The sequence below is a fragment of the Nelumbo nucifera genome, chromosome 3 (assembly GCF_055504915.1).
Source record: "Nelumbo nucifera cultivar China Antique chromosome 3, China Antique-T2T, whole genome shotgun sequence".
Lineage (NCBI taxonomy): Eukaryota > Viridiplantae > Streptophyta > Magnoliopsida > Proteales > Nelumbonaceae > Nelumbo > Nelumbo nucifera.
In genome coordinates, this window is record NC_142651.1 from 32,201,210 (window position 1) to 32,488,869 (window position 287,660).

The following is a 287,660-nucleotide window of genomic DNA, read 5'->3' on the forward strand; positions in this document are numbered from 1 at the left end:
TGAGGCTAATCGAACTTGAGCCCAAACCATTCTATTAAAATTTAATTCGATTGCACCCCTAAGCTAAGGTTGTTATATATACATTCGAGCCTTCGAGCTGAACTTGAATTTATCAAATAATTAGTCGAATTGAACTCAAGCTTGAACTTCAATATGAGAATATTTTAGTGGAACTGAGCCAAGAAGACATGAAATTGTTTTTTTCTAAACGAAATCAGCTTGTTTACTTTTCAAAACAAGATCACAAAAACACAATTCAAGAATCTTTTTTACCAAACTTGTGTAAGAGCATATACTATGCATGTGTGCAAGGAAGTATGAACCATATATGATATAGGGAATTCGGTACAAAACCCAAGGCAAGTACTCGTTTTATATAATATAAATGTGACAATTTAAAAATCAAATGAAAATAATAAACATTCATGTTGTACAACACTCTCACACTCTTAATGTATGATACTTCCTAAATTTCAATAAAACCTTATTTGGTTGCTTATAAATAAAACAAGACAATTTAAACTCAAACCTTCTATATTATCTTTCTCAACCGAAAAATGTCTCTTCACTTTTCTCTTATCCACCAATCTACAAACCAAAAGTGATAGTGATGATTTTTATTTAAAATAAAAATTAAAAAATATGGCAAACTTGGGCTTTGATCTTATCTGGCTCTAGGCCTTAGGTTCATGTTTAGGGTTGGACTTGAGTTGGTCCTTAATTCAACCCAACCCATACAATGTGAGTGTGACTGTGTGTGTGTGAGAGAGAGAGATGTCTGCTACGTCTAATTATCATGTGTGGATAGGGCTGTCAATGGACAAGGACTGGTTCAGGATAGCTTGTATCAATTCCGAACCCATTACTTAATCAAGGTAAAACATAGGCCTCGTTTGTTTACAGCTATTTTACTTAAATGGGTAAATTCATTTATCCAAGTAAATGTTTTCCAAATAAAATTTATGTAGGTAAGTTTATTGAGCCATGTTCTTTTTGTTAAAATTTATTCGGGTAAATGAGACACTCCAACTTACCCATGCTCTTTTGCCTCACCCATTTTCTTGGGTAAGTTGACCATTTTGTTCCTCTATTGCCAATATTACCCTTCTGTCCAAATGAAGGTTTTTGGACCTTTTGTTTTATAAACCTATTTGATAGGCTATAGTGAGTCCATTTTAAATAAAACCTTATCCAATAAATCAAATGAGCGCTTTAAAACCATGTTTAATGGGCTATAATGGATCCATTTTAAATAAAACCTTATTCAATAAATCAATACCTTAAGGATTATTGTCATAATGCTTGCAACCATGTCATAACAATTTTTGTTTTTCAAGTTTCAGCTACTAGATGATTGTTCATTAATACTGCAACTTGATAATCTTTTAAGGGTATTTTTGTTTGATTATAGTTGGTCTATTGCCCTCTATGATGGGAAAGTAACTTATTCATCTCTGTGAGTAAATGACCAAATTATTTACCAGGGGAGTGTATCTTTTTAGTGAGTCCCACATACATTTGCCAAAAAAAAAAAAAAAACCACACACACACAAAAAATAGTCAACTTTTCTACCTCAAGAAACCAGTATTTAATGAACGAGGCCATAGACCTAAAATGGTCTCAATAAATAATTGGGATAATTGGATCTGGTAATTTTATGTAAATAATAATTTAAAATTTGAATTGCTTTTTGTAAAACCTGAAGTTTGTAAAATCTCTTCATTTTATTCATGCTGGATAGCCTGGATTATTGAAGAAGGCGTACTTCCACCTCTTGTTGGAACGGAATCTTCGTTCACTTCCTACTTGGCATATGCATTTATACAGCCTTTTCTTTCTTTTGTTTCAATCTTTTTTATTTTTCTTTGGGTGTTCTTTTGATTCTTCTTTAATTTTAGTAGTATAAAAAAATATTTTGAAAAAAAAACCATTTTCTTCCCTCCCAGTGGTGGGTAAGCAATTCAAACATTTGGGATTAAATGGGTTAATAAATAATGTCATAATTAAATAATAAAAAAAAATAAAACATATATACAAAAAATAATAAGAATTTGATATATCTCTAATATTGTATATTCATTATATTAAGCAAAACTAAGTATGGAATGTAAGAAGTATTTTTATTAATGATGAAAATAGAATGCCAAATTTACAATCAACCTAGAGATGAAATAATGTCATAGTCAAATAATAAAATTTTTAAAAATAGAAAATATAAAGAAACACAAAAAAAATAGAAAAAAATTGGGCACATATCTAATGTTATATTTTTATAAAAAATAAAATATTGGGTGCATTTCCAATATTATGCATTCAGTATAATGAACAAAAATAAGTAGTTTTTGGTAAAATAATAAAAATAAGTATTAAACATAAGAGATAATTTTATCAAAGATGGAAATGTAATACAAAATTCAATGTAATCCTAGAAATCAATCATTTTCTTTTTTGGGTGGTGGGTTAGTGGTTTGGATCAAAATAATCAATCGATGATATGATAGTTAAACAATAAATATTTATCAAGATAAAAAAGTACAAGTAATCAAAAGAATATATAAAAAATTATATATTTATTATGTCAAACACAAATTAAGTGTGATAAGTAAAAATTATTTATATAATGCAAATGAAATATATAATTTAAAACTGATCCGAAAGCAAAGCTATTTTCTTATCTACGTGGTGGGTCAATGATCCAACTTTTTAAGGAAAATCACGATGTCATAATTGAATAATAAATATTTAAAAAAGATAGAATACAAAAAATGAAAAAATACAAAATTTTGTCAAAAACATTTGAGAATATTCTAATGTTATATATTCATCATATTAAATAAAATAATTGTTAAAATAAAAAAATACTTTTATTTATGACAAATGGAATACAAATTTTAATAATAATAATTGTTATTGTAACTTAAAATTTCCACGTGCAATGCACACACACATTACTACAAGCATTTGAATTTATTTTTAATCATATTGTTACTTTTGTTAATTTTCAATTTCTATCTATAAAATTCAAGTAATTAATATGAAGAAATTTCTTCATATAATATATATATATATTCAAGGGTAAATTTCTTCAACTACCCTTATGGCTTAGCTAATTGACTAAGTATAACCTATTGTTTAACTATTGTCTAATGCTACCCCTATTGTTTCAGAAAATTACCATTGCTGTTAAATATTGACAAAAGGGATGAAATGTCTGCTTTGCCCTTGGGTCAAATTGGAAGCTCCTCTTGTTCTTCTTCATCTTCTTTAGTCTATCTTCACCACCCAGGTCCAAATCTAGGTTCCTTGATCTGAGATGGAGGGGTCCACATGTGTGTGTGAAGGGGAAGAGAGAACGAAGGAGAAGGAAAGGGAGAGAGGGAGAGAGAATGAAGGGGAAGAAGATGGAGAGAGAGAGGGTCGGTGTTGTGTTGGCACTTTGGAACTTGTATAGGTACAAGGTAGCCCTCTATCGAGTCTCAAACACCAATGTTTGGGTTATGGTTGAGTTGGCTCCGGATGCCACGTGTCGCCTATGTGGCCGCCTTCTCTCTTTGGCAACGTCGGCGTCGCGTCACCTCCGCAACCCAGCTTATCTCCTCAGCCATGTCAGCACTACGTCACCTCTGCGGCCCTATCTTATCCTTTCAACCACGTCATGTGGATAAGTGCGACCAAGACAAGAGAGCGGATGAGGACAATTCTGCCGGGGATTAGGTCTTATCCTGTAGACATCGACGGTTAACCTCATCCCGACAATCCCAAAAGTCTCATCCGACCAAGACACGGATCCTTAGCTATAAAACAACACTCGATCCACTTCCGGCTGCAAGGAACTTCGGGTTTTTCATCAAATATTAACGTGGAAGGAATATTGGTTCAGTTTGCCGTTGGTTAAGACGGAGCTAGCTTGGTTTGCTGCTGCTGATGAGGGAATATTAACGGATGCTGACCTTAAGAGTAAAATTAGTTAATTGTAGAAACAATAGGAGTACCATTAGATAATATTCAAACGGTAATGGTATATTTAATCAATTAGTTAAATCAAAAGAATAATTTAAGAAATTTATCCAACTTTTAAAAGTTAATTGATAAAATGTAAAAGACAAAAATATCCTTAATTATTCATTAAAATTTTAAAATATGTCATTTTCTTAAAAATATAAAACAAAGTGGTTTCTATCTGAAAGTTAGATAGTTTGTGAGATAGAAACCACAGTGTGAAGCTTTGGAGTGTTCTAGGGTTGGTTTTGTACTGCTTCGGCGTAAATTACGGCAAATCCGACTATGTGAAATTTAGATACTTTCTTCTTTCGGGCACAAGAAGAATGCTAGTGATCTCCTCTCCTTGTACACGTTCACCACCGCCCTATGTTGACAACTCTCCTTCCATTGAATAACACCTACATATCAAACAAATAAACGATTAAAACGAAAATTAATTATTAAACCAATCTACAAAAGATAAAGATCCATTTTCATCTTTAAGTTCAACCCGTAATAGTGCAAATGCAAATGCATTTATGTTAAGCTAGTATTCGATTCTTGCCCGATCTGTTTGAATTCTTCCCCTAAGACATACAAGAAGTTGATGAAGATCAAAAGTCTCAGTAGGTGTTTGGTATCGCTATTGGGAATATCACACCGTTTTCTTATAAAAATGGTGTTTGATATGTGGAGTTATAAGCATTGTTTTTTCAGAGAATGGTGTTTATTTTTTGTTTGAAATAGATGTTGCTACATAAGCATTTTCTGCTGGTTTTGTTTGGTATCAGTATTGGCAGTAACATTTTTAACATTGATCTATATTATCCAACGTACAAGATGATGTCATGTTATTGCACCGCTGGCAACAATTCATCATTTTTTAGAAAACATTAAATTTGACATTGCTCTATACCACACTTTCCCCATTTTCAAAACATGATTTAGAACAACATTTTTTTTGAAAAAAAAAAATACTAAACAAAAGGGCGTTATTTGACACACCACTTTCTAGTACAATTTTCATAGAAAATGTCATAACTCAGGTGTGGGCTCTTGTAATAGTAACTTCAAAAACATCAAGTCAAAGGGCCCGAGTGTATGTCCCGGGCTATGGACTCCAATGATCAAATCCGATGCGGTAAAGAAACCAAGAGGAGGAATCTGAATGTAATAGGTGGTCCAAGGCAGTGATAGCGTACAATTTATATAGTATTCGTGAGTCGTGGCTCAGCTGGAACGTGACATGAAGGGCAAGTTAAGCAATTGGTCTTAGTGGTCACGTCTACGTGATTGATGGGAGGATGCCTACATTCTTTGGACACGTTTCGCGGGGAGGTGGGATACCAGCACTGCCAAGTGGGCATCTATTCTTGTATAAGGCGTTAGTATTGTTTACAAATAAATTCAAGCCGACTAAATCGACCAATTTGGCCCGATCCAATCTGATTTGACCATTTTTTTCACCACCGATCGGTTTCGGGTTGAAAAGATGGATAAATTGATAATTCGGTTTGGTTTTGGTTTTCATACATAAAAACCGAAATCAAATCGAACTGAGTTATCTATAAATATATTTAAACCCAAATCGACCTAAACTGACTAGGTCGGTTTTGCTTAATAGAGGGTTGGTTTTGGTTTAATCTTTAGGTAACCCGACCAGGTCATGTCAGTTGAAAAAAAACTAGTAAACCAACCCTACAAGGCACATGTTGGCCCTTCTTTCTTGACGTTAGAGCTCGTCTTGCAAGTTGGAGGTAGACTGAGGTTGTGAGCGTCTCCTTCAGGTTAGAGATAGCCCGGGTCAGATGGACCAAGTTAGGGGTGAGAATTGGGAAACCAAGTCAGGAGTACATTCTCGAGCTCATTCTAGGTTGAAGATTGGGAGACTAGACCACCTACCAACAAAACATGTTCCAACTAATGTTTTCAACTCGTTGTTGACCCGGTCGGTCAAACCACTCGAACCGTCACCCAGCTAGAATTTTAGGTCCGATTCAATTAAGACCCATTATATGGTAAAAAACCATTGACTTGGTCAAGAACCATTCGACCCAGTGACCAAGCCGCAAGTTGCACACTTAATGCATGCAAAACTTTCAAAGGCCATAACTTTGCGCTCCGATGTCTGATTAGGGTGATTTTTTTTTGGTAGCTTTTTTGAGATCTATGCATCCCAGTGGCTGTAGGCGCCTTGCCCCGCTATTTTTTCGCGAAAAAACCCTCCTTTTTGGTCTTAAATTAAAATTTTTAATATTTTTATAAATAAAAAATTAAGAACATATATTAAATATAAAATAATACATATAACATATCTAAAACATATTTATAAATTATTTATTGCTAAATATATATTTATACACATATAAATACATATATACACTGATACACACATGCATATATATATATATATATATATATATATATATATGCTAACGTGGCATGGTCTGAATCGTTTGACCCAACCGGTCGAACCGGTGACCCGCAACCCAAAGGCAAAAACGGTTCAGTCTCCGGGTCAATTTTTAAAATATTGGTTCCAACCCTATACCAACATCATCTCACACCACACATATCATACATGGCAGGTCCCACTTTTATGGTGAGTCCCAACCTCAAGTTAAAATGTGCAATGTGAGATGATGTTGGTAGAGGGTTGAAACGTGTTTTGTTGGTAGAAGATCCCAATTTGAAGATCGATTGTTACCTAGACATTCTAGGTCTAGCTGCCAATGATGGTCCAAACTGTCACGTGTTGAAGCGTAATTGAAGGGTGGATCGACCTCCTTCAGAAATAATTGACCACCACGATGAAGTCACAACTATGATCATCAAACCCAAAAGAGAGTGTCTCCTTCCACAACAATTTGGATGAGAACAAGAGTACTCTCACATACTACCAGCATTCCTCCGAGCCCTAAACTTCTAGCTTAGTAGCTCACACATAGGCATGCGTTTGTGTTTTGTATTGGGAAAATTCTCGATAAGTACCTTGGTCCCCCAAACTTTAAAATGTGAGAATTCAATACGCGAATTTTCAAAACATGTCAATCCAATACTTGTTATAAACCAGTCCCGTTTGTGTTTTTTGCATCTGGGTCACGAGTCACCAAATTGACTGGTCTGGTCAAACGGTTCAGTCCATGCTATGTCAACACATATATGTATTAAGTATATGTGTGTGTGCGTGTAAATATATATTTTAAAAATAAATAATGTATAAATAAGATTTAGATATGTTAAATGTATTATTTTATAGTTAATTTATGTTTTTAATTTAGTTTTTATTTTTTATTTATAGAAATATTAACAATTGCAATTTGAGGCCCAAAAAGGGTTTTTTCCACAAAGATAGCAGGGACGACTCCTTGGGACGCATAGATCTTGAAAAGTTGCTCAAAATAAAAAAATCACCCCAATCAGACATCAGATTGCAAAGTTATGGCCTCTGAGCGACCCGATCATTGGATCGAGCGGATCAACGGTTGAACCAACCAAGTCAACGGTTTTTTATCGTGTCTGGTAGGTCTTGACTAAACCAGACCCAAAATCCTGGTCGGGTGACAATTCAACCGGTTGGATCAACGTCAGGTTGAAAACATTGCATTTTCTTGTCAATGATTGAATGATTGATAAGGAAAATTAGATAAAACTTAAGGCTCCGTTTGTTTGGGATACAACCACCAAATCGGGGTATTTATGTACTCTGGTTCGCGTTTGCGAGCGTTTATTTAATGCATAAAAAAGTAATGATTATTAGAGAAAAATACATTATTTGACACTTTTGTACTCTGAAAAGAGAGCATTAGTATACCTATTTTTTTAATACAATTTTGTGCTCTCTTGATAATTAATTTTTTGACCAAAGTTAAGTCATTAAAGCATATGATATTTGGAGCATTTAATGATAGACCCACACTTTTATACCGATTTTAAACAAACAAAGATGAATGTAAAAATATTTTAAAATATGAACCATATTTACATTCATAAACTGAAAAATGAATAAATATGTAATATATATATTTGCGTTTGCATTGCAACCAAACGTAGTCCTAAAAAACATTTATATTTTTTTAAATACTACTTAACCCGTACATACAAAATTAGCACGTTTTTTAAGTTCGGATACTCAATTGTCACGACACGACCAAAATGACACTAGACGCAAAGTAATCAGGAATTTACATTTTAATCAGGCAAGGTTAAAAAAGACAACTATGTTCGGGGATGGAAAATAATGATTTATTCATCTATGATTGTGTAGACAAGAGTAAGGGACATTTAATAAAAAATAATGATTTTACTCATCTGATTAAAATCGCCCGGCACGACCACCAGAGCTCCTCCCTGACCTCGCCGGAATCCCATCGGAAACCTCTCCTTTTTTCACCCATACCATAACACCACCATCTCCCGCCTTCCCTCCGCCACCACCACCCAACCTTTTCCATCTCCTGAACCTTGAACCATCACCACCATTCATCTCTCTCCTTGATCTATTTCCATTTACAGCTTTCGCACCCTCCGGATCAACTACTTTCTTCTCATCATCGTCAACTAGCGCAAGGTCTCCAAATTTCCCTTCAATCTCCACCTTCTCATCCACTGAACCCTTGAAATTCTCAGCTCTTCCTTTGATTCCATGAAATCCTCCATCGGTCCTCCTCTCTTCGTTCGGATTTTCCATCGGCATTGTCGGAATTTCCTCTTCCCTTACTTTTTCCGGCGACGCCCCTGCTATCTTTCCTGTTTGGGTTTCTCCCGCTTTTACCTTCGTTTTCTTCCTCTTATTCTTTTTCACTGACTTCTTCGATTCGTTTATCTTTTCTTTCTGATCACAGTTCTCTTCTTCCACTTCCCCTTCTGGATTCTTCGTCTCTAAACCGATCTCTCCTTGCCCATTTCGCCTCTCCTCCGGCCGATCAAAAGCTTTAACGTTCCTCTCTTCTTCCTGCCGCCCTTTCTGCACCTCTGGTTCTTCTTTGAGATTATCTTCTTGAAGCCTTCGCTCTCCTTCTTCCTCCTTACGCTGCAGCCATTGTTTCCGATCAGAAACCACCACTCTTTCCCGATTCAATCGGTTCCCTCCTCGCCGGCGAAATTCCCATCCATTTGCCCTCTCCAGGCGATACGATGCTTTAGGCCTCCACTCTTCTTCCCCCTTCTGCTTTAGCGCTTCTTCTTCTTCTTTTTCTTGCTTGATCTTCAACCTTTCTTTCCCATCGGAAGCATGCCCTCCTCCAATCACCACAGCCTCTTCTCTTCCTCGACTCAACCACTTCTGTCCTCTCCGGCGACTCTCCGGCCAGTCAGATGCTTGAATACTAACTCTCTTCTCTTTGTCCTTTCGTCTCTGCATTACCATGGTCTGTCCTTCATTTTCCTTTCCTTTCTGCATCATCTCCTCTTCCTCGCCCCTCTTCTGCTCCAGAGCTGTCCTCGCTGCATCTTCTTCTTCCTCCTTCTGCAGCTCCTTGAGCCTCCGCTCCTGGAGCTGTTTGAGCGTGACATAGTTCGGAGGGAGAGAAGGATACTTGCTCCTCAGATTCTCCATTTCCAAAACTACTCGTTTCAGAGACGAGTTCGAATCATCAGACGAAGATTAGGTTTCCCATGAAATAGAGCAGAGAGACAAACCCTTTGTCTTTCAGAAAAGAGAACTTTTTTCTGTAAAAACCAAAATACCAATTAGGCAATTACAATTGATCTTTGATCAGAAGTCTCTGAGAAGGGAAGCAGAAATTTCGTGCTCTTCGCTATCACTTTTCAGAATCCACGCTCAACTCCAGCAGATAAAACATCTCAATTTTTCTAGGGCAATGAAAATTGAACACGTTGCAACCTTGATCAGGGAAGTGGTATAGTCCTAATGCACGCTATCAATGCCCAGTTGCCCACTACGCACTACCTAGTAGTTGCGAAGCGTGTTCTATAAAATGCCACCAGATTTTCATAACAATTACAAAAGATGCCCTCCATGTCAGAGCTGTGACTGTGGGTCTGTGAATAGTACGCTTCTGCAATGATCATGCGTCCCATTGGTCCACGTGGCGTACCAAACAACCTGATACCACATCCCATTATGAATTCGGATTTAATAGCTCGTCATATGCGGATGATGATAATGATGATGACGACGATCCGATTATTGGATTAACCGCTAAGAATGTATATGTGATAATTACAAGATGATGATATTTATAATATAATTATGAAGAACTTATGCAATAAAGACAAGTGTTGGTTCTTCCTGCCCCATATCCATATGCTCTAAGGAAGAGTTCTTGGAACATTTGTTTCAAATTTATCTCTTAGATCTCAAGATATTGATGGGCCTTTAATTGAATGGCTGTTTTACTGGCTCTTGATGTCTAATGTGAAGGAATTTGGAGACCCATTCAACTTTTGAGCAGATAAGGGTGGTTATGTGGCATTTAAATTAAGTATCTGTTTGGTTCCGTTGGTGTTTATTAAGTAAAGTTGTTATATATACATTTCATCAGCAAAACTCTCATTATGCATATCTTCTATGCGTGCGTCTTTCATATTTCAGGAAGCTTCATTTTGGAGCTTCTCCCAAAAAGTAGGTGTTTATTGGCACTTTTGCTGATACTAGTAAGTAGAGGTTATCATAATGATTAAAGTATGAAAAATTAAAAGGAGGATGCAATGGAGGTTCAACCGTTCAAGTAAAAGAGAAATCTTTAATATTGTTTTGTGGCAAATAAGGACATTTTCAAATTAACAAAAATAGAGGTTAACTCATATATCCATGATTGAATATCCATTAAGCCCATCATATAAATTAAAGTATTTGGTGTGATGTAAACTAGGGAACTTTCATTAGTTTTAAGAATGAAATATCAAAAACCATATACCTGCTCACTTGTACTGTTGCAACAGCTTCAACAACACGTGCGGCTCCTAGTAGGTGACTAATATTGATATTGTGGAGTTCACTCTTGTCTCCAATAATCAAGGTATAACCAAGCATGCCATATGGTGATTGTGAAAACTCATTATATAATTGAAAGAAATGAAAACAGAAATAAAATGCATTCACATTACCTCAGGATTCTAACCAAAGCAACGAATAAGCGGTTGGTACTGTTTGAGATCATCAGCCTGTGTTGATGTTGCATGTGCAGTTACATGATTGACATCTTCTCTAGCTACTCCAATCTGGCGCTTCTCCAAGAAACCTAGTCTAATGAAATTATTCATAAAAACAACACTTGGTAAAATGTACCTTAGCATGTTTTAGTTCTTCTAAAAGCAGGACACCAGCTCCCTCTCCCATAACAAATCCATCACAATCCTATCCATAAATCATTTCTCACATTAAAAATGCCAAAAACTATGGAAAATTTTTGATGGAATCCATAATCCACATAAGTAGATAAGATTTTTCTTGGATATTAATTTATTCTTAAAATAATTTTTTATGTACCAAAAATTCTTTATTTATTTTCTTTTTGGATTGGCTCAGTTATATCACATTCGTGAGTTTCAAACATAACTTACAAGTTTACCATAAGTTTTCATTTAAACCTTTAGTTGGGTCACTATGTTTCTGTGAAAGTGCTCTGCATGCAACAAAGCCCCCCCAGCCTGCAATGGCAACCAGCATAAAGAAAATATTGATTCTATTCAGGTTAGAATGAGAAATTGGGTCACTTAAACCTTTAGTTGGGTTTACCATAAAAATTGGGTCACTTAAACCTTCACTTAAATTGGGTCACTTAAACCTTAAACCTTAAACCCAATTGGGTCACTATGTCTCTGTGAAAGTGCTCTGCATGCAACAAAGCCCCCCAAGCCTGCAATGGCAACCAGCATAAATAAAAAATTGATTCTATTCTTCACAAAGCTTAACCCTTGTACACATCAAAAATGAGAAAAAAGAATAACAGATACCTATAGGTATAACTGCTGCATCAAAGCCACCATAACTGAAAATAGAATTTTATTAATAATAATAACAATGCTCAATCTGTATAGTGATCCCCCTGCTCCTGGCTCACCCCAACAAAAATATTTCCAAGACACACCAGCCCTAGCTAATGAGTCATCCATACTATTTGTTGATCTAGGAACCCAAATGAATGAGCAGTTCAGGTTAGATCCCAAAGATCTAGCATGTCTAATCAGAAGTGCAGTATCCATGGCACATCATCCCCAATTTTCAACCAGTTAACAACAACTTAACATTCTCCCTCAACTTGTATTCCTATATGGACAGCAGTCAAATTTTAGCCCTTACAGAATTGCTAAAATTTCTCTCTTAAAGAATTTCTAACCCTGATGGTCCTGAAAAGCTCAAAACAATGTTTCCCCACTCATCTCTAGTTATTCCCTCAATAACTAACATCAGTTGCCCAAACTGTAACCCCATCAGAATTTTATTATCATATTTACTTTAAATGAACACAAGAAAATGAAAAAATTAAAAAGGCATTTCCAGCATAAGACCTCCAGTGAATAAAGTCTGCGAAATGAAATGGGCCACTCATAGCTTCACCTCTGATAATATGGTTTGTAGCATTAAGTATACAAAAGTTGCTTGATGCACAAGCAGTTGAAATTGAATAATTTGGACACATCAATCCCTACAGTAATGTAATTAAAGAAACAATTAAAAGGTCGGATTCAAAATTTAGTAAACCCCTTAATATTTCTATAGTATCAACTTCAAAAATTGTAAAGAGAGGTTACTTAGTGGTGGCATGTTTGCAAATAATGGGCATTTTAACAACAATTGAAAAGAGAGGTTACTGAGTGATTCCATTTATTGCACACTCAGGCCTTGACTGTACAACATTTTCCTTTTAGTATAGATAGTAACCTTTTGTTTTCAACTCATAAAATGACGAAAAAAATTTAGGATAAGATAATATTAAATGGTTTATTGGTTAGTAGTTAGTTACAATGAAATTGAGGTTACCACAAAGAAAGCTGAGTGAGGCTACTCTCAGTCAGAGTTGATATAGTGCCAAAATCACCCAAATGGTGTTAAATTCGAGGCAACTGTAAATTTGATAATAGATTATGAGAAGAACAGTCCAACATTTATACTATTTTAAAGCAAAACTAAACCTATAGAATTCAGTGGGGTTACTTTCCTTGCTGACAGAACAGGTAGGTCCTCCACACTTGGTATTCTTGATTGATTTACAAGCCATAAACAGAAGAAAAGTGCTTACTACTTAGAATTTTTCTGATTTGATATTGTATTCAAATCATTCAATTCAATTTACTATCCTGTAGAAAAGCATCCTCTCTCTCTATCTCATTTCAGAAATATCCCCTTTCATTGTTTCTAAACAATAATAACACTAAAAAAGAGCAAGGAAATAAAAACATGCAACTCTTAACCACTTAACGGTCCCATGAAAATGTTACTACCAAAAAAAAAATTAAGGGGCAAAGCAAAGTTTTAACCCCACTGCCATGACAACCACACCAACGCCAATAGCAAGTATCTTGACTTAGTTTTTTGTATCTTCCAACATCAACCGGTTCTCTATTAGAGTTTGCAGAGCTGTTCTTGTCTTTTGAACCACTCCCCGACCACTAATAGATGTCTTCTGACCTTATCATTGTTGTTCTGCAATTTCTCTCTTTATGAGTCTTCCTCAGATTTCCTAAACCCGTGCTACTGAATCCCTTCTATGCAGTTAATAACTTGGCATTGTTCTCCTTCTCTTCTGCAATGATAGTTACTAACTTGGTATTTTTCAGTCCACTACCAGACTCCAGTTTCTTGGTGCTATTGTTATTTGTCAATGTTCTCCTTGTCATCCTTCAAAATCTTGATTGCCTTTTGCATTGGTGTTTGCTTCTTGTTCGATGACTTTCTTGATGTCATTTGAATCTGAAGTGGTAAATGATGCCTGGAATCTGATCCAGGTGCTCCAAGGCTTAAGCCTGGTAGAACATTGGTGAGAGTTTGATCAGTAGCTGAAATCTCAAGGGACGTTGGAGCCCCAACCAAACATGGGATGCATTTTGGTTGCTGAAATCTCATCAATAATAGCGGTAGACTCCTCAGCCACTGTATCCGAAGCTGGCAAATACTTCTCTTTCTCTGCCTTCGGACAACATCAATAGGAATGTAATCTCAGGTTGATCAGCAACAATATTCTCAACTTTCAATTGTATATCTTCAAGAACATCATCTATTATGGAACAACTGTCAGAACTTGACTCCAAAAATGGATCATAGTTATGCGGTTGTTCAGGAAATAGATCCATGAAGTTTGAGTCCTTGACAGGATCACATTTTAGCAATTGATCAGGATGGAATCTTCAATTTTCAATTGCATGTTGATTCCAACCTTTGCCGATACTTGATGGGTGGCATTTATCAGATCCAAAGATCCAAGCTCCCTGAAAATTAAGCAACATACCTCTGTCTTGCAGCATACTCTGCATCATTACGCCCCAAAATTGCTTGTTTTCATAGAGAAAACACCATAAAGATTCTCTCATTCACTTGTTGAGTACCTAGAAGTCCAATACTTCTCGATCTCTTCCGCTGTTCTTCCTGGTATTCTCCCAGCGATTAGAGACCACCTGATCAAATGATACTGAAATCTTAGATTAAAAAAAGGCTTAGGAAGAGCGAGAACCCAGAAGATTAAAAGGACGAAGGAACTAATGAAATGGGGAAAAGGCATCAGACCGACCTGTCTCCAAGCAGATTGTACATCCGAGCAATAAGCGTTTCCTCGTCCTCTGTAAATTCCAGCTTAGAGCCTTGGCTGGTCTCCTCTATACAAACATCAAATAAAACCTAGAAAAGAAAAAATCAAGTTAAAATAGAGTACACATTCAAGGAATACAAACAGGGTCTCATGTCACGAGTAGAGAAGAAAGAGGTAGTGAAGCCATTGTATGAAACAAACACCTCGAGAAAACCAAATCAACAAGTGTATAATAATAAAACTAAAAGCCAGGAACGCATAATAAAAGAAACCAAGCTGAAGAAGAAACTCTTAATGAGTACAGTACTAAATGACAACAAACATTCTATAGACATCTAGTGCGGTCAATGCAGGAAATAGCCAGGGAAATAAAACCCGGTTGTCATAGCAAATGACCAATGAAAAAGAGTGGTTGGTTTAGAACGAGATGAAAGAAAGAAATGAGTAAATTTGAAATAGGTACCCCGAGAATCCACAGAGGTATCGTCAGAGGAGCGATCCAAATCGGCCAAGCTCCCTGAAAATTAAGCAACATTCCGATGGCAAGCAGCATACTTGCCGATACGTTCGAAAGAATAGAAATTAAGCAACATACTTCTGTCTTCCTACACATCTTTTACGCCACCGAAGCAGCATACATCTGTCTTCCTGGACTTCATCTTTTACATTACTGATCGATTTGGGCCGTTCATTGAGCAAGACAGTTTAAAAAATAACAGATGATTCTTCGCATGCCTTGTTTTCTTTCTTCTCCAAACCTTCAGTCTCTTCCCCAGATAGACAACTCGGCAATCTTAATGTTGCAGGGTACTCAGATGTAAAGAAAACGTATTATGTTGCAGGGTACGCAGATGGAACAATTTGTGGGAGATGAAACGTTCACTTTGCAGGAGACAAGCAGTTGGTTTTATACATATTATAGATGGTGTCTAATCGCGCTTATTTGTTATAAATGCCCTCATTAATGACATTTCTCGGTTTTATAATCATATCAAGTATAAAATATTTATTCAATAAACGTCAATGGAACCAAACAAATACTATATCACAAAGTTACCCCTCTACCATTATTGTTGTCTTTTCTTTATTGATGAAAGCAGATTTGGCCCTCCAGTCACCTCGTGACACATGGCATTTTAAAACAGTTGGATAACACATGGACACCACCTAAGCAATGATTTGGAGTCCCAGATCGTAGTTCGTCTTCGCTCCAACCAAGTGACTTCGACCACAATTTAGGTCAGCTAGGAACACCTCGTCTAGGGCCAACCTGTAGCACCTCGTCACTGGCCGATGTGACCTCGATGCAAGGAGCGACCTCCCTCGAGGGCTTGCCGACTTGACTGAGGTCCAAGAGGCGACCTGTGAGTTGTGCTCGCCGACAATTCGGTATGCATATCCCAACACTCCCAAGTTTCTCAGAATTTGGCCCACGTACCAAGTGTTCCGAAGGATGGTCAACGTGCGTAGCGGTTACCTTTGGGGATCTCGAACCGGTTAGGCGACCTCTCGGAAATCTCGGATGCGGTGCGTGAAGCCCACGCCAAACAAAGCCTATATAAAGGCACCAACCCAAATGACACCAAAAGGTATGCACGATTATTTGCTCGCTAGCACTCTAGCATTCAAGTATGCAGCTCGCATCTATAATACAGTACTAACTTAAGCATCAGAGCGACTTCACCGGGTTAGCCACCCCAAGTTTTCTGGTCCTTTATTTTATAGCTTGATCCAGCTCGCCACGCGACTAGGGTCCAGGTCATCTTCTAACTAGGAGTATCCAGATCGTACACTATCATTTAGCATCAGTGGCCGAGTCAAGAATTTTCTTTTAGGGATCCAACATAACTTTCTATTAGGAGCACTCATGGGATTACTTTTCCATTTGTCTTCCTATTTGAAAAAAATAATAATAATAATAAAATGAGTAGGGGTGTTCACAGGTCGGGTTGGGTCGGTTTCTTGGGATTTTCCCAACCGACCCGACCTGGTCAGGTTAGCTAAGGTGGGAACCGAAACCGACCCACTGACAGGCCGAATCGACCTGGTCGGTTTGAGTCGGGTTGGGTCGGTTTGGGTCGGTTTCGGTTTTGCTCTTGTACAAAGCCAAATAAAATCTGAATTAGTTGATAATTTGATATTCAAGAGTCCAAGATAAATCTAAATTTAATTCAGGTGAAGAATAAAATCAATAAATTCTTCATGTAAAAACAAGTGTCAATAATGGGCCTTCTAGAGTAAAAAACTAGGTAAATCTAGGTAGGTAAATCAATAAAATAAAAATTTAGAAACCTTCTAAATTCTAATCTAAGTAAAAAACTAAAAAAGGACACCTAATTGAATTCTAATTGTAATTGCTTAATGGGCCTTCTAGAGTTCTAGTTCTAGTAGAAGTCTAAAAGTAGAAGACTAGTAGGAATTAAGAAACTACTCAAACTAGGAAATAGTAACTATTAAACTAGTAGAATACTAGTTCGGTTCGGGTCGGGTTGATTTCGGTTTTCACGCAAGAAAATCGAAACTGACCCAAATTTCGGTTTATGTATGTGCCCAACCCGAAACCTACTGGTACAGATGAAAACCCAGCCGACTCGGGTTAGGTCAGATCGGGTTGGTCAGGTTGGGCATTCTTATGAACAGCCCTAAAAATGAGATAAAGAGCAAGGAGGTAAGGTTGGGAGAAAAATATGGTGGGAGGGTTTGAATCTATTATAAGTTAACTTTATTTTTTATTTTTTTGAAAGAATAAATAAACAAACTTTTTAATTTTCGGAGTTAAGTTGAGGGGTGTTTTAGAGAGTTAGAGAGCAGTCCTCGGACTTTCATGTTTTGGGGGGCCAAAAACCCACTTTATTACTTATTTGCCATGGCCTCCGTCCACTAACTATATGAATTAATGGTTTTAATAAAAACTTTGGAGGGCCAAGGACCCCACCCTTATACTTGGCTAGGCTAGTTGGTTCTGCCCCTGCTTACTATGCTAGATTATAAGATATCACATTTACATAGTGGGATCTCAATGCCACTCTCCACACATAATATTGCTACTGCTTGGCTTTCCCCATCGGAGGGTGCGATCAAGGTGAATGTCGATGTTGCATTCTCTTCTTCCATGGTTGGCATTGGTGCAGTGTGTCGTGATTCCCATGGTAACCACGTGGCTAGTTTGGCAACCATTATTCCTCTTTGCTCCACTGTTCTAGAAGGAGCGCATGCTCTATCTGTTGGTCTCAAATTGTCTATTTCTCTCGATCTTAATTGACTTATTCTCGAAGGAGATTTTGTGGTTCCTATCCGGTGCTTGTTGGAGGATTCATCCTCCCCTCCTTGGTCCATACACACTTATATTATGGATTGAAGACCAATTTTCTCTTTTGATTCAATCTTGGTTTGCCATGTCAAGAGGGACTTGTTAAACTTGGCCTATCTGGCCATTTCTTTTGGACTGGCAACACACCCTCTTGCATTTTTCATTTGGTTTTATCTGAAAAGCCTTCATTGGAGGCTAATGTAAACCAAGATTTTGTTGTTTAATGAAAGTTGACTCATTAGCCTTCCGAACTAAAAAAATGTAATAAAGACAAGTAGTAATAATATAAGTATGAATATGATTAGTGGGGGCAAGGATTATCATAGCATCAACTTAGTCATAAAAGGGTGGATTCGGGTCGAGGATCATACTCTCCATCCCTGACCCCAATTATTGTCGGGAAGAAAGGTTAACCTCCATCCCCAATCCCTGATGGAGACGAGTTTTACATCGGGGATCCAAATCCTTGACATTTTTAATAAAATTAGGTATCCATATTAACTCCCATCTCTATTAAGGTAGTCTCCATCTTCAATCAGATTAGGTTGGGCACCTAGCAAGGATGGGAAAATTTTCCATCTCTAAGTTTGAAGAGATGAAGTAGAGAGATAGGATTGAGTCATTGAGAGATGTGAAATGAGAAAAAAAAAAGAACAAAATGAAGAAAAGGAAAGTGGAAAGACGTAAAAGTTAAGAACCCTAAGTCCCAAACCTCATAACTTGGTTCACATGGGGCAGGGACATGGGTGTCATTCTTGTATATTTTTTCTTTATTTCTTAATTGTTCAACTTTGAAAAAGGACCTCACAGGAAGCAAATCTTTATTTGACCCCTACTATTTTATTTGAGTGGAGGTAATTGTGAAAAATAAATAAATTTATTCATAAATTTCATAACTATATATTTTTCTTTATTTCTTAATTGTTCACCATTGAAAATAGACCGCGTTTCAGAAAGCAAATTTTATTTGACTCCTACTATTTATTTTGAGTGGGGACAATTGTGAAAAATAAAAAAATTTATTCAAAAATTTCTTAACTATATATATATATATTCAAGTTTCAATGTCAATGGTGGATTTATTGTAGGGCTATATTCAAATCTTCCCACTTGTTCATACCCATGTTTTAAACTTTGTTTAACCTTATGGTCAAATTGATTGACCCATTACGCGAACATATTCTTCAACCTATTCTAATTCAAATTGCTTTTTATTGCCCAAAAAATATTGACGTGGTCAACAATCTATTAACACCTAATTACTTGAATCACAAACCTATTAAGTACATCATTGTAAAGCATTAATTCTTATTATATTTTTGGTATTTTTAGCCATTTTCATCATTAATAACAATAATTCTCATTTTTTGTGCATATTTTGTTTAATATGATGAATATATAATATTAGAAATGTGCTTATATTTTTATAACATTTTTGTGTCTATTTCTATTTTTTTTCAAGTTTTCTTATTTTGGTTATGACATTATGGATCAACCCATTTAACGTAGAAATTAAACCATTGACCTACCACTTACATGAAAAAAATGGTTTATTCCAATAAAGTTTTAAGTTTTGTATCACTTTCCATCATTAATACAAATATGTACGGTACAAATACATACAAAATAATACAAAAATACAAGGTTTTCCTCTCTACATATTTGAATTTGTACTCCTTCCAAATTAAGCCTTAAATCCCTATTACTTAATTATGACATCCCAAGTTGACCCACTTGATTTTGGATGGTGGAACCATTGATTCACCACTTAAATGGAAGAAAAAAGGAACGATTTTTTTTTCTATATGCTTTTTAAATTTATAAATTTTGTATTCCATTTCTATCATTAATAAAAATAATTCTTGTTTAAAACACACTTTGATTATTACAACGAATATGTAACATTAGAGATGTGCACATTGTTTTAATCAATTTTTAGTATGTTTCTATAACTTTTTGAATTATTATTATTATTATATATTTTTAATTAAATTAGAAATAATCTCCTATGTCTACTTTGGACAACTCTTGAAAGTATTTTTGCCGCGAAGTCCACTGCTCGTGCAGTCTACATTTGCGATGACCTTGCCACATTATGTAAAGGAGACTCATCAATGACTGATTATCTGCAAACTCTAAAGAGTTACAATGATCAACTCTTTGCTCTTGGGGAACCATTATCCACTTCGCTGCTGATTCATCATGCACTGAAAGGTCTACCTTCGAACTTCGAAGTACGATTTTCGCGTGATAGCACTTTCTATGAGATCCACACATGTCGCATTCGAAGAACTTCAAGGTATGCTATTGCAACATGAAACACGACTCCACTGTAGCACTCCTGACCCTTTTCGATCAGTGAACACTGCCTCCAATAATGTCAAACCATCAACCAATTCTGGTGATCATGAGCCTCACACACCCTCTGGTAACAATCGTTCCCCAAAAGTTAACAAGGGACCATGTTTAGTCTGTGGTGGCAAATTTCATGCTGCCAAATACTATAGAAAGCTCAAGGCGACGATTGAATATTCGAAAAATCAGAAACAAGCTTATACAACAGTTGGTCCAGTGCCAGTTGAAGATGCTTGGCTTCCTGATTCTAGTGCCACTGACCATTTAACCCATGATCTAGCTCGTCTGCAACTCCTCTAGAGTTAATTGCTTCTAATGTATGGGGACTAGCTCCTGTTACTTCTGTTAATGGCTTTAAATAATATATAGCTTTTTACTGATGTATTCTCCAAATACACCTGGATTTGTCCCCATGAATAATGAGGTTGAATCTCTTTCTGTTTTTATTCAATTCAAAACAATGGTTGAAAGGTAATTGGGGGTCTCTATCAAACGCTTCCAATCCGATGGTGGTGGCGAATTCCAGAAGCTCTCTTCCTACTTTGCTTCTCTTGGCATCTTACATCAGCTCTCATGTCCTCACACTCCCAGCTCAAAATGGGGTGGCTGAAAGACGTCATAGGCATATTGTCGAGCATGGCTTATCACTTCTCACTCATGCCTCTGTCCCAACCAAATATTGGTGGGAGGCCTTTAATACAGTGGTTTACCTCATGAACAGAACACCCACACGTGTGTTGTATTTTCACACTCCCTTGGAAGCTACGAGTTTTCAGGTGCAAGTGTTTCCCACCCACCAGAGCGTACAACTCCAACAAGTTACACCCCAGATCTCTCTCCTTCATCTTCCTTGGCTATGGCGATTCCCATAAGGGCTATATCTGTCTTCGTATACCAAGTAAGTGTTGGTTTTATTTCCAGGGATGTTTTGTTCAATGAATGTTCATTTTCTTTTGTTAACCTTCCTGCAGCATCGACCCGACCTGACTTTGCCTACTCAGTCAGTCGGGCTTGTCAATCCATGCATAAACCCACAACTGATGACTGGGCCACTATGAAGAGAATTCTGAGGTATTTAAAACACACTATTGGCTTCGGGTTAGCCATCTTACCTTCTTCATAAACCTCATTGACTGCTACAAACTACTAGATCGACGTTCCCAGACAGGTTATTGTGTTTACATGGGCCCCAACCTAATCTCATGGGCCTCGAAAAAGCATGCCACCGTGGTCCGTTTAAGCATAGGAGTTGAGTACAGAAGTGTTGCCTCTGCTACAACTAAACACTTGTGTAATTGAAGTCTCTCTTCTTTGAAATTGGCTTGCCGCTTGAGACCATGACAATTCGTTGTGAATGAAGTGTTCCATTCACGCATGAAACATATTGAAATCGACATGCACTTCGTTCGTCATCACATCGCTGCCAAAAACTTGCAAATACGGTTCTCAAACAAAGATCAAATTGCTGATTTTCTCACCAAGCCAATTGGGATGCCCCATTTCACTTTCCTTTGTGAGTTGTGACAAGCTTCATGTTGTTGCACCTTCCATGAGCTTGAGGGGGTGTTGACCAACGTATCATACACGGTTCCACTGGAGGATAAACCCATAACAATCTTAATTATCTTTGTATTTATCCTCTATTTATCTTTATTAGTTACTGTAATCATCTATTGCTATCCTTATCCTTGTCCTCAGTATCAGTTATGTATATATATATTGGTGAAACCACACTCAATAAATGATTGAATTCAAACCAATGATTTATATAGATCTAGAATCAAACCAAACATTAATGGTTTTATAAAATTAGAATTAGTACCAAATTTATGGGTAATTGATACAATTTATATAGATCTAACTAAATGAAATTCATAGACTTGTTACACTGTATAATTGAAAATAATGTTCTTACAATAGATAACTTCACTTGTTTATAATCTAGCCTTGCTAAAAACACTATAAATAGCAATTAATTTAAAGTTGGTCGAAAAAAAAAGGCAAAGTTACATATGAATTAATAAAATAAAGTTTATTCTACAATCATAAAACCATTGAACGATCAGAAATATATCCATTAAAGGGTTGCTTGGGACCATGTTGTTTTTCATAAAAATGGTGTCACATAGATGCCAATTCAGCATTTATGGTTAAACAATATAATCTTTTGTTCAGTAAGCTATTTATCTAAAATAATGCTAAAAAATGCATCACCATAGAACTCAAGAAAGTCGAGTATTTTTGCAAAATGTCCATAACATTTCATTTCTTGCCATGACTCACTGTTGCTTGCAATGGTTGGATGACCTCACGTTAACGTGGCAGCAATTAGAGGTGTCAATTGAATTGGATTTGGTCCAATTTGATCCAGTTCAATGCGAGTCCATTATAAATGGACTAGGTCTAATCCAATCCAATGAATATTTTGGATCAGTTCAATTCAATGTCTGGACCGTCCAATCTATTCAAATTCGTTTTGATTTAGATTGGTTTCAATCCAAACCTAGTCAATTGACACCTATATGCTTATCTTATATCAATGGACTAGATATCGACTTAATCCAATCCGTGTCCAATCAAACCTAATAAATATTTTGGATTGAATTGGTCCATCCAATCTATCTAAATTGATTTTGAACTGGACGGGGTCCAATCCAAAACCGGTCCATTTCTTTCTTTCTTTTCTTTTCTTTTTTTTGTTAAAGCTATGGTAAGTGATGGAGGATGATTTGACCCAACCCATGAAACGATGACACATGGACACTGACTCAGCACAAGCGACAGCTCAGCGTTGTAGCCTGGTGCGACCAAGTGACGGGCCCATAAAGCAGCTCGCTACATTGTAGCTCACAAAAAGGAGAAGCTCGCCGCAACGCAAGCTCCGGGTTCCCCAAGCTACCTTTGAAGAGATACTCCGAGGCAACTTTAGCTTGCGAGCTAAAGTTATTAGCTCATTCGAGCTCCCAAGCAGACAAGTCATCCCAAGGACCAATTCTACAAAGGATAATCCTGGAGTGTTCCAAGCTCGCTACAAAATAGCTCGCGAATGAGCCGCATGAGCGCTCCTTAGGAAGCTTCCGACTAACAGGTCGTACCGATCAGACAGCGCCATATCCCTTACTAATGGCGTAGTCCCAGTCCTTTCAGCAGTCTGCGTCCACGTCTCTCAACAGGCAAAGGCGTGCCTACCACTGTGGAGACGTGTCACTCACCCCGGTGAGATGTACGCCACAACGGCCACATGCGCAGCCCTAGCAAGTAACGGCTGTGGCAGGAGCCTAGTGGCAGTTATGCTCGACTTGACGTGAGTGCCCCTAAAAAAGCCCTCAGGGCAGAAGAGAAATTTTTTTCGAGAGACCTCTAATCTCTCGAGTATAGTGAGAATGCGCTATCTACACTCTTAGCCTTCGTCTCCTTTTTGCTTCTCCTACAGAGTACTAACTTAAGCATCGGAGTATCCCCACCGGGTAAATTCCCCGAGGATTCTTCTTCTTCTTCATCTCAGGTACCTTCCAGGAGCCACGTGAGTGCCAGATAGGAGTGACCGGATCGCGCTACATCAATAAGAAACGTCCTATCAAACAAAAATTTGTGCATAGTATTACTACGTCTACCTAGGAGGTTCTTATTATGTGGTTCATTTGGAAACATCCAAACAATATCATCTTTAACAATGCAATTTGTATCCCCCATGCAAGTCATTATTACGTCCACCAAGGCACACATTGCTGATATTATCATATTACGCACCACTTTCACCTCGAAAACTCGTCTAATTCCTTAGCTCTTTCAAGCATAGTTTTCAAAACAAGACTGGACCGGATGGTTGACCAGAAAAATTGAGAACAAGTCTCCGGTTCCTTTTTATCCCATAACCGTTATTTCGCCAAAAACCATTGACTTAGTCAACAAACCACTGACTCGGGCGATCGAATTGTTCAAATCATTCGAACCGTCTAACGGTTTTGGCCTGTTTGGCATGTCTTTCCACACGGTCTTTTGGCTATTTACAAGCTGGGAAGACCGATTTTCGGTTTATTCCCGTTTGGCTCGTGGAAGATCTAGCCGCCAAAAGACGGTGCACCGAAAAGACGTGAAAAGCCCATTTCGGGAATTTTCAAATGAAGCTTCCCGCATCTTTCGCGTTTTAATCTCACGCGGAAAGACGCAGGCAGATGCATAGAAAGACGTGCATCTGTCAAACTGTCTTCGGGCTGCTCAGATCTTATGTCAAAAGTTCAATGCGTCTTTTGACTATTAGAGCTACAAGGAGATCTTCTCAAAAAGACGTGCCAAACAAGCCCTTAATTTTTAATTTTTTTGTCATAACAGGTCATCCATTTAGTTGAAACAATCAGACCATTCGACCCAAGAAGCAGACCCCTGACCAGTTCATTGTCCGGTTCGATTTTAAAAACCTTGCTTTCATGTGCTGATGGGAACTTGACTTTCAGATGGATTAGCCTTATCCAGGTCACATTAAAATTAACACAGACAGTGCATGGAATTCTTCAGTGGCTGCAATTGGCATTGTGTGGTGAGAAATGAGTTTGGACACTTCCTCCGGGACCTGGTCCACAGTTCGGGACTTCTTAAGGTATGTGGTCTCTGAAGAGATGTATGTTGATTAATGGAAGTTCATTGCTTTTTGGCTTTAAAAAAAATTCCAAACAACATTCATGGCCATGCAAACCTGTGCTACTTTCTTAGAAAATGGCAATAAAGAAAATGAAATGTTACCAAACACCACCTAAATACTCAAGAATTGAAACTTTTAATAAATACTCAAACACCTATTAAACCATTAGGCTACACAAGTATAATCTATCAAATCATCAAAAAAGTTAGGCTCCTCAAGTTTCAATCAACAACTCTATTAGTCCAATCTAAATAATATATATGAAAATATAAATAAGCAAAATCTTAACGAGTCCAAAACTCCCAAAGAAATCTAATACTTTCATGGCTCCAAGTCCATCACCAATTCCAAAATAAACCCCATTGCAATCTCTTATTTTCAACCTTTTAGTCAAATCTCACACTCTTACAGGAAAAGAAAAACAAAATATACTTACATTAATATACTTATAGTTACGAAAAAACAATTGGTTTGTCTTAAACTTTTTTTATCATTTTTTTTTATTTTTATGATCAAAGCTTAAAAATACATTAAACCTTGTTTTTTTGTGAGTAACACTAATTTTTAAGTTTGACAACCAATCTTGTCCATTTATCAGAACTTCAACAATATAGAGAAAATGGCAATTATATCTTGAATCAATAATTCTATCACACCTGTAGAGAATGCTAACATGGTTTTAAAAACTGACTTAAAAACCAGATTCAATCACCCAGTCCAAACCCTGATTATGTAGTTTGGGGTCCAAAACCAAATCCAAAGCCATGGCTAGTTTTTGGGTCAATCAGTTCAGTTCGGTTTTCAAAACCATGATGCTAACTTTGATGCAACTGTGAAAATTGGAATCATTAATACATCACATGCCATTATATATCATTTTAGAAAGTATGAGAATACTTTGGATTACTAAATTGAGAATCAGTCATGGTTTCGGGTCCAATTCTTAGTTTTGGACTCATACGCTTAATTGGGTTTTAGATTGTATGGTCATACCATTTGACCAGGGAATTGGTGGTCAAGATGGTTTCGTTTTCGAATTGGTTTTTAAAACCATTACAAGATACACGATAGTACAACAACAAACGTAGACCCTCACCCTTAAACACACTACTTTATTCCCCTAAGATATTTGAGTGTTTTTTTTAGGCATAAAAATAATGAAATTGTTTGGGTTATGGTTGAATTGGCCACGGAAGCCACGTGGCAGCCTCCGCAGCCAACTTATCTCTTCAGCCATGTTGGCACCACACGGGTCGGATAAACACGATCAAGGAAAGTCTCGTATGACAGGGAAGGAAACTCCGTCGGGGAAGGGGACTTATCCTGAAGACTTCAGCAGGTAACCTCATCCCAACAACCCCTGAAGGCTCATCCGAATCAAACATAGATCTTTAGCTATAAACAGGTAACTTTCGCTCAGGGTAAGGGACTTTTTGACTCCTTAGACTATTGCTTTGCCTCTTATGCTATGACTGACATTATTCTCATCTGCTCAACTTGACCACTTACCTTTCATACCACTAACTTGAGTGCCGGCGTGCCTACCCAGTGAACAACTCCTCGGGCCTCTAATCTTTTTCTTGATTTCAAATCTTACTATGCGGCTTCGTCCTTCCACCTCGATTTCACTAGTGGGCAAGACTATCTGACTATGGTCTTGGTTCGAGACACCTCAAATCGGACAACATCATATTGGCGTCATCTATGGGAAACACAAAAAAAGCCATTTTCCAAATCTCTTTTCGTGCAATCAAGAAAACCATGCCAAGAAACGCATCTGACCGCTTTGGAGCCCGATCCCCATATCGGGAATCTCATTTTCACCGCAGCTCTCCACCTCGAGAGCCCTAGTAGCAAGCCACAATTGACCCCGCGCAGTTCCAAGTGATGCAACAGAAGGTCGATCGGATTCTTGCGATGATGGAGACGTTGGGACAGCCAACACAAGCCTCCAAACTATTCCCCAGTTGTGCAGGCGATTACTACAGTTGATCCTCGCACTGAGGACCCCAAAAAGCGTCACCCAGATAGGCATAGGGTTCGGTCCAACCAAGAAAGACAACAGTCATCAAGAAGACTAGACTCTCCTACCCGGTCCCGTGCACATGACGATCACAACAAGTCGCACCGTTCCACCCAGGTTCCAGCGAAAGAACGGCTCGGTCAGCGTCTACAACAACATCTGATCTCGATTGCCCAATCCAATTCAGTCTGAGATTGGCTTGCAATACCAAAGGGAGAAAGGTCCGTAGGCGCGGCCCCAGCCAACAGAGACGTTGAAATCAAGGAACTAAAATAAACGTCTGGCCGAACTAGAATGTAGCCAAGTAGATAAAAGCATGGCTCCTCCAACAACCCGACCCATAGAACACCACGGCCAACTAGCGAAGGAACCAGTCTTCGTCCAAGAGATTGTAGATGAACTCCCACCAACTAGTTGGCGACATCCGCAGTTCGAGAAGTACGTCAGAGCCTCAGATCCCAACAACCACCTTAAAGGATTCAAAGCCTTGATGATGCTGCATGGCTCATCCAAAGGGTTGATATGCAAGGCCTTTGTCGCCACCCTCCACGGAGTCACTAGGACATAGTATGCCTCCCTTCCTCTACAGTTTATACCCTCTTGGGAACAGGAACAGCTAGAGACCCAATTTTTGGTGCAGTTCACAACCATTCAAAGACATTACAAGACCCCGACTAACCTCATGCAAGTACGGCAAAGAAAGGGGGAAACCCTAAGATAGTACTTGGCGAGATTCAACATCGAGGCCCTCCAAGTTTGAGCTTTGAACCAGTCTATAGCAGTGACAACCATTATGAGCGGCATGCGATCATTCGTGTTTAGCTTTTCTTTACAGAAGAACCCTCCTCCCAACATAACGACGCTCATAAAGCATGCACAAAAGTACATGAACGCTAAGGAAGCCCAAGCACTACAGAGGAGCGAGGAAGAGCAACAAGGCCGGAAAAGGAGAGACCATGATGAGCACAGGCTGGGCTGAGAGAGCAAAAGGCAAGGTCGGCAATCCGATCAAAGACTAAGGACCCTGCCTCCAATGTACAAGAATTTCACTCCTTTGAATGCACCTCAGTCTAAGATACTAATGAAGATCCACAACCGCAGTTTCGTCAAATGGCCCGAGAAAATGAAGTCACAAAATAACAAAAGAAGTCGAGACAAATATTGCAACTTCCATCGAGACCACAGCCACAAGATTAAGAGTTGTCTTGATTTACGCCACCACCTCCAAGACCTCGTCAGGCATGGGTACCTCGTTGGGTTCGTGGACATTGAAGAGCATAAGCCAAAGGAGGCAACACGTTGGCCCGACGCACCTCCAGCCCGAGCTCCCCTAGCAGGAGTCATTGCCGTCATCTTAGGCAAAATGGCCTTTGGGGGGGAGAGCAGCTCGGCCCGCAAGGCATATGCACAACTACACCAGGTCAAAGACAGGGAGCAGAAAAGATGGCGGCAGGATGGTCCAATCACCTTCACCGAAGATGACCTCAGAGGGGTCCAAACCCAGCATGACGATGCCCTCGTGATCCGCTGGAGTAGCTAACTTCGAAGTCCAATGTATCTTAGTGGACACGGGAAGCTCGGCTGATATCCTCTTCGAAGATGCCTTTGAACAACTAGGTATCAATAGAGACCAGATCGCTTTACCCCAATCAACACTCCTCTAGTGGGCTTCTCCAAGGACTCTCTCATGCCCCAGGGGAAGATCACCCTACCTTTGTTGATTTGGGATGACAACATCACTACCACAGCGATGGTCAACTTCATCATCGTCTGAATCCTCTTTCCTTACAACGTCATCCTCGGCTAGCCAACCTTGAATGCTCTGTAGGCTTCAGTTCCCACATATCACTTAGTCATCAAGTTTCCAACCCCATATGGAGTAGGCATGGCCTGCGGAAACCAAAGGACCGTACGATAATGCTACTTGACAGCCTACCAAGGAAGGCCACATGTCGCCGAGATGCTCAGCACAGAGAACATGGACTTAAGGGATGAGTTGCGGGCATAGTGCGTCCAACCCATTGAAGACCTCACCCAAGTGCCGCTCTCTGAAGAAGACCCCGAGAGGACAGTCCAGGTTGGATCCCTACTGGAAGACCATCTTCGGGAGGACATAGTACAACTATTAAAGGACAACGTCGACGTGTTCACCAGGTCAGCGGCAAATATGCCAGGAATTGGCCTCGAGGTCATCGCCCACCGCTTAAACACCGACCCACGCTACCGACCCATCAGGCAGAAGAAAGGGAGCTTCGCCTCAGAGCTGTGGCAGGTGATCAACAAGGAAGTCCAAAAACTGCTTGACGCCAGCTTCATCTGAGAAGTAACCTATCCGGACTGGCTGGCGAACATGGTGATGGTCAAGAAGGCCAATGGAAAGTGGAGGATTTACATTGACTTCACCGACCTAAACAGGGCCTATCATAAGGATAGATTCCCCCTACTGATGATCGACCAATTCATTGACGCAACGACAGAGCATGAACTCCTGAGCTTCATGGACGCACTCTCAAGTTATAATCAGATACAAATGCATCCAAACGACCAAGAGAAAAGAGCATTCATCACTGACCAAGGACTTTAATGCTACAAAGTAATGCCATTCAGCCTGAAGAACACCAACGCTACCTACCAATGGCTGGTGAATCCGATATTCAAGGATGGGAATTGGAATAAGTAGGGATGAGATTTTATTCCCATGGGAGGGGCAGGGAAAATAGGGGAATGCCATTTCAGTAGTAATGGGAACGGGATTCCGATTCCGCCCAACCAAATAGTTTAAATTGGAATAGCCTATTTTGATTCTAGATCCCTATTCCCTTGAACCAAACAAGGCAAGAGTGCAAGTTGAAAGCCTAATTTAAAGATTTTATATTGCATTGGGCCTTGATTTTTAGGAAGGGCAATTTGAATTTTAACAAATTCCCAACCCAAGTCTACCAAAATTGTACCCTAGGGTCCCATTTGTTTTCTAGATTTTAAAGGAGGGGAAAGTTGATTAATGGAATTTTGGTTTTTATTCACTAAGATACCCATATTCATTTTTCAGATTCATGTAAAGCCCATGATAAAATTATGTTTTCCTGATAAGTGATATTCATCTCTAAGTTGATAAATAAAATTTTCCATTTATGAGAAAATTATCAACACATAATGCAACGAAGTTGTCTATTTTAATAATTGACTTTTTATGACAAATTATCAGTCTTATTATATAAGAAATAAAAGAACACAAATAAATGCAATTATCTGGATATGTATTTCCTAGATAAATTCATTTATGATGATAAATTACCAAATTAAAAACGAACAAGTCTAAGGTAGTGTTTGAGAACACTTAAAAGAAGTACTTATTTTAAGACATGGGACCACACATTAAGCGGTTTTTAAGTACTTATGGGTGTTCGGTAAAAAAGTGGGGAAGTATTTTTTTTAAAGTACTTCTTTAAAAATGTGACTTCAAGTTGGCTTTTTTTTTTTTAAAGTACTTGAAGAAGTACTCCAAAAAAATGGGATGAACCAGTCCTTGATAATTTTTTATAATACCTAAAATACCCCCACACTCATTCTCTCATTTTTCTCTCCCTCTCTTCTCAAAAAAAATGGGACGAACCGGTCCTTGATAATTTTTTATAATGCCTAAAATACCCCACGCTCATTCTCTCATTTTTCTCTCCCTCTCTCTCCTTGTCTCTATCTCTCCGCCAACTCGAGAACATAATACACGACTGTGCACCTCCTTCCACCTCTTAACACTCAACACACAAGGGCGACGATTGTTTTGTCGGGTAATTTGGGGAACTCGTTGGTTTTCGTGATTGTTTATTGGAGAGATCAGAACAGAGGTCAGCATCGCAATGTAAGTCGTCCGGATTTACATAAATGATATCTTGATCGATTGTTTGATGCTACAAACAGAAAATCTAGGTGAATTTGGTGTGTTCCGCTGATATGGATCAGGGAGTAGAGTGCGCAAGGGCGAAATGGTCGAGTCTGATTCCTCCTTCCATGCGTGAATGGATTGGCGACAACTTCTGCAACTTGTTCGATTCAAGGTTTGTGGAACAAAGGAAGTCTTGGTCTGCTATTGGAATAATAGGAGTGGAAAATACCACTGAGAAATGGACAGGAGAAGGGAAATTACACTGAAGATGATGAACCTATCGCCAGATTAGTAAGTTTTCAAGGGAATAACAGGAGTGGAAAATAATAATAATAGTATTATTATTATTATTATTATTAATTGGGTCCACATGGCGATTCATGTGTGAGTCTACGTGGGCTCTCAATTGTCATGAGGTGGTGTCTACATGGACTCAAAGTATGTCAAGTGAGGGTTAAAATTGTCATTTGTGTCAATATAAACACTTATGGGGAAAGTAGCTTACCAAACATCCCCACCTCAATAAGTGATTAAAAACATATATAATAAATGAAGTGAAAAGTAGGTTACCAAACAACCTTAAGTGGTTATTAAAATAAGTACTTCTTTTAACAAGTACTTAATCATCAAACAGGGCCTAACACCCTTGACACAAATCACATCACCTGAACCAACACAATCAGTTCGGTTCAATCGGTTAAACCCTACCCACTGATAGACTTGTTCATGGGTCGGGCCGGGCCGGGCCGGGCTCGGGCCGGGCTCGGGCCAAGCTTTCACTTGTCATTAAGGGAAATATGCTAGGCCCGAGCCCGAGCCCGGCCTGACCAACAGGCCTATAACTTGGGTCCGAGCCCGACCCTGATAAAAAGCCTGAAGCCCGATCTAATAAAAAAAACAAATTTCCCTATTCAAATTAGAATTAAAAATTCAGATAGTTCTTTTTCCTATTTAAATGAACAATGGGCCTACAAGATCATTTTTTTCTCCTTTCTTTTATGTTTTAAAACATAATTTTACATTCTTAAATCAAAAAATTTATTCAAATGAACATAATCACATTACTCACTTTAAGTCTAATATTAGGTCGGGTCGGGCCGGGCTATTTTGATAAAACCCGAGCGCGGCTCGAATTTATTGCGGGCCGGGCTTTTTGGCCCGAATTTAAGCCTACGGGCCTATAACCACGTTCAAGCCCGTCCGGGGGCCGGGGCAGGCCGGGCCGGCCCGTCAGGCCACCCGGTCCATGAACAGGTCTACCCACTGACATCGCTTTTCACCCAAAAAAAAAAAAGAATTGTAAAATCCTTGGCCCGTATTTCTTATTTGAGAAATGAAAGAAGGCGCCGTCTCCGAATGCTTTTGAATTATAAAATTTCTTCCATTTGTTTCTCTCTTCGCCATCTTCTCAAATCCTTCTCTCTCTGCCTGTGCCTGGGCGTCGCTCGTCGAAGTGCAAGTTTGAGGATAGTGCCTCTTGAGTTCTGCCATGGATCTAGATCTGTGGATTTCAAAGGTTAAAGAAGGGCAACATTTAACGGAAGACGAGCTTCAGCTTTTGTGCGAATATGTAAGTTTTTAACATCGTCTTTTCTAGGTTTTTTCTCGATGCTCGTATGTGATTTAGTCGTTTAGGGATTAGAGGCCTTTTTGTTCATGGATTAAATAGGAATCCGTGAATAGCTTAAAATATTATGTTTTGGAATTGTGAATTTTGTAGTTCCCATGGTGTATAATGTAGCTCTTTCTTTCAGTTTTTTTCACTAGGGTTGAAATATGCCTTTTCCGTTGAAACCCCACTTCCAGTCTTCGCCTTCAAAAGTGTAATCACGTTCTTGACGTGTGGCAAAAACAAAACCTTAATTGATTTCCTATTGCTAATATTGGAGCTTGGTGGTCTTTTCAAAAGACTATTAATAGTGGCAATAGATGCTCTTGAAAGCAGAGAGCGTGTCGGTACCGTTTGACAGTGTCTCCGTGGCATGAAGTATATGGAAGATTGAGGTTCTAGAATAATTAAAATGTATCTTCTGTTTTTGCACAATCTTGAACGGTACAACAATTGTAAAATAGCGCTTAACTTTCATCAGCTAACTTAGGAAACTACCAATCAATGACTCCTTCCTATTTTTTGTTATGTAACTCTGGAGAAATGTATGGAGGTTTTTCCTGCATTGATTTTTTTTTTTGTTCTTGAGAGCTAAGGGGCAGGTCCAAATTTGTCTTCACCTACTTTTAATGGTTCCTATTTCAGAGATCAGTTTAATTCATAATTGTTCATATTGGCAAATACCTTCTTAGATTCTTAGTCGTTCCAGTTTCCTTATTATCATGGTTGCTTTGCTTGGGAGTTCCTTTGGTCTCTCACCCTCTCTGTCATTTTGTGGAAGGGTTATTGCTGGGTATATTAGGCTGTGTTTGGTAAGAGTTTAAGCAGTGAATATACTGGCATGAATGCAAATTTGTTCAAATAGAAGGATACAAACTTGGTTTGGTTTTGCACTGATAAATTTACAGTGTCATGTTTGGTTGTGATAGAAGCCAACCTATTTTACATTGGTGAACTTTGAGCGCAAAGTTTGCTTCCAATTCGTTCCCATTTTAAATGCAAAAACAGTTGAAAAAAAAAAGAAATTTACTTTCATTGTCAGTACAAAAACATACTCTTACCAATCACCTGCAAAACTGAACCAAAGTGCAAATTCGTTTCCGTTCTGCATTTGCACTCTTACCTAATACAGCCTTAGGCTCCATTTGGAAGGAGTACAAATACAAATGTGTAGAGCGCTAAACCTTGCATTTTGTATTATTTGTATGTAATTGTACTGTACATATTTGTATTTGTACTCCTTCCAAACTGAGCCCTATGTACAGTCTATCATTATTCTTTATCATGACATTTTATTACTTGTTTTTCTAATATTCCTGTGTTATTCTTGGGTGTGTCCTTTTTATGTTGACATATGAATGATGCCCTTTGTAGGTGAAAGAGATCTTAATTGAGGAGTCAAATGTCCAGCCAGTTAATAGCCCAGTTACTGTTTGTGGTGATATTCATGGCCAGTTTCATGATCTAATGAAACTCTTTCAGACAGGAGGTCATGTACCAGAGACAAATTACATATTTATGGTAAACTTTAAATGCTTGCTTCTTTTAACTCTAATTTTGTAACTTGTTTTTGTCACATGTTATTATGCACTTATTTCTGTAGACTTCAAGTCTTCCTAAATCATTGGCAGGGAGATTTTGTTGATCGTGGCTACAACAGTCTAGAAGTTTTTACAATTCTTTTGCTTCTCAAAGCAAGGTATGTACAATATATAACTATTAATTATATGAATGATACAAATAGCATTCCTCTGTCTTTGTCCTGGTTTTTTGTCTTAACGTCTGTTGCATTCTTACTCTGTCAAAGCATAATGCAACTTCCTATAACCGTAACTTAAATATTATATGTGTTTATAGATGTTCTTCCCTTCTATCTATAACTTGGATACCTTGATAAAGAAATCATAGCATATTCGATAATATTTGGAGATCTTTCTACCCCTTTCTTTCTGTTTCTCATTTTGAACTTTAGGACTCTACTGTTATGCTAAAGTCAATTCCACAATCCCTCTCAAGCTGGTCAGTTCATGTTATATAATCCCAGCTTGCTACAAATAAAGTCAGCCAGAGGTAGATTTATGGACTGTGAATAGGTCAGCAAGCTGATTCCCCAAGTTGACACGGGGAGTGCTAATGTCTTTATCAAGCACTCATGGGTAGTTTCACTGGTATCCCCAGCTCCTGTAGAAAGGTCTTTAGCCATATGGCTCATATTAGCTGACATGTGGTATGATTCATAGCCTAGTACTAAGCTTCAGCATTTGATTTGTCACTACACTTGTTTCTCACTCTTTAGGTAACCAGATTACTCCCTAAAAAAGTGCAACAACCTGTAGACAATTGTCCATCCTGAAGGTGATCCAGCTTAATCAACCTTTGTAAATACTGTAATACTAAAACTTCCATGGTCCTTATACAACAATCCATGATCTGGTGACCCTTTTAGATACTTTAATATATGATAAACAACTTCCAAGTGTGGAGTGGTGCATCCAGAACCTGGTTAGTTACACTTGCTGCAAATGAGATGTCAGGACAAGTAATTGAAGGTAGTTTAGTTTTCCAACTAAATATTTGCACTCACCATGGTTGCAAGGTGCTAACCAGCTGCTTGGTAAGGTCTCCTTCTGGTTGTAGCGGAGACTTGGGGATTGAATCCCGCCTGCACCTGGGTTGGGGGATGGACTGCCCCTCATTGTGTAGCCCTAAAAAATTGCACTCACCATGGTCATTGATCAATTTCCCTTAATCTACAACCAACTTCATAATAGGATCCATAGGTGTAGGACATGGTTTGAACTCCAATGTGTAAAGATTATAATGGTTATAGAGAGAATGATGGAGACACCAGCCCTACTCTATTTTAATCTTCTTCTTCTTCCTCCTCTCTCTGTCTCCCCTTTTCTTTCCTCCTTTTTGTTCTTTGTTTCTGATCTATGATTGAAAACATGGTATCAGAGCAAAAATAAACTCTCAGATCTTTCTGTTTGTAGCAGAAAAAATAAGCATCAGATCAGATCCTCATTCCTTTCTTTTTCTTTCTTGTGTATTTGTTCTTGGTAGTTCAGAAATATTGAACCAATCAGCCAAAGAAGATTTTTTAAATATTATTTTTGATGTTTTAGTTTTCCATTTCTTGGTCAAAATAACCAAGATTTAGGTTGGGCAGTTAAGAAGCATGTCCAGAAAATGAATTTGGCAGAAAAGTAAATGCTTAGATGGGTGAATGGTAAAACTAGAAATGATAAGTTTAGAAATGAAATCATATAAAGGAACCTAGGAGTAGCCCCAGTAGGTGATAAAATGAGAGAAAGTAGTTTGAGTTGGTTTGGTCCTGTGCATAGAAGACCATCTACAGCACCTATTAGAAAAAAAGTGATCTATTACAAGGTGAGGGGGCTAGAAGAGCTAGGGGCAGACCGAAAAGGTTTTGGGTGGAAGTAATAAGAAATTATTTAAGTGCTCGTGATTTAATGATGGATATGGCACTGAACAGAACGAAATGCCAAAACAGGATTCATGTAGTCAATCCAAGGCTTAGATGATGATGACGATAATGATGAGGATGGTGGTGGTCAAAACAATCAAGATCCATTCTTTGTGATAAGCATGGACTTCCTGATCCTCTATGAAGATGTTAGAACATCTACTATTCAGATTGAGCAGATTGTGAGGTTTGAATTTTTTATTTCAGATTTGAGCATGCAGATATAACATATCAGGTATACCAGATGTGTATGGTTCCTAAGAGAAGTGGGACCAAGAGAACTTGATAGTAATGTCATGATTGCTAGACTCTATGCAACTAAGATGGGCTTTCAACCTTTCAACTCTAACTACCTAGTGGATTCTTAATAGTATAAACTCAATAGAACCCAACACATTTCTTACCTTGGTGGAAGAGGTACAAGTTCTCAGGTGCCATTTTTGTTTAAGGCTGTTATTTCCATTGTTATTGTCAAACTTGGGTTAGATATTGCTTCTTGAATAGACTTGGGAATAGAGGTCAATGGAAAAGAGGATATAAAACTACAAACTCCAATACACAACTCTAGATGCTTAGGAGAAAACTCAAGAGGTGGATCCACAGACGCAAAAGGTCTTGATTGAGAAGCAATATTATTTCTCCATCTTGTATAAACTTAAAGTAATGGGTGGCTTAGGGGCTAGGTCTATAGTTCGAGAGGTAGGAGGGATGGACAAAGGCAAAGAGGAACTAAGTAACCATGGAGCCTTCATCCGGAAAATATGGTTTGACAATATAGTTTGGGACAATAACACCTGTACCCCTCTTCATTCCCTCTACACATTCATTGGCTATTAGGATTTGATCAATTATTTGTCTCCCTTGAACAAAAGCTCCATGAAACTAGCTGATGAGGGATGGAAGTACTGCTTTAATCCTCAATGACAAAACTTTAGCAATTATTTTATAGATATTTTCCATCAAACTAATGGGATGGAAATCCTTGGGTTGGCTAGCATTGGATTTTTTTTTTTGGAATTAGAGCCAAGAAAGTTGCATTAACTCCAGGGTTGACAGCGTGTGTTTGAGAAATCCTTGGGTTGGCTAGCATCAAATTTTTTTTTGGAATTAGAGACAAGAAAGTTGCATTAACTCCAGGGTTGACAGTGTGTGTGTTTGAGAATTCCTTAAAGACTTCGAAGTTCCAAGAGCTCATCTTTCACTGCTTCCCAACAATCCTAATAGAAAGCCATTGTAAATTCATCTGGACTCGGTGCTTTAGTTTTGTCCATTGAAAAGATTGCCTTTTTTATCTTCTCATCCTCAAAATCCCTTTCTAGCCATCTTGCTGCTTCCTCTTCTAATAAGGGCCACTCTAACCCTTCTACATTCAATCTTTCACCCAAAGATCTTCTGCAAAAGGATTTGAAGTGATCTACAAATGTCCTGGCTATCTCATCTTGGTTAGAGGGGCTGACGTACCCATTAACAAGTAAAATTTGCTTAGATGAGGAAATGTAGGGACTAAAATGAGAAGTAAATATTGAGTACCTGTCATGTCATGTGATTGGAAGGTCCAGAGTTAATAGCGCAAGGGGCAAATTATGTAGAGACAAGACAGGTTGAATCAATACGTGACTGGCTAAAGTAGTAGTGGACAAACTCACAAACAGGCTTGGGAATTAGATCAGGCTTACATATTCCTTCGAAATATTCACTTAATCACTCTGTTAGTAGCTGGAAAATGTTGTTTTGGGTGTTACTAGGTATTGTACTAGCAACACTTCCCTCTTGATATGTAACATGATTAAAATATCTATATGACATGCCATTAAGTTATATGATAAAACTTCACAGTATGTCCTTAGCAAAGTGAGAATATAATCTAAACACTATTCAAATCATGAGGACAATTGGGAGGTGGTAACTAGATGTAAAAAGCTAGGAGGTCTTGGGATTGGGAATATTAGGAAAAGGAACATGGCATTGTTGGGGAAATGGTTATGGAGGTTTCCATTGGAAGAAGACAAATTGTGGACAAAGATTGTGGCTAGCATACATGGGCTGGAAGACAATGGTTGGGAACCTAGAATTATGGCAAGGTCTACAACTGCCTCTCCTTGGAAAGCCATTCATGATTTGCTTTCAGTTTTCTCCCCTTGGATCAGGTATGGTCTTAACTCCGGTAATAGAATAAAATTTTGGGAGCACCATTGGGTTGGGAACTCACCTTTGATGGACCAATTTCCCTCTTTGTATGCTCTGTCAGATTTGAAAAACGAACCCATATCATCCTTCTTAAGCCCTTCAGAATCTTCTTCTAGTTTTGGGTGGAACCTAGGCCTGAGAAGGGCAATTAGGGATACAGATTTGGGCTGCATCATGTCTTTGTTAGGCATCCTTGAAAATGCCTTCTTGAACCCTAATAAGGAGGACACCAGATTTTGGACCCCTTCCTCCTCAGGTACTTTCTCTTGTGCTTCGTTTTTTGAGACATTAACTCAGCCTTTTGAGCCTATTAAAGAAATTTGGAGTAAGCCCATTCCTCCTCGGGTTGGTAGTTTTTGTTGGGAAACTTTCTTGGAAAGAATTAACACAAATGACCTACTTCAGAAAAAGAGACCCAATTCTTGTTTACTTCCTAATAGGTGTGTTCTCTGTAAAGCTGATGGGAAAATTGGTTACCACCTTATGGTTACTTGTTCGGTCGCTAAAACAGTATGGGAGTGGCTTCTTTACTTCCTAATAGGTGTGCTCTCTGTAAAGCTGATGGGGAAATTGGTTACCACCTTATGGTTATTTGTTCGGTTGCTAAAACAGTATAGGAGTGGGTTTTTTCCTTCTTTGAGTGTATTTGGATTCCCCTTGGGAGCGTCCAAAGATTGTTCTCTTCATTTTTCAGATGGCTGAAGAAGAGAGGGAAGATTATGTGGAGAAACATTAGGGCAGCAGTGTGTTGGTCCCTATGGGAAGAAAGAAACTCACGAATCTTTTTAGACAAGGAAAGAACCCTTGAAAACTTATTAGATCTAATACTATTAAGGGTAACCCGCTGGCTGAAAACTATAGAGATGTTCTTAGGTTATTCTGTGGCTGGTTTGGTAAGAAATTGGAAAGAGATAGCTACCTCTGCCCTATGTAAGAGGACTCGTAGCCCCTCTTGGTCCCGTCCTCCCTCTGGGTTCATAAAACTGAATTTTGATGGTAGTTGCTTAAGGAATCCAGGGCCTTTTGGGATTGGGGGAGTGTTCAGGAATGATGATGGGGTTATTACTGCCATGTTCTCAGGCCCAATTGGAGGAGACTCTCTTGGGGCTGAGATTCTTGTAGACCTGGAAGGTATCCAAAGAGCAAGAGATTTGAACATTAGACGTTTGGTCCTTGAAGGTGACACAGAGGTGGCTAAAGGAAGAAGACAGTGGTTTGTGGAGTTATAACAATGAGAAGAAAAAATTCAAATGGCTGAGTAGGATATTGTAATGCACTACAGCAGGGTGAAGAGGACTGCTAACTCATTTGCTGATGGGTTAGCCAAGCAAAGGGTGAATAGGGAATCTATATTTTGGGCTAATTTTTAACTTTCTTCCAATGTATTCTGTTGGTGAGGAGTTAAGACATTTTACCTCCCCCCTTTTGTACTTAAAGTTTCACATAGTTTCACATCATTAATAAAGTTTCTTGATACTGATAAAAAAAAAAGATAATTGATGGTGTGCTCTTCTCTCTTGCAACATGTGCAATATTGAGTATTCCTTCCATGGTCATGTCCTCCAAAGATTTTTCCATCACATCCACTATGTATATTTCTTCTACCTCCAAGTAAAACCCCATGACCACACCATGTCCAGCTCCCCCTATAATGGCAAGTGTTGAATAGTTAGACGTTCTAGTATGCTCAGATTTAGACAAGGGTGAATTGTGGACTGCCCAATTCAAATTGGATCTGAAAACATTGCTTTAATATGACCTTTATTCCTAAAAGCCTTTTCCAACTCCAGGATCCAGATTTCTATTTTCCATAGCTGCTTCCATCAAAATTGAACTTAATGAAGCCTTCCTGAGGTGGGGTCAAAGCACTATTGGCAACCTAGGTACTATTTGAAATGTTGTCCTTCCTGTGATGTTATCTGTTTCTGACATTTGCATTTCAAGAAGACATTCCAAAATATAACTCGTTTTTATTTCTTGAAGAAGAAATATTGCAACTGTATGATTTCTCAATTTTATATTTGACAAGAGAAATGTAAAGAGGTTGCACATTCTGATTTCTGTGTTCTGTGTTTCTTAATAGATATCCTGCTAACATAACTCTTTTGCGTGGAAACCATGAGAGCAGGCAACTAACTCAGGTATGCTTTCATATTATGCTATAGGTATAAGGTTTTGCATTATTGAACTGGCTCTTTATGGAGGAAATTTAAGATACCCATCTGGTAGTTTGTGTGGACAATTCACCAACTGAATGACACACGCAGGACGGTGAGAACTACCATCTGTTGGTCCCAATTAGGATAATCAAAGATTATCCAAAATGGTTGGTCCTGTCTTAACAATCTGAAATACTGCATTCTTTGGTACGATAAAGCATCTGCTTGATATATTGGATGGTTAGAATCATCTATTGGGTCAGGTTTTGCTGAGAAGATCTTTGAAGTGTGAGATCATGAAGGTGGGTTCTGTTCTCTTGCAAGTGAGCTACATTTAATGCTAACCCTTTGGTAGACTGTGTTATTATCTACCTGGAATATGTGTCTGTGTGTCCTGAAGTTGAGCATATTTTTCCATTAGACTATTGTGGCATGTTCAGAAACTTGCCAAGTATTTCCAATTTATAGAGGATTTTTTTCAATGTTTCTGTTGTTTTTGGTTGCTTACTTTGTTCAATAGTAAGTTTTTGCTATGATGGTTGTAATTTTATTAGTAAATTATGGGCGGTGTTGTTTGGTGTGATGATATGGGTGATTGTGTGGCTCAGGTCTTTGTAGGGATGCAGAGTGGATTCAAGTCAATTCGTTTTGAATTCAAATTTGATTTTGTTTAAGCAGGATTTGGATATCCATTTTTCTATAATCAGATTGAATCAGATTTGAAAATGCAATCTGTTTATTAGTTGGATTGAATTCGGGCATTGCTTGGTCATTGTCATAAACTGGCATGGCGTGGTCGCACTTGGAGAATAGAGGGGCAAAGTGGCAAAGGTTTTGGAAGTTGTTTAGGTTACTAAGCTCAAACTGATTGTTGGGTAAAAGGATAGGAAAATCTTCAAATATGTAAATTTATATTGGTAAAAAAGTTCTGAATAATTTTGGCGTTTTTTTTGGTATTTAGAGACAAGTTTCAGTGGGTTACTTCCAAGTTAATAGCTTAGTGTATGATGTCGAGAGAGATGTTTCTTTTTTCTTTTTTTGATTAATAAGTGATTCATTAATTTAACTTAAAAAATATTACAAATTAGTGCTGGTACAGAATTATGATAATCAGCCCTTTTATAATCTTCTAGCAAACCCAATTGCAATTCTTCCCAAAAAAATTGTTCCCTATACACCCCTTGCTTGCCAATGAGTCAGCCATTCCATTTGCAGTTCTCTTCACCCATCTAAATGTGGCCCCCATCTCCCTTGCTAAACTCTTAGTCTCTCTTATGATTTGCCTGTGGATCCACACCCCTGGATTGGTGTCACTCATCCATGAGATTACCAGCTTTGAATCCCCCTCCATCTCTACATGTTGAATGCCGAGTTGTTTTGTAAACTTCATTCCTTGAAGCACTGCCATCACTTCAGCTCTTGGGTAATTCCCAACTCCAACTGGGCCTGAGAATAAAGCCACCACTTTGCCTTCTGTATCCGTAAGCATGCCTCCAATTCTTGACAGGCCTGAGTTCCTAATGAACTGTCATCAAAGTTGAGCATCAGTCTGTAATTTGAAGGAGGCTTCCATTCCATAATAACTTTATTTCCAATCGTGGAGGAATTTGCTACTTTGTTCCAATCCCTCAGAATGTCATCTACTGATATCAAATAAAATGCTTCCATAGAAGCATTTGGAGTTGAAAAACAACAAGAAGTAGGAATGCTTTACTCCCACATCCATAGAAGATAAACCCCTTAAACACAGAAAGAACATGTGGATACACACAAACCTAAATTGTTGGGATTGCTATCCATAAAGATTAGGAACATGGATGCAATATATTTCCACTCCTAACTCTCTGAACTGCAGTTTAGAGAAGAAATGCGTTTGTATTACCATGGGCCTAATTACTAAGGTGGCATTTGGTTTGTTTTAATGGAATATTTCTGGTGTTCTTGGAACAGAAAATCAACTATATTGTTTTCCGAGGAACCCCAACAATATTTCTGTGGAATGACAACATTTTGTGTGTGCGTGTGGGTGTGACTGTGCATGTGCGTGTATGAAAAAAGGTATGATGAAAAGGAGCCTCCCAGAAAATGTCTTTATCACCTAGCCCATCTGGAATGGGGGGTGTAATAAGAGACAAGAATGGGACTTTAAATGCTTTGTATTCCGGTCCGATAGTGGAGCAGTGATTTAAAAGGCGTGCCTAGGCGCACAGGTGAGGCACATTTTAGGGTAGGCGCCTTGCCCAGGTCCTAGGCGCAGCACTTTCAAAAGGCGCATGGCTGGTGTGCGTAGGCGTGCACTTGATGTGCCTTGTGCCTTGGCCCAGGCGTGCGCCTTTTGAAAATTGCATGCTTTTTTGTTTTTTCTGACCCTAGAGGCTGGGCTGGGGGCTCTGCCCCCAGACCCTTGACCATGCCCCTCGAGGCAAGCCCAAACAAGTCCATTTACTGGAGCTCTAAGAACCCCCTATTTGTTAATGTTGTTCATTCATTTATCTTAATAAAATATCTTCTTAAAAGCCAATTAAAATTATAAAATCATTATTTTTTGTGTGAGAATTAAGAACTTAAGACCCTAACATGGACTTGTTTGGACTTGCATCAAGGGGCGTGGCACAAAAGCGACCCGTAGAATCAGGAATGTAATATGTTTTACATCACATTAGCTACTTGAAGTAATGCAATTGAGGAAAAAAAGAGATTGTGGCCTGTACATGCTTGAAAATGTTTTATATGTTTGATTTTATTTTTAATTTTTCATTTGAATATGCTTTACATGTTATGTTTATGTATTTTAATTTTAGATAATAGGTTTTTTAAACCATTAATTTTAAAATTTAAGTTGATATTTCTTATTAATATTATTTTTGATATTTTTTTGCATTTTTTGAATTTTCTGACTTTTTTTTTTTGCATTTTTTATGTATCAGCTAATAACCACTTTTGTATTTTTGCACCTTGCGCCTCAGGCGCATATTGGCCCTTGTGCTTTTTTTGCCCCTTGCACTTTTAAAACATGGGGGTGAAGTTGAAGGCAGCAGTTGTTGGGGTGTAAAAAGCAAAGGAAATGGAGATCAACAAACTGGTCATTGAATGAGATTCTAAAGTGGTTATTAGCTGGTTATTGAAGAGCATTGCAGCAAACTGGATCTACAGAAATGAAATAAGATGGTTTGACTGGCATTCCAAAGATATGCAATTGGAAATACAATTGGTACAAAGATCAGCTGGCAGTTTGGCTGATGGGTTAGCAAAGGAAGGGGTTACTAGACAAGAAATGTTTTGGGCTTAGTTGTAATTAAGTATGACTCAGGGTGAGATGGCAGGGACTATGCTCAAGTTTTCTAACTGATTTGTTAACTCACACTCTTGTACTTGCATTTATCCTAAGTAATAAAATCTGTTTTCTGTTGGCGATAAAAAAATGCCTTGTCACCTAGGCACATGCCTAGGCATTGCCTTGATAATTATGATGACAATTGGTGAGATTAATCCAAATATTGGTGTTACTATATATGTTCCTTTAAACTCTTGCTTCACACTGACCATGTGGAAACATCACTTAATTCTGTACTTGGTTCAATACTTCACATTTTTATTTAGGCATTAATTATACCTGAAAGATGCCACTTAGCAAGGAGGGAAATGGTACTGTTGGTTTTCCGTGTATTGGTTTGACTGATGTTGGAGCTTGGTTGCACAATTAGCATTGATTTGGGTTTAGACTGTCTAAACATTTGCCAGCATCTAGCTGTTAGTGCCATGCATTGATTCTGTTAGTTTGAGTTTGTTAATTGGGTATGAACACCATGCCGTAATGTAAAACAAAAATAGAAGGTTTTCCTTAGATAAGAAAGTGTTGGTTGAGCTGAATAGATCTATCATGTCATCCACATTACTGTATTCCCCGTCTCATCTTCAGCAACAGAAGAATAGACTTGTTATGGTCAGTCTGTTGCTGAACCATTAACATAGTGTGCCTAGGTTCTCTCTCTCTCTCTCTTTCTCTCTCACACACACACATTCTATTGGTCTTTGCTGAACCATTAACATAGTGTGCCTAGGTTCTCTCTCTCTCTCTTTCTCTCTCACACACACACACACATTCTATTGGTCTTTGGTAAATTTAAAACCTCATCTAAATCCTTCAATTGAGGTAAGGGACTAATTGATTAACCTATCTATAAGATGCTTACTGGTGTATTATATCTACATTTGCTAGGTATATGGCTTTTATGATGAATGCCAGAGGAAGTATGGGAATGCTAATGCCTGGCGATTCTGCACTGATGTTTTTGACTACCTGACACTTTCAGCAATTATAGATGGAACTGTACAATCCCTTCTTTTCATTCTTATGCCTGGATTTTTCTCTTTTTCTTGGTTTTCTGATTTGCATTTTGCTCATCAGTTCCTTTTTACTTCTACTCGTTCAGGTTCTTTGTGTCCATGGTGGTCTTTCTCCTGATGTTCGAACAATTGACCAGGTTTATAATTTGCTCCTTTTCTTGATCTTTCTGATCACATGTTAAAATTTCTTCCTGGTCATATCTAATGCAAGATCTTGGCATTCTGGTTACTAATTATTTTGGTGGACTTTTCTCTTCCATTTATTTCATGTATTTGTTATACCATGCAAAAGAAATCAATTTACTAGGGGGACATGGGATCATTGTCTGCTGTACTCTACCCAGGATACAAGATTGATTTGACACTTGGTGATCAGAAATGGAAAAGAAAAAGTATCTATTACTTCATTTCATGAATTCTCTAGTATCCCTTGGATGATCTGTGATTTTATGCACAACTGCACATACCTTTTTTTCGTAGACAATTGTCTCCCCTTTCATCCACTCCCCACCACCCCAAAGAAATAGAATTTCTGGGGAATCAGTTTCTTCTTGTGATACAGAGTTGGTATTAGCTCTTCACAGTTCCATGTGTTTTTTTACTTTGACAGATAAGGGTTATTGAACGTAATTGCGAAATTCCTCATGAGGGGCCTTTCTGTGATCTCATGTGGAGTGACCCTGAAGAGATTGAAACCTGGGCAGTCAGCCCACGTGGTGCTGGCTGGCTTTTTGGATCAAGGGTTACATCTGAGGTAAATAAACATATTCCCAACTTCCAAGATCCAAATCACCTGTGCCTTTTATTACAGTTTCATTTCTTCTGCAGTTCAATCACATAAATAACCTCGATCTGGTTTGTCGAGCCCACCAACTTGTACAAGAAGGTCTCAAGTACATGTTTCAGGACAAAGGCCTTGTAACCGTGAGTTGAATTCTTTTATAACTTGCCATGTTTCACTTGCAATCTTATTAACCTTAAATTCTTGCAATTGCTGCCTCCTCCTCACTTTTGTTTAACATCATAATGGCTAATGAGCATTTTGTTTCTTTTTGCAGGTTTGGTCTGCACCAAATTATTGTTATCGGTGTGGCAATGTAGCTTCTATTTTGAGCTTCAATGAGAATATGGTATCATATTGTATAACCTTGCAAGCTTTCATTCTATTACTATTACTGTTATGGTTCTATGCATGCTCTAGAATGATTAAATCTACCCTGAACTGCTCTGGCTTTCTTGCTGACCTGGTTTGATCTGGGTTTCATTTGTTGAAACAGTAAGTTTGTTCATGTTCACATCTTGACTGCCCGAGTATGATCGTACTGACAGAACAGCTGAATTAGAAAAGCCATTTAAATTAGGCAATCTGATCCCATATCTGACATGTCAAACAGATCTAAAGGTGGCTTTCTGAAGAGCTGAACTGACCTCTGAACTTTAAAATATTTGCTTTTTAGAGGCCAAAGTGGACTTACCAGTTAATGGAACCTGTTTGAGGTTGTCAACCTTTGGAGTGTATTGGAATGCCCAACACAAGGATTTGGATGGTTCATTCTCTAGGTTTAATGTTTCCCAACTGAGTATGGATTCCTGTCTGCATTTTCAAATGTTAAGAGAGGAAATATAATTCAGCAATAATCCTGATCGCAAAGTAGAAAAAAAGGAAATGAAGAAGGAATAAAAAGCTGTTCAGGAGAAAGGAGAAGACAAAAGAAGGGAGGAGTGGAGGGCTGATTCGAACCTTTCTCTATCCCTTAAGAAATCAAGGGACAGAGAGAGGCACCCTTGGGCGGCTGACCCACTACAGCGAAACAAGGTTCTAAATATCGATACGTATCGGGCAGTATCGGTCCTTTTTTTACTTTTTTGTATTTTTTTTTTAAATCGGTTCAGGGGGGCTAGTTTAAGGCTCATCCACCCCCTGAACCGGTCAGAACCCTGATACACCCTCTGTAGGGGCATATCGGGGTGCTCCCGATACGATACGTATCGGCCTATACGTGCCGGTACTTTGAACCTTGCAGCGAAATAAAGTAGCTAAATAAATAAACAAAACTAAGGCCTGCTGGACCCAATCTCTGTACATTAAGAATTGCCATCCATTAAAGTTCTCTTAATTTGAACCAGACCTATCTACCAAAGAAAAGTTGAACCAGATCCTAAATACTTGTACTCATGGTCTAGTTGCCAATGTTTTATTATATCTTTATTTAATTATTTTTTAACACAGCTAGTCTATACCACTGATGCTCTGTTTATTTATTACTATTATTATTTTTTGGTTAAACTAGGAGAGAGAAGTGAAGTTCTTCACCGAAACAGAGGAGAACAACCAGATGAGAGGTCCCAGGACAGGAGTTTCATATTTCTTATGAGTACCATTTTGTCATCTGTAAAATTATTTGAATAATCTAGCTACTTGTCAGTGGAAAGGAAAGAACTATGAAAGTGAAGGTAGATGATTATTTTTGGCAATTAAAGATTTGCCTGAGCTTCTCTGGTCTTATTGCAGTTTGAATGTGTTGTATATTACAGATTTATTGCTATTATTTCTGCTTAGTGGAAACTTTTTCCTTTTCTAGGCCAGGTTTTTGCTCCAACTGAGATTTTGCCTAGCTAAATGCAGCATGTAATGGAACATTAATTTCATTTGAATCTAATCTATTAGCTTTCTTTGGTGTAAAACGAAATTCATTAATGGCCGTATGGAAACAGTCCAGGCAGGATCGTTACATCCAATATAAAGGCTCAAAATATTGACCCTGAACTGGGTTGAGGGGAAAACAATTCTATCAAAATTTGACAATCAGAATTTTCCAACCAATGTGCTATATATATCGTGGCCTTTGAAGGGAATTCAATAAGTCGCTGTCACTTTTCCTTAACGTGGATATAAGAAATTGATGGGTGTGGATTGGTTTATAGTTTATACCACACTGGACAAGACTAATTCACACCATACCATTGTCTTCAGCTGTTTTGAATTGTGGATAAAATTGTATGGATAGAAACCCACATGGGTTTTAAACTCCGATTTATGAGATAATCTATATAGTCGATCATGAATGAAAAATTCTTAAAAATAATTTGGAACAATAATGGATAAAAATAAAACACCAATACACATACGCCAAAGATTATAGGATGAATATGAATTTATAAAATAATATGAAATATTTTTTTAATAAAAAATGGTGATAAAACTATTTGGAAAATGAGAATAAGATAAAAAAAATAAAAAAAAAATCACTGTCAAATTCTATCACAAAAAAGCAATAATTATATACTAATCATTAGCTCCGATGAAGGTTGCTTTACTTCAGTCTAGCATTCAAAATATTGGTACCCCTTGCCATACATACTGGTGTGGTGTTAAAGAGCATAAAAAACCGAAGTTTAATACTTGAACAAAAACAACAAAAGTGCCATAGTGAGATAGATAAGAATAGTGGTGTAAAATATTGCATCCACAACATGCAAGCAACACAATGTCCAATTTATGTAACTTGAGTGATTCTCCTATTTTGGGAAATGAAGAAACAACCACCACCCATTATTAACTAGTTTTTGTCATAACTAATTTCATCGATTCCCTACCCCATGAGCACATAAACATATGTATATCTTTAGCCATCATTGTATTAATCTATCAGTGGACAAGTATGAGCTGCGATATCAATCGTCCAAACTAGCATATAGAACACTGTTGGACTGGTAGCAAATGGTGGAGGTTGGAGCAAAAGATGAAGAGAAAAAAACCTTTGTATAAGAAATGGCGAAGATAAAAATATAGGAGTAAAACAAAGAAGAGAAAGAAAATAGTATTTGTAATCAAGGTTCTAAATATCAATATGTCCGATATGTTGGTAGGGCCATATCAGTCCTTTTTTTTTACTTTTTTTTTTCAAAATCGGTTCAGGGGCTGGTTTAAGGCTCTTTCACCCCCTGAACCAATTAGAACCCCAATACATCTTTTATAGGGACATATCGGGATACTCCCGATACGAGCTAATACATGTCAATACTTTGAACCTTGCTCGTAATAGCAGATTCCATCGAAGGGTGAATAGTGAGACTAAGCAACGGTGGGGATAGCCAAACCAGAAGAGAAGAAGAATAGAAGAGGTTATAGTAAGGTTTCCAACAGTTCAGTGCAGTGTACAACTGGTGCGATGCATCCACAATATTTTATGGATAGGGATTGTTCACAGTAACTGAACACTCTTAAAACTCGTGGACGGGACCAAAATGGTTCCATCCATCATCCATGAGATGAATACAGAAATGAACACCACCTTAATTATTGGTTCAAACATAAAGAGGGCTGTGCTGTAATATCCACCGCGTAAAGGCATCCTTTCCTTTTTATAATCCTTTGAGACAAGAAGCGAGAGTAAATAGAAAGAGATGCTGGCTTTCGGGACCTCGTGATCCCTCCTTATAAACGAGGATCCTCTTCATAACGAAAGCTATTCTCTCAACCATTGATCCACTTAATCATTAGATTCCTTGCTAACCGTCTCTTCACTTTTGCTTGCCCTACCCCTTCAGTTGATTCCCTATTTCCGGTCTTTATTTGTCTTTCAAGGAGACCACTTTCACATAGCCTAGCCACACCTCACCTACGACAAGTATGTCAGCTAAAATAATGCTCAAATTGGACCTGAATTTACCTAGACTAGTTGAGTCTCAATCTAAATTCAAACAAATAGATAGCATTTGCAATTCCAAATCCTAATAACATTAATTTAAAGTCCATTTGAATTTAGAAATAATTACACCAATAAATTTTTAAAACTAATTGATAAAAAATTAAAATTCATAGACAAATATTTCACCTAGAAATATTGTTTGAATTGAACTTGCCCAAACCAATTGATTCTTAATTTGAATTTAGATAAATAGATATCATTTGTATTTAAATTTAAATTTCATAAACAAACAACTCAGCTAAAAGTATTAATGCTTGGATCAGACTTGAACCTAACTAAATGCCCCAAACTTAATATCATAGGCCATAGGGCGCCTTCGTCCTAGCTTCCACTTAATTAATTTTTCTCAACGGAGTTCAGATTTGATCCTCTTACAGCGACTCTCATATATACCAAGATGGTTGGTATATATGAGAGAGAGAAAGAGCCTTAACCAGGAGTTAGTCGGTGAAGATTTAGAAGAAGAAGATTATTAATCATGGCATCATAGCCCAAAAGGTTTCCTACAAATAAATGACACTTCATTAAATCAATCCAGGGTATTTTCGTTAAGCCCCTCTTGCCCATTTTAGATCCTTACGTCTTTGCAATACTGTATATAAAATTATCGCAAAAATTCTAGTAAATAGGCTGAAATCCTATCTTAACTTAATAAATGACAACATTCGGATTGCTCACCAGCTAAATCTTGTTGAAAGTCGGAAGTACAAACCAGTGCTTAAACTTATCATGATCATTGATTGCTGCAATACATCTTGAGGGTCACGGGATGGTCCCGTTAATGTATCCAAGTAAACCTGCTCCTTCGAGTGTGAGTGCCAAAGCAAGTAGTTGTGATGGTCAAGTTTGACAGTGATGATGTGTGTAAGATTTATGTTGGTTGGCCCTGAGTTTTAGGCTTGTGTGGTTTGGGAAGAGATGGCTATGCTACCGGTCGTCGAGCTTGGTTGGGGTTTGTTTGTTTCTGCTATCTCGCTCCATCCCTGCTCTGCAACTTGACAGAAACCTTTTTGTCATCGCGCGTCAAGGCATTTGCATCTGGTATGTGAGCACACGACTGATTCAAATATGCCGACTGGTTGGTAGCATAGCCATCCCTCTTCCCAAACCACATCCAACATAAATCTTACACACCTCGTGACTGGCAAACTTGACCTGCTTTGGCACTCACAGGTGTACCAAGTTCTCAATTGAACATGTTTACTTGGATACGTATGAGATTGACTTCCACCAGGGCAAATCCGTGCCACACCGTTCCAACAACATTTGCAATCTTACATCGGAAATATCTCCTCATGAAATAAAGTATATAATCAATGCAAAGCAGTAAAGTCTGCTCATAGGCTTTTCCCACCTTTACCTATTATTATTTTTTTCCTTTAAACCAAACACAGTCTAACGGAACCATCCTGTGCCCCTCAAGTCTATTGCAGCAATCAATGATGATGGTATAAGTTCAATCACTGGTTCGACCCCCATGGGAGACCGGATCTGTTCCTCACACCAACCTCACAGATACATCCCACCATGCATCTTCCGTACTTATCCATTATCATTCATGTGAGATCGGTGTGAAGAGCTGATCCCAATTTGGCCCATGGGAGAAAAAAAGTAATGGGATCTACTCTCACAAATAGGCGCCTTACAGGCATATCCACAGTGCATTGAGAACATCTCCCATTAATTATAACTAATAAGTGGGAGATGCTCCCAATGCATGATAGGATGTGCGCGTGAGAAGCAGATCCCGTCTCAAAAAAAAAATGTCTTACTGCTGAATTGGCTTCTCTCCACAGAAGACCGGATCTGCTCCTCACACGCATATCCTACCGTCCATTGAGAATATCTCCCGTACTTATCAATTATTGTTCACGAGAGATATTCTCAATGAACGGTGGATGTACATGTCAGGAGCAGATCCCGTCTCAAGCTGTACTCGGTCAGGCTGCAGCACATCAGGAAAACCCTCGAAAAATTGTCCGATAAAAAGGAAGTTGAAATAACAAGTAAATGCCAAAAACTCCCGAGTCTGAACTCTGATTGTCGCAGAGAATGTGTGTGAGTGATATGGTTGAGTCGGTAGTCGGCGATGTAGAAGCAGAGGCTGCGGAGGATTTGGTGCTTATTGGCTCGTACGAGACGCCAATTCGACTTGTTCGTGACTCGGCGGAGGAGATACTGCTGCTGTGGGCAATTCAACAGCCCACCCTCTGCAAGCAGAATGCCTTCGTCCGCCAATCGTCACTGCTCCTCGATATCGAGGCATGTGGCCATCGCCTCACCATCTTTCAGTCTCCTTCCTCCATGGTATGATTCCGACTATTCCCTTCCTTTTCTACCTTCAATGTGTGCTTTTGCCGGCTCGCCATTCCAGCATTCCCTAACTTCCCTACAATTAGAAGACCAACCCAACAACAACTATAACTGGTATCGCTCTCTTCTCGGGGCGGATAAGAGGGCTTTCTTCTACCTCGGGCTATAGTGCTCGGGCACTGCTCACAGAGACGGTAAGTAGGCAATCGATTAAGTAGTAAGGCAGAAGTTAAGATGTTCTTTAAAAAAGAGGACGATACAATTTATAGACTCCAATTCTTCGACCGTTTCTACTAACAAACAAAAGCTAGAACCTAATCATAGGCCGTCAAATCGCAAGTTCGCAACCGATAGCAGAAAATATTCGGTTGGTTATTTAGTTGTAAAACAGGGGAGGTTGTTACGATTCTCTCATGGCGGCAAGGTTCACCCTCGTCTGGCTGCCAGCTCGCAAGGGGGTGCCTGAATCAGCGATGTCGTCAGCTTCCACGTCAGGCAGCCGTATCAATTACAACTATAGGAGGTGAAAACTGCAACAGTCCATGTGACTAAGAACCCTATTTTCGAAGTTGGAAATACAAAAGAAACTATACGGGATCTCAAATCTTCTAGTGTCTAAGAATGGTCAAGACATCTAGTTAGCGGGTACGTGTGGGCTACTCGTGATACAGTCCTTTTGTAGTGTCGTCGCCTGCATGGTAATCTCCAGGAAATTGATGCTGATCTGATTAGGACAGTGGGCAAGTCTTCTCATCGAGGCACTTGAAAATTTGTACTAGGTTGATTTACCTTGGAATTAAAGTGCCATACAATTTTCCGAAACAGATGATTGATCTGCATTATGACATATTCCAATATTATAATTCGAATAGGGAAATCAGGAGGTGAAAGATAATTTGGATGGATATTTCTGTTCTAATTTTTTTAGTTTTAAATTGCAGAGCACACCTGGAGTAACTGGAGCAGTAATGTGGGACAGTGGAGTTGTTTTGGGGAAGTTCCTAGAGCATGCAGTGGACTCGGGGAGGCTTGTTCTTCAGGGCAAAAAGGTGGTCGAATTGGGCTCAGGCTGTGGATTAGTTGGGTAAAATTGATTACAAATTCTATAGAAACACAGCAAAGAAGTCAATTAATTTATTGTGCATTTAATATAATTTGTTAATCAACAACTTAATGGGTGGCAACCTCTTACATGGAGCCAGGCATGAAAATAATACCAAATAGGCTGCCATTTGAGAGAAGGTCCACCAATCAGTCAGTCCAAGTCACTGATTTGATTGAACAAAGTGCTTTTAGGTTTTATTATCAGGTTCTTCCATTGCCTTGGAACTTTACATTAGTACTTGGGTTTTCGGTTGCCTGCAGTAGATGTACAATTTTTATTCCTGTTTGCAGTTGCATTGCAGCTATGCTGGGCGGTCAAGTTACTCTTACTGATCTGCCTGATCGGCTGAGGCTTCTAAGGAAGAATGTTGAAGCTAATGTAATAGACAGGGATGTACGAGGATCTGCAACAGTAAGTGAGCTCATATGGGGGGATGACCCTGATTCTGAATTAATTGAGCCTCTGCCTGATTATGGTAATTAGCTTCTCTCTCTGGATTTCCTGACAAGTTATAAAGTGTTCGGTGCTTCCAGGGTCTTGCTTTTTTATTTGTTTTAGTTCGTTAATTTACTTCTAACTCTTTCAAATTCTATATATAGTGATGGTGGTTGAGTTACATGAATTTTACCTTGTTCAATCTGGTAGTGTCTCATTCTTACAATTGAACTATGGTGTATTTTAAATTAAATAGGGTTTAGTCATCTGATATGTGGAAATGCCCCAAATAAAGGCTTCAAGATGACTGATTTCTGGGTTTTGCAATCATGTTCAAAAGTCAAGTCAACAGATTGACCAATCACCGGTGGACCCCATTAGTATTTATAGTAATTCTTGTAATTTCTATTTAAAGTAATCATCCATTACTATTTATAGTAAATGCGACTTACTATTTTTAGTAATTTTGGATTTCTTATATTTAGTAGAACTAGAGAGTTATAGTGTCTATGTTTGAAAAGGAAGTTTCTACTTTTTTTGAAGTCCGAATACAAATAGGAATTAGAATCCAAGTATGAGTTGGAAATTGCAATTTTGGGTCAATAAAAGAGTGGCAACAGGTCTTGTAGAGAATACAACATTTCATTCTATTGTTTTTCCCCACTAAGGACTGAATAAAGAATTCTTTTTCTGTTTCTACCATAGCTAGTTGCTATAGTAGAAGCTATTTAGCTAGTTGCTATGGTTCTAACCTTTTGGCATTTTTTGCACAAAGTGGCTGCTCTCAGACTTGAACTTGTGTTTTTTCATTTGTCAGCTAGAGATTTTACCATTACACCAAGTAATTGCCTCTATTAGAGCACTAGATTGATATTTTGGTAGATCCATGGCTGTGCAGGAAGATCAACATCAAATTGCACAAGAAACAGGGAACACATTGACTAGAGGGGATTTGGAGGTGATGCAACAGCATATTAAGCATGATGTGCAACAGAAATTTGCCAATCTCTATGCTAGATTGGAGCAGTTGGGGCTTTTAGGACCTTCCAATGTCAATGTTGAAGGTTAAAGGAACTAGCAATAACAAGGTATGTATCAAAGGGGTGGGGAAATAGGTGCCATCCATAGGAGTGCAACTTGGGTCATATTGGGTTGGGAATTTGTTAAAATTTCAATGGGCCTGACCCCTAACCTGAGCCCTATGGAATTGAGATTCTTTAAGTTGGGCAACCTGACTTGCAGCTCTAGTCAACCAGCTATAGAAACCTATCACCATCCCAGCTATAGAAACCTAGCCCTATTGGAAAACTCTTCCTTGAATGCATCTTTAATCTGGATTCCCAGGAATTTAAACTCTGTTGCAGATAAATTAGCCAAGTCTGGTGCTCATAGGGAAAACTTATATAGCAATAGTATAATGCCTTTGTAACCTGTGTGTGACTAGCCTTTTGTACATCATCTCATGTACTTGCCTTTCTCTCTTTTATAAAAGTTACTCTTTTATGAGGCATGCATTGCAAAAGGTGTATGAAGCATATGCCTCAGAGGCAACAATGCCTTTGGCATATGCATCAAGGCATTTTGGGGGCACCTCGAGGGGCATGTCTCCAGGTGTACACCTCCCCATGCCTTTTAAAACACTAATGCGGAGGCATGATGCAAGGTGTTCCACTACTTGAAGGCATGAGGTGCATAGTTCAAAATGTAAGAGGCATAAGCTTCCCGAATACAAGGAGGCTTAAGCCTCCTTAAGAGGAGGGGGATGAAGAGGAAGGAGGATCTCATCTTTCTCTCTTTCTCTTAATAAAGACATTTTATATTAAGAAGAAAGGGGGGGGGGGGAGGGTTTGTTGATGCCTCTGAGGTGTATGAGGTGTACACCTCTTGCACCTGAAGCATATGCCTCAGAGGCATCAATGCCTTTGGCATACGCCTAAGGGCGTTTTGGTGGCGCCTCGCTTCGAGGAGAATCACCAGGCGTACACCTCCCATGCCTTTTAAAACACTTGGATTAGTAGGGAGCAACTTTTTTGGGGTGCCACAAGGGAGCAGCTCATTTCCCTCTGATCATTAACCTGCGGCCAATACAATGTTGTCAACAGCCATTCATAACCGTCCCTGTTCTGAAAATGAACTGAGATAGAAAAAAAAAACCCACCTACCCATTCATGGTAGCCACGTACCTTGTGTTCCATGCCATAGCCACCCCCTGCTGTGCAGTTTGTTGTTGCTTGCTTCAGTTCTGAAACAAAGTACAAGGCAATGGCTTATGGTGTCTCAAAATTGCTTTGGGTTTTGGTCACAATTGGGCAATTTGAGAATTAAATATGATGAACCTATGAGAGTGTACTTTGATTGATAATCAAGCTGTGATCAATATAGTCCATAGTTTGATACAACATAATAGGACTAAACACATTTAAGTTAACAGGCATTTTGTTAAAAAACATGTGGCTCCAGGAGAAGTCTGCCTTCCTTATTTTGGTTCAAATGGACAGTTGGATCATGTGTTCACAAAGGGTATTATTAACGTGCAGCCGAATTAAGCTATGCATGGTTAATCTCTATGCTCGGTTTGATGGCGAGTGTTGAAAAGCAGGCCTAGTATTATGTACTTATTGTGCCTTGTTGTCATTGGGCAATATGGGTTTATTTTATTTGTTTATTTCATTTTTACTGCCTGACCAGAGCCATACTTGTGATTTTTCAGATTACTTCCAGGAGTTAATATAAGTTCATGGGGACTCACAATGGCTCCCACAATTGAGTGTTCTTTCTCCATTCTTTTATTCCCTCTCTTCTTTATCTTTGCTTGTTTCTTCCCTCTCAAAATGGATTTTGCGGTTGAGTTTTCTGTTTATTATTTTTGAGTTCCAAGACAAGTACTACAACAGTGAGGAGTGACTTGGTACAAATAGAAGGCCATTACCCAATGTTGGTCCTGGTTATCTGGGCTATTGGGAGGGGTGGTATAAATAGAAGGCTCTGAATGAGCAAGGGGAAGACCAAAGGAATCGTGATCTGAAGTGGTAAAAGAATGATTTGATGACTTACTATTTGTCAGAAAATATGGCTGTTGATAGAGTAGAGCGGCAGGACAGTACTAGTGTAGCTGACCCCAAATACTTGGGATTAAGGACAAGTTGAGTTGAGTTCTAAAATAGCAATTTTTAAGAGCTCAAAACGAAAATGTGGAGTTGAAATTTAAATTATCTAGTTTTTTTTTTTTTCATTTCATTGCTCCTGTAACAATAGAATACCGAGAATATATGGACTATTGAACTGAAAACAAAGCAGTCGGTCATGGTATGTTCCAAGCAATCTATCTAATCTACCTTCAACCAAATTATGGTGAAGCACTTGAGCAGTAAATGAAAAAGATAAATTAGGTCCAGATAATGGGAAGAAGACAACCTCCCATACATAGGACATAATGTTATTTTTACACCTCACAGTTTGTTGCCTTGGGTAAAACCTAAAGATCCAGTCTTGGGAATCCTAGTTAAGTTCAGGATTTCTTTTCTGCTAGTTGGGAAGAATGTTATACCTCGAATGGAACATCCTATCAGGGTATATTTTGTACTGGAAGGTTCTTGTAGATGGAGCAATAATTGGGTTGGTATCTGACATTTGAACTGTTTGCATATCTGAGACATGAATTTCATGCTGGCAGGGCATCCTTATTGAACCTTCTGTTCTAACTCTTTTCCCCCAGCATCAAAATGGATTGCAATTAGTGAAATCTGCACTTGAATCTTACATGTCATTCTAAGTTTCTTCCTTTTTTTTACTAGCTATGATATTTTGAAGTCAGAACTCCATACTGGGTCCAATCTTACATCAATGCTTTCATGTTTCAGTACTTGGTTCAGATGTAATTTATAGTGAAGGGGCGGTTGCAGATCTGTTGGTAACACTGCGGAAACTTTGTGGAGCCCAGACAACAATTTTATTGGTGGGAGAGCTCCGAAATGGTAAATTCTAGAATTCATTCTTATTTGGTATCCTATTACAGTACATCTTAATCCTTGTTCTCCTTTGGTAGATGCTATTCTTGAATACTTCTTGGATGCTGCAATGAAGGATTTCATAATTGGGCATGTGGATCCAACACAGTGGCATCCAGATTATCACAGCAGTCGAGTTGTGATTCTTGTTTTAGTAAAAAAAAACAGTGGAAACGAGGTTGAAGACTAGATATTTGAATTTCATCATGAAGAAATTAGCTATAATCGGGAAAGGAAGATGAGGAGAGCCTGCCTTGTTCCTAACATTCTATTGATGGGAAATGCGGCATTCCATTTGAAGTTTGAACGGTCCTACCAAGTTGATATGATTCTGCCGAGGCGCAACCACATTCTCCTTAATGTGTCCAGATGATATTGTCAAATTTGAGGGCTCACCTACAAGACTAACTATCGTAATGGACTAATGGGTTTTTCAGTTTTCACAATTCAAAAAAGAAATTTTGGGCCCTGTCAAGTTTTGGTTACCAAAAAAATAAAAGAATGTTGCAAGAAGCACGAGCAATTTTGTACAAGAAGGTGGCTTTTGTGGTAAGATGGGTTTTGGGTTTTCTAGGAACAGAAACATCCTAGTGAAGCAATTACATATACCAGAGTTTTCCAACACTTGGAAAAGAACCCCAAGGCATATAAAGTTATCCGTACTCTCCCCTCAGTTTCTCAGTTTATACAGAACTTCTACAAGTCATATGCACTTCCACTGGTGAATAAAATGATTGTAGGTTGAAAGGTTCTGAGTAGGTTTTCATGGGTTTTCCCACCATCCATTTTCATGTCTGCATTTGTGTTACAAGCGTCTTCATGCTGAACCCTTGTCGTAAAGGGTCGTTATTAAACCCCTTTTGGTTGCCTTTGGGTATAATTATTAGCTGGGAGTGGGGTTTGGTTTTGCAATTGCCAGATGTTATTTTATCCATCTCTATGCACTTACAAACTTGAAAGGTTACCATGTCTCATCCACTGGTAGAAAATGAGAAACTAAGGCATTCTTCATGTTTTTGATCAACCACTGTTGTTGACTGTAGCCGTAATTAGTAGAGCCACCAGTGTTACAAAGAAATATTTTGGTCCCTCGGTTGCATTTACACCATGGTTACGATTAAATTGGTGAAGAGGAATTTAATCCTCGTATTGGTGACAATTTCATTTTTACAAAGGTTGACCACATCAGAGAGAGTCATCTGTTACCTGCAGAAGATGGACGCATACAAGTCCTTTAATTGATTTCTGGGAGATCTTTCTTACCAGATCATGTCAATCTAGCAGTATGGTATTCTCTGTATTTGATCTTTCCTTTCTCGTTGATGATGCACTACTTTATCGAGGTTCAAAATATCGAAAATACAGGGGTATGGCATTAAGCATTCAACCTATTAATATGTATGGCATTAAGCATTCAACCTATTAATATTTCCATATTGAGCAGTCACCTCAAATAAAGGATACTATGCCTTAAAAGACTTGAGACTGTTGGCCTTGATTCACATGACGTTGCAACATAATTGAAGTGATTTATCATAATGGTTGTAAGTTTCATACTAAATAAAGAAAGAAAAAATATAGAATAATAAACTATGACTACAAAGATATTAAGTTTCAATAATAAAAAAAAAAACTTATTGCATGATCCCTAATTCACTTTGGTGTTTTGATAGACATTATTGAACTACAAATCTACAATTTTGTGGGAGCATAAAGTTGTATAAGGTCGTATTGTAAATCAGAGGACCCAAACGAGAATTGGTTCAGACTTGGGAGAACAGTTTAACTTGTCATTTGGGACCCTGACCCCAAGGGTTGCTTTTCGGTTAAATCTACAAACTATGTTGCTTTAACTAGGGGTGCTTATGGTTCGGTTAACCAAACCGTGGGGTATTTTTTCAAATCAAATCGATTTGATCGGTTTTTTAAATATCCAAACCGAAACCAAATTGATGCAATTGGTTAACCAGTTCACTAGTTAACCGCAGTTTGGTTTTTTGGTTTTTTTATGCACTTAAAAAAAAAAACTAGAATTGTCAGTGGTTGCTGATGCCGGATTGCTGGTGCCGTTGGTTGCTGTCAGTGCCGGACTAGTTGGTGCCGGTGGTTGCCGTCGAGTGTCGCCTGAATGAGAGCCTGAGAGGTGGTGTGGCTGGCACCTAGTGGAGACACAGAGAGGAGAGGTGAGAGAGAGAAGAGAGAACTGAGAGAGTGAGAGAGAACGGCGTTGGTGCTTGCTTGCCGGCGAGGCGACGACTGGCATTGCTGCTTGGTGTTGTCGTGCTGGTGGTTGGCACAACCTAGACGACTATTTGGACTCTAGAGTGAGGAATACGAAGAGAACTGAGAGAAGAAAACTGAGATAAATGAGTCGAAGAAGATAAAAGAGAAAACTGGGATAATTGAGAGAATGAGAGAGACAAAAGAGAAAATTGGCACTTTGGCAGTCTGGGGAAAAGACAAAAGAGAAGCGGCAGTTTGGCACTCTAGCAAAGGCAGACTACCGAACTTTCAATTGAAAGGTTTAAATTTCAAAAAAAAAAAATTGAAATTTGAAATTTGAACCGCTGAAAGTCTCAGAATGCTGCTTTTCAAAAAAAATAAATTGATAGGCGACTAGGCTCCGAATAAACCGAAATCTTTTATTCGATTTTCAAAAGAACTAAAAAATATAATATAATATTAAATTATTTATATAAATATATATTATTGTATATATCGGTCAGTTCGGTTAACCGCTGTTTTTTTTAAATGGTTAACCAAAACCAAACTAAAACCAAATCGACCGGTTAGATTAACCGATTTTTCGGTTCGGTTTCAGTTGGTTTTTTTGGTTGGTTCGGTTTTTCAGTTTTTTCTGCTCACCCCTAGCTTTAACTAAAGTCATCAATCCTTATTGTTTATCCAGTGTTGAGTCTGTTCCCTCTTATCTCCGGAAGAAAAATCGGCACTCCAACATAGAGCCCAAAATCAAAATGTTTACAGGGAGATTATAATAATGCTATGGTTTGTTACTTGATAAAATAGTGCATCAGATTAAGATTATGGTTTGGTTACTTGTGAAAAGGTGAAAAAGGTAAAGAGTCATATGGTTTGTTAGGTCTTTTGGCTTAAGATGTGATCAGATTTAGAAACTAAGGTGGTGTTTTCAAAAACAAAAGCAACTGCTACATCAGCAAAAACATTACATTTTTGCCGATAAAGGGTTCTGAGAATCTAAAAAATAGATTCAAGGAAAAGCTTGAACATCTAGGCTGGAAAATACACTGGATTGTCCCATGAATTTGAATAGGAATAGCTTGCCCATTCTCAATGGAAGCCTCCTAATCCTAGTTTTTAAAGTAAAATTTTAATGGAGGTTTCAACTTTCAAAGATGGAAGTGTTGGTTCGTCTGGTGCTGTTTTAAGAGGTTGCTTTGCTCTTATTGAATGTGTTAAGCTTACCTCCAAGTTAGGGTGCAAGAAGATAGAGGTGGAAAGTGATTGCCTAAATCTCATCTTGTGCATGAAGAATCAAAAGTTTAAAATCCGCCTAAAGAAGTGGTTTTTCTTATTCATGATGCCAGGAACCTTTTAAACCTTGATGTTTCCTTCAATTTCATTTCTAGAGACTGTAAAGTGTAGCTCATATGCTTGCATGTCATGGTTTTGAGTTGTAACAAATCAGCTGTTCTACCAAAAAAAGGGATTAGCATGCACAGTATGTGTAAATTGGAAATTCCTGCTAATGGCAATTATGGCCACAAGCTATGTCCAGCACAGATGCACTTGATACCTACATGGATAGGTAAAAAGTCTTTATTTCATTTCTGCACTTGATACCTACACACGATATTAAAAGACAAACAATACAAAAAAAAATTAAGGACCCTGCTTATAGGTAGATTTTCTAATCAGTGTGTGGTTCATTAAAATTACAAGTTAGAATTGAATGTTGCAGCACCATGGAATGCTAGACTAGAGATTTTTACGACCCAACTGCCATGCAAATTGATCAATCACCACCATGGCACGGGATGCAGAACCAATTGAGCCATCATACCTGTAGTTTTATCAATAATAAAAATCATGCAAAATGAAAATTGATGGTTGTTTACTAATGCTTTGTATGCCATATTATCATCTTAATCCAATTCCAAAGAATAATATCAGAAGCAAGATATTCTTGCAGCACTTACAATGCAACTAACAGAAATGCTGTCGTCTGCATGACTATAACGCCTTCACCAGCAGGTTTTTGGGTATTCACGCACCTTGCACAGAACCAGTTCTCATGAATTGATGTGATCATATCTGATGTCAAGATTGCACATGCCAAAGTTAAAAAAGTGGTCTAGTTTCCAAAAGCCAGAAAATGATTGTCACATACAACAGGGACTAAACTTCAAATAACATGTCATATTACAACCTTCCCAGTCTTTTTTTTGGTAAATCTGAAGAGTGCTACACAAGGCGGGGCATAGCACAACCCAAAGAATCAAAAAAACAAATTACAGAAACTTTTGTATGGGCAAAGTTTATGGTCAATATTTTGTATATAAATATCTGCCCCAAGAATCATGTGTAACTATAATATTTTGTAGCAGTATTGCAGATTTTTAAGTCAACTTTTGTGTTGACAAAATCCATGTCAATGGTTTGGCTAATCAATTTGATAGTCTGGATGGATTAACTAGTGAGTCGCTTGTACACTAGTGGGGGTTAGGAGTCAAGTAATTTGATGGATGGGAGGGGTACATTGCCAAAGTAGTGGAGCCCACTTCCTGGAAGAATGATCATAGTCATATCAGATTTTGGAAATGAAGCATTACTGTCCTGGAAGATATTATGTATAAGGACCTTTTCTGTCAATTGTTTCCCATCCTGTACTATTCTAATGGTTTAGTGGTATAATGCAGTGTTTTGAAGCTCAAAAAGTTCTGGTGCACTCAATGACTCAAATAATTGACTAGTAACTTAATACATTTAACGATATTATGAAGAATTAAAAAAAAAAATCAATGAAAACATCTAAGGGTAACAAATCACATACATTTTCATAAATTATTAAATAATATCATTCAAAAGCAAAGATAAAATAGTTGCAAGCCAAAAGTTCTGCATGCTCTACTTGAGCTGAAAAGTGATTTGTTTAAATGCTAGTTTGGATTGACAGTCTTGACAGGATGTTCTAAAGATGGTTGTCATTCATGAACTACCATGTAATGAAATAATAATAGGAAAGTGTCAAAGGTGCAGACCATGCGGTGCAGTTCAAGTAAATCAATACCCTTTATTTCTCAGGTAAACCAACACTAGTACCCACATAACAACATAATCAATAGGTCAAGAAAGCTAGAAAGGATCCAAAGTTGTAGATTGCATCATCAAAGCAATGACAACTTTAAATATTAAAAAAGAAAAAGACTAATGATTTTCATTCAAATAACTCCATCATCTATCCACTCTAGTACCTCTCTTACATAGTCATCTATTGGACCTAAAGAATATATTCTAACAGGAAAGATGGTATCAAATTATTTTTTCCCTAACACGGTTAAAAGAAAAAAGAAACTTTATGTTCCTCATGAAAAAAAGAAATTTCTCAACTCAATCAAAAAATCGTTATCCCAACTATTTGGGTTCAGCAATTGCACTCTATCAACTGCCATGTCCTCAGTCAAATTGTACATCTTTAGTTTATTTGCCATTACCTCAACCACCAGCATTCTTTCATGGGAGGAGAGAAACACACAATTGGATCTAATAGTCTCCAAAAAAAAAAGAAGAAGAAATGTGTACTCAATATTTAACCTATGAAAGGATTGGTGAGAATTAGTGAATGTCTAAAGAAATTCATGGAGAAATACTCAACAGATCAAGCAAAATCTGTGTAAGTAAGAAGGTGCTATCATTGTCCTGAACTCCTGATAATATTTTGTATCAACACGCAACAGCATTGGTTCTGATATTTAGCCATTTACATACTCCACTTTCTATCTTTTACCTGCATACTTAGCAGAATGGGACTATTGAAGGCAACTCATGCTATCCAACTTTATGATTGTGACTTTCATATTAGGTTTGTGGTTTAGACTACCTACAGTGATGTAAATATGGAAACAAGGATAGAATCCATGGAGAGTTAAATCAGTTTTTCAATTCCTACACCAATTTCAAATTTTTTAGGTGATAGAAAAATATTGATACTGCTTGATTTTTTTAATTTATATTTTCTAGTTATAGGTGTCTTAAGAATAGGGTTTTAAGTTTATGTTATTTTGAAATTACTACTCACGTAATTTCTATTCATAGTAAACTTGTGACTTTACATTAAATCATTTTAGTAGGACTAGTAATGAGTTATTAGAGTTCTTTTAGGAATTAGAGTTCTCATTGGAGTGTCCCTTTGGATTACTATGGATTTGCCTTAGTTTTAAAGCAATTAGAAGTTGTTTTAGGTTGGTTTCCTAGTTCAAATTGGAATCTGTAAAGGGACATCCGAGTTTATAAGTTGTCTATAAATCAACTCATTGTAATTGCAATTAAAAAATAGTTCATTTGAAAAAATAAAATTTGGTTTAGTGAATGACTTGAATGTGCAAAGCTACAATCTTCATGCTAATACTCTAATCATTGAGCTACCTTTTTTTCTTTTTTTTTTTTTTGAAATAACTTACCCTTCTAGAATTTATAATTGTATATTCTAAGTATGAAGTTTTCTTTTGATTTTTTTTTTCAAGTAGAATTTATGACTTGGTGTCTCACTTTGTTCTGGTGCACACCTCACCTTGCATATCTAGGAATCCCTTATGCTTTTAAGACATTAAGATTACCCCTGATACACTTGATTTATATGGTAAAGATTACTACTAATTCAGGGTTTGGCTAGAGTTCTGGAGCTACAAGTGAAGGACAATATGAAAGAAGAAATCCAAAATCAGAAATTAATCCAGTTGCAATCTTGCAGACTTACAGAAAGTTTATTTCTCCTTCCTTTACCCTCTCTCTTGATTCTGGAGATATTAGATAAGAATAGGGTTCCACTTCTTTTCATTCTGGAGGTATTAGAAGGAGATTCAAAGCTGATGGTGGGTTGGTTACAAAAGGAAGTAACTGGATTGTGGAACTACAGGAAGAAATTTAAATGGTTGACACAAGGAATGGATATGAGAGTTAATTGGGTTAAAAGAACTGCTAATGGTTTGGCAAAACAAGGGGTGGGAAGAAATCAGTTGCTTTGGGCTCAATTGTAACTATATTCATAGTATTTGGAGAGAGTTAAGAGATTTTACCTCTCCTTTGTAATTATTTTTAATGAAATCTGAAGTTATTGATAAGAAAAAAAAAAGAGGAGAGAAGAAAATAAATGTACTAAATTTTTTGCATGGTGGTCTGGATGTGAAACCAAGGCAAGTATCAGCATTATTTCATAAAGATGAGTGTTTGTATGCATCTCTGTTTTCACAAATGTAAGTCTATGTGCCTAAACTCTGAACTGTGAGTTGGTATAAAATTCGTTCTAAATTTGATACTTTTTAAGATACTTTCTGGTTGCAGTCTTCAACTAGGGAATTAGCCTAGACATTGAAGTTTTCTTTGTCAAAATCCACACCTAGATAACCCCAAGGTGTGTGCATGGACTAGCATATATGCCTTGATAATGAATTTGATCCTTCTCCCTTAAGCATAGTTACCAAGCTTATAACTTCCTCATTTATCCTGTTTCAGTAGGTTAACCCCTGGAAAGAAGTATTTACTTGAGCAATATTAGACTTCTTTTTAAATTGGAATGTTTCTATGATTCCATTCCTCAGGATTCTTTAAGCTTTCATTGAGGTCTGGATAATCCCTTAAGATCTAGTTACTACTTCCCAATATAATCTATCTATCTATCTATATATAATTTTTTTTTATCAATAACAACAATTTCATTAAATTAAGAGAATAGAGGGAAAGGAATACAAAGGGAGATAAAATAACTTAGCTCCCCAAAAATCAGAAAACTCAAGGAAAGCAAAGAAAATTAAAAACTAGCCCAGAAAACAGCCTCCCTATTCACTCCTTGCTTGGCCAACCCATCCGCAAATGAGTTGGCACTCCTCTTCACCCAGCTGTATTGAATCTCTATGTCCCTACCCAGCCATAAGAACTGTTTTATATCATTGCTAAAGTTCCACAAACCACTGTCCTCTGTCTTCAACCAATTAACCACCACCTTCGAGTCACCTTCCATAATCAAACGGCTATTATTTAGATCTTTTGCTCTTCGAATTCCTTCAAGCGCTGCAAGGATCTCAGCCCTAAGAGAGTCACCTTCTCCAATAGGGCCAGAGAATAAAGCAGTAACAATCCCTTCCTCATTCCTGAAGACTCCTCCAATCCCAGAGGGCCCTGGATTCCTTACACTACTGCCATCAAAATTCAGCTTTAAAAAGCCCGAGGGGGGAGGGGACCAGAACGGACAAAGAGTCCTCTTGCATCTTGCAGTAAAAGCAATCTCTTTCCAGTTTCTTAGCAAGTCATCCATAGGACAATCTGAAAACAACTCCAAAGATTTTAGCCAGTGGACCGCTCTTATAAGGATTCGATCTAACAAATCTTCCAAAGTTTTTTCTTTGTCAGAAAATATGCGTGAGTTTCTTTCTTCCCACAAAGACCAGCAAACCGCTGCCCTAATACACCTCCACATAGTCTTACCTCGCTTTTTAGGCCAACTGAAAAAAGATGGGGAAAATAAACCTTGGACAGTCTCCGGAGGATACCAAGAACACCCAAAACGGGAGAAAACCAACTCCCAAACAGATTTAGCAACCTTACAAGAGACCATGAGGTGGTAGCTAGATTCCGCATCAGCTTTACAAAGAGCACATCTATTAAGAAGTAGACAATAGTTGGGTCTCTTTCTTTGGAGTAAGTCTAAAGTGTTGATACTTTCCAGGAAAATTTCCCAACAAAAAAACCCCACCCGAGGAGGAATAGGTCTGCTCCAAATTTCCTTAACTGGAAAGGACAACCCCAGGGGGGTAGGAGGTTGAGTTAAAGTTTCAAAGAAAGAAGCACAAGAAAAGGTACCAGAGCTAGAAAGGGTCCATGTCTTCCTTAGCAGGGTTTAGGAAGACACCCTCAAGGGAGGCTAGCAGAGCTACCAGACTATCCAAGTCCGTATCCCTAATTGCCCTACGCAGGCCAAGGTTCCAACCAAAGCCCGAAGTGGAAGCTGAAGGGACTAAGAAAGAAGAAATTGGTTCATTTTTCAAGTCTGAAAGAGCATACAAGGAAGGAAACTTGTCTTTCAGAGGAGAATCCCCGACCCAAAGATGTTCCCAGAAAATTATTCGGTTACCAGAGTTTAGACCATACCTGATCCAAGGGGAGAAAACTGGAAGCAAATTGTGGATGGATTTCCAAGGAGAAGCAGCTGAAGCCCTTGCCAAGATTCCAGGATCCCAGCCATTGTCTTCCAGCCCATGAATGCTAGCCACAATCTTAGTCCACAATTTATCCCTTTCCAAAGAGAACCTCCACAACCACTTCCCCAGAAGAGCCATGTTCCTTTTCTTGAAATTATCTATCTATATATAATTCACTAGCTTTATTCATCTTTTCTTTTCTTTTCGGAAGCACATGCAAGGACATGTATTGAAATATGGAGTTTGTTGGAATGAAGTCTTTGTATGTATGAGTATTCGGCTGATAAGAGTTCTTATTAGCCTATACTTAAGTTTAAGTAGTTTTGTACTGGGCCTAAGTTAATGGGCCTAATCCTGTTTAATGTTTTAAGTTGTTTGGGTGTCCCATCACTAATCAGGGGCATTCCAGTAACTTCCTGTATCATTGTACTACATCATAATATAAATAATAGTACTGTCAACTGAGCTATTCAGTTCGACATTCACAGCAGTTCAGAGGCTTCCTTCTCTTCTTTGCCACTTCGAGTACAGCTCCAAAGATTACAGAGTTATTCTTAAGAATTTGAATACATTAATTTTTAAACCATCAAAGTTTAGTAGTTCAAAATTTTGCAAACACCACTAGTCAGACTTAAGAGCTGATGGAAGGGGAATTATCATATAGAATACAATGTTCTAATTAAGTACGAAAATAACAAGCACCTATGTCATGAGAACAAAAAACCAATTCAGCAGGACTCACATTGATTTTGACCTATGAAGAAGCATTCCCCTTGTAGATTGTTCCGTTTGATGAAGTCAATAAATGGGCCCAGCTCAACAGGCTTGGCTTTTATCCCATGTTGCTCTGCTCTGCCAGCATAAATGATCTATATTTTTTTATGTTTCTTGAAAGATGCATCCAGAAACTAGTAAGACATTTATATATAAGCTTTATTCTTTTCTACTTATGAGGGATTTAATCCCATAGTATATTGGCTAGTCATACAAAGGAAAAATGCCATATTGATAATCACTGAGCTAAAGAAAAACTATTGTGAAATTTAAAAGTAAAATGGCAACTTTTAGGGTACAGGAAAATACAGAAGGCAAAGTTTCAACCCCGTTGAGTGTCTTTCAACTTGCTAGAATTCATAGTTGTCATGTCTTAAATAACTTGCATGCCAGGCATGCTAAAGAACCTTACATTCCAAGGTAGTCACAAGCTGGTTGAAGAGTAATCAGGAAGCAACATGTATCTCTTTATAATAGTTGTAACTTGTAAGAGGTCTAGGTTTAACAAAAGAGAAAGCAAGGTTCAAAGTGTCAATACACATCACATTGTATTCTACGTATTGGTATCAAAGGTCATGAGAACAATAAATAGTTAAATACTAGGAGTAAGGGCATTTTAATAATTTCAAATGTTAATGTCCATTCTAACATACCTATCTTTGAAATATCAAATTGAAAAAGTAATAAAAGAGAGAGTATCTATACTTTAAACATTGGAAGAGAGACAGAGAGAGTTGATACATACGAGTAAATCACCTAACCACAATACTCCCCCTGAAGCTAGTTGATAGAAATCTATCATACCCAGATTCTCAGGTACACATGTTAATTGTGTATTATCAATAGCATTAATAAACAAATTTGCTAGTTGATCTCTAGTCTTCGCATAGGGTAGATAAATTTCCTTGGAAGCAACTTCTCTACAAATAAAATGTCCATACCCCTCTATGTGCTTTGTTCTATCATGCTAAAGAGAATAAGGTTATTTGATAATTGAAGTAGAAGATAAAAGGATAAAAAGAGAGAAGAATCTATCTTGGGTCTTATACCCTTTTTCAATGTCTTATCATATTAAATGAGTTGTATTAAGATGTGTGAGACCAGGGGTATTTTGTTCTCTTCAGTTGTTATTATGTTTTAAGAATCACTTAGGCTCAGTTTGGGAAGAGTGCAAGTACAAATATATACATTGCAAATACAAGGTTCAGAAATAATGTATACAAGGTTTTGCACTGAACATATTTGTATCTGCACTCTTCCCAAAATGAGCCTTAAGTTCTGTCTCACTTCATTAAGAGCCGAATAGTCATTTCCTTTGTAACCCATACAAATAAGTGACAACCAGGGGGAAGATCATTTTATTCTCTCTAATTTTTCTCGAGTCTTTCTTTTTCCACTCTCATAACTCATAGGGGATACCATTGACATGGTATCAGACTCGGAGCTTTTTTTTTTTTTTTTTTTTGTGAGCTGCTACCAATTCTAGTAGAGCTTTGAAGGCCAGGACCAGTTCTACTTTAGTTTTAAAGGCTGTGATCGGGCCAATAGGTGATCGGAGTGTTCTCTTCTTTCTTTCTCATATGCTCTCGGTGAATGGTCTGTTTTCTTCTTGATCACAGCCCAGAAGAGAGACACATTATCTCTTGTTATTGTTGTAACCATAGGGGATGGCGAAGTTGTGTGGGGTGGTGATTTAGATCCTCTACTTGAAAGTTCAAAGAGAAATGTTAGCATGGCAAGTTCTGTTATGTGTTGGTGGATTATAGGAGAAGTGATTGTAGTGAGTTGCTCCAATAAAGTGCTCTAATTGATGGTTTTCCTGTCATGGTACAACTAAAATGGGTGAAAGCTGGACTGTTTATGCTGTGAAGGAAGTAAAGATGAAATGAGGGTTTTGTTTCAGTTGTGGCATATTCTCTCTATCAAAGTGGCTGGAAACTGTTTTTAGTAGAGTCCTTGTGGTTTGTGTGATCAAGAAATATCATGGTAGCATTTGGGAATGGTACTAATGAGATTAAATTGGGAATAATTGTCCCTCTTGACTACTTTTCAGTACAGATGGCTTCCATTAAATTGAATGGGGAGAATTACATTTAGTTGGCAAAGTCTGTGGAGGTCTTTCTTACAGCTAAAGGAAGCTCAAGTACTTGAAGGATGAGAAGTAACTGGTTGGCACTCTTGTATATGATGAGTGAGTGCAAGAAAATGAACAAATCATGACACGGATTTGGAGTAGCATGGAGACGAAGAGTAGTGCCAATTTATGTTCCTAGACATTGCTGAAGAAATCGAGGAACATGCACAGAGATTGTATTCAGGCAAGGACAACATTACTTGAGTATATCAATTGTTCCAGGAGTAATTTTAGCTCCTATAGAGTGATAAGAGCATAGAAGACTATTATGCCAGTAAGTATTTTACTCAATATTTACCATCCACTAAATCCATATGTGAGGATTTATTAACAGCAGAAAGAGCAGTTTGATGTTGCATACTTTCTCTCTATCCTTGTTGTTCAGAAGATGAGCCAGTTCATGGTCAAATTTTGGGCAACATTGATCTTCCTTTAATTGCAAATGTGTTTTCATGGACACATAGAATATCTCCGATATCCCCCCTCTCCCAAATAGATAAGACCACAAGATCACAGATCTAGAGGCTCTCCACATGATTCTCTCTCTTTTTGGGCTGTCTAAGGAATCTAGGGCTGAAAAGGCATGCTACTTCAAGGGAGGATCCCACCAACAACCAAAGAGAGAAAAAAACCACACCCAAATGCATTTTACAAAAGAACATGAAATTAATAAATGGGATGTAGATTCACCACTTGCTTGACAAAGGATACAAAGGACCAATATCACAGGTATTGATCCAGTTAGACTAGTCTGAGCTTTGGAACTAGTTTAATCACAGTGGCACATACCCACCCTTTGCTAAGGCCTCTTTTGAAACCTAAGTCCTAGCCCAACCCATTTACAGACATCAAGCAAAATTTAGAGAATGGCTTCTTTCTTGTAATAGGAGAAAGAGAGAGAGAGAGAGAGAACTAATCCTACTAGATGTAAGTAGGGAAGTGTGGAAGGACTAGTCCTACTAAAAAGAAAAAAAAAAGAGGTATGTGACTATTGTAAGAAGCCTAAGAACACCAGAGATAAGTGTTGGAAATTGCATCCCAATTTAAGGCCAAAATGGTTCAAGACCAGGAAAAGGAAATGCTCATATTGCTACCTCTTTAGATACGAAGCCATCTTTAGGCGGGTTATCAAATCCCAATGGACCTGATAAAACAGAAGTTCTAGAGAAGCTTTACAATCTTCTAATTCAGCTTGACAGCAACAGAAGATCTAGCTTGAGGTCCCTAGTGTTCCTTCCACTGCTTTTGAAAGATTAGGTAATACACTCACATGTCATGCCTTAGTTATTATTCCTTGGTTATGAGAATTCCCTTTCTTCCCAGTAGATTATGACCAATATGTCCACCTAGTTTACTTCCTAATTCCTATAGATTATGTTCTGGTAGAGATAGGATCAACATGGTTGATGGATCTGATAATGCGACATCTAGTGTAGGCGAGCTTAAGTGGTGGCCTATCTCTTGATTCTATTCTTCATGTGTCCCAACTCCACACTAATGCTTCCTGCTGTTTTTAAGCAGGAAAAAAAAGAAGAAAATCATATATTGGTTGTAGGATTTAACAATCTATCTCATAGGTTGCTGAATTTTATGAAAGACCTACCAAAGCTCTCTCTATATAAAATGAAGATGATGACTGAAAGTTGCAATTATTCCTGACATGAAAAACAAGGTATTTCAAATAATAAAATGAAAACATAAAAAAAAATAAGAAACTAAAAAAGTATATTTGAAGTAGATGGGACTTGGGAGCTAGAAAACAAAAAACAAGAAATGGAAAATGATATTTCACTAAGGAAATCATATAGAGAAGCCTCGCATCAGTGTCGGATATTTTATAAATTATGATGGGACAATAAAATTTATTTTGGACATCAAACTGTTTATACATTTCCATTTTCTTCAAGAACACATGGCATTCTTTGATTAATACCCCATTTTGCGTAGGGGGCAACAGGTGAAGCAGAGGGTAGACAGAGCTCACCCCCTAAGGGGATATTAATGCAATCAATACAAGATTAAGCCACACTTACTATGCTCTTGCATCTCACTGCTTTAGCTGCCCCCTGTGTTCGCTATATTCACTGATAAGCTCAATTCGAACAATACAATTCATGGGGTACCGAAATCAACGTCCTAACCTGGTTAAACATTAACTGTGAAAAGAAAAACAACTAAAATGTTTGCCTAGAGTTCACTGTGGACATTTAACAAACAACTATTGGGCTTAACTAAATTCTTCAGTAAAATCCAGTGGCACACAAGTGAAATGCCATTTTCTTAGGCAGCCTGGTCCAAACCGGAAAACCATTCCAAGAACAATCAATATAAAGATCATTCATTCTAAAAATTCTTCGTTATTTATTTACAACTTCACGAAAAGACATCCTAAGAGATGGAGTGATTGGAATTAAGATCACAAAAACATGTGCATCTGTAATGAAGAAAAGGAGAGAATTTTGGTTTGTCTTACATGACGGACAGCAGGCGCGAAGGCCCAGTTGGGTCATAGTTAATTAGCAAAGCTGCTTTCAGTGGTTCACCTGCAAATTTTGAAGCTGTTCAGCTCTCTCTTGTTTGTCCACGTAAAGATAGCAACAGGGCATTTCTGAAGCTCGAAGTTTCTCACCAGATGAACCCACGTTATTAGATGCCCATTTCTCCCAAACTCTATGTGCGAAAGCCCAATCCGTCATGGCTCTTCACCAGCGCCAATGTGTGTGTGTTTGGACGTACAACGGTATAAGGTTCAGAGATTGTGTCAGCTCAACCTGCTATTCTTCTGGTTCGCTTTGGCTCCGATGAAGTTAGACCGTTTTGTAAACCAGTTCGCATTTTTCTTACGATTAAATTGTCTTGGCCCATCTGTTTTTTCTCTTTAAACCAGTGTTCAGAAAACCGGACAGGGCATAGAACCGGATAAGGGGAGAAGTTCACGTGTCAAAGGTTCAATAATTACTTAATTAGGGTCGAAATATATATATATATATATATACTGTTTTCAAAAACCGGACCGGACCGGAAAAAGGACCTGACCGGTTCCGTTTTCCTCCAAAACCGCTTTTCCCCCAAAATCGTTGATTTTGGTCAGTAAACCGCTGAATCGACTGGTTAACCGTTCAAACATTTTTGACTATTTTTTTGTTTTTTAATTTTTTTATTTTTTTGTCAAAATGGGCCGACCATTCGGGTCGAACAGTCAGACCGTTCAAACCGGACCCCTGACCGGTTCGTTTTTTTTAATATATATATATATATAATAATTTATAATATATTTAAATATGGTAGTTAGATAGCAATTTCCTTAATTTTTAAAGTAAATGATTAAGGTTCAAGTTTCATAATTTACATGCATAAAAAAGTTATTTACTTTACATTTTTTTAAAATACGTGTATAATAAAGTAATATATACAATAAAAAGTAATTAATTAATATAAGTAAAGAAATGGACTAATGGTAATTAAGTAATCTATAGAAATTAGAGGTCATGGGTTTAGTCTTACTAAATACATTTTAAAATTTTAATCGTTAAAAACCCAAGTGATTTCACAAAATCAGGATTGGTTCATTGGTTTTTTGGTTAAACTAGCCAATCAACCAGTTTTCACAGATTTTTTATCAAGTATGGTTATTGGGGTATGACCAAACCAACCAAAGTCCTAGGTTACAGTTTAACCGATTCAATTGGCCAAACCAACCAAACAACTAATTTATGAGAAAAAGTAATAATATTTCTAGATGAAAAGAAAAAAAGGTGAATGGGTGTCTCATCATGAGAGACCAAAAAATATTGGGTATCTGATCATTAGATCATTAGGAAATAACAAAATCGACTCTTCTAAAGCTATATTCCAAAACCAAAGAATACTAGAATAGAACCATTTAAAGTAATAGTCAAGGTTTTTAAAATCGAATTGGACAATGAACCAGTCAGGGTCTAGGGTCAAACGGTCCGATCATTTGAACCGAATAGATGGTTTATTCTGATAAAAAATAAAAAACGGCTAAAATCATTGGATGGTTCAAACGGTTTGAACATTCGAATCAGTGGTTTACTGACCAAATTAACGATTTTTGGCGAAATAACGGTTCTAGGATAAAATGGAATTGGTCCGACTGTCTGGTCCAATCCAGTTTTGAAAACCATGGGAATAGTTAATATGTTTAACCTTGAAGCCAATGTTTTAAAAATCGACTCAGAATTAAAACCACTTTGGCCACGAATTTTTTGGTCAGTGGTTCAATTGTCTGATCCAATGGATGGCCCATTGCAATTCAAAAGAAATAAGTAAATAAAAAATAAATAATAATAATAATAATAATTAAAACAAAATGGCCAAACCCCACAGCTCGAGTTGAACGGGTCAATGGTTCGACCGCTCAGGTCAGTGGGTCTCTGACTAATTCAATAGTTTTTGGAAAAATTCCAGTTTCCAAGGTGAAATGGAACCAATTGCTTGAATGGTTTGTAGGGTGAATGGTCCAACCATCCAGATCAACAACAGTTTGAAAACCATGATTGAAAGGTAAGGAAACCTTTACAAACTTTGTATAGGTTTCCCTACCTTTTCCTTCAAATTGCCTTAGGATTAGATGGAATTCCTGCTACTGTCTATCAAATGTTTCGAAAACAAATGAGGAAAGACATATATGAGTTTGTCTATGAATTCTTCATGAATAACAAAATTTGTAAGACGAGTGAATCATACTTTAATTACCTTAATCCCCAAACATTCTAAACCCCATTTAGTTAAACATTATCAGCCAATTAGTTTGTTTCATGTACTGTATAAAATTGTTACAAAATTATTAGCCAACCGATTGAAACCTTTAAATGTATTCACCATTTCAAGCGTTTTTTTTTTTTGTATGATAATGTTGTGATACCCCAAAAAATGATTTATTATATGAAAATAATAAAAATCTAGAGGAGGATTAATGGTGATTAAACTTGGTATATCAAAAGCTTATAATTCTTAGAACTGAATTATTTAATCTTGGTCCTAGGATCTTTTGGTTTCTTTGAAGAATGGTGTTAGTTGATTTGGTCATGAATATCAATTATAAAGTTACCTGTTTTGATTATGGAACTCCTAAAGGATATTTTGAAGCCTCAAGAGGTCTCAGGCAAGAAAATCCTATATCTCTTTTTCCTTTTGTTCTGGCCATGGAACAATTTACTATAGTGATTATGAAAACAAAAGAAGAAAATACATTGATGGGAATTCAAATATATAGGAATGCCCCAAATATATATAGGAAAATACACTGTAGATATTCTAAACTTTAAAGAGTTGTTAGGACTGTCCATTAATTTTCAAAAAATTTGGAGTTAGTTTTTGTCAAAACACTCCCCTTTAGGGAAGCTAAAATGCTCAGAAATCAATTGAAAATGTCTCAATTGAGTAAGGGTTGTAAACATCTAGGGTAGCTCTACCATGGAGGAAGTATAAGGCTAAATCATTGGAACTCATTTTGCAAAAATTAAAAGGTAAGCTTAATAAGTGTAATGCTTTCATCACTTATGCTGGGAGATAAATCTTAATTCAATCTATTTTGCAATCTATACTAGTTTATTGCATGAGTGTGGTGCAATTTCTAAAAAAAAAACTCTGAAGGAGATGGCGGGAAAAGATTCAACCATAATCATACGAAGTGAGTTAACTGGGATAAATTGTATTCCCCAAAGAATTAAGGTGGATTAGGCTTTAAGAATTACCTTGTTAATAAAGCTTTGATCCGTAAATTAGCTTTTCCTGAGAAAAATTGTTTATGGGTGAAGATGTTGAGGACTTATGGGGGAAATATCTTATAACCATGGTTTTCAAAACCGGACTGGACCGAAAAACCAGGAACCACCAGTCAGGTGATCAGTTCCGTTTTTCCCAAAATCGGATTTTTGTCAAAAAAACATTGATTTGATCAACAAATTGTTAACCCAAATGTTTGAATCGTTCAATAATTTTGACCGCTTTTTATTTTTTAATTTTTTTTTATTTTTGTTAGAATGAGCCATTCATTCGATTCAAAAAGGTCGAACCGTTTGACCTAGGAACCAAACCCCTGACCTGTTCGTTGTCCGGTTCGATTTTAAAAACCTTGCTTATAAGTAATAATGACAAAGTTCCAAGGAAAATTACTAGATCTGTCTCACACCTTTGGAGAGCCTTAGCGAGAGAATAATCTATTTATTTCCTTCAATAGGGGTCCAAGTTCTGCCTGCAGATTTAAATTCTGAAGTTTAGGATGACCCCCCTAGATAGAGGGTAGTGATAGAGTACCAATTCCAATTGGTCCTCCTCTACAGTCTATATGTCAAAGATATACAACAAGAGACTGATCTGAGCTTTGTGGAGGTTATGCCGTGGTTTTATCTTTCTCAAAGCGGACTTATTTGTTAAAAAGGAATCCCTACTTTGATTAATTATCAATATGGTGAAATATATAATATTAGACCCAATATTTTTTGAGATAAATAGACTGTACTCCCCCTCAGAAATCTGAAATTGCAGCCACCTCCTAATCTCTCTATAAACCACATCCTGCCCGTGGATTTGGCATCAATCCACAGTCAAGATTCATTCTACCCCTAGAGTGGAGCTAAGATTTCTAAGGGTGGACTGAACAGTTAAAACCTCCTTTTTACAATTTTTTTGTATTTTCTGTAATTTTTATTTTATTTTTTATTTTGTATTACTCTTTGGGTTCAATTGAATTAGAGAATAAATAATTTCCCTTGCTGTTTGGTTTGAAGGAAAAAGTAAGAGAAAGGAAGGGAAAGATAGGAAAACCTTTACAAACTTTGTGCTTTTCCCTGTACTTTTCCCTTCCTTTCCCTATCTTGTCCTTCAAACCAAACATAATGTTGGCGTAATAGCATTACCCACTTACCTAGTGATTCAAACCATGAAATTCGTACCTCGCTATTCTAATGCTATTAAAATTATTAGCAAATTCAAAAGTTAAAACTAGAACTAATCCAGACTTTTATAGGATTCTCGAGCTCCTGTTCTTCAACTCATGGAGATTAGGGGTATCATGGGCTGGGCCAGGTTTCTGGGCCAAAAAGGCTGGGCTTAAGGTTTAAATTTGGTATTACAGATATAGCTGAAACTTGACTCAGTTCCATCTCTCATTCAAATTCAAATTTGTTTCAAACACCACCTTGGTAATTAACTTTTTTTAGTAGTGCTGATAATATATTAAAGATTAGAGAATGACCTGAATGCATGTTCAAGCATTGAAAGACTTTCAAATGACTGAGTTCATTCAAGGTAAATATTCTTGCATCTACTTTCTTTGTACAACAAGCTAATAACCCAAAAGAAGAAGAAGAAGAAGAACAGCCCAATCAACAAGTTAATAGGCCCCAATCTCACACATTCCTCTTGGTTCTGTTCAGCTCCATAAAAGGGGGTGAGATCAATGAAGGTTTAAAAAAAGAACAACAAAACATGATGTGAGTCTATCAGCTCACTACATACAAAACTATTACCACGACCACATGACAGGAGCTGATGTGTTTTGGGGAAGCTCTGGAATCATACAATGCTCTTGCTGCCACTGCTGTAAGGCTTGAAGTTCAACCCCCACCATTGCACCAGCTCTCCGTGCTTGTCCTGGGATCTCGCCTTCAGTTTCCATCATCATACCATTTAATTCAGCCTCCATTGGCTCTAGCGCTTCTGCTGCTGGTACCTCCGTCATTCCAGCATCATATGGAGGAAGCTGAGATGGAACCCACGAAACAACAGCTAAGCTATCATTTGCCACCGCTCTGTTTTTGTCTGAAGATGCTGCTACATCATCTGCTGTTCTTACTGGTTTTGTATGAGTTGACCATAACATGTGATCTACATGCATGGAAGAGAAGAGAGTTACCACAAGTTAGTATGTAGATGGTCAACAATGAGCTTGCATAGGTGAACGGAACAGTTGGATGCATTTCAGCAATTTCTGCGCATAGAATCTGTTCCAAAGATAAATCCTTTAAGTTAATCAATCCAGAATTCTGGGGCCGTTTTCTAACAGCTTAAGTAGCCAAACCGAATGACATTTTTTTTACCCTGAAGTTACTAAGGAAGATGCAACTTGTGATCTCCTTAACAGCCGAAACTGAAGTTGGGTTGATTACCATTTCCACTGATATTTTATGCGCTAAAAGATAAAAGTATTAAGTTATCAGCTCGGCCATTGCAGCCGTCTGATAATGGCCCCAGATGGGTTAATATCAGGGTTCAAAATTGTGCAAAATTTGCAGGTCAACTATCTTCATAATGCATCAACATCATCACACTCATTTGAATAATCAAACAGAAAGTAAATCAAGAAGAGAAATCCTCTGTTCTTTAACCATTTGAAATTGAAACTTCAAGTACTTCAATGCCAGTTAAAGGAAAACAGTGATGGATTTAGCAAATCAAGTTTTATTGATTTTCTCAGTCACAACATAATCAAGCCCAACAGTCAATTCTTTTTTCCTTGAGAATTAGAAGATTCTGTTTCCACATGATTGTATGTAAACTTGGACAATTTACAAATTTCAACCTGAAAATACCAATCAAGTAACAATATATCGATAGCAAAGCGGAATGTAAACTCTGCATTGCATTGGGTGCATTCTAGGAATTATGCAGTTGTTAATTTGAGAATTTAAATTCAAAACAGTGTGAACATCTCAATCTCATCCGATTAATCTTATCACAGACTGAACATGCAAAAAAGAAAAGAAAGGAAAGGAAATACATAAAATGGGTGTGGGCTTTGATACTTACTCTTCAGACTGAGAATCAAGTCCGAATTGACTGTGATTGATAAGTCCGACGAACTTGGAACTTTCAATAATGGTGTATTCGCTGGATTATAAAGTACTAAAGCCTTCTCTTCATTCAGATGAGCAGACAGCACTGCCTCTTTCATTACAGCTCCTGATTGCTGTTTACTGGTATCGAGATGTTCCGACAATGGCTGTTGTTCAAAATCCAGAGAGATTTTGAGGGCCTCTTCTTCTCCCATGATTGGTGGCAAATCCGCATCCTTAAAAACCCAAAACAGAACACTGACCTTTAAATGAGCTCCCAATGAAAACTAAGAATTCCCAGCAATCACTCAAGACATCTCGATTAAGTGTTGAATGTGTGATCACAATCACCATTTATACAATTAAACAAGAGTGAAAGTAAAGGATTTTGAGAGACAAATTCCAAGAATTCAACGAAGATTTCAGTGGAAATAAGAAATTATTCAATGGAAAAAGAAAGATGAAATGAAACTCATACCAGTCTTCTGATCTTTCTGGCGGGGGAAGATAGAGAAAAATCGGAGAATTCATCATAAGCTTCTTCGAAGTCCTTCCGCTTCATCTTCATCGGCTGAAACCCCACCATGTTTAACATCTGGGAATCACAACTGAAATGGTTAAAACTTTACCTCGAACAAACCAGTTCCCCGCCGTCATTACTCCACAAAGAAAGAATGAACAAGTCTGAAGTCTCTATATATTTTATAGTAACAGAACTATCGCTAAATTCTACAGAAATTGAACGACAGAATCTCTCAAAGAAAGAATGAACAAGTCTGAAGTCTCTATATAATTTATAGTAACAGAACTATCGCTAAATTCTACAGAAATTGAACGACAGAATCTCTCAGAAGCTCCCAATCCGGACGCTCACCCTCTCTGTCTCAGGGTTTTTTCAGTTTGTATTCTCCGCATGTCTATGACCAAGGGGGTGCCACTACTGCTTCTCTCTGGATGTCTCTAGAAGCTACACATGTCACCTAATTGCCTATAATGTCTGCTGGAAGTCTAAAACACACTCTATAGTTTATTTTGATTTTCATTGATTAAGAAATTCATATTTTTTTTAGATTTATATGAGGATTAGGAAAAGTTTATTTTTTTTGGACATTCCCGAATAAACGATGTCTATTTCTTAAGTTGATAAATAACTTTCCCACATGGAGAGAAGGTTGCCGGTACTTAAATAGGACAAAAATGCCCCTTTTAATAATGGATTTTTATGAGTAAAATGGTCATTGCCTTATTTACATTAGAAATAAAAGAACATGGGTAAATGCACTTACCCGAGTAAATCTTTCTTGAAAACACTTACCTAGATAAGTAGCTTAGGAAAAAGTGAACGGGGTCTAAGAAATATTTGAAAATAATAACATGATCACATAAACTAAACTGAATGGGAAAGTTCAAAGGCAAAAAATAAAATTACTCTTAATACTTCTTTGTAAAAAAAAGTTGACCAAATTGAGTAGTTGCTTATGTTTTATTAAGGGCAAAAAAGATATTTTTATTTTATTTTCTTTTGATTAAAGTTATTCAAATGAACATCATGGTCAAAACTGTCATTTTCTATTATCATTTAATGCAAGGTTGATTAAGTAAATGATTGCAAATTGTAAGGGGTGCTTTAGTAAAATGCAAATTATAGAGTAGGTTTTAGTAAATCAATAAAACTATAAGGATGTTTTAGTAAATGATCCAATTTAAATCTATGATGCTGAAAAATATCTTTGACCAATCAAAACCTAGTTTAGGAATTTAGGGGTGATTTTAAGAGATATATTAGGATACACTTTGGATACATATAAAAATCGACGAAAAATCAAAATATGCATGAATATTCTAGAAAATCAAAAAAACAAAAATCCTTAGATAAACATAATAATAACAATAAAAATAAGTTTTATATGATTATACCTAATTTATTTAAACATAAAAATCACACTTAAATGGTTTAGATAAAGTATTGGGACATAATGGTAACGATTGAAAAATAATAAAACCAAATTATATGTGTATATATACTAATATTTATTATATATAGATTTAGATAATATTTATTGTATAATATGTATCTTAACTTTTAGTAAATAAATATAATTTGTATTAATATTTATTATTGTATAAATTTTAACAATCAAATTTTAACATTTATTGAGAAACATCCACAAAAGAAGAAAGATTATCTAAGAGTTAAAATACATATTATTAAGACAAGCAATTAAGGTATGGCATAATGTGTATCGATCTTTTTTAAGATTATATCGGCCAATACATACCTGAAATGGTATGATACCAGGCCGATATGGACCCATATCGGTCCGATACAAACAAGAAAACTCGAAACTATCTAATTGTATACGTTCCATGTATCAAGACCCTCTTGGTACGTATCAGTCGTACATTGCGAAATTTTAAAACTATCCACAACATCACACAGATATCTCACCTTCACACGTGAAAAATTAAAAGTAGAGAACTTACTATATAATGATAAAAAAAATTGAAAATAGCATCATAATCTCCTATTATAAAGTTTCATAAATCTTAGCAAATAAGCATATCTCATAAAATCCCTCTTATGTCTTAATTTTCTCTATTAAAATCTATAATTACTCTTCTCTAATAAAATCATTCTTAATTCACCATCTCCCTCTTTAATAGTCAATATTTATAACATCCCCCCACTCCTATTAAATCCCTTATTTTCTTTTAAATATATCTTTGAGCCCCTTTTAACTCTCTAACAAAACATTGGTATAAATTAAATGGGTTATATGGGGTTAAGTGCCAATCCAAGGCAAACCTAAGGATGCAGAAGATCAGATTTAAATCAGGGTATATCCGAATCCAATCCAATAATATAAATCTTATATATGATCCAATTTGATGATCTGGCAGATCTTACAAAGATTAATCCGAATTTGAATTTATTAAGGGTGTTGATATACAAATATGGTCCAATCCAATTTAATTACGCCCAACAAATTATTAACAAAGAAAAAACAAAACAGTCTATACAAGGGAAAAACACAAGCATTTTCCTCAACCATTTTTTGTCATATATATTTTAAACAAAATAGGGGTGTAATGTTATTTATGTTAAAATTATAAATATTACATTAGTTGCTTTTATAAATGTAGAGTTCTAAGTTTCCAGTGTCATCATACTCTCCATTATAATTTCATCAAGTGAAAAAGAAAATGAACATTTTGAAATATATTAATTAGGGAAAATTTTAGATTAGTAAAATGTACTTTGGGCTAGTGTTACTTTGGTTCTTGAACTTTAAAATGTGACAGTCCCGCGGGCTCATGTAATATTGAGCCGGGCTGGGCTTGGGCTGAGCTTTCTTGACAAATCCCGAATCTAGCCCGAATCACAGTCGAGCTTATTGTTTTAGGCCCGAGGTCAGCCCCCGGGCCTAATTACATGCCCAAACCCGACCGGGGTGCGGGCCGGGCCATTGGGCTACCCGGCCCATGAACAGGTCTAATGCTGGGCCCGCCCAAGTTGCACCTTAATTTTGGTAGGGAAAAAGGCCATGTTGTTGGAAGAGATTTTCATAATTTTTAGATGTGGTGGGCTTTCTTATAAATACATTAACATCTAATTTCATTTCAATTTTGGAGCTGGTTATGATAATAAGAGTCCGTTTGGTTCACATTTGGGAACCTATTTTTGACTCATTCTTGCCAAGATTGGGCAGGAATGGGCTAAGATGATGTTTGCCCCAGTACTTCAGGGGTAGCATTCAGTAAGTTAATTTCAAAAATGATTTTCACGTAACTATCATGTTTGTGTTTAAATATTTCTAAACTGTTCTTATATCATTTATGCGATCGTTTTGCAGAAAATTAGAAAATGGAAAATAAAGGAAAAGTAGGAAATTGCAAATAATACAGGAAATACAACAAAATATAATAGAAAGTTACAGAAAGTACAGCAAGAGGAAAATACAGAAAAACATGAAATTATAGAATACACTAAAAATTACAAAGCAACTAAAAGTACAACAAGAGAAACTAAGCTTTGACATGTTTGTTTTTATTATTTCATATTTTCTTCTCTCAGCCCAGTGAACTTTCAAATGGACATTTTAAAAACCGACTCGAAACTAGAACCATTTTGGCCATTGGTTTTTGGGTCGATAGTTTAATTATTCGGTTCGAATGAATGGCCCATTCCAACAAAAAAATTAAAATAAAAAATGACCAAAATTGTTAAACAGATCGAACAGTTTGATGGTTTGACCGCCTGGGTCAGCAAATTGCTGACCAGTTACCAGTTCAACAATTTTTTGTCAGAATCAAATTTGGGGTAAAACAAAACTAGTTGCCTGAATGATTCCCAAGCTAAACAGTCCGACCATCCAGGTCCATAGCAGTTTGAAAACATTGTTGGAAAGTATAAGGTGGGTCTGTGTTACAAATGAAAATTTGAGGGTTAAGTCTCACTACCCGTGGTAGTATATAATTATCAATGACCAAAGCTGAAATGGTTGCCATGCCCCCCCTCTATATATATATATATATATTAAAGGAAAGCCCTTGAATTATAAGGCTTTTATTTGAAAGAAGTAAGACTAGGAAAAGTATACAAAAGGTGACTCTTTTCACTCTTAAATAAATGTTTTTTTATTTGGATGCATATTTATCCACTCTCAGAAATGATTAGGAACTTTGAGAATAATAATTAAAGAAAACTAATTTCAAATCATATGTGACCCATGATCTTTATAAATAAAACTTGATTTGATCTCTTAAATTAAATAAAATATTTTAATGTAAAAATAACAATATCAAAAAATTAAGCAAAATTATAATATAAATAATGGGTGTCGAATAAAATTGGTCAAACAGTAATAAAATAGTGGCTCTATATTTAATACGGGTGGTCATTGGACAGCCCAGTGCACTAGATTCCCGCCAATGCAAGGTTTGGGGAGGGTAGATGTACGCAGCCTTACCCTAGATTGTTTTCAACCGTGATCACCCAGATCGCAATGAAACAATCCAACCGTAATATTAAAAGTAAAAAACAAAAAAAAAAAAAAACAAAGTGCCTATTTTGACACTGTTCCTCAATATATCCTCAAGAACAAGTCTTTTTGGTTTTTTCATGTGGGATGGAATTGTAGCATATGAACCCTTCTTGTGGTCTGTCGACTATTTATAAACCTGGTAGATTGTGATTTGATCTTTTTCTGTTTGGTTTGTGAGATATCTAATTGTCAAAATTTGATATTGCTGAAAAGATGAGAAAAACCTAAATTGAGTGATTTTTGGGAAGCTTCAAATGGAGTTTTTTTCTATTCTTCGTATGAAAAGACATACAAAAAGACTGCTCAAATCTTAATGCAAAAGCTCAATGCATCTTTTAACTGTCGGAACTACCAGAAAATCTTCCAAAAAGACACCACCCCTATTAACTGTTTGACCTATCCAATGTTTCACATTCAACGAAACCTGCCCATGATCCAGATCTAATCCAATTGAAAATATTCTCTACTTGACCAACCAACTTCGTGTCCAAAATGGGTATCCACAGCCGGGCGAATCTTGTTTCATACTTTCTTATATGTCATTGAGAGTTAACTGATCGTGATCCAGACACCTCACAATTAACCAGAAGATTGCTGTAACCGTTTTATCAATAATTTAGATCTTTCAGTTTTGTGACTGGAAATTTGTTCACGGACTGAGGCCACAGGGCACCTCACAATAATTTGGATTTAATCCCATTCGATTCAATTAAAACCCAAATATGATTATATTATTATATTTATTGTTTTTAATATATAAATCTTATGTAATTATATTTAAAATTACAAAAAGTATATTTCATATATTATTTATAAATATATATAATGAATTTAATATGTTATATTCTTATTATTTATTATATATATATATATATAAATAAGTTGAAAAGCAATTAACTTTTTTTTTTGTATTTTAAAAATTAAAGCAGAGACCTACGGAGAAATCATTGTTTTAAACCTATTATTGACCCAGCCGATTGTACCATTCTACTCATAACCAGTCATAGATTTTGGTTTGGATCAATTCTAAGCCCACCACTACCTAAAAAACTGTTGATTTGATCAGTAATCTATGACTCAAACAGTTTGAATTTGAACCATTGATTCATTTGACCTGGTCAGCGGGGTTATGTCACAAATTACAATATATGGTATTTTGTTTTTAAGAATATTTTTAATAGTACCTATATCCATGTATGTTGAGGTGAATTCAATTCTGCTCCTCACAGTGCGCTCCTCACACCAACCTCACAGCCACATCCCACCTTATATTGGAAACATCTCCCCATGAATAATAAATAATAAATACAAGTACGGGAGATGTTCATGATGTGTGGCCAAGGCATGGTGTGATGCCGATGTGAGGAACGCTCTATGAATGTACTACTTTTTGCATTTATAATTACATACATATAGGTTTTGTATATGATGCCCGAAAGACATGATACTAGAAAGGTTTTGACCAATCAAAAACCCCCATGAGTTTTGATAGAAATTCACTTGATTGGTTGCCACTTTTATGATGCTGGTTGATTTATTATAATTTTCTCCAGTATCATGTCTTTTTTGCACCATAGCTGAACCCTATTAAAAATGCTAATTATATAATTATCAGATAAAATGATATATCCAACAAGCTGTTTGAATACTGTGACTACTAGTTTTTGGGGGCCTTTTTGCATTCTAGTGATGGGATGTTAGGGTTGATGGCAGTTTTGTGAAAGGACCCTCCATCCTCAATCCCCAATGGAGACGGGTTCCTGTTGGGACCCAAATCTTCAAAATTTTTAAATTTAAATTATTTTAAAAAACAAATTTATTTAAAATAAAAAGAATTTTTAAAATAGAAAAATATTTTAAATATATTTTGATATAAACAAAGGCAGAGCCAAGGGGTGGCAGTCCCTACCCCTTGAAAATCCCCACAATACCCATTTCAACTTCACTTATATTTTGATCTCCTTACCCATGTTTACTAACTTTTGCGCCCCGCCCCCGGTCCCTAATCTAGGTTTACTACTTTTTAGCTCCCTGGAGAGAAAATCTTACCTCTGCCCTTGAATATAAATTACAATATCATAAATAATACAAATAATATCATATATGTGTATATTATTAATATTTAATATATAATTGGGGTCGGGTGGGATAAGAAATCCACTCCCCATCCCCCTCACCATCTAGCTGGTCCTTCGTGGCCAGTTGGGGGTCTTTGGTTGGGCTCTTGGCCTTCTATTTTCTCTGAGTTGTGTATAAATATGCGAACCCTTTTGAGTCATTCTATTTACAGAGAGAGAGAGAGAGAGCACAGATGCCTACAATTTGACTTACAAATTAAATTCACACACTGCCATTTAATCTTACGCCACCATGGAGGTCACCTACTCACCATGAAAGTCGCTCGAATCACATTCACATGGTCACGGTCAATTAATCGCTCCAATCGAAGATCGAAACATGGAAAATTACCAGGAAATGCCTTGCAGTGGCAACCAAGGTGTTAGACTTTGACACCCCAAGTGTTGTTCTCACCGGTTATAATTGAAACAATAAGATAAAATGGATATAATTTTAGTCTTTTCCTTGCAATTCCTGCTCACTGAAAACTTAATGATAGAAATATATAATAATCAACAAATTCTGAGAGGTAGGGGTTGACTAAAACAGACAAGAAATGATTTAACCACAAATAATTTAAACAAAGCAGAATGGCAGAATGGGATTCGTGTAGCTAACCCCATATAGCAGGTATAAGGATTGGATGATGATGATGAAATTTAGAGCGAGGAGAGAGGAAAGAGCTCTATAACAAGGCAGCTAATGGTAATTTTTCCACCTTATTTAGTATAATCTATGCTACCTCACAAACATATATTTATTTTCATAAAAATCCTGATCTGTCTCTGATGAACCTAAATATATCGATCCCAAGAAAATGAATCCAAATAAATACAAATGGAGTGGAAACAAATAAAGGCTCCACTTCTCTTAGGGAAAGAAAATAAATCAACCAATATAATTCTAATAATCCAAGAGGATGAAAAAGAAAAAGAAAAAACAAACTGCAATAAAAGCCATAAAAGAGACAAGTAAACAACTAATAAGAAATTAAAGCCTGAACCTAAACTTACAGCTACTAGTTCTTATTCTGATAAAACCATTGGCAGCTAGACTATCCACCACCAAATTGCATCTGACCAAGAACTTCACCTTCTTCAGCTTCAATTTCCCAAGCTTCACTTTCACTGGCACCCTGGCTCTGAGCCTCAAAGGTATGCTACCAGTCTGTTGTTGTGCTGTCAACGTTGACATCAATGCATTTCCATCTTGGACCTGACCTGTCAAGGCCACGTTCAGGACAGTCGTGTTCTGGTGACCCTGGTAGAATTTGGGTAGAGACCCTTCACAGAGCTTAGTGTCTGTGTAATACACACTCAACTGGCTCCCATCCTCGTAGTAAATCCCAATTTTCTTGTTTGGGTTCCTGGCTGTAATTGTAACATTGAATTGGGCGTAGAGGCTTCCATCGCTATTGGGTTGGAAGCTCGTTATTAGCAGGCGGTCGACCGAGTATTTTGGGAGCTTGGGTTGGAAGACAAGGTAAAGAATGGCTCCAGCAATGGCGACCACAATCACCTGAAGTATAAGGAGACTTATTGTCCAACACAGGCACCTGCAACAACAACTTCTCTTGGGTGGCTTCGAGTGGCTGACCGGAAAAGTGCGGCGAGGCGGAGGAGGGTAGTGTTCAATAGGCTCACCTTTCTCTGATCTTGATGATTCACGGGACACCAAGGGTGCCGTCGGCCGGGCTTCGAGATCGACTGGATGGACTCTCTGATGGTCTGCCATTGCTATATACAGTATTAGCTACGTACCCAGAAGGCCAGAAGTTAATTAATCTGGTTATTTATAATAATAAGTAACTACTTCCTTCAATCCTTCTATTCTATGTATAGCTAAGAAGGATGATGGTTTCTCTTAGAGGGTAACACAGTAACACTCCAACAATGGCGACCACCAGTCACTCAAGCACTTCTTCTAATGGAGGCTGGCCTTGGGTGGTGGTGTTTTGATAGTGTTTATATATATATAGATCTTCTGTGTTTGGAGGTTTTCAACATTTGCACATTACTTGAGCTTCCTTATTTGACTTTGTGACATTGATTTGTTCTCTTCAGGAATCAGGACTTAGGAGGCTCTGTGCTGGGGAGGTGAAGTGAAACGTGAAAGCCCCACCTTCCACACCTAATAAAGAAAGAGTTAAAAGGGGTTAGTTATATCAAGAATCCTTCATTTTCATGTGTATCGACGGATCTCATTTACACCTTCTGCTATTCTGCCATTAAAAACTGAAATCCGGTCCAAGTCAAGTCCCTTCAGAAGCTTCCATTCATTGATTCAAATACGCGGTATTGAGTGTAGTACTTGTTAAAGGCTCAGATGGGTGACACTTGGGAAGTAACTTTGCATATTATAATCCTGATTTCGTGTAGGGCATTGTGCTTGCCTCATTTCTTGACTTGAGGGGCCATATCTCTATCTAATTTTCTAATAGCTGCAGTCTTTAAATTGGAAATAGGGTTGGTCAAGCTTTAAGATATGGTCGCTTATGTTTGTTAGACAAGGACATCAGACCTAATCCTCTGGTCCAAAGGGGTCAGATATATGAATATGGGTCAGTCAGGTTAACCCAAAAAATACCACCTGAGCCCAACCCCTTTGCAATTATGTTCAGGGCAGCCTATATACAGTTGAGACTCGGTACAACGTGGGGCCCAAATTGGGTTTATTTTTCTCATTTAAAATTAGCTCAGAACTGGTCTAATATCGGCTGATGGTTGGTTTTCATCTGTGAAGAGTTTAGACCCTGTTGCAGCTGCAGGCCAGGTCTGTCTCGGGCTTAGTTAGGAGGAATTTGGGAGATGGGTAGAAGCTACCTTTGAAATGCCAGTCTCTATTGATTATGTTTGGTATCCTGGACACCTCCTTTGTTACATATATATTACATCGAAAGATGTTCGTCAGAATTCCTCAGTAGACATTACCGTTGGGCTTCCATCTCCATCTTATTGTTTGAGGCATTTTGGTAGAATATAGGTGGGTCATATAATAGAAACTTGTAGATTCTGATAGGAGGAATGGGCCAGCCCAGTCCGCGTAAAGGAGCGTTCTTGGTGTTTCTCTTTCTCCATTTTTTTTCTTTGTTCACAAGGGAAAATTTGTTTATGGTGGTAGAACTTTCTATTGTTTACACGGAAAGTTTGAAATAAGGAATATGTTATTAGCCAACAGTCACTATTAACGGCTGTTTTAAGATGAGCTTTGAAGAACATTTCAGTGAAAGAAGTCACAAAAATAATATTTATCTTTACCTGTGGTTTACTTGAAGTATACTTTTTTTCTTGGGAGTTCGATTATGATACCGAAAAGACATGATTTTGAGAAAACTTACAACTAATCAACCAGCATCATAAAAATAATAACCAATCAGATGGGTTTTTTTTATCAAAATTTACGAGGTATTACGATTGATCAAAGCCCTTTCTGTATCATATCTTTCTGATATCATAGATTTTCCCCTTTCTTGATATTACATATTATACATTTCAGGGGATTATGGGGTGGGGACAGAGTAGGATGCACATGATATCCGATTAATGAAAATTCGATCCCCTTGACGGTGATCCAAATTGAATCAAATTATAATTAGATTAAATGTAGTCCACCCCTTCTTCTAAATTTGCATAACTATCATTCAAATAACTTTTCAATTCATTTTGTTCATGAAATACAATATCAAAAGTCATTTTTATTCGTATAGTGGATAAAAGTGTTAACCATTACACAGATTCCACTTCCCAGCTCCTACACTTACAAACGGCCGTCTTGCCCAAAAATCTGCCATTTCCTGTAATTCTAAGTGGCCACATTGCCCAAAACAGATTCTGTTTCCTAAATGCAGAAAGCCTCAGTTGGTGCCATTTCCAACAAATTTTGGTGGGCACACACCCATCCATCCACACACAAATTTAATTTCAGTATATTTATATCAAATTCGATTTGATTTGTTTGCTGCCCTAGCTTCATTGCCCTTACCATATTGAGCCTACCCTCATATGGGTTTGATCTTGCACCTCCATATTTAAGGACACTAAGACGACATGCATTGAGCAAAAGATAGACTTAAGCCTCGAAAAAATAAAAGAGAGAAATAAATAAAGAAAGGATAGTACAAGGTTCAAAGTATCGATACGTATCGGCTGATACGTATCATTCTGGGACCCCTCCAATACGCCTCTATAGTGGGTGTATCGGGGGTCTGAATGGTTCAGGGGGTGGAGGAGCTCTAAACCGGCCCCCCTGAACTGGTTTCAGAAAAAAAGTAAAAAAAAAACAGTATCGATTCACCCGATACGCCCCTACCAGTGTATCGGATGTATCGATATTTTGAACCTTGGACTAGTAGCCTCTAACCAGTCAGCTGATATTTATAGTTACAGGGTACTAACCTAATCTCTTAACCCCTACAAAAAATATAAAATGAAGTGATAAAAAGCCCAATGTTACATCCCTACACTCTCTAAGTCCCTTCTAGGGCTAGCAATATTTGATACGACATATAATATTACTTAAATATAAAACAAAATTACTAGGTTTGGGTTTATCTTAATCATATTCTATCAAAATCAATGTTCGAACAACTGGATGGGACATCAACCAGAGAGGGAAGAGGTTCACAAATCAATGATTCAACCAAGGTTGAACCATGATGACATAGCATATACATATATACACTACAAGCAATATAAATATTAAATTTAATATACTTTACCAAGTTTTAAAAACTGACCCAGAACTGGAACCGTTTTGGCCATCAGTTCAAACAAGGACCCGTTCCAATTGAAAAACTAAAAATAATTAAAATAAAAAATAGCCAAAACCATTGAACAGATCGAATGGGTTGATGGTTCGATCGCCTGAGTCAATGGGTCATTGACTAAATCAATGGTTTTTGGCCAAGGACCGGATTGAGGGTGAAACAGAACCGGTTGCCTAGATGATTCCTGGGCTGAACAGTCTGACTGTTCAAGTCAACGACGGTTTGAAAACACTGTATTTTACAACTTTTAATATACTTAAATATGATGTATTGATGGCAAGTTCATTTATTTTTAAAGCAAATGGTTTGAGTTCAAGTCTCTTAATTTACATTTTCTTTAAAAGACATGTATAATGAAGTAATATGTACAATAAAGAATCATCAATTAACGCAAGTCGAGACTAGTGATAATTAAGCAATATATGAAAATAAGAGGTCATGGGTTCAAATCTTGTTAAGCAAATTTTAAATTTTTTATTAATTAAGGGCCTAGGTGGTCTCATGAAACCAGAATTCACTGATTTCTTAAACTAGTTGGTCATCCGGTTTTCATAAATTTTTTAACAAAAGTAGTTATTGGGGTATGACCAAGCTGGCTAAAGTCCCAAGTTACGATTCGACTGGGCTGATCGGCTGATTCGATCCAATTTTCTAAACACTGATCAAAACTGTCAACCCATTTAACACGATTAGTAAATGTGTCAATTTCAAGTTAACCCACTTAACTCAAAATGACTTGTTTAAGACCTAAAGTTCAAGTATTAGACCATGTATGTATATTTGAATGGAATACTATTATGGTGTGTAAGGATGACATTGAAGGCATGCTCATTTTTTGGTAAATGTTGACCAACAGAGGGGGTTGGTCAATGGGAAAATAGTTCCCATGCTCATGTTCTTTTTGGGGATTCATGTAGGGCCCATGAAAAAATAACTTTTCTCCTAACTGGGTAAGTAGGTTTGTAACTTTTCCACCTAGAGGGGGAGGGGACACTTCTAATTTTGTCCTTTTAAGGATAAAATGGTCATGATCTCACTCACATGGGAAATACAAGAACACAAATATAATGGTCATTATCTCATTCTTTCGATATATATATTTACTTGGGTAAATGGCCAAAAGAAAAATGAACAGGGCCTACATGTTTTTTATGAATTTGCTTAAGTAATGGATGCTTGAGTGTATTATATTATTTAAACCAAACATCATTTAATTTTAAAAAGCTAATCATATTGATTTTATGTTAATTTGAATTATACATGTAATTTAGTTTAAATTAAACAAGTTAATCGTGTTAATTCAAATTACACATGTCATGTTGTATTACCCATGTAATAAATAAGTTGCATTTGTGTAAATAGGCTAATCATATTGATTTTGTGTTAATTCAGGTTATGTGTCATTTACTATAGAATTAAATAGGTTAATCGTGTTAATTCAGATTGTGTGTATCATGTCATGTTACCTGTGTAATAAATAGTTCGTGTTCGTGTTTAAAAATATAATACAATTAATTGAACGGGTCATATTTGTATCGACTCATATTTGATGCAACATAAACACGAATTATCACACCTAATCCCTTTATAAAAGGGCATATATGTAATGCAAATCCATATCTCCTAAGGTTATAGGAAAGTAAATGAGCCATGGGTCTTACCCACCAAGCAAATGAAAGTATTATTATTGTAGTCACCCTCTTAAGGGCAATCTTATCATTGTACCTTTAATTAGAAGTGATCAAATATATAAAGCCCTTCTTTCTTCTTTTTCTACTCTTCTGAGCTACTTTTCCTAATTTTAAGCACTTATTTTTTGATTAAATCTTATGATTTGCTGCCGGATTTGAAGAGGGAACAATATAATTGCTGAAGAGAGCCCTCTGCATTTGAAGAGGGAACAATCTTCTATCACCCCTTGTACAACTACCATTCCTTCTAGGGACACAACCGGAGGATTAAAGAAATTAGGAGTATCAATAGAAACACAAAGAAAAAGAACAAGTAGAGAAGCCAGAGAAGAATTAAAGACATCTTATTAACCCTCCCCAAAAACATATGAGATGTAAGGCAGAAACTCAACAAAGGGCACATCAGTAAACACAAGTTTCTGTCCAACATTAAGATCGAAACAATAATAAATTTTCTGAGTAGAAGCATAATTAAGAAATACACATTTAATAGCTTTAGGATGAAATTTTGAGATATGGGTCAAGAACATGAACATAGCACATGCATCCAAAACCCATAGAGGAACAGAGAACATCTCCCAACTACAATATAATAAATAAATGGGTAAAAGATTTAAATATACCTTGAGTTTTCATAAATTGACTTGAACATACCTTGAGTTCTTCGAATAGACTTAAATATACATTATGCTCATAAAAGACCTATTTTATCCTTCATTCTTTAAATTTTCAAAACTAACCAAAAAATTCATCATGTCCAAAACATCACCGTTTGAGTACTAATTAATTCACACGGTGAACAAATTAATTTGTCCAAAACATCACGTCCTTCAACGTTGAACTCTACTACACCATTCCTCCACTGGCCCCCTATTTTAATTCAAATCCATCCAATGTTTTTTGTCCTTCTTCTATGCCATGGTCGGGTCAACCACTAGCCCCATTTGATTCAGTTGTGTATGCTTGTTCCTCTACAATACCAAAGTTTGATCTGTGCAAGCTTAATAGAAATCTCTAGTTTCTACATCTTGAACCAACTGCCTGCATCTACATGTGAAAGATTTAAGAGATGTATCTTCATTCCTTTATGCTATATATTGTGAAGGCTGTTGTAATTGCAGAAATAGAGTATATTGTTTTAAAAGTCTTTCATTTTCAAAGGGTAAAATTGTAATTTTAAAAGGGGAGAAAAAATGAGAGTATGTTTAAGTCTGGTGGGTCAACCCACAAGGTATATTTAAGTTTATTTGAAAAACTTAGGGTATGTTTAAGTCTATTTATGAAAACTCGGTATGTTTAAGTCATTTTTCCTAAATGAAAAGAAATCTTAATATCAAGAATACAAGGAAGCATGCAATTAATTAAACTAGTAGTAATTGCATACCCCCAAGAAACATATTATTTCTAAACATAAATCTCCTTCCCACCTCAAGATTGTATCTATTCTTCCTCCTAGCAACACCATTCTATTGAAGGCATAGGCACAAGAAGTTTGATGAATCACCCTATACTCCAAAAGATAGGTAGCAAGGTTACTTTCAAAATATTTTTTAGCATTATCAAAATGAAATGTTTTGATATGATTATTAAACTAGGTAAGAATCATCTGATGAACATTGAAATAAGTGTGATGCTTCAGCTTTAGATCTTATCAAATACAACCACAAAAAAAAAAAAAACAAAACAAAACAAAAATAAGCATCAACAAATAGTAAGAAATAACAGTATCCACCCATTGCAGGTATATGATAAGGTCCCCGAAAATCAGAATGAATATTTGCAAAAGAAAATGCAGATAGTTTATTACAACAAATAAAGGAGTTTTTACATTGTTCGGCTAATTGACAGCCCAACCAAAAATGCCAAAACATGACTTGATCAATAAACTTAGATGAAACAGATCTACACGCCAAATACTGATTTTGTTGACAACTTCTCCCAAGTAGCATGCCTAGAAGGTATATTCCATTTGCCTTATGGCCACTGCCAACTATTCTCTTGGACTCTAGATCTTGAAAAACATAAAAATTAGGAAAGAAAGTTATTAAGCAGTTCAAAATCATAATAAGGCTACTAACTAACAAAAAAAATTATTTAACTTAAGCACAAGAAAAACAAAAGCAAGAGTTAAATAGTCAATCGCTCTAATTCTCCCTTTTCCCATTTTTTTAGTAATAAAATAAAATTTATAGAGAAAAAGAAAACGAAGATACAAGGAAGGTAACCAACGATCACCCAAGAGAGAAAACAAAAAACAAAGCCTCCATACACATATCAAAGACTACAATGAAGGACCCAATCGCAAACCCATGCCCCAATTCCCTACCATTCTCAACAGAGCATAGAAAAGCCCCCAACTTCAACAAATAAAAAGAAACCCCTCAAAACCAAAGACCCATAGCATCCCAAATCAAAAGGATAATTACTCCAGAAAGCACAATAAAACCCTTTAAGCCCTCCCAAGTACAAATTTGGACCCCCAAACCTAGTCACCGATCTAAGCTGAGATACCAGCTTCCCCTATGAATTAAATCATAATATCTTTGTTCCTCTTGCTAGATCCTCTTGGCTTCTTTACCTTCCACTTAGGCCTAAGCCTGAAAAGTCCATTCAACCTGGAAAAAAATTTCAAAGCTTTGATAGTTTGATGATCTTTCTGATTTCTGAACCTTCTTACTGTATTAGAGGAGCTGTTGGGATCTCTCATACCCTGAGAGCAATCATTGAATATCTCTAACTCACAAACTGCATTCTTCTCAAAAATTTCAAAAGTGATCTTCTCATCTACTTCATTGAGACAATTTTTCTCATGCTCTGAACTCCTAGGATTGAGAGTTTTTTTGCATAATTAGGACCAAGAGTTTCTTCATCTTGAATGCTATTACCATATTTCTATTTCTGCCACTTTTTCCAACTCAATTGTTTTGTTAATCTTGTATCATACATCATTATTTCCTCTTTCTTGGTCAAAACTGTCTTCACTTGAATCACTTGAATCCCCAGCATCCTCAGATGATTTATCTTCTACTTTTTTACCCCCTTTTTTTCTGTTAGAGGCCTAGTGCAGCAATTCCTCTTCCTATTATATGTTCTGGAGCAGGTTGCAACTTGTGATTTTTTTTCGACATTCTCCTCTATTTACCTCCATTTTCCCATAAAATAGGAGCCAAAGAGCAATTGGCTATAGAAACCTCTTCCCCCACAAAAGACAAACAATAGGATTGGAAGAAGGAGGATAGGCCAGTCATGTGATTAAAAGCACCTAAATCTAGCATCCATGAAATACTCTGATTACATGAAGGATTGGAAGAAGGAGGATAGGCCAGTCATGTGATTAAAAGCACCTAAATCTAGCATCCATGAAATACTCTGATTACATGAAGTGACATGAGTACCTATGTGGGAAAAATTACTAGATCAACCACCTAAAGATATACTCCCTACTGCACTTCTTAATTACTTAAAATACTTCCTATATTTTTCGTACTCAACTCTAGCCACTACAAGCATCTCTGGAGAAGAAAGGCTAAGTGTTGCACAATGGTTTAGAAGTACAGGATGCAAAAAAAGTGCAAGGGCCTTTTTCAAAATTGTAATTTAAAAAAAATAAAAAAGAAAATTTGATGAAGTAAAAAAAAATAGTCATATATAAGAAAATGTAAACCTGTAACTTTAAAAGAAATTAAGTGTTTTAAAAACATATTGGATCAAATTAAAATGCATAAACATTACATATAAAACGTATTCAAAGTGAAAATGCAAACACTGTGGATCAACAATTCAAGAATTTGAAACATCTCGCATTCCTAATCCTAAGAAATCAGCCCTTTGCCTCCATAAATGCCCCTCAAGACAAGTCTAAACAAGTCCATGTGTGGGTTTAGGCCTGTACTCCCAACCTAATTTTTTGGCCTGTATGCACAAAGGGGTTGGTTTGATTTTAGTTGTAGTTCATTCTATTTTGAGATTAGGTATTAGATATTAGCTGTATTGTTGTTGCTTCTTTATTGGAAACTTTGCTATTTGAGATCCTGTTTGCAAGAACTAAGGTTTTAGGACATGAATGGAAGCACATGGATATGTTGGGAAAACTCAAATAAGTCCCAAAAGTTACACCAATGACACTAAATCTAGGTCTTAGATGACCATACATGAGGTATATAAACAATTAGGAAATGTTGAAAAATGATAAAAATAACCAAGATATGCAAGCATATGTTAATTCTTAGGAAATCAATGTAATTATTGTTAATTTTTATAAATATATAAAACATAATAATCATTGTTTCTTAAAGTTTGTCGATAATCCTTCACTAAGAAGAGAAAATGTAAGTTGAAAATTTAGAATTTGTAAAGTTATAAGAAATAGTTCAAGCATGGCATGGTGGTAGATTTGTTATCTCTTAATTTAGACACCCAGGTCTAAAACTCCTTTCATGTAACTTTTTGAGTTAAGTAGGGAATTAATGGACTTGTAGAGAGGAGAGAGTTGATGGAGTGAGTTACTGAGGAGAGGTAATGGGAGTCAATTAAAGAAACAAATTTGAATTTGAATTAATGACTTAAATATAGGAGTTAATGATGAGGAGAGATAATGGGAGTTAATTAAAGAAACAAATTTAAATTTGAATTAATAACTTAAATATAAGAGTTAATAAGAGAGAATATGAAACAAATTTGAATTTGAAAAGTCATAAAGAAATAGGAGTTTATTGTCCAATACAATGGGCACGGACAGAATGGAACAAAATTTTGACATTCCACCCATACTGCATGTAGGTAGCCTCCAAAACCAATACGTATTGGCCATGAATATACTCTTACTATCTTACAAACAACAATAAAAGGTAATTTGGAGGCACTATTAAACCATTACAAAGGTACAAAACACATAAGAATCTCAATCTACAAAAACAGGCATATTCAAAAGATGTGCATGTTTGGGTTAAGGCGAAAGGCATAATCCACACCAAGCACATGTGCCTTCAAAAGGGAATGTACCTAGGTTCATGTGAGGCACATGCCTTAAAATGACCTTGCTTGTGTACTTGGGCATGCCTTTTAAAACACTGGTACTGCAGGCATAGGGCAGACTCATCACCTGGTGTAGTGGCAACATTAGCATTGCCCTTCCTGTTATTTTTGAATCATACAGGCTTCAATGAGGATGCCAATTCAAACAAGAATCCTGTGTATGCTTAGGTTTCTTGCAAAACTCACATACTACATCCTTTTCTATGGATGTTTACATCCTTCTTACACTGTCATTACATTACAGTCTCAAAGTGACCAATCACCTACTAGTATGACTTAAGGGTAGATAAATAAAGAGCAATTGATCTCTCTTCTTGTTTCATTAAGAACCCAATAACATAAAATGCCTGCTTGTAAACAAACTTACAAGTTAATATCAGCAGATACATCAATAAAGACAAAGTCACATAAAAAGAAATGATAGTGAATGCATGTGTGGCATTATTTACTTGTTATGAAATGTATACCTCCAAGAATATTATTTTGTCACATGAATGACACACCGCAAGCACTTCCCTTCTCTCATCAGATTGAAGGCTTCGTTGATTTCTTCAAATTGTAGATTATGTGTGATGAACTCATCTATTTGAATTTCCTGCTTACATAAATAATGGAGTTAGTAAAAAAAACTATCTGGATCAGCATTTATTTTGTTTGATCAGAACATAAAAAGCTTGTCATGAAAATCATAGTCCATCATCTAACCATGGCTGCAAATACATTCTTTAAGTTACTTATTAAGAGTGTGGGTATGCAGGTTTGAGCATGGAGAGCGGCTACTTCATGCTAAAAAAAATCTGGAGGTTAGGACCATATCTACTGCAACTAGATCACTGGGATTAACATTAGATAATGACCTTGTAGGTAACCGTTCTTGCAACTTGGAAAGGGTTAATTTATTGCTTATTAGTCATGTCTTGTTTTTCCCCTTCCTATTTCTGGAAATGTTTCCAGATCCTATGATGAATGAGACAACTCTACCACTAGACCTGTTCATGGTCCGGGCCAGGCTTTGCATCTTTATTAACAGAAAATGTCCAGGCCCAAGCCCGAGCCCAGTCCAACCATCAGGCCTAGATCTTGAGCCTGAGCCTGGCCCTTATATAAAGCCTAATGCCCAATCTGGACAGATATATTAATATAATATATTATACTATATAATACCATATATAATATATTAATATATATTATATTTTTTGTTATATATATGATATTATCAAGCCGGGTTTATTTGAAAAAGCCTGATCCCGCCTGAAAAATAGTTGGGCCTGGTACCTAGAGTCCGAGCCCATGGGCCTAAAGCTTTGTTCAAGCATGATAAAGAACAGACCAGGCCAGGCCATCTCGTTGAGCTACCCAGCCCATGAACAGGTCCATCTACCACTCTATGTATACACTCTAGAAATCTATTCATCACTGTCTTCCTAATGCTTGGTATGTGTGCAAAACAACTTAGTTTAATCCTAGTAATAAGCCAGCGATGGCTATTAACCAGAATTCCAGTTACCTTCATAGTTTGCCTCTTCTCCAGAGCATCCAGAAGAAGAATCACAACATATAGTAACCAAAGGGAAACTCAAGCATCATTTTTTCCAAAATCCAATTTATTCAAGCAAGGAAACCTTAGGTTAGCTCTAGTGTGTTGTCTATTCAACAATTAGCTGATTTTCTATTAACAACTTAATCATATTCAACAAAGCATTGCTTACCTGTGGATCTCACTTCTTTTAGAATACCTAACCAAAGAAGTTAAAAAGCACCAAAGCAGACTTGTATTGAAAGAATGTTGCAACAAAAATTCTTGCATAAAGAAAATAATAGAATTTTGTGGAAGATAAACCAGAAAAGTAATGCAATTTTTCATATCCATTTTCAAATTTTCAAAGAGTTATCTAAATATGGTGAATAGGATTTGAGCCCATAGCTTAATGAGTTGGAATACTGGATTCTAATTCTGCAGTCAAGAGGCTGTGAAATTACGTTTTTCAAATACATATCTACTAATGATGGAAGATCAGATTTAGGTTTCCACCCTCCAAATAGAGAACCTCGTAAAGTCCTTCCTGAAAGAAGTAATGCATAGTGAGCTGTTATCTCAGGCTTTACTTTTGGTACACCAAGAGTGACGGTCATACCCCAACCCTGAAGAAACCAAAAGATAAGAAATTACACTAAATTTAATTGATAAAGCTTAACTGAAAACTAAAGCACAAAAAACATTGTAAATGATAATTACATCACAGCATGACTGCAATGCAGTAGTTATCATTCCAGTGTCACCAATACACTCAAAAGAATAATCCGCCCCTCCATCAGTAATGCGCTTAATAACCTGAAATAATGGTAAATGGTTTAGATTTTAGTAAAATCACGACCAAACAAAATTTATATTTGGATAAAGTGAATACCATGTCATGTGTGGAAAATGATAGTTTCAGGTTAATTCAATGCAAATGTATTTCTGGGATAGATTTCAACATGTTCATTGTTCAGAATGTAGAGAAAAAAATAGTACAGTTGACTGTTGGGCATATTATTGTCATTTAAGCATAAGGGTTTTTTCTATCATTTTACATGCTTTTATTGGCATAATGGTAATTTTAATGTATTTAAGTCTAATAGAAACATCCAATGGCTATATGTCTTTTCTATTCTGCATTGATTTCTCATAATAATTTTTAGTCTTTTATATTTCAAGTAGACATTAGAGCTCATTTTCTGGGCCAATTGAGCAGTTGTATTGTTCTCTTTTATCGAGTGCACATAATAGAAACCTTATTACCTAGGTCAATGGTCATGACGTGGGTTGAACGAACTAGCCTATTCTTCCATGACTCTAAAGGTGGACTGAGCAGTAGTATTTTTCTGGTACTTTTTGCCTAGGTATGATCACCTAGAGAGATATTGATGTAAAACAGGTAGTACAATGGGAGCAAGGTGAGCTTAAAATTTGAAGGAAAGGCTCAATAAGGTGACTTGTAGTCTTATGAGAGTTTAATGGAATTATGTAAGAATTGCAATTTGACCTATAAAGGCTTCTAGATCAAATTCAACAATTCATTTGTTTCTTCTTGGACCAATGAAATTCACATCATCATCTAAGCCTTGTCCCAACTATATGGGGCTACATGAATCCTGTTTCGCCATTTCATTCTGTTCAAGGCCATATTCATTGTCACAGGGACCACCCTAGAATACCTTTTCCCATTTGACACTACACTCGGGTTAAGGTGTGATGTGCATTTTTTCCGAAGAATACCCAAGCATGAGCATGAAAAGACAAATCAGGACCCGTGAACATGGGAGTTCGGAAAAAGTTTTAGTGCCCACTGCCAATGTGATACCCTTCATCCTTTATCTGGGTTTGGGATCAACTGTGTAAGACAAACTCACATTGGTGGAGTTGGAACAATGAAATTTGCAAAAACCAAAAAAGTAGCTCTAGGAGATTTGGCATTAAACAAAACAAAATGGTGAAAGAGGATTGATGAAGCCAACCCCATATGTTTGGGATAAGGCTTAGATGACAAAGATGATGAATCAAGTAGGTTTGTCAATGGAATTTTGAAATTTCCATGCATATTTATAATTCTGAAATGAATGGGCGACTTAATTTGAAGATATTACGAGTAGTTTGGGCACAAAAGGACAAAAGCTCCTCCTTTTGAAAAAAAAAATTGAAAATTCTAAAAATTAAAATTTTGGTTGGAATTTTTGATTGAAACATAATGGAAGATAATGAATAAGACCTAAATTTTAGAGGGATCTGAACTGATCTTGTCCAAAAATAAAAAATTTCCTTTCTCTACCTTGCTTCCCCTGAGCATTAATTTGGACTTTGGATTTAGAAGAAGGTTGCAGGATAATGAGTCTGCTTTGGTCGAGTTGCTTTTGCAAATCCTTAATAAAGCTTGCCAAGATCCCTCTAGGCTTGGCAAGCATGTTTGGACCAGTATTTTAAAAGCGCAAGGCACAAAAAAAGCACAAGGGCCAATTTGCGTAGGTGAGGCACGCGCCTTTTTAAGAAAGGCGCAAAAACTACAAAAAAAAACTAAAAAAATAAAAAAAAGTCAGAAAATTCAAAAAAAATGCCAAAAAATTTTAAACAAGTAAAAAAATTCAAAAAAGATTAAACATAATGTTAATAAAAATATAAACTTAAATTTTAAAATAAATGTTTTAAAAAACCTATTATCTAAAATTAAAATACATAAACATAACATGTAAAGCGTATTCAAATGAAAATTTAAAAATAAAAGCAAACATATAAAGCATTTTCAAGCATGTAAAACCCATAATCTCTTTTTTTCCTTAATTGCATTGCTTCAAGTAGCTAATGTGATGTAAAACATATTATTCTTGATTCTATGAGTCACCTTTGTACCACGCCCCTCAAGGCAAGCCCAAACAACTCTATGTTAGGGTTTGGAATTCTTATTTCTTACATAAAAATTAATGATTTTATAACTTTCATTGCCTTTTAGGAAGATATTTTATTGCAATGAATGAATGAACAACATTTTAAAAAGGTGCACACCTGGCGTGCACCTTTTGAAAGGGGTGCGCCTAGGACCTGGGCGAGGCGCATACCCCAAAATGTGCCTCGCCTGTGCGCCTCAAGCGCGCCTTTTAAATCACTGGACCTTTGGACACCTCATCCTCAAGGCCTTTTTTCTTGTGTTTCCTTTTTAGCCCTCTATGCCTCTTTGGTGTCAACCTGTCTCCCCAAGATAGGTGCTTTTTGTTGGGAAGTTTTTCATGGCAAGATAAACACATAAGGTAACTTGCAAAAAATAAGACCTTTTCTTTGCTTATCCCTAAACTGGTGCATCCCCTGTAAGTCCAATGGAAAGAGCTGCTACCACCTACTAATCTCCTATCCATCGGAGTTGTATAGACTTTTTGACTCATCTACTTTCTCATGGCCGAAGCGAAGGGGAAGGATTATATGGAGATGTATAAGAGAAACAGTAATTTGGACCATTTGGGAAGAAAGGAATGTAGGAATTTTCTTGAGAAGGAAAGAAGTTAGGAACCGGTGTGTTGTGCTATGACAAGGGTGATTCATTGGATCAAAACATTGGATATCTTTTCACAATTCTCTTTTGATGACATTTGGAGAAATTGGGGTGAAGTGGCACAATGCTCCTCCAAAAAGAAGCTGATTATTATGGTGTTCTCCTCCTACCAAAGATTACATCAAACTGAATTTTGATAGGAGTGGCCAGGGAAGCCTGGGTCCTTCAGGAGTAGAGGGAGTATTTAGGGATGGGAGGGGTAATGTGATTGCTTTGTTTTTAGGACCATTTGGTGTGGGAGACTCTATTAGAGTCAAATTCCTTGCAGTCATTCAGGGTGTTCAGATTACAAGAAATCTGAATATAGAGAAATTGATTATTGAAGGTGATTCTCCAAGTTAGTGGTGAGTTGGATAGGAAAATCGGAGATTGTAGGGTGGACCTTTATGGAGGAAATGAAGAAATTTAAATGTCTTACCAGCAATATAATTCTAAGGATACAATGGGCTAGAAGATTGGCAAATGGGATGGCAGATGTACTAGCTAAGCAAGAGGTTAATAGGGATCAACTGTACTGGGCTCAATTGTAATTTAAGTTGATTTTTTTTTCAAGGGGTGTACCTCACACCTCTCCAAGGGTTGTATGTACTATACGTGATTTGATGATTTTTATAAAATAAAGTTTCATTTGCTTATCAAAAAAACTAAGGAAATTGAAAAAGAGAAGGAAGAAACCTATTTGGGTTGTGTAGAGGGTCCCAAGGAGTAATTTGAAGCCTTTTTAAGAACTAAAAGAGATGGTAACGAAAAGATCTCAATCAAAATTGTAATAGAGAATTGGAAGAGAAGAGAGAGAACATTAGAGAGAAGAGAATGAAAAAAGAAGAAAGATTCACTTAAGAGAAGAAGCACATAAAACAGATAGTTGCACCACTTCAGATGACTATTGCAATTCATTCTCCTTAAAACAGGGCATACAAGTTTCAAGATACGTTTATAAAGAAATAATAGGCTCAAGTTACTATTCAAGAAATTATAGAATTGCCACTAGCAACTCTACCAGTGTGAGCTTGTCTTACACCATTGGTCCCAAGCCTGGATAAAGGAGGAGGATTGTGTCAGGTTGGCAGCCAACACAAAAACTTGCCAAACACTCATGACGTGGATAGACAACTCCATATGGTTGGGATAAGGCGTGGATGATGATAATGATTGCCACTAGAAAGCTTCAACCCAAAGAAAACATCATAATTTTGTTGTACTTATCCTATGACTATGAAACTTCGAATGCAACTTAAATAAGACCCAAATAACATAGCTACTAGACAGGACCCCACTGGCATTAAGTTTTTTTGAGAAAAGTTAATCAATATTCATAAAGGATACATGAGGAGGTGTACAAAGCAGGGGGAGAACCCCCACAATTTACAAAGGAGGAAGTTTGTCGCTGTATAGATGCTCTAAGAGTGCACCACATTTTGCTAAGCCATCTGCTGTATGGTTGTATTCCCTAGGGATCCAGACTAACTTAACGTTTAGGCATTCCAAAGAGTCCCTGGCCTCTTCTAAATAGTGACTGAATCTCCATGGTCCCCCCTTTTTGTCTCTCAACCATTTTGTTGTATTTGCTGAATCACCTGCAATGGTTAAATTTTGAATTCCCAAATTTTTTATTATTCAGATTCCTATGAGGGCAGCCATTACTTCAGCCTTTGTGGAATCTGCCACACCAATAGGACCGCTGAAAGTCCAAACGATGTTGCCCCTTTCATCCCTTAATTTTCCTCCAATACCAGCTAAACCAGGGTTACCTAGGGCATTTCCATCAAAGTTTAAGATCATCACACCTTCACTGATGGGTTCAGGAATTCTCAAGGGTGATTGATGGAGGTGAGGGAGAAATAAGAAAAGGTGAGCATCTCTATTGAGGTCATTGACTGAGACTCCTCTGAAGAGATCAGAATTCACCGTCCAAAGGTTGCACAGATAAGAGATGTCTGAGATTAATTCCTCCAGGGGCCTTGCTTTATTGTCTAAGAGCCTTTTGTTTCTTTCATCCCATACACCCCACAGCATTGCATGTATACTGATTGCCAGTAAATTTTACCCCTCTTACTTAAGCCTGTTCCTTGCCACTGATGTAGAAAGTCCTTGACATGCTTTGGTGTAACCCAACTGTACCCTGCCAGTTTCAGAAAATGGAGCAATATCTTTTGGGTGAATTTGCAGTGAAGGAAAATGTGATCTGCTGATTCTCCTACACTGAGGCATGAAGAACAAACATGAGGAGAGATAGACAGTCTGCCCAAAAACTTTTTTTGCAAGAGGTCACAACTGTACCCCACTGGCATTAAGTAAATTTGCCATAATAGCTCTAAACCAGAAAATGACCTCAACATAAAATATCAAGATCCAGAATACTCCTAGGTTGATTCTAGGAAATCAGTCTGACATTCGTGAGTTGCAGAGACCTAGTGAGAAAAGATGAGAAGATGAATCTATTTTGCCACTAAAGTTTGATCTGTTAGATATCCTTTAGACTATCAAAATCAAAAAATGATTGATTTTGAGAATGATTGAGAGTTTTAGGCTGATTCATCCTTTTTTAGTGCCATCTACAATAGGTAAGTTTTTAAAGTTACCAATTGGTACCTCTTGAGCTGTGTTTCTCCTTCCTATTGCATAGCTATTTATTGCCATGGATACTGTTTGACACGAAGACAGCATTGAATTGTGCTACTTCTAGTTCTATGAGTTCCAGGAAGAGCTATGATGAAACTTTGCAATGCCCATTACAAGTTTACGACTGTAAAACTTGATTGTACAGACCACCTTGATTGGGCTCAACCAGTGAAAATGAGTATCAGTGGATGGGGAAAAACAGGATACCTCACTGGAAAAGAAATTAAGCCTGCCACAATCAGGTGTATTTTTTGGGTTATACTCTTTATGGTTACTGTTGACAGTTGTTTATGTATTCAGGTTTAGTACCATAAGGGTACTGTTGTAATTTCTCCTCTGTTTATATTGTTCGACTGTACTAGTATAAATAATAATATCATTCTTTTGCCCCCAAGATTCTGGAGGGCTTTCAGACACTCGACTCACCTCTCTTCTCTCTTCTCCTCTCCTCTCTTCACTTGCTCTTGCTCAACATGGTATCAGAGCAAGTTGTCCAGCCCTGAAGGGTGGTGTCAAGCTAACTACTATTGCATCCAGTGCTGTCTCCAATCGAACTCCTAATCTGGTGAAGTCAGTTCGACTCAGAAGTTACAGAGTCTTTTCGTCTTCCAGCCCAGAAATTGCTCCTCCGGTCTGCTCGACTGTAGAGAGACTACTGTTTGCAGTTCGTAGAGGGTGTTCTGTCTTCAGAAAGGCTAGCATCTGAAACTAAAAGAAGTATTGCTCATCTTCTGTTCGGCTGCCTATTGTTTGAGGATTCGTAGAAGGAGCTCTAGTTTACAGTCAAGGAGTTCTGGTTTACCATAAGGGAGACTATCATCTGAAACTAAAAGAGGTACTATCATCCTTGTCTGTTCGGATGTCTATTGTTTGCTGAACTGTTTGATGACTGTTCGGCTACCCTACTGTTGTCTGTTGGACTGATGAACTGTTCGGCTGCCCTACTGTTAAGCGACTGTAATCCTTAACACAGTAACTGTATTCAAACCTTTTTTGTTGGTATTGTGAACTGTTGATGGTCTGTTTTAGCCGACTAATTGTCTGCTCAACATTAATCTTATTAATTGACTGTCCGGCTACCCTATTGATCTCCTTGACTGGTTAGCTATCAGCCCTACCAACTACCAAGTAGGTCATTCAGACCTGTTCTTGTACTGCAACAGCAGTGTGCAGACTTGTTTCAGTGAAACCGTAGGTCAGAAGGACCTGTTTCAATACTGCAACAGCAGTGTTCAGTTTGTTATTTGTTCTCAGTGAAACTGTAGGTCAGAAGGACCTGTTCTTGTACTGCAACAGCAGTGCTCTTTCTCTTTGTTCTCAGTGAAACCGGTGGTCAGAAGGACCTATCTCTGAAATAGTCTTGTGCGGCTGTACCTTTTTGGTTGCTGTTTCAACTTTTTATTCAGATATCATGGGTAGTGAAGATTCAGCCACATCTGGAGTTTCCTCAATGCTGAATGGAATGGGTGGGGGTGACCTATCCTTTCCTATGGCTGTTGTCCCTCTTGATGGTTTAAATTACCTGGAGTGGTCAAGCGGGATCAAATTATACATCACTACAAGGGGGAAGATAGGCTATATTAATGGGAGGATAAAAGAACCATCCTCCGGGAGTGCTGAATATGATAGATGGAATCAGGAGAACAGTATTGTTATGTCCTGGCTCTTGGTTTCCATGCAACCTCAAATCAGGAAGAATTTCATGTGGGCTGAAACTGCGAATGAAATCTGGGAACAAGCAAAGCCTACATATTTAGAATTGCGACACTATGCCAAAATTTATCAACTGCAGGCAGCATCTTCTACTTGTAGACAGGGGGAGAGGTGTTTATCGGTCTATTACTTTGACTTAACATCTGTCTGGAAGGAGTTGGATCACTACCAGAGTGTGGATTGGAAGTGTGATGAGGATGCTAAGAAGTACAAACAGCTTGTCTCCCAGCAAAGGGTGTTTGCATTCTTACATGGTCTGAATCCTATGTATGAATCTATCAGGGTTCAAATTCTCAGCTCTAAGGATCTCCCTTCTGTTCAGGAAGTCTATGCTCTTGTACAATCTGAAGAAAGCAGGAGAAATTTGATGAACAGCCCTGGTGGGGATGCTGTTGTGTTAGTTGCAAAAGGGGGTGTATCTACTAGTGTGGGATCTTCTTCCCGGAAATGAGATCTCCAGAAAAAAACAGAAGATAAGGAAAAATTGTGGTGCACTCATTGCCAGAAACCCCGACACACCAAAGATACCTGTTGGGATCTTCATGGGAAACCAAAATGGGCTCAAGATCTGACTAAGAAGCAAGGTTCAGAGGTGAATAAGAAGTACGAACAGCAAAGTACAAAGAAACATCACATGGCCAACATGGCTACTCGGGGGAATCAGCCCCCCATTTCTACTGTGACTCAGACACATCTCACTGAACCAGACCCGAGGGAGGACATTATGAATTCCTTCCGTGACCATTTAGAGCTCTATGGTAGAGCAATTCGTCAGATGGATACTCCTCCCTCAACCTCATTTGCATCTACGTCAGGTAACCCTGCCACTGCTTTCCATGTTGCTTCTCACACCCCTGACTCTCTATGGATCATTGATTCTGGAGCATCAAAACATATGACTGGTACGTCCTCTTACTTTCAAACCTATCACCCTCTTTCTGGAAGAGACAAGGTGAGACTAGCCGATGGATCATACTCTTCCATAGCTGGTCAAGGAACTCTCTCTCTTCCTCTTGGCCTTACCCTTTCTGATGTTCTTCATGTTCCAAATTTTCCCATTAATTTGTTCTCTGTTAGTAGTGTTACTAATTCCTTGAATTGCTTAGTGACTTTTTTCCCTTCTCATTGTGTGATTCAGAATCTGACCTCGGGGAGGACGATTGGTAGGGGTCGTATGGCTGATGGACTTTACATGCTGGAGAATAAGGCTGGTCTTCATGTTACAGAGTCTATGAGTCAGTCTATGAGTCAGTCCTGTAAGAAAAAAGTCTATTTATGGCATTGTCGTCTTGGTCATTTGTCTTTTGAGTCTTTGAAAGTTGTATTCCCAGAACTGTTTAAGTCAATGTCTGTTTCTGATTTTTCTTGTCAAACGTGTCAGTTGAGTAAGCATTGTAGAACTCATTTTCTTCAAAGAAATAGTAAATCTGAATCTCCGTTTCACATTGTCCATTCTGATGTGTGGGGCCCTGTTACTTTACCATCTGAGAGTGGCTACAAGTATTTCATTACCCTCATTGATGATTATTCTAGATATACTTGGGTATACCCGATGCAAACCAGGGAAGAAGTACCAAAAATCATTCAAGATTTCCAACGGATGGTCTTCACTCAATTTCAAACTGAAATCCAAATTTTCCAATCAGACAATGCAAAAGAATTTTTTCATAGTGACCTCACGGAATTTTTTGCTTCGCATGGTTCCCTTCACCGTAGCTCTTATGCCCGCACACCACAACAAAATGGTGTGGCCGAACAGAAGAACAGACATCTCCTTGAAGTGGCTCGAGGTTTACTACTTCATATGAATGTTCCCAAACGGTTTTGGCTTGAAGTTGTTCTTTGTTCCACTTACCTTATAAATCGTATGCCCTCTCGTCGGTTAGAGTACAAAGGCCCACATCAACTTCTCTTTCCAAAGGCTCCCCTTCTATCTACTCCTCCTCGTGTCTTTGGTTGCCGGTGTTTTGTCCAAAATCTGTCTCCCACCCGTGGGAAATTGGATTCTCGTGCTATCCCTTGCATATTTCTTGGTTACTCCTTCACTCAAAAGGGATACCGTTGTTTTGGTCCTGTTTCTCGTAAATTCTATGTCTCCATGGATGTTTCTTTCTTTGAAGATGAGCCTTTCTATCCTGTTTCTCCTCAGGGGGAGTGTAGGCATGAGGAGAAACTAGTTCAGCTTCCCTCTCTCCCTGACCCTCCACCTTTTCGTGTTTTTTTCTCGTCGTCGCAAAAGCCAACCAAATTCAAGAGTTGTAGAGAATCTGGAAGCTGTACCTCCAGTGCCACCAAACTCCTCGGGGGAGGATCATACTCACTCAGGTATTTTGGCTCCCAATGATGTCCTTGAATCTATTGAAAATGATTCCTCTACTGCTAATGATCTTGACCGTCCTATTGCTCAAAGGAAGGGTGTTAGATTGTGCACCACTAAACATCCCATTTCCAACTTTGTCTCCTATGAGAACATTTCATCCTCATTCCGTGCCTTCCTTACCTCTATTGACAGTGTCCCTATCCCTAAGAATGTGGTAGAAGCTCTTTCAGTTCCTGAATGGACAAATGCCATGAGGGAAGAAATTAATGCCCTTCACAAAAATGGCACATGGGAACTTGTTGATCTTCCTAAGGGAAAGGTTCCAGTTGGATGTAAATGGGTGTTCACAGTCAAGCATAAGGCTGATAGAACAGTGGAAAGGTATAAAGCTCGCTTAGTGGCAAAGGGATTTACTCAAGTGTATGGAATTGATTATGCAGAAACCTTTGCCCCCGTTGCCAAGATGAATTCCATCAGAGTCCTTTTCTCTCTTGCGGCTAATCTGGATTGGGTTTTACACCAGCTGGACATCAAGAATGCATTTTTGAATGGTGACCTTGAAGAGGAAGTGTACAATCACCAAGAGCTTGGTTCAGCAGATTCCATGTGGCAGTTCAGCAGAAAGGATACAGGCAATGTCAATCAGATCACACACTGTTTGTGAAAAAAGGAGAAGGTAAAATTGCTGCTCTAATTGTATATGTGGATGACATAATTGTTACTGGTGATTGGGAGGATGAAATTCAGAAATTGAAACTTTTTCTTGCCACTCAGTTTGAAGTGAAAGATCTAGGACCTGCCAGATACTTCCTTGGAATTGAAGTTGCCCGATCAAAGAAGGGTATCTTCATTTCTCAAAGGAAATATGTCCTAGATTTACTTCAGGACACTGGAAAGATGGGGGTGAAACCATTTGACTCTCCCATTGACCCCAACCATAAATTAGGTGACAACTGTGGTGAATCGCTCAAGGATGTGAAACAGTTTCAGAGGCTTGTAGGGAGATTGTTATACCTTTCTATGACTCGCCCAGACATTGCATATGCTGTTGGTGTCCTCAATCAGTTCATGCATGCTCCTAGGTCTTCTCATCTTGAAGCAGCAGAGAGAATCCTCCGATATCTAAAGAAGTATTCGGGTACTGGTTTGTTATTTCAAAAGCACGAACATTTGAAAGTTGAAGTTTATACAGATGCAAATTGGGCTGGATCCCAAAGTGACAGAAAGTCTACCAGTGGCTATTGCACCTTTATAGGAGGGAACCTTGTTACATGGAGGAGTAAAAAGCAAAATGTGGTAGCTAGATCCAGTGTGAAGCTGAATATCGTGCTATGGCCCATAGGGTTGCTGAAGGCATGTGGATAAAGAATTTGTTGGGGGAGTTGGGTTTCCTAGTGACCAAACCTATAACTCTATTTTGTGATAACAAAGCAGCTATAAACATTGCTGCCAATCCGGTGCTACATGATAGAACAAAGCACATAGAAGTTGACAAGCATTTTATCAGAGAGAAAGTTATCACAGGCGAAGTGTGTACCCCCTATGTCACTTCTGAGAACCAGCTTGCAGACATCTTTACAAAGGGTTTAAACCTTTCCAGACATCATGATCTTTGTGACAAGTTGGGCATGATTGATATCTATGCTCCAACTTGAGGGGGAGTGTTGACAGTTGTTTATGTATTCAGGTTTAGTACCATAAGGGTACTGTTGTAATTTCTCCTCTGTTTATATTGTTCGACTGTACTAGTATAAATAATATTATCATCCTTTCGCCCCCAAGGTTCTAGAGGGCTTTCAGACACTCGACTCACCTCTCTTCTCTCTTCTCCTCTCCTCTCTTCACTTGCTCATGCTCAACAGTTACTTTGACCCTATTTACAATAGGTGACTTTTTAGACTGACCAATTGGTACCTATTGAGCTTTATTTTCTCCATTATATTACATTGCTATTTATTGCTATGGAGATTGTTTGACATGAAGCAGCATTGAATGTTGCTAGTTCTGGTTCAATGAGTTCCAAGAATGGCTATGATGACACTTTATGATGCCCGTTACAAGTTTACAACTGTGAAACTTGATTGTAAGGCTACATTGAATGGGCTCACGCAGTAAAAATGAGTATCACTGGATGGGGCAAAATGGGATACCTCACTGGAAAAGAAATTAAACCTACCACAATCAGGTTTATGTTTCTGGGTTATACTATTCACAGTTGCTTTGACCCTAGTAGAAGATCAAGACTATAATCAGTCTTGAATCCTAACAGGTTTTAGGTTTACAAAACAGAAGAAAAGTGAGAGAAGGGAGAAGGAATAGAAGAGAAACAGGAGAACACAAGGGGTTGAAAGGAGGGACAGATTCTAATGGATCTGCCGCCGCCACTCTCTTATTATTTATAGGTTATGTTCAGTACATAATGGAAAGGACAGATCTGCCCTTAGTACTTATATGATAAATAAAGTAAATAAAAACTGAAATAAATAACAACTGAATTAACAAACTGACACTACTATAACTGAAACAAATAACTACACATGCTGTCCTATGAACACAGTGGGGACCACTACTGTGGGGCCCACATCAGTGTTCTCTACACTCCCCCTCAAGTTGGGAGTAGATATCTATCATTCCCAACTTGGATAGGGCTGTCTCTAACTTCTTCCTTGGTATAGCCTTGGTGAGGATACCCGCGAGCTGCATATTAGATGTGATATACGGAAGACACACTTCTTGTGATGTGACCCTCTCTCGCACAAAATGTTGATCAACCTCGATATGTTTAGTTTTGTCATGCTGCACTGGGTTGTGGGCTATATTAATAGCTGCCTGATTATCACAATACAGCACTAAAGGCTTTTCATAGTCAATACCCAACTCTTCAAGTAGTGACCTCAGCCATAAGATTTCAGCCACTCCGTTAGCCATTGACCTGTATTCCGCTTCAGCACTGGAGCGGGAAACAACACTCTGCTTCTTACTCCTCCAAGAGACAAGGTTAACTCCCACAAGGGCACAATATCTAGAGGTAGGCCTTCTGTCATCAACACTCCCAGCCCAATCGGCATCTGTATAGACCTCCACCCTCATGTGATTATTGTTCTTGAGCAGTATACCTCTACCCGGGCATCTCTTCAAGTATGCTAATATTCTCTCTGCCGCAAGGAGATGAGAAGTTCTAGGGGAGTGCATGTACTGGCTAACAACACTAACTACATAACTGATATCTGGCCAAGTGAGGCAGAGATATAGGAGCTTTCCAACCAACCGTTGGAACATAACTTTGTCTTCAAGAGGCTCCCCGCCCTCTGTACTAATCTTGTGATTTTCTTCAATGGGTGTATCAGCAGGCTTAACACCCAACTTTCCAGTTTCCGCCAACAGATCTAGAACATATTTTCTCTGAGAGATAAAAATCCCCTGCTTGGATCTAGCAACCTCAATACCCAAAAAGTACCATAGTAAACCAAGATCTTTCACCTCAAACTCTTGATGAAGGAGCTGTTTGAGGGACTCGATCTCATGGCTGTCATTTCCTGTCACCACAATATCATCAACATATACTGCTAGTGTTAGAGAGGACTCCACCCTCTTGATGAATAGTGTATGATCTGACTGGGCCTGTACATAACCAAACTTTCCAAGGACTAATCTGAACCTATCAAACCAGGCTCTAGGTGACTGCTTCAAACCATACAATGCCTTGTTCAGTCGGCAAACCTTCTTACCCGTCTCTGTATCATAGAATCCAGGAGGCAGCTGCATGTAGACCTCTTCCTGTAAGTCTCCATTCAGAAAGGCATTTTTAACATCCATCTAGAACAAGGGCCAAGAATGATTTGCTGCAAGGGATAACAGAACTCAGATGGTGGTCATCTTGGCTACTGGGGCAAAGGTCTCCAAGTAGTCTATACCATAAGTCTGAGTGAACCCCTTTGCGACCAGCCGGGCTTTGTACCTTTCAATAGAGCCATCAGCATTATGCTTCACAGTGAACACCCATCTGCATCCCACCGGTTTCTTTCCTTTTGGTGGGTCAACCAGTGCCCAAGTATTATTCTTCAACAGAGCATCCATTTCGACTTGCATTACATCTTTCCATTCTAGAACTGATAAGGCTTCTTGCACTGTTCTTGGAATAGGGACATCAGCAATGGAAGTGAGATAGGACCGGTAAGATGGAGATAGACGATCATAGGATAAGAACTGTGAGATGTTGTGAGCTGTAGAAGTGGTGCAATGTCGTTTCCCTTTGCGAATGGCAATAGGGAGATCAAGGTTATCCACAAGAGGGGAAGTGGCAACAGTGGGAGGTGTCTCAGTAGGCTCTAGATCTGGAGCCGCAGAAGGAACTGGAGCTGGCCGGGACTGCCGATGACTAGGATCAACCTACCTGCATCGCCTGTGATACTCTCAACTCCTGCTCCCTCTGACCACCCTCACCACTACAGCCTTCATTACCCAGTGGAATAGGTAAAGGAACAGCCCCACTTCCACTCTCACTGCTCTCCCCCTGAGGAGAAACCCTAGGATAATAGGGTGTCACCTCAAAGAAGGTGGCATCCATGGAGACAAACTTTTTCCCTAAAACCGGATCATAGCAGCAATAACCCTTTTGAGTTTGTGCATAACCGAGGAAAATGCATTTGGAGGCCTTAGGTTCAAACTTGGAATGATGAGGCCCGAGAAGCTGAACGAAACAGGTACAACCAAAGGTTTTAAGGGGAACAATGAACAACTCCTCATCTGGGTATAGAAGGGAAAAAGGGGTTTTCATATCAAGAACCTGGGAAGGAACTCGATTAATGAGATAAACTGCCGTGAGGATAGCATCACCCCAGAAGCGAATAGGTACATTGGAGGTAAACATAATGCTTCTAGCCACCTCCAAGATATGCCTATTCTTCCTTTCGGCAACGCCATTCTGCTGTGGTGTATAAGGGCAAGTGCTTTGGTGAATAACTCCATGGCTAAGAAGATAGGAGGTCAATGGTTGTGCAAAGTATTCCTTTGCATTATCAAATCTAAGGACTTTGATTTTGGCCCCAAACTGAGTGAGAATCATCTGATGGAAGTTTTGGGTCAGAGCAGGAACCTCATCCCGAAAACGCATAAGATAGACCCAAAAAAAGCGGGTATGGTCATCAACAAACAGTAGAAAATATCTGTACCCACCCATAGAAGAGATATGATATGGCCCCCAAACATCAGTATGCACAATATCAAAAGAGGAATTACTCCTTTTATTACTTAAAGAATAAGAGGTTCTACAATGTTTGGCAAACTCACAACTCTCACACCTCAACTTTGATAACTCAACAGACTCAAATAAAGCAGGAAACAGACTCTTCAAAGACTTAAAAGACAAATGACCTAATCGATTATGCCAAAGCATAACCGGACTCACAAACTAGGAAACAAAAGACTTCTTATCCACTGACTCCTCCCGACGAGAACTCTATCCAAGCAGATAGATCCCGTTCGTCTCACGGCCAGTCCCAATCACCTTCCTCGTCTCCAAGTCCTGAAAAACACATCGGTCAGGGAAAAAGGTTACTGAACAGTTCATGTGTTTGGTAATACTACTAACTGAAAGCAGGTTAGTATCAAGCTTAGGAACATGCAAGACAGAAGATAAAGAGATAGTATCTGATAGCTTGATGTCCCCCTTGCCTGAAATGGGAACAAGAGAGCCACCAGCAATGGATACTCTATCTCGGCCAAAGGACAAGTGATAAGAAGTGAACAATGATGGCAAGCTAGTCATATGGTCGGATGCACCTGAATCTATTACCCAGCAATGGTCAGTATTACCTGGAGCTGAAGCATGGTAAGCTGAGGCTTGAGTACCTGAATGTGCAAATGCAGATGTGGCAAGAGCTGATGGTGACTGAGATGGCTAAGCTGAACTCCCAACTTCCTTTTCCAACTGTATGAGGGCAGCCCGAACAGCGGCTAAAGTCTCTAGGGATGTGCCTGATGAGGATGCTGAATCAGTGTTCACGGCCACATGAGCATTACCCTTCTTATTTCTTAGTTTTGCTGGGACCAAGTGAGGATGTAGCTTCCAACAAGTATCTTTTGTGTGCTTGGGTTTCTTGCAATGTTCACATACCAGATCCCATTTATCTTCCTTCTTCCGGTCCCTTTCTGGATCACCCCCTGGCTTAGGTTTAGTAGCTGTCAGGGCTGGGAAAGGAGGCTGAGGCTGCATCATGACTTTCCTCCTGGTCTCTTCACTATGCACCAGGGAGTATGCTTGAGAAAGGGTCACACTATCTCTTGTCAATATATGTTGTCGCACAATGTCATATTCTGAATTCAAACCAGCCAGAAACTCAAATACCTTATTCGTCTCGACTTGCTTTCTGTGAGTCTGTGCATCTTTGGGACTCTCCCACTCAAGGGTCTCTAGATGGTCAATCTCATGCCACAAGGATTTCAAGGTAGAGAAGTAGACAGAAACTGGCTTCTCTCCTTGTTTAAGGTTGTTCACCTCACACTTCAGTTCATAGGCTCTGGCAACATTAAGGGGTTGGGAATAGGTTTCTTTCACAACATCCCATATCTCTTTGGCTGTCTTTGCCCACAAGTAATTTTTGCTGATATGTGGCTGCATAGAATTACACAGCCATGCCATAACCAAATAGTTCTCTTGAACCCACTTGGTGTATGTTGGGTCCTCCTTGGAAGGTTCTTTCACATCTCCCAAGAGGTAACCCAGTTTTCCCCTTCCTCCAATAGCCACCATGGCTGATTGAGCCCACTCCAAGTAATTTGACCCATCAAATCTCATAGTTGTAATCTGAAACCCGGTTTCAGATACACTACCATAACTGTTGTTTCCAAAACTACTTTCTCCCTGACCCTTGAACTCCATCTTTGTTCAAGAATCAATGGCTACAAACTGTTAGAGCCACTATACCAGAAAACAGAGTGAAATCAAGCAGGTCTGAAATCTGATCTGAAAACAACACAAACCTGATCTGAAATCTGATCTGAAAACAACACAAATCTGATCTGATCTGATCTGAAACCAATCGCCTATCACAGTATATGCAAGAAATCAACTCAAATCTGATCTAAAATCAATCAGCATGCACAGTACCAGGCAGCCTGTCAAGGTTTTATCCTCTAGAAGAGCAATCTGAGATGCTATTTTCTGAAATCACTATTGTGGGGCTCATTGCTGCGAGAGCAGAATTAGGGTTTCAACTGTAGGTCTGAAATAAGGGCTCAGCTGCACTCTCCAAGCAGTCCGCACAAGTGGGATTTGTCGTAGGGTCAATATGAAACCCTAAAACTTATCACCTCTGAGAGGGGGGGGGGGTTCGGCCCAACAGTCAAACCCTAGAAACAAACTTAAAACAGTTCGGCCTCTCCTTCTAGATAGGTCCAACCTATCTCGACTGATTGCAGTCTCTGAAACTAAATAAAAAAGACTTACTTATGGATTTCGGTTTACTGCCTTCCAGGGTTACCTGAACCCTAACCTTCGCTGCTTCTTCCTGATTACCAACTCTCTGCAAGCCGCGGCAAGTCCTCAACTGCTGCGAACCTCTCCTGGTAATCTCCAAGATTCAGCCGCCGAATACTTCTTCATAAGCTTCCAGCCCTAGCTAGTCCTCATGTGGTCGGCTGGACTAGACACACATGAGAAGCCCTAGATAGGCTCTGATACCAAGTAGAAGATCAAGACTGTAATCAGTCTTGAATCCTAATAGGTTTTAGGTTTACAAAACAGAAGAAAAGTGAGAGAAGGGAGAAGGAATAGAAGAGAAACAGGAGAACACAAGGGGTTGAAAGGAGGGACAGATTCTAACAGATCTGCCGCCGCCACTCTCTTATTATTTATAGGTTATGTTCAGTACATAATGGAAATGACAGATCTGCCCTTAGTACTTGCATGATAAATAAAGTAAATAAAAACTGAAATAAATAACAACTGAATTAACAAACTGACCCAAACTGACACTACTATAACTGAAACAAATAACTACACATGCTGTCCTACGAACACAGTGGGGCCCACATCAGTGTTCTCTACAACCCTATTTCCAGTTGAAAGTTAGTGTCACAATTGTTACCATTGTTGAGCCCTTACCCTTCTAAATTGATGATTCTAGTAAGGAAATGTTGGTGTCAGCTTCAACCCTTATAATTTCTGTTACTCTACCTATTATTGTTCCTCAATCTACTGTTTCTGTTCATGTTCTTCCTACTCCACATTATTTTTTTCTTGAGTTGAGTCCATAATATGAGATTCAGGTGCATCAAAGGCACTCCACGGGTGCTACACAGAAGGTCAAATATGTAATTTGGTTTCAGGTGGTGACTTTCTTTTTGGTTCTTTACCCTAAAGGATTATCTTGTTCCTGTCTCTTTTTTTTTTTTGTTTTTCTCTCTCTTTACATCCACCACAGAAATAATAATATTATTTGAAAAAACAACACTTTTTATTTGTTCCAGGCAGTTTGATGAAAGTGTAATACCTCCTGAACAGGTTCATTGCAATCAGCTGGATTAATAAATTCTGTTATACCAAAAGCCTTTCCTGCACTAAGAAGAGGTCCTCAAAGACCTAAGGTTCTTGAAATGGATCAAACCGTAACCAAAGAAGGAAGCCGCTGAATATACAATTACCTTTTTTATATTTCTCAGGGTTGGTATCTACACCAATTATTCTAGATGCCCCCCTTAGCTTGGCACCTTGTGCTACCTGATTGAAATTTTGTAATAGATAAAGTCCACCAATAAAAACTATCTGAAGGGATTCTACATATTTTCAGTAGGACAAACTTAACTAGGCATACTGAATTTCATACTTACAGAAAGGCCCACAGTTCCTAGGCCAAAAATAACTACATTTGAACCTTCTGATATGTTAGCAACATTCCAAGCCGCACCCAAACCTGGTAATATTAACATAAGAAAGATTTACTCAATAAAACATGAGAATGTCTTCATAGCAGACCATAAAATATATTAAAATATGAAGAGGTAGGAAAGAAGCAACAAACAATCAGTAAGTAATTTGATTATACTATCCAGTATAGCAAACTTTACATATCTAGTTAGGCTTTCAATAAACATGGCAATAAACGTGAAAAGTGCCATCTGACATGGAGAGATGAAAGAAGAGGAATAATGGAGCAAGAGAAAAGAGAGAATTGCAAGAAGTCAAAATCATTAGGGTGCAGTGGTGCCTCACAACCCTATTTATATTTAGTGTTTTAAAATATGAAGTAAAAAGACAAAACTTCCCTTTCTTTAATACATAGTAAGAATAATAACATTCCCTCTCAAGTTGGATCATATATGTCATACATTCCCAACCTGTCACATAACCCTTTATGATGCAAGAGGGTAACACACTGTGTAAAATAATACATCAACATTTTGCTCATTGGAGCCAACAAAATGTATGCAAAGTTCCCCTCTATTCACTTTCTCACGAATAAAGTGCTTGGCCACTTCTATATGTTTGGTCCTATCATATTGAACTGGGTTGTGGGTGAATGTTAATAGTGGATTTATTGTTTTTTTTTTTTTTTGACCAACAACAGAAATCTTTATTGAATTCAATTAAGAATAAGTTACATAAAAACAAAGGGAGGTAAACTATCTTAATTCCCCCAAAACAAAGAAAAGAAAAAGTACAGAGCCAGAAGTAAGCCCAAAACAAAGAATCCCTATTCATCCCTTGCTTAGCTAACCCACCAGAAAAGGAATTTGCAGTTCTTTTCACCCAGTTGTACTTTATCTCAACATCCCTTGCCAACCAGTTAATAGTGGCTTTATTGTCCCAATACAATGATATAGGTTTTGGAGTAAGAAAACCCAATTCAACAAGAAGACTCTTCAGCCATAAGATTTCAATTACTCTTTGAGCCATAGCTCAATATTCAGCCTTTGTGCTTGATGTAGCTACCACAGTTTGTTTCTTGCTTTTCCATGTAACAAATTTCCTCCTACAAAGGTGTAATAGCCTGTGTAGATCTCCTGAATCAATAGATGTAGCCCAATCCACATCTGTGTAGCTCTCCACACTAATATGATCCCGCCTTAAAAAGAGAATTCCTCTTCTAGGATGCTTCCTCAAGTAGCCAAGGACATGCTCTACAATAGCGATGTGAGAGGAATTAGGTGAGTGCATGTACCAGTGATATAAAAGGCATGCCCAGGCGCACAGGCAAGGCGCATTTTAGGTATGTGCCTCACCTAGGTCCCAGGTGCACCACTTTCAAAAGGCACCTGGTGTGCCTGGTGCGCCTTGTGCCTCAGCCCAAGCATGCGCCTTTTTTTATTTTTTGGTGTTTTTTCAGCATGGTGGCTGGGCCGGGGGCTCCACCCTTGGACCCCCCCAACCAAGCTCCTTTAGGCAAGCCCAAACAAGTCCATGTTAGGGTCATAAATTATTAATCCCTAAAAAATGATTTTATAATTTTAATTATCATTTAAAAATACCTTTTATTAGGATGAATGAATAAACAAAATTAGGTAATTAGAATCTAAAGATAGGAAGTTAAAGCTCTTTTTCAAGGCTTAAAATGTTAATAAGCCCCATGGATGTCAAAGGTGAACTAATGAAATGGATGTGCAATGGTGTAATCTGCACCTACAGACTTTATTAGTTGATAAATCAAGCCAGAAGATGGAATAGGAATCATCATTTTCAACAGACTGTCTGACTGATGTAGCGGATTCTTTAGGTACAAAGTGTATAGCTAGAATATGGAGATGTTTTTTTATTACAGGTATGCTTGGATCTTTCGCCCCTAAATTTTTCTACTTTTTCATAATACAAGATAGTCCTATTGTTACCTACAAACTCTAATACAATCCAGTTTCTCAAGTAATGAACATCTGGACTATATGGATTGAAGATGAATGCACATAAGGGTTGGCTCCATTGAAACAAAGGTTTGGGCTGGCCAATAGTAAGACACTTCAGGCCTTAGCCTGATCTATACTAGTAACTTGAGAAACGTGGTCCATACAAAGCTTAGTAAAGTAAAACAATCAGGCCAGGCTCAAACAATTCACCTAAGAGGAGCATGACTGACAGACCTGTGATTGGACAGAGATTGTACTGCAAAACTGTTAAGTTGGTCAAGCTCCTTAACTAGCCAGTCTAGCCTAGCTTCGGCTCATACTCACATAATATCCAGTGAACATGCACAGCCCATCAAAATTGCAAATGGATTGTTAATTCCCGTGCAAACCAACTTCTCTAACAAAATCTAAAGCTTAAATGGATGAAAATTCAAGGTTCATTAGGATATCTTTCATTAAACATTCTAATGTTTAGGTTTAAAAGACCAAACCTCTCCATTTGGACATCTAAGAATAGGAAATCATCATATAATTCTCAACAATCATAATCTAATTTGAGACTTTGTTTTTGGGTGTTTGTGTGTATTTTGTTTTTGTTTTTTTTTTTTTTGTTCAGGGGTTTGTGTATGTCTGTGTATTTATATATTGAAGAGAGGGAGGTAGGGAGGGGAAGAGAGAGAAGGGAGAGAGAGAGAGAGAGCAAAGTTTTCAACTTTTCATGAATCTTAAATAAAACAATCATGATCTGACACGTTCCAACCAAAGTCAAATTTTCAACATCATGTTGTCAGGTTAACTATGGTCTTATCTGAATAAAAGAGTCAATTATATATCTATCATTACCATGAAAATTCTAATTGGAACAAATTTTTTTGGTCCACCCAAATAAGTTTATGAGTAAAATAAAAGGAAAGATTGACCCAACAGACCGAAAGAACTATTCACTTTTCTACTCTTCAGGCTACCTCTCCAAAATCCCTGCTGACTGAATGGTTGCATACATAGAGAGGTGGCAATTTTTTACTTGCTTTATGTACAAAAACCTATAAGAAACAAATTTTTGACATTTGGAAATAGAACAACAACAAACACAAATTGATAAATCCATCTAAAATATTGAACATTGTGGAAATAGAGCAATAGCAAACCTAGCCTGATAGAAATACTATAAGAACCTTACCTGCAGCCACTCCACAACTAAGCAAGCATATTTTCTCCAATGGTGCAGAAGGACATATTTTAACAGCACAGCCTGAGTGCACAACCGTGTACTCACTAAAACTCGAAACAGCACAATAATGATAGATGGGTTTCCCTTTTATCGAGAAGCGGGTCTTCTGATCACTATGCATTACACCTCTCCTTTCCAATCCCAATACCTGGCACATATTACTTTTACCAGAAGTGCAATGTTTGCATGTCATACATTCTCCAGTGAATAACGTAAGCACATGGTCACCTTCTTTAAAATCAGTCACTCCTTCTCCAATGCTCTCAACAATCCTGTGAAATTTCAATTGAAACATGAAATTCCAGTTAAAATTTTGAGGGAAAGAAATGAAATGAAACAGCATGGCAGACCCAGAGAAAATTGCCATTCTTTCCCAACTGTCCAATAAATGTGATACTTCTTGTATAGCATGTACATCAGCGTCCATGCAATTAAAAGATGAAGTCAGTGACTTGACTACTTAGGTAATTGGATTGATAAGGTCATGCCATTAGTTTAATTTTTAGTCTATGCTCAACAAAGCATGTGGACTACCAACAATAAGATGGTTATTGTTTTAAAAAACGGAAACTGAATTGGACCATTTTTGGTCTAGTTCAGTGGTTTGGGCAGTTTAGCCATCAACAGATTGTCAACCTCTTCACAACTTCCAGAAACATGATTGATGATTCAAACAATTCAACTGTGAGGTTTGACGGGTTTTTAAGACAGTGTCTTAAATTAACATCTGTCATGCAGATGCTAGACAATTATATATGGTTTTTAGAGTAAGAAATCACCATACAATGTCATATTCTCCAAATGGTAAGTATAAGATGATCACATAAAAGAAGGAAAACAAGAAATGAAAAGTTAAGTTTGAGACTTTGAGTTGATCTCAGTATAGAAGGAAGAAATAAAACAAACCCTGATGCCTCATGGCCAAATATCCGAGGAAATAGTAGAGTGTGTGCCTGCAAAAATAAGGGATTCTTAGTGGAATGGAGTTGAAACAGTTTTAATATAGATGTGACAAAAATTCATCTATGTGCAAAATCTTGACCCATCAAGCTCAGCAGCTTCATTTTATTTTTATATTTTTTTGGTAATCGTTAACTTTATTGTATTGTGGAAAGGAATATATGTCTTGTACAAGTGATGTGCCGAGCACACCTCATAACCCCGTACCCCTTGCCACTAACCCAGTTACACACATCTACTTACTAATTTGTTTGTACATTGTTTATAGTACAAATGGGTCCTGTACACCCCTTGTTTGGATAATGTGTCATCCAGCCCATTTCCTTCCCTTCATGTCCACTCATTAAAAAGAAAAGGCCATTACCCAATGTTGGTCCCAGCTATCTGGAATCGTGGGAGGGTTAGACTGGATTCTGTCCTAACTTTTAGCATTTTTTTGCACAAAGTGGCCGCTCCCTGACTCAAATCAGCATTCTCACACTTCCCAGCACAAGATTTTACCAATACACCAAGCATTGGCCCCTTTTGTATCCACCCAATAATAGCTCTTAATTCCCTCATTAACCTCCTGATAATATCCCTTACCAGATTCCTGCACCTCCACGGTGCTGGATTGTTATGTCTTAAACATTCCACAATAATGAGTTAGTCCCCTTACATTGAGATGTCCCCAAAGTTAAGAGATCTAGAAAGCTTTAGGCCAAAAAACAATGCTGATAATTCTTCATTATAAGAGTTTCCTTCGGCAACTTTATTGGTAATAAACTAATAATGAGTGAGTCCCCTTACATTGAGATGTCCCCAAAGTTAAGAGATCTAGCAAGCTTTAGGCCAAAAAACAATGCTGATAATTCTTCATTATAAGAGTTTCCTTCGGCAACTTTATTGGTAATAAACTAATAATGCCTATCTTTATTTTAGCATTAACTGCATGAGTTACTCTGTATTCATTTTACTCTGTTTCCATCTAAAAAATGAAAAAGTTGTTTCTTCATATCCTGTATCTTTTGAATCCCCAAGAGTATTAATGTGAGATTCTTACAAAAACATAGGCACTTTATGTTATAAGCAATTTCATTTCACCAATGAATAATAATTTCCTTCACGTAATGAATAAAATGAACATTCCTATCATATATCATATGGTTTCTTTCTAACCAAATTTCATGGCAAGCATAATGAGAGCAACACCAGCCAATAGACTAGATATAGCAAAAGCTAAAGACTGGTCCCAAAAAAAAAAGCTTACGATGCAACTTTCTTCTTTTTTTGTTTATAAGTTATAACCATTCAAAAGAAAATAAACAAATAAATGAAAAGGAAGCTCAGATATATGACACCTTAGATTCCCATTGTGTAATATCACTCCGACAGAGCGAGGTGCAAACGACTTTTATACGAATTTCCATCGGTTTCGGGGGATCAACCTCCACTTCCTCCAACACCAGAGCTTCTCCGGGACCCCAGGCAACGGCAGCTACACGAATTGAAAACAAATAAATAACAATAGCAGTTGAAGAAAAAGTGGAAATGCCGGTCAATGGCAGTGAAGCCATGGTAAATGAAGGATTGAAGTTCAATCTAAAGAAAGAAAACATAGATCAAAGATTCAAAGAAAACAAAGAACCACCATTTATTCATATAAGAATGGAACAAACCGAAACTGAATTACCTTTGCAGGTGATGACCTGAGGATCTCTAGTTGAGGCCGACATGATTGAATTACTCCGAAGAAGTGTTCAGAATTACACCCAAAAAGGAGAAGTGTTTAGTGTTTACACTTGAAGCAATAAAGCAGGAATCGAAGAACAGCATCCGTCCGACTCGGTAGGTAGACCGGTCACCGGTGGTAGGTGAGTGAGACCGATAGTTTGAATTCGCATGGTCGCCCCACAAAGCGCGTCCCACAGAACATCCCAACCATATATTAGGAGCATCTCTATGGGAGATGTTCCCAATGCACGCTCAGATACATGTGGGGCGCGCGCTCGTGGGGCGTCAATCTCAATTCGGATAGTTTTGCTGCCACCCAGTAGTATGACAATGGGACCTACCATAAAAGTGGGACCCGCTATGTATTAGATGTGCGGTGTCGGATCACGTTGGTAGGGAATGGAACACATTCTCTTGGTAGGTGATCCAGACTCCAAGGGCATAGCATTCGTCCGACTCAACTCCAGTCAAACGATTCTCATTCCACGTCAGACTGTGTTCCCTTTTTTTGTGATAAAGGCCTAAAACCCGGCCCAGGCCCGCATAGATCCGGGCTTGGGCCTATACTTCAGGCACGGTTAGAGCCCTAATTATAGGTGCTAAGCCCATTGACGGCCCATTACACCCCTGGGAGGAACTGGTTTCAGAACTCAGAACCCCGGTGAACACCTTCGAGCTTTCGAAGTTCGAATGGTTGTATTGAACAGTAAAAAACAGGCACACACAGCTCTACCAAAAAACATCTTATTTAAGAGCAATGGTGATCGAGGCTAGTTCGGAGAGTTTCTATCAACCCTCGACCGTTGTCCGGGAAACCGATCTTTGGTAGGTTGATTCATTTTCAGTTCAGGCTGTGATTCAACGTTTTCATCTCCGTTGAACTTGCTAATTGTATGAACAAAAACATCTTCATAATCTGATATTTTATCGAGTAATTGAAGGCCCTGATAACTTATCAAAAAAGGTTGAAGGCGCCGATATCAAAGCCAGACCATTAACACTGATTATCTACCCCGTTCATCATTTTTTGTTTACTTCATCTATAACTGTTTTCCCCTGGCTTTTCTGATTGTTCCATGGATGTGGTTTTATAATTTCTTGCTTATTGTCTAATCTGCAATACAGTAAGTAGATGTTCTTTTTTGTTTTTTCTTCTGTAGATTTAGAGTTTTGGACAACTGAAGGGCTTTCATCAAAATGGCTTTTGTGACATCTCAAAGAAATGAGAATAAGTTTGCTCAAAGTGTCTGTGCTGTCCTTATGAAGGGAAACTGGCTCAACCTATTGAAACCCAAGATGTCTCATTGCTTTACACCCTCTCTTGTGAACCGGATTTTGCTCTATCTCTCCTTAGACGGCCCTCTTTGTTGGGCTTTCTTCAAGTGGGTAGAATCCCTTCCTCATTACAAGCAGTCTTTACAGCCTAATTGGACCATGGTTCATATCCTCACTGAGCAAAAACAGTATACAACTGCACAGGAGTTGCTCAAAAGAATTGCTTTTAGGGATTTCCTTTCGTCACCTTTGGTGCTTAGTGCACTTATAAGTAGCCAGAGTGACCCTAATTCAAACTCACAAATTCTAAGTTGGCTTGTGATCTTTTATGCTCAATCAAAAATGACTCAAGATGCACTGCAAGTGTTTGAACAAATGAAGACCAATGGGTTCAGACCTCATCTACATGCCTGTAGTGCAATCTTGAGTGCATTGGTGAAAGCTGGACTCACTGATAAAGCATGGAAAACCTACAAAAAGATGCTCCGTATTGGGATTGTCCCAAATATCCACATCTACAATGTCTTGATCCATGCTTGCTGTAAGTCTGGGGATGTGGAGAAGGCAGAGATATTGTTGAATGAGATGGAGTCAAAGGGTATTTTCCCAGACCTTTTCACTTACAACACATTGATCTCACTATTCTGCAAGAATGGTATGCATTATGAGGCTTTGTCTGCTCAAGAGAGAATGGAGAGAGAAGGAATACATCCTGATATTGTTACCTATAACTCCCTTATTTATGGGTTCTGTAGAGAGGGAAGAATGAGGGAAGCTTCAAGGAATTTTAGGGAGATTAAAGGTGCAACCCCCAACCAGATAACATACACTACACTGATTGATGGATATTGCAGAGTGAATGATGTGGAGGCAGCTTTAAGATTGCGTGAGGAAATGGAAGCAAAAGGGTTGCACCCTGGGGTTATTACATATAATTCAATCCTCCGTAAGTTGTGCGAAGAAGGCAAGATGAGAGCTGCAAATAATCTCTTGAGCGAAATGAGTGGCAGGAAGGTTGAACCTGATAACATAACCTGCAACACATTGATTAATGCTTACTGCAAGATTGGAGATATGGATTCTGCATGTAGGGTGAAGATTAAGATGTTAGAAGCTGGATTGTCCCTTGACCAGTTCACTTACAAGGCTCTGATTCATGGGTTTTGCAAGGTCCTGGAAATGGATAAAGCAAAAGAACTCCTATTTGGTATGCTTGATGCAGGTATGTTTGAACTTGGTTGGTTTTATTCAAAATGTATTAATAGAGTTCTTGACAAGAGGAAAGGAGGATTTGAAAATTGGTTTATTACTGATATCAATTTTTTCAGTTGTAAGTGTAGAAATTTACATCTGGATATTTATTATTAAAGTTAAAGGTATATCCATGGTTCTTAATTTTGATATCAATGAACATTTCGCCATGTAGAGTTGGAGAAATTTCAGAAATATTTCACTAAGACATTTGGAAAATCTAAAAAATTAGTAAAGTTTTCTAGAAACACAGAATTAGTTAATAAACCTTCAAGAGACTATTAGAAGAAATATAATTGCACATTTGAAACTGAAAACCATAGCAAAGAACTATATAAATCAAATAGGAAAAATTAGGAGACTGTAATAGGTATGTTTCTCTTTGTCTCCCTTTTGGTCTTTAGCCATCTTCTCTTATTTATATATGTCAATTATTAACTTTTATCTTTATTGTTACTATATGTTTTGATTATATTGAGAATACACTTTTGTAGTTATATGCATTTTTTTCATTTTCTTTTGAACTATAGTGACTTAGTGAGTGAATCATAGGAAAGTAGTAAGCTAATTATCCAATCACCAATTCCCTGCTAGTTCTTTTAGGAAAAAATTTTTAAAAAGTTATGATGATTTTAATGAAATATTGAAAAGTTTTTAACAATGTTCTAAAATTTTAAATATATAGTATATTAATCAAGTACCTCTTTTTAAATTTGTAAATAAAGTTTTAAATTTTAAATGGGGATATTTCAGGGATACATCACCAAATATTGCCAATATTGTGAACCATGGTTATATCTAGGAGTAGGTATATGGTTGATTAGTTACTATAACCACAATGCAGCCTACAAATTTTATCACCCCAGACTCTAGACCTGCTAAGTCTATTTATGAATTTTTTGTTAACATTTAACAAAAATAGACCCTTAAGCATGTTTGTGTTGCTTAAACTGTTTTTAAACAATTAGTGGCACTATGGCAGTTTGTCACTTATATGTGCATGAATAGAATCTACATGGAAACCATTGTTTTCAAGGTGTCAAAGTGAGGCTAGGTGATAGGGGGTACCATGTCACCTAATTGCCTAGGCGATGGATTATTATTATTTTTTTTTTTGAGTAAAAGCCATGAATCCTTGGGTGAGTCCCTAGGTGTTCAATAACAGCAACCATCTTTCACTATTAATTGTCTATAATCTTCACAAAAAATGTATAAACTTCATTTAGAACATAAAAAAAATCAACACATTCATGAAAAAATGGAAGAAAGAAAATGAATTTTAGAAAATAGAGGGGCTGAGCCTCTATTTTTGTCATAGGAAAAGAAGAAAAGAAAGGATGAAAAAAGAAGAACAACAACAATAGCACTGACAAAATAATAATCAATATGTGTTGATTGGACAAAATTTTTGAGTTCTTCCTTGTCTATCAGTTCAGCTTTTGAAGTCTTCGAGGGTTCAAGACAGTATACGTGTTGATTGAACCCTAACAAATAAGAAAAATAATAAAAAGAAACTAATATTTCAACTCACAAACTGAATAATTTAGTTCAAAAATGTATATTATAGTCTCAAAAAGTTAAGAATATAAAAGTATCCAAAAGTAACATGTAAAACATATCTTGGCAATTAAGCAAGGTGGCCCTCCATGAGTGGCTTATTGCCTAGGCATCACCTTGACAACTATGATGGAAACCTATAAGTTCCCAAAGCTTACCAAACTAAGGATTCTCCAAAATTGAGTGCCACCATTAACCATCAAAGTTTTTGTAAGTCACAATGCTTAGGTATGAGTTTAAAGGTGCCGCTTTAGCTAGTCCAAATGCGTACCTGACTGAGTCAAACTGGTTTCCAAGCCTAGTTGGTTTGGTTAGACCTCGGGTTATGCTTGGGTTGGAAACTCTTGAACCGAGCAAATCAGCAAATAGTTGTTTCTATTAAGTCCTATCATGCTCTATCACCTTCCTACTATGCTTTTCTCTTTGTTATTTCTTTTGTGTTTATTCACCATACTATTACTTAGGCAATGTAGGATCCTAAGTGAAGGAGGTGATGACCCAGGAGATGGATGCCTTACTTAAGAACTGAACATGGGAGTTGGTTAAGGTTCCTAAAGGGAAGATTTTCTTCTGTGTTGCCGATCAAAAAAAAAGAAAAAACATGTGTGTGTATTAAAGTTAAGCCCTCCGATTAGAGAGCTCATCCTTCAAAACATGACATTCTATTTTTTCAAGAAATAGTGTAGGTGTGTACAGCTCACCCAGACCCTCAAAGAACACTTAGACACCAAGAGTAATACCGCAGAAGCACTTACAAGCAGCTTGCAATCAACCCCCATGCTGCGATGAACTTGTGGTACACCGCCACCTTTGCGATGAACCCACAAAACTTTAAGCAAAGCTGCGATAAACCCACGGCTCACCAAGTTCAGTTAACGCCCGAACTTAAATAAACCTTAGAAAGACCTGTCCAAGAGACCCAAACACACCTAAGTGTGTGATGAAGCCACACCCGCTATAACATGCGATGAACTCACAACCTGCGAGCCCGCTTTGGATAACGGGATAGAAAAGGCAGTAGGCCAAGCCCACGGCAAGGCCCGCGTGTGCCCAAACACACGCGAATCCAAGACGGCAAAGGACTTTGCAAGCCGCCACGTAGAGATGACGAAATACCGACCGCCGAACGATGACGTCACCGTTGCCACATGGATTAGTTATGACGCGCAAAAAGGTAGTAGCACACGTGAGTAATAAAGAATATCAAGGATAAGAAAAGCCAATCCTTGAGAAGATCCTCATGAAACACGTGGCGATACCTCAGTAGCGCACCCAATGATTGACAGCAAATTAAATATTCCCTTCCCCAATACGGAGCGAATATCTTAATCTCCTACCTTTTAGGATATGGGGACCTCCTCCATAAATAGAGATCCTCCTCACGTTAGAACTCGTCCGATCCTAAGCATTTGTTACTGATACTCTCGAGTATCTACAACCCTCTCATTTTCTAAGCCCTCTACCTAATGACCTTCACCTTCCCTCACTCTCGAGGCCTCTCTTCGTCTTTCAAAGAGACCGCTCCCCAACCTAGCCTTACATCCCCATCCTACAAATAGCATCCAAGAAGTGGGTACTTTTCACTCATAAATAGAAGCTTTCTCCTCAGACATGTGGTTACCCATAAAAAATAAATAAATAAATAAATAACCACTTCAAAAGATATGGGACCCATATTGGTCTTTCTAATTCAAATAAAAGACTCATTAGAAAGACTTTCAATGGTGTCGGTCACATCATTTTAGATGAAATAAGTTGTTAATTACAAATTAAACCTGATTTGATTTTTTAAATTAAATTAGAAACTCAAATTAGAGAAAGCATGCAGAGTTTGAAAGGATATATATGCACTAAAACAGCCACCATGTGCTTAGTTTGACAAGTTTGGAGGAATCAAAAGATTGTGTTCACACAATCTCATGCTAACAACACTCTTTACTAAGAGATTTGAGCACTCAATTACATTGTTTATTGTATATGTGGATGATGTTGTGGTTTCTGGTAATAATCCATCTGAGATTGAGAGCCTTGGATCTCTTAACTATTTTCTTGGCATTGACCGTTAAGGTGGCCAGATCTATGAAAGGATTGTTATCTCTTAGAGAAAATTTGTTCTAGACCTTAAGGAGACAAGGAAATCGGGAGCAAAGCCTATTGACATTCCTGTAGATCCTAACTATTTTGGAGTGAACAAAGGTGAGTTGTTGCCTAATAGAGGACAGTATCAGAGGTTGGTTGGCAGGTTGTTCCATCTTTGTTTGGCCTAGCCAGATGTCTCTATTGTTAGTGTGGTAGTCAATACATGCATTAGCCAAGAACTTCTCATATGCAAGCCATGGAATGAATCTGGTGTTATTTGAAGGGTGCTCCTCGGAAAGGTCATCTTTACTCTAATCATGGGCATATTAATGTGGAGGTGTATACTGATGTTGATTTTTTTTTTTATCAATAACATCATTTTCATTAAATTAAGAGAAGAGAGGGAATAAGTATACTGATGTTGATTGGGCTCAGTCTATTAATGACAGACAGTCTACTTCAAGCTATTGTGCATTTGTTGGTGGAAATTTAGTCTCATGGAGTAAGAAGCTGCTGGTAGTTGCTTGATCTAGTACTAAAGCATATAGGGCTATGCCACATGGTGTTTCCAAATTCTTATGGTTGAAGACTTTATTGGCAGAGATTAGCATACAACTTGAGAAGCCTATGAAACTGTATTGTGATATTCAAACTGCCAACTATATTGCCTATAATCAAGTTCAACACAATTGTACAAACTATAAAGCACATTGAGATGGATAGACATTTCATCAAGGAGTGTGATGTAAATGAGAAGTGTACCATTTATGAGATCAAAAGACCAGCTAGCTGGCTGTTCGACTAAAGGAGTTCTTAAACCCAAGTTAAAACATAATCTAAGCAAGTTGGGCATGTATGACATTTATTCTCAACTTGAAGGGGAGTGTTGCAAGGTTTAGGGGCAATTCAGTCAAATTATTTTCATTTTGAATAAACGTAATTATGTTGGAATAATAGGGATTTTTTTTGTAATTTTCACCATACTAATATAAGTGAAATTGATGGGGCATGTGATCCAAGACAATCACAACTCTCTCTCTCTCTCTCTCTCTCTCTCTCTCCGTAATTTTTCCTTCTTCCTTTCTTATCTTTGTACCTTTATTTTCTGATTTGTTATTGTTTTTTATTGCCTTAAAATTACTACTCCTCCCTTGAATTTGGCTGGCCCTCAAGTGGGGACTCAGCTTCCAACACTTCTCTCAGGTATGCCACAGCCTTTTACACTAATCAGATACTACCTCTTTAGGATTATGATCTTGAACCACCTTCCCATCTTCTCCTTTCTGTTGAGACAGTAGACAGTAGACACTAAAACAATGTGGTATTATATGTGATTGATGTTTCAAAGCAATCCTACAACTCTCTTCTGCTTAATCTAAACAATATGTATGTAGTAAACTCAATCTACTTGCTAAAGATTTTCTGTATAGTGTAATCATATTTTAGATGTAACCCTGCCAAAAATTCAAACACCCTATTCTTTTTCTCTAACTTCTTACACTGTTTTGCATCCTTAGCACAATGCCACTGTTCAGCTTCTCAGTGGTCTATCTCCTATTATGACTTTAAAGATGAGAAGTACATAAATACAAGCAACTCTCCCTAGCAAAAACTCCTCACTTCCCTTCTTAGCTGGTATGCTCTGGTAGTGTTTTCCACCTGAGGATAATTTTGTGATAGTACATTCCTAATCTCCTTAGTTGTATCCAAGAACATACAATTCCAAGCAATATGTGGCTTCATTGATCCTACCAGTTAAAACGTCAGCACGAGGTTTTCCTACTCTCACCTAGCTAGCATGGTTAGGATCATCAGGACTGGGCTCCATTTCCTTCCCAATGAGGTAACATATTTTACTCCTAACACCAATGGAGAGTTTGGCATAACATTCCCACTCTATGTAGTTGGTTGCATCCAACTTAACAGTTGTAATCACTAAATCAGTGCTGTCCCAAGACCCACTGATGCAAAACCAAGTCTTGGAGTCTTCTCTCCTGATCTGTAGCAATGCTTCAGTGAAGCTTGAGTTCCCCCTACACTAGAATCTTAATTTTCCAGTTATAGGGCTTCCAGAAGAAACTGGGTAGAATGGAAGGCACACAATTGAAACTCTAGACTACCAACAGAAACTAGGAGGTAAGAATCCCTCAACGAAACATGTTGGTAATGTCTGATGTCATCTATAGTACTAGTTCAGACATGAATAGTCAAATATAGAGGCTAGGCAGCAATGTGTATGTATAAAAAGTTTCGTCAAATATTCTCCAAGCATCCAAAAAATCTCAGTCCACTTTCCCTGTCTCCATAAATATGTATTGGGTCAAATAGAACAAATACCATTTACAGATCATTGACCATTTGCCTGAAAAAATCTCCTTTTTCGTTTTTTTATTGGCACCATCTGACTGCAACAATTAAAAAACCCGATCTGTAATTTTCTCAACTTTTCACCATAAAATCCATAAAAAAATGTCAAATGCCTTCAAACAGGCTTGAAACATGTATGAAGATTACCCTAAAATCACTAAAATCATCATCTACCAGGATGTAGGGTTTTCAGATGACAGTCAACAACAGTATGGCTGCTAATGTGTATAGTCAATGCCATTAGTACTGTCTCAGGAGGTGTGTCAGGCCCTGAGAATCTTCAGGACTGCTTTTATACCAAATAGGCTTTTGTATATTGTGATTAGACTCAAAGAAAACAGAGTAAAGAATAATTGGGGAGAAGAAAACTGTATTAGGGGGCATGCCCAACTCCATTAAGTTAAATACTAATTTAATACAAGGCAAGAAAAAGACTAATATGTCCCTTTTATGATTATTAACAAAAAAAACCTCAAGTATTCTCTCAATCTTATGCCCTCCTCAACAGAACTGACTCGTTTTTATCAACGCAACCTTTCTGAGACCTCAGTTGACTTTTCACCTATGAACAGTCTTTGATTTTAAACTTGACCATCAGATTTTTTTGACGGTTCAGATCTGTTGTTATTTTTACTCTTGTTCTTCATTTCCTTTCTCAACTGTTTAATTTCACTTGATTTAATGGTCAAGCTGATAACTCTTTTTGGATCACGTCAATCAGTCTCTGGGTGTCTTCTCCATTGTTCTTGCACCGCCACAAACACTCCACACATATTTCTGATGCTTCTCAGGATTTCTGTTTTCCAGAGGTTGAAAGAGAGGTCTGGGAGGACAGTGATCTCAATTTGTATCACTTTCAAAAAGCAATGGTCTAAGACTGGGTTGATGGTGGAAAATCATCTTGAAATGGCTACCACTCCCCTGTCTGAGGGGACTTCGCATCTATTTCTGTGATTTCTCCATCTGCAAAGAGGATAGCCCTTTATTTTCCAAATGGCTTCAGCACAGGTTTCAAGTTAGTTTTAGTTTTTCTTTAACAACTCTTCTATGCCATCCTACTTCTCCATCCCCCATCTTACTGTTACAACAAAGATTGTCCATTAGTTTGACCCCCTACTTTCCACTGAATATAAAATGATTGTCTGCTTTATTTTTAGCCATTAAACTGTAATTTTATTACTGACAGTCCTAAGAATCCCATTTAAAAAATGACCCCACGGTCATCCCTCCTCACAGCAACCTGAGGTTTTCCTGTAGTAATCCATCATGAACTTGCATTTGTGTAGAATAGCAGATAAAGGGCTTATATTTCTTTTTTTTTTTCTTTTGGATAAAGATGCTAATATCATACACCATATAATGGATAAAGAAAATATTTTTTCCCTACTAATACCAGACACTTCTTGGATGGAGGATATGAAATCCAAATACAACTAATATCAAAAGCAACTTAATGGATATATAAGTTATTTAATTTTTCCCCAACCAGACCTTTGAATGAGTTACTACTTACAAGTGAGTCAGATGCATCAATATCTGCTCTAGTTACATAATTGTCATTTCTTGAGACACTTGGTGCATGTAATTTTCACTTGTAATAAGTGTATATCTTATTTGAGATTCAAGGGTTTTATTGCAACTCTTGTAAAACATGTGACTGGATTACATCTTGCAAGTGAATCTAATGCATCAATTTCTGGTAAATAATGAACTGCTTTGATTATGTTGGTCATTGTTTAAATGTCTGGTTCCCATGATTTTCATTAATAACCAGTGAACATCTTATTGAGATTCAAGGATTCTAATCGTAACTCTTGTAAGTTATGACCAATTGAGTGCAGGATATTGTCCGAGTTATTACACTTATTCTTGGATTGTGGATGGATACTGCAACCAAGGCAATGAAGAAGCTGTTGTAAAACTCCCTGATGAGCTTGTGAAAAGAGGCCTATGTGTAGATGTCTCAGTTTACAGGGCGCTTATACGAAAGCTGTGTAAGAGGGAAAATATTGACTGTGCTCAAAAGGTTTTCCATCTTATGCAAGGAAAGGGAATTTCAGGAGATAGCGTTGTGTACACCAGTATGGCCTTTGCATATATGAAAGCTGGGAAGTCAATTGCTGCTTCAGAGATGTTTGATGACATGGCTAAGAGGAAATTGATGATAACACTTAAAATCTACAAATCTTTTACTGCTTTCTATGTCAGTGACAGCAGCATCTTAGGCCTGTTTTGGGATCACATGGTTGAGAGGGGTCTAATCTCAAAGAAGGTTTTAAAGTTAATCCAGTAGTTGAAATTTTAAAACAGTTCCTCTTGTGACAGCAATCAACAATGCAGTTGCAGATTGAAGTTTTCTGTATCAGCCAATTGCGTAGCTGTACATACAATTATATCTGCAGAAGGAGGCCTATGACTGGATTCCCCATCTTGGAGATCTCATGGGCCAGAAATTGTTTGTTTAATACGATGACCATGAAATTGCTGGATGGCCCTTTTATTTGAAAATCATAAGTACTCCATCAAGTTGAATATTATCCAGAAAGACATGAGCTTTATTTATGCTTAACATTCTTTCTTGATTCTATGTAAGTCCACTAATAGAGGGAATGAATTCATAGTTTCATACCAGGTGATGACACAATTGGGACCTGGAATTGACAAGTGGTTACATTGAATATGCCTGACTGGAAATGACTGTTCAAGCAGGCACTACTGGGTAATTCTACATAATTTAGATATACTGAAATGGTTTTGGATCCACACTAAAATGTTCACCCTTTTGTATTCATAAGGTGACTTTTGCTCCAGGAGATCTACATGGACTTTTTCTGAGTGGCTGACCATGGATTTTGTACTTAAAGATGAGATAAACATTATATTTTTGGTGGATTAAGAGGCATCATCTGAGAACCATTTTCTTTATGGTCACTCTATCTTTTTTGGTAAAATCTCATCTTCTCTTTTCTCTAGATGTTCCATATGGCTCAGAGGATTCTCTGCATGTTAATGGAAGGTAAAAGGGATGACAGCTGGCCAGTTGAGAATGGCTTAATAAACTCATCTACTAGGTGAGTTTAACTGAACCAGATCACTAGTGGCTTGATGTGCATGGAAGATTTTGCAGCACCCATTAGAAGAAACAATCTGTTACAAGTTGAAGGGGCTAGAAGAGCTAGGTTTAGACTGACAAGGACTTGGGTGGAGGTAGTAAGAAATTATTTAAGTGCTCATAATCTAATGACAGATATGACACTGAACAAAATGGAATGAGAAAACAGGATTCATGTAGCTGACCCATACTGTTGGGAGGACTTAGATGATGATGAGACACTAGTGGCTTGAGCAGGTCCCAAGGGTGAGCCAGTGTGAGATTAAGTGATCACATGCCTGGTCTAGTTCCAAATGGACAACAAAGGGATTTATCATCGTCCACCTTTCATTACATGGGCCTGAAAGAGGCCATTGTATCGAAGGCTGCAGCAAGCCCTCTTCAGTGGAGACTGATCAAACCTTGCAACAGCAGAAATGGAAATTGCCCTAACCCCAGATAAAATGGACGAGGAAGGGGGAGATGATTAGATGCTCATCAAGTGGACTTTGATGATTCAGGCTATGGGATTCAGATGAGCCGAGCATTGGGAGTGTGGATGAAAATGCCCAGAAGGAGGTGGTAAAGGAAGACACCACCAAAATGGTAGCCATTCTTTTTCAGGAATACAGGGGCAGCAAGATTGGGGATCAAAGGTAATATGCGACAAAAACTGTAGGAAGTGGTAAGGAGGAACACTCACCACTGACCAGCCTAATGGGTGGACAATCAATTAGTAGTCGATCAAGGGTAAAAACAAGTTCAATTTTGTTACTTCAATGAGGCAGAATTGTTGTTTCTCTTTTATTTAAGTGGATCACTATATTCTATGTAAAGAAATCTGGCTAATTGGGAGATTAAGCTTTTCTTTCCAATTGGCAGACCATTCTCTTCTTTTTCTAATATGTATGCGATCACTTTTCCCTCTCTTCTTTTCCACAACTTTTATTTTGTTAATACTAAACAGATCTTGCTTAGAGATATTGGGAAATATGTGGAAATACCACAATGATATTTTATGAAATGGTAAAGGAAGCAATTCTATACTTTTTCGTATTATTATTTTGTTTAAAACCATCAAACAAAACTAAGAAACTAATGTTAACTCACAGTAATACATTGGAATTTTTTCCACATGCTTTAAGATTTAAACCTACATAACAGAGCAAGTTCAAGCAAAATTCATACTCTTGTGTAAATGATCCTAAAAGATCAACCAAATAATCTGTTACCTAAACAAAAGCCAATATTTAAAGTCACATCCAAGAATTTTGAGCTGGATGAAATGGTTATTGTCTTCTTGGGCAGTTAATGATACCATTGCTCCACATATTTGCAATACTGTTGCAAATTTATCATGTCATGTGTCAATTTCAATAATATTTTGTATTGGTGCCCATGAAAATGGAAATATATCATGAAAATATTAAAATATGTCAATATTTTGTATTGGTGCCGAGCATTGGAATTTTTTATCGCTACGCCACTACAATTTGTTAAAATTTAGTTGTTCGTTGTCATTTTTATCAACTTATTTTATTGATACTCTATTAATAGGAAAATAAAAAAGAAATGAAATAATTGATTGATCGTTGAAATTAGTAATTTTTAAAGTATTTTAATTCTTTTATTATTTCCCACATTTTCTTAGTTTATCTTGATAATTTACACTTTCGTTTATTAAACTATTTGTTTTTATGCACATCCACTACCACATACTTATTTTAGATTTAAGTTTAATTGTTTGGATGTATTTTTTCCAGGATTTATTTGAGTATTGCCCATAGCAGATCCATGTGTATCTCAATTTTTCTATCTCATCCATGCATATCTTAAGCATATGCAATAAGGCTCTTAAAATTGCCTTTTCTAACTATTGTTATACTATATAGTTATACTTTGAACATTTATTTTATGGGGCAATTTTTTATTGGGCTGAGAGCATGTTCTAATAGTTGTGTTTTCTAGTGAGACCATGTTTGGGAGTGTTTATTGAATAAGTGCTTAAAAACAAGTGTTTATTCGAATAAGCACTTATTTGCATTTGGCACCCAACTTTTTCAAGTGGTTATTTTAAATAAGCATTTGTGTTTATTTTAAAAAATAAGCACTTATTTCATATTGGGAGTTTGGTAGTCTTTTTCTCCAATAAGCACTTAAATAAACATTTGTGACTATTTTGTCCTTCACTTTCTTTTAATTTCATATTGGGCGTTTGGTAGTCTTTTCCTCCAATAAGCACTTAAATAAGCATGTGACTATTTTGTCATTCATTTTCTTTTAGAATTTACGAAAGCACTTTTACAAAATTACTTTTATGAAATAACTTTTATTTACAAAAGCACTTTTATAAAAGTACTTTTACAGAAGTACATTTACAAAAATATTTTTATTAAAGCACTTTTATGGAAGTACTTTTATAAAAATAATTTTATGAAAGCACTTTTATAAAAGCACTTTTACGGAAATACTTTTATAAAATGCAACTAGGGATAATTTTATAATTGGTATTTTAAATTTTAACTAGGGATATTTTTATAAGAAAAAAAATTGAATAAGTGCTTATTGTATAAGCACTTAAAATAACTGGAAATTTGGCTTAAAAAATAAACACTTATTTTGGACTTATTTCCCAAACACCAATAAATGCTTAATGGTACGGTCTGGCCCAAATAAACACTTATTTTTAAGCATTCTCAAACATAGCCTAAAGCCTCCGTCTTGATTTCTTTTTTGGTCCTCCTAGGCAACTATTGAAGAATTTGGTCGTCCTAAGCACTTATTTTTAAGCATTTCCTGTCAAGATGCAAACTGAATCAAACTCTTCTCCAAGGGCACCAAATCAAACTCTATACAAGCTAGTATAAACCTATATAAACTGGTATAAATCTATAAAATCAAATATTAAGCGAGAAACTATATAATTATATCTAGACAAAATAAGTTTATCTGAATTTTGAATTCCACTTATTCTTAAAAAATTTAAATTAAATTAAATTCCAAAAAGAATTTAATAGTCAATAACCACATATAAATATCATAAATTATCATATAATTAATATATAATCAAGTAGAATGTTCAAAAAATGTGTGGCAGAAATGTGTATACTTAGATGGGTGAGTAGTAAAATTAGAACAGATGGAGGTCACAATAAAGCAAGGTTTTCAAAACTGTTGTTAACCCGGGTGGTTGGACCATCTGGCCCGAAAACGAGTCATGTTGCTGGTTCTGTTTAAAGCCCAAACTGCTATTATGTGAAAAACCATTGATTTGGTAAAAAACTGCTGATCTGGATGGTTGAACCATCAAACCATTCAACCTAAGCAGTGGTTCGCAGCTTGATTTAAAAAAAAAACTTAAAAACAAAAATAAAAGAAATTGAAAAGATCATTTATGTCCCAAATGACCCAATCGACATATCACTTTAGTGTTTTTCTCTGTATTTTTCACTCTGGAGTCTGAATCTCTTCTTTTCCTTTATACAAGAACTCTCCTTCTCTCCTTTGCTCAAAGTACGTTTGATTGTGTCAATATCTTTTTTTGGATTCAAATTGGATCAAAATGAAAATATTGACGTTTGATTTCCCCAATCCCCTCGGTTGAGTCAATATCTTTTTTGGCTTTCAATCGAAGTTTGATTCAAAAATAAAATGTAAATATTGATTCAGATTTCCCCATCAAAATTAATGAAAATATTCATTCAACCTATTTGAATCAAAAATAAAATGAAAATATTGATTCAGTTTGATTCAAAAACTGTTTCAATTCTTTGATCTTTCTCTGAAATCTAAAATGAATCATAATAACACCCACATTTAAATGGATTTTGGTCTAAAATAAATGAAAAAATAAGAAATAAGAATACTCTTTATATAGTATTGTATTATTACTTGGGATATTTTATATTTATGTTTTTCATTTGTGGCATCACAAGTTGAACCATACCCAGACGGTTGACCCACTGACCCAGAAACCAGAGACAAAAGCAGTTCTATTTCTGGGTCGATTTTTAGAACACTGCAATGAAATATACAAATTTACAAAGAAACCCATGAGTAGCTCCAAATCTCCTATAGATAGTAAAATTAGAGAAAGTTGGCAGAGGTGATTTGGAATTAAGATTAGCTGAGTGTGATGGCTGTTCAGCGGGCTATGGAACCAATGATGAGGTTCCGCGCCAGTATGGTAGATCCAAAAGGACTTAGGTGGAAGTAGAAATTAATAGATGATTTAAGCGCCCATAACAATCAATATTTTTTTTAGGAAGATAACAATCAATGATTTACTCCTTTATCTTTTGCTCAATTAGAGTTTAAGAATAAAGCAGGTTGGTAAGGTCTCCTCTTGGTTGTAGCGGAGACTTGAGATTGAATCCTGCCTAAGCCTGGGTTGGGGAGGTTATGAGTTGGGGAATGTGCTACCCTTCCATTGTGAAGCCTTTCAAAAAGATTAAAAAAACTTTGGCTTTATTAAGAAGCGCCCCCCAAACCTTCTTAAAATTTTATTCACTAAAAAACAAAACAATAAGCCTTTTAGTTCAACCATTTCAATTGTTATGAACTTATGATGATTAAAGTTCATAAAAAGATTAGATTAAAATTGAATCATGATTCCAATTAGGGTGCATTTTGAAAGTCTAACAGAGGTATATTTGTCGCAAAGTGAAAGTCTAAGAGAATTTTTTTAACTTATTGGGTTCTTTGTAATTTACCCAATTTTTTAATCCGCACCGACCTAAGGCCCAGGCCTAGAGGCCCAGTTCGTAATACTAAGATGTGGTCATGTGGAATCTACTTTAACCTCGGTAGTCGGTACCTTACCGATTTTCCTCTGAAACCAGAACCGCTGAGCGGAGTTGAATTTCTTCGATTCTTGGCTTGTCTCTACGATTGCGAAAGCGGGAGCTCGTTTCGTGACGAAGGGGCGAGGAATAAGGTTTTTGGTTTGGTAAGCTTCTCTTCTTTCATTTCTCTTTCTTTTCCCTTTTCTTCCTTTTCACTTCAATTTTTCCCCCAATGGGCCTTTGGAGTTTGGACCTTCAAGCCATGGCTTCTTCATGAGAATTGCAGGTAGAGGTCTTTTTTTTTTTTTTTTAATTTATGCACGACTCTTCTTTCCCGTCTCTGCTCTTGTCGATACATGTTGCCTCGTGGAGCCGCGTCCTCAGTCATAGAGGGTGAAAATGGGATTGGACCCCAATCTGGTTCGAGTTCCCACGGATTTCACCATCTAGCCATCTGGATAATTAGTAGATTGCGCGTGCTTATTTTCGTCAATTTTTTTTCAATGTCATATAGGTGAAGCCATGACTACCGAAGAGGACTCAATCGAGCAAGCTGCGGCAGCTCGACGTGAGAGGCTGAAAGCTCTTAGAGCAGCTCAAGACCTTCTAAACACTCCGGATGAAGATTCGACTCAAAAAGAAGATAAACCAGAAGAAGAGGATGCAGATGAAACTAATGAAAACAAGTAAGTCTTTTTACCTTGTATCCTCACTTTTTTTTTTTTCTAGTTGTTTGAATCTGTTTTTCTGACTCTTTACGTTGCTTTAAGTGTCAAGTGTGTTGGAACTGATTAAGAGCGTGTGTGCTATATGAAAAAAAAAAGAAGGTTTCTATTGTTGGTGTGGAGAATATAAAGAGGGTGAGAGGGTTGGGGAGGGGGGACAGGAGAAGCATGTTGCAGAGCATAGACCGATCCCAAGTTTATGGAAATGATCACCACAAGGAAACAGGCCTTCCATGTCGGTCCATTGGAGGGTATCATTTTTGGAGAACTATACTTTCTTAATTATGTTATTTTCCTACAGCTTACAAGCAGAAGTCAAAGAAAAAGAATCACTAAAAACATTTATCTGCTTTAGAATAAATCCTTGTTACTTATCAAACAAAAAAGCAAGGAGACATTAACTGAAAGTATTATATTAAGGGTAGCACACTAGGTGAAGACAATGGACCTGTTCTCAGATCCACATTGGATGATTTCTTCCGGAATTGGAGGGCAGTTGCAGGATCGTCATGGAAAAATCCAAAATTAAAAAGGAATGGACCCCACCAGTAAGGGGATGGTTGAAGTTGAATTTTGATGGAAGTGGTTTGGTTAATCCGGGGCCTTCTGTAATTGGGGTGTAAATAAGGGATGAGAATGGGGTTATACTTGTGATGTACTCAGGTCCAATAGCTGAAGGAGATTCAGTCAAGGTAGAACTTTTGGCAGCAGTATTTAGGGTGCAAAAAGTCAAGGAAATGGGAGGTGACAGATTTTTATTGAAGGTGACTCCAAAGTAGTTGTCAGTTGGTTAATGAAGACTAGTACTGCTTTATTGGAACTGCAGAAATGAAATCAGGTGCTTTAGATGGTTTTCAAGAGACATGCAACTAGAAGTCCAATGTGTACAAAGATTGACTAATTGTGTGACTAAATAGGGGGTTAATAGTTAACAATTATTTTGGGCTCAAATGTAAAAAGTAGTTTATGAGGTGAGTTAGCAGGGGTTATGTTCACAAGATCTATTTGTATGGTAAACTAACATCCTCTTGTAATACTTGATTGCTTTTAATTAATGAAACTAGCGGAGGGGGCCCTGCCTTGCAGGGGCTCGCTCATAAACTATCAAGCTCGAGCTCGATTCGAATTAGATACTTGAGCCCGACTCGAGTCAAAAGCTCGGAAATTTGAGCTCGGCTACCTTTGATTGCAGGTCTCTCAAGCAACTGAGGTGCCGAGCCGAGGTCTCCCTCAATTGCTGAGGTGCCAAACTGAGGTCTCCCTCAACTGCTAAAGTGTCGAGCTGAGGTTTCCCTAGCAGGCGAGGTGTCGAGCTAAGGTCTCCCTTAGTTGACAAGGTGCCGAGTTGAGATCTCCCTTAGTTGTCGAGGTGCTGAGCCGAGATCCCCCTTAGTGACCGAGGTGCTGAGCCAAGGTCTCCCTCAGTGGTCGATGTGTCATCTAGCTCAAGCTCGATTCGAATTAGAGACTTGAGCTTGAGCTTAGAAGTTCGAGCTCGGCTCGGCTCGGCTCGAACTTGAACTCGACTACCTTTGATTGCAGGTCCCCTAGCAGCCGAGATGCCGAGCTAAGGTCTCCTTCAATTGGAGAGGGAGTGGCATTCTTGTAATTTGTAAGAGAAAGAGAGAGTTGGTAGGAGAGAGAGTGGCATTCTTGTAATTTCTATGAAAAAAAGGCAAAAAATACTGTTAGATTCCATTTCCCTCATCCTCAGGCCTTCTTACGTACACATTTCACCTTAATATATTTATATAGATTCTTCATATTGTTACTGATTAAAAAAGAAAAAAAAAGTGATAAGGAATTGTTGTATATATCAAGGTTTTTTAAATACTCAATAAAAGTTTCCATTACCAATAAAAAAATTATGAATGAAAGAAGTTCAGATCTAAAATAAGAGAGAGAATAAAGATAACACCTTTACAGATACAAAAGAGATAGAGAAGGCGCATAGGTAACTTCAAAAGAAATTTTTTGTTTCATTAGTTCTCATCTCTTTTTTATGATAGTTCTCATCTTAAATTTCTATTATGATGACTCTCTTTATAGTTCTCGTCTCCCTTCATGGACTCTAATTTTGACTAAAAATCTAACCAAATACAACTCCTAATTGCCTTAAAACTAAGGCAAATCCATAGGGAACCTTAAATAAAGATATAGACTTTTAAAACAGCTTTAGAACTAAACAAACCAAACAAACCTTAAAACAACTCCTAATTGCCTTAAAACTAAACAAACCAAAACCAACCCCAAGAGAGAGAAAATAAAAAACAGATTCAAATGTTGCCACTGACTGATACCCTATCATAGGTTGAAGATAGAACTAAAATTGAAACTTTGTTAGGTGCTAATTACAGGTCTGGAGCTATCTGGGATCCCATAATTGAAAGGTTCAAGATGTAAGCTAGTAGGCTAAAAAAGATACTACTTTTCAAAAGGAGGTAAAGTAAGCCTTTTACAAAGTACCCTCTCAAATCTGCTCACCTACTGGCTACTATTTGTCGTTGCTCACCATGCCTTGTTTGCAAACATGTAGAGAAACTCTGTAGAGACATTTTTAGGAGGGGCCTAATGATGGGGAGAAAGTTTTTCATATGGTTGCATGGAATAGGGTGTGTGAGTCCAAGGTGAGGGGAGGACTATGAATAGGGCCTTACCTTGCAAGTGGAATTGGAGATTTGACCTTGAAAAATAATACTTGTGGAGGAAGTTATAAGTGGTCATCCTTTTTTTTTTTTTGATCAATAACAATTTCATTAATTCACCAAAGAGGTTACATAAGGAAGACAAACACACTTATCTTCCAAGTACAATCAAGAAACAAAAGAATAGGTAGAGACAAAAAATTACAACTTAGCCCAAAACATTGAATCCCTTTTTGCCCCTTGTTTATCTAAATCATCAGCTAGAGAATTGGCTGATCTTTTGACCCAGCACATTTCAACTTCCATCTCCCGCACCAGCCACTCAAATTTCCTCCTCTGATTACTGTACCTTCATAAACCATTGCTGTCTGCATTCAGCCACCCTATCACCACCTCCAAATCCCCTTCAATTAAGATTTTTTTGATGTTCATCTCCTTGGCTTTCTGGACTCCTTCCATAACTGCAAAGATCTCAGCTCTAAGAGAGTCACCTACTCCAATTGGGCCTGAGAACAAGGCAAAAATGACCCCATTCTCATCCCTAAAGACACCCCCAATCCCTGATTGTCCAGGGTTCCCCCTACTACTCCCATCAAAATTTAATTTCATGAACCCAGCAGGTGGAGGTGTCCAAGACACACTCATTACTGACTTGGTCTGTGTGCACTTTGCTATTTCACCCATTTTCCTACGCCACCTGAAAACAGAAGGGGAAAAAAGGCCCTGCAGATCTAATGGAGGGTTCCATCTACACCCAAAGAGGGAAAAAGCCCATTCCCAAATTGACCTCACAAAATGGCAAGACATCAGTAGGAAAAAACCAGTCTCCCCATCCGCTTTACATAGAACACACCAATGGGGTGACAAGCAAGTATTGGTCGCTTCTTTTGGAGTAGATCACCAGTGTTGAATCTTTCTAGATAGGCTTCCCAACAAAAACTACCAACCCTAGGAGGGATTGCTCTGCACCAAACCTCATCAACAGGGAAAGGGGGGGTTACAGGACTGGTGGACTGACTTAGGACTTTGAAAAAGGAAGCACAAGAAAAGAAGCCAGTGGGGGTAGGGGTCCAAATTCTAGAGTCCGCCCTTGTGGGGTCTAAGACAACATTATCAAGAAGTTCAAGAAGGCTTGAAATATTAGCAAAGTCTGAATCCCTCAAGGCCCTTCTAAGACCCAAATTCCTCCCAAGCCCAGAATTGGAAGAGGATAGGGTAATGAAGGATGAAACTGGCTCATTTTTAAGATCAGATAGAGCATACAAAGAAGGAAATTGATCCTTTAGAGGGGCATTCCCCACCCTAGTTTGTTCCCAGAATTTTATGGAGTTACCGGAATTCAGATCATACCTGATATTGGGGGAGAATACTAGAAGTAGATCGTGAATGGATTTCCAAGGAGAAAAGCTTGTGGTCCTAGCTTTGATTCCAGCATCCCAACCATTGTGCTCCAGCCCATGTATACTTGCCACTATTCTAGCCCATAGCTTCTCCTTCTCCAAGGGGAACCTCCACAACCACTTCCCTAGAAGAGTCATATTCCTTCTCCTAACATTCCCGAGTCCCAAACCACCACAAATTTTACTCCTGGACACTACCTCTCAGCTGACTCTATGGTCCCTCTTCTCCTATCCCGGCTCCCACAAAAAGTCTCTCATCAACTTCTCCAACCTATTAGAAACCTTCACTGGGATTTTGAACACAGACAAGAAGTAGATGGGTAAATTAGCAGGCGTGGCCTTAATCAGTGTAACTCTTCCACCAAGAGAGAGGTAATTCTTTTTCCAAGAGACCATTCTTTTTTCAAACCTTTCCACCACCGGGTTCCAAAAGTTCTCCCTCGTAGGGTTGTCACCTAATGGTAACCCTAAGTAATTCAATGGCCACTCTGACACTTCACACCCCAACACTTCTGCACTCTCCCTGATCTCTCCCTCCTCCATATTCACCCCTGCTACACAACTTTTCCCAAAGTTCGCCTTCAAGTTAGACATTTGCTCAAATAGTTGTATCACCAACTTCAAGTTCTTGATAAAGCTCACATTGCCACCTTCACAGAATAGAATCGTGTCATCAGCAAACTATAAGTGAGTGAGGGGGGTTTCCTTCCTCCCGACTCTCCAACCTCTAATGAGACCCCTCGAGTTTGCTCTGTGAATCAATTTCCCCAGGACCAACGCAATTAGTATGAACAAGAAAGGAGAGAGAGGGTCTCCTTGTCTTATACCCCTACTGGCTGGAAAGAACTCTACCACTGTCCCATTCACTAGCACTGAATAATGACAATTTTGGACACAGCCCATGATCCAATTGCACCATTTACCACCAAACCCAAATTTGATCAAAACTTTCCTCAAGAATTCCCAGTCCACCAAGTCATAAGCCTTTTCCAAGTCCAACTTATAGACCACTCCCTTCTTTTTAGCCTTCTTAAAGTTCTCCACACTCTCATTAGCAATTAAGATTTGATCAGTGATTTGTCTTCCACTCACAAATGCTCCTTGATTTTGTGCGATGATGTCTGGCAAAACCTCCTTCAACCTCAATGACAACACCTTAGCAATGATCTTGTACAGGCTATTAACCAAGCTAATTGGTCTAAAGTCCTTAAGGTGGGAGGCATCTTTCTTTTTTGGAATCAGAGCTATAAATGTAGAGTTCACACTCGGATTGATAATTCCTCTCCTGAAAAACAAACTCCTCAAACACCAGCAAAAGATCATCTTTCAAAATATCCCAATAGTCCTGATAAAAAGCCATTGTGAACCCATCTGGCCCTAGAGCTTTTGTTCTATCCATAGAAAACATAGCTTCCTTAATCTCTTCCAAATCAAATCTTCTTTCCAACCTTCTCCTGTTCTCCACCCCTACATTTGGCCAATCCAAACCTTCTACCCACACCCTTCTACTTACCGGCCTTCTTTGAATGGATTTAAAGTTCTCCACACAAGCCCCGACTATCTCCTCTTGTTGTGTTAACTCAACTCCACCTACTACCAATTTGGAGATAAAGTTCCTCCTCCTTCCATCCGCCAAAGAGTGAAAATACCTAGTGTTTTTGTCTCCCTCCTGTAACCATTTACACCGAGATTTTTGCCTCCAGCTTATTTCCTCCTTATGCAAGCAATCAATCCTCTAACTGTCTTCTCAAGCCTCTCCTGAGTTCCTTATCTTCCTCTCCAAATTCTCCCCTTTCTTCTTTAGAGTCAATGTTTTCAAGTTGGTCCATCAGCGCTTTCTTTCTTTTCTCTAACCTCCCAAACTCCAAAAGATTCCACTCCTTGACCTTTGCTTTCACAAATTGTAGTTTCTTATGGAATCTTACCCCCTCTCAATCCACCATTGGGTTACAGTCATACCACCACTCCCTTACTTTATTGGTAAAACCAGGGTGGAGTAACCACATGTTTTCAAATCTAAATGGGGCGGGTCCTCCACTCCTTCTTTCCTCCTTACAAATCACTATGGGCCAATGGTCCGAGGTCACCCTTGGGAGAGCTTTCGAAGCCAAATTTCCCCAATGTTCTTCCCAATCCAAAGAGAACAGGAATCTATCCAACTTAGAGCAGATGGGACTAGATTGGAGATTTAACCATGTAAATGTTTTGTGGGCTAAAGGAATATCTTTAAGCTCAAAGGCATCCACAAACTTGTTAAACTTTTGCATGCTTTTTGTCACCCTCTGATTAATCTTATTGGTTTCCTCCGAGTATCTAATCACATTAAAGTCCCCACCCACACACCATGGCCCATCCCACAGTCCTCTAACATCAGCCAATTCCTCCCACAACTTCTTTCTCTCTCTGTAGTCATTTGGTCCATATACATTTGTGAGCACCCATACATAACCATCCTCTTGTTGCTTAAACTTCATGGAAACCGAATACTTCCCAATTAGCTCCTCCAGGCCTTCAACCGCATCCCTCTTCCACATTGTTACAATCCCCCCCGAAGCACAACCCACGAATGAGCAACCACCCAGCTAATCCCCCTGGCTTTCCATACACTCCTCGCCCAACTATTATTAAACTCCATTCTCTTGGACTCCTGTAACAGAACAATATCTGGGTCATACCTCCTTATCACCTCTTTTATTGTTGCTTTTTTTCTTGCATTCCCTATTCCCCTCACGTTCCAACTAAGTATCTTCATTTCCACTTCTTTCTTGACTCCCTCTCTACCTACCCACTACTTTCCCCCTTTTCTTCTATCTCCTGTTGCCCCGAACTTCTTATCCCCTTCTACATCTCTTTTCAATCTCTCTACTTCACTCAGCTTCCTCTTCTTTGTTTTTATCTCCTTCTTCCTCTTCTGTAGACCTTCTTTCAGCACATTCAGATCTTCCAGCCTACACCCCATCTTCCCCACAAATTCTGCTATCATGTCCTCTTTCATCGAATTCTCCACCCCTATCCTTCCTGCACTTCCCCTCCAACTCTGCCCCCTGCCCTTCCCTCCTCACCTCTGGTCCCACCCCTCTTCTCTCCTCTCCAACCATCCCCCCTCTCTTGTTACCTGCCTCCAGCCATGTTCTCTCCCCACATTCCTCTCCCACTCTACCATCCTTCCTTTCCTTCCTCTCCATTGACCCCTCCCCTCTTCCTTCCTCCCCACCCCTCCTCCAAGTCAGAATTTCTTCAACTTCACAAAACACTCTTTCAATGATTTCCCACACTTTTTCGTTCCTATACCTCCCTTCCCGCTCCTCCCCACAGTCCTTTACTTCCTTCTCCACTACCTCAGACAACCCACCATCTAGCTTGGCTGCATATTCATGGACTACAGTACATGGCGTCGGGACGGAATCTGGAACCAAAGACATAGGAGACACATTAGTAGCACAACCTGAATTCACTTTGTTACCTGGGATTGATAGAAAGGTTGGAAAAGGACTGTTCCCGGCCTCCCTCTCTTGTTCCAGAGGTTGGTAAACATCTGTCTCCCTGAGTTGGTTGGAAAGTACTTCTGTCCTTTGGTCACTCTAGTGATCTCTCCTCTCTACCCCTGAATCACCCTTAGGAGGTATGTTCCTGCTCTGCTTCAGGTTCTCCCGATTTGCCCCTTCTGTTGAACCTTGCACACTCTAGAGTCTTAGTCCGATTACAACCTTCACCCTGAAATAAGCTTGCAATATTCCACCCATCCATGCCACCTTCGACATAGCCACCTTCGTCATTTACACTGCCCACGTTGGTACCATCATCTGAGCTTTCATCCAAATCTTCATCTTCCTCACTACATTGCACCTAGCCTTCATCCGCCTCTTCCCTCTCTTCTGCTCCTTCCCTTGCATATCTTGGATTCGGCCTGTCTGAGGAGCGTCGCAGGGAGCTAACCTCCTCACAGTTTCGGCGGGGGACCCACTGAAAGTTCCCCTTCTCCAACTTCCGCTGCTGCGAACGTCCCCCGTCCATTCTCACCATTTGGGACGAAGATAGACCAAGTTCACTGTCTAGTAATGGTCTATGTTGTGTCTCCTTACCCCGACCCACGTGACAACTTAAGTTATCACGTGGGTCATTCGAAAAAGACCCGTGTTCGGTATTAGGCCCGCTCGACCCGCCCACATGGCCACTTAAGTTGTCACGTGGGCCCTTAAATGAGTGGCCCGGTTCACTTTCAAACCCACCCACATGACTTTTTAAGTTGTCACGTGGCTCCTTCCAAATTTGTCCCGGTTTAATCTTCAGCCCACCCACCACCTTCACTGGCTCGGACCAAGCCATTCTGCTCCCAGAAGCAATCTGCTTCTTTGTCACGTCAGCATAAGATGAAGAGCCCGCCCTAATTTTGTTAAATTCAAACCCGTTTGAATTAATTTCCTTAAATAGGTTGCCTACCGTTTGGTTTTCCCCAGCCGACACAGTAACCCCAGATTTAACCTTCATCTGCTCCACCTTTTCACCGCCCTCCCTCTTCCCTCCACGTGTCCACCACCCTGCCATCTCATCATCTTCAACCTTAGGACCTCCTTCTCACCACGACCGTTCGACTTCTGAAGCCACCCACACCTTGTACCAGGCTTCATCCGAACAGATATCAAAGAACCTCAGCAAGTTCTCGTGTCTAACACCAGCAACCTGTAACTCCACTGCACTCAGGTTACGTCTATCAGCCTTCACTAAAACACCTCCCAGGCTCTGCACTATATACTCAAGAACAGGGTCCCGCCATAGGTGAAATGGAAGGCCTATTAGCTTCAGCCAAACACACCCATCTTGAAGACTTCATTGCAGATTGGGCTCCAGTTCTGAACCTGTATCAGAGCTCCATCCACCACAACTGCTTTGAAGCTTAGTTCCTGATTGCCTACATCAAGCACGGCTTTCGTCTCCGCAAAAGGGAACAGCATTGCTTCATTCCCAGCACCTATCTGTCCTGCAACTGTACTCAGAACCTTCTTCCAATCTGTCACCCCTTTATCAGCCACTAACACCATTCTTTTCTTCCATTCCTCCTTCCCCACTCCTACCAATATTCTTCGATGAATAGAAGAGCAAGCAACCACCATTTCAGGACTCAAATGGCCTTGCACTTCTACACTCCCAGAGGTGCCAATCGATGCTGCCTCCTCCTGAGTTTTTTGACTCTGGTCTTCAAGCTTTTGGCTAGTTGCCTTCCCTCCATCCACTCCCTTCTCTTCCGAAGCTACAAGGTAAGACTGCAGCACCTGCACAAAAGCCATCCACCCTTTCTGCAATCTCCCTTGCGGCACACAAAGCATTTGTTTTCCATTTGTTCCAAAAAACTCCACCACAGTGACGAACCACCCCTTCTTGTTTCTATTCAGTTCTGTTACATATCTCTTGCCTGGAACTGACATGGAGTTTTTCCAACCATTCACCTTACCAGAGTTGATAGCCCCATCTACGAAACCTTTCATCCATGCTATAACCTCCTTTGACACCAACACTGTCGCCCTGTTATTCTCTCTGATTTTCAGTACAACCTTGCCTTTGGTCCTTTCCTCTTCAAACTTGAACGCCTTGGCTTCGATCGACACCTCAGACCTCCATCTTCCTACTGCTCTGAAACCTCTCTCGTCCTCCATAGAAATTCCTTCGCCGCTTTATGAAGTCAGCTAGCTCTAACAAAGAATCCTTCGAGTAGCCTGCTTACAATCCGTATCATAAACCTTGAATATAAATTCGATTTTCTGTTGCAGAGTTGCACGAGAACTAAAGGCAGACAAGAATGCCACGAATTCCTTAAAATTCAATCCATCGACCATCCTTAATAATCTCTGACAGAGAGGATTGACAGCGAACTCCGGCACAGACAAGAACTCCTCTGCAGAGATGAATCCAGCACCATTTCGATCGAGCTGACAGAACCTTTGGTAAAGCAAAATGATTTCTTGCTGTGAAACTGCACAGTTAAAGGCATACCAAGTAGGTATGGTTGCAATGCTCCTGGACTTCTTCAATGTCGTATTGAGTAAGCATAGACGAAGTGTTTCCCATTGTCACAGAGGCCGGGGAGAGAAATTTCCTGAGAAGCAATAGAAAGAGAATGAGGTCTGTTGGTGGATGAGGAATCCTAATTCCACCATTCAAGCTCGATAATGGAGGCTGGGAAACAACTGGGTCTTCTGAAGAAGGGAAAGCAGAAAAAGAGAAACTTCTGTAGGCAAGTGGTCATCTTTTTTGACCAGTAACTATTGAGAATTTTATTAGTTATTTTTTCAGCTTATTCAACGGACAATCATTCACAGTTGGTAGCAATGGCACATTCTGCAACTTCAGGGCCTAGCATTTGTATCATTGTATGGGGTGGTCTCCTCCAGATGTAAACCAAGCCAAAGTAGAAAATATTTTTAAAAAACTTTAAAATATTAAAAATCCAAAATAGCAAAACATTATAAAATTGCCATCAAATGATGAGTCTAGAGAAAACTGATTTCTTTTTCTATGGGTTCTTTCACTATTTCAATGCCCGCATCAGTAAATCACTGAGATTGATTAACATATTTAGTTATTTTTCATTTTTTAGGCTATGATATTTATATTTGGCGCCATGCTTTGCCTTTGGCAGTAACTTTGATAGGTAATAATTCCTCTAGAGGTGGCCATCTCATGTGGTTGTTCATGCATATGAAACACTTTTTTTTTTCAATTAGTGCATTGATGGTTTTGTTAGCAAATAGTGTTGCTGGATATATTTCATTGTAATTTATTTTTGAAGGAACCTTGTATTTGATCAATGTTGTATTAAGGTGTATGATGAAGCTGTGCTTGATTTATATTTTAAGGACCTTGTTGATAAACATTTATATTTGGCATTTGCTTGATCTGTTTTCTTAATTGCGGTGGTCTTTGCAGGACTCTGAACATGAAGTTCAGGAACTACCTTCCTCATGATAAACAGCTTCAGGAGGGTAAGCTTGCTCCACCAGTCCTACCAAAATTTGAAGATCCAGTTGCCACTGAGCCGCCTCCATCACAAAAGACCGAGGTTCTAATTCTTCTACTATAAAACATTTGCATTATGGATAATGATGAGGTGTTTTACCCTCGTCTTGCTGCTTAACTGACTTGGAAGAGTTGAACAGGATCCATTTGTAAACATTGCTCCAAAGAAGCCTAATTGGGACCTCAGGAGGGATGTGCAGAAGAGACTTGAAAAGCTGGAAAGACGTACTCAGAAGGCAATATTCCAACTTATGGGTAAGTACTTTTTGTGCATCAACTATAGTGAGTTGGTAAGGAATATATTGAAACTTCTGGTGAAACAAGATTTATGCAGAGGCTTAGCTTAGTTTTTAAAATGAACTATCTTTCCTAGGAAACAATTGGCTTATTTGTTTGCTTTACCTTCATTGTTGTTGATTCGTACTGCAGAAGAAGACAGGCAGAAGCAAGAGGCTGAAGAAAATGGAGCTGCTATTGAGGATTAGAAATTAGAAATCAAGTATTGTATTGCCATTTTAGTAGCCACCATTTTTTGGAGAGGGAATGCTACTTGCCAGTCAAAAATCTATTGCCTATGATGATTTGGTTCTGTCTAGAGAAACCAGATTTGCCAAAAGAAAGTAAAGTTCATAGATATTATGGGGAGAGCCCTTCCGTTGACTATAAATCTATAATGAAGTCGTATACATTAACTTCAGAAAGGGGGAAGTGGATATCGTAAGCTCTTTGCTTGAAATGGTTGTCATTGAGAATTATGAACCACCATAACTACATAGTTCATATTATGTTTCTTTTCGCATGGGAGTTTTAGAAACCCGAAATGCGTTTGCACCACTATATTTCCTGATAGCTGGAGTAATGGCCTTTAGAATAATTATGATCAGTTTCACTTTTCTCTACTGTTCAACCCATTTCCTTGGCCTGGGCGGGTAGCCCTGGTTCTTCTAGGTCCATCGTTAACAGATTACATTTTCTTTTTGTTGAAGTTTTTTGGTGGTATTCCGTGTGCATGTACAAACTTTCTTATATACTGTTGTAGCGAATGCCAGACGTCAGAAAACCATTGTATAGATCAAAAGCGATTAAATCACGTCTGAACAGCTCATTCCTAAGATTCGAATTTCAAAATATCGCGCAACTTCTACATTGTGGATTTGCCCACCCCTCGAATGTTATATGCAATTATCTTCGTGATAATTATGACTGTTACTTTCAGAATTGTTAGCGCAGTACCATAAATATAGCAATCAGGAAATGATTTGGCTGGGTAACATGGTGCAAAAGTCAGGCATTAAACATAGAAACGCTTCAATATTGAGACGGTACCAGCTAGCTTGCTGGTAAGGAGATTTGGGATAAAATCCCACCATGGGTTTGGTGGGTTTCTGGGTTTTGGGGGAGGTCTTCCCCCCGTTGTGTAGCCCATCTGCCTAACAAAAGAGTTTTCAAAATTGGAAGGCACAAACAATTTGTTTTCTTCTAGAGTTCAGTGTGTTTCCTACGAACAACTTGTTTTCTTGTCACTTGATTAGAGGGGAAGAAAATGAGTTTTTCCATTTTTTTCTCTCCTTTCTTTTTTCTATTTCAATCAATGAACGCTTTACACCACGAAGTTATTTGTACACGAAGCTCTGCCACTCCACTCGGGCTATTCATGGGCATTGGGGAAAAAAAAGAAACGTAAAAAAAAAAAGGCTACGGACATGAATTTTAGTACACAGCCGGAATACTCGTAGAGTCTTTCAATTGGCTTCTCCATAAAAGCCGGTCCATCGTCTCTATAAGCTAAGCAATCAACTTGTCTATGTTTTATCAGGCTTGCGATGGTTAAATCCAAATTGACCCTTGATATTTTCCTCACTCCATGAGGGGCTTATAGAAGGAAGTTGATATTCATCAGGTTTCAGTGCCAAAGCAAAATCTGGCAATGCAGGTGCCTTCTCCATAATCCTGCAACCAAGAGTGCATACCTACATTAGAGTCCGCAAGAGAAATCTCTCAATTGAATGTGTACCAACTTTTTTAAAGTAACTATTTTTTTCCGGTAGTGTGAGCTTGTCTTACACCACTGGTTCCAAGCCCAGATAAAGGAGGGTTTGTGTCAAGTAAGTAGCTGGCACTAAAACTTCATGATCATGGTCCCAATATAGTTGGGAGAAGGCTTAGATGAAAAATTGTGACATTACAACATTAGAGAGAGAGAGAGAGAGACGATTCAAGTGCACAAAACATATTTATGTATATGTAACTACGTATCTGCAACAAACAGTTTCAGGCCAATTGAAATAAAATTTTGGGTAACAATATATAATCTAAAATTGGTCCAATAAAAGAATGAAAAAATGAGTATGGCAGAATGTTGGACAGTTGAAGAACAGTATGTCCAAAAAAATGAGTAGCAGAAATGTGAATGCCTGGATGAACGAGTAGGTAAAAAAACTAGAAAAGACAGTTAAAATGAAATCATATGAGAGAAAACGCAGATTGAGATGGTTTGTCACATGCATAGAAGAATATCTACAGCACTTGTTAAAAAATTGATCTGTTACAAATTGAAGGTGGCTAGAAGAGCTAAAGACCCAAAAGGACAGAATGGCGAAACAGGATTATGTAGCTGATCCTGTAAATTAGGACAAGCTTTAGATGATGACAATGGCAATGATGATGAAAATAATGGAAAAATGAATATCACTTGGTGCAGTATATGGATGCATGTATATGTAATATGTAGCCATAAACACATTATTTATATGAATTTGTCTAACATGGACAAGTAACTTGGATGGGTACTTTTTGGATTAACGCTGTAAACTCTAGATGAAGATTACTTAATTGATGATGGAATAAACCCACCAACCTAAACTGAAAATTTCTCAATTTCTGGTCAAGGTTCAAATAAGCCTGCTCTAAGCCCTGACCATTGAGAACCAAGACAACTGTACCTCCCTCCTATGCAGAGAGAGAGAGAGAGAGAGAGAAAGAGAGCAATATCAAAAACATATACATATTTTACCTTTCATTACTGTAGAGATCACGGTTGATCCGCACCTTGCTGGAAGTATCCTTTGGAATCTTCTCAGAGAGATACTTCATGGTTCCCCAAAGAAGTGGATTCCTATACCACAAAATGCCAATACAAAGAGTTAAAGCAAATTCAAGACTATAACCAAAGTAAACAAATATTATGATCTAGTATCCAGCAGGACCTTAGATTAGGGTTCAAGGAATTCCCCAAGCCCATTATCTTTAAGAAGGCATTTGTTCTCTTTCAGAATGAACAATATCTCCACAAGATCCTGGGTGGTAACAGGGGGTTACCAGGGTTTGTGCAATGCCTGGCACTTCTTGTATAGATATATGTATTATTTTACATAATTAATTAGGGGTGAGCATATTTCGGTTAAAACCAAAAAACCAAACCATAATTTCAGTTTTGGTTCTTAGATTTGGAAGTTCGGTTAACCGAGAAAATTGATTTTGGTGTGTGTGTGTGTGTATACACACCAAAATAACCAAAATAATTGAATAAGAAATTCGGTTCAGTTATTTCAGTATTTCCTTAATTCAGTTCTGTTTTTTAACCAAATAAACTGAATGCTCACCCCTATAATTAATAAGGATCACTATAATTGATAAAAAATAGTATCTCCATAAAATTACACAGAGCCTAGAGTTTTCAAAACACCAGTCTCCAACTTAAGAAGCAACACTCAAAGATCAAGGCCACGCATACCAAGTAACAGATTATCTACAAGCAAAATATCAGTAGAATAAGCATGTGTATGAGTGACTAGTGGCAACATTTGACATGTAAGTTTAGTCTCTTGATTTAACGAGTGTTAGATAGACTTTCCTAGACCAACAATCTGTCTATCTCGGACATACGCCAAAGTCCAACACACTAATTCTTGTCTACATTTCTATGTAGCATTTCCTCTTATCTTTTGGCTTATTTGGCATAAATGAACAGCTTATTTACAAGATAAATGTCATTTTCAAATAAAATGTTACTTGGTAACAAAGTCAACATTTTAGACCCCCTGTTTACAGGTATATGATGTTAGAATTCAAAAAATATGACCTATTTTAGTGGTGTATACTTTTCCATAGACATGATTGTGCATCCATGTTTTCTCACCTTGCCAAGTCAGTAACTTGGAGACACATTGCATTCCAACTCCTTTGCCGTCTCCATGCAATATTGCTTTTAACATTATCTTTTACAGTCAAATAGTAGGACTAAAGAAATATTCAAAATATGTGATCTTGCCCACCAGATTAGATCGGTTTCACTAATAAGAAATATTCTAAAAGGAATTTACTGAGACGAACACTACATGTGTGCACCATTTGTCAGCTCCCCAGTAACCACTAAGCAAGGATTAGAAACCAGGTTTCAAGTGGATCCAAATGGAAACTTTGACTGAAATTTTGGTGTAGTCCTGGGATCAGGTCAAATTTTCAAGGAAAAATCAATTATACGTCATCTGTCATGGAAGATTAGAGAAGAAAAATCAATATGAGAACAAGAGTAGAGAGAAGAAAATCTGTCCTTAGGGTGTGGCGGCTCTCCACAGCCCTATATATACTAATGAAAAACTACATTAAGTACCCTTGCACCTAAGTACATTAGAAAAACTAGTGCATATGACACTCCCCCTCAAGTTGGATCATACATGTCATACATCCCCAACTTGTTACATAACTCCTTGTGGTGCATATTAGCAATTTTCCCACTAGATTTAGTATACAAAATCCCCCCCCCCACACACACACCTACTTTCTCGTGATTTTTTTTTTTTCTGAAGGTAGGCTCTATTGCATATGTGATAAGACAAGAACAAGGCAAAATAAATCTGAAAATATCTCAACTCTAATCCAGGTATGATTGAATTAGGGTAGAAGAGAAGGAGAAGAGAACAAGTTGGAAAACAGAGCTGAAAGCTAGTTGAGATCAAAGAGAACTATCAAACTCTAACTGCTACCCCAATGGGGTTTTTATTATATTAACGTTGAAATTACATCATTGCTCCTAAGACTAAAGACCCAATAACACTAGAAATAACAGAGCAATAAAAGTAAAAATACCAAACTAACCCTACAACCAGCTTTATAACTCAACACTACCCCCCTCAAGTTGGAGCATATAAATCATAAAGTTCCAACTTGTTACAACTATATTTCATCCATGCATGATTCAACCCTTTCGTGAAGAATCAGCTAGCTGATCTTCAAACTTTGCATAGGGTGTGACAATTTCTCCACTAACAACATTCTCCCATACAAAGTGACAATCCACTTCTGTGTTTGGTTCTCTCATGAAACACTAGATTGGAGGAGATGTGAATAGCCACCTGATTATCACAAAACAGTTTCATGGGAGTTGGAACCGCTGATCCTATCTCCTGTAATAAGTGCTTCAACCACATTAACTCACAAGTGGTGTGGGCCATGGCTCTGTATTCTGCCTTAGCAGTCAGTACTGCTCTTAGCCACCACACTCTACTTTTTACTTTTCCATGTAATCAAATTCCCTACCACGAACACCCATAACCAGTAGTAGACTTTCTATCTATAGCTGATCTTGCCAGTTGTTTAAGGTGAAGCCTAAAAACAAAGGAAGAAGAGGAGAAAGGAGGAGAAGGGAAAAGAAGAGAAGAATAAATTTTGATAAGAATCAATTCACTAATGCCATTATCCATCAAAAAGAGCCTTTTTTGAACAAAGTGGTTTGGACCAGGACATGAATCCAGCAGTGGAAGTGGCAAGAAATTACAAACTAGGAAAATTACATATATAAGATTGTGAAACTCCACATGCTTTAATGATCATCCACTCTACACTCCTGTAGATGGACTAAAGCAAAAAAGGAAAAGCTTCTTCTTTACTATACTACACTTGGACCAATCAAACAGTTATCAGTTATGATTCTTGAGTCAGCTAAACTGAGCTACTCAAAAAATACTTAATGGTCCAGATCGATGAACTGGTGGTTCCATCATGGAATATAGGTATAATAATAACCAATTCTTCTAGATAAGAATATAATGTCATCAATTAAAAGTTCCATCACTTTTATTGTCTTAGAAGATTATGTAGGCAAAAGACAATTAACTCCAAAAACCTTTTTTCTGACAAGTTATCTGCCACAAGTTGTGATTTAGTTATGGAAGCTCATAATGTGGATTCCGAAGCATAAAAAAGGTTTAAACAACTACCTTGATAGGGGAGGAGCCATGTTGAAGGCCTCACAAGCCTTCTTACTGTCTTTGAGAAACTCCTCTGCTACTTGCAAGGCAGCAACAGCCATACCATGAGATTTCTCTGTATTCCCCTCATCAAGTATCAAACCATGATAATAATATGCTGCAGCCTGGAAAAGAATGGAATTTGCAGATAGATGCATCAGACTTAACTCAAATGTAATCCCAATTAACCATAGAGGAGGAATTCAAAAACTACAATCATTGCCTTCCCCATGAAGCGGGCAAAAATCAATGGCAAGGCTTCTTGTCAATGCAAAGGAAAACCTCTTTCTTGCTTTTACAATAGTGCAAAAATTCACCACAAATATATTCTTATTACATCTCTTTTTTAATCAGTATCGCTTTCCTTTCCAATGCATACCAAGAATACTCCCTCTACAAGAAAGATCAAGATCTAAAATCCAAACCCACATCTTATGTGTTCCTGATTGGATGTCAATAAGTATCAATATTCATATCATTGTGCAGATCAAAATCATATTTTCATGTAATGCAAGTTCTGATGCTGTATGTGTCTCACAAACTAAATTTACCAACATCACCTAATAAAAAATGTCAGAGCATTTTGATGAAATATGCATCCAACAATACAAATACATACCTCTTAATTCAAATAAGACCAAAAAAGAAAGAAAAATCACATAAAGCCAATGCTTCCATCTATTATCTATAAACTACATGAATTTTGTCCCAAAGACAATTTGATATAAGAAAAAAAATGTTATAATACAGAACGGAATGGAAAGAACAGGATCCATGTAGCCAACCAGTCCAACCCCATATAGTTGGGACATGATGATGATGATGAAAATAAATGTTATATAAATGAGATATTCCACCCCCCCCCAAAAAAAAAAGAAAGCAAAAAAAAAAAAAAACAGAAACAGTTTTTGTTAGAGAAAAAACATGAAAAATACATCATACAATGTCTCCTCAAGGTAGGCACGTATCAGTTAACACTATCCAACTAATATGCATAACCAATAGAGGCAATACAGGTAGGACTGACCCCTGGAAAAACTGAGATGTCTACACCAGTTTTAGCAAGATTATCAGCTAGCACATAAACTGATCCTGAGATCCATTTAAACGATATTGGAAACAGTTAAAGTATTCAGAAATAAGAAAAAGAAGAAGAAGAAGTATAGTGCCATCATTCTGCCCTCCCCATCCCTGAAGACTCCCCCAGCTCCCGAGGGTCCTGGATTACCCATGGAGCTTCCATCAAAGTTTAATTTTACCCTTTGTTGTGCTGCAGGTGTCCAAGAAGGCTGAAGAGCAGGCTGTCTAGTTGAAGAGTTTGCCACTGCTGACCAACCCCTTTGTATATCAACCACTGAAAAGTCTTTAAATAAGTCACTAACTTTCAGCTAATGTATGACTTTAATGGCTATGCAGTCAATGATTTGTTATGTTGATCTTTGTGCCCCTTGGAATATTCTGTTATTCCTTTCTTCCCATAAAGACCAAAGAATGGCTGCTCTTGCTGCCCTCCACATCACTCTTCCCCTTTTCTTTGGTAGTAGGAAGAAACTTGGGTTGAAAATGAAGGGATGAGAGATCCATCATATGGATAGTCAAACCCTGCAGGAAGGTAGGGCGAATTTTCAAAATTTTCTCTCTCCCATGTGGGAATCACATTTCCTGTTTTAGAAAAGCTGCATTTTTCAAGGATAAATCTTGAACCAAGAACCGAACCAGATCTGAACCAAAATAGTAGGAGAGGGATATACCTGATACGAAGAAATAGTATCTCCCAATGAAGGTGTTCACGCCCAAAGAAAACTCCAAAGACTGCTCCCACTGAAGATGACACAGCGAATGGTGGAGCAGAATTAGCAGGGTCCGTCCAACGAACCAAATTCTTTAGCAAGAATTCGATGGAGGCAATGAGCACGACTTCAGATTAGCCTTTCTCCAAAGACTGATATCAAGACACCTCTTAATCGCTCCTATAATGGAGATCGAACTGGCAGTATGGCGGCAACTGGAGGAAATTGCAGGGAGAAGATGGCGTAGTCACACTGTTGTTGTCTTCTCTCTAGGTGCTTTGAGATCTGATCTCTGAGATTTCTGGGATGTGAGGATGATCTGAATGGTTCGCCCCCTCCTTTTATAGGCTTAAAGATAGCTCCTAATCTCATTAGGAGTTTCCTAATCCAAATCTGTATTTGGATAAGGAGTTCTCTTTAAGAGATAAGGATAAGCCCTTATCTTACCTGCAGATTAGATCAGCTCTCTCCTAATCTCATTAGGAGGTTTCCAGATTTGAATTCAGATCTGGACTCTCTAAGTGGATAGGGTCTTACCCTATCCTATCTGTTGATTTAATCCCAGATCCGCCCCCTTATTTAACTAATTAAACTAGGCCAGTTCGAAATGGGCTTTAGGCCCATTAAGTCTAAGTGCTCAAACTGCTTCCAAACTGCTGCCCAGTTGGGCTTTTTTGTATGGCGTGGGACCCAAACATTGATCTACACATCAGCCACATGGGTTCAGCCCAACCTCTATTACAAGGCATGGCCGAATTCACTGAAAAGACAGTGAACCCCCTGAAGCCCATCACATGGACTCCTAATGAGCCCAACACTTACACTAAGTGGTCCCTGGGCCAAGCCACCTTATAAAAACCCAGGGACTGTGGGCAGATGCAAGACTAGCCCATCATGCATTATCCTCAATGGTCTTACACTTAACCTCTCAGCCCATAATGATCATACACTGCCTGACAAGAGAGGACCTCTCCCTCGGCTGCAAGGAACAGTGTTGCACTCTCTACTCACATGGATCCCGGGAATTAAAACCTTTTGCAAACATTTTGAAACCATAATATGTATATTTATATCCGTATATAAAATATATTTTGCAAAACAAATTTCAACGATTGAAATCGGCTACCGGCAGTCTTGGTTTCCATCAGAGAGAGTGCATCCCCGATCATTACCTTTGTCCGATAAAGGGGCTGATCCTGTCACTATGATCACCCACTCAGATGAATTCTCAGACTGTCCCAACATACCCAGGTTTTGACCCCCTCTAAGGATCTCACTGATTGGCACATCAAAGACAACCCAATCCGACACGTAGTGTAGTATCATAATCGAGTCTAGGGGTCAGGTGTAACTTTCCAGTTTTGCCCACTAATCACCAAGGTCCAGGGCAATACTGGAAATCTGGTCCGGTTCAGGTTTTCAAGTAAACCTACACTGCATGTACCTCGGGTCTCACCTTGGTAGCTGAGACAGGCCACCCCAACACTTGGTGGCACATCAGTGTCAGCCTTAGCAGGATAAATCTCCCCAGACTTATCCAACGGCTGTGAACATTCTAAACTAACACGAGTCTCTTAAGTGTCCAGTTTAAGGGTACTACACAAAAACACACCACTATAACATGAATCAAATATGTACTTTATTCATTTACAATAAATGTCATAATGTACATCAATCTGATTGGAGCTAAGGGCATACATTGTCTAACAGAAAAGACTTGTCACATCCGAGGGAGGGGTCCACCTGCAGCCAAATAAGGAAGAAAAACAACTCCACACATAAGAAGCAAAGGGACAAGAAAGTAAAAGATGTGTTACTATCTCACCATTTCCCAAACAGAGGCAACAAGCATGAGGGGAGAGGCAGTGATTCAGCCTCCTTTTTTGTAAATTATCCAGAGTATTAATTTTCTAGAGCACCACCTTGCAGCAAAAGGCTCTTATTTTTGGGGGTACAGGATTACACCAAACTTCCTTTGTAGGAAAGGAGCCTCTCGGGTGTGAGGATTGAAGGAGGGTGGAGAAGAAAGAGGCACAGGTAAGATCATCTACTAAGCCCATTTCAGATTCCCTCAACCCTTTCTTTAATCCTAGATCCCAAGGGTTTTCATTAACAAGAGCTAAAGAAATCGCTCTCCCTTTGTTGAGGAACAAAGAATAGATAGGTGGAAATTTGTCTTTGAGAGGAGTGTCCCCAAGCCAGGCATCCTCCTAGAAATGTACTTTGTTACCCATACACGCATCATACCTGACCAACAGAAGGAAAGAAGGTAGCAAACCGTGAATTGCTAAAAGCCCTTGTTGCTCTAGGATCGAGACCAGCGCCCCATCCGTTGTCTGCCATGCCATGAATGCTTGCAATTACATTATGCCATAAGTCTAGTTCTCTTGTTCCAAAGAAAATCTCCACAGCCACTTACCCAACAATGCCATATTCCTAAGGATGATGTTTCCTATCCCTAGGCCTCCACTATCCCTACTCCTTGATACCAACTCCCACTTTAACAAATGATCATTTTTTGTATCCCCCGGCTCCCACAAGAATTCTCTCATCAGTTTCTCCAGTTTATTGGCCACTTTTATGGGGATCTTAAGGGTTGAGAGGTAATAGACTGGCAAATTAGTCAAGATTGACTTTATTAGAGTTATTCTACCTCCTAGAGAGATGTAGTTTCTCTTCTAGCCAGCAAGCCTTTTTGTGAATCTTTCCACTATCGTATCCTAAAAACTATAAGAATTCAGGTCCCCCCTAAGGGTAGTCCAAGGTACTATAGAGGCCAATCACCTACCTCACAACCCAACAAACTAGCTAGGCTTTCAACCTCTCCTCTCTCCTTATTTAACCCTACTACACAACTTTTGTTGTTGTTTACTTTGAGATTGGGGATCTTTTCAATAAGGGTTACCACCACATTATTCTCCAACCTCGTATAAAATTATTGGCATCAGCCCTTGAAGTCAAATCGCTAAACACATCTGCTACTAGAGTGAAGAGGGAGACAGGGGGTCACCTTGTCGAAGGCCCCTCTTAGCTGGAAAGAAATCTCTAGCAACTCCATTAACCAAAATGGAATAATGAAGCAAATCAACGACATATTTCCTTTGAGAAATATAAATGCCCCTCTTTAACCTTGCGACCTCAATCCCTAGAAAATACCAGAGATTTCCAAAATCCTTAATTTCAAATTCAGTAGCAAGAAAAGACTTTAGTTCAGTAATTCCAAAGATATCGTCTCCTGTGATAACGATATCATCAACATATACTATCAACATAGTCACTTTTCCATTTGCTATCCTGATAAACAAGGTATGGTCAATTTGAGATTGAGCGAAGCCAATTTTTAAGATAGCTTTTCTGAATCTGTCAAACCAAGCTCTAGAGAATTGTTTAAGGCCATAAAGGGATTTCTTCAAATGGCAAACCTTTCCTTCACTCCCAGGGATGTTCACTCCAGGAGGAAGCTCCATGTAAGCTTCTTCCTGAAGGTTGCCATTAAAGAAGGCATTCTTAACATCCATTTGATACAAGGACCAAGAATAATGGGCAGCAAGAGACATGATAGCTCGAATTGAATTCATCTTGGCTACGGGAGCAAAGGTTTCCTAATAATCAATGTCATAAGACTGAGTGTACCCTTTTGCCACAAGTTGAGCTTTATACCTTTCAATTGAGCCATCGGCTTTATGCTTCATTGTGTAAACCCACTTACATCCAACAGGATCCTTGCCCACTGGAAGATAAACAGTTTCCTATGTCTGCTTTTTCTCAAGCGCCTCCATTTCCGGTTCATAGCATCCTTTCAATGAGGGAACTGCACTACCTCGATAACACTGTGAGGGATAAAAATAGAAGCAATGAAAGAGATATAGGCACTAAGAGACATAATTTGAGATATGATATTTAGCACATGTCATTTTTCTTTACAAACTGCAATAGGAAGGTTAAGGTCAGAAACCACACTAGGAGGCTCAATAACAGGTTCAACACAAGCATAAGAAATAAGAAGAGGTTCAGAATCCAAATTACCTGAGTCCGGGAAGCTAGATTGTAATGGACATTTAATCTCTGGAGTCATCCTCTTTTTCTGTCTAGCAAACCACTGGTGCCAAGACCGAGGAATAAGAGGAGGCACAAGAGGAGTATTACTGCCACCACAGGGAGGAGGAGAAGGAGAAGGAGAAGGATTGACAATACCAATTATAGTCGGAGTAGGAATCAACATACAAAAAGGAGTTCGATCTTCATTAACATTCTCCCCCTTAAGAGAAGGACAAGAAGAGGAGAAGAAGGGAGTAGATTCAAAGAATGTGACATTTTTGGACACATACCTTTTTCCAAAGCAAGGTTTATAACAACAGTACCCTTTTTGGACTAAAGAATATCCCAATAAGCATAGTTTTCAGTGGTCGCCTAGGTGCCTAGGCATTGGAATTTTAAAATGCTTGTTTTATTGAGTTTTTACTTTATATATGCTTTTCAGACATGTAATTCAGCCATAAAAAAAAAAAAAACATTTGATTCAATTCAGCCATACAATCACTGAATCAGCCATAAAAAATTTGAATGAGAAGAAGAATCAGCCATAAACATTTGATTCAAGTTTCAGATACAAGACATTTAATTCAGCCATAAAAAAATCAGCCACATAATCATATATATTAATGATATAAAAAAAATTGAATGAGAAGAAGAAGAATTAAAGAAGAGATTAAAAACTGAGATGATTCAAGACTTCAAGTGTGAAACTGTGAATGACTGAAGGGAGGAGAAGAGTAGGGCGGAGCCCCTGTTGTTTTCAAAAAAAAAGGGACTCATGGGGCTGACTGACGACTGAGAGAGTGAGAGAGACTGACTGAGAACACCACTCATGGGGTGGGGTGGAAGAAGAAGAAGAAGAAAAGAAGAAGTGGAGAAAGGGAGGACTGAGGAGTATAGGGGCGGAGCCCCTGTTTTTTTGACTGAACTGATATCTAAGAAGAGAAAGGAGGAGAAGAAGAAGAAGAAGTACCTGCTCGAACTAAGGTGCGAGTGCGACTGCGATGGAGATGGGATGCTCGAGCTTGTAGAGTTCGCCTGTTCGGTTACCCTTCTCTTAGTTTAGTTGTATACCCTTGTCTTAGTTTAGTTGTATACACTATTCTATAGCTGTCTTAATACTGAACTGATACAGTGTAACAGGTTTATTTTAAAGGAATACAACAACCAATGAAATATCAAACTAATAAATTTAAAAAAAATAATAATTATTTTAGATATATTAGGCGCCCGCCTAAGTCTCTGGGCGGGCACCTAATGCGCAAAACATATGGTGTTTGGGTGAGGCGACCTTCAAAAACCGCCTAGGCGTCGCCTTGACAACTATGCCAAGAAGACACACTTGATAGGCTTTGGGTCAAATTTCAACCAAGAAAGACTCATGTTGTGGGTGAAGCAGACACACCCAAAGACCTTGGGAAGAAGATGGAAGGTATCCTCATCAAGAAAAAGAAGTTGATGAGGAGATTGGAGATGAAGGGTCTGTGAAGGAAGTCTATTAATAAGATATACAACTGTTTGTGCAGCATCCCCCCAAAACCGAGTTGGGATATGCATCTAGAATAACAATCCCTTGGCAACTTCAACCACATGTTTGTTTTTCCTCTCTGATACCCTATTTTGTTCGAGGGTATGAGGACATGAACTTTGGTGAATTGCTCCTTTCTCTTCGAGGAAAGTTTGTAAGTGCTTCTCAAAGTATTCCTTGGCATTGTCAGATCTGATAATCTTAATCTTCTTTTCAAACAGTCTCCACCATACTGAAAAAGCCTTTTATAAATGAAGGAACTTCATCTCGGCTCTTCATCAAATACAACCAGGTATACCGCGAGTAGTCATCAACAAGGAGAATGAAATATTTATAACCACCCATACATGGAATACAATAAAGTCCCCAAACATCAATATGTGTTAAATGAAAAGCAACATTACTTCTCTTGTTACTTGCAAAATATGTGGTTCTACATTGTTTTGATAGTTGACAAACATCACATTGTAGACCAGAACTAGACAAGGACTCAAACAGACTAGGAAACAAAAACTTCAATGAACCAAAACACACATGCCCAAGACAGTGATGCCACAACTTCATTGACTTAGTTTCTCATCATGACAGAACTCAGACTGACACATTAACCCTAACTTTGGAGCTCCCCCATATCAGGACATCAGGACTTCCCTCAAACCCCCCACCTCGCCCCTCCTTTGAAAATCCTTCTCCTCTTTCGCCTTCTCATGATACTCATTGTGCTCCCTGTGTTTTTGCCTCAGGTGCTCGTGGACCTCTATCCAAACATGCAACAAGCCCACATTACATGGAGATTGCTTCAACCAACGACAATCAAAAGGGCACAAACAGGAATAACGGAAGAGCACAAGTGATTCTAACATTTTTGCTAAAAATGCTAGGGGTCAATTTGCCAGGGGAAAGCAGCGGTGCCAGCAATCCTAAAGATTACACAATGGGAAGTAGTACTTCAAGGACACCTGGGTCGGGGTCAAATAAGGGAACAAGTTGGGAGCTTAAAAGGCTTCAATCGGGATTAGCATATCGAGCTTCTATGACAGTGAACACCTCAGATAGAAGATCGGGTAAGGGAAAGCCTCTCTCAAGAAATTAATGAAGATTTTAAGTTAGAACATCAGAGGGCTGGGGGGGAATGAAGAGATGCCTAGTCAAAGAAACTTTGTGATGGGAAAATCCAGACAATGTAATTCTACATGAATCAAAAAAAAAAAAAAAAAAAAAGAATCTGTAGATAGGAAACTAATTAAAGCAATTTGGGATATTCAAGGGAAGATCTAGTCCAACTTGCCAGCATCTGGATCATCAAGAGGGATTATAACCATTTGGAAAGAAGAGGTAGTCTCGGGGATAGAGATAAACAAAGGAAACTTTTCCATTTCAGTGTTCTTCACTAATGTTACAGATGGCTTCAACTGGATCTTGGTAGGGGTTTATGGTCCAAATTCTCCTTCTGAAAGAGACAGACTATGCGAAGAACTAGATTCTTTGCATGAATTTGAAGGAATACCTTGGTGCATTGGCGGCAACTTCAATGTCATCAGATTCTGCAACAAGAGCTCAAGTTGCAGAAGACTAACTAGGAGTATGAAAGATTTCTCAGCCTTTGTTGCAAGACATAGCCTTAGGGGTCTCCCCCTCAATAACGGGTCATTCACCTAGTCAAACATGCAAGAAAATGCGACCAATAGCAGAATTGACAGATTCCTCGTGACCACGGACTGGGAAGAGCACTTTCCTAATCTCCTGCAATCAATCAGCTCTAAGCGTGTCTCCAACCATTGGCCCGTGATTCTCCAAAATGAGGTAAGGAGGAAAGTAAAGGCCCCATTCAGACTTGAGAAAGTCCTAACCACCAACAAGGAGTTTCATCAAAAGGTTGCTACTTGGTGGGAAGAATGCAGAATGGATGGCTGGGCAGGCTTCCGTTTCCTACAAAAGCTGAAGTATTTAAAGAGAAATTTTAAATCTTGGGGCAAAGAGGAACTTAAACTACATGCAGAGGATAAGAACAAGGTGATCCAGAAGCTAGATAACTTGGACCAAAAGGAGCAAAGTGGAGGTCTGGATGGAGAGGGTAGGAAAAGAAGGGCAGAACTAAAAAAGAAATGGGAGCAATTTGTAAGGAGGGAAGAAATCATTTGGAGGCAACGATCCCAGGTTTTATGGCTGGAGGAGGGAGACGACAACTCCAAATTCTTTCATAATTATGCTTCTGGGCGAAGGAGGAAAAACTTTATCTCAAAATTGAAGGTCGGGCAGATAGAAGTAGAGGATCAAAAGGAAATTGTTGATGTTATAGTGAACTTTTTCAAGGAGTTGTACTCGAAGAAGGAGCACAATAGGGCTGTCTTGAATCACCGGGAAGGCCCTAAACTAACAGAGGAAAAGAAGTTTTGGTTAGAGAGGGCTTTTGATGAGGAAGAAGTGAAGAAAGCAGTTTTTAATCTGGAAGGTGATAAAACCCTGGGGCAGATGGATTCCCAATTTTCTTCTATCAGATATGCTGGGATACCTTCAAATCAGAGCTTCTAGAGGTGTTTTCAGACTTCTACCAGTCAGCAGTTGTGAATAAAGGAAACAACTCCACCTTTATTACTTTAGTTCCTAAGAAAGAGGGCATTTTGGAAGTAAGGGACTTCAGACCAATTAGCTTGCTGGGGAGTTTATACAAAATCATAGCCAAAGTCCTGGCAACTAGGTTGAAGGAGGCGACTAGGGAGTTAGTTTCAAACAACCAACATGCATTTGTTGAAGGGAGGCAGATTATTGACAGTGTTTTAGTGGCTAATGAATGTGTAGAAGACTTCAATCAAAGAGGAAAATCAGGGATTTTATTGAAGCTGGACCTGGAGAAGGCATTTGACAAAGTGAACTAGAATGCTTATTGGAAATTCTGCACCTGAGAGGGTTTGGGAGTAAGTGGGTCAGCTGGATAAAGGACTAAATCAATTCTGCCCAGTTTTCAGTTCTGATAAATGGAGAACCAGCTGGTTACTTCAAAGCTAGTAGATGCTTAAGACAAGGCTGCCCTCTCTCCCCTTTACTTTTCACATTGGTAGTCAACATCTTCAGCTTCTTGATAGAGAAGGCGAAAGTTCTGAACCTTATAAAAGGCTTTGAAATTGGAAGGGAAAGACTTCAAGTGTCTCACCTAATGTATGCAGATGATGTAATTTTGTTCTTGGAAGATGAAAAGGAAAACATCTTTAATCTTAAACAAGTTTTAAAATGCTTTGAACGGGTGACTTGGCTCCAAGTCAACCTCTCAAATAGCAGCATAGTAGGTTTAAAAGTGGAAGATTCCATCCTAGACAGGTTTAAAGAGCTGTTGAGGTGTAAAGTGGAAAGCCTTCCCATCCACTTTGGGAATGCCTCTAGGTGGGAACCCGAAGAACCAGAATATTTGGGACCCGATTGTGGAGAAATGTGAAATTAGCAACCTGGAAGAAAATTATCTTTCTAAGGGTGGTAGACTTACGTTAATCAAGGCCTCTCTATCCAATCTACCATCTTACTTCCTTTCGGACTTTCAAGCCCCCCAGAAAATAATAAACAAATTGGAGAAACTACAGCGTGACTTCTTATGGGATGGAGGAAGAGACATGTAAAAAGACTGGCCCGAATGGGTCCTAGTATCTTCTCTTGTAATATCTTTTCTTTTCTTGTTAGCTAATGGGCCTGTTATTTCTTTTTTGTTTGATCTCTTTATGTTACTACCTAACTGGCCGCCCACTTAAGGGCATACTTGTAATTACTTTGACATTAATTCTTAATAAAAAGGATTAGAGAAGAAAGGGAAGAATAATTCAAACCTTTCTTCTTCTTCCTCCTCTTTTCGCCATCTTCTTCTCTTGTATTGCTGCTCTTACTTTTCTTCTTCCTTTTTCTCTCTAATTTTCAAATTTACACCTAATTTTTTATGACTGATTTACATCTTGGTATCAGAGCAGGCCTCTTTCTTCTTTTTTTCTTCTTCCTCTTTTCCCATACACCCTTAGATTAAGAGAGTGTATGGAGAGATAGGTTCTCTATAGCTCAAAGGATCTCTGGCCTAGTTGGTAGAGGGTTTGGAGAGTTTAAATCTGGCTGGATATTGCCAAGAAGTGGTGTTGTTCTGTCGCTGCCCAAAACCCTAGCCGACTAGAGATTTTCGAAGGTACAGGTAAAGGTGAAGCTTTGGGTGTGGCGCTCTGTGCTTGGGAGGTGTCTTTTGACTCCTAAAGGAGGGCGGTTCAAATTTGGAAGAGATTGGGAAGCTTTGGTAGGAGCGGCTGCATCTTCTCTCTTCCTCCCCAACATTTGGACGGAGTAAAACCCTAGTTTTCAAGCATCTGGGTTCTGGTTTGACTTCAAGTAAGTTTATATAGACCAAATTTTTGGTTCTTTGATTTTCGTTTGATTAATGGAGCCATACGGAAGTGAGTTCAAGCAAGTACGGTTTCCGGCCTTGGCTCGGTAGATTCCGTTTTGACTGGTGTGACCACAATCAAGCTAGATGGGACAAATTATCTTGCTTGGTCACAGTCTATAAGAATTTATGTCTGTAGTAGAGAAAAACTCGGGTATCTCATAGGTAGTAAAGCAAAACCCGAAGAGACAGACCCTGAATTTGAGAAATGGATGCAGGATAACTATACCGTCATTGGATGGTTGGTCAACTCCATGCAACCTCATATAAGTCGGCATTATCTCTAGATGTCTTCGGCTAAGGAGATATGGGACAGTGTTACTAAGACCTATCCACAGAAGTTGAATGTAGCCAGAGTCTACAAGTTGAAAAGTGACGTGAAGAACCTAAGACAGGGGGAGAAGAGTGTAGCAATCTACTACTCCATACTGAAATCCCTATGGCAAGAAATTGATGTTATGGAGACAGTTGTATGGGAGAGTATGAATGATGCTGAAATGTATAGGAAGTTGGTGGAGAGAAATAGGGTGTTTGAATTTCTCACTGGACTCGACCCTGAGTTTGACATCATTAGGCAAAATATCCTGGCCAAAGATGAGGTTACTCTTTCCTAGGCATACGTTATGATAAGCAGTGAGGAGAGTAGGTAGCAGGTTCAGTTGCAGAGTCCACCTACAGAATACTTTGCACATGCTGGAATAAAGCCAAAGGGTCCAACTGAGAAAAAGGAGCAGATATGTGAATATTGCAAGAAACTGAGGCATACAAAGGACACTTGCTGGAAGCTTCATCCTGAGCTTCTTCCTGATAGGTTTAAGAATAACAACAGCTAGAAGAAGGGAATTCAGGTAGGAAAGCCTATGACAGCTAATGTTGCTACAGTACTTGAAGGAGGAAATAAGGAGAGTGAAGAAAAATCAACCATTGAGCAGTTGGCAACAATGAAGGCGGATTTTGAAAAGTATGGGAGGCTGCTAAATCACCTGGAAGCTACTATTTCTTCATCTCACTCTTCCAGCAACACATCATCTTCATCTGCATTTGCTCACTCGGGTATTCGTGCTTCTGCAAATCATGCTTCAGTTTTAGGTAATCATAAAATCCCTTGGATTATTGATTCCGATGCATCAAACCATATGACCAGCCTGTCTAATCTCTTCTGCTCATACCACCTTCTCTCTGGTAAAGAAAAAATATCCCTTGCCGATGGGTCTCTTGCTCCCATCTCTGGTAAAGGGGATATAAAGACCTCTGACACCCTTTATTTATCCTCTGTCCTTCATGTCCCTAAACTTAATACAAACCTTTTATCTGTTAGCAGCTTAACTACATCCATGAATTGTAGCATAACCTTTTTTCCCACTCTTTGTGTTTTTCAGGACCTGCAATCTCAGAGGATGATTGGGAGTGGCCATGAGGCGAACGGAATATACTTGCTGGACACACCGGATAGAGCTTCTGGACCACCTCATGGAGTTGCCTTAGAGTCAGTTTTGTTAGAGTCTATTGACAAAGTCTTGTTATGTCACTTTCGGTTTGGTCATTTGTTTTTTTTCTGGTTTGAGTCATTTGTTTCCAAATATGTTTAAGGGAGTGTCTTTATCGAGTCTTCATTGTGAGTCGTGTGAACTGGCAAAGCATTGTAAACATTCTTATTCAATAAGCAATAAAAGATCTCTTTCTCCTTTTCATATTGTTCATTATGACATGTGGGGCCATATCATTTGCCAACTATGGGGGGTTACAAGTACTTTATCCTTTTTATTGATGACTACTCTTGTTACACTTGGATTTATCTCATGAAATCCAGGGATGAAGTACCAGCTATTGTGCAAAAATTTCATAAACTCATCCTCACCCAGTTTAACACTCGGATCAAAATATTCCGTTCTGATAATGCTAAGGAGTATTTTGAGAAAACCCTCTCTGCCTATCTTGAAACTTTTGGGGTTATTCATCAAAGTTCTTGTTCCTACACTCCACAACAGAACGAAGTGGCGGAAAGGAAGAACAGACATGTGGTTGAAGTTGCCAGATCCCTCCTGTTTGCATCCCATGTTCCTATAAAATTTTGGGGAGATGTTCTTATTGCTACCTTTTTGATCAATCGTATTCCCGGATGAGGATATTTTTTCTCTTCCTCTCCGTGTTTTTGGGTGCACTTGCTATGTGCATGTTCACAGCCATCAAAGGCACAAATTTGAACCTAAGGCTCGTAAATGTGTTTTTCTGGGATATGCTTCCACACAGAAGGGATATTGCTGTTTTGATCCAGTTAGTGGCACCCGCTTTGTATCTCGGGATGTCACATTTGCTGAGTTGACTCCTTTCTTTACTATTTCTCTCGAGGGGGAGAAATCTGAAGAGCCCTTTGCTATGTCTCCAGTTGTTCCTCTTCCCATTCCTCTTGAGTCCTCTCATGAGGTGTCTACTTCTCCCACTGGACCTACCTCCGATATTCCTGCTCCTCCACCTCATTCTCCTATAATTCCTCCTCATCCTATTCTCCAAAGGTGGTACCAAAGGCACAGATTCAAACATGGGCAAGTTGTTTCCACTCCTACAGAAGAGCATCTTGCTCCTCCCATCATTACTGAAGTAATAGGTCAGCCTTCTTCTGATCCATCTACATCTTTCCTAGACATTGACCTTCCTATTGCTCTCCGCAAGGGCAAGCGGAAGTGTACAACCCATTGTATCTCCAAACACCTGTCTTACAGCCTTCTCTCTCCTTCCTACTACTCTTTTCTTGCTTCTGTTTCTTCCCATGTGATACCCGGGTCCGTACCGGAAGCCTTATCTAAACCTGAATGGAAGGATGCTATGATGGCTGAACTGGATGCTTTGCATAAGAACCATACCTAGGATATTGTTGACTTGCCTGAAGGGAAGGAACCAAAGGGTTACAAATGGGTGTTTACCATTAAATATCACTCTGATGGATCTATTGAGAGGTTTAAGGCTAGGCTGGTTGCTAAAGGCTACACTCAGATGTATGGTATTGACTATCTTGAGACATTTGCTCCTGTAGCTAAGATGACCTCAGTCCGGGTTTTGTTATCTCTAGCCGCTACTTTTGATTGGCCCCTACACCAGTTTGATGTTAAAAATGCCTTCTTGAATGGAGACCTACATGAGGAGGTCTATATGTCTTTGCCTCCAGGGGTGTATGGGAAGGAAATGCAAGGCAAGGTGTGTAAACTGCAGAAATCTATTTATGGTCTCAAACAGTCTCCTCAGGCTTGGATTGAGAGGTTCAGGGCTGCTCTTGTCTCCTTTGGTTACACACAAACTCAATTTGATCATACCCTGATCTTGAAGAGAAATGGCTCTCTGGTGACCTTCTTGATAGTTTATGTTGATGATATTGTGGTCACGGGTAATGACACTCAAGAGGTCAGTAAACTAAAAGGATTTCTTAACTCTGAATTTGAGATCAAAGATTTGGGCATTGAAGTTGCTAGATCTAAGGATGGTATCTTCATTTCTCAGCGTAAATATGTCCTTGACCTCCTTGCTGAGACTGGTAAACTTGGAGCTAAACCAATCTCCCCTCCTATTGATCTCAATCATAAGCTTTCTACTATAAATGGTGACCTTTTATCTAATAAGGGGGTGTTTCAGAGACTACTTGGGAAGTTGTTATATCTTTGCATGACTCGGCCAGACATTTCCTATGCAGTAAGTGTTATTAGTCAATTTATGCATTCTCCCAGAGATACTCATTTAGCTGCTGCAGAAAGGGTTCTGTGTTACTTGAAAGGTACTCCAGGGAAAGGTATTCTATTTGTCAAACATGGACACATGAAGCTGGATGCTTTCGCTGATGCTGATTGGGCAAGATGTATTGATGATAGGAGATCCACCTCAGGTTATTGTGCTCTGGTCGCTGGGAACATTGTGTCATGGAGGAGTAAGAAACAGTCTGTAGTTGCTAGATCCTCAGCTGAAGCAGAATACAGGGCAATGGCACATGGTGTGTCAGAATTACTGTGGCTACGATCCCTTTTAGAAGAATTGGGGGTTGACTACGAGAAGCCAATGATGCTCTACTGTGACAACCAAGCAGCTATCAATATTGCACATAATCCTATTCAACATGACAGAACTAAGCACATTGAGGTTGATAGACATTTCATAAGGGAAAGAGTTTCCTCAGGAGAAGTTTGTTTGCCATTCATCACATCAGACGAACAATTGGCTGATATCTAGACCAAGGGAGTTCCGAGAGGGAAAATGACACACTATATAAGCAAGCTGGGCATGATTGACATCTATGCTCAGCTTGAGGGGGAGTGTAAAGAGACTGGGCCGAATGGGTCCTAGTATCATTCTCTTGTAATATCTTTTCTTTTCTTGTTAGCTAATGGGCCTCTCTTAATGGGCATGTTAGTTCTTTTTTGTTTGATCTCTTTATATTACTGCCTAGCTGGCCTCCCACTTAAGGGCATACTTGTAATTACTTTAACATTAATTCTTAATAAAAAGGATTAGAGAAGAAAGGGAAGAATAATTTGAACCTTTCTTCTTCCTCCTCTTTTCGCCATCTTCTTCTCTTGTACTGCTGCTCTTACTTTTCTTCTTCCTTTTTCTCTCTAATTTTCAAATTTACACCTAATTTTTGAGGACTGATTTACATCTAGACAAAAGGAAACAAAGCCACTTAGTTTGCTGGAGACATGTATCTAAGCCAAAGAAGGCTGGTGGATTGGGTAATAAGGTCACATCAAGGAAAGGAATGTTGCCCTACTTGGGAAATGGTTATGGAATCTTCAAAAAGGAGGATAGGGTACTGGTAGTGTGGACAAAAAGAATAAGGCATTGTTAGGGAAATTGCTTTGGAGGTGGCCGATGGAAAGGGATAGAGTGGCATGGAGTAATAGCCAACATACATGAAAGGTTGGGAAATGGTTGGAATGCAGGTGTATCCAATAGAGCTACTCTGGCCTCGCCTTGGAAAGCTATTTACAATATCCTACCTCACTTTCTCCGCTTCATCAGGTATGATGCTTGCTCTGGGATTTCTGTTAAATTTTGGGAGGATATTTGGCTCAGTTCTTGTCCGTTAATGGAACTTTTCCCCTCATTATACTCAGTTTCTTTGTACAAAAATGAGTCTGAGTCAAGGTTTGTTGTTTCCCCTCCAAATCCTATGGACCTCAGTTGGGACTTTGGATTTCATAGAGGTCTTAGGGACAATGAAATTTTGGCTTGTTCGGACCTTCTACAACTCCTTCAAAATGTTTGCTTGGAACTTGGTAAACCTGATAAGCGGATTTGGACCCCCAACCCTAAGGGTTTGTTCTCTTGTGCTTCTATGTTCAAGACCTTTTGTGATTCTTCAGTTTCTTCCTTTCCCATCAAAGAGTTTTGGTGTAGACCCATTCCAACCAAGGTAACCTCCTGTTGGGAAGTAGTTCATGGGAAGCTAAATACTATGGACTTGCTTCAGGAGAAAAGACCTAACTCCTGCTTCTCCCTGAACTGGTGTGTCTTATGCAAATCCAATAATGAGAGTTGTTGCCACTTACTGATTTCTTACCCCTTTGTTGCAGATTTTTGGCTTTGGTTTTCTTCTTTGTTAGGGTGCAGGTGGACATTACCTACATAGGTTACTATGTTATTTGACCCCTGAAATGCAAGAATCTTCTTAGAGAAGGAGAGAAGCAAGGAAGAAATCAGGATTTGTGTGATGGTTAGAGTGAACCACTGGATAAAGACTCTGGAGTTGCTCTGCCAGTTCTCCTTCGACGAAATTTGGAGGAATTGGGAAATAATTGCTAAAAGTTCTAAGGGGAAGGCTAGAGTGGAGGTGGCCTGGACACCACCGATTGAATGTTTTGCTAAACTGAATTTTGACGGGAGTTGCCGAGGTAATCCAGGCCCTTCCGCCCTAGTGGAATTGGAGGGGTGGTGAGAGATGGAGAAGGTAAACTTATAGCACTGTTTTCTGGTCCTGTGGGTATGGGGGACTCTGTCAAAGCTGAACTGCTTGCTGCAATTCAAGGGGTGCAGATAGTTAGTGAGCTAAACTTGAAAAATGTGGTGATAGAAGGGGATTTGAAACTGGTGGTAAAATGGCTAAGGAATCCTGAGTCTATAACTTGGTGTTACAGGGGTGAAATGAACAAATTTACTTGGCTAACCAGGAATATGAATTTAAGCATACAATGGGTGAGAAGATCAGCAAATGGGATGGCGGATGCTTTGGCTAAACAAGGGGTGAACAGGTTTAGTTTATTCAGGGCACGGTTGTAATATGTTTTTCTTAGTATGAGAGGTAGCAGCTCGTACCTCTCTAAAGGATGATTGTAAAGTCTTTACATTAAAAATTTTAATAAAATTCTAATTATTCATCAAAAAAATATAACATCTAATTCCTATTTTGATTAGGAAAACCACCAAGGACTCAAAATTATCAGAAAACAACTACTAGAAGATTTACAAAAACAACCATACTACTGTAAATACATAAAAAATCAGAAAAATCCAGATTTGACACTTCAGCTCCTAAATCTCCTTCTACTTCAATACCTGAGATGTCTATGGAATGCAAGATCCTTAAGCCATGGAATGAAAACAATATTTTTGCTTCCATTTATGTCCCATTACCAAATACCAACAGACCCTGAATAAGTGTGGTTGATATCCCACCGCAGGTTTCTGTTTATTTAGGCCCCTATTGGAAATTTGGAATCAACCATTTGGTTGAGCTAAGAGGACCCTCTACCTAAGTATAAGTGAAGGGGGCCAAAGGTACACAGTTTAAAGGTGACAAACACTAATTGTAAAAGTACAAAGCAATCTTACTGCTCAAATCTAGTGCAAGGAGCTGCCCAAATAGGTTTTGTCTCCCAACTCTACCCCCAGTACAGGAATCAGCAAGATCTGCTGATCTAGGCACCCAACTGAATGAGCTGTTCACAAAAAGTGCCAAAGGTGTTGCCTCTCTAATCCGATGCCTGAGCATCCAAGGGCCATCTATGTCAGCCACAGTCATCAGATCACAATTCACAACCTGACAGTCCCCCTCAACAATCAAATCAATCCAAACCATTGAGTAAGCTAGCTTTGGACTCTGGAGTCTGGAGCACCAAAATTTCTACTCTCAGTAAATTTCCAACCCAATGAGGCCTGAATAACTTAATAATAGCCTTCCTTGTGATCTTTAAAGACCCACTACACGTGAAGGGCCTTGGTTTTGTATGGCACATTTGCCAAAATTGAGTTTTATCTTGCCAGTTTCTAGTCCACTTCACCTCTAACTAAAACCCTAACCACCCTGGGGTTCTATTCCCAATCCCTTAGACCAAATCCTAGTTGCTTCCACAAACAAAGAGGTCACAAAATCAAAAACCATTCAAAGAGATGTCAAGATATGTTAAGGCAACAAGCATGAAAAACAAACACAATATATATTAGGGTTAGAAGAAAAGCGACAAAATAAAGAGTGCACGATCCGCAATGAAAGATACCTTTGCCTCAACATGTTTCCACTTGACATAAAGCTTATGCTTTTCCCCCCAACCATTTGTCAATGGAAGGTTGATAATGTTATCCTCAGCCTGAGAAAAGGACAAAAAAAACAGAGATAGATAATAACTAAGTTCACAGTAGCAAGATTTTTTTTTTTGAATGTTAACCTTGAATGTCATGGACAATTAGGAATGCCTATTTTGTTAGGCTAGCTTTCCCCACCTAACCTCACCCTTCATGTTGTCTTATATATCTTTACATACAACTTTCATTGGTCACTAAACAAAATAGTTTCTCCCTATTGACCACCTGCTCAGCAAGTGAGTCGGCCAAACAGTTTGCTGATCTAGGTACCCAAACAACCAGTTTCCTTGCTTATTGGTTAATTTCCCTTAGAGCATGTCTATTTTGTTTCCGCATTCCTTGGCTGCCTTCCTCTAACTAGCCTACCAGAGTCTTGGATTCTCCTTCCACTAGTAAGTTTCTTGTGTTTAGCCCCTGATACTTTGCAAATGGAAATTGATTATAGACAACATCAAACAACATGGTCTGATACTCTGATCAAACCTGTTCCAGATATGCACTTGGCTAATTCCCAATCCAGGCCTCACAAAATATAAGACAGGAACAGGAGGGTGTAACTGGGCTGTAGAATAATTAGCCAACAATATCCAGGTCAGGTCAGGTTCCAAATGAGAATGACAAGTGAAACCCATTTACTAACTGGTTCAAGATAGAATAATGAAGCATATTTAAAAGTTGACCACATGAAGAATGCTGAAGCATAGAATGGGTGACTCATTTACTGTGCAACGGTGTGCAAATGCAACCCATGACCCAGTCACCGGGTCAAATGGGTGAATGGTTCAACCGCCCATGTAGGATGTTTTTTACCAGGCCAATGGTTTTTTACCAAAGTTTGGGTTTTAGGAGAACTGCACCCGGAATCATGGCGAGATGACAGTTCGAGTGGTTCAACCAGCTGGGTCAACAGCGTGTTGAAAACATTGAAATGATGACAATTAATATAACATACCTGATGCCAATACTTAACCATCTCACATGCAAGCCTTCGTTTCACTGCTATTGTAGCTTTGGTACTATCAATTGCCATTCCTAGTTGAATATCCACACCCTGTTTCATACAAGAGAAAAACATTAGAGATTACAAACACAATGGTTTACACAGCATTTTCTGAGAGGCTAGATATATCTACCTACCCCACTTGCATGATATGATCATTTCCCATGTTACAGTCATGGTTCTGAAAGACAGTGAGACATATAAATCGAGGTGAGGCAAAGCCAAAACACCCTGTAGATGAAGCAAGAGGATTACACCTCAGATTTTGAGGAGTATGTGTCACAACCTCATGCCTCAAATTGGTGAAGCATATGCCTCATATGAGCAGCATTAAATTGAAAAGAAAAAAATAAAAAATATATATTGATAAAAATACTTTCTAAATCTCAAAAAAAAAATCATTGTTTGGTTTGTTACAATAAGCAATTTAGAATTAAAAATCTCTAATAATATCTTTTTTATCAGTAACAACCAAATTTTATTGAAGCTATTAAACACAATTTACAAATTTACAAAAGATGGTAGACTAGCATGAACTATCAACCCCAATAAATCTGACATTAGGTTCCCCTTGGAACCTCTCCCCAAAACAGATATGCTCTGTTCAAAAAAAAATCTCTAATAATATTTCCCTTAACCCAAAAACATATTTTCTCTTATTTGTTAAATATAATAATCCTAATGTGCCACTTCATGCCTCAATTTACCAAATTGAGAATATTATTTCCATTTATATGTTTACCCATGACTCATGACAATGGAACCAACCAACCGTAATGCCCTTTCCAATGCAGTCACCTTTTTAGCATCCAATCTCTTGAGATATAGCACAAGACCAAGATGTCTCCCTAGCAATATTGTGTATAAAGAAATACAGACATTCTTTATTACCTAAACAATCTCATCATGTCAATCCATCTCTAACTTTAAGCCTAGAAATGTGGTTTCTTATCCTCCTAACTTTGATTTTTGCCTTCAATGAAATCTCTTTCCCATGTATTATATCTGATATTTCTTTTGACACCTTCCCTTTCTAACTCAACCTCTTTATTAAGCTGATCTAATTCCTCCAATCTGTGAAGCCATGCCAGTTTTCTTCTATGTTTCCAAATGAGGTTCTATTCCACACTGTCAATCTTTTATTTTAATTCTTGCAATTCTATTATCAACAAAACATTTATCCCTTTCTTCCTCTTTAATTTCCTTCCACCAATTATCTACCATGTAAATGAAACCTAGACGTTCAAGCCACATGCAAAATGTGTTAGATAGTGTATGCCCTTAGCTCCAATCAAATTGATGTACAGATAGATTTATTGTAAATGAATAAAAGTACATTATTGTTTCATGTTGATATTGGTATATTTCTGTGCAATTACCCCTTAAACTGGACACTTATGAGACTTGTGTTAATTTAGAATGTTCTCAGTCGTTGAATAGACTTGGGGAGCTTATCCTGCCAAGACTTACACTGATGTACTACCAAAGAAGTTGGAGCAACTTGTCTCAGCTGCTAGGGTTAGACCCGAAGCACAGGTAATGTGTGTTTGGATGTAACACTGAACCTTGACCATTTTCCAGTTATGCCCTAGACCTTGGGGATTGATGGGCAAAATTGAAAAGTTACACATAACCCCTACACTTGATTATGGTACTGCATTAGGTGTTGGATTGGGTTGTCTTTAATATGCCAATCAGTGAGATCCATCAAGGGTCAAAACCTGAGTATGTTGGGGCAGTCAGAGAATTCATTTGAGTGGGTGATCATAGTGATAGGATCGGCGGACAAAGTGAATGATAGGGCTTACACTCTCTCTGATGGAAACCTAAACTGACGACAGTGGATTTCAACTATGTTTGAGATTTGGTTTTGCAAAATATAGTTATATGATATATATTATGTTTTATGAAAAATGTTTGCAAAAGGTTTTAATTCCCGGGATCCATCCGAGCAAAGAGTGCAGTGAATTCGGCCAAGCCTTTTCACAAAGGTTGGGCCAAACCCATGTGGACTTATGTGAGGTTATTGTGGGGTCTCATGCCATAAAAATCAGACCTAAATTGGCCATGCAACATCTTGGGTCATGAACCTTTGAAGGAAATGGGCCTAAGGCCCATAATTAATAAGACTAAGTAAGCTGTCACATGACAAGCTTTGGGTCAAATCCGAGTTTGGAAATGGGTATGAAGCACTCATCCTCTTAAGAGAATAAAGCTTATCTCTTAATAGAGTCCAGATCCAAATTAGATGTGGATAATCTCCTAATTTGATTAGGAGAATGCTCTATAAGGAGATAAACGAAGAAGATGGTGAACCAGATAAGAAAACCACTCTCTTGTTCTCTCTTCTTCTCTTTTTGTCTTCCAAGAAACCCTATCACGACCTAGGCTTTTGCAAGAAAAATTCAGAGATCAGTTTTCTTCTGATTTTTGCAAGAAAAATTCAGAGGAATTTCAGGCTCACCTTCCCCAATTCAGTCCAAACAGTTTAGTTGCAGTTTTGTTGAAAATTGTGTTGTTGAATCAGCTTCACCTATACACTGTACCATCTTCAGTGGAGGCTGGTCTTAGGACTGATTTGGGCGTGAACTTCCACCTTGGGATCTGCATTTGTGGTATCCATATATGATACACGTCTCCCTCTTTGTTTGATTTCAAATTTGGTCCGGTTCAGTGCAAAAACGGTCCTGAAAAACGTAGTTTTTCAAAACATAGGGAATTTGATTCCTAAAAGGATTAGGAATTTTTTGAAATTTCACCGAACCATCTAGCATGGTTTGGCCACCCATATGATGGATCCTAACCCTTCCAACAAAATGAACTCCATCTCTCTCCAACTTCAAATTCCCTAAGAATAACCAGATCAAACTTTGAACTCACCAACAATTATTTAATAAAATTATGTTGAAGCTTTTTCTTAGGACATTGCATGCACTTTATATATTAAGAGATATTGTCCAAACAAAATATTTTAGCCTATGAAGAGAAAAAGACTTCCAATCCTCTTCAAGGAAAACCATTATCTAACTTTGATGTCATTTAGGGCTGAAATAATATGATTTTACAGAAAGTGTAGAAAAAAGCTATCATGAACACTAAAATTTCTTTGTAAAGTCCCTAAATAGGGAAAATACTTGAGTGATAACACCTTCAAATAACCATTTCCTACCAGAATTGAATATTCAGGACCACCTTTTCCAGTGCTGCAACTAAAACCAAATGATGCCAAACATCACTTTAAGGAGCATGTACAAAGATGTATGAAAACAACTTCAGAACTTTTCAAAATGGTTCTAAAAACCCAGATAATTCTACGAAAATAGTGATGAGAAGTTATGCCTTTTTAATTTTTGCTTTCACAAAAAGTATACTTATTATAAACTGATCATCATTAATTGCTTTTCTTGTATACTCTGTAGTGAGGGGACAAAAAGGCCCAAGTACAGTATATATTTTTCATGTCAACTTGGTTAGATCAAACTAGGAGATAACTTGTTATTGTCTACAATGACTCGATATGTTACTTAGAAAAAGATGAGTATCTCCACTATGCATTGATGCAATTTGTCTCAGATGTACTAGAATTTCAAGTACAAAACTGCTTTTGTGCTTGTCCTATACCAGGTATGCCTAAGCTTGTCCTACTTTCATTGAAATATCAGATTAAAACTACTATAATATCCCCGTCATCAAAACTTCTTCTTTAAGAAGTAACCATTATTAAGTTCTAGGTTATCCTATCTCATTGTACTAAATATTATCAAGCAACAACAAGAACATGATATGCATTCTTAAGTATATTGTTTTCAAGTATGGTGAACAAAAAAGCATGCCTGTGTAAATTATTAGAACCTAAGAATTCAGCAACGCAATCAAGTAGGTGGAAGTATGAATATTAGACACAAGATGGCATAGATTGGAAAGTTTCAACAACAAGGGATGCAAAGGAATAAGGCAATACCTGACCCAATGCTTGCATGCATAGAGCTTGCAGTGTTCCTTCTCTAAGGTCTACAGGAAGAACTCTCCTACATTTACATAAGTTGTCACAGTAGTTAGGGTATCAATGTGAACCATGTTAACAGTCATCACGGTGTACAGAAACCCGAAGAAACATCACAACATCAGTTCTATTCCAATAAGAACTAAAAAAAGAAAGTAACAGCAACAATGGCAACTAACCTAAGTTCAGGGGGCAATTGGGGGATAACGTGATTGAGAGCACAATCTAAAAATCCCGCTGCCTTCAAGAAAACATCTATAGAAGTACGTCTGCTCTCTGCTACAAAAGAACACAAGGAATACTGTTAACGGAACCAATAGAATTAAACAAAGCCAAATGAAGTGCAAAGCTAGGAAATTTGAAGGTTACCTAAAAGTATAATCATAGGTTCCTAAATCCCAAGAAGTAAAAACAGATAATACACAGACCATAAAATCCATGGTTAAGAGGTGGTTAAGAGGGCAACTTTTTATTGATCAAAAAGTTGAACCCCATAGTAGAAATCAAACACTCATGTCGCACCCCAACTTTTCATTGATCAAAAAAAAAAAATCAAACAGAGTTGAACACCTATCCAGAGGTCAACCACCACCAGACTCTCGACCACCAGAAAATATTAGTAGCTTCATAAGCCCAAACGGAAACACTTATTCAGTTGAGAGTTTCACTTGTAAGTGGTAAAGCATGAAACTGCACCAGAAGACAATATAATGATTGCATGCACCTAAACCAACTTTTGAGATTTTTAGCCGCCCTCTTGTTGTGTGAAATTTAGAGAGCTTCCGGCTACATTGTGACAAAAAATACAAGGATACCATAGTTGCACATAACGTAAGTAGAAACTGTATGCTGATGAAAAAATAAAAATATTTGGCTGCCCATCTGGTTAATTAACTATGAATCCACCCGACCCAAAAAGAAAGTTGCAAAATTCAAAATCCTACCTAAGCAAAACAATAATATCCTAGTTGAAAGTAAATAAAATAATGAAAAGATATAACACAGAGGGATATTTGCATTGAAGAAAGAGAATTTTAAGAGGCAGTGGACCATGTGTCCAATTTCTTCATAGAAAAAATGGGAATTAAAATGCAATACTCAGCCTATCTAGACTAGAGTATCTTTTCAACCATCCTATTTGCAAATGCTTATGAAGGCCGGTCCCCACAACTTTACTGATATACAGAAATAGATGAAAAGATGTGGTAATTTGTCCAACCAGGAATGTGGGCCCAATCAGCTGTTGGCCTAGGAGATGTTCAAGGCAATAGCCATCAAATGGTAGGTCTCACATTCCCAGCATCCAGTTATGCATACACACATAGAATGGAGCCACAGAACATGGGTCCTCACCCTGAAGCAACCGTGAGCATTCTTCTATGGACAGAGTAGGGAGTTTCCAATAAATCTACTGTCAGGAAAATGTAAATTGGCAAATGGGACAGAACTAGGTTCTAGCATCAGTCTTCCACAAAAGTAATGGGAGCTAACAAGCCAGTAGTTCAGGTTCATTGAAACTTGAAAGGAAAAATTAATTCAATGAATAAATTCATAGCATGTATTTTCAGATACCAGTCTAATAAGCATAACAAATTTATAGATAGATGGTCAGGCAGTAAATACACACCTTCCGATACCTTTGGCTGATAACCATCAGTAGATGCTTTAGGAAGAAGCAATAAATTGGCCTGTGATAACGATAGCATGGCCATCAAATGTAAAACTGACAGTACCTCATACCATGCATTGGGCATGGCTGTTTCCTGGAAAAATAAATAAATAAATGGTTAGTATCACATAAAGAAATCGAAAGGAAAAGAACTCAAAAAACATATTGATCCATGAATCCCCACCTCTGCATCATCCTCCTGATTAACCCAAGTAAATTGTACTTTATGTTGTAACTGGTTTCCTGCACAGTACAATGACTCTCAGGACTTCAATCAAACAGAATAAATGTTATCAATAGTCTTACAATATAATCCATAGTATTATAAAGGATTGGACTTTGAGTTTTGATTTACCATCTTTAACTAGTCCTAATAGAACTGGTAAGTAATCTTCAAGAGCCTGTTGAAGATCAGCCAATGTCGAACCTCCTAACAAAAAATCCATCATGTGGGTAATTTTTTTTTTGAAGATAAAATAAAAGAATTTTATTAAAAAAGGCAGATACAAGGAAGGTAATAAACAATCACGCAAGAGGAAACAAACAAACCCAGAAATACCAAGCGAAGAAACCCCAAACCCCAAAAAAAACCATGTGAGAAATATTTTCTTTTGCACCCATAACCAAAATAAATTGTGGCTTCTAAAGAATTCAACAAACCATGTCGTGTGGCTGTTCTTCTTCTTGTTTTTGTAGCTGTTGGTGCTTCTTGGCCAACCATGACAACTATTCTAGTTCTAAGAGCAGAGAGACGTTCAACTAGGCCCTTGGACAGGATATCACCAAGTGGCTGAGAGAAGTCTAGAGGTTTAGGAATTCGTAATCCAGGAACAAACACAGCCACCTCCCCTACATTTCCTGGCCTTCTTCTATTTCCTCCAGAATCTTTTGGTGTTGATACAAGGCATCCCATATCCTGGAATTTATTTCTGCCAGAAAAATTTAACTTATCAAAATCAAGCAAAACAATTTGAACTTATCAGAGACAAAAAAACAAAATTGAGTCCTAATAGGTTCGATCAAATGCATCAGAATATTTAAAGCAAAAAATATGAATAACCTTGCTCACATGATTTAATGGAAACCAAAGAACAAAATTCTAGTATATAATTCGCAAGAGGAGACGATGGGGGAAGAAAATTTTGAAATCCAAAATCTCCAAAGTAAGAGGAAGAAAACAACGCTCACAAGTAAAGTAGAAGACTTTACAGTCAAACAAGACACGAAGAGGATTAATTAATTGCCAACCAACAGGGCAGTATGCTACTCACGGGTGAGATTGTATAGGACGTTACTAGAACTCTCTAAAACAGTTTTAAAATAAATAACGGAATATAGTCAATTTTCTCTTTTGGGTGTTGTTCGTTTTATTTAACCTGCATATGAGAACTCTTTCCTTATAAATTTTGAAGCATATACATCAAAGATAGATCTTCTCACCTGTCTCAAAAGGTTAAGTCAAACGCTATAACGTCTCTCAATCTCTGCACAAATAGTTCATGAGTGTGAGAGAGAGAGAGAGAGAGAATGAAAACAACTGAATCACATAAAACCCGTGACAGAGATGAACTTTTCTTTCCGTATTACAATTTAGCTTCTCAAATTTACGGTTTCGTTGCCTTCTGGCGATCAAAGAGAAATACAGGTAAATTGCATACTTTAAAGCTACAAACATCTCATGCGTCTAAGAACAGAACACTAAAGCTCGAAAGAGAAACGTAAAGAAAAAGGAAGTTTTTATCCGCAAAAGGAACCCAAAAAAATAAGACTGACAGATCAGAAGCTTCCTTTTCTTACATAAAAGAATAAGATTCGGAAGTAAAGGGCAGCAAAAAGGAAAATATGAAATTCGCATAAGAATGCGACTTAAGGATTTCCAAACGAATTCAAGTAAGCAACAGAAGAAGAGTAAAGCTTTAGTTTCTTCAATCACAGATCCAGGAAAAAAAAAAGTTTCATCAATGGAATAGAAGATCCTTCAATCTCGAAAAAACACAGATTTCGCAATGCTTGGAACAAAAATAACAGAAACAATTGAATATTTCAGTTCGGTGCAAGTGGAGCAGATTAAACGAAACGTAAAAGAGAGAGAGAGAGAGAATAAAAGAAAGGCGGTCACATGATCCGACAAAACTGAACAACTCAGCTCGAAAACTGAGACTTTACGACTTCAACAACCACAATTCGACAGTAAAACCAAAGTTCTTCCTAATACAGAGAAAACAAAAGTCAAAATTAGCTCAAGCCAGAAAACAGAACGCAGAAACAGATGGATAAATGGATCTGCATATTCGGGGCAAAATAGCAAGGAAACACCGAATTTCTCACTTCTCAGCTACCACCACTCATTTCTCTCTTTTCCTACCAGAAATGAATTTCCTCTGTAGAAATTCTGTCATGAAACCATGTAATACCTTCTCCACTACAAATTCAGAACCAAAAAGGCCCATCAAATCTCCCTTCAACGTGGATGCAACTGTGTATCAAGAATTCACGACCTGCAATCAATCGGGCCACAGAAACGAGCTCCGGAACCCTAGAAACCGAGCACTCGCCACCAGATTCTAAAGAATTCCTCCTGAGAAACCCTAGAAATGGAGATTTTACAGAGCAAACAAACCGGTGGAACAGATTAAAGAAAAATAATGCAGTTGTTCGAAGCTTCGACGTCCGTCTGTCGCCAAAAATGAGCTTTTTGAAGAAGGTGACTGATTTTGTTTTCCCTTTTTTTTTATTTTTTTTGACCTCTTCTGGTGGTGCTTTCAATCTCAGGTTCCGAGATCCCACGAAGCGTCTGTTCTCTATTCACTCCACTGAAAAGGAAAGATCTTCTGCTTAGTGGAATGAATGCTTCCTTCCTTTTTCACTTCCTACCCTCTCGAAATTCGGAAGTCGTAATTAGTAAAACTTGTACTTAGAAAAGTAAAGTAGATAGCTTTCTTATATAAGAACGAGATATTGAACGTTGGATTAGAATCCAGGAAACGCTGCTTTCCGGCGGTGCGGTGGGGTTGTTGTTATCACTTTTCAGAGTTCATTGCGGCGCAGAGGCAGAAGCTTACATGAGCGCGTGCGTTTGAGGGTAGTCAACTTGGTCCAATCATGGGCTGCTTTTATTGGGCCTGTTGGGTTATCTTTTGTGGGGGCCCACTGATGCTTAACTAGCATTTTTCGAATAATTTTATCGGGCATAGCATAATTGGGCTAAACCGGTCCGATGAATCTGATCTGATCTGGCAGTTGGCTTATCGCTTTATAGAAATTTGAACGATTAGAAGGGGGATTACTTTTTGTACACTTTTTTCTCCAATATCTCGTTACACTCATCAAAATAACCTTTCGTACATGGGATGGAACAAGATTGGAATGAAGCGGAGGAGAGAAAGGTGAACGCAAGGTGCCAACTGGCTAGTTGGTATTTGGTTAGTAATTCGAATCAGCTGAATGCTGTGGAAACGGGTGTGGAGCGTTCTTATCTGATTGTAGCTAAGACTTAGAATCGAATTCCACCGACATCGAGCAACTATAGCTTAAAGTAGTGGATGTGAAACCAATAATAATGTTAAAATTACATGGAATTCGCATTTTTAATGGTAGGGTCATAAATTTATTACAGACATAAAACATTATGATTGATTCTACAGCCGGCTGAACAATCATGGCGTTCAGCTAATCCCAATTAACCAATATGGCCTTATGGGAGGATGGGCTACTCCATTGTATAGGTACTTGGGCCTTGATTCGAATTTGGGATCTAATGAGCTGTATCAAATTTGACTCTGATTTATTTTTAAATAAAAAATATTTTTAAATTTATGTATATATATAATAAATTAATAAAATATTAAATATTTAATTTATATGATAGAAATTTTATATATCTATACGACTATACCACTGCAAAAAGTACAAAAAGCCTCAAGAATATTTTTACAAATTTTTGAGGATAAAATTTACTCTTTCATATTTAAATTTATTGATAAAAACTGAAGGCAAATAAGATATTCAGTTATTAACATTAAATGAGTTGGAAAGAGATAATTTTAAGATATTCAATGGATTCAGTTCCCTCTCATTAAATCCAACGTTTAAGATATTAACTTGCATTCACCTTCATTTAATTATACATTTAAGACATTTTTGTTTCTTCTCAACCATAAATTACATTAATTAAATCCATACATAATAAATTAATAATTTCAATAACATAAAAAAAGGGTAAATTACAAAGACCCCTATACTATGAGGTCTATGACAAAGACCCCTCTGTACTTTATTTTGTGACAAAACCCCCCCTGTACTATGACCGTGAGACAAAGACCCCTTTCCATTAGCTTTGCATTGAAATCTGCGGTTACAATATTTTTTAATCCTCGTACTACTCTTGTTCCCCGACCTCACAAATAACACCGTGACGGTAGCTGTGGCAGATTTCGGAAGTCCTCCCTCTCTTTCTCTCCCCACCAAGCTTACTGAGTTCCCCTATTCCACCACCAGATGAGGCAGCAAGGGCTGCAGATACAATCGAACATCCCCCTAAACCTCCAGCGGCCGCCACCACCAATGATGGCGAAGTTGCTTTCCTGCGTCTGCAACAACAACTTGGCTCTCTCGATGGGGGCTACAATCGTGTGCACAACTCCCCCCATCACCGCTCCCACCATCAGATCCTTATGGAAGTTAGCCAACCACATCCATGAGCTTGATCCTTTATTCTTCTTTATAACAACTCCACTCAACTTCACAAGAACAGAAAAGAAACAAAAAGAGGCAAATAGCTATCGAACGACAAGATCCAACAGCCAAGAATAATGCTTTCACACATAGCCACCATTAACGCGAATGGTCTGCCCATTAACCCACTCGCCGCCATCAGTAGCCAAGAACCCAACAAGAGGGGCCGCGTCTTGGGTCTCACCGAGTCGACTCAGAGAGAACTCCTCGATCACCTTCCTCACATGCTCCTCCCCCTAGCCAGCAAAGAACATATCAGTTGCTATGGGTCCCGGCGCCACACAGTTGGCAGTGATCCTCGTCCCCTTGAGCTCCTTCGCCAATATCCTCACCATCATCTCCATCGTCGCCTTGGATGCCGCGTAAGCTCCAAACCCCGGCTTGAGCCCGCCTACCATTGAGGAGGAAATCAATATGATCCGTCCTCCACCTCCACGTTTCAAGCGATTGGCTGCCTCCCTACAGCATAAGAACGCTCCTCTTGTGTTGACGCTGAAGATAGCGTCGAAATCCTCCACAGTGGTATTTTCTATGGTTGGATATTTGGGGTCAATCACCCCAGCTGAGTTGACGAGGGTATGGGGCTCTGCGCCGAATGCTTGCTCGGCCTAATCAAAGAGGCTTTTTACTGGGGCAGGATTAGAGACGTCGTCCTTGACCGCAATGGCTCGTTGAGGGTGAGGGGAAGGGGACGAGGAATTTATCTCGTCGGCTAGGAGATCGGCTTGGGTAGAACTGTTGGCGTAGTTAAGGACGAGATTCGCGCCGAGAGAGGCAAGGTGGAGAGCGATGGCGCGGCCAATTCCGTGCGACGCACCAGTAACAATTGCACCCGGCCTTCAAGAGGGAGGGAGGGAGCTGTATGTGCAACGGTCGGGGAAGATGAACAGTGTATCGAACGACAAGATCCAACAGCCAAGACATGGCCCCATCACTGCTCCCGCCGCTGCTATTCGTATATCGAGAGATCAGGGAAGATGAGAAAATGGTTTCCTTCGTGTTTCCATTTCGGAGAGTTGGGAGAGAGAAAGAATGAGAGAAGACGGTGAGGGGGAAAAGAAGAGAAGAAAAGGAAAACAATATGTTAAATAGGTTTTAAGAGAAAAATGGGCGAAAAAAGAAAATAGAAAAAGTTTAGTGGGGTATTTTGGTAACTTAATGCATTTTGTCATTTAAATTAATGGTCAATGAGGGTCTTGGTCATAGTACAGGGGGGTATTTGTTGCAAAATAAAGTACAAGGGGGTCTTTGTCACAGACCCCATAGTACAGGGGTCTTTGTAATTTACCCTAAAAAAAGCTTATACTTTTAAAATCCAAATGGAAATAATTAAAATAGTGTTTTCATCTAGGTGGTGGTAAAAAATTAAACCATTTTGTGTCAAATGAGTCAATCTATGTTCTCTGTGTTGTCACAATTAAATAATAAAATAAAAAAATAGATAAAATAAAAAAAAATATAGAAGTTAAAAAAAATTGGAAACATTTTCAATATCATATATTCAACATATTAAACAATAATAAGTATGATAAATAATAAACATTTTTATTACAGATGAAAATGTAATGTAAAATTTAAAAAAAATTGAAAATAAAACTATTTTCCTATTCTATTTCATTAAATTCCATATCTTAATGTATATTCTCTCATCATGTCTTATATTTAAGATGTACTTTTTTCATCATTAAATTCTACTAATTAAATCCACTACATTAATTTTAATAGTATGAAAACAGATATTTTGAAAAATAATTTGAAAACAAAATCATTTTATTCTCTCCTAGTGGTGGGTAAGCAATTTAACCATTTGGGGTCAAATGGGTTAATAAATAATGTTATAACTAAATAATAAAAATAAATAAAATATATAGTACAAAAAAAGTAATTGGGCATATCTCCAATATTGAATATTCATTATACTAAACAAAAAATAATTATGAAATGCAAGAAGTATTTTTATTAATGATGAAAATGGAATGACAAACTTAAATTCAACTTAGAAACGAAATGATGCCATAGTCAAATAATAAAACTTTTAAAAGTAGGAAATATAAATAATCATAAAAATAAAAAATTGGGAACATATCAAATGTTATACATTCATTATATTGAACAATAATAAGTACTATACATAAGAAATAATTTTATCAATTATGAAAACGTAATACAAAATTTAACGTAAAATCAAATTATTTTCATTTTTTAGTGGTGGTTTATTGGTTTGGGTCAAATGGATTAATTGATGATATGATAGTTAAATAATAAATCTTTAAAAAATAAAAGTACAAGTAATCAAAATAATATATATAAAAGATTATATATTAGCAATGTCAAACCAAAATTAAGTGTGATAAGTAAAAGATTATTATTTAGATGGTGGCTCAATGATCCAACTTTTCAATGAAACTCGTGATGTTATAATTGAATAATAAATATTAAAAAACAAGATAGAACACAAAAAAAATTAAAAAGTACATAATTTTGTCCAAAACATTTGAAACATTTATAATGTTATATATTCATCATGTTAAATACAAATAATTGTTAAAATAAATTATTTTTATTTACGAAATAAATGGAATAGAAATATTAATAATAATAACAACAATTGTTCTTGTAATTTAAAATTTTCATGTGCATATTTACTGAAAGTATTTAAATTTATTTTTAATCATATTATTACTTTTTAATTTTCAATTTTTATCTTGAATATGATATAATTCAAATAATTAATATGAAGAAAAATTTCTCACATACAAAACATGTGTTTAATTACTAGTTATATTAAAATAATAGAACTCAAATTTAAATTAGAATGAAAAATGTTAAATCCAAATTCGATCTACTATGCGAACGGATCATCCGAACCTGATTCAATGTCGGATCTAGTTTCGGTCCGTTGACAGACCTTCATCTCTGCATAATTTTTGCTTTGAGGAAATCTCGTCTCTTTTCTACAAGCGCCTCATGAATCATGATTGATGATTACTAAGGGCTGCCAAGTGTCCATGGATCTTAGGCTGGCCTGGTCTATTTGGTAAATCTACATTTCTTTATACAGAATAGTCTACAGCATCCGACTAAACCAGGAGTTGACCTATAAAAAGCACAGCAAAACATTCAATTTTGAAACATAAAAAAATAAAATTAGTCAAACATGTGCCATTCAGTAATTTACACGGCCATGTTAACAATCCCCTCCTTCTCTCGTTTTTTCTTAAACCTCTCTCTTGTCTCCTTTAACCGGTTTAACCTTTCCCTATTCTCTCGTTAACTCTCTCTCTTTCCTTCTTTTACCCTACCAAAATTTCCTATTAAGCCACGTGGCAAGTCATCCCATGGAGTCAAATTCATACCTCCACCAAAATTGAAAGACCAAGACTCCTCCCCTGTTGTGGAGAGATCCAAGTTCAGTACTCAGCTAATACTGAACTTCTTGTCTAAGATGTTGCAGAGATTTTAACTACTTATTAGCTTCTTGTATTTTTTGAAAAGATTTAAAGAAATGATCCCTACTCTCCAAGGACCTTTACACCAAATAGGTTCTTTCTTTCCTAGATTAGAAGTCTTATTCCAATTTCCAAATTTCATTATTCTCTCTCTATCTTTTATTTTCTTGATCCGCCTCCCTAAGGCTCAATTCAAGCACTCTCATTCTCTTAACTCTCAAGAATCAAGATTTTCAAATTTCAAGTTCATTGTTCAACATCACTCGAATCTCAACTTGGCTCTCCCATCTTCTCAAATCTCAACTCTTATTTTCTCAACTCATGAGTGTTAAAGCTTGGGGTCGGTTGAAACCGACCCAAACCGATCAGGTCGGTTTTGCTTAATATAAGGTTGGTTTCAGTTTCATCTTGAGGTAACCTGACCAGATCGGGTCGGTTGGAAAAACACTAGTAAACTGATCCAACCCGACCCATGAACAGCCCTACTTTCCATATCATATCTTTTATGCATCATAGATTTTCTCAAACAATAAGCCCTCATTCCTTTCTTTGTATTTTCCATTTTCCCTTTAACCCTCAAAAAGTGACCCAATGGGTAACCCTCAACCCAACCCCATCATGATCTTTCTCCCCTGTCCTTAATGAGTCATTCGACCCATATTGACCCGCCACTAGAATGAATGGATACGGGTGGGTTCCAAAATGGGTGAATCACATAGATTGGGGTCAATATTGCCCGCCCCTATATTTAGGTTTGAGTATTTTTCCCAAGAGCTTTGAACATCACGTTAGATGTCCTATTCAAGATTGGGGTTTTGGTAGAAATTAGGAAGGATCTACTAATAATATACCTAGTGGATCTTATCATTATGTGGGGAATCCCCATTGGTGATGACTCGCCCTGGGTCTGGACGTGAAATAGGGGTGTCTTTCTCTCCCTGAAAAGCTACTCACTACTGTGTTCGCTAACGAACACTATAGTTGGCTATCGGGTGAAGAAGACAAATACACTGAATTGGTTTATTTACAACCCGATCCAAATTTGACCCATTACTTATTTCATGTTTATTGTAGTTTATTAAAGTTAATGACTTTTTTTTTGTTATACAACAAATTGCTAATTACAATTATTAGTTAGATTTAATTAATTGCTTATTTTACAGTTAGTTAATAATATAGTAATTAATTACATTTAACTATGCATTAATAGTAATTAATTACAAGTACACTAATAGCAATTTAATAGTAATTATGGATTTATTTAGTTTACTGATAACTAATATAAATTAATTTTCTATTGTTTAATAGTAATTAAATAATAATAAATGTTAACTATCTAATTTATAGTAATTAATTTACTTAAATTTATTATATTTCTTAATAAAACTTAAAATGGTTTAAACTTACTTAAATTGATTAACAGTAATCTTCTTGATTTTGTTAATTACCAATAACTCACTTTATTTAATTAACAGTAAAATGGCTAATTTACTTATCTAATTTAAAAGTAAAATAATTCTAACCAATAGTGAGAATTACAAGTGAAAATAATGTCAAATATTGTAAACCAAGTTGATTTTAATTATAAAAAAGATTTAAAAAAACAAGTGTTTTGAGCTCTCAATTGTTTATCACCCTCTATTTCAAAATGATTTTGTTGTTTTATGATGTCAAGAAACTCTATATATCATGTTTTATTGGTTAATATAAATTGTATAGGTTAAGGTTGGGGGTTTACCATGATACTGATTTCAATATATTGGTAAGACAAATTAAGTTGAATGGTGAAGAAAACTAGACTATTTCTATTTTTCTATCCACTTTGCAGAGGTTGGCCACTCTTGTAAGAGGAAATTGCAGAAGGCTGTTTCTGTGCATTTTATTTGTTAATCAATTGGAACTAGGTAACTTTTGCAATTCTTCATTGATCTAGCAAACGTGTATTGCTTTATTTGGCCATTATTTCTAATCGTTTAAGTGGAATATTGGTTTAGAATTGTTTGGTGTTTTCTTAGATTGAAAAGTAGGCTTTGATGTAGTTTTGCTTTTGATTGTTGCGATTTGTTTCTTGGAACTTATTTTTCCTCCTTATTTTTATTTTTTTGTTAATTTTCCAGGTTTTGTCACTGTTACATGTAGGCTGCAAGTATCAATGGTTATATTCATCTTAAATTTTGTTACCTAAGGGTCTGTTTGGTTTGTGACTGAAATCAAAATCAAAATAAGAATCAAAATCCCTTTGAATTGGAATTGGAATTACTTATTCCATATTGGGTTTACATAGGAATCAAAATGGGAATTGGAATAAGCTATAATGGGATTTCATTCCCAAGGGAGGAGACTCAAATGGGAGAATGTCATTCCAGCATAAATAAAAAATGGGATTTCGATTCCAAACCCCTATTCCTACAAACCAAATGGGCCCTAAGCCTTCTATCTCATTTCCCGTGCATCACACGGACCCTGTTAGTAATATTCTTAATATAATAAGAGGGCATTTCATACATCTTTCTTGTGACTTTTTTGGGCTTCAACATTCTAAAGATTGCTTTTAAGGTATACAATATAAATATTGTTGTCAACAGATTGGAGTTGGATCAGGTTTGAATCGGAACCAGTCCAACAAGAAATATTAAGGAATCGGAATTGAACTATACCCTATAGGGTTTGTAATCTAGACTCAAAGCTGAACCAATCGGTTCTCAGAACAATTGGGTCTGATCTGATGAACCTGATTATAATAAACATACTAAAATATTATATATTTAATATATATTACATTTTAATATATAATTTAGTTAATATGTTGTATATTTAATATATATAGCTCGGATTAGGTCCGAACAAATTTGAGACTAGATAGAACTGGTTCTAGACCAATAATATTCAGGATAATAGATTAGGAATCATAACTGACCCATCGGTACATACCTTAGAACCAGAACCGATCCATTCAGTTTGGGTGCATCGGGTCAGAACCGACCCATTGACAGCACTAGGTGTAAATATATACAAAATAATATAAAATATAAATTTGTACAGTATGATCAGCAAAGGTATAACTTTAATCGATCTTTATAATGTATCCAAACATATACTAAAATGTCATTAAATTTCATAAAAAAAAGCTGTTATCGAGGTTTCAACAGTTAAAGTAATCAAGCAGTATGAAAAGCGTTTTTGACTGTGACATTCCAGCTAACCATCATTGAGCTTAACAATTTACCTTCTTTCCTCCTTTTCTTATTGCTAGATTGGATAATAACCCTAATGCGTTAGTTGTTCTAATAAAATCTATTGTCTAATCTAATTGTCTTTCGTGGGTTCTGGATTTGGAGTATTTCAACGTTTATGGTTTTATTACTCCAAACAAGTACTACTTCCAGATCAATAGAATCATATGATTTTATTGTATTTTATAGTAAACACGCATTGGCAAACACCCATTAGTTGGTCAAGTGTAAAGGATTTGAACCCCATGCCTCATCTCTAAAATCCTGGTGGGCCCAAATTTGTGAGGCTGAGTCTCCTCTTCACATTTATTCACATAACATTGCAGCCACGCATGGAGAATATCTAATGAATTCAAATCTGCCCCTCACAAAATGTGCCCCAAAATTGTTTCACATTACATCCTAACCGTGTTTTGGGAACAGGTCCCAATGACAAGTATGGAAGATATTTTAAATGCATACTACGGAGTGCATGTGGGGCCTTTTTGGAGTGCATTAGGCATATGTCAACTCACATCTCATCCCCTACATAGTATTATGTACAAGGAGATAATCCCGATGCACGGAGGTAGTGTGTTGTGGGTAGACATGGATAGAGTTTTTGTGGGCAAGAGATCCAAAGTCCAAATTTGCTGCCAATAAAGGCATTCTAACACCTTGATTATCATAGGAGATGTTCCAAATGAGCAACTGGATTATCATGTTGTTGGCATGTTAACATGCTTTTTTGTTGGTAGTAAATCCCCTCGACCTGATGCATCCTAGTAGAAATTAAATCTAGTACTCACAAAACGTTTTCACGGCCTCTTGCATCCATGCATTGGGAATATCTCTCCATGAATTAAGGCATGCAGTTATAGAAATATTCGCAATGTATGGCTGCCAAAAGGTTACAAGGACAGTGTGAGGAAGGTTCTGCGAGTACCAAATCCAAAATCATCCTAATAAGGTCTTGGAATGGGATCTGCTCCTCACACAGAGGCGCCTCACAAGCACATCCACCGTGCATTGGGAACATCTCTCGTGAATAATAACTTATAAGCTTGAGAGATGTGCCAAATGCATGGGAGGGTATGCGTGTGAGGAGAAGATCCGGTCTCTAAGGTCTTTCGTAGGGTTGGGGGGCATTTGGATCTCCTACCCAAAAGAACTCTACCCACAAGACATTTCAAATGTACATTAGGAACATCTCCCATGAATGTTCCCATTGCACGCTGAAATGTGTTGTGGGGCACATTTTGTCATTCATGGGGAAATCCTCCCAATGCACATTTGAGGGGGCATTCATTTTTTAGATTTTGAGAGGGGAGAAAGTTGGTCAATGGAATTCACAATCCCATTGACCTAGAAACTCATGTTATTTTTTCATATTTATGTGGGAGCCAGGGAAAATTTATTTTTCTGGGTATGGATAAATTACTTTTTCACCTGGGAGAAAGTTGCCAATACTTGCACGGGACAACAATGCCCTTTATAATAATGAATTTCTATGGCTAAGACGATAATTTTCTTTTACATGAGAAATAGAATAACATGGGTAACATTCCTTATTTTAATGACTTATCTCCTTTTGGGCATTTTAATTGCAAAAGGGATATAAGTCCTTAAAATAAGGAATGCCAAATGTAGCCTAAATGTCTTTGTGGGTTATGGTTAGGGGGTAGGCTACACCCATAATATAAAATTGAGATTTGCTCCTCATGGAGCACACTTGATACCAACCTCATAGCACCTAACCGTGTATGGGGAACATCCCCCCATGAATAATAACATATAAGTATAGGAGATGTTCAGGATGTGTGGCTAGAATGAATTGTGATTTGGTGTGAGGAACTGATTGGACTCCATGGAATAGTCATATGAAAAAAATAAAATAAAACAAATCTCTCAAATCATGTAATGCACATCATCAAATCAATCAACTTCATTAGATAGAAACCCCTCATCTCAAGGGGGTGTTTTACAAGGTGAATTGTTTTTTTTTTTTTTTGTCTTCACTTGTTTCTTAAATGTTAAAATGTTGTTTTTTGTCTTCACTTGTCTTTGAATTTTTTTGTCTCAAGTTGTTAAAATGTTAAACATGCCCTTGTATTTATTTTTGTTTGTCTTGAGAAGCAAAAACAAGTTGATTTTATTCAGAAAACAATTCATGTTTATGAAATCATCAAAATGATGATTTCTAAAACAAACAAAAAAAAAATGATGTACATAATACATATATTATATGAATTATGAAAGATGATGAGATATAGCAAGTGTTCTACATTACGAATGTTTTTTGTTTTCACTTGTAATATTTGCATCAACAAAAAAAAAATGCTTTTGAACTTTGTTTTTGTTTTGAAAGGTAATGATAAATTTGTTTTGTTTTAAAAAAATAATACATATCTCTGAAACCATCAAAATAATGGTGTTAAAAAAAAATCTATAATGAAGAAATTATGGAATTGAATAACCAGATAAAAACATGCTTTTAAATACCTAACATTTAAGAACATGTTTTTGGTTTCATTGTTTGAGGAAAAAAAAAACACAATACAAAAAACTTTTTTTTAATCTATGAGAACAAAGAGAAGTCACATTATAGGTCGTTAAAAATAAAGCTTTTGAAACCATAGTTCTTTTTTGGTAAACTTTAATTCAGACTACAAATTCAACATCATGTATTTGATTTTTCACTTGAAAGAAAGAAAAAAAAAACGGAGTATAAATATAAATTTGTGGAGTACAAAATCTTTTTGTATATATTTAAATTTGTACTTCTTTCAAACTGAGCTAAGAAACAAAAGGTTTTTTTAGAACTCACGACAAAAATAAATAAATTGAATAACACCCCCTTAATTAACTTAAAAACTCGTTTAATATTGCTAATGTGACCCCACAACTTGTCACCTAGAATCAAGATTATCCACTGAATGGGACAGGTGTCAATTTATGTTGACTCCAAATTGCAATCTTAAAACTATAGTTAAAAACTCCACATCTACGAAAGCAGTTATCCTCAAATTTTTAGGATTTTTAGACACCAATATCTTGGAGTTAAGAGTTAAAAAGCCCCGGTCACTATTGGCCAATTGCATGTTGCCAGGTGTCAACCCAAAAAACCTATACAAGACGAACCACGCCGTCCATGCATCACCTGTCGCACACGTATGCAATATGATATGTGCACGTGGATAGCGATCAAACGATGATGTAACCACCATCCGTGAAAAGTGGAAAGCAAGGGTTCTCAATGAGACGCGTGACTTTATTGCTTCAAGTTTGACGGAGGACGGTTGTATTGACGCCACGTGTAAAGAAAGATTAGCATCCAAATTAGGTGGGCCCATCTACCTACCTGTCGTAGATTGTACATGTTGTTTTGTTGTATGGGAAATGGGAATGGAGAGGATTGCTGGTTCTGGCGTTCGGCAAAGACTGCGAGCTACAAGTCTATGGCACGATCTCTTAGGTGGGACCGTCTGATAATGGGTCTCGTATCATGGGCCTCCATCCTTTTCTTTTCCCTCTCAATAGATATTATTATTATTATATATCATGGGCTGGCTACATTTTTGGGCTTTAATGGACCTAAAGTGACTCTCTGGTGGGCTTGTTCTTCCATAGAGTTGCCGTGGCCCGTTAGTTTCATTAGTTCTCCAATCTCCAAACACACATACACACTCTCTCTCTCACACACACACAATTCGTTAGCTACTTCATGGGAAACCAAAGGCAGCCCAAGCTTCCACCGTGTTAACAGTGGTCATTCCTATTGGTTTAGCCATAGCTTTCAGGATTAAACCATAATCACTTCAAACAATACATCTAGAATAAATATCCATTTGATCTTCTCAATGCATCAAAACTAATTTTAACAACATTGCCGGTTTCAACACACAATTTCCTAATCGAGGCCAAAATCCAATTAACTGAAACATTGGGCGTAATTAAAAGCAATATCATTCTAAGCAGTTCAAACAAAATAAAAAAACGAAAGCCAGACAACTTAGCACAGCTTTCACCTGGACATTTTGAATGAAGAGCACTCAAAATGTGTATTAAGAATTCGGAAAATAACTAAATTGATTCCCCAAAATTCTAATACCCCAGGTGAAACAAACAAAACAAATTCCAAGAACGGGAAAAAGGCAAATAAATGCATCACAAAAACTGGCTTTTTCTAAGCAGTCGCAGAAGCTAATCCAATACTACCTTTCTTCGATTGAATATACAGTAATATATATGGGACCCAGAGGGGCAAAATCAAACCTTCAAGGGGGCTCAGAAAAGGAGACCCCCTCTTCCCTTACATGTTTATCCTGGCGGCTCAAAATGTCTTCTCTTATAAACAGTGCAAATTTGAACAGCAAAATTGTGCCTTTTCATATGAAAAGAGAGTCCTCCGCTCTCTCATCTTTTTATGCGGATGACTGCTTGCTTTTTTGTCAGAGCAAACATTTAAAATGCAATTGAAGTTTCTAATATGCTTTATGCTTTTGTAATATATCAAGACAACTGATTAATTTTTTGAAATCATATGTGGTTTTCAGCTCTAGTACCCCTTCAAGGTTCAAACGACTGTTGTGTGGAATTCTCAAGATGAAGGAGATCAATGGTAACGTCAAATATCTGGGGATTCCTATTATTACTGGCCGGAATAAGCAAAGAACTTTTCAACAGGTCCAGGAAAACCAGTAAAAAAAGTTCAAGGTTGGAAGACAAAATGTCTAACACAAGCGGGTCGAGAGATTTTGATAAAACTAGCAGCGACTGCTATTCCCTTATTCTACATGAATCATTTTAAACTCCTGGCAAGCCTCTGTAGTCAACTTAATGCAGCCTTCTCTAGATTTTCTGGGGGGATAGAAGTGGGATGAGAACATGATGAAATGGATCAATTGGACAAAAATGTGTACTACTAAAGGCCGAGGAGGGCTTGGTTTCAAAGATAAAGCCTTTAACTGGGATCTATTAGGTAACTAAGCTCGTGTGGCGACTTTTCCAAAACTCAAATAGTTTATGGGTAAAAGTCCAACAAGACTTTTATTTTCCTAACTCAAGTTTGCTTGATGGTAATATTGGCTCTAAGCCCTCATGTGACTGGAGGAGCATCCATTATGATATCTCTCTAATTCCGAAAGGCGTCTTATGGAGAGTTGGGGATGGAGCTTCCATTGACATTTGGAAAGACCCCTGGGTCCCTAACCTACAGGGCATAAAACCCAAACCCAGAAGCCGGTCATTTGCTCTTCTAGCTAAAGTGTATGAATTAATTCTTTTAAACCTGAAAAGGTGGGATGTGGCTAAGTTGATATCGGTTTTCTCTCCTGAGGAATGTATAGCTATTAAAGGCATTCCCTTTAGTATATTCCACCAGGAGGACAGTATCATTTGGGGGCTGTCGAATTCATGAGAGTTTACAGTAAAGTTGGCTTATCATTTGGCTTTTTCTATTCTAAATGGAGAGTCTGCTAGACAGAGGATGATGCATCATCCGAATTCCAATCAAGAAAAGATTTGGATGCTAAAGTCCCCCAACAAATAAAGTTTTTTTATGTGGCAGGTTTGTTCTAAAGTGGTCCTACTTAATTAACTTATAGAGGCTTGGGGTATAACATGTTGTGATGACTGTCTAAGGTGTGAAAATTGCCCCGACGATTTATTGTCACTTCACACTTGAGCTGTGTGGCTATGCAGCCTCATAGCAGGAGGTCAGGAGAAGCACTGAAGACTGGATCCTTCCATGGGGGTTTCGTTCCCCTCCAATGGTGGTGGTGAGGAAGAGTATTAAGCGTTGGCAGGAGTTGAAGGAGACTAATGCTCAAGTGTTGCAGGGTTGGTTTGTGCGGCTGGACCCAGTTTTGGTGCAGTTCTATCAGCAAATGGGGACAAAGCAGTATGCACTTCAAGTTTAAATGCAGAGCTTCGAGCTATCTGCCTAGCGTGTTTAGAAGCTCTTTAGACTCTCCAGCCTGAGGTTGTGATTGAGTCAGACTCAAAGCGAGCGATTGACTTGATCAATCAGTTGAAGGCCTCCGGTTTCTCTCATCACTTTAATACAATCTCAAACATTAAAATGTCTTGTGAGGAGAAAAAGCGCAGTCTCTTTCTCTTTTGTTCACCCTGAAGCAAACCGGCCAGCTGGGACATGTGTCTATTATGTGTTACTCATTGTTCTTATCCAACGTTCCTATCACATCCGAACCCTATTATTTCTAACAATTGTCATCATCATTAATAAAATGTCAAAATTGACTTTTATTTTGATTCAAATTTTCAAAATTGCCCTTTATTTTTCATGTATACGATACCTTTCTGCAACTGCCATTGATACACTACAACCCAGGTGATGGACGATCTGTTCACCGGATCCTTGTCAGAGTCGCAGCAAATATGCTAGTGCATGCTGTCTAAGAATGGGTTCAAGAAGTTAGATATATAAAGGAATTTTTTTCTTGTTTTTTCTCTCCATCATCGTTTATGCAAAAGAGGCTAAGTTCACTATTTATCTTGATTAGGGATAGACGATGGGTATCAGACAAATATTTTTAACTCTCTGTAGCACCATTTCTTCATGACCAGATAACAGAGGTAATGAACTAATGAAGTCTATACCCATGAAAAACCATTGTTCCTTGGAACACAACGGTGGGATAATTGTAGGATGGGATTGCAATTCGTACATGATTTTGGTCACTGGAACACAGCGGTGGGAACCCCATTGCCAGTCCGCATGAAACTGGTTTCAACGGTTGAAGCATATCCAGATGGCGAGTTTGATATAGAAGACATAGTAGATCGGCGACGGTAGCCAAGGCCAACGAGTATGACTTAATTAATCGGTACATTAAATGCACATTTCAACCGGACCCTAGACGAATATGCAGGCTATAAGGATTTCATGGTTTGTTGCGGCAACACCAAATTCGCCACAGAGATGGCCGCCGCTTTTGTTGCTGAGACCCATGATCTATTTGCCGCGACTCTGGCAAGGCTTCGGTGTTGCTGAGACCCATCGTCTGTTTGCTGCGACTGTTCAATGTTCTTCTAGAGTTTAAGTTGGTTGGTGTTATCGTATCCCTCGACGTCTTGCAGACCGACCTCTAAGCTCTAACATAGTTTACTGCATAAGAACCCACTACGTAAGGATCCTCTCCTAGCGTCTCCGTGATTCTTCCTCAATTGGGGTTTCTTACTCTTTGTTTTGTTTTTTTGTTTTTTTTTTTTTTCAATTTTCATAGGTAAGAGTATTTTGTAAAAGTGAGGTGGCCTTTGATTGTAGTTTTCCAAAATCTTAAATTTATATTCACAAATAACTTTTGCTTATTTTATTTAGTAAATTCTTATGGAAAAAGTTGAAGAAGAAGGTGTGAAGAGCTCGGTTTGGCACAATTGAAAGGAAGAAGAAGAAGAAGAAGAGGGTAAAAATGGATTTTAAAAAAATTATACATTGGTGTTTGCTCATTTTATTTAGTATATTCTTATGGCAAAAGTTGAAGAATAAGGTGTGAAGAGCTTGGTTTGCCACTACTAAAAGGAATAAGAAGAAGGAGGAGGAGGAGGGGGAAGGATGGGTTTCAAAAAATTATACGCCACTGGTGTCACATGTGTATGAGTTTTGACGAAACATCAAGGGAGCTAAGGAAAGAAGGGGTAGAGCTAGTCAATTGCCAAAAGCAGTAGGGGTAGTTTAAGATAATAGTGAAACAGTAAAGATATAATTTGTTAATTAGCTAAATAATAGGGGTGGTTTAAAAAAAAAAATTACTCCAAAAAAAAAAAACATTAAGGCCATGTTTGGGAGTGCTTAAGTTGTAAGTGCTAAAAAACAAGTATTTATTTGAATAAACACTTATTTGCATTTAGGTGTTTGGTAGTATTTTTTTTTCCAATGAGCACTTAAAATAAGCATTTGTGACTATTTTGTCCTTCATTTTCTTTCAAAATTTTAAAATATACTCGTATGAAAGTACTTTTATAACAACACTTCTCTGAAAGTACTTTATGAAAACACTTTTATAAAAATACTTTTACGAAAGTACTTTTATAAATTTCAACTTGGGAATTTTATAAGTGGTATAAGCACTTTAAAAAGCCAGAAATTTGGTTTAAAAATAAGGCTTATTATTTCTAAAATAAACTTATTTTGGGTTTATTTCCCAAATACCAATAAGAGCTTAATGACCCAAATAAACACTTGTTTTTAATCACTCCCAAACATGGCATAAGCAATAAGCAAAGCAATACTTTATGCATCCTATTTGTCTATAGGGAGGTGGTTTTGTTTTCTCTTCTTTGCCATGTTTGGGAGTTTGCTTATTTAGGACTTTTATGGCTTTACAAAAGGGGGTTTGGGATATTTTGTTGTCATATTTTGTATATGCTTTGCATAGATGATGTGGTGTTGTATATGTGTGGATTGGAAGCATTGTTTTCTTAGAAAACAGTGTTTTTTTTTTAAATGTTGTTGCCAGGTAGGGCGTTTCATGGGGTAACAACAACACCTTCTATTTAGTACCAATGCTCTGTTTTCATCACCAATACTCATTATAAGAAATCCATGTCACTACCACATCATATCCTCGTTGGTAGCAACAAGCTCCAATTTGAGAAAATGTTGAATTTGGTGTTTCCCCAGATCCTGCCTTCTCAATTTTCAAGGTGTGATTTGGAGCATTGCTTTTTATGGAAAAATGGTTCCAAGCATGTTACCATTTTCTGAAGCACCGATATTTCCAATGTGGCATTGATGTGTCACCATTTTTTGGATCAACGACATTGATGCCAAACATCGCCTTTATTGTCTCCTACTATGTTGTCATAAAAAAATTTGGGGGGGGGGAATCAAGACAAGGAAGTAGACGGGCTTTTATGTGAAATTTAAAAGAATTAGGGGATGTTTGGAACCTTGATTGTTTTTTAAAAAAAATGGTGCCATGTCGGACCTATATAGGCGTTTCAACAAACGCCCATATATATCATTATTTGGTTCATGTGTTTTTTGAAAAAGCGCTTGAAAATCAGGTTAGTGTCATAAATCGGGTTGACATTTCATGCATTGATGAACCGTTGCCCCCAACGGTTAACTGAGCTGGTGAATAGTGTATTATACATGGCGCTTATGTGTAATATGAGTTGGCATTCGTGGCATTGCTTGGATAGTATTTGGGTTTCGGATAGTTCTTTCCAGTGAGCAATCCGGTAACGCCTTCCTAAAAACCCGACCCTGCTCTTCATCATTTGTATCAAAGGGCTTATCAGGCCTAGCCGTCTGACTGAGTTTCTTCTGGTCGTTTTGTTAATGACTCTGAAGGCATCCTCTTCTGGGTTTACCCTTAGCCATTCACCAAAAAAACTCCCTTCTTTTCTTGGATCCATTGAATGGTTCATCATTCTCTCAGTTAGTTGGTCAACAAAACAAATTGTGCATCTGAGATCCTTGTACAGTTGAATTCACGATGGCCCAGATAACCGCACCGATTATAGAAGACTGGTAGCTTCTCGTATTGGAATAAATACCAAACTTCCGTGCCATCTTCTTCACTGTCAATTGCCCAAGACTAAAGGGTTTATGACATCTAATAATACTCTGATTCTATAGGCTCTTTCCCAAATCGGTTCTTCTTCCTCCTCTCCTTCGAATCTTCTTTTTCCTTTGCCATTGGTATTGGTTTTCCCAAGGTTTAAAGTATCATTATGTATCGACCGATATATATCATTTCGGGACCCTTCTGATACGCCCCTACAATGGGTGTATCGGGGTCTGACCGATTCAGGGGATGGAAGGGTCTTAGACCGGCTCCCCTGAAACAGTTTTGAAAAAAAAGTAAAAAAACAAGTATTGAAACGCCCGATACACCCCTAACGGCGTATCGGACATATCAATATTTTGAACCTTGGGTATTCCTACCCCACTTACCATTTTAGCTCCCCACGCCCAGTATCTTTTCTCCATTGGGGCATCAAGTATTCTTACAAAAATCCTAAGATCCGTGAATTTTGATGTTTCTCGGGATTGAATTAGACTAAAGAATAACAAATAATCCTGAATCAGCCATGCTTACTGATTTAGGAACTACTCCACATACGCCCTTTTTACAGACTTACTCTAGCTTCTGTTCATCTTCTTGTTGTTTGCTTTGCAGGTCCTCCATTGCGCCTTCGACTAATCTTCGGATTGATTTACACTTGCAGAGAATAGGCTCTACCGAGCACTTCGCTTTGACGCACTATAAGTATTAAGTAGAGCGTGCATCACTCTCTTGACCTGACGAATTTTGGCCCAAATAATATCATGTGATGTGGCTATCAAGACCGGGATCGACACATTACACTGAGTTGGGCTGGCTGGGTTGAGGAAAAAAAAAGGCCCAACGGCCCATCCAAAGCATCGTATTCGTATATACGATTAGCTTCTTGAATTTGCCACGTCATCTTTTAAGTGCCAAATGATAGTGCTATACGGTCTGTCAACTTGTTTAGAACTCTCTCCCTCTCTCTCTCTCTCAAAAAGAGCGGTCCCTTCCCCCCTCATATTATAAATTCGAGGACTGGGCTGCCAAATAATAGTGTTATACCATTGGATTTAAATTTATAGGCTAGATATTATAAAATAATCATCTAATTAATCTAGATATAATTTAGTATGATATTAGTGTGTATATATGAGAAACGATGATGAAAATCACTTTATAAACAGTCAAACAGCATAATATTATTCACTGCTTATAGAAATATTTCCAAACAAAAATAAAGCGGGTCTTAGGAACATAAGCTTTTTTATTAAAAAATCAATCCCAAAATATGCTCACGCCCAAAAAACACGTAGAGTTCGGTTGGTAACGGTAAATAGATGGTGCTCCCCATTAGTTGTTCTCACATCTCTACTCAAATGTAACGGGACTTTTCACAGGGCGATGCTCCTACTACATGGCGGTAATGTTCCGTGGGTATAGATGTGGGAACAAATAGTGGGTAGGAGATCGGAGTGAAGTAAATGACCCTTGCTGTTAATGGTAACCTAAAAGGAAATAGGGCGGAAACTTGATGGCAAAACGGTCACATAATACATAATTTCTAAAAAGGAAAGAAGCGCGCTAAGAAGTTTCACCTGATAATTTGAGCGGAAGTAGAAAAATTCATGCTTAACATGATAAACTCGAAACCTTAATTGGTTCCTCATTCCTTCGATTTCTCGCTACCGCGCACGACCCAGGGAGCTCAAGGTGAACATTGGATCGACGACGAACGACGGTGAACACAGCAACCTCCGACGTCTATTTTTCCGACCACTGTCATTTACACAGGTATGGTTTCTTTTTCCCAACTTCCTTACTAGAAACCATACTCTGTTAATTCCATACTCTGTTTTGCGCCTATTTCTCCCGACCTGGGTTGCGAGAAATGAAACCAGTTTGGTTTTTGTTCCTCTGTTCTGCGTATCTGATTAGTTGGTGTGTAGTAAAAAACCAGGCTGTTTTTTTTTGCGCCTCTGTTGTTTTGCGCATCCTCCATGACGGGTGATCGAAGTATACATTTAGAATTCCTTTTAGAACTACATGAGACTTGATTAATGAGTTTGTTTTGTATAAACTTCATGCATCGAAATTCCTTTCTAGCCCGGTATATGCACCGGACGACTTTGTAGCCCATACGTACTCTAGTCTCCTAAGAGTTGATTTCCTTGATCAGTTGTTGCCAGACCTCTTCTTTATCTGTTTCGTATCTGTTGCGGTATTTTTTCTCACTATTTCTTCTTTTATGCAGTACTTTTTTTAAGACCTTGAACCCATTCGACCTGAGCAATTATTTTATTTGGGAATAGGGGATGGTTTGCCGCATCCACTTATCATGGCTAGTTCTTTCTTAGATGTTATGTTAGAGTTCCATAAGCATCCATGGATTATATTCGTGCATCTAATGTTGGTCTTTCAGATTTTAACTCTGTTATTTTGTTTTATTCATGCCTAATCATAAATGTAAATGCATGGCTGCTGGCATAAATTCTGGGGCCTACTTGGTCAGGTCAATGTTTCCTTGAGTCAGTAGGCATTATTCTAGTTCTTACACCAAGTAATCACAATTCAGATGGAATGAGTAGCCGATGACCTGATGTAAATTAAAGCATGCAAAGAGAAACAATGTCTTGAAAGTTCTGGACAGCAAAGCCAATTAGGGTGGGATTTTACTTAGTGATTCTTGTCTTGGTGGAAAGTTCTGGACAACAAATCCAATTACAGCGGGACCTTACTTAGTGATTCTTGTCTTGGTGGAAAGTTCTGGGAATCTATATGCCTGTCCTAGTGCAACAGTTGATGCTAAGCACAGCCATAGGTTAAAACATGATCTTTGGGAGAGGTTCACTATTAGTTTGGTTGCACTACAAAGGATTCTCTCTTACCAACAAACATGATAAACAATTATCATTGTTTAAAAATAAGTATAAGTGCTAATCATTTAGATTGTTTTGGGCTAAAATGTATGAGTTGTGGGATTGAATACTGGCTTTATTTTGATGTCTTCTTGGGTGTGGGTGATCTACCCACAGAAATGTAACATGTAGTTTTAATAATTATTTAATAAATTCTACTCTTGCTGAACAAAAAAACTCTATGATCAATGTGTTGCTTTATTTGGTGCTGATGGAGTTTTGGATACTCAACGAAGGTTGAGACAAATACAGTGCTTCAGGGTTTAGGTATGATTCTGATTGATTGAAATAAACACAGAACTTCAGGGTTGAGAGAATCTCTGTATACTTCATGTATTGCTTTATTTTATATTTTCCTTTTATATTCTCCATTGGCAATTGATTTTATGTCTTGGATTTGTTATTCCTCAACAGAAACAAATAAAGTGTAAGGAGTATATAAGGTGTTTCACTGATATCTATCAACAGGAAACTAACATGTTAGTTTCTTGCGCATCCTCCATCACCTGCTGTTTTCTCACTTTTTTCATTCTTTGTTTTCTGCTTTTGAGTGTCAATTTTATCACCATTTAGGAGAGATTTCGTATGCTTTTCATGTTCCTTAGTTTCCTTCAAAACTTCCTTACTTGTATGCACCCTTCTTTTAGTGAAGAAAAAAACTTTGCTTCTTTTGCAGCTGGGCTGCTTCACTTTGCTTTTCAGACATTTCTCTTTGTAGGGCCTTCCTACTTTTACTTTTGTACTATCAACTATTCTTGCTGTTTTGATATTTCAAAATCTACTGGATTGACAATTATACTAGTTGTGTTTTCCAGCTTGCTACTCTATTATTACTGCAGAGAACATGGAAGAGAAAACATGTGATGAAGGCATTAAAGATACCTTGGATTCCAAGTGTCAAAAAATTCCTGCTGTAGGGGAAAAATTAAGTGATTTATCTGTTGTTCACATGCAAAACAAACAACGTGTCGAGAACCACGATTCAGTAGATGATATTGGATCTTGGACACCAGTGAAGAGCACCCAGCCTTTGAAGAGAGAATTACTGAAAGATGAAGCATTTGAACTCTCAGATGAGTAGGTGCTTCAGAGGCTTCTGTCTTGCATTGTGTATCATTGGAGTTCATTCTAACCACTGGTTGTCTTCTGTCTTCAGATACAAGACCATGATAGGGTTCTTTGATTGTATGAACAGCTCCTTGAGGTTGCTCCATCTACGTAAAAAGTTGCCTACCTTTCAAAAAATTAGCAGTCAGGTGGAAGTACTGACAAAAAGGTACTTGGAAGGATGCAACTGAATTTATTCACATGTGATTTACTATCATCTCATTTTTATTGATTCCAATGAGCACCACACAATACAATATTATTTTCAGGAGAAATATTCAGTACTACTTTTATAACTGTTGTATTATCTGGTTTATTTCAGACAGCTGGTGGAAAATCATTTTAGGCTGAACACCTGATGGTCCTGATCATAAAAAACTTTTGACCTTGTGTAGGACAACGAAGCAGATTGATTGGATATGTTGAACCATCAAACAGATGGATATTTTCCAGGAATAGAATCCTAAAATCTCAGCAAACCTTACAACTTCCATTTCTAAATTCTGGAATCTAGATTCAGCAATGCAGCTCTTACCCAAATTTACTTTCAAATCACTTGTGGTTGGGGTGCCTTGTGTGAAGAGAAAGAGGAGAATAAGAAGAGGAAAAGAAGTATTGTCATGAATGGGTTGAGAATCTATCTTGGATCTTATGTCCTTGTCATTGACTTAAATATAAGAATGATACCATTACAATGATGCCACTTAATAAGCTTCACGTAATCAGCCCAGCAATAAAGAGTAAAATACCCCTAGTATCACTCAATCATCTCATAACTCCCCTTCAAGCTGAGCGTAAATATGAAGAATTATGGGGCGTCAATCAGTTTGAAGATAATTGGTTGGGTTTTAATTATTCCAGAATTTGAAGGCCTCGGGAAAGAAGATTTTGGAGAAGATTTTTTTGCATACACTGTTTTTTGTATCTTTGGATCAGTGATTTTTTTTTGTCATTTTTGTGGTGATGCTGTCACGTAAGATGATGTATCTTACTCTTCTTTTCAATTAATTGTCTTCTTTATTTATCTTCAAAAAGCGCTGAGCATAAATATTAAACATGTCCACCTTTTCAAGCTTTTAAATATGCCTAGTATCTTATATTACTTTGGGATATATGCTGATCCTTCTGGTGATGAGAATGGACCTGAAGAGGTTGCTGCTGAGGATGAGAAATAGGAATAAACAAGGGTAACTGAATCTACCTCTCATCGCTGCAACATTTCTCCCCCTGAGAATAGGCAGAGACTTAAAAAAAGATTCTTCCAGGAAACATATAACATCCGAGACACAAGATCTAACACTTAATCCCTTTTTGAGAAGAAGAATAACCAAGGAAGATACATGGAATAGACTTGGCATCAAGTTACTTGTGAAGGAGAGGGGTCATAAACATTGCACTCAATCCCAAAGGTATGATGAGGAATTGGAAATAGAGGGGATTTATATGCCTCCAGACTAGCACCATCATCCACGACAGAGATATGTCCCCTACCAATTGTTTTCCTTGAAGCCAAATCCTGAAAAACACAAGAAGTAGGAAGAAAGGTTATATAACAATTTTGAGATTTAGTAATACTACTAATCTCAACAAAACCCTTGTAGGGGATCCATAAACAGGCCGTGAACCAGGCCGAGGGAGTTTGAGATCAAGAAAGCATCAATCAATAGAGGGAGAACTTCTCCAAATCCTTATACCTCTCCTCAGTGAAAGACACTGAAAACTATGAACCTTTTGGTACTATGACCAAAAGGAAAAAGAAAAAATAGGAGGGACTACCTTACCCAATCAACTCTAGTCCAGATGTAGTAAGTTCCACCCTTCTCAAAGGAAAACAGATTAAAGGAGGGAGAAGGAAAAGTCACACGAACTTCAAATCCTTGTCAAAACCTGCTCTGATACCATCTAGTTTGAATAAGAAGGAAAAGAAGAATACAGCAGTCAGCAGAGAAAAAACAAAGATTGGAGCAAAAAGATATCAGTGGTGGTGTCCACTCTAACTTCTATATTAGGGTGTTGTAAGGGGAGGTGAAAGTACAAGTATACCCCATTACATAACATAATAAAATAATACATATGTAAACACTCGTAACAACAGTCCCCTTGCTTACAAGATGAAGACTCCACCTGTAACTGATATTACCCTGGCATGATGTCTTTGTTCAGTATGCGGCCTTGGTCCCTAATCTCCTTTGTCTTTTCAGTCCACATGAAGTTCTTTCTCAGAGAAGGCTGTATTGAGGTCAATAACCAGGGCATGATTATGTAATTTTCTTGTTCCCACTACCTGTCATGAAGAGGACCACCTTCTTGAGGTTCTACAATTCTTCCATTAAGGTACCTGAGTTTTCCTCTCTCTCTCTCTCTCTCTCTCTCAAACAACTTTATACCTTTAGACCACACCAGATAACTGAAACCATCTAGGGGTGTAATGTAGATAGGAACAAGCATGTTATCTGTACCTTGACTCCAATATGTTGTGTACCCGAAATGATAGACGTGGCTGAATCTTCAGTTGCCATATTTATCACTGCTACAAGGTCTTAGAGTAACCTAGATTAACCAATCACAACTCTGATAAGTTACAAATCTGTTAACACAGATCGATCACCACATACAACTACTGGCGCTGCCAGCTATGTGATTTTGAATCCAAAAAATTCTCTCTTCTCCCTTCCTCTTCTCTTATTAGTTGGGTTGCCCTAATATAATAGGTAATAACTGGTGCTGCCAGCTATGTGATTTTGAATCCAAAAATTCTCTCTTCTCCCTTCCTCTTCTCTTCTTCTCTTTTGATATCTTTAACCTGGAAAAATGGTATCAGAGCGGGTTTTCTGAGGTTAGAATGAGTGCGATAAGTCTTCTCAATCCTTCATTTTTTGACTTCACCTTGCTGTGGATCAAATCTGATCAAGAAGTAGATCAGACTGATCTGAAGGGGGTTCTACTAGTCCTCTTCCCTTCTTCCTTGGTCGTGTGCCAAGAAACCCTTAAAGGGAGGGAACTCTGATGCTGTGAAGACAGATCTTTCTTCTTCTGTGGATCATGTGATCCTCTCTTCTACCCAGGTAAGTGGGTTTCGGAGGTGTTGAAGATTAATTAGTTTTATGATGTTTTTTTGAGTAGATGTTTTATGTTAGTTGTTAGATAGGAGGTGGAGACCACAGTAGTTATGTGAGTCCAAATTTTATTATGTTTTTGTATGTTATATATGCTATTTTATGTTTTGCCACCCTATAACGGCATAGTTGTCTTTGTACTAGTCTATTATTTTAGTATAAATAATAAGTGAAGGGGGCGGCTAGATTATTGCTCTCTCTTCTTCCAAACTTCTCTTCTTCTCCTTCTCTCTTCCTTCTCTCTTCAAGAAACTACTTTCTTTCGTATTTTTAATTCAGTAGATTCCTACTTGGTATCAGAGCATCGACTAGGGTTTCTTGAAGCATTCTCATGCAGCCTTAGATCAGCCGACTGCATGAAGTAGTAAAGGGCTGATCGATCTGCTATAGATTGCCCAGTTCTTGGAGTTTTTGGTGGGATCTAGACATCAGGAAGGTGATCTACTGTTCGACATCAAAATCAGGAAGAACTGGAGTACGGGGAAGAGTCCCAGAAAAGTTGGACTCTTTGTTTTTGATCTGATCTTGGGTGCCCAGGTATTGTTAGTTTTCTTTTGATTTTCTGAAGAGGGCGGTTTGGTTTCTAGAATTTTCTAGGCCTCTCGGAGTGATCAATTCACTTTTCTCTCTGTTGGGAGGCGTGGGGAGGAGAGAGATTTCCCTCCAGCTAGGGTTTTCTTCTTCTGGAAGGGTTGTTTCTGTGTGTGTGATATTAAATTATTTTTTGAAGGTCTCCAATCTATTTTTTTCATACTGTTGAACTGTTTGAAGTAAAATGGAGAGTTGGAATACCGAGATGAAATCTACCGGTACTGTGGGACTGGGTGTGGGAGGTAGTAGTGATATTTTTGGGTTTGGGATCATTACTACAGTAAAACTTGATGGTACAAATTATTTGGAGTGGGCATAATCAGCTAAGATGGCTATTGGTGCCCGTGGAAAATTAGGGTATCTCACTGGGGAGGAGAAGAAACCTGATACAGATTCTTCTCGATGGGTGCAAGAGAATTACATGGTAATGTCCTGGCTGTGTAATTCTATTGCAAAAAATTTCCTATGGGCTAATACTGCTAAGGAGATTTGGGATGGAGTGACTGAAACCTACTCTCAGAAGCAAAATGAAGCCAGAGCCTATCAGTTAAGAAATCAGGTGATAAGTATGAAACAGGGAGAAAAACCTCTTGCTGTGTATTTCTCCATGCTAAAATCCCTATGGCAGGAAATAGATCACTTAGAAACTGTGGTATGGGAAAGTGTAAATGATGCAGCAACTTATCACAGACTATTAGAGAGGAATAGGGTTTTTGAGTTCTTCGCAGGGCTGAACCCTGAATTTGACATTGCTAGGCAGCATATTCTTTCTAGGGAGGGTGTGACACTCTCTCAGGCCTATGTTTTTGTCTATGGAGAGGAGAGTAGGAGGAATGTAATGCTGAGACAGCCTGGGATTGACTAGTCGGCGATGGTTGGTACAACAAAACCTAAGCCGAATGGAGACAGGGGGAGTAGTGAGACTAGAAGGGAAGATAAGGACTTGGTGTGTGATTATTGCAAGAAGCGTAAGCATACCAGGGACACTTGTTGGAAGCTTCATCCAAATCTTATGCCTGCTCGGATAAGAAACAAGAAGGGGAATGCAAATGTAGTCACTACAGGAGACTCTCCAGCCCCTCTCTCCCAAACTGATTGGGAATCCATTGTAGTAGCAGTAGTGAGAATATAATTGGAGAGGTTTGGACAGCTTATGAGTAAGAAAGATTCACCCAGCTCTAGCCTTCCAGATGGACAGCAGAATGCAGGAGCCAACTACACCACTTCCTTTGCACATACAAGTAGTTCATATGCAACTGCAAATCTTGCATCCACTTCAGGTAAGGAGGGACCTCCCTGGATTTTAGACTCAGGACCATTTGAGCATATGACTAATGCCCCTACCTTTTTTAGTTCCTATTAGTTGTGCTCTGGTAGAGACGAAGTCTCTACAGCAGATGGTTCAAATGTGCCCATTGCTGGGAAGGGGACAGTTAGAGTGGCCAATGATATAACTCTGTCTTCTGTTTTACATGTCCCTAGACTTCATACCAACCTATTGTCTGTTAGTTCTTTGACCAAAAATTTGAATTGTTCAGTGACCTTTCTTCTTGGTAATTGTGTTTTGCAAGATCTGGAGTCAAAGAAGATGATTGGGAGTGGTCGTGAGGTGAATGGAGTCTACCTTCTGGATGAGATTCTGAGACATCAGGGCCATCATGTTTGCAACAGTAGTAGTAGTGGGTCAGAGTCAATGAACCAGATTATGCTGTGGCACAAGCGCTTGGGACATCTTTCTTTTAGTTCTTTGAAATGTCTTTTCCCAAAGTTGTTTGAGTCTATTCAATTATCTACTTTGGAGTGTGAGAGTTGTCAGTTAGGAAAGCATTGTAGGTAGTCTTTTAAACCAAGTAATAAAAGAAGTACTTTTGCTTTTAATATAGTTGACACTGATGTATGGGGCCATATCAAATCCCTTCCATGGGAGGATTCCGTTACTTTCTCTTGTTTGTGGATGATTATACACGATATTCTTGGATATATTTGATGAAATCACGTGATGAGGTTCCTAACTTAGTACGACAATTCCACCAGATGGTTCTCACACAATTTGGAGTGAGAACTAAGGCTTTTAGATTAGATAATGCCAGAGAGTACTTTGAGAAGGACCTAACCACGTATCTATTAGAACATGGTGTGGTTCATTAGAGCAGTTGTGCATATATACCGCAACAGAATGGAGTTGCTGAGAGGAAAAACAAACACATTGTGGGGGTGGCAAGGAGTCTTATGGTGTGTGCTTCAGTTCCTGTGCAGTTCTGGGGAGATGCAATTCTTACAGTTGTGCATTTGATTAACCGTGTTCCTTCACGGTCTTTGAGGTTTAAGGTGCCATTTAACCTTCTTTTTTCAGATGGAGAGATATTTCATATACCTCTGAGGGTTTTGGTTGTGTTTCTTTTGTTTACATTCTTGGCCCTCATCGCAAGAAATTGGATCCTAAGGCCAAGAAATGTGTTTTTCTTGGGTATGCTCAGAACCAAAAGGGGTATTGCTGTTATGACCCAGTGTCGAGGAGAAGATTTGTCACTATGGATGTTACCTTTTTTGAATCTACATTGTTCTTGAGTGGTTCTCCTTAGGGGGAGAGTTTTGGGGAGAAGAACTCACAATCTGTTCCTCTTCCTATTTCTGTGGTGCTTCCATTAGTTCAACCACCACCTACACCATCAGTTCAGCTAGCACCTGCACCTCCAGTTTCATTACCTGAGTCACTACGAGCAGCCTCACAACAATACCAGTGCCGACAGATGCTGGTCGACTCCACACATCCTCAACCCACACCACTCTCTGTCAGTCCTTCTGAAACTCCAGATTCGGCAGATATAGTTCCAGGTATTCCTCTTGAGCTTGAGCCTGTTATGTTTTCTGATGATAATGTTTCTGTCCCTAACACCATTGTTGTAGCTGATCCCACTGACCTTGATCTTCCCATTGCACTTCGTAAGGGGAAGAGAAAGTGTACAACCCATTGCATTTCACACCATCTTTCCTACAGTGCCTTATCACCCTCCTACCGTGCTTTTCTTTCTTCCTTGGATTCTATGTCTATACCCAGGAATGTTACTGAGGCTCTCTCCAAATCTAAGTGGAAAACGGCCATGCAAGATGAGATTGATGCTTTGGTCAAAAACCAAACTTGGGAAATAGTTGATCTCCCCCCAGACAAGGAGACAATCGGATGTCGATGGGTATTCACAGTGAAGTATAAGGCTGATGGCAAGATAGAGAGGTACAAGGCAAGGTTGGTAGCAAAAGGGTATACTTAGACCTATGGTGTTGATTATCTGGAAACCTTTGCACCAGTAGCTAAGATGAGTTCAGTTCGTATCCTTTTATCTCTAGCAGCCACCTATTCATGGCCCTTGGTCCAGCTTGATGTAAAAAATGCTTTCCTCAATGGTGACTTACAGGAGAAGGTATATATTGACATTCCAGCAGGCTTTTATGAAAATGTTGGTAAAGGAAAGGTGTGCAGACTCAGAAAATCTCTGTATGGACTGAAACAGTCACCTAGGGCTTGGTTTGACAGGTTCAGAGGGGCATTCATCCGTTTTGGATACACATAGACACAATCTGATGACACCCTCTTTGTGAAGAGGAGAGATGCTCTGGTGTTAATTCTGATTGTGTATGTGGATGATATAGTGGTGACAGGAAATGATCTGGAGGGATTGATGATCTCAAAAAATCATTGTAGCAAGAATTTGAGATCAAAGATGTTGGTGAGCTCAAATACTTCTTAGGGATTGAAGTTGCAAGATCCAAGCATGGGATTTTCATTTCATAGAGAAAGTATGTACTTGACCTAGTGCGAGAGACTGGGAAGCTGGGGACCAAACCAACAGACACTCCTATTGATCCAAATCATAGAATTAATGGTGTGGATGGTGAATTGGTAAAGGATGTGGGGAGATATCAAAGAATGGTGGGCCGACTGTTGTATTTCTATATGACACGACTAGATATTTCTTATGCTGTCAGTGTTGTGAGTCAGTATATGCATGCACCTCGAGTTCAGCACTGGGAAACTATTGGGAGAGTATTTGCATATCTGAAAAAGCACCCTGGTAGAGGCATTTTCTTCTCAAATCATGAGAATCTGAAGCTGGAATCCTATACAAATGCATACTAGGTAGGTTGCTTAGATGACATGAGGTCTACATTAGGAGTGTGTACTTTTGTAGGTGGAAACTTGATCTCCTGAAAGAGTAAGAATCAAGCGGTTGTGGCAAGGTCAAGTGTAGTTGAGTATAGATCCATGGTGTCTTGGAACTTCTTTGGGTTAGATCTCTTTTGAGTGAGATTGGGGTGAAAGCAGAGGAACCTATGATGTTATACTGTGACAATCAGGCTGCAATCAATATTGCCCACAATCCAATTCAGCATGATAGGACAAAACACATTGAAGTTGATAGACACTTTATTAGAGAAAAGGGTAACAATCAGAGAAGTTTGTTTGCCTTATGTCTCTTCAGAGTTGTGGTTGGCTGATGTTCTCACTAAAGGGGTGGCAAAGAACAAGCTTGAACATGATCTATGCATGTTGGGAATGTGTGACATTTAGTCCCAACTTGAGGGGGAGTGTTGAAGATTAATTAGTTTTATGATGTTTTTCTGAGTAGATGTTTTATGTTAGTTGTTAGATAGGAGGTGGGGACCACAGTAGTTATGTGAGTCCAAATTTTATTATGTTTTTGTGTGTTATATATGCTGTTTTATGTTTTGCCGCCCTATAAGGGCATAGTTGTCTTTGTACTGTTCTATTATTTTAGTATAAATAATAAGTGAAGGGGGCGGGCAGCTAGATTATTGCTCTCTTTTCTTTCAAACTTCTCTTCTTCTCTTCTTCTCTTCTTCTCCTTGATAGTGTATGTTTATGACATAGTGATTAGAGGCAACTGGAAGGTGGAAATTTAGAGACTAAAGGGGTTTCTAGCCACTCAATTTAAGGTAAAGGAACTAGGTCCCTTAAAGTGTTTTCTTGGAATTGAAGTGGCCCGTTCGAAAAAGGGGATCTTCATTTCTCAAAGAAAATACATCCTAGATTTATTATAGGATATAGGAAAATTTTAAGCCTGTTGATTCACCCATTGATCAAAACCATAGATTAGGTGATTGTCAAGGTGAGCCTATCAAGGATGTAAATCAATTCCAAAGTCTTGTGGCAGACTATTATGTTTGTCTATGACACGATCAGACATTGCTTATGCTGTGGGTGTTCTTAGCCAATTCATGCATGCTCCTAAGACTACAAACATAGAGGTAGTTGATAGAATCCTCAGGTACCTAAAGAAGTTCCCAGGGGCTGGTTTACTTTTTCAGAAGAATGGTAACTTGATGGTTGAGGTGTATACAGATGCTGATTGGGCCGGATTAGTGGGTTTTACCTTTGTGGGAGGAAGCCTAGTCACGTGGAGAAGCGAGAAACAGAATGTTGTGGCGAGGTCTAATGCTGAAGCTATATAGCAATGTCCTATGGAGTGGCTGAAGTTATGTGGATGAAGAACTTGTTGAACGAGTTGTGATTAACTGTTGATGGCCCCATATCCTTGTATTGTGATAATAAAGCTGCTATCAACATTGCTGGCAACCTAGTGTTTCATGATAGAACTAAACTTATTGAGGTTGGCAGGCATTTTATTAGGGAAAAAATTATAAATGGCGAAGTGTGCATTCCATATGTTAGTTCCACAGATCAACTTGCAAGCATCTTTACCAAGGGATTACATCATTTGTGGCACAATGATTTATGCGACAAGTAGGGCATGATTGATATCTATGTCCCAACTTGAGGGGGAGTGTTGAAATCAGTTAGTTGTTCTCAATTTTTTATTTATATTTCTGTCCTTTATTGCTTTAGGGGGCACTCTTGTAATTCTACTTTTTTTATTATTAGTTGGGTCACCCTAATATAAAAGCTAATAGCTGGCGCCTCCAGCTTTGTGATTTTGAATCCAAAATTTCTCTCCTCTCTTCCTCTTTTCCCTTCTTCTTTTCCCTTCCTCTTCTCTTCTTCTCCTTTTTTGATATCTTTAACTTGGAAAACACTTGTATACCTTCCTTAGTAAACATTACTACCAGCGCAAGAAAGGCAAACTGCAGGCTAGCTGAACCATACTACCTCTACTTTTCAGATCTGTCAACATGTTTCAATACCAATAGCTTTGGAACACTATATGATAATCGATTCTTCAATGAACGCTAGTCTGGTGAGATATTAACTAGCCTTTCAAAAATTTTTCTATGCTGCTGATCAACTGGAGTTTAGAAAAGAACTTGTCTTGAGTTTGTACACACAAAGCCACAACAATCACCAACAAGTGAAAACTACACTTCTGATCCACTATCGGCCTTGTAGGTAATATCCATAAACCCAGATGATCTGGGTATACACCCTCGACTGAGAATACAATTAATAAACTTCCAAAAACAGGCTTCCTTAATTTCCGAGATCTATGTTCCCATCTGAAATGAATCCCCTTGGTATACAACCAAGGAAAAGGAAAGAATCTTCAATCAGTTCAGGTAGGATTCCAAATCAGTCTTCTACCAGTCACACAAACAAGAGAGAAAAAGGAACGAATAGAACTAAGAGGATAATTTGATTAGATTACCTGCTCTGGTTGTTGGGCAGTTTTTGTATGCCCTTAGTTTCAATCAGAATGATGTACATTATGAGTTTATTGTAAATGAATAAAAGTACATATTTGATTCATGTTCCTGTGGTATGTTTCTGTGTAATACCCTTAAACTGGACACTTAATGAGACTCGTGTTAGTTTAGAATGTTCACAGCCAGTGGGTCGGTCTGGGGAGACCTATCCTGATAAGGCTGACACTGATGTGCCACCAAGTCGGTTGGGGTGGCCTGTCTCAGCCGCCATGGTGAGACCCAAGGCACATGCAGTGTAGGATTAATTGAATCTCTGAACCGGACCAGATTTCCAGTATTGCCCCGAACCTTGGAGATTAATGGGCAAAACTGGAAAGTTACACCCGACCCCTAGACTCGATTATGATACTGCACTAGGTGTCAGATTGGGTTGTCTTTGATGAACCAATCAGTGAGATCCTTAGCGGGGGTTAAAACTTGGGTATGTTGGGACAGTCTGAGAATTCATCTGAATGGGTGATCATAGTGACAGGATCAGCCCCTTTGTCGGACAAAGGTAATGATCCGGGATTCACTCTCTCTGATGGAAACCAAGACTGCTGGTAGCCGATTTCAATCGTTGAGATTTGTTTTGCAAAATATATTTTATACGAGATATAAAAGTATATACATATTATGGTTTCCGAATTGTTTGCAAAAAGTTTTAATTCCCGGAATCCATATAAGCAGAGAGTGCATCACTGTTCCTTGCAGCCGAGGGAGATGTCCTCTTTTGTCGGGCAGTGTTTGATCATTATGGGCTGAGAGGTTAAGTGTAAGACCATAGAGGGTAATACCTGATGGGCTAATCTTGCATTTGCTCACAGTCCCTAGGTGTTACAAGGTGGCTTGTCCCAGGGACCACTTAGGGTAAGTGTCGGGCCCATAGAGCCCATGTGATGGGTTTCAGGGGGTGTACTGTCCATAACAGTGTATTCGGCCAGACCTTGTAACAAAGGCTGGGCTGAACCCATGTGGCTGATGTGTAGATCAATGTTTGGGTCCCACGCCATACAAGGAAGCCCAACTGGGCAACAATTAGGAAGGCTAAGTGAGTACATAACCTTAATGGGCCTAAAGCTCATTTCGAATTGGGCTAATTTAAGCAGTTAAATTAAAAGGGCGAATTATGAGATTGGATTAGCAGATAGGATTGGGTCTTAACCCTATCCACTCAGAGAGTCTAGATCTGAATGTGATTCAGATCTGGAAACCTCATAATGAGATTAGGAGAAGGATGATCCAATCTGTAGATAAAATAAGGGTTTACCCTTATCACTTAAAGGGAAGTCTAATCCAAATATGATTTGGATCAACAACTCCTAAAAGGAGGAGGGGGCGGCAGCCTTTAGACATGACAACAACATCACTACAAGTCTTTAGAGCTGAAATCACAGAAGAGAGAATTCAACATACCTGCAAAGTAGATCCCAAAACTAAACTTTTGCAAGAGTTGCAGTTTACAAGACTCAAGGTGAGAAGCAAAGGGATCCATTCCATTCCTCACACTTTTCAGGTGTTAGACAATGACATTTGGTTCTTTGTGGTGGTCAAGGTGGAGAAAATGATCAAGTCTGTTGAGTCAACTTGCTACAACGATTTTTAGGCACATGGCATAAGGCGAGAGCTGTCAATTTTCCATTTGCTAACCAATGAATTTTGTGTGAGAAGCAAGTTTTAGAATCGAAGATGCAAAAAGTTTCTTCAAAGATGTCCCTTAATAGCAAGTTGGAGAAAATGCACGCGGTTCAAAGCTCTTCTAAAGGGCCTCCTTTCAATAGACACTAACTGTGGTCTATCTTCTTCCTCAAGCCCTACAAATCAGGTTTCAGCCTCAACCCAGAATAGGAGCTCTTTACAGTGGATCTCGTTCAAGAAGCTACAGAATCTCTCATCTGATCGTTGCAATCCCCGAAGTGTCAAACACATTCAGTTAGAAATGGAGGAGGAAGACAACTCCAAGGAGGAGGATTTTTCTTCAGAGTCTAACACAGACGATACAGTCAACCTTGGTAGTGTGGATTTGTAGTTGTCAAGGTCGATCTTAGAGGATGAAAGCTTTCACACAGACTTGCTTTTCTTAGAAGATGATGCCTTGGGCCCATCAGAAGATGTCCAGGAGGAAGTTTTGCAAACTCTTAGGTCACCAAAATTGGCGGTAAATCCAGCATAGCCTACAAAGGAAACAGAGGGGGCACTTAACCCAGAGCCTATTCCCTTTTCAACAGAGCAACACACTCTCTTCATCGAATCAGAGGAACATGAATCTTTTTGTTCACAGAACATAGATTTAGCGGTTGGGGGACAAAATGCTAAGGTGGATTTGGATGTTACAGTTAACACAACTTTAATAGAACCAAATTCACTTCCACTTTCTCGTCAGACACAAGGTTTGGCGGCAGCCCCCGATTACCTTTCTAGGACTTTAGAACCTTCATCCTCGCTCCATACTGGTATAGGTATGTCTGTTCATTTGGTTTTTGATACTGATGTTGGTTCTGTGCTTGAAACAAGTATCTCAGCTTCTCAACTGGAAAGAAGAACTTTTAGAGGGGAAGGTTTGGGCATAGTTAATGGTTGTGTTGAAAAGGAGAGAGAGCTTCAGTTGAGAAAAAAAAAGAGGAGTTAGAGAGAATCTGGAATCTAATATGTGCTCTTCTTGAGGAATACACGCAAAGGGAGGGGTTGGGTGTGGTTTCTGAGAATGTTGACAAAAATTGTGAAAAGGAGGGGGGAGAGCTACTCTTGAAAAAATTGCAGGAGGAAGAATTAGAGAGGATTTGGGGGCAAACCTATGAACTATTGGAGGAGTATAAGATCACATAGGATTATTTGGAGGAAAAGACATATGAGAATGGGAACCCAAAAAATGTCCAAGCACCTGGGGAGTGGGAAATAACAGAAAGAAAAAGAAAAGAATTGAGGTAGATAGGCTGATTTCAGATATAGAAGGGGACATTGAGTTTTGTGGCAGAAGGGGAAGAAGAAAGACTCCCAAGTAGGAACCTTTAACCTTAGTTGGGCTCTAAAATTTTGTTTCCCATGAAAATCATTAGTTGGAATGTGAGGGGCTTAGGGGGCGCAAGGAAAAGGAGGTTAATTAAAGACCTGCTCAGAAGGAATATGCTTGATATAGTGATGCTACAGGAGATCAAATTAGTCGAATTTGACAAAAGATGGGCTAGAAGTGTGTGGAAGTCAAGAGGAATAAGTTGGGCCTTTGCACCCTCTTGGGGGGCTTCAGGGGGTATTGTCACATTGTGGAGAGAGGATGTTGTAGAGGTAGAGGAGGAATTAATAGGAAACTTTTCGGTGTCTATAAAGTTCAAGTCGGTGAACGATGGTTTCGTTTGGGTGTTGACCAATGTGTATGGCCTTAATATCCATAGAGAGAGGAATGATTTTTGGGAAGAGTTGAGGGATGAGGAATCGGTTTCTGCCTCTGAGCTCTTACTTTTACTTGATTCTGTTTGTTTGGACCCTACTAAACTAGATAGAAGAATTTGGTCTTTGACCTCGAGTGGCTCGTTCTCTTGTTCTTCCTTCTTTAAGTCCCTTTGCTCTACTCCTTCCCCTTTGTTGTTCCCAGTTAAAGAAGTCTGGTCAAGGCCAATTCCACCTAAAATTGCTAGCTTTTGTTGGGAAGTGTATTATGGTAAAATTAATACTGTGGACAATGTACAAAAAAAGAGACCTTATTCATGCTTGTCTCCGAAGTGGTGCATTTTATGTAAAGTGCAGAATGAGAACTGTTATCACCTACTGATTTCTTGCTCTTTTATAGTAAAAATTTGGAATTGGGTTTTTATGCTGTTTGGGTACAAGTGGAACCTGCCTCCTGAAGTAAATCTGCTTTTTTATTCGTCTTTTTTTGGTTGGCCAACAAAGAGAGGGAAAGTAATGTGGAAATGTATTAGGGCAGCCCTCTTATGGGCCATTTGGGAGGAAAGAAATGCCAGAATTTTTCCAGGAGAAGGAGAGAAGCATTGCTGAAATAAAGGATTGCATGCTGACAAGGGCAATCCTTTGGCTAAAAACTACTGATCACTTTGCGGATTACTCTAATGATAACCTTCGAAGGAGTTGAGCAGCAGTGGCCTCCACATCATCCAAGAAAAATAGAATACAAGCAAGTTGGTTACCCACTCCGGAAGGAGTTGTGAAGTTGAACTGTGATGGGAACAGTCAAGGCAATCCAGGACCTTCTAGTATAGGAGGGATCTTGAGGAATAAGGATGGCAACATTCTGTCCTTATTCTCAAGTCCAGTGGGTTATGGAGCCTCTACAAGGGCTGAGATATTAGCTGTGGTACAAGGACTACAGATTTCCAACCAACTTGGAGTGACTAATTTCATAGTTGAAGGAGACTCTAAGGTGATGGTGGGATGGATGTCGGACCCAGAAATTGTTGTTTGGGGATATAGGGACATCATCAAAAAAGTCAAATGGCTTACAAGCACCATGTAGTTAGCTTTCAATGGGTTAGTATATCGGCAAATGCTTTGGCAGGAGAGGATTTGGTGCTCTTCTAAAGAAGAAGAAGGAAATTGGCTTCAAATTTAAAAAGTTCACACATGTAAGGAAAAAGCCCAAAATGTTTCAGGTTTTGTAAAGGGTCAAACCTCTAAGGCACTGGTGCTGGGAATCTCTAATACAAGTTTCCCACACAGGAGAGGATTTGGTGCTCTCACATTCCTCCTAGCCTAGAGTTTCCTTTTTTGTGTGGGAAGATTGTTTGAAAAAAATCAACAATTGTGACCTGGTCCAGAAGAAGAACAAAGGCAGACTGTATATCTCTCCCCATGTTTGCTCTCTTTGTCATGTGGATGGTGAATCTGCTGAACATCTCCTTCTTCACTGCTCAGAAACATGGAAGATTTGGTCCTACTTTCTCAACCTTATTGGGTACAGCTAGGTTGTCCCTGAACACATTATTGATTTCATTTGGCAATGGTGTGGTACTGGTCTTGGTAGTAGGGGGGAAACTACTGGTGTATGATATCCCAAGCAGTGATGTGGTGTGTATGGGAAGAAAGAAACAATCACCTGTTGAAAACAGATCTAGATCTTTTGAAGATTTGCCTTCTCATATCTCTTTCTTGGGCAATCTGTGGAGTTCAAGGGATTTTCTTTGAACGATTTGCAAAGGAACTTGGTGGAAATCCTTTATTCTTCACCTGGATCTTTATCAGATCTAGTGCTTCCTTTACAAGTTTGGAGTTAGATTAAATTTTGATGGCAATGCCCCAGGTAACCCTAGAGCTGCGGGTATAGGTGGAGTGTTTAGTAGAAGGGACAGAAGCATTGAGTGGGCTTTCAGTTACCCAATTGGGGTTGCTGGTTCTACAAAAAAAACAGAAATCTTGGCTGCACTCACAGGTCTTTGAATAGCAAAAGATAAAGGCTGGTCTGCTCTAACCGTTGAAGGTGATTCTGCAAATACTGTAAAATGGTTAGGGGAGAAGGATGGAGGCCCTTATTTAGCCCTTGGCGGCCAGAGATATTTTGGACACCTCGGTTGTAAATCTAGCATGGGTTCCCAGAGAGTTAACTCAACAGCTGATGGTTTGGATAAATCAGGCTTTAGTCTAAAATCAGTATAGTGAAAGGTTTCTGCCTATGTAATTTCTGAGTGTTGGTCCTTCCCTGCAGATTTTGCATCTTCTCATGTACTCTTTGTTTTTATAATATAATCAGTTACCTTTTTGTCAAAAAAATGATGATCCTCATATTGGCCTGTTGTTGTCATGTAGTTCGGAAGTTAAAAGATCTCTTTAGTGCAATTTTTTGGTTACCCATTCAAGATTTTTCCTGTGTATGTAGTTCTATTTATCAGTTGAGGTGGATTTTGTGCAGCTGAGTAACAATCTTGTTTAATTTATTTACTTTCTTCCTGAGTTATTACTTTATTATTTATAGTGACTTCAGATGAGATGATTTTTATGTTTTTTTTTTTCAGAAAGTTCTCATACAACCATCTTGCTCAAATAAAATACATTCTTCCGGAAGCTGTTCAGGTTGAGAAGATTCTTGTACATGATGAGAAGACCTTTTGCATGAAGCCAGATATGAAAGTCAGACTACTACTGGATATTGTAGAAGCTCATCCAGACCAATCTCCATTCGTGGCACTGCGCCAACTCTTCCGTGCTAGGCTCTTAGATTTCTTTTACACCCATCCCAAGGTACTGCTTTTTGTTTATCCTATGTATCTACTCGGTACTGTGAAGTGTTTGGGACCATTTTGAAGTCACAAGGAGTGGATTCTTCAAATTAACATTAGGTGAAGAGGGTGGGGGAGCAAATAATGTTTTTTTTTTTTAATTTATTTTAAATATTTGAATTGTATAATGGGGCAGTCCTAATGGGCAGAAGCTCATAGCATAGATGGTGCAGTATGAAAGTTAGCACTTGGACCAGATATTGGTACAATCAAATGCTCCTTGACATGCTTGTGAATATTCCTTGTTATGTTATTTGTTATACTTGCTTGGGCCTTGATGCAGATATTTTCATTTTTGACTGAAAAATCAGTTCTATCTTGGCCAAAGCAAATTCTTTGACTAGTGATTAGATCTACAAATGGAATATTAGGATGCTTATTATGCATGATTCTATTGGATGAGAAAATGAGAGCTTCGACTCGGAGGGCACCATCTAGAGGATCTCCCCTAGGGATGGCAATTTCTACCCTATACGGTGGGTACCCGCCCCTACCCTCCCCGACGGGGTGGTTTTTTTTTTGCTTAAATGGCGGGTACGAGTTTTCAGATTCTACAACCTGTACGGGTACGGGTAGGTTACGGTATTAGGCTAAACCCAACCCACATATCGTTGGAAAGCATATAAAGTTTATGTACTAGGTGTTGAATTTAATAATATTTTGAATTTTATGTTAACAATAATTGATAATTTATGTGTTTTTTACATGTCTTAATCAAATGATTAGAAATCTTGATTTTTATTTGTGTTATGTTACTTATTTATTGCTTATATATGACAAGAAATAATAGGAAATTAGATGCAGGTTTTAAACCCAACCCGCCCCTACCCTTGAATGTGGGGAGGGTTTTGCACTTTCATGTGCAGGTAGGGTTTGGATTCTCGAAATCCAACCCACTGCGGGTTTTGGGGCGTGTGCAGGTTGGGAGGTGGGTAGGGTCTAGAATTTACAAAACCCTCTCCGAACCCGCCCTGTTGCCATTGGATTGTGTGACTCATTGGATTAATATTTGTAAAGTTGGTTAAGGAATGGGCTGTCATCTAAACAACTGGTTGTTGATAATTATGATCATTCAATCAGAAATTGACTTCTAGAATCCCCTAGGCGTGATCAGTTAAAAATGATTGGTCCCTGTTCCTTTCATCTGTTTCATGTTAACTTAAGCTGTGTCAAATTTTTAACTAGAGGATCTTATAGGCATGACTGCATGAGCAGTCATCTGATTGGTTTTAAACCCCTGCATCAGTGTCATACTTCTTCTTTTTATAATTCTAGTTTATATTGTCTACCGTAATTGTATTTGTGTTTGTTCCTTTTTGGAATAAAATTATGATTGAATTGCTCCATGACATTTTGATTTGGGGTGCAGGGTTATGACATCCCAAAAGCCATGCTACCAGAACCATTTAACCAAGGAAACCACACTGTTATTCCACAAAAGTTGCCTATGGAATCACCCAAAAAATGTCATTCTCTTTCTGAGCTGGAGTTGCCATCAAGCTCAGCCCATTTGTCTTCCTCGTTCAGCAAGCACTTCTCTCAGAAGAATATTGCTCCAGAAGAAGAAACGACTCAATTGCTAGCACCCATATTTCCTCTATCATCTCTAATCTCTCATAATGAAAACAATCGATGTTTTGAACAAGATAAAGGATCTATTCCTTTAGCTTCCAAATCCTGTGGCATCAAGTCCAATGCCATGCTGATCTCAAGTCCTCAGTGTTCCTTAAATTCCAGTGCATGTGAAAGTCCTCTTGCAAAGCTCATCTCAGCTGTAGATTATTGGATGGTAGAAACACCTGTTCAAAAAACACCAAAGAGATTAATTCCTGATTCTGACAGCAAGATAAATGCTGATGGCAGAGAGACTCAGTCTTCAACTCATTCAGCTGCAAAGAGGTCCCTGAACTTCTCACCTCTAAAAGGTGATGGAAGTACTGGCCCTCAACCGGCAACAACAAATAGGGTTTTGTTTGAAGATGTCACAAGATCTTGCCATTCAGTTGCTCAAAAGGTACATCTTTTCTATTCAATTATGTCTGTTCTTGGTTTTATTTTAAAAATGTGATGGTGGATTTGTCTTTTCACATTTTATTTTGTTATATAGTGTTCCTTGAGTGTCTCTATGCACAAAGTTATTATTCATTTATCTTTAATAACGCAAAATTCTAGTGGCACTAAGATTCAAAATAGTAAAAATAATGAGATGATAGTTATGGATATTCTGTTATGTACTGTTGTGGCAGTTCTAAATTTCAAGATCATTTTATGTTGTTTATAAATATTAAATAAGAATGTTATTTTGTATCTTTTATTTCAGATTCTAAATAATTACACATGTTTTTATGTCATGTTGTGTCCAGCATTCGTTTTTGTTAATGTTGACTGTGTAGGGGTATTTTGGTCTTTATATTTATGTTTAAAGCTGCTGATGTGTAATGTTTTATTAGTGGTTGTGTCCCATACTTAAGTAGGGGCAAAGGAGTCCTTTTGTTTTTGAATAGAAACATATAAATTAAACCTGGTCGACTAGAGAGTAATTCTTCTCTCTTGTTTGAATCAGAATTCTTCTTCTCTATTCTCTTCTCTTCTTCTACTTCTTCTAGTCTTTCTATTACTTTTCCAATCCTTAGTTGGAGATAAGGAAAGGGGCTGAAAAGGAGTGATCGCCCTCTTCCCTTGGAGGTTTCTATGTCTCTGGTCAGCATGTTCGTGGGTGTTTGCAGTGGTTTGTAGGAAGCCCCCCTAATCGATGGAGAGAAGAGGGCTGATTCGAGTGATGCAGTGGAGTGTCGAGTGTAGCTTATTTTTTGGTGATTAGGTAAGTGATTTTGCGCATGTTTTTTTTTTCCAGTGTGAATCAAATGGTTGATGTGTTCCAAGTCGTGTGGTGAAAATTCAGGTTGTTGTGTGTTAGGGTTTGTGCAGATTTTAGTGTGGTTTGAAGGGTGTGTGAGTTTCGAGTAGTGTGGTGAGTTTTCAGGTAGTCGTGTAGTAGGGTTGTGGTGTGGAGAGTGAAGAATTCAGCAACAAGTGGTGTTGAGTGCAATGTGGTATAGTGTGCAGTGTGGTGAGAGGTGAAATAAGAATTTTTTTTTTCTTTTTTACAGCCATGGGAGACAACAATGAAAGTAAAACTAGTGTGATGGTTACCGCCGACTTCCTGAATGTTCAGATGACTTCTATCAAGTTTAATGGAGAAAACTATGTGCCTTGGGCAAAATCTGTAGAAGTCTTTCTTAAAGCAAAGAAGAAAGTGAAGCATATAAGGGAAGAAAAACCCTCTACTGAGTCTCATGAGTATGATGATTGGGAACAAGAAGATGCACAATTTATAACTTGGTTATGAAATAGTATGGAACCCAAGATTAGTATGAATTTCATGTTTCTTGATACAGGCAAGGAAGTTTGAGACCATGCTAAGAAACTATATTCGGGACAAGACAACACAACTAGAGTATATCGGTTTTATTAGGAATACTTTAATCTGCAATAGGGTAATCAGAGTTTTGAGGAGTACTATGCTAGCATGAGAAACCTTCGCAATGAGTTGAATGTGTACCACCCCCTCACCTCTGATGTTAAAATTCAGAAACTACAGAGGGAACAACTAGATGTGAGCAAATTTTTGGTAGGGCTGAAATCTGAATATGAACCAGTACAGGCACAGGTACTAGGAGGATTAGCTCTTGCTTCCTTAGAAGAGGTGTTTGCTCAGCTCGGAGGATTTCTATTGGATCTACCGAGAATTCTAGTATCTCTGATAGATCAGTCTTTGCAGTCTCAAGAGGCTGTGGTGTTAGAGGTGGAGCTCGGGGAGCTCAATCTGGCCATAGTAGTAGCAATGGACCAGTGTATGGTTGTAGTGGTGGTGGTGGAACAAAGTGATGTTGGGCACTGAGAGAGGGAGGAAAACACACCTGGAGCCTCCGATGACATGATTGGAACTCCAGGTGTGTTTTCCTCCCTCTCTCAGTGCCCAACATCACACTCTGTTACCCTTGCTAATAGTTCCACATCTTCCATTTGTGGTGTTGGTAATATTAACATAAACCCTTTATCTTTATCCTTAGTTTTGTATGTCCCCAAGTTTCCTTTTAAATTTATGTCTGTTAGTAAGTTGACCAAGTCTCTTAATTTCTCTATCACTTTTTACCATTCTTCGTGTGTTTTTCAGGATCTTAAGACGGGGATGAAGATTGGTGGACTGTATTACCTTGATGGTGGTGGAAGTACGTCAACAACTCTTCAGACATCTCTTTCTCTTCTCCAGTGGCACTGTCGATTTGGTCATCCATCACTTAGAGTTTTGAAGTCTCTTTTTTTGTCATTGAGTTGTCTTTCTGTTTTGGATTGTGAGTCATGTCAGTTGGGAAACATCATCGTGTTCCCTTTAGTCCTAGGGTTGATAATCGTATGTCGAGTCCTTTTTCTTTAGTTCATTCAGATGTTTGGGGTCCAAATAAAGTATTGTCATACAATGGTTATAGATACTTTGTTATTTTTGTTGATGATTATTCAAGGATGACGTGACTTTACTTAATGAAAGAAAGGAGTGAATTGTTTACTATTTTCCAAAAAATTTTATGCTGAAATTCACAACCAATTTGGTGTACAGATTAAAATTCTCCATTTCGATAATGGCCGTGAATACTTTTATACACCATTTCAGGAGTATTTGGAACATGGCATTATCCATCAGACTTCATGTACTTACACCCCACAACAAAATGGGGTAGTTGAGAGAAAGAACTGTCACCTTTTAGAAACTGCTCGGTCTCTTATGCATCATATGAATGTACCCAATCCCTTTTGGAGTGATGCTGTGTTTACATCTTGTTTTCTGATTAATTGGATGCCACATCCATCCTTGAAGGTCACTCTCCTTTCACCACTTTGTTTCCTACATTGTCTTCGTTTCCCCTTTCACCTCAGGTTTTTGGGTGTGTCTGTTTTGTTCATAATATAGGACTGGGAAGGGACAAGTTAGATGCATGATCCATTAAGTGTATTTTCCTTAGCTATTCCCGGACCTAGAAAGGGTATAAGTTTTATAATCCTAACTCTCGACGGTCCTTTGTGTGCGTTGATGTTACTTTCTTTGAGTCCACTCCGTTTTTCTTGTGGTCAGGTGATGTTTCTTCTTCCTTACCACCTCTTCCTCTTCCAGTTCCAGTTGTGGATCCCATTCCACTTGTTCCAGCTGTGACCAAGTCTTTGCCTTTGGTGCCACCTCTTGTTGAACGACCACCTATTCGTCAAGTGTATACACATTGCCAACATGTATCGACTCCTCCAGCTCCATCATCGTCGACAAATTCGATAGTTGTTCCCACACCAGCTCTAACCCCGTTTCTGAACTTGATCTTCCCATTGCCTTGCAGAAAGGTAAATGCAATTGCACTCTTCATCCTATTTCTAATTATGTTTCTCTCACTCACCTTTTTGCTTCCCATCGCCAGTTTATCTCTTTGTTATCCTCTATTGTTGTACCCACGGATGTTCAGGAAGCCCTTGCCTCTCCAGGGTGGCGCCATGCAATGGAAGAAGAACTCTCTGCCTTAACTTATAATCATACGTGGGACCTCACCACACTTCCTCCTAGTAAGCAAATTGTTGGTTGTAAGAGGGTATATACTGTTAAGTATTTACCTGATGGTAGTGTAGAGCGGTTAAAAGCTAGACTGGTTGCCAAAGGGTATTCCCAAACATATGGTATTGACTACACAAAGACCTCTCCTTTTGTTAAGATTGGTTTAGTTCGTGTTGTGATATCTCTAGATGCTATGTATGATTGGCCTCTCTTTCAGCTTGACATCAAGAATGCTTTCTTACATGGTGATCTACTTGAGCAAGTCTATATGGAGCAACCACCGGGGTTTGTTGCTCAAGGGGAGGATCGTAAGGTGCAGACTAAAGAAGGCCATTTATGGACTTAAACAGTCTCCCCCTACGTGGTTTGGTAGGTTCAGTGAGGTGGTAAATAAGTTTGGTATAAATAGTGTTAGGTTGACCACTCAGTCTTCAATCATGACTCTCAGGCTGGAAAGATCTTATTGGTGGTATATGTAGATGATATTGTCATTACTGGGAGTGATAGATTGGGAATTGATAGGTTGAAGATCTTTCTGCAGAAACACTTTCAGACAAAGGACCTTGGTAAACTAAAGTACTTCTTGTGGATAGAAGTAGCAAGGTTTAAGCATGGTGTTAATTTGTGCCAGAGGAAATGTGTTCTTGATTTGTTGGAAGAAATAGGGTTATTAAGCGCCAAACCAGCTGAAACACCTATGGAATCAAATACTAAGCTGAGCAGTGATATGGGTGAAGAGTTTGAAGATCCTAAAAGGTACAAGCGATTGGTGGGTAAACTAAACTACCTAACCATTACTCGGCCAGATATTTCATTTGCAGTTAGTGTGGTGAGTCAGTTCATGCAAAAACCTTGGGTTCCACATTGAGATGTAGTTCTAAGGATTGTAAGGTATTTAAAGGGGGCTCCTGGTCGTGGCTTGATATATAAGTGGAGGAAAACTTGAAATAGAGGGATATATTGATGTTGATTGGGTTGGCTCTATATTTCACAGGAGATCCACTATAGGCTATTCTACTTTCCTTGGGGTAATCTGGTGACATGGAAAAGTAAGAAACAAACAGTTGTGGCAAAAAGTAGTGCAGAGGCAGAATATAGAGCTATGACACATACTACTTGTGAATTAGTGTGGCTGAGAAACCTTCTACAGGAGATGGGATATTCCATTGACACTCCAATGAAGCTCTATTGTGACAATCAGGCTGCGTTCCACATTCTAATCCGGTGTTTCATGAGAGAACCAAGCATATAGAAGTTGACTGTCACTTTATGAGAGAGAAGGTGCCGAGTGGAGGATAGATATTGCACATGTTAACATAGGAAACCAATGGGCAGGCTTGTTCACCAAAGGGTTGAGTTGGTGATGAGGCAAGAAAAAACAGAAAAAAAAGAAATGTGTGTATATATTATGTTTTGCATGTTTTTCTTGTAGTAGGATCCCAAATTTTTGTTTTTGGGTAGCTTTGTTGATAGTTTGGGACCAGGGGTATTTTCGTCACTATATAAGTCAGATTTTTTGGTCAGGGGCAGTTGGGTGCATTTCTGTTGGGTTTTGGTCTCTAGGGTCTTTTTGTAACAAAAGTAATCTTTTAGGGGTTCATTTGAAGTTAGTTTTGTTCTTAAGGAATTGTTGGTGAGAGGGAAAGATTCTAGGGGCTTATGTGTAAATATATTAACTAGCTTGTCCAGTAAGCCAGTGGGTCTTATAAAAGAGAAAGGGGTTGTTTCTGTAGGGGTCTTTTTGGTTCTTTTTCTCTTGTTTGAGCTATAGCTCAGCCCCAACTAGGGTTTCCAAGCATCAGGAGCTTGGGTTTTGAGGAGTCGACCCATTTTGGCACCTTCCAATCCCTCCATTGCTGCGTGTCCGTGCGGGGGGCCAGCTTGTTGCCATTGTTACTGTAGCGGAACTGTTCCAGGAAGAGTTTTACTTCAGGTTTAGGTTTGAAACCCATAAAAATCCAACTTATTTTGTTGTTTTCAGCTTGGTATTTCTTGTGCTTATTGCTATATACTTGAGGTACTGCAATAAGCACAAGATGATGCTTATTGCTGTATACTTGAGGATGTGTCTTAGAACTTGAGGTTCAGCTAGCACCTGCACCTCCAGTTTCATTACCTGAGCCACTACGGGCAGCCTCACAGCAATATCAGTGCCGACAGATGCTGGTCGACTCCACACATCCTCAACCCACACCACTCTCTGTCAGTCCTTCTAAAACTCCAAATTCGGTAGATATAGTTCCAGGTATTCCTCTTGAGCTTGAGCATGTTATGTTTTCTGATGATCCCACTGACCTTGATCTTCCCATTGCACTTCGTAAGGGGAAGAGAAAGTGTACAACCCATTGCATTTCACACCATCTTTCCTACAGTGCCTTATCACCCTCCTACTGTACTTTTCTTTCTTCCCTGGATTCTATGTCTATACCCAGGAATGTTACTGAGGCTCTCTCCAAACCTGAGTGGAAAACGGCCATGCAAGATGAGATGGATGCTTTGGTCAAAAACCAAACTTGGGAAATAGTTGATCTCCCCCCAGACAAGGAGACAATCGGATGTCGATGGGTATTCACAGTGAAGTATAAGGCCGATGGCAAGATAGAGAGGTACAAGGCAAGGTTGGTAGCAAAAGGGTATACTTAGACCTATGGTGTTGATTATCTGGAAACCTTTGCACCAGTAGCTAAGATGAGTTCAGTTCGTATCCTTTTATCTCTAGCAGCCACCTATTCATGGCCCTTGGTCCAGCTTGATGTAAAAAATGCTTTCCTCAATGGTGACTTACAGGAGGAGGTATATATTGACATTCCAGTAGGCTTTTATGAAAATGTTGGTAAAGGAAAGGTGTGCAGACTCAGAAAATCTCTGTATGGATTGAAACAGTCACGTAGGGCTTGGTTTGACAGGTTCAGAGGGGCATTCATCCGTTTTGGATCACAATCTGATGACACTCTCTTTGTGAAGAGGAGAAATGCTTTGGTGTTAATTCTGATTGTGTATGTGGATGATATAGTGGTGACAGGAAATGATCTGGAGGAGATTGATGATCTCAAAAAGTCATTGCAGCAAAAATGGGATTGAAGTTGCAAGATCCAAGCATGGGATTTTCATTTCATAGAGAAAGTATGTACTTGACCTAGTGCGAGAGACTGGGAAGCTGGGGACCAAACCAACAGACACTCCTATTGATCCAAATCATAGAATTAATGGTGTGGATGGTGAATTGGTAAAGGATGTGGGGAGATATCAAAGAATGGTGGGCCGACTGTTGTATTTCTATATGACACGACTAGATATTTCTTATGTTGTCAGTGTTGTGAGTCAGTATATGCATGCACATCGAGTTCAGCACTGGGAAACTATTGGGAGAGTATTTGCATATCTGAAAAAGCACCCTGGTAGAGGCATTTTCTTCTCAAATCATGAGAATCTGAAGCTGGAATCCTATACAAATGCATACTAGGTAGGTTGCTTAGATGACATGAGGTCTACATTAGGAGTGTGTACTTTTGTAGGTGGAAACTTGATCTCCTGAAAGAGTAAGAATCAAGCGGTTGTGGCAAGGTCAAGTGTAGCTGAGTATAGATCCATGGTGTCTTGGAACTTCTTTGGGTTAGATCTCTTTTGAGTGAGATTGGTGTGAAAGCAGAGGAACCTATGATGTTATACTGTGACAATCAGGCTGCAATCAATATTGCCCACAATCCAATTCAGCATGATAGGACAAAACACATTGAAGTTGATAGACACTTTATTAGGGAAAAGGGTAACAATCAGAGAAGTTTGTTTGCCTTATGTCTCTTCAGAGTTGTGGTTGGCTGATGTTCTCACTAAAGGGGTGGCAAAGAACAAGCTTGAACATGATCTATGCATGTTGGGAATGTGTGACATTTAGTCCCAACTTGAGGGGGAGTGTTGAAGATTAATTAGTTTTATGATGTTTTTCTGAGTAGATGTTTTATGTTAGTTGTTAGATAGGAGGTGGGGACCACAGTAGTTATGTGAGTCCAAATTTTATTATGTTTTTGTGTGTTATATATGCTGTTTTATGTTTTGCCGCCCTATAAGGGCATAGTTGTCTTTGTACTGTTCTATTATTTTAGTATAAATAATAAGTGAAGGGGGCAGCCAGATTATTGCTCTCTTTTCTTTCAAACTTCTCTTCTTCTCTTCTTCTCCTTCTTTGTTCCTTCTCTCTTCAAGAAACCACTTTCTTTCATATTTCTTAATTCAGCAGATTCCTATTGACATGTTAGACATATTGGCTGGATCATAAGTCTTTTCAAAGATAGATCTAAAGAGTGGATACCATCAAATTCGTATCCGAGAGGGGGATGAGTGGAAGACTGCATTCAAGACTATGGAAGGTCTTTATGAATGGCTGGTTATGCCATTTGGGTTGTTTAATGCTCCTAGAAGTCTTGTTACAAAATCAGTTATATATAAATTTGAAGAAGTGTAATTTTATGATAGATCAGTTGGTGTTTTTGGGGTATTTTGTTTCAGCCAAGGAGATTGAAGTGGATAAAGAAAAAGTTTATGCTTTTCAAGAGTGGCCAACACCAAAGACTTCAACTGAAATTTGTAGTTTCCATGGGCTAGCAACATTTTGTCGTCGGTTTATAAAGAATTTCAGCACTATTGTGGCACCTATTACTGAATGCTTGAAAGGAGGTGAGTTTATTTGGACTCCCGCAGCTGAGAAAAGATTTCAAGAGCTAAAGATGAGGATGACGAAGGCTCCGGTATTGGCTTTACCTGATTTTAACAAACTCTTTAAAGTTGAATGTGATGGATCCCATGTTGGGATTGGAGCTGTCCTTAGCCATGAAGGCTGTCCAATTGCTTACTTTAGTGAGAAACTCAATGATGCTAGGAAGTATTCCACTTATGTTGTTGAGTTTTATGCCATTGTGCAAGCGTTGAAGTTTTGGAGGCATTATCTTATCCAATTGGAGTTTGTGTTGTTTTCAGACCATGAAGCATTGAAACACCTCAACTCCCAACAGAAGATAAGGGGAAGACATGCTAAATGGGTTGACTTTCTACAAAAATATACTTTTGTTTTGAAGCATAAGGTTGGACAGCAAAACTGGGTAGCTGATGCTCTTAGTAGGAGAGTTCACTTGGTGTCAACAATGTTTACTAATGTTGTGGGATTCAACTCCATCGAAGACCAATACCAAGATGACCATTATTTTGGTCTATTTGTCGAAGCTATACAACAGGTGACAAGGATATTCCAGCCAAGTTTGTGTGGAATGATGGTTACTTATTCATGGGCAATAGGTTATGTATTCCATTAGGATCCTTGAGGGCATTACTCATTGTTGATTTGCATTGCAAGGGACATTTTGGTCGCAAGAAGACACTTGAAATGGTCTCTAAAAGGTACTTTTGACCAAGGCTACAAAAGGATGTGTTCTATTATGTTGATAGATGTCACAAGTGCCAAACATCTAAGGGGCAGCATCAAAATACAGGTTTGTATCTTCCCTTACCCATACCAGAAGAACCGTGCACTGATATTATTGTGGATTTTGTGTTGGGGTTGCCAAGAACAACTAGGGGTAATGACTCTATTTTTGTTGTGGTTGATCGTTTCTCTAAAATGACCCACTTTATTGGTTGCCAAAAGACTTTTGATGCTTCTCATGTAGCTAACTTGTTTTTCAAAGAAGTTGTTCGGTTGCATGGATTGCCAAGATCTATCACATCAGATCGCGACACAAGATTCCTTAGCCATTGCTGGAGATCTTCATGGAAGCATATGGATACTACCCTATAGTATAGCAGTACATTTCACCCACAAACTGAAGTGGTTAATCGAAGCCTAGGCAACTTGTCGAGGAGCCTAGTTGGAGACTACTTAAAGCAATGGGATCTCATCCTACCCCAAGCTGAATTTGCCTTCAATGATTCAGTTAATAGATCTATAGGGAAGACTCCTATTGAGGTGGTGTACGGTTGCCGGTCGGTCACCTAAAAGTGTTGTTGATCTAGCTCTTATAATAGGGTTGCGGCGAGTGAGCGATGATGCCAAAACTTTAGCTGAATCCATTTGAGAGATTCAAGAGAATGTATGACAGAAGCTGAAAGAAAGCAACCAAAGAGTTTCATGAGGGCAATCTAGTTATGGTTTATTTGCGGCCTGAGGGGTTTTCTGTTGGGACCTACCATAAGTTGAAGTAGAAAAAGATTGGTCCATGTCATGTGCTGAGACAGTTTGGTGACAATGCATATGAAATTGAGCTACCAACTGATTTGTCCATTTCTCCCATTTTTAATATAGCAGACTGCTTTGATTACCATGGGCGAGGACAAGCACAAAGGGCCAGAAGTTCTAATGAGTTTGAATAAGTAGAGGGTGTAGAAGATGTTCGGGTCACCAACACTCGAAATGGGGCCTATTTTAGGTTCTTGGTCAAGTGGAAAGGGAAACCATCAATTGAGAACTCTTGGATTAGTGAATAGGAGTTTATGAAGCTAGATGGAAACATGTGCAAGGCTGTTAAAATTGTTGCTCGCACGGGGTCAAACTCTTTTAAACCCAACAGGAATGATGAGGCAAGAAAAAAAAGAAAAAAATGTGTGAATGTATTCTGTTTTGCATGTTTTTTGTAGTGGGATGCCAAATTATTGTCTTTGGGTAGCTTTGTTGACAGTTTGGTACCAGGGGTATTTTCGTCATTTTATAAGTCAGATTTTTGGTCAGGGGCAGTTGGGTGCATTTCTGTTGGGTTTTGGTCTCTTGGGTCTTTTGTAACAAAAGTTATCTTTTAGGGGTTCATTTGAAGTTAGTTTTGTTCCTAAGGGCTTATGTGTAAATATTTTAAGTAGCTTGTCCGGCAAGCCAGTGAGTCTTATAAAAGAGAAGGGGGTTGTTTCTGTAGGGGTCTTTTTGGTTCTTTCTCTCTTGTTTGAGCTGTAGCTCGACCCCAGCTAGGGTTTTCAAGTATTGGGATCTTGGGTTTTGAGGAGTCGACCCATTTTGGCACCTTCCAATCCCTCCATCGCTGTGTGTCCACGCGGGAGGCCAGCTTGCTGCCATTGTTACTGTAGCGGAACTGTTCCAGGAGGAGTTTTACTTCAGGTTTAGGTCTGAAACCAATAAAAATCCAACTTATTTTGTTGTTTTCAGCTTGGTATTTGTTGTGCTTATTGCTATATACTTGATGTACTACATGTAACTTGTCTTATTGTCCACATCAGTTGGGGGAGAGTGGGCTACATATGTAACAAGCTGGGACTATATGATATATACTCACCAGCTTGAGGGGGAGTGTTAATGTCGACTATGTAGGGGTATTTTGGTCTTTATATTTATGTTTAAAGCTGCTGATGTGTAATGTTTTACTAGTGGTTGTGTCCCATACTCAAGTAGGGGCAAAGGAGTTGTTTTGTTTTTGAATAGAAACATATAAATTAAACCTGGCCGACTAGAGAGTATTTCTTCTGTCTTGTTCGAACCAGTATTCTTCTTCTACTTCTTCTAGTCTTTCTATTACTTCTCCAATCCTTATTCTAACAGAATTCAAGTGCAGATTAGATTATAATAGATTTTTACAAAAAAAAATGATAATTGTTTTGATTTGTAAAAACAAAGATGCAGTGCCTTATATTACAAAAAGTACGTGGTATGTTTATGATGCATGTACAATCATGTAACTGTAATTTATATATAGAGTGGACAGTACATGGTATGTCTATGATGCATGTACAATCTATGAGCATGTAGACACCTTCCTAACTTTTTCTAATTCTGCTCCTGATTGGAATCTGGGCTTTAGAAGGGCTCTTAGAGACTCTGAATTGGGCTCCATTTCTAATTTGCTCAAGATTCTGGATGAAGTAGTTATTGATCCCTCTAGAGTGGACAGTAGGATTTGGGCTCCTACTCCCTCGGCCCTTGATTTTCTTGCTCTTCTTTTTTCAAAGAATTAACTCATTCCCACTGGGCCCTTGATTTTCCTTTCCCAGTATTGGAAGTTTGGGGTAGACCAATTTCTCCCAGAGTAGGTGCTTTTTGCTGGGAAGCTATCCTAGGAAAGTGTAACACTAGTGATTTATTTCAAAAGAAAAGGCCAAATTGGTGTTTATCCTCGCATTGGTGCATCTTATGCAAAAAGAATGGTGAGAGCTGTTATCACTTATTACTTTCCTGTCCTTTTGTATCAGAAATCTGGTGTTGGTTTTTCTCTCTTTTTGGTTGCATGTGGCCCACCCCCTAAGTGTGCACAGCTTTTTTAATTCTACTTCAGTGAGGGGTTTGAAAAAGAGAGGTAAAATTTTGTGGAGATGTGTGAGAGCAGCTGTATTTTGGACAGTATGGGAGGAAAGGAATCAACAAACTTTCCATGAAAAAGAAAAGAGCAAGGAAGCCATCATTGATTTAATCTATGTTAGGGTGGTTCATTGGGTCAAGACTATGAAGCTCTTTGAAGGCTATTCAGCAGGAGATATCATCAGAAAGTGGAAAGAAGTAGCCTAGTCTTTTCGGTTGATTAATTCCCCTGTTCCAACTTGGACTCCTCCAACTTTGGGGTTCACTAAATTGAATTTTGACGGCAGTACCAAAGGAAACCAGGCCCTTCAGGTATAGGCGGAGTGTTCAGGGATGAAGAAGGTTGAATTATGGCCAAGTTTTCAGGCCTTATAGGTTGGGGGATTCTCTGAGAGCTGAAATTTTGGCAGTTTTGGAAGGGACAAAAAGAGCTCAACAGCTGAATATTAGAAAGTTGCTGGTGGAGGGCGACTCTAGGTAGGCTATTAACTGGCTGCAGAAGAAAGATGTTAGTTTGTGGAAGTTCTCGAATGAAAAAAAGAAAATTAACCAGCTCACTCAAAACATGCAATTTCAGTTTCAGTGGTCCCAAGAGGAGTGCCAATTCTTTGGCAGACTATTTGGCCAAACAAGGAGTGGGAAGAGCTAGTTTCTTTTGGGCTTTGCTGTAATTTGATGTTTGCTTTTAGGGGGGGTTAATAGATTTTACCCCTCCCTCCTGTTGTATCTTCTTCCATCTCTTTTTCTTATTAAAAGTTTCTGTTATTGATAAAAAAAAATATATAGTCTCATAATGTTTTGAAGACAATACTATCAGAGAACCAATTTTGGTTTTATGTCAGGGAGATCAACCATGGAAAGTATCTTTGAAGATTGATAGAAAAATTTAGAGAGAAAAAGAGTGATCTCCATATGGTGTTCATTGCTCTAGAGAAAGCATACAATAGAGTTTCTAGAGGGATAATATGGTGGGTCTTGGAAAAAAGGGGTTCAAAATAGGTATATAAACCTAAATAAGGAATGTATGATGGTGCAACAACCAATGTTAGAACATCTGTGCGAGAAGGGTCAGATTTTACAGTAATCATGGGCCTTCACCAAGGTTCAGCACTTAGTCCTTATTTATTTGCATTGGTCATGGATGAATTGACTAAACATATTCAGGAGGTCTCATGGTGCATGTTGTTTGCTGATGCCATTGCTTTAACTGATGAAACTAACGAAGAATTAAATCTAAAATTAAGCTTATGGACAAATGCCTTAGAAACAAGAGCTTTTAAAGTAGGCCTAAAACATATTCAGGAGGTTTGTATTCAATGGGTAAAAAGGGATGCTAATCCCTTTGCTGATACGTTGGCTAAACAAGGGGTGGGAAGAAGCCATCTGTTCTGAGCAGTTTTGTAAGTTTTTTCTTTCTTTCTTTCGGGAGAGATAAGAGTGTTTATCTCTCCCTGTTGTAAGTCTGATGCTTAATTTTCTTCCATATCATTGAATATGTTTCAGTTTTTGATAAAAAAAGTAGGCCTAAAACATAATATCATCACCATCATCTAAGTCTTGTCCCAACTATGTGGCACGCAAATTTAATATCAATGGGAGTGCAAATCAGGGTGCACTTAGGATTGGACCAAGAGATGACTCAATGTGTCATTTTTTTGTACCTTGGTTTAATAATTCATAACAAGGGAGAGATTGAGGAGGATGTCGCCCGTAGAATTAGAACAGGATGGGCAAAATGAAGGGGTGCATAGAAGACCGTTCTAAGAAACAACATTTCCAGAAAACGAGTGTGGCAGAAAAGATAGGGTTAGAAAAAAAACCATTCGTAGGAACTTGGGAGTAAGATGGTTTGGTTATAAAATGAGAGAAAGTGGACTAAGATGGTTTGATCATGTGCATAGAAGACCATCAACAGCACCCATAAGAGGAAGTGATTTGTTAAAAGTTGAAGGGGCTAGAAGGGTAAGGGGTAGATCAAAAAGGATATGGATAGAAGTAGTAAGAAATGATTTAAGCGCCAATAATTTAACAGTGGATATGGCATTAAATGGAATGGAAGGATTCATGTAGCCAATCCCATATTGTTGGGATAAGGCTTGGATGATGATGATGACTTTGCTGATACTTATACTTAACATCAATATAATACTATGCCTCATTGTCCATATTTATCTATTACAGTAAAATACCGTGACATTACAAAAAATGCTGAACTTCTATGATACAGGTTTCCCTACTTTCTCTTTCAAACCAAACACAGCCTTAAGTTTTGTAGAAAAGAATGATGTTTATTGCTGTTTACTCTTTTTTTGTTTGTTTGTTTATCAGTCATGGGATTTCCTTTATAGGCAGGTCTATTTTCTTATATGTTTATCATAGTTATAACTTCTGCCGTCTTAGGAAGGGCAGTCTTGAAATTCTGCCTGTTAAATCTATATATGTATATATAAAGCAAGAGGTTGGTTTTCCTCAGCCGACATGGGGAATGGGGGACCTGGGGGAGGACTTTGCATGTGCGGTTCCTCGGGTACATGTAGTGACCTCAAATGCGTGACTATTTGTCTGTCTGCTAAGCTCACATGTGCTTTGGAACTATTGGTGTCCATCCCATTTTCTTATGTTATAGTTATCACTGCTGCTGCCTTATAATTCTACCTATTCTTTCTTAAAGTATAAAAGAAATTGGGGACTCTATTGAGTTCAAATGTCTTTTCTCTTCAATCCCTCTTCCTCTCCTCTTCTTCACACTTTCTTCTCTTCTTTCTTCTACTGCAACCCTTCCCTCAGATAAGATTACTGAATCTGAGCATATTTTCGGATTCATGCAGTCTTAGTCCAGCTGACTACATGAGATAATCGAGTGCTGGAGTTCTTGAAGTTTTCTAGCCTGGTTTAGTGACTTTTGGAAAGATTACTTCTTATGCCCAAACATATCATTCAAGCAGTTCAGTCTTTTGTTATCTTTTTTGACAATCATAAAACTATATCTGGTGGTCTTATGAAAAAGTGGATCAGATGCTTAGACTGTCAAAATTGGTTTTTAATTCCTTTAGTAGAAAAGTGTAGAAGATCTGTTTTGATATAAAATCTGTGTAAGAAAGGGAAAAAGAAAGAGAAGAGAGGGTTTATGCAGAGAGAAAAGAGGAGAGAAATTGAAGAGAATGGGAGAAGCTAAAATTAGGTCTGGCCGTCCCTTTCATTAGCTTATATACTCACAAATAAAAACTGAATATAAAGACAAGTTTGCCCTTAGTAAGTCGGCTACATGTAAAATCTAAATAAACACTCTTAACTTAACATAAAGTAATGGGCCTTGGGCCCAATAACTCCTTAACTATGCTATGTAAATAGAAAACAAGTGATGTACTGAAGTCAGCCCAAAACTCAACACCTTTTAATGTTAGATATATATTTGAAGAAATCTGTATAAATGTTACATTTTGACTTTTATTTGCACCACTTGCTTCCCTCATCTACTTGTATATTTGCTCTTTGTCTTGTTTGTCATAATAACTATTACAATTATTGCTTTGCAGGACAAGGAAAATAACAGCTTCATTATGAAGGATCAGAATACGAGTAAAAAAAGTTGTGATACACAGAATATTTCACTGCGTGATTTATTTGATCTGATACACAGAATATTTCACTCTGCCAGCAGTTGTTCAATCACAAAAGAGGAGCTTGTGCACAAAATAATCTTGAATAATTTTGATATTGTTGAAAGAAGTATGTACAGGCTTGATTGCGATTAAATAGGTGTTTTATTTATACTATAATATGGGTAATGGATGAACTTTGCTGGTTCTACTTTATAGGTGAAGTTGAAGAACAACTTGAGCTGTTGGAAAAGTTGGCTCCAGATTGGATTTGCAAGAAGTTGGTTCCTAGTGGGGATCTTCTCTACAGGTAAGTGATTCATTCTTTTATTTATGAAAAATTGTTTCTATAACCTAGCCATATGGATTACAAGTACAACAATTTTGTGGTTCCTTGTCAACTTGGGCTATGCCAGCCTAAACCCAACCTGTCCTGGTTCAAAGTAGGGGCCCATACAGCCTGAGGTTTCACTGGACCAAATAGTCATGGCTCAACTTTAGCAGTAGAGTTAAAGCCTCATTTGGACTGTGGGGTTGGATGAATATTCCTGCATGTGAAAATTATGTACATACATAATTAGCAATATGTTCCACATACATGAATTGTCTTTGCACGGGTAAACAGAAGGAGCATAGTAACTTTTAAACGTTCAGAAGATTTTAGGCGTAGGAGATCGAGCAAAGTTTGTTTGGATAAGGATCGAAGGGGAATAGAAATGAGTTGGGAATGGGCAATCTTCAGATTTGATAGAGGCAAGGAGGTCTTTGTGAAGTCTGCAGAGGGACGTACTAATCGTGATGTTGTTCGAACCCTTGGTAATAGCAATGATGCTGCTGTTTGCTGCGTTTGAAATAGGGTTGAATCTGTGGAGGAATTTGAAGCTGTGACAGTAGAGGAGAACAGTGGTATGTCGTCTACAGTCTCTACTTCTATTGTGAAAGAAGTTTTGCTTAATGTTACTAGTGAGATCCACAAAGAACATGAGACTGGGTTGAAGGAGAGGGAGGACTCGAGAGGGGCTGTTGTTGCTGAAATAGGAGGAGATCATAGTGTTGGTGATGTAGGAAGTGGAAACTTTGTTTTGAACCATTGTTTCCTGCCCCAAACCGAGGGTGCTGTTGTTGATCACTGGTTATTTGAGGAGGTGGTGATTGGAAGGATAGGTGTGGATTTGGGCAGGAGGGGGAGGCTAAGAAAGATTTAGATGTGGCTGAAATGGTGACATCCAAAAAATCTCATAGAGTTACTGGAATAAGATAGTCACATATTGTTCACGTCACCAGTTTAAATCTCACCTGCAATAATATGAATTAAAAGAAAAAAAATAGGAGAAAAGAAGGAGATTGAAGAGAGAGAAGTGATGGCGGAAGAATAAGAAAGTAGTGGGAAGGGTCTAGAGTAAGGTTCAATGTAGGGGAAGGGATGGGAGCCAAGGGAGGGCTGGAAGGTATAATGAGGTTTAACCAGGACTTAAGAATTTGATAAGATTCAATGTAGGTGAAGGGTCTGGAGTAAGGTTCTGGGAAGATGATTGGTGTGGAGTGGGGAACTTATGTGACAGCTGTCCATGACTTTACAAGTTGGCTGATCAGTAGGTTTTGATTGTGTTGAAGATTAATTAGTTTTATGATGTTTTTCTGAGTAGATGTTTTATGTTAGTTGTTAGATAGGAGGTGGAGACCACAATAGTTATGTGAGTCCAAATTTTATTATGTTTTTGTGTGTTATATATGCTATTTTATGTTTTGCCGCCCTATAACGGCATAGTTGTCTTTGTACTGGTCTATTATTTTAGTATAAATAATAAGTGAAGGGGGGCGGCCAGATTATTGCTCTCTCTTCTTCCAAACTTCTCTTCTTCTCCTTCTCTCTTCCTTCTCTCTTCAAGAAACTACTTTCTTTCGTATTTTTTAATTCAGTAGATTCCTACTTGGTATCAGAGCATCGACTAGGGTTTCTTGAAGCATTCTCATGCAGCCTTAGATCAGCCGACTGCATGAAGTAGTAAAGGGCTGATCGATCTGCTATAGATTGCCCAGTTCTTGGAGTTTTTGGTGGGATCTAGACATCAGGAAGGTGATCTACTGTTCGACATCAAAATCAGGAAGAACTGGAGTACGAGGAAGAGTCCCAGAAAAGTTGGACTCTTTGTTTTTTATCTGATCTTGGGTGCCTAGGTATTGTTAGTTTTCTTTTGGTTTTCTGAAGAGGGCGGTTTGGTTTCTAGAATTTTCTAGGCCTCCCGGAGTGATCAATTCACTTTTCTCTCTGTTGGGAGGCATGGGGAGGAGAGAGATTTCCCTCCAGCTAGGGTTTTCTTCTTCTGGAAGGGTTGTTTCTGTGTGTGTGATATTAAATTATTTTTTGAAGGTTTCCAATCTATTTTTTTCATACTGTTGAACTGTTTGAAGTAAAATGGAGAGTTGGAATACCGAGAAGAAATCTACCGGTACTGTGGGACTGGGTGTGGGAGGTAGTAGTGATATTTTTGGGTTTGGGATCATTACTACAGTAAAACTTGATGGTACAAATTATTTGGAGTGGGCACAATCAGCTAAGATGGCTATTGGTGCCCGTGGAAAATTAGGGTATCTCACTGGGGAGGAGAAGAAACCTGATACAGATTCTTCTCGATGGGTGCAAGAGAATTACATGGTAATGTCCTGGCTGTGTAATTCTATTGCAAAAAATTTCCTATGGGCTAATACTGCTAAGGAGATTTGGGATGGAGTGACTGAAACCTACTCTCATAAGCAAAATGAAGCCAGAGCCTATCAGTTAAGAAATTAGGTGATAAGTATGAAACAGGGAGAAAAACCTCTTGTTGTGTATTTCTCCATGCTAAAAACCCTATGGCAGGAAATAGATCACTTAGAAACTGTGGTATGGGAAAGTGTAAATGATACAGCAACTTATCACAGACTGGTAGAGAGGAATAGGGTTTTTGAGTTCTTGGCAGGGCTGAACCTTGAATTTGACATTGCTAGGCAACATATTCTTTCTAGGGAGGGTGTGACACTCTCTCAGGCCTATGTTTTTGTCTATGGAGAGGAGAGTAGGGGGAATGTAATGCTGAGACAGCTTGGGATTGACTAGTCGGCTATGGTTGGTACAACAAAACCTAAGCCGAATGGAGATAGGGGGAGTAGTGAGATTAGAAGGGAAGATAAGAAGGACTTGGTGTGTGATTATTGCAAGAAGCGTAAGCATACCTGGGACACTTGTTGGAAGCTTCATCCAAATCTTATGCCTGCTCGGATAAGAAACAAGAAGGGGAATGCAAATGTAGCCACTACAGGAGACTCTCCAGCCCCTCTCTCCCAAACTGATTGGGAATCCATTGTAGTAGCAGTAGTAAGAACAGAATTGGAGAGGTTTGGACAGCTTATGAGTAAGAAAGATTCACCCAGCTCTAGCCTTCCAGATGGACAGCAGAATGCAGGAGCCAACTACACCACTTCCTTTGCACATACAAGTAGTTCATATGCAACTGCAAATCTTGCATCCACTTCAGGTAAGGAGGGACCTCCTTGGATTATAGACTCAGGACCATCTGAGCATATGGCTAATGCCCCTACCTTTTTCAGTTCCTATTAGTTGTGCTCTGGTAGAGACGAAGTCTCTACAGCAGATGGTTCACATGTGCCCATTGCTGGGAAGGGGACAGTTAGAGTGGCCAATGATATAACTCTGTCTTCTGTTTTACATCTCCCTAGACTTCATACCAACCTACTATCTGTTAGTTCTTTGACAAAAAATTTGAATTGTTCAGTGACCTTTCTTCCTGGTAATTGTGTTTTGTAGGATCTGGAGTCAAAGAAGATGATTGGGAGTGGTCGTGAGGTGAATGGAGTCTACCTTTCTTCCTGGTAATTGTGTTTTGTAGAATCTGGAGTCAAAGAAGATGATTGGGAGTGGTCGTGAGGTGAATGGAGTCTACCTTCTGTGTTTTGCAGGATCTGTCAGTGTTGTGAGTCAGTACATGCATGCACCTCGGGTTCAGCACTGGAAGCTATTGAGAGAGTACTTGCATATCTGAAAAAGCACCCTGGCAGAGGCATTCTCTTCTCAAATCCTGAGAATTTGAAGCTGCAATCCTATACAAATGCAGACTGGGTAGGATGCTTAGATGACATGAGGTCTACATCAGGAGTGTGTACCTTTGTAGGTGGAAACTTGATCTCCTGGAAGAGTAAGAATCAAGCAGTTGTGGCAAGGTCAAGTGCAAAGGCTGAATATAGATCCATGGCTCATGGTGTCTCAGAACTTCTTTGGGTTAGATCTCTTTTGAGTGAGATTGAGGTGAAAGCAGAGGAACCTATGATGTTATACTGTGACAATCAGGCTGCAATCGATATTGCCCACAATCCAATTCAGCATGATAGGACAAAACACATTGAAGTTGATAGACACTTTATAAGAGAAAGGGTAACAATCGGAGAAGTTTGTTTGCCTTATGTCTTTTCAGAGTTGCAGCTAGCTGATGTTCTCACTAAAGGGGTGGCAAAGAACAATCTTGAACATGATCTACGCAAGTTGGGAATGTGTGACATTTAGTCCCAACTTGAGGGGGAGTGTTGAAGATTAATTAGTTTTATGATGTTTTTCTGAGTAGATGTTTTATGTTAGTTGTTAGATAGGAGGTGGGGACCACAGTAGTTATGTGAGTCCAAATTTTATTATGTTTTTGTGTGTTATATATGCTGTTTTATGTTTTGCCGCCCTATAAGGGCATAGTTGTCTTTGTACTGTTCTATTATTTTAGTATAAATAATAAGTGAAGGGGGCGGCCAGATTATTGCTCTTTTTTCTTTTAAACTTCTCTTCTTCTCCTTCTCTGTTCCTTCTCTCTTCAAGAAACTACTTTCTTTCATATTTTTTAATTCAGCAGATTCCTACTAATTGGCCACTGCTATGAAATCAGAGAGGTGGAGTTTATACTGCTGTTGGACAAGTTAGAGAAAACAAAAATCTGTTCGACAAATGAGGATGGTCTGTGGTGGAAAGAATGCAGGAATGGAAAGTTTTCAGTGAACCTTTCTACTTGGCTCTCATCAAAGAAGACATGGCGAGTGATCAAGTAAGAGTGGTGTGGGGGAATCCAGTCCCTCCGAGAGTTGAAGCTTTTGCTTGGATGATCGCTTTGGATAGTATTCTCACTTCAGAACACTTGAAGAGCAGAGGATTCAGCATGTCTTGCTACTGTTACATCTGTAAGTTGGAGGAAGAATTTGCTTTCCACTTGTTCTTCTCTTGCAAATGGGCAAACTTTATGTGGAGATACTACTCTTTTCCTTTTGGAGTTCCCACATTCCATTCTTCCTCAACAGCTTAGATTTTCTCTTTTTGGCCAAGGTTTAGTGGTAGCAAGAAAGCCAAAATTGTATGGAGCTGCATTCCATTTGCAGTGTGCTGGACTCTGTGGTGTGAGAGGAACAGGAGGCTCTTTGACGATAAAGAAAAGAATCTTGAAGCTGTGGTAGCCTTAGTTGGAAAACTTGTCACAGGCTGGGTCCACTCTATTAAAGAATTTGAGTAAACAAGAAATTCAGACTTCACGGAGAATTTCTGGGATCTTCTTGAGATCCAAGCTTGTATTGCAAATCTTTTTAATTTGGACTGATGTACTAGTGTGTCACCTTGACACCTGATCTGATTGTACTTGTTTTCTTTTTATCCTTACTCTTCAAAAAAAAAGTCTGTATTATGAAGTCAATACGACTTTTGATTGCCTTTTCCAAAAGAGAATCCTACAGCTTAATGCCCAAATGTTGAGCAAAATGAAAAATCCTAAGTAGTAGTTGAGCTCGTTGGATTTCGTGACTGTATGACTAGTTTAGTGCTTGAAGATTGCTGTGCTTCTAGGAAATGAGATTTCATCTGGAACCATTTTAGTATTTTTTGTGAGGTCCTTTGATCTCTGACCATAGTTGTCAAGGTGCAAGGCAAAGCTAGGCTGCAATGCAGCATTCTGTTGCCTATGCAAATAGGCACCTGCCTAGGCGATCATTTGTTTATAAAATGTACTTATTGTGTTAGCTTGTTTTCCTATTATTTTTTATGAGTTTGCTTCTTCTTGGTTAAAATAGCTACTAACAATCATTAAGAATTATCTAATATGAAGGAACTAAACACTAAAAGTAGAAATGAACCAGCATTACGAAAGTCAAGGGGTTATTCCCTTCTGCTAATGTGAGATGAAGATGGAAATGGAAATAATGTCCATTTATGTGTATATAAATCAGAAAATGTAAATAAAATAAGCAAACTAACAAAATGATACAACCACTTTTATTTTGAATGCAAGGATGGAGAAAGAGTGTTTTGTGTATGTTTGTGCATGCACATGTTAATTGCAGAGAAAAGGTGGAAAAAAGATAGGAAGAGCAGTGATGCAACCTCACCCAGCAACCCAAAATATGCAACTTGAGAATGATGGATATGTGATAGGATGCTGAGAAGAGAGTAGCGGGCTGAGTTGCAGAGCCTTGAAATAGAGTCTTTGGTATCTCACCTTAAAACTCTAATTCCAGATTGGAGTTTACACCAATTAGTTAGGGGAGCCACACCACTAATAAAGTGACCAAGGAACAAAATTCCTAAAGAAACTACTCAAATAGATTCTCCATCATTAGTTAGAGGAGCCACCCTTAGCTAGGGAGTTGAGAAAGAACTGCCAAAGACTTCTGGCCACAGTACAGTTAATAAAAAAGGTGTCCAATAGATTCTCCATCATTATAACACATCAGGCAAATAGGAGAGATATAGTGATGTTTTGGAGGTTGTCACAGTATTCAGCTTTGAGCAAGAGGCCTCCCAAACCATGAAGGAAACTCTAGGGGATTGTGGGGAGCCAAATCTTTTTGCCCAGAAAAGGAGGGGGATGGGTTGGTGGTTAGATGCCTATTCAATTCATTCACTGCTGAAACAGATTAGTACATTCCTTTATATAGGCAAGCTTTCTTGCTAGGGAAGGAGACTAGCATTAAATCTAAATTACAATTACTACCCTCTATTTAATTCCCCTAAAAACTACGATGATGTTTGGTATCGATGGTGTTTCTCGGAGCAACAATGCCAGTTCAGCATCAAGTAGGCATTTAAGAGAAGAATGCCCCATTTATTGTTTGGTTGAGCCATTTAACTGATAAACATTTATCTTGGGTTATGTGAGAGTTGTTTATCATAAAAGTGCCAAAAATGTCGTTTTCAGATCTTTGGGTGGTTTTTTACTGTTTGACATATGCGGTGCCTAGTGGTGCTATGTTGTAAGAAAATGTTTAAAGGCGATTTTTTTTCTCATTTTTCAAGGCAACTTCGTACAGAACACTTGTCAGTTTTGTTTGAAAATGTTTAATTCTAGACCTGGCAATTGGGTTGTGTGGGTCGGGTTCGGGTTGGGTCACGACCCTATGGGGTGTTTTTGGGTCGGGTTGAGCTTCGGGTTGGGCTGTCAAATGCTGGACCCTAACCCTAAATGTTCGAGTTAGGGTTGACCCATGGGTCAATTCGGGTCATCCCAAAAAATAACTGAAATTTAAAAAAAAATAAAGAAAAACTACATGAAAAATGCCAAAATTAAAAGAATTAACCTTAAAATTCCAAATATAAAATAAAAAAACTTGAACATTTAACAATTTAAAGAGAAGACTAAATAGAAAAAATTAAAGAGTGGAAACTTCTAACAATGCATAAATAGTTCCAATTAGACTTGACAATCGGGTCAGCAGGTTGACCCAACCCAACCTGACCCAGTTTTTCCGGGTTGGGTTGGGTCAGGTCATTCTCACATTCAGGTAGCTAAATATGAGACCATAACCCTGTTTTTTTGGGGTTGGGTTCGCGGGTTGGGTCAACTTTTTGCCAGGTCTTTAATTCCCAATTCGTGCTCCAATTTAATGGATTGGCTAGCCATTGACTTGGATTTTGGGTATGCTATGGGCTAGAAACATACATGTGGATATAATTATTGGGTATGGATTAAAAACATGGGTTTGGATATGGGTATGGATCTAAAAATGGGCTTGGTCTTGGGCTTTGGTATGGTTTTTCTTTTCTTGCTGTTGTATACTTTCAGCCCATCAAATGCTTCAGTATCAAGCCGTTGTTTGTTCTGAAATTCTCATCATAGATAAAAAGATAAGAGATCAGTGATTACAAAGAGAAACATTAAAAAATAGCGGGGCAAAGTTCCCTTTCTACCAAAGATGGTTGTATAAACATATCATTCTAAAGCCTAGTGGTGACATATCACTCTTCCATTTCTGTGTTAGTGATGCCTTTTGTCTTCTTGCGTCAAACCCATTTTATATAAGCTCATTGAGTTGAAAACCAGTCATTTACAATTCCTCTTTACTATTCTTATTCATTTTTGAGAATGATAAGATGTAATCGTGCTATACCTAAAATTGGTAGACACCTTGTATTAAGGTACCAAGGTGAGGCACAAGGTGACCATGAAGAAAACACCTTAATTGGGTTGTAAGTCCTGCTATGTATTTTTCAGAAAATTGCTTAGAAAGGTAAAATTGTGGGAAAGTCCATTAGGCATTTTGGGAAATTCCTTAATGGCTTTCCCATAAGTTCCCATTTCTCATTTATTTCCCAAGGAATAAAGCACAGCATAAAGGTTTCATTCTCTTTCTGCCTTGTTTTCTTATTGCTTCCTTCATATTCTTTATTCGGTAGGGTTTCAAAGTTAAGATGGGGTGAAGAACTCTGTATTTCTACATTTAATAGAAGTAAGATGGTCTGAAACAATTTTATTGAGTTGCCTGTTTTATTTTATTTCTATATTCTTTTTAGATGTCTTGAAGATAATGTTTTTATTTTATGGTGGCATTTACAGACTGAGAAAAATTCCAGATCTGGAGTCAGTTCGTGCAAGGCTTGCTGAGGCTTTGTGAACAGCTATTGGCATTTGAAAAGAAAAGGTGAAAAGTCGCCATGATGTTGTAATGTCTTTCTTTTGTTGGTTGAACTGGGAATCAGAACACACTCGACTCACAACGAGGCATACTGAGTTTAACTTGGATTTTAGGGTTTTACAACTCTGAATTGGTTCATGGAGAATTCTTGTAATCCCTACATATGCACAGGTTTCAACCTGTGACTTTGCTACTTGTACTCTTTCACAAAAACTCTGGGTGTAAATTTCTTGGACCAACCATGGATCCCATGTTTGAAATTTCGATGAATGAACTCCAGTGAATATGGTTTCATTTTATTTGTTAATTGTTTGCTTGGAAACAAACAATGGTTGCTTCAGTATTTGTGTTCATACAGGTATTAATATATTGTGTCCTATTTGTTTGGAAGGTTCAAAATAGAATCATGATCTGCTCTCAACCTTGCAGCACTTCCAGCCGTGCATTGGAAACATCTCCCCTGAATGACAACTGACAACATACAAGTACAGGAGGTGTTCCCAATGTGTAACTACAATGTGCTGTGAGGTGAAAATCTGAGTTCTTCAAAAGTATTTCAGTATGCTTTGGATATGCATGAAAATGGTGGAAGATCTTGGTATGCATTGAAGCATTAAGAAACTCTTATAAATCCACAGATAAATTATGTCATTTTAATGTTTTAGTTACAATCAAATGAAGCCTAGGTCTATCCCACCGCCCATTGAAATTTGATTTTTTAAATTAAAACTAGACACAAGCTTGGGCTTGGATTTGGAAAAAAATCCATAATGTATGATCCAAAACCGATCAGGGTATGAAAAAAGAGTCCGGATTCAGTGGATCCTTCAGTTTATGGGGCGCGTGAACCCTCTAATAGGAGGCGTGTACGTGGCCCTCATTGGGGCTTGCTATTCCGTTAACGTAACAAGTCTGTTAAGGTTGTCAGCCCGGTTCAACCGGTTCGATAAAGACAAAACCTGAGCCTTATCTTTCCCCCTCATTCGTTTGAACTCTCTTTCCCCATTTTCATTTTCACCTGAGCCCTAGCTCAAGAGCAAGGGGACCACCCTCACCAGTGGCGATTTCAATGAGTCTGGCGGTGTGGAGCCAACCGGTGACAAGAATCAATCAGCGGTAAGCATCCATTCTCCTCATTTTTCTTCCACTCCAATCTGATATTCTTCCTTTGATCACTGGTGGCAATTTCTTTGTATAACCGAGCTTCGACAGCGTGGAATCAACTAGTTGACAACTGTTAAGTCTAAACCGGCAATTGGGTTGGGGCTTCCACGCCGGTTTACCGCCGACTATCCAACATCACGTGCTCTGACCCAATTGCATCCTTGTTCGGATCAAGCAACAGTCATACCCGATATAAATTCAACCTTCATGGGTGTGCTCAAGATCTCTCTGTCTTCGTAGTAGAACGAGTTCAACCTTCTAAAGACTCTCACCTATGAAGAGAGATGCCAACTATCGGAGGCACAGGAGTTTTCTGGCTTGCACGTGGTTATTGCTTGGCAAATACACACTCCATGGCGGGATTTGATGTAGTAATCAGATATAATGCGATTCTGATACATTAATTAATGGAGTTCTTATTTTTGTATTCACATTTTATTTGGATCCCCCGGCCTTGTATGAGACTTTCTATTATAAATAAATAAAGAAGAGTTTACTTAAATTACTCATGCAATCGTTTAGATGGATTCTCTCTCTCTCTCTGGATCGGGAAACAACAATATAGTTCTGTTGCTTTCCCTGTGTAAGTTAAAATTTTGAAGTCTATGATCTTGTCAACGTTTCCAACTGTGTGTTAAGATGTTTTTGCAATTTTAGTTCAAAGTTCCAACATACAGATTGCACTCGGACAAGAGTGAAAGTCTTGTGAGTTGTGAAGACACCAGAATCAAATGACCCTCATCTTGGGAAGAACAAGGTCTGGTTTATGGATCTTCACATTGTCATATATTGATCAAAAGCTTGAAATGTTCAACCTGTCTAGCAAAACAAGTATTCCCATCCAATGATAGCTTGATCTCTCTGTTTTTTATCAAACCTTTTATCTTGGTATTAAGGAAATACTGTTGAGACAAAAATTGTTAGATTTTCAATGTTAGAACTTAGAACAATTAAGACCCCCAACTCAACTGCCGGTTTACACACGTTGCCTGTTGATTCCATGCTGTCGGAGCTCGATGAAACAGAGAAATCGCCGCTGGTGGTCTATAGAAGGGAAGAATATCAGATTGGAGAGTAATAACAGGTTTGGAAGGAAAATGAGGAACTGCCGGTTGATTCTTGTCACCGATTGACTCCATGCCGTCGGACTCGCTGAAATCGCCGCCCGGTGAGGGTGGCCTCTTGCTCGAGATAGGGCTCGGGTTTTGTTTTTTACCCAACCAGTTGAACCGGGCTGACAACATTAGAATAGCAAGCCCCAAAGGGGATGACGTGTATGCCTTCCATTGGAGGGTTCACGCGCCCCGTGAACCGAAAGGTCCACTGAATCCATACTCGAAAAAAAAACCCTTACACTCAGGTTCTCTTAGTCCTAACTCTAGTTCAAAAATGTTGATTTCTGGTTTTGGCCTCTCTCTCTCTCTCCGATGGAGACCCATTCAATCCAGTATTGGTGGGTCCTCATCTTCTCGATATTTACCACGTTGAAATGAGGCCCATCTCAACTACCCATTCTGTCCAAGCTTCCGTGTCGATACCTTGTCTTTTCCACGGATGTATTTTGGGAAAAAATTTCACCCGTCTAATTTAATTGGGTCTGACGTGTGAGCTGTTAACGAAAATTGTTACCAAGTATACAATCGGGGTCTTTTCGGGCCAGACCTGACAATCCAAATTAAGAATTGGATCGGATCTAGGCCTGTAATAGGTGGGGGGAATTCAGATCGATTCGGTCTAAACTGAGCTTTAGTTTTATTTGTCAATCGATAATGAAATCGAATATATATAAAAATAAAAATATTATATATATATATAATTTTATTTTTTATTTTTATATGTATAATAATAACTGATTTTTACAATTTTTAATTTTTATATGTAAAATGAAAAATAATATATATATATATATATAGTTGATCTTGTGGTGTTTTCTGTGTTGTTTTTAGTTGTTGGCTATATTTTTTCCTCAACCTGATTTTGAAATTCTTCTTTCTACCAAAAAAAAAGAAGATAATAATAGAATAAAAAAAAATCAAAGTATGCACACAAAATTTCATTTGTTAAAAACAGATGAAAATTTATGACGAACATCTTTCATTTGTTTACTTGATAAAAGAAAAAATAACTTGTAATTGTAAATGGCTTCATAACAAATAGTTTAGACAGTATTTAAACTATTAGCTATGTGCTTTTAAACATTAAAACCCAAACGTAAAAATTCACAAGGCTGTGTTTGGTTACAGTGCAATTTTATTTGCACTAGTACAAATGTATGGAAGTGCAAATGAAAAAAAATATATAAATTCTGGTTTAATTTTGTTTTGTGCTTTACTTTATTCTACTTCATGTCTTAATTTATTTTATGTGTAGTGCAATCAAATAAAATAAGCTAAAATTTAAAATAAAAATATGTCAGAATTTACACTCAAATTATTTGCACTGCCACAGCTTCGCATCAGTGCAAACTTATTTGTATTGCAACCAAACACAGCCCAAGGGATTAAAAAAAATGCAAATCCAAGATAACTAAGTATAACTTCCTAGTTTGAATAATTGCTAGCAAGGTTCAAAAAATCGTTATGTATCAGCCCATATCGACCGATACGTATTGTATTGGGCCCTTCCCTATACACCCTATAAGGGTTGTATCGGATTAGGGTCTGGTTCAGAGGGTAGCCATGACTTAAACCGGCCCCTCTAAACCAAAATCGAAAAACAAAAAGTAAAAGCTAAAAAAAGGACTGATACTGGCCGATACGCCCCTACTGGCATATCGACCAATATTGATACTTTGAACCTTGATTGCTAGTAAACAAAGTTGGGATTAAAAAAGATGTATATCCAAAATAATACAACTTTCTAGTTTGAAGACTTAGCTAGCAAACAAAGTTGGGATTAGTAAAAAAGATCCAAATGGATTGCTTTTTCTCCCAGACTTTTTTTGATATGTTTAATTATATAGGGATTTAAAAATAAAAAAGGAAAAAAAAACACTATTCCCAACACAACAATGGTTGGAATGAATTTTCATAAGAAAAAAGAATAGATGGTTTGAATGATCCTTTTAATTTTTAAGGGTAATACTTGTCTATTGTCATATTGAAAAAAGAAAAACATGAGGGTATAAAAGTCACTTCATTTTTCATTAATTCAGTTTTAGATTTTAAGTAGATTCTAGGACATGGGTGTCATTATTTGACCCCTTACTCATTGCCAAAAATAAATAAATAAATGAATTGACCTCTACAATCTTATTAGAGTGGGGACAATTGTGAAAAAGTTAATTTTTTTTAGCTAAATATAAAAAAAAATTCTAATCTTACTTAAAACAATTGCCTACACTTTTTTTATTTCTTTTGAAGGATTACACAATAATAGATAACTCATCCCCCAATTCAGCTAAATCCGCTATGACTAATAAGAGACCTTACCAACCAACCCGTTGGCACCTTATTAGTGATTGCCAACATTGACATATACATAAACCACCTATGCAATTCGATAAACATCAAGACACGTGGACCTTAGTCAGCATATCCTCACCTTACGTAACTAACGCCCACCATAGACAACCTGATATAGTGATATTCACTTTGCTTAAGCTCGGCTTACGAGCTAACACGCGGACCATTTGAATTGGGAACCGGTCATCTCTTCGGGTCCGATTTTGCTTTGGGCTGTTAACTCTCAAAAAACTGTTGAAATCGTTGACCCGGGTGGTTGAACCACTAAACCATTCGACCCGGGCAGCGGTTCACGGTTTTATTTAACTTTTAAGAAGTGTAAATGGAAGAGATCTCACATCTGAGATCATTGAGAGAGAGAGAGAGAGAGATTTGCCAGATCTCAGATATGAGGTTGCATCTGCTGCTGTTGGTTCACTGTGTTGTTCAATACCGTCATTGTCGTCACCACCACCACCACTGCTGTTGTCATCATTGTGGGTGAACCACCACGACCACCTCCTCCTCCTTCTTCTTTCATTTCTCTTTTTTCTTTCTTTTCCTATTCGACATACCTCCTCTCTGTTTATATTTTTTCCTAACCTTACTTAATATGCTAAATCAATGGTGAAGATGCAAAAATTACCTTAACCGTTTCAACTCTAACAGAACCGCTGACCTAGAAATCGATGGCTAAAGGAATTCCATATCCGGGTTGATTTATTACTTAATAGTTAATACACCTTGAACAATTCGACCAATTATTGACTTGCTTAACTTGCAGGTACCCTACCCTACCTTCCTCAGACCTGTTCTCTAGTCCCTTTATAGACAGCTTTTGTAAACCAAACCAGTACCACCAGTTTTTTATTTCCCGAACCAAAACTGAACCGGTACTATCGGTAACCGGTCCATCAATTTCAATTTTTAACCGGTTTGATTCTTTGGTTTTTCAATTTTTATATTTATAATATATGTATAATATTATATTATAAATAATAAATGATATATAATATATTATATATATAATATATTTATAAATAGATTATTATAAATATAATATATGTATATATTTATATATAATATATAGAAAATATGTAACATATATTAAAAATATATATAAAATATACATATAAATATATATAACGGCTGATTCGATTAACTGCCAATTTTTTTGTAGGTTAACTGAAAACCGAACCGGTTTTTCGGTTTTTCAGAAGTATCGAATCAAAATCAAACCGATCGATTTGATTAACCGCATTTTTCGGTTCAATTTTCTCGATTCGATTCAGTATTTCGGTATTTTGGTTTTTTATGGACAGCCCTACCTTCGTCATATACATTCTTTATATATTTACAAATTAAAAAATAGTCAATCTTATCTTTATTTGATGTCGGATTTGGGTTGGATTTTGAGAAGTAGAACAATGAGATCGGATCCCGATTAGTCTTACCCTTTCCACTTCCACCTGTGTAAATGTGGCTATAGCCCTCGCCAGTTGCCCACCTCATCAGTCATTTTCTTGTAGAAGATTCCTGGCTTTATATATTATCTAGTATCTTGTTCTTACGTAGATTACACGTCTGACATATAGACACCTTATCTCGCTAGAGACGAACAGAGACAGAGTCACTCAGCCCCAGATAAGATTTCCAACGAATCCGGACTCCTTATCTTCATCAACGTAACTCTTCGACGTTAGCCTGCGTCTTGCTCTGCTGCTTGTTTGTCAATTAGATTCGTTGCTGGAGCCCAATGAGACATTGACAGGTGTTCACAGAATGTGTGAAGAGGCTTCTCCCTCTCCCCTCCTCCTCCCATTAGCAGTTCAGTTTTGCCGGAATCCACCGGATAGTTTGCCAAGTCGACCATCCTCGATGTTCTCCGGCAATATAATGGAACGTCATGTGCCCGGTGAACATGGAGAGAATGGAAGAAGAGAAGGTGGTTAAGGTGATGGTGAGGGACTGAGGGAGATCGATCGATCGGAAACGAAAACCAGAGACAGAGAGGGTAGAGGCGTAGAGCTTGACCAACATGTTAGACACCCCACACGTTTGGACACCTTCACACGCATGCAGGCTGGACTCCTCTTCAGTCTTCAACTCTTCATGTCTCGTGCCTGCATACTTCTTCCAAACTTCAAAGTTTAAACAAACACGTCTCTTGCTCTTTCTCTCTATCCCTTTATTTATTTTATTGGCCATCCATTAGTTTTATGGATTTTAATAAAAACCTACCCTATAATTTGTTCAAGGGGTTTTAACCGTTCGAGCTACTTATCCCTTTATTTTTATTTATTTATTCAATTGTCACTAGATAGAAGTGGAAAATGACAATTTTAACCTTAATATCCATTCAAGCAAATTTAATCTAAAAATTACATTCTTGTCAATAAAACATGGACAATAACTTTATTCGTTAAAATTTGTTGTCTATTTGAAGAAGGTGTAGGTTAGTGGATGTCGTGGCCTAAGCCCTAAAATCTGAGAAATTGGACTAATCAAGAGGTAATGGATTAATGGTGATGCATGCGTGAGTACTGGGTTCAAAAATCCCCTCCAAATGGGTATGGGGACCCTAATTATAAGTTTTGGGTGAATTGGATTTTAATTTTTTTTAGAATTTTTTTATTAATTATTATTTTCAAGTTTACCCTTTTGTTTTAGAATGTTTCTGTTTAATTCTTTAAATCACATGTTTATTTCCATTTTAGAACGTGTTGTTGTGCTTATCCTGATACACCTTTGCTTTCAGGCCCTATTCACTTTTTGGATGGTTATTTACCCGGATAGGGGTGGATTCGAGCTGAGTCAAATATCTGGCTATTCGAGCTCGGCTTGATCATAAATTATCAGGTTTGAGCTTAGTTCGAACTAATGACTTGAGCTCAGGCTTGACTTGACTAAAAAGCTCAGAAGTTCGAGCTCGGCTGCCTCTAACTGCAAGTCTTCTTAGCAGCTGAGGTGTTGAACCGTGTTGCCAGGCCGAGGTCTCCCTCAGCCAAGGTGTTGAACCGAGTTTCCAGGTTGAGGTCTCTCTCAGCCGAGGTGTTGAGCCAAGCTACCAAGTTGAAGTCTCCCTTAGCTGATGAGGTGTCGAGCCGAGGTCTCCCTAATTGCCAAGGTGCCGAACTGAGGTCTCCCTTAATAGTCGAGGTGTCGAGCCGAGGTCTCCTTTAGTTGCCGAGGTCCCCCTAGTTGCCAAGGTGCCGAACCAAGGTCTCCCTTAGTAGCCAAGGTGCCGAGCCGAGGTCTCCTTTAGTAGCCGAACCGATGTGACACCTTATGTATATGTACTCGATTGGGCTCGCGAGCCTTACGAGCCGAGCTATATTAAGCTCGAGCTCGACTTGATTAACAAACAAGCCCCATATGTTAGGCTCGAATTCGGCTCATGGCCACCCCTATACCCGGGTAAATGCAGTTACCTGGGAAACACTTATCCGGGTAAGTGCATTTACCCATATTCTTTAATTTCTCATGTAAATAAGGTAATTACCATTTTAGTCATAAAAAATCATTATTAAAATGGGCATTTTTGCCCATTCAAGTGTTGACAAATTCCCCTAGGTTGGAAAGTTATTTATTCACCTAGGAGATGATATCTAAGAAAATAAACTTTTCCTTGTCCCCATATAAATCTGAAAAATTAACATGAAATTCTTAATCAATGAAAGACAAAACTGTATTGACCAACTTTCTCCCTCTCAAAATCCAAAAAGCAAACACTCGATTAGAATGTTCACTTCTTTGATTGGACACATGATGATTTGTTGTTGTACTGGTATGTCCAACACTTAATTTTTAATTAATAAAATGGACTAGTTTCATCTCGACTCAACTCTGGGCCGGCCGAGTCCACATACGTATGTGATGCACTTATGCACAGAAGGAAGACAAACCATTGCTAACTAAGAACCCACGACGCCATCGTTCTTTCTTCTTCGTTTTACTAGATCCAAACATTTTTTTTGATAGATTTGAAAATCAAACCTTATTTATTGTTAAAAACTTGATATGAAGTTTAAGGATACTTTTGGGATAAAAAAAATAAACTTATGCCATCATTTTTCACTATAATATTATAATTATATGGTCATATTAACGTCTTTAAACAAAATATAAAGAAGGTCGATTAAGTAAATTAGTTGCAAACTATATGGGTGTATTAGTAAAATCAAAAATATAGAATAGGTTTTAGGAAATTCGTAGAAGTAGGAAGGGTGTTTTATAAATGACCCTTCTTTTAGTTTCTCCAACTCTAATTTCTCTCTCATTCTACTCTCGTGATTCGTGAAAATCATCCGGTCTGCAAATATGCCGTCGTCTTCTGTTGTTTCCTTTCCGCCTTCTCAGCAGCATCTCCAGACCCTCTTGGGATCCGCCCGTCCTTTCCTCCGAGGGGAGCTCGAGTCTGTTGATCCAAAACTCCCGGCTCTTGTTGCCGTCCTCCGCTCCGTCGGTGCCGGTGAGTGCTGGCACAAGCACGGCAGCTTCCTCGAGCACCTCGTCGACATGTACAAGATTCTTAAGCTGTGGAATGCGCCTGACTGTGTTGCCCTTTGTGGCCTCTTTCACTCCGCCTACTCCAACTCTTACGTCAACCTCGCCATCTTCGACCCTTCTACCGGCCGGGACACCGTCTGTGATCTCGTCGGTGAAGCCGCTGAGCGCCTCATTCACCTCTTCTGCATCGTTCCCCGGCAACCGCTCATCCACGACGACCTCCTCTTCCATTACACCGATCAGGATCTCGTCGAACACCTTAAGCACTCCGAGAATTCGCTGAGAAACGCAAAGGAGAAGGGTGTCTTCAATCGAGATGAATGTTGGAGGAAGAAACTACAATCCCTTGTCCCTGCAGAAGGGATAGTAGTCAAGCACATAAAGACCGGCGAAGATGTCCTCGTCTCGAGGCGGGTTGTAGCTACCTTCCTCCTAATGACGATTGCAGATTTCAGTGACCAGCTTTTCGGCTTTCAGGACACCTTGTTTGATAATTCAGATGGTCGGCTGGAGTTCTCAGGCAACAATTATGCGTTGGGTCTTTGGCCAGGTGATGGAAAGCCAGGCCTTTGGATGAACTCACTGTCGAGGATGGGTGCTCTATATTCTCTGATTGTGAGAGAAGAAGAGATTTTCATGGAAGAGAGGAAAAGGGTTGGGGTTGGTGGCAATTTGTCAAAGGGAGATGATCGGGACGAAGAGATTGAGCTTGTGATCCCTCCTGTTTTTGAGAACTGCACCAAGGTGTTGGATGCAGAGGAGCAGATTGTTGCAAGAGATTTGTATTGGGAAGCTGTTTGTGAAGGGTCCAAGGTAGGACTGGAGAGGGTGGAGGAGTTGTTACTGAGGTGTGTTGAGAAGAACCCATTTATTGGAGAGCCCCATCTGGTGCTGGGTCAGGTTTACTTGGCAAAAGGGAGGTTTCATGAGGCTGAAACAGAGGCTGAGAAGGGGCTGAGGCTGATGCTGGAATGGGGGAGCCCTTGGGATAAGAGAATGTCTTGGGAGGGCTGGATTGCTTGGGCCAGAGTTCTGTTGATGAAAGCCAAGGAGAGTTCATGGCCTCAGACATCTTGGGGTATACTCAACCTGGGGCTTGTCAGGTAATTTACTTAGTTAAATGCTTTTAGCCTTTTACAATATATGGTGATCCAACTTTTTGAAAGTGAAAAGAAGAAACAAAAGTCGGTGCATGGTTTAGTAGTTTGATGAATGAATCAAACTATCATAGACCATTTCTCTGTAGCTTTTTTCCTGTTTAGTTTAAATAAATTAATATGTTTACATAAAAACAGCTCCAATTTGATCTCCTGTTGTATGGAGCTAAATTGTAATTGGTCTTCCAAATCTAAATTAATTCTGAGGTAATTAGTCAATAAGATATGCATGTAGGTTTGGACTGAAGATTAGAAGTTCAAGAACACCTCACAATATGATGGATTGTTGAATTAATTGATGTATATGAAGGATGCTGGTATGATTAAGGATTGTAAATTACTGAATAATCAATTGACCAGTGATTGTTAAATATGCCAAATTAATCGAGATACATAGACTAATTAAATGTCTGATATGTATAAGACCATACTAATTAAGCATCCCATCTTACTTTAGCTAGGGGAGAAAAAGCTTTTTCATGCCGTCCATGTCGATTTCTTTTGAATGTGTGGTTAGAATTGCATTAACGATTCTAGATATTTTGAACACCATAGGAGAGGAAACCTAGAGATATTTTCTTAATGTGATTCTTTTCAGGCAGAACTCTATTGGCTTTGTTGCACTGCAATTTTATTTGGATTAGTACAAATGTATGAGAGAGCAAATGAAAAGAATGAAAATTTTGGTTTAATTTTGTTTTGGGTTTTAGTTTATAATGCTTTTAGGTCTTATTTAACTTCATTTATAATGCAATCAAACAAAATAAGGTAAAATTTGAAACAAAAATTAATCAGAATTTGTACCCAAAATATTTGCACTACCATAATTTTGCATCAATGTAAATAAATTTGTACTGTAACCAAGTCACAGTAAATAAACCAAAAATAATTTTCATTTACCATGCAACAGCAATCCACTTGCAATTCAAACTCTTTAGTTTGAAATATACTTATCTTTTAGAATAATTTACAAGTTATCTTCCTTTTCCGGTTTGATGAGCTTGACCAATCAAAACCCATGTGAATTTTGTTGAATACCACATTATTGGTATTATCACTACCATTGGTTATATTTTTTTTTTCCTTTTTCTTTTTCGTATCACAGTCAAATTCTTATCAGACTAGAGCTTCATTATGAGACAAGTGATTATTCTCACCTAGAAAAAATTGTTTATTCTTATAGCAGTTTTATTGTACATAGGTAAGAGTAAGACCAAAAAAAATCAAAATGGTGTATAAAGTATTCAGAAATAAAATTGGATTTAATCTTTTAAATCAAATAAAAATGTGATTTAATCTCTTAATTAAAATAAATAAAAATCTATATATCAAAAAATCAACTAAAAATTTAACCTAAATTTGCAATAGTTCAAAATAGTGGCCCTGTACTTTGTGTACGTTGATTATTACCTTACGATGGAAATTGGAAAGCCTGTAATTCAAATTAAATGAACATCTCCCTCACTTGGTCATTGGCTATTTACAAGGTACACTGAATGGGCATATGCAATTAATATCTATCCTATCATATTATTATTACTTATCACCGTGTAAAGTCACTGTATAAATAAATGGTAAAGATATAAGTTGAGATTTGATCTTAAATTTAATTAACTTTTATTACTTGCATCAAAATAAAAAAGGCAAGTATACTTTAATAGTAATATGGGTAAAATATAAAAACCTCCCCTGAAGTTTTTGACAATCATAAAAACCTTTTTTATAGTTTAACTTTAGCAAAAGCCTCCCTTTCGTTAATGTTCAAGACGGAAAACATATAGAATTACATTTTTATCCTTGGATATCTTCTGAGTTATTTGTGAAATACCATTTTTGCTCTTACTCGAGCAATTCATTACACTCCCTATACTATTGAGAAAACACTCGAACCCTAAACCCTAACAGTTGCAACAGCCACAATACTTGGAATATTCCACTTCTCGGAATATTTCGTACATCTTCCGGTGATGATTCTTCACCGGATGACGACCATGCTTCATCTTGTTGGCCAATTTCTTCATTGGAGTTCTTTTTTTTTTTTGCACCGGATGGCATTTGTATCTTTATCCCTTTCGTTTAATTTGCAGCGGTTGTAGTGTTTGGTATATTCTTCACCAGAATTTTTTAGCGACTATTCTTCACCAGACAACAACCGGTGCTTCATCCTATTGGTCGATTTCTTTGACCGTCGATCAAAAGGTCCCTTTTGGAGAAGGGTCCGGATGTAGTAGGCACGTTAGGTAAGCACTATGAGTGAGCACCTAATAGCTGAGCAACACCTATCCCAGTTAATGCTCCTTTCATCTTAACATTTTTGTGTCGTTTAGGAATTACCTATTATTTTATTATTTGTATCAAAATAATTAAAAAAAAACAACAAAAAAGGAAAACATGTTTCAGCGCCTTTCTCTCCAACAAAAAGGAATACCTGTCCCAGCGCCTTTCTCTCCAACTTTCTACCGTTTAGGGTTCTCCCACCTCTGTATCTTCAACCGTTGCAACTGGTTGGTTGGGGCAGCAGTTCTTGAAGCCCTCACCTGCGATTTCATCTCAAGAAATCCATTCATCCAAATCCAGGTGACTACAGTCTATCATCGGTATATATGCTTTACGGTTTCAATTTATCTCCCACTTACGGTTTTCAATTTAAAATTTTAATTTTATATGAATTTTGATGTATACAATTATTTATATATACAATAATTAAATAAATTAGTATAATAAAATTGAAAATAATTATATATTTTATTAATATATTATATTTTATATATATAAATAATATATATGGGTCGTGTTGGGTAGGGTGGCGGGTTGGGCCATGCCAGCACGCGGGCTGCGGAAGGCATGGCCTGCTCGGTCATGCCATGTCAGCCCAACCCGCAGACCTAAAACCCCAACCTAGCACAGTATGGACCATTGTTTTGGGCTTGGCACGACCCACATGCCATTGTGTCGTGTTGTGCCAAGCCGGTCCAAACTTGGCCCGATTTACACCTCTACGTTGGCAAATTAGAGAATTCAGTCTAGGTATAAAAAATATTCTCTAAAATTATAACATGTAATGCTTTTATTATATATTAATTTAGGGTTGTTCACGGGTCGGGTTGGGTCGCTTTACTAAGGTTTTTCCAACCGACTTGACCTAGTCAGGTTACCTTAACTTGAAACCGAAACCGACCCAGTGTTAAGCAAAACCGACCTGGTCGGTTTGAGTCGGGTTGGGTCGGTTTCGGCTCTAAGTTCAACCATGCCCCCCATGTGCCTGTGTGGTGCAAGTTTGGGTTGTCAGTTTGAGAATTTATTCTTGCTAGAAGTGAAGACGGCAAAAACAGGACAAATTGATAAGCATTTGGGATTAGATATTAGTTTCACCACGAAAACTGAAATCATGAATTTGAAACATTATATCAACTTGTATGCACTTCACAAAGGATTATGAACAATTAAACGAAGTATACAATAACATGCTTCTTTAGCTAAGTTGGTTCGGTTCGGGTCGGTTTTGGTTTTCACACAAGAAAACCGAAACCAACCCAAACCATCGGTTTATGATGTTTTACAACCCAAAACCGATCGGTGCTGAAGATAACCCGGCCAACTCGGATTGGGTCGGTCTGAATTGGTCAGTTTGGTCGGATTGGGCCTTCTTATAAACAACCCTATATTAATTCTCTAAAATTATGAGCATTCACCAAAAATAAAAAACTTTTAAGTAAATTAATAGTTTTTGCATAATTTTTTTTTATTTTATGATATAATTGGCATAGAAGAATTTTAATGCGTATGGTATATTTGTCTTGTCGTTTTTGTTTATTGAGAAAGACATAAAGTATTATAGTTCCGGCAAAAAGCGAATGAAAAAGAAGATGAATTCAATGAAAGATAAACCCTCTTTATGATTGAAAGTCGAATTTGGATTTGGAGAGAAAGGCATTAGGATAGGTTTTCCTCTTTTTTTTTTTTGAGAAATAGGCGCTGGGACATGTTTTCCTTTTTTGTTGTTTTTTTTTATTATTATTTTAATACAAATAATAAAATAATAGGTAATTCTTAAACGGCACAAAAAACGTTAAGATAGAAGGCGCATTAGGTGGGAAGCCTGGGATAGGTACGGCTAGTAGGTGCTCAGACCCACTCATACGTGCCTACTACATCCGCGCCCTTTGGAGAAGCTCCCTAACATGATTATTGATCCTTAAATCAATGTTAATATACGAAAGTGAAAAAGTCATATATACGAAAGCTATCAACATTGATCTCTTAAATCAATGTTAATAATGTGGAGACCGACGCTGCTGGGAGAAAAGGACGTATCGAAGGTGGGGGGTTATTCCAGCACATGCTCTGGGTCGAACAGAATACGTCGTTTCAGACTTTCAGTGGTTGCTCACTTTTTATCTCCATTTTCAGATTTTTGGTTTTTTTTTTTTTTACTTCAAGTCCTTGCCCGCTTTTAAATTCTAACAGACGTCCACCTCAGCTGGGTCGTTAGTTTAATATCACTGTAGAGAGTCTAGCCACTATAGATCAATTGAAAGCTGAGAATGGAAGCAGTGGGAAGAAGAGAAAGAGCATTGTAAAGCTCAATCTTGTTGTAGAGAAACTACAGAAGAGCTTTTCCCTGTCGAGGAGAGGTGATTGTGAGAAACTACAGAAGCTCAAAGGTTCGTCGTTCCTCTCTGGTGGGACCGAAATCGTTCTTCCTGGGTTCGTCATTTTTCTCCATCAGAGAGGACCGAAATCGTTCCTCTCCGGTGATTGTGAGAAACTACAGAAGCTCATAGGTTTAACGTTTTTCGTCCTGCTCATTGATTTTTTTTTTTAAATAGAAGAGTGGTTTTTATTAAAGTTAAACTAGGAGAGGTTTTTATAATTGTAAGAAACTTAAGGGGAGGTTTGTTATTTTACCCTAATAATATTGATATTGAGTAAAAGACTTAAACCTGTCCTAAGATTTCTTGTAAACATTGAAACATCCCCTCACTTTTGATATTTCCCCTATCGAATTATGTAAGCAAATATAAACCTCAACCTCCCCTCCAGTGGCATTCTATTCAGGTATGTTGGTATGTGAAAAAAAAATGGGGATATGTCCAAATCCCCCGTAGGGGCAATTTTGAATAGCTCCACTTTAGAGGTACTCACGTGCTGTGTTAGGATTCAGGTCTATGAGCCAGGCCGATATAGTACGACTGAGCAGGCCATGCAACTTGTGGCCGACCTGGCCTAAGACTCAGCCCACAGACCAGCATGACCCATGGCATGACACAGGTCAACCCCCCAAAATATCTCAAAGGAGGGAGGCATGGCCTAAGATGACCCACGAATCGACACAGCACAACCTGCACTTTGTACGGGCAGCACACAGGCCACGCTGACCCGTTTTACAGCTCTACCCAAAGTCAGTGGTTGTGAGAATTGAATCTACTGGAACAAACCAGCTGATGTACCATCTAAGTCACCCTTCACTTGGCAGAAATAAAAAAGATTTCAAGGGATAAAAAAATCTGTTAGAGTTATATTATCATCTAGAATGCATGAAAAATAGTGCTTCATCAGCATTATGTAAGTATTTGGGTTTACATTTAAAAAAAAAAATGTTTTCTCACACCATATCTTGAAAATCGGTAAATGTATAGTATGAAAAATTGTACTTTTTTTGCATTTCTTCATTTTTTACTGTTCTTACTTACAATACGCTGACGTGGCATTGGAAAACGCTTCTATGGCATCAACCATCAATTGTCCCAAACAAAAGAAAAAAAATAGCATACCAATACAGCATTATTTTCTCAAAAAGGGCATTGGTTCCAAACAAGTGGCCTCAAACAGTTACAATTTTGAATTCTTCGTTATCCACGGAATTAATGGTGTTTTTTTTTTTTTTTTTTTGAGTTTAAGAAACATTTAGCGCTAAATTTACAAGTTATGATAAAACATGATTTGTTCTTGGTTAATGGAAGAGATATTTGTGATGGGAACCCCTTCAACAAAGGATTTCATTTTAGTGAGGGTGGTTTCAAATCTCGGATGAATGAAGCAATCACCGTGGATTTGATTAGTCAACTTGATTCCTATAAAAGAAATAAAAATAAATAAAAAGAAAACTTCGCTGGGCTAATCTAAGTTACCTTTCTTTTTTGGTTTGATGAGCTTGATCATTTGATGAATACCACCTGATTAGTTAGTTATTACTTCTATGATACCACTTAATTGGTTATAAGATTTATTTATTTATTTTTGGGTATCATAGTCAAATTCCTATAAGATTAGAAAACTTCTTTATGAGACAAGTGACTATCTCTCCTAGAAAAAAAAAAAAAAATTGTTTGTTATATATTATAGCAATTTTATTGTGCATAAGTAAGACCTCTGCTCTCAGAAAAAAATCAAATTGGTGTATAAAATATGTTGTTCACAAATAAAATTAGATTTAATCTCTTAAACTAAACAAGTTTATATATGAAACAATCAACTAAAAAATTAACCTAAATTTACAATATAAATTATGGGTTTCAAACAAAGTTGGTCAAAATAGTAGCCCTATACTTCGTACATGTTGATTATTATCTAAGTAGGTGTTTGGTATCGGTGCTGGGAACATTACAACATTTTTCATAAAAACAATACTAGACATGTGGAGTTGTAAGCATTGTTTTCTCTTATTTTTTGTTTGGAACCGCTGCTATCACATATGTATTTTTTCAGAAAATAACACTTTATTTGGTACTATTGTTGGCAACAATGTTTTCAATATTGACCTATGTTATCTAACGTCCAAGATGATGCCACATCATTGTATCGGTGGCAGCAACACGTCATTTTCTCAGAAAACACTGAATTATTACACTTTCCCGATTTCCAAGATGTAGTTTGAAGCAACGTTTTTTCTGCAAAAACGATACCAAACAAGAGGGCATTGTTTGAAGCACCGCTTTCTTTGAAGAAGAAAAAGAAGAGGAAGAAGAAGCAGCAGTCGAACTAGAGAGTCTAAAACCCTACTAGTCGATCATAATGTGTATTATATTGTAATTAGTGTACAAGAACAAAACTGTCTCCACTTAAGTATGAGACAAGAGAACTACAAAATTAATACTAGAATTGCTACATCAGCATATAACTTAAACATGATGAAAAGACTAATCTATCCTTACTTGACCAACTCTAACATCTATCTTGTTATATTATTGTTAGCGATTAAGGCTCAGTTTGGAAGGAGTACAAATACAAATATATACAGTGCAAATGCATACAAAATATAAGGTTTTGCACTCTACAAATTTGCATTTGTACTCCTTCCAAGCTGAGCCTAAAGGGTGTGCTATGCATATATGCAAATAAATGATAAAGCTATAAGTCAACATTGTACGCTAAATTTAATTTTTATGACTTGCACCAAAATAAAGACAAACTAGCGGGAAAGCCCCTGCTTCGCAAGGGCAAGATAGAAAAATGCCATTCAAAAGATATAATAATAAGTTAGACTATTTTTGTTAAATAAAATAACTATAACTATATTATTTATTCAATAATAACTTAAACAATAGTTATTTATTCGAATAATAACTTAAAATTTTAATTTTGATACTATAATCTTAATAAAAACAATAGAAAATATTAATTTATTTATATGTTAATAAGTCAAACATTTTTAATTATTGTGCTCTATATGTACATATTTGTATTTGTACTCCTTCCAAACTGAGCCTTAATGTTTTTTGTCGTGTGCAACCATTATGAGCAAAATTGTCAGTGTCTCACATTTCATGCTCTGTAGGTGGGACTGTCAATGGGTCAGGTCCGACCTGACAGACCCGAGTTGATTGGGCCGGTTCTGGTTCCAAGAATTGGACCCAATGGATGAATTTTAGATCTTGATATAGTGTCCCGATTATAATTGGTTCGAAACTGGTTCCACCCAAAGTAATTCAGAAATTTAAATAAATATGAAAGCATTGTTTAAATAAATTGTTCAAATAAATATGAAAGCATAGTTTGAGATTTCAAAAAATTTAAATAGCTAATGAGGAAGGCTAATGACAGGACTCTAACAAAGGGGTATTTATCACAACCCTGGTGGGGACGTACGGGAATATGTCCCGGGCCTCTGCATCAGGTACCAAATACCAACTGGGCCACCAACCAGTTGGTAGAGAAAACATCATTTCGATGTTTCCTTTTTAAGGGAACCATTTTGGCCTACGTACTTATGTGTAAATCTTGCATTCAACTTTGTGCATAATGGGATTTCATTTCTATTCCAGCAGAAATGGGATTGGAATTCTAATTCGTCGAACCAAATAGTTAAAATCGGAATAGCCAATTTCAATTCTGATTCTAAACCTCTATTCTTATAAATCAAACGAGGCCTAAGAGTCTATACATTTGAAAGGTTCAATATTGAAAATTTCAATCACGAGATACTTTAAACCTTGCTTCTACATTTCCTCGGTTTTAGATTTTGGAATTAGATTATTTTTTAAGGTCTGATTTGGATTAGGCTGCAAATTGAAACGAACATTGATTTTGAACAGGTAATACTCAAATTCAATTTCAAAACAAATTTAGGATATTCTTTATATCATAGGATTTGATATTCAATGGATTTCTAAAAATCCAAGTCGAATTCCTATTCAATTTTTTAACCCCAAACTTTACTCCAACACTCAATCTTATGATCCAAACTTTACCCCAAACTATTCCTACTGTCTGTTTGCTTGAACAGAGGAATTGATTTGGTTATGATCCAATAGGTCTGAGATAGGATCTCAAATTCTTAATGCTCCTCTGTTTCAATGAGGAATGTGCAATTACCAGAAAACTTAAGGATATCACAAGACAATATTTAACGGTAAGGGTATAATTTATTAATTTCATGAACAGTAGGAATAGTTTAAGAGATTTACCCTATTTAATAATGTAGCTACAATAATTTATAGTTCCACTTGCTACATCCCAAAGTGGTGAGTTGTGAAGCCATATTCTTCCTTTTTTTAAGAAATAATGTGCTTTCCGATGAGATGATATTGATTTTATAATGAAACTCGCGCCAAGAAAAACAATTCACATTAGAGAACATCCCCTAAATTAATTCTAGGAGTATGTAATTCCTGCATGGAGCTTCAGCTTTTTAGTGGTCTTTGCCATCAAACCTACAATTTTCTTAGCAGCCTGGTGAGTTAGACTCATAAACTGCTAAAGGCTCATTCATTGCCAAATAAACCCTTCCTGGATCCATTCTATGGGACTCATTTCATACCAAAGAAAACATGTGTGAAGAATGGTAGTTTTGAACCCCCCCCCCCCATCTAGCTCCTCCAAATTGGGGCTGAACCCTAAACCAGAGCCCAACATAGTTGAAGTTCTTCAATTCAGGCAGCCCAACTTGCACCCCCAATATTTTGTATACATCTTAAGAGTATATATATGGCATTTTCCTATTGTAAATAGCATTTCAGTAGATTCAAAAGCTGATACACGATATGCACTAGACCTGGCAATTGGGTTGGATGGATTGGGTTCGGGTTGGGTCAAGACACTTCAGGTTGATTTCGGGTCGGGTTGAATTTCGAGTTGGGTTATCAAATGCTAGACCCTAACCTTAAATGTTCGGGTTAGGGTTGACCCATGGGCCAATTCAGGTTATCCCCAAAAATAATTGAAATTAAAAAAATAAAATAAAATAAAACTACATGAAAAATGTCAAAATTAAAGGAATTAACCTTAAATTTTCAAATATAAAATAAAAAAACTTGAACATTTAACAATTTAAAGAATAAACAATAAAGAGTAAAGAGTAAATAGAAAAAATAAAAGAGTGGAAACTTCTAATAATGCATAAATAGTCCTAATTAGACTTGACAATCGGGTCAACGGATTGATCCATGACCCAACCCAATCTAGTTTTTTCTGGGTTGGGTCGGATCAGGTCATTCTCACATTCAGGTATCTAAATATGAGGCCCTAACCCTGTTTTTTCGGGTTGGATCAACTTTTTACCAGGTCTAATATGCACCATACATTGCGATATTTTGAACCTTGGTTTAACTCTCATCGAACTCCTTGCCTAACGGAAGAGACAAAAAAAATCTTCAGATTCTTTTAACATTTATCTAGAAATGCATTAAGAATTCTCTAAATTTTTATGAGCATAAGAAAATGGCATAAACTCCTTGCTTCTAAATGTCTTGATAACCAAGAATATGACCTAACATAACTAATCAAAATCTAATTTCCCTTGCATAAATTCCATGAGACCAAAAAAAAATTGTTAATCGAGTAAAGATAAAAACCCAAAAGGAAGAAAAAAAAGATTAAAGAGTATCAATCCTTTCAGCATCATTCAGTAATTGGCCCCCAACATTGTCCAATCCCACCATTCTTGCCAGTTCTTCATGATTCAAAAAGCTTGCTCTAAGTTTATATATACAAAGCAGTCCAGACAAACTCTCTTGTATTAATTAGTTCACCTAAACACCAATTAGAGAAGATGATGATATGGAGAAGAAATTGAAGGGAGAAAAAGGCTGGTGGTCTCTGTGTCTTTGAGTGGGGTGGGAAATTAGTGGGTGTTGTATGAGTTGTCACAAAAGGACATTATCATGTGCAGCTATAACCTATAATTAAGAATTGTCTCCATCGTTAAGTTTCTAATTAGGGCGATGCTTCCTGTAGACCACCCAGTTTTGTCATATTGGTGATGTGAGAAACTTTTATCTACCTAGCCCCCTTCATCATTGTGTGGTGACCCACAATTGATGTGGATATTGTACACCCTGATAACCACTCTTATAGGGGTCAGCATACATATATACTACTACTAGTGGGTCATTAGATTTCTCTTGGTTTAGAGCCCATTTGGGCCCTTAATTCTTAATTTTTATGATTCAGTTGGTAGACTACTTAAGTAATTGTGGTTGTAGCTTAGAAGGTCCAGAACTCCAGATAGCTCCAAAGCACTCTGATCCTAGTCAAAAGACAGGAATCTATTGGCTTAGAACCTACAAAACAATCAGGCTATTGTACCTTATTCCTAGTCAAGAAATAGAAGGAATAGTCTCTGATGGAAGCTGATGACCTAACAATGAAGCCTATGGTTGGAAGTTGGAACTACAAGCTTGAAGAATGGTCCCCCTTGGACACACTTCCATTCATGAAAGAAAGTTGTCATGTCACCTTCCAATCCCTAAATCTTTAACTAAGTAGACAGAAACAATTTAGGGGGTGTTTAGTTGAGAAATTGATTTACTAATTCTGATTTATAAAGTTGCCACATCAGCTGATTCCCCAAATTGTGTGAGAATTTTTATTTGGTAAGACATATTCGTCAAGATCAGTTGAAGAATGGGTTAGTTCTGATTTTCATAATTTGGGGTTATGCCCAAAGCTAGGGTTGAAACAATGTCGTGACAGTCGGCACATGATTTTTGGGGAAATCACCTGGTTAGCATCATTTCTACCAAACATGCTTTCTTAGGCTCTGTTTGTTTGTGGTGTGTATTTCATTTACATTGGTGTAAATTAATGCATGGGAGGGAGTGCAAATAGACTGGATGTAAATTCTGGTTTATTTTTGCTTCATTTTCAACTTTATCTTGTTAGTTGGTGAGAAATAAAAAAAGGAATTAAAATGAAGTTGTCCCCACTTTATACCGAAAAGATGGAGATAGGAGGAGAGTTATTTGTTTGGGAGTGAGGGAGGAAAATGATGTGGTCCCCACTTTATCTACAAGAAAATTGAGGTAAGAGGAAGATAGCACACATTTTGCATTAGTCCTTTGGTGCAAAATTTATGCTGCCAAAGTTTGCAAATGAGATAATAAGACAACAAAACAGTATAAAGTTTTGCATCAAGAAGGAATGCAAATCATAATTATAAACAAACAAATGTAAAACTGAAAATTTTTATCTGGCTCAGTGATTTTCCCAACCCCGTCAAAATTTTTTAGCTCCACTGTATAAGGGGATGAATCCTGATCGTGAATTGATGTTAAATGCGATTTATAGGGAGGGGGGCTACTAATAAACTATGGAGGACTGTCATTTAGAATTCTGCATTGGGTTTACAGTGTATTTAACCCAAAATAAATATTACTGAGTCTAAATGGTTTTGATATACTGTCCTCCCATTTTATTGGCAGTTCCAAGAATTTGCTGAGAGCCTGAGACCATGGCTATGGCCCATGACTGATGCTAGCTCATCTTCATGTCGACCACATTTCTCTCTCTCTCACACACACACACACCTCGCGCTATCATGAACAACATTCCAATTGCACAGAAATTCTAGCTGTTCCATTCACTTTCTTTCAGGTTTCTCTTTAGGGGTGCAACTGGGGAGGGAAATCAGGTTGAGCATTTGTAAAATTTTGAAAGAGCTCCGGTCCAAAGCAGTGGAAGAAAATCATCAAATTAGGTACTCGAATTGCACCCCCCACACCCCTTCAATGAATGTACTATTACTTTTTCAGAGACAAAAAAAGAGCTTTTGTTAGCCTTTTGCATTGGCAATTTGGCCATGGGTCTCGCTGGCTCACTGCTAGTTGTTCTTCATGGACAGTGACGGCAACTGTGAAGTGTGAACCCGTGTGGCTTCAATGGGCGGAAGGCTCAATGAGAACTCGGCCAATCACAGGGTACCTCGTAGGCGTGCAACGGTGACAGACCGAGCGGCCACAGGAGTCAAACCGGCCCAAAAGACTGTCGGGAGACGGTGCAAATCAATCACACCATACGCCCAGCCTCTCCCTCTCTCTCCACAGCTTTATAATTGTCCGCGATTAGCGCAGGAGACCCTCAGAAACAACAAAAAGAAGAGCAAACTGGAATGGGGGGGCTTATTTAAATGCACCACCAATCAAGGAAAGGAAATGCAGAGCCTTGAGATGAGATGTTGACCAATTGATTAGAAGGGCCAAGAGATGATGGCTCTCCTGCTTCCACAGAATCCTCACTTTGTACTTCACGCGGTTTCTTATATACATATAATTTGCTGGCTTTGAGAGATAATTAGTTTTGCAATAGGAGAATAATAAGCTAAATTGCTTTGCTATTGCCAAATGCCAAGGCTGTAGATGATAGAAAACCATTTCTTTTATACAATTCTTTAAACCCCTCATTGATTTACCCTAGATCGAGGGCAACCACTTCCAAGTAGGGTTTGTGGGTGGATTAATTAATTGAGACTGAACTTTCTCTTGATAAAACGAAGTAGGCTGAGATGGTTTGATAAAAGGGGCAGATCAAAAAAAGACCTAGTGGAAGTACTAGAAATGATTTAAGCACCTATAATTTAATGATGGATATGATAATGAATAGAACCGAATAGTCAAACGGGATTCATGTACCTGACCCCATATAGTTGGAATAAGACCTAGATGATGATGTATATAGGGTCAGACATTCAATTAAGGGCCCATATGGTTTGTAGTCAGAATCGGAATCGAAATTTGTAAGAATTGCAATTGAAATGGTCTATTCCTCTCGCTGTTTGGTTCATATGAGAATTGTAATCAGTTAGAATAGATTTTCATTCCCAAGGGAGGGGGTGAGAATGGCCATTCCATGAAATGGGGGAATGTCATTCTACTAGAAATGGGAATGGGATTCCAATTCTGTCCAACCAAATAGTTGGAATCTGAATAGACCACTCTAATTCCAATTCCATATCCCTATTCCTATGAACCAAATAGACCCTAAAATGTTTCATGCAGATTATTGAATTTTTTCACACATTTTCAAGGAAAACTTTTGTTTCTTTCATTTTAGGTGCAACAAATTTACCAAAGGCAGCCTGAAATAAATGGACCCTAAATAGCGAAAATGCTTATAAGTATTTGTGTTTCAAGAATTGAAAAAATAAGGCCAAAAATTTCAACCAATGAAATATGAAGTTCTGTAACTCATTTTTCATTTAATACTCGATATTTGAAGCCAAAACTTTTATAATTTTGTGTAAATTAATATGTTTACCATATATTAAATAGATGAAAAATTAATGGCCTATGTTGCTTATGTTGCTTTAGACATTAAAATTGAACACCTTGTACCACTGTGGATTATTAGATAGTGTGAAGATTAATATTATAATTCTCTGAAGATAAATTGCATAATTCTTGAAGTTCTTTTTACCATATTTGGCATAGCTTACCTGCTTTTAGTAAGCTTACTAGAAAGTTAAAAGTTGCTTATATCATTGAATGACAGTGCCCCCCTGGTATTTTGTTTATCTAAGATGGAATTGATTGATATAAATCCTAATTGGGCAGTTTGGGTTCTTGAGATTTTAAAATTATCCAAATTTCCATGATGCTACCCATATACTACAATTCAAAAACTTTGTTTTATTTATAAATAAATAAATAACTGCCCAATCACTAAAATCACATATTCTTGTTGATGTGACAGTTAATTTTGTTTGGACAAACAAAATTCTACTATACCTATTAGTGAACAACCCCCTAAATTCTATACACCTATTAGGTATGTCAATTGGATTGGATTTGGCCCAATTCTATCCAGTCCAATGCAAGTCCATTATAAATGGACTAGGTCCAATTCAATCCAATGAATATTTTAGACTATTTTGATCTGGCTCAGTTCAATGTCTGGAACATCCAATATGTTTAAAGTTACTTTAATTTATATAAATTTTAACTCAAACCTAGTCCATTGACACTTATATTCCTATCTTTAATCAAAAGATCAGATATTGACTCAATCCAACCCAATCCAATATAAATTCATTATGGATGGACCAGGTCCAATCCAATCCAATAAATACTTTGACCAATTAAATCCAAACTAGTCCAATTCAATATATCTTGTTGGTCTGTCCAATCCATCCAAATTGATTTTGGTTTGGACAGGATCTGATCCAAAACCAGTCCATTAACACCTCTACCCCTGGCTTTGTTTTTTATAGAGCTGTAAGTGGTATCTGATCGTCTGAATTCAAATTTGAATTCATGATTGGACCGAATATGGATCCACCCCTATTCGATCCAATATAATTCAATTCAGTTTAAATATAATTTGCTCATATATACTTAATATATATTTTAAATACCTACTAGTAAAGTTAATTTAAGTGTTGTGTTTTTGCTAAATTTTATTTATGTTCAAGTTTCATACAAGTAATTTTCAATTAGTTTTGTTTATAACATATAATATATCAGTCATTTTAGTTCATTTTATCAATACTATATAATATCTTGATCATTTTTAGTTTATTTTATTTATACTCTTCAATATCTGATTGCAATTCAAATTTGATTTGAATCTGACACAAAACCGATCGATAAGATCCAATTCAATTTCGAATATCAACGAACCAAATTGAATCTACCTCTATCCGATTCATTTGCACCCTAGTTTATCATCAAATCCATGAAACATAAGATCCTAAATTTGGTACTGTATATACTAAAAACATTCTCTTAAACCAAGGAATTCCTGCTTAGATGGTGGTTGGAATCAACTTCATGAAAATGCTATATTCTATAAGAATAGTCTGTTCTATTAGCTGGTTTTATCCAAAATAGAGTATTAGAGTATGGGTTTGGCTTGGTGGGCCAGGAATCCCCCCATTTATCAATTTGTCCATGAACTAGTAGAGGATAAGAAAATGCTTTTTTTTCTCTAATGAATGGCTTTCTGTTTCCCATTAGCTCAGACAACCTTGTATAACAAAAATAATTAATACAAATATAGTATCTTTTGCCCCCAAACAAGAGATTCCTTTTTGCTACATTGACCTCTCACCAAAGCCAAGCAAAGTGGAGTGTAGTGTGAGATGGTTTGGGTTTAAACCACTAGCTGATGTCCCCCAAATCATAGCTGGAAAGTGATTTCTAATGCACCCATTTCTGCTAATAGGCCTCCTTGCTATATCTAACCCATTTAGACCTACTATACTAGATATGTACTAAAGAAAGATTTGTAGGTAGAGAGGCTAGCCCTAACATAGTGGCCGACATTCTGACCAACCCAAAAGCATCTGACAAGGAGTCTGGTCCCTTCAATGGAGATTAGAAATGTTTCCTTCTTTTCCCCCTTTTTTTGATGGTGTTGTTAGAACTCAGAACTCAGAAGAGAGAAGAGGTCTCTCCCCCTCTTACAGGAATGTTCCCCATGTGCTTTTGAAGCTTTTGAGTATGAATTCTTCTTTTTTTTCTTTTCCTCTACCCAAGACAACACTGAAGAAATGGAACAGTTGGATCTATTGCACAGAGAATGTTAATTAAGGGCTTTTGGATCAAATCTAATCTATGAAGGTTCTTCAGTATCAAAGGACATTGCTATGTTAAGATTGCTCAAAATAACCTGTGAAGTATGGATGGAGCCTGGAAGAGTTAATGAAATGTTGCTCTACAGTCTACACTTCTTTTAAATTTTTAATCCATTGCAGGCAGCCCAGATGCTCATCCAACGCGCCACAGCCCACAGACAAGGTGGGACCTGTAAAAAGACATGCTTTAGAGCAAACCCTTCATATCTTTGGAAGAGAAAATGGGGTTACATAAATAAAAAAAAAGGGCACATTCTATTTTGTCAGCTTTTTGACAAAAATGTGTTTTATCTGTTTGGGACCTTCTATCCTAGACAACCGTTTTTCTGTTTTCTTCGTTTCATCTTGTCAGCCAGTAAAGCTGTGGATTGGATAACATCTTTTAGATTCGGCAAAGGTAGGATTACGTAGACAAAATCCAACAATTAGATTGATTTCCGTTTGAGGATCAGGACTCTGGAAATACAGATAAAAGACAGATCAGATGGTCATGATCGCTGAGAAACATGGAGGAAATCAGAAATGATGGTAACTGGTTCAGAGTGAAACAAAACCAATGGAATTCACATTTACTGAGGATTGTAAAGAGAATGAATTTTGAATCCCAAGCGCTCCAACGTTCAAAAATAATTGGAGTCCTCGTGATTCATCAAACGGTCACAAAATTACCTGTGAACAAAATTAAAAAGAATACAAGAAGCAGGTAATTCGGCTTCAGTTTCTTTTTTTTCCTTATAAATAGCAGACCTCGTTCAAACCTCCAACCATATTATAATTCTTCACCTTTTCTTCACTCGGTTTTCATCATTGTACCTTCCACCCTACGTGAAGGAAGAAACCCAAATCAGCTTTTGAGCTTTTCCTTTTTTTTCTTTTTTTGGGTCTTTTAATTTTCCAGGCAGCATAGTTCTCAGTGGACAAAACCCAGCTCCCTCCTCAAAAATCTCATACATTTTCCAGTGGTCTCCTCAAACCGATCGAAATCCACCTCCCAAGATGCAGAAACAGAGATGGGTCTTCAATCTCGTCTTCGCCTTTTCATTCTGTGCTGTGCTCTCAGAAACCCTAGCTGAAACAGGTGCACAAACCATAGCTTGCTCGGAAGCAGATAGAGCTGCACTTCTTGGCTTCAAATCCAGAATCTGGAAGGACACAACAGATATTCTAGCGTCATGGGTTGGTAAGGATTGCTGTGGAGGAGACTGGGAAGGTGTTCAGTGTAACACAGCAGGAAGAGTGATTGGGTTGCAGTTGCAGAGACCCTCAGATAGAGAGAGTGGCCTTTGCATGAAGGGAACGCTGTCCCCTTCTCTGGCTGGCCTACAGTTCCTGGAGGTGATGGTGATAAGTGGGATGAAGCAAATAGGAGGGCCCATTCCAGAGAGCTTCTCAAAGCTTACCCGTCTCACCCAACTTGTCCTTGATTACAACGCATTGCAAGGGTCTGTACCTTCATTTCTCGGTCAGTTGCCTCTTCTCCAGACTGTATCATTAAATGGAAACCATCTGAATGGACAGATTCCTCCGAGTCTAGGAAACCTCAGAAACCTCATCCAGATGAATTTAGCCAAGAATTCCCTAGAAGGTCCAATCCCACCCACCTTCAGAAACCTTCATAATTTGCAGTATTTTGATCTTAGTTACAACAATTTATCTGGGTCAATCCCAGATTTTATGGGACAGTTTCAGAACTTGACCTTCATTGACTTCTCCAATAACCAATTCTCAGGCCAGATACCCAGCTCCCTCTGTAACTTGACCAATCTTTTGGACGTCTCTTTGAGCCATAACCAACTTACAGGAAGAATCCCTGACAACATTGGCAACCTAAACGCACTTAGCAGCCTTTCTCTGAGTGGAAATCGCCTTTCTGGTCAAATACCAGCCTCCATTTCAAGGTTACAGAGGCTTTGGTACCTTAATTTGTCCAGAAATGCTCTGTCAGATCCTTTACCAGCCCTTACAAAGGGACTCCCGTCTCTGCTGTCTATAGACCTGTCCTATAACAACCTCCATTTAGGAAACGTTCCCGATTGGATCAGTAGAAGAGAATTTACAGACGTGCACCTGGCTGGCTGTGGCCTCAAGGGAACTCTCCCAAGCTTTGCAAAGCGAGATTCTTTTAATTCCATTGACCTCTCTGACAACTTTCTTCAAGGTGGGTTTTCAAATTTCTTCACAAACATGTCAAGTTTACAGAAGATCAAGCTTGCAAACAACCAGTTGAGGTCAAACATTTCGGAGATTGCATTACTAGATGCGTTTTCCTCTATTGATCTCCACTCAAATCAACTCTATGGGCCAATATCAACACTTTTAGACACTAACAAGATCGGATTTCTGGAGCTTATAGACATCTCAAACAATCAAATCACAGGTGAGATTCCAGAGTTCAGTGAAGGTTCGGGTTTGAAACTGCTGAACTTGGCAAGCAACAGAATTTCAGGTCAAATCCCAGATTCAATCTCAAACTTGATTGAACTAGAAAGGTTTGATGTTTCAAGGAACCAGATTAAGGGCACCATCCCTGAAAGCTTAGGCCAGCTTCCAAAGTTGCAATGGCTCGACCTGTCCATCAATGCACTCAGTGGGAAGATCCCAGACAGCTTTCTAAGCTTACAGAGCCTCAGGCATGCAAGCTTCAGGGCAAACAGACTGTGTGGAGGGATACCGCAAGGGAGACCATTCAACATTTTTCCTGTGGCTGCTTACGCCCACAACCAATGCTTATGTGACAAACCCATGCCACCTTGCAAGATAAGCAACCTGCAGGAGTAGGGTCAGTGAAATGCTGACCCAACTACCAATGGGCATTTTTCATGCCCTATCAACATTGTTAAATCAGATTAGAGTTCTATTTCATAATAACTGAAATCCTTTATTTTTTTACTGAATACACTATTACACTTATTGTTTGCTTGTTTTTCAAGGGAAGCAGTCCATTGGATTTGATAGGGAATTTAGTTAACTCTGTACTCAATACTATTGACGCTATTCACAAATAAGAATTACATAATTCCTTGTATTAGTAGCCAATCGTTCCATTTGAATTGCGAAGAGCCCATCTATGGGCATGTTCAACTGAATCATTGCAGAGAGAGAGAGACAGAGAGATAGAGAGAGAGGATGTAGAATTGAAATTGGAATGCTATTATGAAATGGATTCCACTAACAAAACCCAATGATCACAACTGGTTTAAGCATTTACAGATGGCAGTCAACCCATACATTTAAGGTTACTCAAAATGGCCTCTATGAATATTCTTCCTTATAATCTACTGTTCTGCTTCCGCTTCTTCCTCTTCCCTCTCTGAGCCTCCTTGTTCCTGGTATGGTAATAAACGGGCATTTACAATAAGCTATTAATATAATGACATCAAAATGAGAAAAATAAGAAGCAAATAATTCAGAGTATGTTAATAGGGAAAAGAAATACCTCTTCCTTTCCAGCATTGTAGGCCTCCATGGCCTTCTCATACTCTGCCTTAAGCCCTGCAACTCTATCCAAGTAAGGCTTCTTCTCCTGAGCCAAATACAAAATTCAAATCAATTTTCCATAAACCTTAAAAAGAAGATACTGTACAGTAGATGAAATAAAAGTGACAAGCAATGATCCACTCACTTCATCTGACATTGATTTCCATTTCTCTCCAGCTTCTTTAGAAACCTATTTATTATTTTAGGTCAAGATTTTAAAATGAATTCAAAACACCCAAAAGAAAACAAATGCAGATAAAACCTTGAGGCTAAAGGCATGCCATAATCATACCACTGAAACATTCTTGTTGTCTGGGTGCTCTTCTTTGTATACCTTTCTAAATTCCTCCCTGCAATCAAAACCATGCAATTAGGAAAGAGACTCAAATAAAGCCAGTAATAAGCATCTCCTGAAAAACAAGCATGCGAGAGAGAGAGACAGAGACAGAGAGAGATCCTTTACATGAAAACGAAGAATGCAGTTGGAGGACGCTTAGGAATGTTGGGATCCTTCACTTTCTTTTCCTTTTTACTTTTCTTTGTCTTTGGCTCTGATGATACTGCTTTCCTCTTCCTGTTAAAAACCAGAAAGTCAGAAACAACTCAATCCCAGATTAAATCTAAAGAAACGGCATACTTGTTAAAACAAGGATAAAATAAAATAAAACAGAAACGAGCAAAAATCATACTTTTCTGTAGGTTTATTAACTTCAGTAACTCTTTCCACAACTTGAGCGTCTGCAACGAAAACGAAACTGGTTAATAAATAAAAGAAAACAAAGAATCCCATTTAGATGATTTAGATGTTCAGCAAAAGAATGCGCGGAAGTACCCAAATTCATCTTGATCTTAGAATCAAGGCTACAACTATGCATGTCGATAAGCACCACGGGGACATCTTTATTACATTCTTCACTGCAAATCAACAGAAACCCAACTCTCATCATTCACCAGTAAAAATTAAGAAGCTGCCGCATGCCATGTACTTGAATAGTGCTAGTAACAATGTAGTGACATAAAAAACAGATCTGCATGTTATCAAAACACTACACAGACTTCCTCCCAGAAACCGAGAAACAATAGATGGATGTACAGAAACAAACCGCAAGGCTTCCGGAACAGACATTCTGAAAACCCAAAAAATCCCAGACGAACAGAACAACTAAATCATAGATGAACTACTGATTAAAAAGATGAACCCTACCATCTAGTGAAAGCGCTTCCATCCTTGGCACGTTTCAAAGTACTTTTCTCCACTTCGACTCTCTTTCTTGCTCTCGGAGTAGACTTAGACGAAGCTCCCGCCATGTTTTGTTCAGAGAGACCAAGCTAAAGAACGAGAGAGAGAGCGAGAGACGACGGATTTACCAGTAACCCTTTTTTGGGATTCGATTGTTCGAATATTGTGGCAATTTAAAAGCAGAAGAAGGAAACGAAATTTTTTTATTGGCGCCACGAAACCGCGGGAAGATTTGAAGAATTCGACATGGATCGATGAGCTGGCTTGTTAGAGACCGTCCATTTCTGTTTAATTGAAATTTATCGGCCTTTAATTTTTCTCTCTTTTCCCGCTTAACCAATTGCTATACCACGGGAAAGAATTGAAATTTTTGGCGCCGCTTCATGTTTAATTGAATGACAAACCGACCAGTTTCATTGATTACGCGGAGGCGGGCCAACCGTCCAAGTTATGGGGTTGGACCGGTTGTAGTGGGTTTGGATGGCCCAATAGGTTTTAGACCCAGAATACTATAGACTCTAAAGAAATATTAAATATATGGACTGAGCTGAATAGACCATTCCACCAGAGTGGGGAATAAAAATCATGGACCAGGACCGAGCCTTAGGGGTGAGCAAGAAAAACCGAACTGACCGAATAAACTGATAAAACTGAATCAAAAATTTGGTTATCAAACCGGTTGGTTCAGTTTCGGTTTGGTATTTTATAAAAATCGAAGGTACAAGTTCGGTTCCAGTTAACCAAAATATAAAACCGGTGGTTAACCGAATTGACCAGTATACACATATTTATAAATTAATAAATATGCATTATATATATAAATCTATATACATATATATTTATAATATATAATATTATTTATTATTTAAAATATAATATTTTATATATATTTCTATTATTTTATTATATTTATATATCCTTTTATAAGATAATGTAAATAATAAAAAACCGACGAACCAAACTGATGATTAATCAAACCAGTTAACCGATTGATTTTGGTTCAATTTTAATTACCGATTTCCAAAAACCAATAACCCTGACTCAATTTCAAAAATAAGCCCTTGGTTCGATTAACCGAATCATGAGCCCCCTGGCGAGCCTTGCGATTTACGAAGTTGGGCTTGGGCCAATCTTGCCACTTAAAAAAGTGGTGGACTTAATGATTTTGTGGGCCCCTGAAACCATAGAATCTACACAATTTGGTGGATTCCATATTCCTACTTAAATAATAATAATAATAATTGGCATTACTAGGGGTTCAAGCTGGGCCGGGTTAGATGGATTGAGGTCCATCCTAATACAGTAATACTAACCCAACCAAAAGTATCTCAGGGTGGGCTTGCGTTGGGCCTACTTCTCTACCTTCCTTCGTCAAATATTTTTATTTCCTAAATTTAAGGGTTGGGATCGATTCAATTTTAGCATTATTATATGTATAAGAATACATTATCATGATTCGGAAAAATAAAATTCCTTGTCTTTAAACTTAAAATTGTTGAAATATATGCAGATATATAGATACGTATATAAATACATAAATACAAATATGCATGGATGAATATGTACAAGAATATTTGCATGAATAAATACATGTTTATATAATATTTATACATACAAATATAAAATTAAGTCGGGTTCGATTGGCCGAGGCTTCAACCCAAAATTAAGTTGGGTCCATGCTTTTCAACCTTGACCTTAATCCACACTTCAACCTAACCTATATTCTTTGGGTTGGGCTTGGATTAAACAGCCCAAGTTGCAGAATATCAGGACCAATCGTGTCCAATTCAAAGCCCATATGCTAAAACTTGATTTGGAATCAGGTCCAATTTGGTCAGCTGGATTGACAGGTCCTGCAAAATAAAATAGCTCATCATTTTGGGTTTTTCTTTCAAATAGAAGCCTTCTTCCTTAGATGTGTGTCTATCCATAGTGAAAATAAGTGATAATGATTAATTCCCCTCATAAAAAGTGCAAATTTTAGACACATGGGTACTTACAAATTAAAAGAAAAAACCTACTTCAAAAACTATGGGGCCTATATTAATGGTTCTAATTCAATTTCCTAATTTGAACAAAGAAAATTCTATGTTGCTAGAAAGATACGATATTAGATAGGGTGCAAATGGATCGAATCATGATCCAGTCTGACCCAAATCTAATCCTATTTTTGTTAGATATGAATAGCCCTCTGGCGGATCCTATTTTGGAAGACCTTTGACCTTACACCTCACCCACCCACCACCCATAAATTTTAATAAATATCACATGATTGGTTATCACTTTTTTGTGACAGAAAATTGGTTACCACTTTTTTTATACCAGTTCATTTGTTACAACTTTTCCAAATATAATGTTTTTTTTTTTTTTGAGTATTTTAGTCCTACCCTTCGCTCTATAAAAAACTTAATGGTGTGGATCCCATTTTTTTAAGGGAGAATGATGGTTCAGCCCAGGGTCATAATTTTTAGGCCCAAAGTACAGTTGAAGTGGGTAGGGCTGGTAATCTTGACCCCAACCCATTTAACCCACTCACCTTGGAACCCACCCAATCTATGGATGGGTCAATATGGGTCGAGCAACACCATTAGGGTCAGTGGAAAAAGGTTAGGGTGGTGGGTTGGGTCGACGGTACCCATTAGGGTCAGGATGGGTTGGGTCAAAGTCAATTCTACCTATACACGCCAAATCTCAAAAATCAAAACATATACTGATTTGAACTCAAACCTCCTAGCGTGCAAACATTGCATTACACTTCCAAACCACTGCCAATTTTCATTTTGTTAATGAAAATGAAATAAAATAGATTTTAATACCTTTCGTGTTCACATGCAATTTTATACAAAAACACTTTTACAAAAGTAATTTTATGAAAATAACTTTTATGAAATCTCTTTTACATAAAGTACTCACGAAAGTACTTACAAAAATACATTTATAAAAGCACTTTATGAAAGTGCTTTTACGAAAACACTTTTATGAAAGCATAAAAGCACTTATAAAAGTACTCTTACAAAAGTACTTTTACACGAAAGCACTTTTATGAAATCATAAAAGTACTTTTATGAAAGTACTTTTACACAAGCATTTTTACAAAAGTACTTTAATGAAAGCATAAAAACACTTTTACAAAAGTACTTTTATGAAATCATAAAAGCACTTTTACACGAAAGCACTTTTACGAAAACACTTTTATGAAAGCATAACAACACTTTTTATAAAAGTACTTTTACACAAAAGCGCTTTTATAAAATTGCTTTTATGAAAATACTTTTATGAAAGCACTTGAAAGTACTTTTATAAAAGTTTTGCATTTTTTCAATTTTTTTGGTATTTTTCTACATTTTCTGGTATTTTCTGCAATTTCTACAAATTTTTGGTGTTTTTCTTTTGCATTTTCATGCATTTCCTACAATTTTCTGGTATTGTTTTGCATATTTTTCTGATTTTTTCTCCAAAAGTTTTGAATTTTCTATAGTTTGTTATGTTTTTTGTATTTTTTACATTTTTTTGATATATTTTTGCATTTTCTGCATATTTTCTTCAAATTTCTGTATTTATCTACAATTTTTGCTTTTTCCAGGTATACGGGTTGACCCGACTCATTTTTTTGTCACATGACACAGCCTTGAGAGAGGTTATTCTCTCAAAATTTATTATTTTGTGTATACGGGCCATCCCTGCCCATTTTTGTATTTATAAGTAGGGTAGGTGGGTTAGTACGGGTGAGGGTGGTTAAAGGTTAATATGATGGGTCAATGTGGGTGGGTTATGACCCTTTAACTAGGATTGATGATGGGTCATGGTGGGTTAGTTGGTCAATATGGGTGGATTGATATTCAACCTTTACCCAACCCAACCCACCCATTTGCCACCCATAGAGGTGGGTGTCAGTTTGGAATTGATGTCAATTCATGGGCGAACATTGGTGTATAGAATGGGGATTTTTGACATTTTAAATGTTTATAATTCTATAGTGAAAATAAAAAATCTGCATTGGGCCTGTCCGTACTTCTCCATAATTTTTAAATAAAATAGATTGTCGATTGTAAATTAACCTTTCAAATTAAATGAAAAACTCAAAATAGATATACTGAATAAATAGTGAATCTCAAGAAAAATGATATGTAGGTATAATTGCCCTGTATACATTACGGTGACATTCTAATTCAGATAAAACTAAACACCTCATTCTAAAAAAAAAAAAGTAGCTACGGCTGCAACCATGTCTGACCCATAACAAGCCCAAAGTCTTTCCCTGCCGGGTAGATATTTTGTTGGCTGGGCTCAACCATATCTGACCCATAACAAGCCCAATACTAATCTGACCAATCAGGTGGTATTCATCAAAATCCAGGGGGTTGTTTTGATTGGTCCATGCTCTTCCAGTATCATGTCTTTCCAGTATCCATAGATTTTCCCTAAGGCTGTGTTTGGGTGTTGCATTAGTACAAATGCATGGAAGTATAAATGAAAAAAATACAAATTTTGGTTTAATTTTATTTTGGATTTTACTTTATTTTGCTTAATGTCTTAATGT

The 287,660-nt window shown here is 38.1% G+C and overlaps 13 protein-coding genes, 1 long non-coding RNA gene and 1 pseudogene across 35 annotated transcripts; 8 read left to right on the plus strand and 7 right to left on the minus strand.

Annotated features, from left to right (window-relative positions):
• Positions 1-8,144: 8,144 nt before the first annotated feature.
• Positions 8,145-9,757, minus strand: LOC104591524 (uncharacterized). Its single transcript, XM_010250387.2, has one exon. It carries the CDS (start codon positions 9,537-9,539, stop codon positions 8,298-8,300), a length of 1,242 nt encoding a protein of 413 aa, XP_010248689.1. The 5' UTR covers positions 9,540-9,757; the 3' UTR covers positions 8,145-8,297.
• Positions 9,758-32,229: 22,472 nt separating this feature from the next.
• LOC104591541 (phytochrome-associated serine/threonine-protein phosphatase) lies at positions 32,230-47,269 on the plus strand. The gene is made up of 10 exons (XM_010250411.3): positions 32,230-32,471; positions 33,885-34,031; positions 34,142-34,209; positions 40,268-40,325; positions 44,563-44,673; positions 44,777-44,827; positions 45,301-45,444; positions 45,519-45,614; positions 45,749-45,820; positions 46,982-47,269. The coding sequence occupies exons 1-10, from the start codon at positions 32,391-32,393 to the stop codon at positions 47,063-47,065; spliced, it is 912 nt and encodes a 303-aa protein (XP_010248713.1). The 5' UTR covers positions 32,230-32,390; the 3' UTR covers positions 47,066-47,269.
• A 4,127-nt stretch (positions 47,270-51,396) lies between these two features.
• LOC104591549 (S-adenosyl-L-methionine-dependent methyltransferases superfamily protein) lies at positions 51,397-58,014 on the plus strand. 2 transcript variants are annotated; one of them, XM_010250429.3, is made up of 5 exons: positions 51,397-51,709; positions 52,657-52,799; positions 53,111-53,295; positions 57,116-57,229; positions 57,339-58,014. In XM_010250429.3, the coding sequence occupies exons 1-5, from the start codon at positions 51,455-51,457 to the stop codon at positions 57,443-57,445; spliced, it is 804 nt and encodes a 267-aa protein (XP_010248731.1). In that variant the 5' UTR covers positions 51,397-51,454; the 3' UTR covers positions 57,446-58,014. The 2 variants fall into 2 exon arrangements, with proteins under 2 accessions (XP_010248731.1, XP_010248723.1); XM_010250421.3 differs by having other exon boundaries at positions 51,401-51,709; positions 57,301-58,014.
• Positions 58,015-61,044: 3,030 nt separating this feature from the next.
• Positions 61,045-72,408, minus strand: LOC104591564 (Profilin family protein). Of its 2 annotated transcripts, XM_010250441.3 has the most exons (5): positions 72,192-72,404; positions 72,036-72,105; positions 67,397-67,506; positions 61,441-61,555; positions 61,045-61,304 (listed from the first exon to the last, which is right to left on the minus strand). In XM_010250441.3, exons 1-5 carry the CDS (start codon positions 72,256-72,258, stop codon positions 61,220-61,222), a joined length of 447 nt encoding a protein of 148 aa, XP_010248743.1. In that variant the 5' UTR covers positions 72,259-72,404; the 3' UTR covers positions 61,045-61,219. The 2 variants fall into 2 exon arrangements, with proteins under 2 accessions (XP_010248743.1, XP_010248753.2); XM_010250451.3 differs by lacking the exon at positions 72,036-72,105 and having other exon boundaries at positions 67,397-67,523; positions 72,106-72,408.
• A 4,372-nt stretch (positions 72,409-76,780) lies between these two features.
• On the minus strand, positions 76,781-87,481 carry LOC104591575 (uncharacterized). Of its 3 annotated transcripts, none has more exons than XR_016084607.1 (4): positions 85,798-87,481; positions 78,842-78,958; positions 78,338-78,599; positions 76,781-77,416 (listed from the first exon to the last, which is right to left on the minus strand). XR_016084607.1 is itself a non-coding variant. In XM_010250461.2 (4 exons), exons 2-4 carry the CDS (start codon positions 78,956-78,958, stop codon positions 77,055-77,057), a joined length of 741 nt encoding a protein of 246 aa, XP_010248763.1. In that variant the 5' UTR covers positions 79,238-79,381; the 3' UTR covers positions 76,781-77,054. The 3 variants fall into 3 exon arrangements, 1 of the variants encoding a protein (XP_010248763.1); XR_016084608.1 differs by having other exon boundaries at positions 76,781-77,532; XM_010250461.2 differs by lacking the exon at positions 85,798-87,481 and adding an exon at positions 79,238-79,381.
• On the plus strand, positions 86,129-88,782 carry LOC148801096 (uncharacterized). Its single transcript, XR_016084609.1, has 2 exons — positions 86,129-86,231; positions 87,590-88,782. It is a non-coding gene; the product is annotated as an uncharacterized LOC148801096 (long non-coding RNA).
• A 4,912-nt stretch (positions 88,783-93,694) lies between these two features.
• LOC104591592 (GroES-like zinc-binding dehydrogenase family protein) lies at positions 93,695-123,619 on the minus strand. Of its 2 annotated transcripts, XM_010250486.3 has the most exons (11): positions 123,449-123,616; positions 123,117-123,253; positions 121,723-121,769; positions 120,766-121,088; positions 117,579-117,661; positions 117,393-117,468; positions 117,242-117,303; positions 99,253-99,348; positions 98,997-99,158; positions 97,484-97,611; positions 93,695-93,993 (listed from the first exon to the last, which is right to left on the minus strand). In XM_010250486.3, the coding sequence occupies exons 1-10, from the start codon at positions 123,489-123,491 to the stop codon at positions 97,495-97,497; spliced, it is 1,146 nt and encodes a 381-aa protein (XP_010248788.1). In that variant the 5' UTR covers positions 123,492-123,616; the 3' UTR covers positions 93,695-93,993; positions 97,484-97,494. The 2 variants fall into 2 exon arrangements, with proteins under 2 accessions (XP_010248788.1, XP_088756997.1); XM_088900871.1 differs by lacking the exons at positions 117,242-117,303; positions 117,393-117,468 and having other exon boundaries at positions 123,449-123,619.
• Positions 123,620-124,104: 485 nt separating this feature from the next.
• Positions 124,105-136,088, plus strand: LOC104591595 (Tetratricopeptide repeat (TPR)-like superfamily protein). Its single transcript, XM_010250499.2, has 3 exons — positions 124,105-124,314; positions 124,650-125,986; positions 133,860-136,088. The coding sequence occupies exons 2-3, from the start codon at positions 124,687-124,689 to the stop codon at positions 134,309-134,311; spliced, it is 1,752 nt and encodes a 583-aa protein (XP_010248801.1). The 5' UTR covers positions 124,105-124,314; positions 124,650-124,686; the 3' UTR covers positions 134,312-136,088.
• A 3,819-nt stretch (positions 136,089-139,907) lies between these two features.
• LOC104591609 (Cwf18 pre-mRNA splicing factor) lies at positions 139,908-152,495 on the plus strand. 2 transcript variants are annotated; one of them, XM_010250527.3, is made up of 5 exons: positions 139,908-140,057; positions 140,408-140,579; positions 151,585-151,717; positions 151,815-151,929; positions 152,104-152,495. In XM_010250527.3, exons 2-5 carry the CDS (start codon positions 140,416-140,418, stop codon positions 152,157-152,159), a joined length of 468 nt encoding a protein of 155 aa, XP_010248829.1. In that variant the 5' UTR covers positions 139,908-140,057; positions 140,408-140,415; the 3' UTR covers positions 152,160-152,495. The 2 variants fall into 2 exon arrangements, with proteins under 2 accessions (XP_010248829.1, XP_010248821.1); XM_010250519.3 differs by having other exon boundaries at positions 140,042-140,179.
• A 727-nt stretch (positions 152,496-153,222) lies between these two features.
• On the minus strand, positions 153,223-186,792 carry LOC104591623 (uncharacterized). Of its 9 annotated transcripts, none has more exons than XM_010250574.3 (13): positions 186,330-186,792; positions 185,356-185,399; positions 184,576-184,844; positions 184,271-184,345; positions 184,100-184,158; positions 183,874-184,009; positions 182,426-182,522; positions 182,205-182,271; positions 178,196-178,294; positions 177,159-177,248; positions 157,893-158,047; positions 154,688-154,789; positions 153,223-153,624 (listed from the first exon to the last, which is right to left on the minus strand). In XM_010250574.3, the coding sequence occupies exons 3-13, from the start codon at positions 184,826-184,828 to the stop codon at positions 153,477-153,479; spliced, it is 1,281 nt and encodes a 426-aa protein (XP_010248876.1). In that variant the 5' UTR covers positions 184,829-184,844; positions 185,356-185,399; positions 186,330-186,792; the 3' UTR covers positions 153,223-153,476. The 9 variants fall into 9 exon arrangements, with proteins under 9 accessions (XP_010248876.1, XP_010248841.1, XP_088756729.1 ...); XM_010250539.3 differs by having other exon boundaries at positions 182,426-182,525; positions 186,330-186,764; XM_088900603.1 differs by having other exon boundaries at positions 185,356-185,537; positions 186,330-186,730.
• A 1,198-nt stretch (positions 186,793-187,990) lies between these two features.
• On the minus strand, positions 187,991-189,580 carry LOC104594859 (NADPH-dependent aldehyde reductase-like protein, chloroplastic pseudogene; annotated as a pseudogene). The gene has a single exon (XR_016083826.1). The product of XR_016083826.1 is annotated as an NADPH-dependent aldehyde reductase-like protein, chloroplastic pseudogene (transcript).
• A 16,687-nt stretch (positions 189,581-206,267) lies between these two features.
• LOC104591646 (CDT1-like protein a, chloroplastic) lies at positions 206,268-253,508 on the plus strand. 7 transcript variants are annotated; one of them, XM_088901990.1, is made up of 10 exons: positions 206,268-206,622; positions 208,161-208,225; positions 208,423-208,460; positions 208,562-208,823; positions 208,903-209,022; positions 225,175-225,400; positions 226,808-227,452; positions 242,852-243,044; positions 243,134-243,224; positions 247,840-250,290. In XM_088901990.1, exons 4-10 carry the CDS (start codon positions 208,591-208,593, stop codon positions 247,997-247,999), a joined length of 1,668 nt encoding a protein of 555 aa, XP_088758116.1. In that variant the 5' UTR covers positions 206,268-206,622; positions 208,161-208,225; positions 208,423-208,460; positions 208,562-208,590; the 3' UTR covers positions 248,000-250,290. The 7 variants fall into 7 exon arrangements, 6 of the variants coding, with proteins under 6 accessions (XP_088758116.1, XP_088758117.1, XP_088758115.1 ...); XM_088901989.1 differs by lacking the exon at positions 208,161-208,225 and having other exon boundaries at positions 206,269-206,622; XM_010250599.3 differs by lacking the exons at positions 208,161-208,225; positions 208,423-208,460; positions 247,840-250,290 and adding exons at positions 251,604-251,656; positions 251,764-253,508 and having other exon boundaries at positions 206,276-206,622.
• Positions 253,509-260,701: 7,193 nt separating this feature from the next.
• On the plus strand, positions 260,702-262,337 carry LOC104591663 (E3 ubiquitin-protein ligase). The gene has a single exon (XM_010250609.2). The coding sequence runs from the start codon at positions 260,770-260,772 to the stop codon at positions 262,063-262,065; it is 1,296 nt and encodes a 431-aa protein (XP_010248911.1). The 5' UTR covers positions 260,702-260,769; the 3' UTR covers positions 262,066-262,337.
• A 16,806-nt stretch (positions 262,338-279,143) lies between these two features.
• On the plus strand, positions 279,144-281,292 carry LOC104591667 (uncharacterized). Its single transcript, XM_010250622.2, has one exon. The coding sequence runs from the start codon at positions 279,400-279,402 to the stop codon at positions 281,179-281,181; it is 1,782 nt and encodes a 593-aa protein (XP_010248924.1). The 5' UTR covers positions 279,144-279,399; the 3' UTR covers positions 281,182-281,292.
• A 240-nt stretch (positions 281,293-281,532) lies between these two features.
• LOC104591676 (high mobility group B protein 7-like) lies at positions 281,533-283,275 on the minus strand. Its single transcript, XM_010250635.3, has 8 exons — positions 283,085-283,275; positions 282,713-282,795; positions 282,570-282,618; positions 282,344-282,454; positions 282,173-282,230; positions 282,026-282,070; positions 281,840-281,926; positions 281,533-281,729 (listed from the first exon to the last, which is right to left on the minus strand). Exons 1-8 carry the CDS (start codon positions 283,186-283,188, stop codon positions 281,679-281,681), a joined length of 588 nt encoding a protein of 195 aa, XP_010248937.1. The 5' UTR covers positions 283,189-283,275; the 3' UTR covers positions 281,533-281,678.
• Between the last annotated feature and the right edge of the window lie 4,385 nt (positions 283,276-287,660).

What these genes read in the sequence shown, in the direction of transcription:
- LOC104591524 (XM_010250387.2), bottom strand. Translation starts at nt 9,539, where the DNA reads ATGGAGAATCTGAGGAGCAAGTATCCTTCTCTCCCTCCGAACTATGTC.
- LOC104591663 (XM_010250609.2), top strand. Translation starts at nt 260,770, where the DNA reads ATGCCGTCGTCTTCTGTTGTTTCCTTTCCGCCTTCTCAGCAGCATCTC.
- LOC104591564 (XM_010250451.3), bottom strand. Translation starts at nt 72,258, where the DNA reads ATGACGGATTGGGCTTTCGCACATAGAGTTTGGGAGAAATGGGCATCT. An exon ending in CTTCATAGGTCAAAATCAAT is followed by an intron (nt 61,556 to 67,396) that starts GTGAGTCCTGCT and finishes TCTTGACATCAG; the next exon opens with ATATGATCACATCAATTCAT. An exon ending in GCATTTCTGTTAGTTGCATT is followed by an intron (nt 61,305 to 61,440) that starts GTAAGTGCTGCA and finishes ATAAAACTACAG; the next exon opens with GTATGATGGCTCAATTGGTT.
- LOC104591646 (XM_088901990.1), top strand. Translation starts at nt 208,591, where the DNA reads ATGGAAGAGAAAACATGTGATGAAGGCATTAAAGATACCTTGGATTCC. An exon ending in GCATTTGAACTCTCAGATGA is followed by an intron (nt 208,824 to 208,902) that starts GTAGGTGCTTCA and finishes TTCTGTCTTCAG; the next exon opens with ATACAAGACCATGATAGGGT. An exon ending in GCCATTCAGTTGCTCAAAAG is followed by an intron (nt 227,453 to 242,851) that starts GTACATCTTTTC and finishes ATTGCTTTGCAG; the next exon opens with GACAAGGAAAATAACAGCTT.
- LOC104591667 (XM_010250622.2), top strand. Translation starts at nt 279,400, where the DNA reads ATGCAGAAACAGAGATGGGTCTTCAATCTCGTCTTCGCCTTTTCATTC.
- LOC104591549 (XM_010250421.3), top strand. Translation starts at nt 51,455, where the DNA reads ATGTGTGTGAGTGATATGGTTGAGTCGGTAGTCGGCGATGTAGAAGCA. An exon ending in TTCAGTCTCCTTCCTCCATG is followed by an intron (nt 51,710 to 52,656) that starts GTATGATTCCGA and finishes TTTAAATTGCAG; the next exon opens with AGCACACCTGGAGTAACTGG. An exon ending in GGTGGGAGAGCTCCGAAATG is followed by an intron (nt 57,230 to 57,300) that starts GTAAATTCTAGA and finishes CTCCTTTGGTAG; the next exon opens with ATGCTATTCTTGAATACTTC.
- LOC104591676 (XM_010250635.3), bottom strand. Translation starts at nt 283,188, where the DNA reads ATGGCGGGAGCTTCGTCTAAGTCTACTCCGAGAGCAAGAAAGAGAGTC. An exon ending in TAAGATCAAGATGAATTTGG is followed by an intron (nt 282,619 to 282,712) that starts GTACTTCCGCGC and finishes TTTTCGTTGCAG; the next exon opens with ACGCTCAAGTTGTGGAAAGA. An exon ending in ACAACAAGAATGTTTCAGTG is followed by an intron (nt 282,071 to 282,172) that starts GTATGATTATGG and finishes AATAATAAATAG; the next exon opens with GTTTCTAAAGAAGCTGGAGA.
- LOC104591575 (XM_010250461.2), bottom strand. Translation starts at nt 78,958, where the DNA reads ATGTTAAACATGGTGGGGTTTCAGCCGATGAAGATGAAGCGGAAGGAC. An exon ending in CCAGAAAGATCAGAAGACTG is followed by an intron (nt 78,600 to 78,841) that starts GTATGAGTTTCA and finishes TGGGTTTTTAAG; the next exon opens with GATGCGGATTTGCCACCAAT. An exon ending in CTTGATTCTCAGTCTGAAGA is followed by an intron (nt 77,417 to 78,337) that starts GTAAGTATCAAA and finishes CCATGCATGTAG; the next exon opens with ATCACATGTTATGGTCAACT.
- LOC104591541 (XM_010250411.3), top strand. Translation starts at nt 32,391, where the DNA reads ATGGATCTAGATCTGTGGATTTCAAAGGTTAAAGAAGGGCAACATTTA. An exon ending in AGACAAATTACATATTTATG is followed by an intron (nt 34,032 to 34,141) that starts GTAAACTTTAAA and finishes AATCATTGGCAG; the next exon opens with GGAGATTTTGTTGATCGTGG. An exon ending in CTTTTGCTTCTCAAAGCAAG is followed by an intron (nt 34,210 to 40,267) that starts GTATGTACAATA and finishes GTTTCTTAATAG; the next exon opens with ATATCCTGCTAACATAACTC.
- LOC104591592 (XM_010250486.3), bottom strand. Translation starts at nt 123,491, where the DNA reads ATGTCGGCCTCAACTAGAGATCCTCAGGTCATCACCTGCAAAG. An exon ending in TTTGGCCATGAGGCATCAGG is followed by an intron (nt 121,089 to 121,722) that starts GTTTGTTTTATT and finishes GAAATTTCACAG; the next exon opens with GATTGTTGAGAGCATTGGAG. An exon ending in CATTGCAGTCATGCTGTGAT is followed by an intron (nt 99,159 to 99,252) that starts GTAATTATCATT and finishes TGGTTTCTTCAG; the next exon opens with GGTTGGGGTATGACCGTCAC.
- LOC104591623 (XM_010250539.3), bottom strand. Translation starts at nt 184,828, where the DNA reads ATGGGATGCCTTGTATCAACACCAAAAGATTCTGGAGGAAATAGAAGA. An exon ending in AAGAACAGCCACACGACATG is followed by an intron (nt 184,346 to 184,575) that starts GTTTGTTGAATT and finishes ATTTTTTGTTAG; the next exon opens with GAGGTTCGACATTGGCTGAT. An exon ending in GCATGCAAGCATTGGGTCAG is followed by an intron (nt 178,295 to 182,204) that starts GTATTGCCTTAT and finishes TGTATGAAACAG; the next exon opens with GGTGTGGATATTCAACTAGG.
- LOC104591595 (XM_010250499.2), top strand. Translation starts at nt 124,687, where the DNA reads ATGGCTTTTGTGACATCTCAAAGAAATGAGAATAAGTTTGCTCAAAGT. An exon ending in ATTTGGTATGCTTGATGCAG is followed by an intron (nt 125,987 to 133,859) that starts GTATGTTTGAAC and finishes AATTGAGTGCAG; the next exon opens with GATATTGTCCGAGTTATTAC.
- LOC104591609 (XM_010250519.3), top strand. An exon ending in GATGAAACTAATGAAAACAA is followed by an intron (nt 140,580 to 151,584) that starts GTAAGTCTTTTT and finishes TGGTCTTTGCAG; the next exon opens with GACTCTGAACATGAAGTTCA. An exon ending in CTCCATCACAAAAGACCGAG is followed by an intron (nt 151,718 to 151,814) that starts GTTCTAATTCTT and finishes AGAGTTGAACAG; the next exon opens with GATCCATTTGTAAACATTGC.